Genomic DNA, 288,358 nt, shown 5'->3' on the forward strand with positions numbered 1-288,358 from the left:
ATTTATTTCAATAGATGCTTTTGTACCATATATGTGTTTTATTCCGTTAATCTTTGACCTTATTTATCATATGTAAAGCAAAGGAGATATTGAAGCACGAGAATATAAAACCCTGAGATTAGAGCATTAAATAGTGTGATTAAATCATAAGTGCATCATTAAAATTAAATTTAATTAATTAGTTAATTATCTAATCAAGTGCTTTGAGCACACCGATCTTTGAATATCACATTAATATATATATATATATATATATATATATATATATATATATATATATATATATATATATATATATATATATGTATATATTGGTACACTCTTCATATGAACGTATGTCAAGTTTGGTTCAATCTGTCAATTCATTCTTTATTTACAAGCCATTGTGTAAGTGAAAATGAAAAATTTGCTATAGGACTTTGATGTTGCACGAAAAGTTGCGTCAAACAGTATACATATACAGGGTGTCCCCGAAAATAGTGCGTTCCTTAAAGGTATAGGTAGAAGGCACAATATAGAGCAAAAAAGTCTTATAACATTTTTTTCTAAATTGATCCGTTTGACCAAAAAACGAAGATACATTTTGATCTCAAAAATCTAAAGATTAAAAAAGTAGGTTTGTAGATCAGTTGCGTCTGGTAAAAGTCTTGTAACATTTTTGAAGTGAAAACTTTTTAGGGACGTTGTGTGATTTTTGGATAGGGGAAAAAGCATTGAATTGGCGACCGTCATCGCGACCGTCATCGCGACCGTCATTGCGACCGTCATCGCTTATGCTATATATTATTTGTATGTATATATAAATTGTGCAGAGGTATTTAAATTTAAAATAAATGTAAAACCTTTTTTAGGATGGGGAAAAATTATTTATTTCGCGACCATCATCGCGACCGTCATCGCGAACGTCATTGCGACCGTCATCGCGACCGTCATTGCGACCGTCATCGCTTATGCTATATATTATTTGTATGTATATATAAATTGTGCAGAGGTATTTAAATTTAAAATAAATGTAAAACCTTTTTTAGGATGGGGAAAAATTATTGATTTCGCGACCATCATCGCGACCGTCATCGCTTCGGCGAAATTAATTTTGTACATATATAGATATGTTATGTGTATGTATATATAAATTGTATAGAAGTATTTAAATTTAAAATAGATGTAAAACCTATTTTAGGATGGGGAAAAAGGATTTATTTCGCGACCGTCATCGCGACCGTCATCGCGACCGTCATCTCTTCGGCGAAATAAATTTTGTACGTATCTATATTATGTGTATGTATACATTAATTGTATAAAAGTATTTAAATTTAAAATAAATGTAAAATCTATTTTGGGATGGGGAAAAAAGATTGATTTCACGACCGTCATCGCTTCGACGAAATAAATTTTGTACGTACATATTATATTATTATAATGTACGTATAATAATACTTACTAATATTATTGAAGTGAAAACTTCTTTAGGGACGTTGTTGCACTTTTTAGATGGGGAAAAAGTATTGAATTAGCGACCGTCATTGCTTCGGCGAAATAAATTTTTGAAGTGAAAACTTTTTTAGGGACGTTGTGCACTTTTTAGATGGGGAAAAAGTATTGAATTAGCGACCGTCATCGCGACCGTCATTGCTTCGACGAAATACATTTTTGAAGTGAAAACTTCTGTAGAAACGTTGTGCCCTTTTTAGATGGGGAAAAAGTATTGAATTAGCGATCGTCATTGCTTCGACGAAATAAATTTTTGAAATGAAACCTTTAGGGACGTTGTGCACTTTTTAGATGGGAAAAAACTATCGAATTAGCGACCGTCATTGCTTCGACGAAATAATGTTTTGAAGTGAAAACTTCTTTAGGGACGTTGTGCACTTTTTAGATGGGGAAAAAATATTCAATTAGCGACCGTCATCCCTACCGTCATCCCGACCGTCATTGCTTCGACGAAATAAATTTTTGAAGTGAAAACTTCTTTAGGGACGTTGTGCACTTTTTAGATGGGGAAAAGTATTGAATTAGCGACCGTCATCGCGACCGTCATTGCTTCGACGAAATAATGTTTTGAAGTGAAAACTTCTTTAGGGACGTTTTACCCTTTTTATATGGGGAAAAAGTATTGAATTACCGACCGTCATCGCGACCGTCATTGCTTCAACGAAATACATTTTTGAAGTGAACACTTCTTTAAGTACGTTGTGCACTTTTTAGATGAGAAAAAAGTATTGAATTAGCGACCGTCATCACTTCGGCGAAATAAATTTTTGAAGTGAAAAGTTCTTTAGGGACGTTGTGCACTATTTAGATGGGATAAGAGTATTAAATTAGCGACCGTTATTGGTTTGACGAAATAAATTTTTGAAGTGAAAACTTTTTAGGTACGTTGAGCACTTTTTAGTTGGGGAAAAAGTGTTCAATTAGCGACCGCCATCGCTTCGGCGAAATAAATTTTTGAAGTAAAAACTTCTTTAGGGACGTTCTGCCCCTTTTAGATAGAGAAAAAGTATTGAATTAGCGACCGTCATTGCTTCGACGAAATTTTTTGAAGTGAAAACTTCTTTAGGGACGTTGTGCACTTTTTAGATGGGGAAAAAGTATTGAATTAGCGACCGTCATCGCTTCGGCGAAATAAATTTTTGAAATGAAAACTTCCTTAGGGACGTTGTGCACTTGGATGGGGAAGAAGTATTGAATTAGCGACCGTTATTGCTTCGACGAAATAAATTTTTGAAGTGAAAACTTCTTTAGCGACGTTGTACACTTTTTAGATGGGTAAAAAGTATTAAATTAGCGACTGTCATTGCTTGACGAAATAAATTTTTAAAGTGAAAACTTCTTTAGGGACGTTGTGCACTTTTTGGATGGGAAAAAGTATTGAATTTGCGACCGTCATCACTTTGTCGAACTAAATTTCGTAGGTATTCGTTGGTATTCGGAGTCATGTCGGCAGATAATATGATTTCAAATTTGCTTCTCCTCAGCCTATGTAAAAATCACCGGGGTTACACGCAGAGTGCCGAGTTCAAATTTCGGGCATATCTATGGCTTATAAGCAATTTTGTCAACTGCATAAGGAGCTGTTTTCGTGAATTTAAATGGGATTTACCAGCATTTGACAATGACGGGCTTCGTCGACTGATTTTGTGGAATTATGAAATTATGAAGATTGATTTTATTTAATTATTTATGTGTATAAATAAATCTAATAGAAATATTTATATTATAAATACTAAATATTTATATAAATACATATAAAATATGTATTATTAGGGTTTTGAAGAATGGCGAAAATGTGAAAAGTGGGATACAGAAACCATAAATAGCTCGAGAGGATTTTTGGAGTTTTTTAACTTTGCTTTTTTCAGAAATATTTACATTCTCAGATAATTTATTTAATGTATTGCAATGCAAGATAAACGAGATTGGTTTCTGTGTAAAAAAATTAGCGAATTTAAAGATGTTGTTAACAAAAAGAGAGAGATGACTTTGAAAAATGTTGGAATAATTGATGGCAAGAAGTTTTGAGCCTAAAAGGAAACGCATACGCACTGATAATGTTGGAGATGTCCAATAGTGCTACCGCCGACTATTATAGTCTATAATATTATCAGATTTTAGATCAAATATGCCAACGAATGGAAAATAGGTTTAAGAATTTTGATGACCGAGACTTTCGTTCAGGTGGAAGAATTGAATTACATTATAAATAGGTGTTTTTACAATTTTTTTATAAATTACTTCCCCTGTTTCAAATTTCACCGCACGCCCCTGACTATATAAGTACGTTGAACTTCAAAATGGCGCTAGTAGGTTGCTTAATTGTTATAAACAAAGTAGCTGTGAATTACATTAAAAAAGTAGCTAACTTTGACCTTAATTGATCTAGGCGAAATTTTTTTTGTGATAATTTCGGGGTTGCCATATTACACGAATTATCGTGTAATTACTCGATTTGTGCCTATTTTACACGATTACACGAATCAAGTACGAAATCTTACGATTTTTACCATTAAAAATTTTCAGTAGTATTTTTAATACATTTTTATTAAAATTCACTTAATACTTCCCTGTATTGTTTAAAAATTACTTTGCAAAGAAAGAGAAATCCTCGGATATTTGTAATCTATACTTTCATACCTAATCATAACATACCATAATGATAACATAAACATCATTGGAAGAGTCTCAAGTTAAGTACTCATTTACACTAAAGTAAAATATAGGGGAATCCCCTGAAAATATTGGGAAGGTATAAATATTAGCCAGTCACCAACCGTTCTTGAATGGTTACGCGCATGCGCGATAGCGAATAATTATGCGCAGTAACACAGTTTTCGTTACTGCGCAGACTCGTAACCATTCAAGGCCGGTTTATTAAGCATTTTCCGACTTTACACGATTTTACACGATTTTCAGTAGTCGAGTTTCACGATTTTTGCTTCACTTCATCTGGCAACCCTAAATTTGTGTAAAGATATCAGCTTTACAAATAACAAAGTGAATGTAGTCTACAGTTAAAACAAAGTTATTCAAATTATTTATTTATAAGCCAAAGATGATTCTACTTTAGTAATATGATTTTGCAATGGTAAAAACCTTTCTTTATTTTTTATTAAATATTTTGAAAATATAGGTCTTTTTCTTTCATGTGGTACTAGTAAAATCGCTGCATCATTATTATTTTCTGAGCAATAACATTGCAAAAAAGCTCTGTGGGATAAACAAATTGAATAATACTTTAACTAATTGATTAATCATCTTGAATTTTTTTGTGCATTATATGGACTGTTTGACTAAACTTTCCATGCAATCAAAGTCTTATGTTCATTTTTGCAAAAGTTATATCGAGTTTTTGATTTTCGAAATTTTAGTCTTATTTTGCAATTTCCGAAGCAACAAATAATCCGAGCAAAATTCAAAAACGGACATTTTAAACCTTTGTTCGTCTACCAAATAATTTGAATACGTATAACCCACATAACAATGATGTTCGCATCATGTTCTAAGCATATCCTACCAACATTCGTCGAAGTATATCCTTTTTAGTATATGCGTAGTACAAGCATAGCATGTACCATAAAAAACATTCTAAATTTCATGTTCTTTGCATGTGCCTCAAAGAATATTCTTGCACCGAATATACTGAGCACATTCGGGTACGTAGTATCTCGGAATGTTCGTAAAAGTTTATTCTTAGAATATACCTTAATCGAATATTCTTAGTATATGCGTAAGTATATGCAAAAGTATATACTTAACACATACCTACTTGTATATACTTTTAAAATATCTAAAAAATAATACACTGTATGTACGTATTAGTACGTACCTATAGGAAGAAGAATAATGTGAGCCTATAGATTATCAACTTCGTGTTAAGAATAATTAATAAAATTTATGTATTTTAGTAGGTACTACTGAACTATCTAATTCATTTTTTTAAACCGTTTTAATTGTATGGTAAAAAGTTTAAAACTTAATTCTATTGTGAAGAAAAATGAGAAATTCTCGTTTCGTTTTCAGTTGAAATGAATATACCATTTTGATTTGAGTTTATACCATAAGTAAAATAATTTTCGGGAATCCGGAAACGGCCATTCATTGTCATTCTGACCCTTGCATTGCATTTTATACCTGCAGAAGGGAAGGGGGTAGGTAACAAAAGAGCAAAATATGAAAATAGTTTCCAGTACAGTTATGCATTTATGTCTACTCTGTTAGGTAGGACCAAGTATTTCTAGCTACAAGGACTAAAACATTTTTAAGAACATAAAAAGCAGTTTGAAAATAATAAATTCATATTGGTACTTCAATATTTCCTAAATACCTAGTAAGTAAAAGTATGTATAATGTATATAGATACCTATAAATTTTAGTAATTTACATACATATTATAATATATTTGGCTATTATATAATTATATAAGCAGCATTTTTATTTTGATGTGCACATAATAACTAAATATATTACTTATATTTTATATATAGGCTACTTACCCATATAATATTTATTATACATAGGTACCTATATAACTAACTAAAGTTTATATATTTTATACTTACTTTTTACGTAATATTGTAGAATGTAATAACTACATTCTCATATGCAATTAGAATATGTAAATATAATATATTAGTAGAACCAAAGAATACTAACACACCCTGTGGGTGTGTTAGTAGAACCTATAGGATAGTAGAACCTATAGGGTAGAACCTATAGGATGAGATTGGGTGATGTTGAAAACATACTTCTGAGAAATACAGCACATCCTTGGAATATTCTTCCCATATACTAAAAATATGTGCGATAGTACATTCTAAGTATATACATAGAAGGTATATAGCACTTCCTTGGAATATTCTTCCCATATACTAAAAATATGTGCGATAGTACATTCTAAGTATATAACTAGAAGGTATATAGCACTTCCTTGGAATATTCTTCCCATATACTAAAATATGTGCGCTAGTACATTCTAAGTATATAAATAGAAGGTTTATAGCACCTCCTTAGAATCTTCTAAAAAGTATGTTCTTGGTATATACTGAAAAGAAGTGCGGTAGTACATTCTAAGTATATACATAGAACGTTTAAGTACTGTAATGTAGTATATACTCAGTATATGCTCTGCACATTCGCAATGGTAATTACGCATATTCTAAGTATATACTTTTTCTGAAAAGTATGTTCTATGAATCTACTAAGAACATGAAATTGTTATGTGGGAAGCCCTGCGGAAGTACTTCAGTATGCAAAACCTGAGTACCAACTATGTTCGGATTCTTTTACCTGAGACCTTGAACAATGAAAAACTGAATCTTGGCCGAAGGTGCGATGGTGCCTTGTTACCCCCTCCAACCCCCCTATGTTACGGGCAGATAAAAAGCGATTTTTCTCAAAAAACATTTTTTTTTGTATTTTTGGGTCATTCTAAGTAAAAAATATTATTACAAGTTTTTTTGTAAAATGCATAGTTTTCTAAATAAACGCGGTTAAACTTTAAAAAAATCGAAAAATTGCAATTTTTGAACCCGAATAACTTTTGATTAAAAAATAAAATAGCAATTCTGCTTGCAGCATTTGAAAGTTCAAGTCAAATTATATCGGTTTTGATTATTTGCATTGCTAAAAATTAATTTTTTTATTGTTAAACAAAGCTATAAACAACAGTGTTTGAGAGTTTTGTCGCACGTCCGCACCGCGCCAAGGATGTCCTACCTGGTCGGTTCCGTTCGGTTTTAATCCTTGGCGCGGTGCGGTCATGCGACAAAGCCCTCAAACACTGTTTGTTTATAGCTTTGTTTAACAATAAAATAAAAGAATGTGTGTGTACTTTGTACGCACGTAAGAAGTTATACTTCTATTATGATACAGTGCGTAAATCGTTCAGCTGGACATAGGGAACATACACTGTATATATTTAGTTACATAAATACATAGATTGTATTATATTAAGATAATTGTGGCAACTTCGCTATCTCAATGATAATATTTATAGTCGTTAGCATTAAGGGGCATTAACCTCAAAATTGACAATTAATTTTGGGTGACACAAATAAACGTCAAAACATGACATTGTAGTAGAACTATTTTTGACCTAATGGGAAAACTGTGTCTGTTTAATTTGGAAATTAATTTTTAAATAAAAGATATTTTAAAAATTAAAGTAAAATTATTAATTCATCAGTCATAATCTTTATTTTTGATTTATTTATGGACTGCATTGCATTCAAAATCACTCATTCTATTCGTTCTAACAGCTCTATTGCACCAGAAACTCGTACTCGAACAGAAGTTTCAACTAACACAGGTTAGCGCAGTTGTCACAATGATCTCTATGTATATTCCCTATGTCCAGCAGAACGATTTACGTACTGTATAATCTAACTTCATATTATGATTTCAACGAAATCAATATACCTATCTACTTTAAACAGTTTTTTTTGTATTGTATTTAAATATTAAACTATTTTTAGAAAGAACAAAAAGAATACCAAAAATTAAAAAAACAAGAATGTGTGTGTACTTTGTACGCACGTAAGAAGTTATACTTCTACTACATATTATGTGATTTTTAAGACAATACCAAAAATTTTAAAAAATAAAAGAATAAAACGCACACTAACACATTGAAAAATGCCACGAAGAAAAAATGATTTCTGAACGATAATAATTGTTGGCAAAAATTTTAAATACGCATTTTCTGAAAAAAAAAATTATACAGTATGTCCCTGTAAGTTGTATCCATATGGAAAACTTTTTATTATTAATTTTACGAAAAAAAGTTATTCTTTATAAAAAGCTCTGCATGGTCCAAAACCTAAGATTTAACCAGCAAATATCAAATTTTTTGAATAATATACGAGGTATGTCAAAAAGTTTGTATTTCACTCAAGAGTAAAGTAGCTTTATTTTTCGTAATATTGGAAATTGCTATTATGAAAAGTTGTTTGGAATTAAAAACTATATTCTAATATGCAATTACATCCTTCTAATTGAAAAAAAAATTTTTTGAGAAATTATGGATCTCATTATTTTTTCAGTTATTTAAATTCTGATAACTCTTTTATTATTAATTTTACGAAAAAAAGTGATTCTTAATAAAAAGTTCTGGATGGTCTAAAACTTAAAACACAACCATCTTATATCAAATTTTATCAATTTTATACGAGGTATGTCAAAAAAGATAAATTTAGATCAAAAGTAAAGTACCGTTATAGTTCAGAATATTTCAATTAGAAGGATGTAATTACATACTGAAACATAGTTTTTAATTCTGAATAACTTTTCCTAATAACAATTTTCGATATTGTGAAAAATAAACGTGTTTTACTCTTGAGCGAATTCATATTTTTTGACATACCTCGTATAAAATTGATAAAATTTGACAAAAGGTGGTTGTATTTTAGATTTTGGACGATGCAGAACTTTTTATTAAGAATCACTTTTTTTCGTAAAATTAATAATAAAAGAGTTATCTGAATTAAAATAACTGAAAATAATGTTAGTTACCCATAATTTTTCAAAAAAAAATTTTTCAATTAGAAGGATGTAATTAGATATTAGAATACAGTTTTTAATTCCAAACAACTTTTTATAATAGCAATTTTCAATATTGTGAAAAATAAAGCTACTTTACTCTTGAGTGAAATTCAAACTTTTTGACATAGCTCGTATAATATTCAAAAAAACTGATATTTGATGGTTAAATCTTAGGTTTTGGACCATGCAGAGCTTTTTATAAAGAATAACTTTTTTTCGTAAAATTATTAATAAAAAAGTTTTCCATATGGATACAACTTACAGGGACATACTGTATAACAAATATACTTACAATCATAACATGCATAAAAAAAATAAAAAAATAAAACTTGCGTCGGGAATTGAACCCGTGAATTTCGTGCCGCTTTGACTCGTAATCGAGGCGTAGACTCACTCGTCCAATCCCACATTATTTATTATGTGGAAAAATACGGTAACTGAACGTTTTACTGTTTGACAGTTGTTTTGAAAATTAAATTATGTATGTAGTTTAAATTTTGTGGAAGAAAATATAAAAATATAACAAAACAGTAAGAAAACAATATATTAGATGAAGATTGGTAGAACTTTTGTTGGTAATCAAATTAAGTATGTAAATCAAAGCCTTACATACCTACTAGATAAATAAATCTACGCCAAAAAATCATAATTTAAAAATAAAAATCGAACCTAATTTGGGATTTCTCTCTAAAATCCGCATTCTTGAGAAAATAAATGTATGTATTTCAACCTAATCCAAATGTATAATTACAATATGATTATAATAAAAACTACTTACCAAATTAGAATGAGTTTTTTTTGTCCAAAATAGTCCAAAAGTCCAGAAATATAGGTATATGAAAACTATCTAAAAAGGCAGTATAACTATTAACTAACTTTTGTTTGTTGTTTCTTTTCACACAAATTTTAAAACGCAACAACCATAAATAATCTAACTACAGCTGTGCCACAGCCGCCATATTGAATAATTTTTGACATGTCATTTGAACATCTAATCAGAACAAAGTTATAATGCGCATGCGCCCGGTCGCTAGGTTTTCCCATATAAAATTTTACCCTCTATCGCCGGTAAAGAAGTATAACTTCAAAAAGGATATGACTTTCTCAGGATTCGAACAGGGAACCTCTCGATCCCTAGGCGAATGCTCTACCGCTTTTGTATTCAGTCGATCATTTCTCGGACATAATTACAATCACAATTTGAAAATTCATTGGAAAATGAAAATTTCCAATAAAACTTATAAGGAGGAAGACAAATCCACAGCCATAAAAATTATAATAAATATATTTACTAAAAACACTAATAATATATTCTTTTCACGCACACCTTATTTGCGCTACATAACTTAAAAGATGTAGCGACTAATACCATACTGTCAGTGTGCGCATGCGCCAGGGAATGTAAAAATTCACCCTCGTGCCTAAAGAAGTATAACAAATAATAAAAACCGGTATAATTTGACTTGAACTTTCAAATGCTGTAAGCAGAATTGCTATTTTATTTTTTAATCAAAAGTTATTCGGGTTCAAGAATTGCAATTTTTCGATTTTTTTTAAAGTTTAACGGCGGTTATCTCGAAAACTATGCATTTTACGAAAAAACTTGTAGGAACATTTTTTGCTTAGAATGACCCAAAAAATACAAAACAAGTGTGTTTTGCGAAAAATCGTTTTTTATCTGCCCGTAACATAGGGGGGATGGAGGGGGTAATAAAGCACCATTACACCTTCGGCCAAGATTCAGTTTTTCATTGTTCAATGTCTCAGGTAAATGAATCCGAACATAGTTGCCGGTCCTCAGGTTTTGCATACTCAAGTACTTCCAGGGCCTTGTCTAATAGGTACCTACTCTAAACAAGATATTTAATTGCCCTAATTTTACCTGTAGCGATTTAAACAAAAAAGTTGCCATTTTTGACCCTTATTTGTTAATAAGTAAAATTCCAAAAAGTTTTAACGACGTTCTACACCTTCGGCAAAGAATTAAGGATTTGCATGAAATTTTAGTATGTTATAGTTTACTTTAAAAAACTAAGACTTGATTTTTTAGAAATGGTTTTACCGTGCCGTTTAATTACTATTAAGGATCAAAGTTAAATTTTAACATGGGCTCTTACGGGAATTCTTAAAAAGTTAATAATTTTTGACCCAAGTTTACGATTTTTAATTATTTGTGCTTAAATTAAAGGTTTTTTGTAAGGAATAACATATTAAAAAATGAGGATTGTTTACCGTACCATTTATTTTTAATTTATTTATTACAATTAATTCCGTAATTTATTATAATTTATTTTTATAAAGTATTCAATACTGAAACATATGAGGCGCTCCGTGGACAAACGGCGAATACGCCAAATGGGCATTTTGAGAAAAACGCGATTAAAGTTGAAAAAGTGTTTTTAATTCAATAAGGGCGAATATACACGTCATCAAAATTTTGTAATGCGGTTAGGTAAAAACTATTTTTTTTATAAAAGTTTTGCTTGTTAAGCAAATAAGATCACCCCATCTAAACCAAAATTATAATTCAGGATATTGAAAAAAGTTTTATTCAAAGGATATGATATGAAAAACATTTTTTAATTAAAAATTGTTCTGTTTAAGATAAATCAAAAACTAAAAAAACACCAAACAATAAATTATTAATTCAAGCAAAAATCCATAACATCATCCTGATTTTCTCCAGTTAGCGTTGCCAAATTGGTTTGTGATTCTTGGAGAGAGATCAGCTCATCAAAGAAACTCCTATGATGAAGCGGTATGTATGGAAGAAGTGACTTGATGTCTTTTATTTTTTCCTCTGAAAGTTTTATAGGCTGTTGGTATTTAGGAGACAAAACTGCGGCAGATAAATCAAACAAATGGCGTTGATATTCTCCTACTTTTCCTTTCTGCAAAACAACTTGTTCGGACAAAACATTTTGGTACGTTGGTTGTATGGAAAACCCTTGTTTGAACAACTTGGAGTAAAGAAATACTTTACCATCTTTAAAACTAGCAGTTGATTTTCTTTTTGTAATTAACTTCTGAAGAGCAGTGAAATCAAAAAACATTGATGATGTCATTTTTACTACTTTGAATGGTCTGACCTTCCTTGATGAACGAATTAAGTCAATATAGTGGTCTTCAGAATAAACATCAATATTTCGAAGCCTTAACTCAATGTGACCAAAATCCCTGTCACAAGGTAAATATGAATGTCCAGGAATCATAAAGTAATGTTCTCTGAAATCAAATTTTAATTCATGAATTTTTTTCAAACAAGCTAAAACAATGTTCATATTTTTGTTCTGGCCCCCACAATTGTCACTAAATAGCACAACTTTTTTGACTTGATGATCCATAGAATCAAAGTAATGGGACAAGCAGCTTGCTATTTCACATGAACCACGACCTCCAGTACTTTCATTCCACATGTACATAACACATTTTCCAGATTTAACATCATGGACTGCAAAATTGTAGGTCCAAAGCTTCCTTTTGTAATACTGTACAGATGTCGTCAGTTTGGGGGTAGGGAGAGTTTGCTGCAGATCTATACAAATTGCTGAAACTGAGTCTTCATTATTACTTTTATAACTTTTAAGTATTTTTTGAACTGCTTTGGCTCGTCTTAAATGAAGTTCCTTGGCAACTTGCAATTGGTTACGTTGTAAATCATCACAATTTGAAAGTTCCATATCTGTTTTGTCACAAAAATTACAAGTATCCGACTTAGGAGGGTTGAAACCAATATTGAATTTTTTATTAAATGTGTCACGATAGAACCGTGAGCTGACAGGGTCAATTAAAGGGTGATTTTCTGTCATCCACTCACAGTACAGGTCATACAACTTGTTTATGTTTAAGTCTGTGGAAAGGTACTTTCGGTAAGGGCTTTTTGCTCTGCTGTAATGGCTTGAACATTTGGGTAAACTATTTACATGTAACATTACAGTTTCTTTCATTTCTACACTTACTTTGTTAACTGGATTTTTATTTCCTCTTCTGTCCAATTCTACAGTGCCACTTGTGGATACTTTATTCAAAACAGTTCGAACCCTCTTTTCAGTGACACCATGAATCGCATAGAATGCTTTTCTGCAGACTTTAAATTCATTGCTTTCAAAAAGTACACTGTACTCAATACTACGTAACTTTCGACTAGGTCGATTTTTAATGCGACAACGGTTGACAGAAACAGATTTCACTCTTTTAGATAAGTAAGCGTTTTGTAGGTTATACTCAGATAATTCCCAAAAGTTTTTAAAAATTATACTAATTTTCTCCAAACCTACTTTCTCAAAACATCCACAGGAACAGGGACTTCCCACAGTCCGCTTAGGCACAAGTTTTCTGTTTTTAATGGTGCTGTATTCTTCACCTGAGTTTCTTTTAACTTTATTCACATTCTTTTGCCACGTGTCTTCAGTTTTCGACCTTTTTCTAGTGTAGCCTTTGTTTTGGTCTTCTGTAAACTCGCTTTCTGACATTGTAGCAGTAAAATTTTAACTTTATTAGTAAAGTAACTCAAACTATTCAAACTAATCAAAATAAAAACTACTTGTTTTGACAAGCAAAACGACACTGTAGCTTAAAACGGTAAAAATAAGACGGAAATCACGGAAATTTTATTCAGAAATTTGGCAAGACAGAAGTGGGAGGGCTAGCTGTGTACCGACGTAGCGGTGGCGTATTCGCCGTTGTTCCACGGAACATTTACCATACTTTTTAAGATTCATACAGTTTGCTTCCGTTAAGTCAACCTATTATAGTTCTGAATAGAAAGGACGAATAAACCATGTTATGGTGGTACATTGTTCGAATAATGATCAGGCTATCCATTGCATTAAAAAAAAAACTGTAACTGGCGTATTCGCCCTTTTTCCTCGGAGCGCCTCATATGATTTGAGTATTCTGCTATAAATGCATTGTTACCAACTTTCGCTTGCATATAAGTTTCCCCCACTTTCCTCTGACAGGCATACCCCTCTCAACGAAGGTGTAGAACGTCGTTTAAGTACTGGGAACAGATAATTTTTAAATTTTCTTAAAATTAATCAAAATAACTGTGCCGTTTCATATTTAACTTCAAATATCTCGAAAACTAATGACTTTACCGTTACCAATGAAGAGTATATTATTTACGTAGAAAGTATTGGCGAATATAAAAATGGCACTAAAATAGTAGTTCTTCCAGTGACGTAGAATTTGAAAAGGGTCAACCATTCCCTATCCCCTGTCGTACGCCTCTGGTAGTAGCTAGAAACGTTTGTTTATAATAATTTAGTAGGGTGTATAGTAGTCGCACTTTCTGCTAAGTATGAAAAGGATACGTCGAATAGTTTTAAAATGCTGAGCAAAAATAGTTTTTAAATTTTTAGATAAAACACCCTGTAACTCAGTCAGGAACCACATTTTATTTAAGTGTTTTAGGTTAAATCTTCGTATTTTGTGCTAAGGTTTCTCCAGTTACTATATGGACCATTATTAATGAAACACCCTGTATAATACTTTCGTATTTGACCTGATATTACTAATTACTGACTGTGTAACACGCTACAACTTATAACGTATATTTATAATTGAATGGTTTGTTTGCATTTTCTTTTAATAATTTAAATTAATAAATTTTAATATACCTAATTCAAAAAGTTGTTTTAATTTGAAGAAACCGTGTTCGCGAAGAATTAATTCTTCTGGTTACGCCACTGGCTTAACCGAATGTCATCATCTGATCTCATAAGTTTAAATTTTGACATTTTGAATTTTGACCTTTGACAGTAAATTTATATTTCCTGTTGTTATTTTTTCTGTTTTCTTCATTTAATCTTCTCATTGTCAGTTAAATACAACATAACAATAATTTTTTTATCGCTTAAGTATAAAAATTGAAAAAATCCAAACATGACATTACAGATAAAATTGATTGAATAGAGGTTAACTGATGATACTTGAACCCTAGACTTAAACACTTGAAATCAGGCTGATGTTGATGTTTAAAAAGTTCATTGGTTAGTTTCTTTACATATTTTATTATAACAATATATAAATTGAATCAATTTCATTAAAACTTAATCTATCCAGTTTCAGTTATGAGTTTGCATAAGGCACCCAGGATTTGGAATCCTTGTAAGGACCTTTTATCAAAAGTCAAAGAAAATAATTATGCCATAGTTATCCTAAATACGCCAATTAATTTTAGTTTTAATCCTGCTTTAATTGTAGGGTTATGGGAGCAAGGTAATATAAATGTTTTATTATTTAGTTTATTATTTTACATAAATATTGAAATATAATACAGGTATGTAGACAGTGATGAGCGCGCTAATAACCCGCAGAATCACCCAAACGATGGAAAACATAATACATTGCGAAGTAAAGAGAGATGAAACTAGTGGAGGTGGAAATTATCGGTCAATAAATTATTAACATTACATTACATAGTTTCCCACCTCTTGACGTGTCGAAGGAATATGACAACTGTCACTGTGACAGACGTCTAAAGGTGAGAAACTATGTAATGTAATATTAATTTATACGTTTATACCAATAATATCCACTAGTTTTATCTCTCTTTACTTCGCAATGTATTATGTTTTCCATCTTTTGTGGGATTCTGCCAGTTATTAGTGCACTCATCACTGTGTAAAATTTTTTTTGTAGTTTAGAACAAAAATTTAGTACATTGATGCTCACTTATTTACATATTCTGAGAATAGGTGATCATAACTACCAACTGAAGCAGGAGAAAAAGCAATTGCTGTTTCCAAAAACGAAAACAATCCTAAAAAATATAAGTACCTAATAGGTATATCCTTTTGGTGCCATACCCAACTGGAGAGGGGATAGACCACAGAAAAGACACGATTTACAAAAAATATACCTAACCTTCCTTTCTTTTGACCCTCTGGTAGCCACGTCTCGTAAAGTTACATGACTGGACACATTGCGGTACCTAATGTCGCACATATGAAAAACAGTATTAGATGCTAAAAATATCAAAACTTTGTTAGAATAACAAAAGAAAAGAGTTATTTTTTTTAACATTTTATTGTATGACTTCTGACATAATGTAACAACTCAGGCGCAAAATAAAAAAATGAGTAGTCAGTTTTAAAATATAATCGGAACAAAGAAAATATTTACTACAACAAAAATTTCACAAACATCCCAAAAGTAAAATACCTATATACAACATAATGGTTGACTTGGGTACAGCATCCATGATCTAACTGTTTTGAAAATAATGGTTGAAATCTAATTGGAAACCAATTTAAGGTGGACCACCTCGTGGGTGAACCCCATGCTTTTATCCTTTTGAGGTAACAAAATAGTTGCAAGTGCAATCAGTTTCAAACTGTAGTTTTAAAACAGTTGTGCCGTGGGCACTCTATCTTAGGGTCGATTTCTCATATCGAGTTCAACTCCAGTTTAACCTGAACTTCTAGTGAACGTCAGTTTAAAGTCAAAATGGTCTTTATCAATTCACCTTCAATACATTCAGCTTTTTTAAACCTTTCTTGCACACTGAAATTCGGCCGTTCAAAACAATCAGAACCCAGTTCAAATTTCAGTTCAGATGATTTCACGAATTACGCATGCGTTGTATTATTGCAATTTATCATGAGATGCAGATTAAGCATAACGATAGATGATAACATTATTTTTATGTTTATTAGATTTATTTATAATTATTAAAATGACTGACTTATTCTTCTTCGTCTAGCCATTCACGTCCACATCTGAACATAAGCCTCTTAAGTCTTCCTTTCCATTGTTTTTTGTTGTACGCTACTTGTAGCCAATTTTTCCCGGCAGTTCGTTTCAGATCATCTGTTCATCTCATAGGAGGTCTGCCTCTGGGTCTTTTGTGTTAGTATGGTCTCCAGGTTAGAATTGTTCTATGCCATTTGTTAAGATCGCTCCTAGCTACAGTCCGTCTAATTTACTTACCGTTGCATGTCATTATCTATGCCAGAGATCTAAGTTGACATAGTTGCCAAAGTATAAAAAAATCCTGAATCCATTTTAAATCAAATAGATCACATAATTATTGTAAACGTGGAATATACAACAAAACAAATTAATATTCAATGTAAATAAATAAAAACTTAAGAAATAGAGAACAAGAATTAAGTTATAATCTTTTAAGATTTGCAGTGCAAGCGTTTTTGCACTGCATTGTTAATAATTATTAAAAAACGGCTCCGAACTCTTGGGAGAAGCCGATAGGTTTCTTTGTATATGTCTACAATAACAACTAAAAAAGTTGTCAGATACCTGGATTATTCCAAGTCGTGATAAAATTAGGTGAAATTTATATTTTTATAGTAGAGGATATTTTTATAGTAAAGTAATTAATAAAAACAGTAAATATAATAGAACAGATACTTATAGTAAAGAATATAAACAAATATGAAGTGTCATCACCGCAACTGTCAAATAAATGTTACCAATTTATTCTAAAATGTCACATTCGTTCGATTACAGCTTCAGTGTGTTCCGAACAAAATGTGCTTCATAAAAACGCTTTATAATCCATTTATACAAATTAAATGAAACATATTATTGTGTATTTCTTTAGGTTAACATTAATAGAAATCTTCCATTATTATTTCTACGCGTATATAATAAAATATGTCTAGTGGCTGTAATTCCAGTGCACTCGGTAAAATGATTCTAAAAAAGAACACACCTACTGCCAAATATTTCGTGTTGGTATCATGCGACGTCACAGGCTATGACGTGGATGACATGCAACAGTTAGTAAATTAGAAGAAGTATACATGTCCAGTGTATTCCCATTTCAATTTTAGTGATTTTTGTACCCATCAGCAGGGCGCGAGGATATATATCCACTGATATATATCAAGATATATATCGTGATATTATCGTGATGTTATTTATATTGTATATATCGTGATATATATCACTATTTTATTTCGTACTAATTTTTACATAAGAAGGTTAAAAAGCGGCAAGGTCGCAACTGTGTTGACTTGCCTTCTAACAGGAATTCAAATCAATCAAGATCAACCAGTTCAAATTAAGAACTTTTATTACAAAAGGAGGAATATGGCTCTAGGTTCGCCTCATTTTTTGGCAAACTTTCTGGACCATCGCTTTTTGGGAGAAAGACTTACTGCCGAACAAAATGAACAGGCTTATGAATATTTAAATTCAATCAGCACAGATTTTGTTCCGTTTTATAATGGCCCTAACTTCGAAGTCTAAACCTTTTCCGTGTTTCATGTATGGTCCAAATTTAAAAAAAAAAACGTCTCCATTATTATGATGGAAGTCTGTTCCAATCACTGAATCTGGTTGGCCTAAAAAAACATATTTCTCGAACAAATTAACCAATTACTTACAGCAGTAGCCTCAACGGCAAGCATTGAAAGGTGCTTTTCAAGCTTTGGACTTGCAATTCCAAATTACGAAATAATTTAGGAATCGAAAAGGCTGCTAAATTTGTATTCATGTTTAAATATTTAAACAGTTCTTCATACCAAAAACATGACAATTTGGAATGGATTTGGCCTGAACAAGAAACTGAAAGAAGGGGAAATGAAGAGGCAGAATTAAGTCTTGGGTGCTTTACTGGTTTTGATTCAGACACTGCCGATGTTGAACCATCATCTTAAATAATTTTCTAAATTTTGATTTTGTTTTTTAAATGTTCAGAATTTTAAGTTATTTTGGAAAAATAAAAATACAATACCTATATATGTTTAAGTTAATGTTTTCAATATTTTTAGTTAATTTAGTTGTTATTTGGATACTCGTATCATTTTGTTTTCTGTTTATGTAACATACTACCATACGTACGTTTATATTTTTGTATTTTTTATTTAAAGTAAAAATATATCTTCTATATTGTTACATTCTACATTTAGAGTCTTATTTTGGTCAATTTAGTTTCTCTATTGAAATGTTTTCCAAAATATCATAAATATCATATAAATATCACATTTTGGATATGTATCGGATATATATCATATATATCCGATATTTTGATATTTATATAAATATCATGGATATTTTGTGCCGTGCCCATCAGTGACTTTGGTTTTCTGTCTTATCCATGTGTTTGTTTTTCTGTCCTTAAGTGATATGCCAAGCATTGCTCTTTCCATCGCGTGTTGAGTGACTCTGAGTATGTTCATATTCTTTTTTGTGATTGTCCATGTTTGTGCCCCATATGTTAATATAGGAATAATGCATGCATCAAAAACTTTAGATCTAAAATGTAGTTGAATTTGCTGATTTCTGAGTATATAGTTCAGTTTGCTGAATGCTGCCCATGCTAACTTTCTTCTTTTTATTTCTTCCGTTTGAATTTCCCTATTTAGTATTATTTTTTGTCCTAAGTATATATATATTCTTCAACTTTTTCTATAACTTTGTTGTTTATTATTGTCATCGTTTCTTCGGAGTGCATGACTTTTGTTTTGTTTAAATTCATTTTCAGTCCTATTTTAGAAGATTCTGTGTGTAGTTCTAAAAGCATCGTTTACAGTTCTTGTAGGTCAGTAGCTATCAGGATTATGTCATCCGCAAATCGTAGATTACTGAGGTAGCGGCCATTGATGTTTATTCCCTTATATTTCCAATTTAGATTTTTAAAAACATCCTCCAAAACTAAGGTGAACAGTTTGGGTGATAGAGTGTCTCCCTGTTTGACTCCCCTGTTTAATGGTACAGGGTTCGTGTATTCATTTTAATTTAGGTAGTATGTAGCTGTAGCTTGGATCATAGTTTCTTCTATTAAGATTTGGGCGTCGAAACGTTAATAAAATTATTTTTTTCAATTTAATTGTGGCTTATTTCCCATCTAAATAGTTAATTATTTTCATAATTCTGTTTAATAGGCTGCTTGGTTTCCTTTCGATTCAGAGGTGTTCTTTTAGCCACACTGAAGAGGTCTAGAGAGACCGAAACGGACGTATGGGGATGATGGATAATCTCTGAACCAAAATGAAACATAGGCTGTTTTTAATATCTAAATATAACTAATTTCTACATATACTTACAGCAAAAGTTAGAGTAACAGTGGATGGTGGTACAGAACGATGGCTAACATGGTTAACAATGAATGAATCAGAATTTGGTGACATACCACATCCTGATCTAATCACGGGAGACATGGATTCTATAAAGCAAGATATTTTGGACCACTACAAAGGAATATCAGCAACCACTATAGTTAGAACACCTGATCAAAACGAGACTGATTTTTTTAAATCCTTAATTGAACTCCAAAATCATTGTAGCTCAAACGATATAAAGGTAAGTGAGTCATTTCCGGTCCACACTGCTATATTTTGGTCACTAGTCTCTGCAGACCTTTAATATTTTCCACTATGATGAGCATGCCATCCCCAAACCTAATGTCATTACTGGTAACTTCGTATACCTTTATTATGTCCTTTTTGTAGGCATTTTTCAGTGCATCACAAATGATAGAAAAAAAGGTAAGTCCGTGATAATACACATTTATAACATGTATTCTAACTTGACATTTTAGTTAAATCTGACAGTTGTCAAATTTTATTTGCAATTTGGCATACAAATCAGTTTATTGCATTTATAAAATGGTATTTTCTTTGATTTGTATAGTCTTATAAATGGTACAGATTATATTCGTATATATTATATAATTCGTAAATAATTTTTTTTCGATTATAGCGCCATCTATTGACAACTAGAATAAATGTTATAAATGTCTGTAATCACGGACGTGCCTTTTTTTCTGTTACACAGTGGCGGCCGGTGAGATAGTACCATGGAGCCATGGCACTACCTTATTTTTATAGAGTAACATATTTTTTTATCTTTAAACCGTTTTAATGCCCGTTCATTTTTTGTGCGTATTTCTTTTCTCTTTATAAATTATATAAAATCTGGCAACTGTGCAGTGTAGTACAACCCTCGCCACTCACAGTGGAAGGAATGATCGCATCGTGCACCGTGCCGAAAGCTTAGATGGCTCAGCTGAAAAGAGAAAGATTTTACTGGCATTCTATGTAAGTGACAGAGATAGAGCTATATTGCACTTTTCATACACGTTTAAATGCGACCATTCGTGCCTGGCTCGACAAGGAAGATCTAATATTTTTTACTATGCTCCTCATAGTGAATAGTGGATCGTAGATCCAAATAATTCTCGTACAGGGTAGTACATTATATTTTCGAGTTTTTTTACGCGCTCGCTCGCTCGTTTTTGTATTTATAATTATTACATTTTTAATGATTGAACTTTTAATTATAAACTATTATATTTTTAAGTAATTTAAAATTTTTTAATTTTTAATAAAACCCGAGTTAAATTCAACTTATTGTGATAGTCTAATTCTAATTAAACACAATGAACAAGAAGTGGATAAAGAATCGATATGTTTTGAATCAAATTAAAAATTATATCTATATGGTTTTGTGGAGCTTTCGAGTTAGTTTTGAGAAATCACGACGAAAAGGAAAATTCAGAAAATAGAGGCATCTTTATGGAACTGTTCAATGTTAGCCGAATTAGACAACGACTTAGGTTCATATTCAAAGTTCTAAATCTTTAAAAGCATGTACCTCAAAACAACACAAAATAAACTTCTTCAGTGCATCTTAGATGTTCATAACGAGGAAATAAGGAAATAAATTGAAAATTATCTTTGTGTTGCAGTGATTGCCGATGAAACGACAGACGTCGCGTCGCTGGTGAATTTCAGTTAGTTATAGTTGTCCGATATTTGTATAAAGGGCGATAAGTTGAGAGATTTTGGAGATTTTACTTGTTGGATTTTAAATGTTTAAATTTCTTGACTCCCCAGAAATGGTATTATACCTATATAATGTAAAAGTATCCGTACCTATTTTTTTTTAATTTCTATTTTATACCTTTTTTGACAATATCGTGAACCCGTCACTAAAAATTTAGGCAGCTGCCCGAATTCTGGCACTACCTACTTAAAGTGATACGAGCCGCCACTGCTGTCACATACAATTTAATGCGTTAGAAAGAAATCGAAAAACTGTGACGCACTGAAAGATGCCTATGAGAAAAAGATTACTAGTTTCACCTTCAAAAGCTTTTCTCAGGTTCTCTTCCGAGTATGCATTAAAAATGATTGGTGATAATATGTATCCCTGTCTCACCCCAAACCTAATTTCATTACTGGTGACTTCATTTACCTTTATTACTACTGTTTCACCTTTAAAAGCTTTTTTCAGGATCTCATCCGAGTATGCATTAAAAATAATTGGTGATAATACGTATCCCTGTCTCACCCCAAACCTAATTTCATATTCGTCTGATAGCTATTCATTACCGCATATTTTTTCTTGCTGCTTTTAGTATAAATTTGATATGATCCTTAGATCCTTGTAGTCTATCTTCTTTTATTTTAGGACATTCATTAATAGCTTATGTCAGTACTTTATCAAATTCTTTATTATAGTGAAAAATTATAGTGAATAAAACACACATATACAGCGTGTCTACTTAAGTTGGAAACATATGGGAAACTTTTTTATTATTAATTTTACGAAAAAAAGTTATTCTTTATAAAAAGTTCTGCATGTCCCAAAACCTAAGATTCAATCATCAGATATCAAATTTTCTCAATATTATACGAGGTATGTCAAAAAATATGTATTTCGGTCAAGGGTAAAGTACCTTTATTTCTCTCAATATCGAAAATTCTTATGATAAAAAGTTGTTTGGAATTAAAAACTAAGATCAAATATGCAATTACATGCTTCTAATTGAAAAAAAAAATTTTTTCTCAAATTTATGGATACCCAACATCGTTTTTAATTATTACAAATATGATAACTCGTTTATTATTCATTTTTCGAAAAAATGTTATTCTTCATAAAAAGCTTTGCATGGTCTAAAATTTAAGACACAACCATGATATATCAACTTTTATTAATTTTATACGAGGTGTGTCAAAAAATATGAAATTCGCTCAAGATTATAGTACCTTTATATTTCACAATATTTCAATTAGAAGGATGTAATTGCATATTGAAACATAGTTTTTAATTTTAAACAACTTTTTTAATAACCGTTTTCAATATTGTGAAAAATAAAGGTAGTTTACTCTTGAGTGAAATTCACATTTTTTGACGTACCTCGTATAAAATTAATAAAATGTGATATCTGATGGTTGCATCTTTGGTCTTAGGACATACAGAGCTTTTTATAAAGAATACCTTTTTTTCGTAAAAGTAATAATAAAAGAGTTATCGTATGTGTAATAAATAAAAACGAAGTTAGTATCAATAAATTTGATAAAAATTTGGAAAATATTTTTTTCCAATTAGAAGCATGTAATTGCATATTTGATCTTGGTTTTTATTTCCAAACAACTTTTCATAATAAAAATTTTCGATATTGAGAGAAATAAAGATACTTTACTCATGAACGAAATTCATATTTTTTGACATACCTCGTATAATATTGACAAAATTTCATATCTGATGATTGGATCTTAGGTTTTAGAGTATGCAGAACTTTTTATAAAGAATAACTTTTTTTCGTAAAATGAATAACAAAAAAGTTTCTCATATGTTTCCAACTTAAGTAGACACGCTGTATATCTTGATTGACATCCAGCCAGATTTAAATCAATATATTATACTCTTCATTATTTTTAATGCGTGTAAGTAATATTGTTTCTTTTGTAATATTCTGACCTATTTGTTTTCTGAAGTAAGTTCTGTGTATTCTAAGTCCCCTCTTTCATCATCGAACAGTTTGTCGATGTATTCTACAAAATCGTTGTATTTTCTCATCTATCCCTGTTATATTAATTGCCATCTATATGCCATTTCTTTAGCTTTTTCTGTAGATTAAAGAGGTCTTATCTCTTTTGAACATCCTCAATCCCTTTGCATTATCATCTTACATATCCCATTATCTTACATATTACATTGTCTCCATTATTCCATCATATTCAGTATGTCGTCATTCATCATTTCCTCCTTCCGGGAGTCTTTAGTATTTTTTTACATGGTTTGAGTAGATAATGTTTTAGTTGATCTCAGTGCTGTTCAATAGCATTGGTGTCTATGTTTAGTTTGCTACTGTTCGTGTGCAGTTTGTGTTGGAGAATCTTTTACATTGGTTTCTTTAAGCCTTCCAGGGCCCCCGCTACCATATGTGCAAAGTGTGCAATGCACACGGGCGCCATCCTTTAGGGGCGCCAAAACCCAGAGTCATAAATTGCGAAACAATTTGCTATTTTTGACAAGGTTATAATAATAGGGCAAACATGAAGGGAAAACGCATCAAAAACGCATTCTTGGTGCGAATCCGAGAGCCCTTTTTACACCTTGTGCGCCTCATACTTTGAACTTTGAACTTAACAGTAAATGACGCTTCTAAGGTGTCAGATGGAATACCGAGATGAGGCCCATCATGATCCAAAAACCGTCTTTAAGATTGGTTTTTTCTTAAAAATTATAGATCAAACTTTATCTTAAGCTATCTAAAAAACTGATTTGACTTATTAAATGAGTATGATATCTAATATTTTCGGATTTTTTAGCGACGTATTCAAATTAAGTGACAGTGATTTTTTAAAACGTCGTTCTGTTCAGATCAGGATAATAAGGATATAGACTCCAATGATTTGTTAAAATTTGTGAAATTAAAGCGTTAAAGTTGTTTTTATTACCTGATGATGCTGACCTCATAAGTATTTTACAATATGTATATATTTGAAAACAATTTAATCTCTACCCTTCCAAACGTAAGCATTTCACTAAGAATTCTTTTGAAATTGCATGTATCTGTAGCTTCTGGCGAGCGATCTTTTTCAAAGTTAAAAATCATTAAAAAATATTTAAGATCGACAATGAGTTCAGAAAGATTTCTTGGCTAGCAATATTAACAATTAAATAAGAAATATTTGATTTAGCGATGTAATTAATGAATTTGCAGCAGCAAAGTTGGAAAATTTCGCTACTACAATAGTTATTTTTTATTTTTCTATTGTAACTTAGCTATCATTTTTGATTTTATAACGAAGTTACCTAGATATTTTTTTATCAGAAGTATCTGCATATTTTTTAAAATATCTTAGTATAAGTAGACCGAATTATTTATATGTTGTAGACATTAGGCAATATTTCTGTTATTTGTTCTTAAAAATGATGTCGTTTTGGGTTATTTTCTAGTATTTTATAAACAACTTGTCTCTTGTCTGTACCCCATTAGTTAAGGAAATGTTTTAAAATGGGTGTGAACAAGAATTGATTTTAGTTTATTTTGTTATGATTTTATTCTGTTTGTTTCATTTTGATATTTTACTGTACAAATAAAATATAAAAGAACATGATACAAAATGCCTTAAGGGGCGTTAAAATCCTGTTTTGCACACAGGCGCCAGTAGCCCTTACGGGGGCCCTCCTTCTTGTGTCTATTTTAATCCTGTAATTATGTAATCCTGTCGATAAGTGAGTTGTGACACATCTGCTCTGGGATACGATTTCACAGCTTTATCAGCATTACTGTGTATTACATATCATTATAAACATTTAGGGCCGGTTGTTCGAACGCTAATCAAGAAGTTGATTATAATCAATCATTTATTGTAATCAATTTTCTTGATGGGAATCAAATCGCGATATGAAAAATACATGTAAAACACTAATCAGTTATTGATTGTAGGTAAAACAGTAATTAAAATACAGCCGCAGCAAACAAATTATTAAAAATTGCTTATTATTATTATTATTGGTTTGTAAGTAAAAAACAAGAAATTAACATCAGAAAGAGTTTAATTATGTTTTATTTTAAATTAAAACCAAAATAATAAAATAAATCAGTCAACATAACCTCAAAATGCGACATCTGTCAGAAGTATGCTTAATCAAATATAATTGTAATTAAATATTTGATAATGATCAGTTTTGATTAGCGTTCGAACAACCGGCCCTAAATAAATGTGTAAATTACATATTGTTGTCCTTTTTAGTTGGATACCATTTATGTTCTTTCTGACACATCCGGCCGGTTAGACCAAGTGATGGCAAACATTAACACCCTGTATAAAGTGAGAAACATTATGAGCGATATTGATATATTTTTAATAGCTGCCTCTTCGGTTAGTTGGTTGTTAGATACAGGTTCACACGAAATAACCCTACCTCAGGAATTGATAAAAAGTAAAAGTTGGTGTGCGCTTTTGCCTGTAGGTGCTCCCAGTATCGTCACCACGTCTGGACTTAAATGGAATTTAGGCAAGTATTACTGTATTTTTTGTTAATGGTATTATCTCATCATTATAATCTTTGGCATTAAGCAGTCTATGATTTTTTATTAGTTATGTACTTCTTATATTGTGCCTTAGACCTTGTTACAACCTTGTTACTTATACGATCTCGAATACTTCTTAAATGAACACACACGTTCGGTCATCCGTCTCTTGCAGTTTTCAATCTACTGGAATATGAGAAAAGTCATTAAATTAATACGATATTTCCGTTGGCACCTTCGCAACCTTTGACTCAAAGATTGTTACGCTATGAAAACAAATTTATAATCTCGATCCCCAGTTATTTCTTCTTTTTCACACGTTTTCAGCCTTAACAAAAACAATTTATAGCCTAAATTCAGCATATATGTGGATTAACATAGCTCGGATTAGAAACACAATCTCAGTTCAGTATTATTGCATTTATGCTCTCCAAACCTCTAAAAGTTTTTTGTGGTACCAGACCGCCCTAAAAGGTTTTAGTTGCTTAAAATTTAAATTAGACACGCACAGAAATTAATTATTGATTTCCTCCCCGTTGTAAAAGTCTAAAGAAGCCGATTTCTTAGGCTGCTCAGTTAGTCACTAACCAGTTTCAGAGTTAGTTGGTCACATTTAATATAACTCAATGTATTGTAGTCTCACTGTACATACTAATGTAGTCTCAATTTACAATTCTCTCGCTACTCTCGTTTCGTCCATAGTGTGGACAATCTCACGTTTATTAGGCATATTTCTCATTCTATCTTCTTCTTTTAGCCCATTTCTATCCAACTTTGGACATAGGCCTTCCCCAAATCTTTCCATTTCCGTCTGTCCTTGGCTGCGTTTTTCCAGTTAGTTCCTGCAGCTTTTACAATATCGTCCTTCCATCGCATCTGAGGTCTTCCTCTTCTTTCCGTCCACGGTCTCCAGTTTTGTATTTCAACATTCCATCTTTTATCTTCCTGTCTCGCATTGTGGCCCGCAAATCTCCATTTTAACCGTGTTATATGTTCAGTTACATTTTTTACTTTTGTTTTCTCTCTTATCCATTTGTTTGATTTTCTGTCTTGTAGTTTTATTCCCAACATGGATCTTTCCATTTTTCTCTGAGTTATTTCAATTTTGTTTATGTTGGCCTTTGTTAATGTCCATGTTTCTGAGCCATACTTCAGAACAGGAAGGATGGACTGGTCAAATACACGGGTTTTTAGGTACTGTTGTATCTTTGTGCTTTTTAGTATCCATCTTAACATTCCAAATGCTGCCCACGCCAATCGTATTCTTCTCTGTACTTCAATTGTTTGGTTCTCTTACCAAACTTACCTTAGTACAAATGTGTACATAAAAAAAGTTATAGCCCTTTAAAGTTACAAAATAAAAATCAATTTTTTCCAATATTTCGAAAACTATTAGAGATTTTTTACTGAAAATAGGCATGTCGCCATAAAAAATTTATGGGGTTTTGTTCCCTTAAACCCCTCCCAAACTTTTGTGTACGTTCCAATTAAATTATTATTGTGGTACCAATAGTTAGACACAATATTTTTAAAACTTTTTTTCCTCTTAGTCTTTTACCTAAAAACCAGTTTTTATCTAGATGCGACTTCTTTTTTATTATGTTTACATAAAAATTGTATGGGGGTTTCGTTCCTTTAGACCCCCCAAATGTTTGTGTACGTTCCAATTAAACTTTTATTGCGGTACCATTAGTGTACACAGTGTTTTAAAACTTTTTTAACTCAGTATATTTTCATATTATAAAAATGTAAATTGTAGATTTTTCATATTATTACCAGGTCTCTATAATCGTACAATATACAAATACGTACCATATACAAATAGGTGGTGGATTTGACAAATATTCAAAAAATCTCGATAAAAACTGGCTTTCAGAGAAAGTACTAAGAGACAAAAAAGTTTTAAAAACACTGTGTTTAACTAATAATACTTTAAGAATAATTTAATACGAACATACACAAAAGTTTAGGGGGGTTTAAGGGAACAAAATCCCCATAAAATTTTTATGGGGTGCACAAATTTCACTATAATTTTTTGTTAAGATGTTCCTGCCATAAGAATGTCACACGTCTGTTTTCAGTAGTAATAACCCAAGGACATTGATAATTGTTCGAAAAAATTTTATAACAGATTTCGAAAGCTTGTTGCTTGGAAACAGACCGACGCCGTAGGCGGAGGTCTGTTGCCTGTAAGCAACAAGCTTGAGAAAGTTGTTAAAAAATTTTTGAGCATTTATCAATGTTCGAGGGTTATTCGGATAGAAAATTTTTTGCTGGTTATGAAAAAAAATACAGAACAGAAACAATTTATTTAAATGTGCAATTAACAATTCTTCCACCGTCCGATTTCCATCTAATTCATATTTTCTATCATTGCAAAAGTCCATAAACGCTTTCCATACAAATTTTTTACTGTAAACAGTATTCTTTGGTATATTTGATTCGATAATTTCATTAATATTCTCATCAGTATTACAACCAAATCGTGACATTTTGAAATATTGAATATTTGAAATGTCAAAATCGAAAACGAAATGTAGGTATCCATAGCTACATGATTGAGTGAAAACAGCCCATGGGATCTGTTTTCAGTATAATGTTGGTTTTATTGGTTGTATTCAATCAGATGACCACAAATTAATTGATTTCATTGGATTTCTAATTGAGCAAAAATTTTCAATAAAAAATCTCTAATAGTTTTCGAAAAATTGAAAAAAATTGATTTTCATTTTGTAACTTCAAAGGGCTATAACTTTTTTTATGCGCATATTTGTACTAAGCTAAGTTAGGTTCAATCAACATATTTTTGACTCCAGAACCTGTGGTATAATTTATGACCAATCTTTTCGGGACACCCTGTATATCGCTGGTACCTACATATGATTAAAGTGATTCCTAATACATTTCCAGTGAAAATAATAACTCTTTGATAAGTGTTGGCGATACAATTTGTTTTTATATTCGTGTCCGCGAAGATTATAACTCCCAAAATATTTATAACGAAAATATTTATTTATAATAGATGCCGACGAAAACAATTATTTCCCTTTGTGTTTCTGTTTCTGTCGACGAAAACAATTATTTCTGAGAACTTTTGGTAATTATAATTTTCGTGAACCCACAAACAGAAATGATGTTTTTTGCTGATACTCCTCCAAAAATAAATTTTTTCGCTAACACTTTATTAGGGATTATAGTTTTCACAATCATATAATCGAAAATAATATTTTTCGCGGCGTTCATTAAAAGTTCTACTCTTCCCCGCATTTTTCTGAGTTATACTTTTCGTAGGCAGCGGCGATATATTCGTCAACAACCTCAATATTGACATTATTTATATTTACATTATTTATTCTGTCGTTTGTATTTGTCATGATTTTGGTTTTACTCATGTTCATTTTTAATCCTATCTTCTCCGATGCGTGTGCTAGTTGAGTCAGCGTTGTGGCTAGTTCTTCTTGGTTGGTTGTAATAAGGACAACATCATCGCAATATCTGAGGTGATTGAGATTCTTCCCGTTTATGTTGATACCCATGTCTTCCCATTCCAGTTTTTTAAAGACGTCTTCCAGAGCTAAGGTGAAGAGTTTTGGGGATATTACATCTCCTTGTCTTACGCCTCTACGTATTTCTGTGGGATTAGTTTTGTTTGTTTTATTTTCCCATTCGACTGTCATAGTTGCTGTTTTATAGATGTTATGTAAGAGTTGCCTGTACCAGGAGTCTATTCTGCTGTTATTTAGAGCTTTTTCTATCGCCCATTCTATCATGATTACATAAAAGTTTGACACTCAAAGCTGGGTCTACGTTTACTCACGGTTCGCAAAGTCATAGCAAAGTTGTGTATTAAAATTCGTAATCGTTATTATTGTACAGTGTTTGTAAAAAGTGTTTGTGTTATAAAATAAAACATTTATCTATATTTCTTATTCGTTTCAACACCGATTTACACCTTGTTTCGACTCGACAATGATAATCAGAGTCTTCGATCAACCACTACAGAAGCTGGTTCCCGTCTTATGTGAAGAACAAGAGAGATTCACCAAGTCAATTTACCAACTGGTGAAGTGTTCTAAAGAGGCCTCTTGTATTATTCATGTAATATGCTGGTTCCATTCCCGTCTTCTTTATCGTTTTCATCGTACATCTTGTATTTTACAGAGATATCTTACTTTTTTGTTTCTTTTGGCTCTTTCTTACTGTTGGCCCTCAAGATAGGACCCTAATTAGATGAGGGAACAAAAAGGTACAAAAATAGATTAGCATAAGCAAATAGCAGACAATGGGTACAATGAACAAACAATAAATAAAATTTTAATCCAAAAACTGCATAAGAAAGTCCTGAAATTATTAGTCTTTCCACCACCACAGAAAAAACGCAGTACCTTTTGCTAGATTACACATACAGGCAATATATCAACAAAATTGCCAAACACAGAAAAAAGAAAGGAATATTGTGCAAGCAATCTATACAGGGTGGTGAATCGGAAAACGGGCCATAGGAAACTCAATGTAAAATTTTAAACTGTTGAATTCCTGCTTCCCTAATTATGTTACATCAAAAGTCATGAGAAATTATTTGTAGAGGATTGAAATCTGTATTAAAAACAGAAGTTACAATTGTTCTACGATTTAAACGCATTCTAAAATTTTTAAAAATATAATGTATTTACCGCAGTAGGTGTGTGGGCATGTTAGGCCACACGTTACTATTTAACTGACAGTGAGCACACTATTGACTGAAGAAAATATCTTTATTATTAACACTTTCTCCTTAACTGAGGGTATCTGATCAACTTTATTGTGTTTTAAACAATAAATGATAAAATAAATAAAGAAGTTGACAGTTCAAATTGTTAATATAATAAATTCATTGTCACCGAATGCAATCTTATACACATTACTGCACTGTGTGTGGCGTAACTTTGGCGTATTTCTCTGAAAATTGTATTATATTTTTACAAAATTTTGAATAATTATTGTTCGTAGAACAATATTAACAGTTGTTTTCAATACAGATTTCAATTCTCTACAAATAGTCTCTTATGACTTTTGATGTAAAATAATTAGGGAAGCAGGAATTCAACAGTTTAGAATTTTACATTGAGTTTCCTATGGCCCGTGTTCCAATTCACCACCCGGTATAGTGTAATAGGTAAGATTTGTAGCTTTGGGTTGTTCTTCTTTAAGCTATTAGGCCGGCAGCTGGTTTTTTCTGGTAATTAAATATGTAGTTAAAAATATTTATTTATACTTATGTAGGTAAATACCGTTAAAGCAGGACATAATATCGTATGTGTTAAAATTAATTTTATCAATTTTTTAATTACATTTAACCTCACAGGGAGCCTCCCTCTTACCGCATGCTTGCATTAATAACTGATTAAAATAGCTTTTATAATTAATCTTGTTATTGTTAGAATTATTGATACTAAAAGAACTTTATAAAAACACAGTTAGATCTAAAATTACTTTAGGTATACAGTTCAGAACTTTTAAAATTCAGCACAAAATGCAAGCATGTCCCCGCTCTTTTTTTATTTATTAAAAATATAAAATCTAAAAATATTTTTTTAACCGAGTCTTTTCATTACTACGCTTATGCTTGGAAAATGAATTGCACAACACAACAATTAAAATACTGATACACTTAACTCATTTTCTCCTTCTTCCGTATTTTCTTCGTCACAATCATCGCCCAATTCAATAATAAATTTATTTCCACCATTAATGTGGAAGTGCCCAATCTTCTTATAATATTCTTCCACTTTGATCACTTTGGCGATTCTTTTCTGCCAGTCTACTTTGGTAATATTGGCTACTTCTTTTTTAATTATCTCAATTACCTTTTTGTCAAATTTAGGAAATGTATTTGAACGCCTTATACTTGGTTTTAATTGTCCCCAAATTAACTCAATAGGATTAAAAACACAAAAGTAGGGGGAAGTCTCAATATAGTGTGTCCATGCTTTTCGGCAATACTCTTTAGAGCGTAGATATAATTTTCTAAATTGCTTCGTGTGTAGAACTTCAATAAGTTGTTTTTTTGTGTAAAAATCTTCGAAATACAAATCATTTTCCATTAAAAAATTTTGCAGGTCAGCTTTTTTTGAAGATGTATTTGGTATTTTAGTGAGTTGTCGGGAATGATAGGTAGCGTTGTCAAGCATTATTACGCTGTTTTTCTCCAAGTTTGGGATCAGCGAGTTTTCAAACCAATCTTCAAAAATGTCAGCTTCCATATTCTTGTGGTAGTCAACGTTACAATCTTCCATTTTCTTCCCACATAATTTTAAAGCATTCGCGAGCCTTTATTTGCAGGTATTTTTGGTATGCACATGCTTGAACCATCTGTCCGTCCTTTCTTTACTGTATCGTGGGTATCATACCAAGTTTCTTCTAAATAATAAATTCTCCTATTTTCTTGCCTATACATTAGTAATTTCTTCTAGGTACATATTGCGTCTGTTGACTATTCGTTGGCTTTCCATAATTGCTTGACGTTTATTTATTTTTTTTTTTTTAATTTAAAGCCCATTTTTTTATCCAATTTTGAAGAGTTTTCTCACAGCAGTTCATATTTCGACCGGTTGTTTCCAATTTCTGTCTTATTATTTCTATTGTAGGTATTTCATTGCTTTTGTAGTAGTCGTATATTGTGGTTTTCAATAGTTTTACAAGTGAAGGATTTAAAGGTCTAGAAAATTTGTAGTCACATCGTTTCTTGCGATGATAGGGTTCATTTTTAACTATTTTATATACATTATAAAGTGGAATCTCTGTTAAATCAGAGGTAGCTTGTGCCAATATGTTTCATCGAAGCCGAATTTCGTACGTAGATTTTTGTATACATTTAAACATACTTGCTGTGTTTCAGCATTTAAATGCATTCGAATCTTCTTTACGGGCACTTTTTTTAGTAATTACATTCACACTAGCACTGGCAATTTCTACAATATCAGCGTTATCGTATGCGATATTTACATTATCCCACGGGCTCCACATCACTATTCACATTAATTAAATTACAATAATCAACACTTTACACTCTCCAAACGAAATACTAAACCAATATTCAAAATAATTACAGCAAACAAAACACTCGTATTGTCCTTTTCATGAGCATTTTTCAGTGCGTAACAAATGATAGGAAAAAGGGTAAGTCCGTGATAATACACATTTATGACATTTATTCTAACATGACATTTTAGTTAAATCTGACAGTTGTCACATTTTATTTTCAATTTGGAATAAAAACAATTCTAATGTGTTTCTTGCATTTATAAAATGGTATTTTCTTTGATTTGTATAGTCTTATAAATTATACAGATTATATTTGTAATATTATTATCTAATTTAAAAAAATTATTTTTTTTATTATGGCGCCATCTATCGACAACTAGAATAACTAACTTACTGTCTGTAATCTCAGACGTGCCTTTTTTTCTGTCACATACAATTTAATGCGTTAGAAATAAATCGAAAAACTGTGACGCACTGAAAGATGATCATGAGAAAAAGAATATCACTTAACACACGTACACTCCAGTACTACACTGCTACCGAACTAAAACTAAGGTTTTGCACGAAACTTGTGAATAGATATGGGATGTCTGGGCGTAAAAACACAGATGCGTTCAAAGAGCCGCTTCTTAAACGTTTGACCTAATATCTTTATTTGAAGAATATCATATTTCACCGGCTTAAAGCTATTCCACAAAATGTTTTACTTGGACAACAATAATAATTAATAACACCAAGAGCTAAAAGAAAAAGCACTTATACAATGGTGTATACAAAGTTACATAAAGTGACTGCCCAAAAGCTTACATCAGTCGAAGTGGTAAAACCTTTAACAAAGGTATCATAGAACACTTTCAATAATAAAAAAAACAGATTCTACTTACGCACTTCTCCTAATCATTCTTTTAATGACCAATTTCAAATTCTCCATATTCAAACTAAATGCTTTCTTTATTAAATTTATGGAAATTAGAAAATAAAAAAAAATACAGATATAATTCTGAATGAGCAGCAACTGAAGGGTAGAAAACAAAAGTTTTCAGTGTTTTATTCTGTGATAAAATGAACTTCCATCAAGTAACTGTCGATTCCATCACTTATTCACGAGACAACTCGTATTTGGCACTAAATGGGTTCATGTTCTTTTTATTAGTTTATAAAACAGTTTTTTTTCTCTATATACCGAATATATTATATACTGATATGATATAATCTTTTGTTACAGATGAGGATACTTTAGAATTTGGAGGTATAGTTAGTTCTTCAAATACTTATGATGGTACATGTCCAATAAACATTAAAACTAGTTCTCCTTTAATCTGGTCAATGAGCATTGACTCACTTTTATAAGACAAACATTTTCCAAAGATTAAAAATATTTGTGCATGATAATTTTCTGCATATCTACATACGGTAAGCCCCACGCTAGTAGACACGGGTACCTAATTGCTAGGTTTGGGCTAATCCGGCCCGTTTTCACCTGTGTCTTTCAGGTCTGTCATGTCATGTGCCTCTCATGAAACTATGCAAAATAATTTTTTTCCATACAAAAAATACATTAATTAATAGTATTGTTGCTCCGCTTTAAAATAACTTTATTCAAACACCAACAATATTACAATACTTTGTAACTTTCACAACTTTAACACAAAGACAACTACAAACTTCAAATACAACTACTCTGTTCTATTGTAGCAGATGGATTTCTACTACAATATTTTATAAAAAATATCCATTAATTTTAATCCTATCCCAAGAAAAATATTAATTTTTCTAATATATTTTGCGAGTTTATATATCTTTAAAATTTCCAAGCCGCTCCTGTTCGCATTGTAAAGGTTAGGAAATTTCCTATTTATTTGTGTAGCAATGAAGCGTTCAACTGGACAAGACAAATACTGGATACTGAAGGAGGCAGAAAAATGAATCGGCCTCACACGTTGGGCGACATTTGATAGCGTTTTGAGCCCCACACGTTGGGCGCAATTTGAATGAGTTGTTGAGATAAGTTATTTGTGACATTTTATCTCAACGAGGTATTTAGAATGGATTGTCTAAATCCTCCTTTTGCAGAACCGTTGCCGAATGCCCCGTGAAAGTCGCTAGGTGTTTAGAGTTTAAGCAGATGCCTATCTGCTGAGCCAGAGCTCAGAAAGATTTTTTTAGTTTTTGAAAACCGCTCCCGGTTAGGCAACGAGGTGATGAGGCTGTGTCTGCCCTGCTATATGGTATATATTATATGGTATATATAGTATATATGTCACTTGTGTTACTGCAGTGGATGTCAGCGAGGTCCACACAGGGCACAAGATTATTTCTTTCCCAAGACACAGAAACTCTTATCACCTACAGTTCTTATTAGAGTCTTAACATTTAAGTCTACTCGACTTTAAAGAGTCTGGCGATTGATGGCACGCTAGCCCATTCCCTAATGATGTTTTGTTTTTGTTTAATCCCCATTAGCCATTATTTAAATATTTTGGTATTGTTGTCCTGTCACACCCAAGAAGTCAATGTTGGATTTTTGTAGTTATCGAAAACTGAATTGGTAATCCAGTTTCCTCTCTTCCGAGGAGGCTATTGTAGCAGATGGATTTCTACTACAATATTTTATAAAAAATATCCATTAATTTTAATCCTATCCCAAGAAAAATATTAATTTTTCTAATATATTTTGCGAGTTTATATATCTTTAAAATTTCCAAGCCGCTCCTGTTCGCATTGTAAAGGTTAGGAAATTTCCTATTTATTTGTGTAGCAATAACCAACTACGTAGATTGTTATTGAAAACATCCATTATTCGAGAATGAATCCTCTAAAAGGTTCAGTGTTTTTCCTTTAAGTTTTGAGCGATAAAAATCCCATGTTATTATTGGTCTGCATTTTGAAAGATCCTTGAGTTGTAGTTGACGATTGGTCAATACTTTTGGCGGAACGATCGAGAAGAAATGCATCGTTTGGACGCGAGAGAGACGTGACGATGTAAAGCGAGTTCTAAAAGTACATCACTTCAGTAAACATCTTTTTGTTAGAACTCAACCAACAGACTCGTAGAAAGTCGCACTTTGCCGGCAAAATGGTTTTATTTTTATGGTAAAAGAAGTGAAAGACTGGCAGTTTGCCCAGTAAATGTCAACGAATATAATGACAATAGTTTCACGGCATTTTAATGGATATATTATTGTGAAACAGTTCTATTGTTATGCAGTTAGATTTGCCGGTGGTATAAAAAAGAAGTGCGTGGTTTCCTGGTTCCTGTCCTTTATGTAGCTGTTGCTATTTTTATGATATATGGATTTGTTCATGTTCCAGTAAGAAATGCCCGGATGATATTATTTGGTATCGATTTTATCCAGTTTAGTAATGATTTGAATATCTTCCCTCCCTCCAATCTCGAATGGAAAGTTTTGAAGTTCCAAGTGTTGTGACATGGATTTTTGTTTTAAGGTATGATAATGTTTATTTTAAATAAATTCACAAGTGGATATTAATGGTAAAGGTTTTACATAATTAAATGTTTGTTTTCAACATGGAAAATATTTTATTGTAAAGTAAATGTAAAATGGCAGTGACTTTTGACAGCCATGTCAAATTTTAGTTTTGGTACACTGCTAAAAATAAATAAGGTTAAAAATTGTAAAACCATATATTTGTTTTTATTATTCATTTCTTTTTTGAGAATATGTTTATTCTCGGAGTAAGTTTTAAATAAACATTATAAAATGTACACATCTTTATTTCTGTAACCTCTTTTTTAAAAAAATTATTAACAGATATCTAATACAAGTGAATAAGTTTTAGAACAGAAAAAAATATAATGGCATAGAAGCCAATAATGATAAATAAGTAGCCCACTATAACCCCAACGAGGAATCTACGATGAATGTCCCCCAGTTGCTTTCCAGTAAGTACTCGATATGAGAATTTGAGGATTTTTCGAACGGCGTCCCAATTTGTTTAAATAGTAGGAAAGTCCTCAAGTCTGTGTAAGTATCCTTTGCTTATTTGGTTATGTAGTTAGTCTTCTTTAAACCCTCCTACCCCCCCCAACGAATCTACGACCCGCCACCGCACAAAAAAAATGAGCTGCCGTTCGCATGAAGGTTTGCGTGTCTGTTCCTTCTACTAGCCCCATTTCTACCCCACAGTATCTCTATAGATAGTCTTTCCTTGTCCCCATAGAGCAGACATGTAAAACGCTTCAACTGGCGCCCCACGTTGGGCGCCATTTGAAGCGTTCAACTGGACAAGACAAATACTGGATACTGAAGGAGGCAGAAAAATGAATCGGCCTCACACGTTGGGCGACATTTGATAGCGTTTTGAGCCCCACACGTTGGGCGCAATTTGAATGAGTTGTTGAGATAAGTTATTTGTGACATTTTATCTCAACGAGGTATTTAGAATGGATTGTCTAAATCCTCCTTTTGCAGAACCGTTGCCGAATGCCCCGTGAAAGTCGCTAGGTGTTTAGAGTTTAAGCAGATGCCTATCTGCTGAGCCAGAGCTCAGAAAGATTTTTTTAGTTTTTGAAAACCGCTCCCGGTTAGGCAACGAGGTGATGAGGCTGTGTCTGCCCTGCTATATGGTATATATTATATGGTATATATAGTATATATGTCACTTGTGTTACTGCAGTGGATGTCAGCGAGGTCCACACAGGGCACAAGATTATTTCTTTCCCAAGACACAGAAACTCTTATCACCTACAGTTCTTATTAGAGTCTTAACATTTAAGTCTACTCGACTTTAAAGAGTCTGGCGATTGATGGTACGCTAGCCCATTCCCTAATGATGTTTTGTTTTTGTTTAATCCCCATTAGCCATTATTTAAATATTTTGGTATTGTTGTCCTGTCACACCCAAGAAGTCAATGTTGGATTTTTGTAGTTATCGAAAACTGAATTGGTAATCCAGTTTCCTCTCTTCCGAGGAGGCTATTGTAGCAGATGGATTTCTACTACAATATTTTATAAAAAATATCCATTAATTTTAATCCTATCCCAAGAAAAATATTAATTTTTCTAATATATTTTGCGAGTTTATATATCTTTAAAATTTCCAAGCCGCTCCTGTTCGCATTGTAAAGGTTAGGAAATTTCCTATTTATTTGTGTAGCAATAACCAACTACGTAGATTGTTATTGAAAACATCCATTATTCGAGAATGAATCCTCTAAAAGGTTCAGTGTTTTTCCTTTAAGTTTTGAGCGCTAAAAATCCCATGTTATTATTGGTCTGCATTTTGAAAGATCCTTGAGTTGTAGTTGACGATTGGTCAATACTTTTGGCGGAACGATCGAGAAGAAATGCATCGTTTGGACGCGAGAGAGACGTGACGATGTAAAGCGAGTTCTAAAAGTACATCACTTCAGTAAACATCTTTTTGTTAGAACTCAACCAACAGACTCGTAGAAAGTCGCACTTTGCCGGCAAAATGGTTTTATTTTTATGGTAAAAGAAGTGAAAGACTGGCAGTTTGCCCAGTAAATGTCAACGAATATAATGACAATAGTTTCACGGCATTTTAATGGATATATTATTGTGAAACAGTTCTATTGTTATGCAGTTAGATTTGCCGGTGGTATAAAAAAGAAGTGCGTGGTTTCCTGGTTCCTGTCCTTTATGTAGCTGTTGCTATTTTTATGATATATGGATTTGTTCATGTTCCAGTAAGAAATGCCCGGATGATATTATTTGGTATCGATTTTATCCAGTTTAGTAATGATTTGAATATCTTCCCTCCCTCCAATCTCGAATGGAAAGTTTTGAAGTTCCAAGTGTTGTGACATGGATTTTTGTTTTAAGGTATGATAATGTTTATTTTAAATAAATTCACAAGTGGATATTAATGGTAAAGGTTTTACATAATTAAATGTTTGTTTTCAACATGGAAAATATTTTATTGTAAAGTAAATGTAAAATGGCAGTGACTTTTGACAGCCATGTCAAATTTTAGTTTTGGTACACTGCTAAAAATAAATAAGGTTAAAAATTGTAAAACCATATATTTGTTTTTATTATTCATTTCTTTTTTGAGAATATGTTTATTCTCGGAGTAAGTTTTAAATAAACATTATAAAATGTACACATCTTTATTTCTGTAACCTCTTTATTTAAGAAAATTATTAACAGATATCTAATACAAGTGAATAAGTTTTAGAACAGAAGAAAATATAATGGCATAGAAGCCAAATGATGATAATTTGTAGCCCACTATAACCCCAATGAGGAATCTACGATGAATGTCCCCCAGTTGCTTTCCAGTAAGTACTCGATATGAGAATTTGAGGATTTTTCAAACGGCGTCCCAATTTGTTTAAATAGTAGGAAAGTCCTCAAGTCTGTGTAAGTATCCTTTGCTTATTTGGTTATGTAGTTAGTCATCTTAACACCCCTTCACCCTCCCTAACGAATCTACGACCTAGCTCCCGCACAACAAATGAGCTGCCGTCCCGCAACGAGGCTTTATGTGTCTGCTTCTTCTTCTTTAGCCCCATTCTTACCCCCCAGTATCTCTATAGATAGTCTTTCCTTGTTCCCATATGAGCAGACACTCAAAACGCTTCAGCAATAACCAACTACGTAGATTGTTATTGAAAACATCCATTATTCGAGAATGAATCCTCTAAAAGGTTCAGTGTTTTTCCTTTAAGTTTTGAGCGCTAAAAATCCCATGTTATTATTGGTCTGCATTTTGAAAGATCCTTGAGTTGTAGTTGACGATTGGTCAATACTTTTGGCGGAACGATCGAGAAGAAATGCATCGTTTGGACGCGAGAGAGACGTGACGATGTAAAGCGAGTTCTAAAAGTACATCACTTCAGTAAACATCTTTTTGTTAGAACTCAACCAACAGACTCGTAGAAAGTCGCACTTTGCCGGCAAAATGGTTTTATTTTTATGGTAAAAGAAGTGAAAGACTGGCAGTTTGCCCAGTAAATGTCAACGAATATAATGACAATAGTTTCACGGCATTTTAATGGATATATTATTGTGAAACAGTTCTATTGTTATGCAGTTAGATTTGCCGGTGGTATAAAAAAGAAGTGCGTGGTTTCCTGGTTCCTGTCCTTTATGTAGCTGTTGCTATTTTTATGATATATGGATTTGTTCATGTTCCAGTAAGAAATGCCCGGATGATATTATTTGGTATCGATTTTATCCAGTTTAGTAATGATTTGAATATCTTCCCTCCCTCCAATCTCGAATGGAAAGTTTTGAAGTTCCAAGTGTTGTGACATGGATTTTTGTTTTAAGGTATGATAATGTTTATTTTAAATAAATTCACAAGTGGATATTAATGGTAAAGGTTTTACATAATTAAATGTTTGTTTTCAACATGGAAAATATTTTATTGTAAAGTAAATGTAAAATGGCAGTGACTTTTGACAGCCATGTCAAATTTTAGTTTTGGTACACTGCTAAAAATAAATAAGGTTAAAAATTGTAAAACCATATATTTGTTTTTATTATTCATTTCTTTTTTGAGAATATGTTTATTCTCGGAGTAAGTTTTAAATAAACATTATAAAATGTACACATCTTTATTTCTGTAACCTCTTTTTTAAAAAAATTATTAACAGATATCTAATACAAGTGAATAAGTTTTAGAACAGAAGAAAATATAATGGCATAGAAGCCAATAATGATAAATAAGTAGCCCACTATAACCCCAACGAGGAATCTACGATGAATGTCCCCCAGTTGCTTTCCAGTAAGTACTCGATATGAGAATTTGAGGATTTTTCGAACGGCGTCCCAATTTGTTTAAATAGTAGGAAAGTCCTCAAGTCTGTGTAAGTATCCTTTGCTTATTTGGTTATGTAGTTAGTCTTCTTTAAACCCTCCTACCCCCCCCAACGAATCTACGACCCGCCACCGCACAAAAAAAATGAGCTGCCGTTCGCATGAAGGTTTGCGTGTCTGTTCCTTCTACTAGCCCCATTTCTACCCCACAGTATCTCTATAGATAGTCTTTCCTTGTCCCCATAGAGCAGACATGTAAAACGCTTCAACTGGCGCCCAACGTGGGGCATGTCTTTTTTGCCTCCCTCAGACCCCATTTGCATGTTCCCACTACCATGTCCTTTTAGCCTCCTTTCGGTCTCATTTGTACTACAACTGTTAGGCAGTGCCCGTCCCCTTGGGCAGCCGATCTCAGTTTGTGGTGCAGGTGTTTCCGATAACATGGAAGCTTGACTTTTGTCATATTTTGTGTACGCCCACTGTTACAAGTCTAGCTTGTAGACATGTTCAACTAGTAGTTAGCCTATCTACTAGTCCCCAATGTCTTTAGCCACCCCCCACTTAGTGTTACATTTGTAACATACACCCTGAAGTTTGACCTGAGTAAATATCGCCCCAGTCTTCCCCAGTAGTTTAGCCCAGATTCCTCTTGTCTTGCCCCCAGAAACTGTTTCATGTCTTCTAGTGCCCCCGAAACTGTTTCAGTCTGTTAGTCCCCATGAAAGAGCCCATTTTTGTAGTTTTTGTTGCAGAATGTTAATAATTTTTTCCGAAGAGGTATAAGTACGTACACATAGTATTGTGGTGTTGATTTGGTCGTACTGTTGTTTGTATAAGTATGTACCATTTCATACATCATAGTGTATTTACATTGTAACCCCATATTATGTAAACCGTAGTATACTGGTATTGTATTTTATGTATCGTACAACAGAATAGTATGCTAAATATTGTAGCGTACTTACTATATTGTATTGATATTGTACCCATGATGAAAGCATTGGTTAAATTTTTTGGAAAAAATTTGATGAATTTTATAGACAAACGGATGAGTAAAAAATAAAGTAAAGTAAAAATTTTTTTTAGAAAATTTTGGTATAAGTAACGTTGAGATTTTTTTTTGAAAATTTTGCTAAAAGTTACAATTAGAATGTTTTTAATATTGAATACACTTATAGAGTATAACAATATGTTGTATTTTTTTGCATGTATTCTTATAGATCAACAGTTTTTTTTACAGAATAAACGTTTTTTGTGATTATTGATTTGGTCGTTTGAGTAGATGTGTGATAATAGTTGGTATGGTCCGTGTATGAGCTAATTCGGTATGGTCTGTGTGTGTAAGTCCCGTGATTTTCCAGCGAAGCCTATCTATATTTGGGTATATTATTGCCACAGGTTAGTTGGAGAAGTCATCCTTGAAGAAGTAACCCCATGAAGAAGTGAAGAGGGAAACCGTGGCGAGGCCCCTCCACTTATTAATGAAGAAGTAGACCCCTTGTTTTTTCAAGCAGCCAGGAGAAAAGCTATCACTTTTTGATTTGAAGATAGCGTACTCTGTCGACACTGTTTTGAAAATAACCCTTGATATATGGATTTGTTCATGTTAGAAGTGAAGAAAAAGTAACCCCATGAAGAAGTGAAGAGGGAAACCGTGGCGAGGCCCCTCCACTTGTTCATGAAGAAGTGAAGAGGGAAACCGTGGCGAGGCCCCTCCACTTATTAATAAAATGATGTATGTTTTCTTGTATCTGGCATATCACAAGTGTAATACTCGTGATGAGGAAGTGTTGTTCAGTTGTCTGGGAATACTCCCATTAATAGTCGGAGCAAGAACAGTTTTATTTGTGTAAGCTCATATAAGAACCAAATTTCAATATTTATTTGTGTTTGTAAGCCCATGTATATGGAGTATGACTAAGAACCAAGTTTCAATATTATTTGTGTTTGTAAGCCCATGTATATGGAGTATGACTAAGAACCAAGTTTCAATATTATTTGTGTTTGTAAGCCCATGTATATGAAGAATGTCTAAATGTCTTATGAATCTGTTTGTTCCCTGCTTGTTTGTCTATCCCTGTTTAGTCTGGAAATTTTAGAGTCTGTTATCCCGTATTGTTCTGTTAGCCCCTGTCCATGATAGAGTTTGATTTTTTTGGCGAATAGTTCGTTGACCTCTCTTGTGTTTGTTTATTGAAAGTAGGCTAAGAGCAGAAGCTGTGACAAGGCTGGTGAGCTTAGGATCTGGCCGCGTTGAGTACAGGTGAAGTTTGCTTTCGGTGGATAAATGGAAGTGGTCGTTCGTCGGAACTGTCATTCTTTCCAATGTCCCTTAGGTCTTTCCCTTGTGTTTGCTTTCATCCCTGTTTTGAAAAAGTAGTCTAACCCCAGTTTGGAAGAGTGAAGTCTACTCATGTTTTGGAAAAATAAAGTCTACCCATTGTTTTGGAAAAGTAAGATCTACTCATGTTTTGGAAAAGTAAGATCATATCCCCGGTTTTGAAAAGTGAAGAATATCCCAGTTAGTGATTTGAAAATGAGAAAGTTGTCTGGTGAACTTTCATGAAAAGCTTTTATGTCCTAGATTGGACTTTGGATTGGAAACGTAATGATGTAGTATTTCCTATGTCATGTGTTACGTTATTTTTTTTTGATCTTATTAAATGGTTTGATATCCCGTTTGAATCCAGTATACTAGTTTTTTTTGGTCTTTTATGTTGTCACACGCATTCCCCCCTGTTTGGTCTTGTTTGAATGAGTTGTTGAGATAAGTTATTTGTGACATTTTATCTCAACGAGGTATTTAGAATGGATTGTCTAAATCCTCCTTTTGCAGAACCGTTGCCGAATGCCCCGTGAAAGTCGCTAGGTGTTTAGAGTTTAAGCAGATGCCTATCTGCTGAGCCAGAGCTCAGAAAGATTTTTTTAGTTTTTGAAAACCGCTCCCGGTTAGGCAACGAGGTGATGAGGCTGTGTCTGCCCTGCTATATGGTATATATTATATGGTATATATAGTATATATGTCACTTGTGTTACTGCAGTGGATGTCAGCGAGGTCCACACAGGGCACAAGATTATTTCTTTCCCAAGACACAGAAACTCTTATCACCTACAGTTCTTATTAGAGTCTTAACATTTAAGTCTACTCGACTTTAAAGAGTCTGGCGATTGATGGCACGCTAGCCCATTCCCTAATGATGTTTTGTTTTTGTTTAATCCCCATTAGCCATTATTTAAATATTTTGGTATTGTTGTCCTGTCACACCCAAGAAGTCAATGTTGGATTTTTGTAGTTATCGAAAACTGAATTGGTAATCCAGTTTCCTCTCTTCCGAGGAGGCTATTGTAGCAGATGGATTTCTACTACAATATTTTATAAAAAATATCCATTAATTTTAATCCTATCCCAAGAAAAATATTAATTTTTCTAATATATTTTGCGAGTTTATATATCTTTAAAATTTCCAAGCCGCTCCTGTTCGCATTGTAAAGGTTAGGAAATTTCCTATTTATTTGTGTAGCAATAACCAACTACGTAGATTGTTATTGAAAACATCCATTATTCGAGAATGAATCCTCTAAAAGGTTCAGTGTTTTTCCTTTAAGTTTTGAGCGCTAAAAATCCCATGTTATTATTGGTCTGCATTTTGAAAGATCCTTGAGTTGTAGTTGACGATTGGTCAATACTTTTGGCGGAACGATCGAGAAGAAATGCATCGTTTGGACGCGAGAGAGACGTGACGATGTAAAGCGAGTTCTAAAAGTACATCACTTCAGTAAACATCTTTTTGTTAGAACTCAACCAACAGACTCGTAGAAAGTCGCACTTTGCCGGCAAAATGGTTTTATTTTTATGGTAAAAGAAGTGAAAGACTGGCAGTTTGCCCAGTAAATGTCAACGAATATAATGACAATAGTTTCACGGCATTTTAATGGATATATTATTGTGAAACAGTTCTATTGTTATGCAGTTAGATTTGCCGGTGGTATAAAAAAGAAGTGCGTGGTTTCCTGGTTCCTGTCCTTTATGTAGCTGTTGCTATTTTTATGATATATGGATTTGTTCATGTTCCAGTAAGAAATGCCCGGATGATATTATTTGGTATCGATTTTATCCAGTTTAGTAATGATTTGAATATCTTCCCTCCCTCCAATCTCGAATGGAAAGTTTTGAAGTTCCAAGTGTTGTGACATGGATTTTTGTTTTAAGGTATGATAATGTTTATTTTAAATAAATTCACAAGTGGATATTAATGGTAAAGGTTTTACATAATTAAATGTTTGTTTTCAACATGGAAAATATTTTATTGTAAAGTAAATGTAAAATGGCAGTGACTTTTGACAGCCATGTCAAATTTTAGTTTTGGTACACTGCTAAAAATAAATAAGGTTAAAAATTGTAAAACCATATATTTGTTTTTATTATTCATTTCTTTTTTGAGAATATGTTTATTCTCGGAGTAAGTTTTAAATAAACATTATAAAATGTACACATCTTTATTTCTGTAACCTCTTTTTTAAAAAAATTATTAACAGATATCTAATACAAGTGAATAAGTTTTAGAACAGAAGAAAATATAATGGCATAGAAGCCAATAATGATAAATAAGTAGCCCACTATAACCCCAACGAGGAATCTACGATGAATGTCCCCCAGTTGCTTTCCAGTAAGTACTCGATATGAGAATTTGAGGATTTTTCGAACGGCGTCCCAATTTGTTTAAATAGTAGGAAAGTCCTCAAGTCTGTGTAAGTATCCTTTGCTTATTTGGTTATGTAGTTAGTCTTCTTTAAACCCTCCTACCCCCCCCAACGAATCTACGACCCGCCACCGCACAAAAAAAATGAGCTGCCGTTCGCATGAAGGTTTGCGTGTCTGTTCCTTCTACTAGCCCCATTTCTACCCCACAGTATCTCTATAGATAGTCTTTCCTTGTCCCCATAGAGCAGACATGTAAAACGCTTCACTATATACTGTCTACTTTCTATGTTCATATTCGGTTTCTGTACATTTTCTGACGTTCTAGACGTCACTAGACATAACAGTAAACAGTGCAACAATTGAAGGGTCCAGGACTGTATTACATAGCTCAATGTACCCGTGTGTCTAGTGGCGTGGCGGTTACTGTATGTTTATACAAATTATACCAATAGCGTGAACAAAAACGCCAAATTAAACCCCCAAAATGAGTGCTCCTCTCTAAAACGAGTAATTTGAATTATGATTTTGATTAGTTTTAATATTATAAGTTGTTTTTAAAATTTTTATCGAGTTGGTTATGCATTAGGTTTATAAAAGTTGTTATTAGATAATGCTTATTGAGGCTTTTGTACTTATTTTTAGTACAAAACCAGTAAATGTTTTACAATATAAACTACTTATTTACTAACATACTTAATATACTTTTTATTTATATGATTACCCAGAAGCTTAGCTTTGGAAGATTACTTAACTTTATCTGATATTTTTTATCTATCTCTATTTTTGGCATTACTAACATATTGTAGCTAATCAACTTTAGTCATCTGATCTTTATTCTGTTCGAAATAGTTTCTGTTTTTCATATTTTCATTTGTTACATGCTCAAGTCGCATTGTACCATCGATAGTCTATTTCAGTTGCATTTAATATTTGTTTCTTTTTTACAAACAGCTGGTGCTACTATACCTTGTTTTTAAACTAGGACGAGTAATTCAAATTTACCGCGCCCTGATGCTTGTTTGTAATTGGTTTACTCCACTAAATTATGAAATTTTGACAGTATTGACATTTAAAATTCAAAGGTTAATTAAGTTATATGGGCGATATTTTGTGTTTTCTTTTTCTACGTTATTCCTTTAATTTTTAGGTTTTTAGTTTGCATTTATGTATATAAAAACCAGTTGTTTTTATAACTCTTTAGCGACATTTTAGTATAATATAATATTTATGGATTAGTGTCAAAAGCAGACATGATCAACCAAAAAAGAAGATGAATCTAGTGATTTTTCTAGTGACATTATTGGGCCTTTTGAGTTTACTCCTAGTTTAAAAATAGGGTATAATATTTTTGTCACACATACGTTATTTTTATTTGAGATATTTGCATCCTACCAAATGCTTAACATTTTTTTCTGTCCTTCTTAATTATGTGTTTCCTGTATGTACCTACTCAAAACATCGATCCCTATGATGTATCATTTATATAAAATATTTACATGTTTAACACATTTATGTAAAAATTGTGCTGGTACAATATATTACGATATATTTGTTGCATGATATATCATCCAAGTATAATGAGTTGCCTACTTGATTCTGTTAATGTTTGTTTTTTCTCTGTTACCCTCGGTGTCCAACCCCCTTTCATTTAACTTATCACACGCTTCAGTCGGGTCAATAGCAACGAAGATTCGATATAGTGCCGTTTTGACAATGCTGTCATGTTTGTTTTTTGTTTCTACGTATTCGCTACCCCTCCTCTACCATTTGACATATCATGCAATGGGACCAATAGCAACAAAGATACAATATAGTGCCCTTTTGGAAATGTCGATGTTTGTTTTTTTTTCTAGCATGCCCCTCGGTGTCCAATACATACCCCTTCATTTGACGTCTCGTACGTCACGATCGGACCAATAGCAACGATGATACGATATAGTGACCTTTTGACAATCCTATCATGTCTGTTTTTTGTTTTTACGCATTTTCTACCCCCTCCCCTTCCACTTAACGCATCACACGCTCCAGTCAGGCCGATAGCTACGAAGATACGATATAGTGCCTTTTGGTAATGTCAATATGTTTATTTTTTGTTTCAACATATTCACTACCCTTGTCCTTTCATTTAAGTCCTCAAACGTAGCAATAGGGTCAGTAGTAATGAAGATATGATATAGTGTCCTTAATTTTTCTGCTTTTGTATCCGCCATCCCCTCCACTTTTCAACGAGCCCTCTTACGTCACTATCCAGCGAGCCGTCGCGCCTCCACTACAAAAATCGTCAAAAATGACCAGAACGAACCTTAGCGATTTCTTATGGGATTTTACGTGGCAAATGAGGCCGTCCTCTATTGCTCTTTATGTAATTTTGTACTGTAGCTGCATGCTAAACGAAATTTCTTTGGTATTTTACGCATGGTGGCATTATAATTATACCATTTTTACTGAGTAAAACATTTGTATGATAATATGTGATTATTTACATAAATGATACATCATAGATCCCCTTATCTAGCCAGTCGTCAGATATTTTTTTATTACTTTGGTCATTGTTCAACTTATTATTTTGTTGAAAAAATTTATTAAAATTTAAAAAGATATTTTGTTGTAAATAACTAAAAAATACTGGAAATAGTGCTAAAGTGGCGGTAGTGGGTATATTTTACTGCCTTTTTAGTTATTACTTTTAGTTTTTTATATAGAATTTTTTTAGAGACTAGAAAAGTACTTAGTAATGGTTTTATTTGTTTTTAAGATCTATTGAATATTCTTAAGCGGTATGTATATTTGTATCACACTGCAAAGCTGTTAAAATGATTGCAAAAGTTATATATGCATAGAACTGAAATCAGCTAACTAATAAATATTCAATATATTTATCATTGGTTTATCATCTCTCGGTAATACTATTAAATACTTTTTAAAAGTTCCTAGTGATGATATTAATGTTTTACAATAACCTTTAACTGTAAAAAATGACAATGTTTGTAGCTATCTGATTTCACTTCTTATACATTATCGATGTACTAGTTTACATACACCTTGCAAAATTTACAAACAAAATAAGTCCTTAACGTAGAGATATTTTTGATATGGTTGGTACAGTAAAAATATCGTTGCACGTCATTACTACGTCAGAGATCTAAGTTGGCATTGTTGCCAAATTACAAAAGAATTACTGAATTCCTTTTAAATGAAATATATCACATAATTATTGTAGAAGCTGATTATACAGCAAAACAAATTAATCATCATCATTCTATTTGCCTTATCCCTATGAGGGGCCAGCTTCCCTAATTGCATTTCTAAACACAATTCTATCTTGGGTCATATCAATATTAATCCCCTTTACCAACATGTCCTGCCTAATCGTCTTAACAAAACAAATTAATATTCAATGGAAATAAATAAAGGAATTTGAAACAGCAAACAAGATTATCTTACGTTAAAGTAAATAATAAAAACAATAAATATAATAAAACAAACACTTATAGTAAATAATAAAAACAAATCTGAAGTGTCAGCACCGCAACTGTCAAATAAGTGCTGCCAATTTATGATAGAATGTCACCTTCGTTCAATCACAGTTAAAAGTGTGATCCGGATAAATGTGCTTCATACAAACGCTTTATAATCCATTTATACAAATTAAATGAAACACGTTATGGCATATTTCTTTAAATTTACATTAATAGAAATCTTCAAATATTACTTCTACACGTATATAATACAATGTATCTAGTGGCTGTAATTCCACTCTACTTGGCTAAACGATTCTAAAAAGGAACGTACCTACGACTTAAATATTTTGTATTGTATCGCTTATGATTTCAATATTGAGTTTAGCTCTTCATTTGCCCGTTTTAAGATTCAAACTTTATCTAATCAAATTTTTAAGTATATATAAAAATTTTGCAGTGTTATGTAAACTATCTATTTTCCATTCAATGTTATTTAATTCTTTCGCTGTAGAAAATTAACTAGTAGGTTATATTTATATAGAAAATAATTTCGCCAAACGGCATGTCAGTTACTGTTACTTATCCTTATATTATATAAACTGAAATCATATTTTAACTTTACTCAGAAAACTCGCTATTTCTTTGGATACATTTTATGCTCTCTTTGTAATGATATCACAAAATGTAGTTATACTTAACTGTACCTTCAGAAACAACGCAAGTAACCCATCTACATCTCTCCATGTTTGCTTTTCACGGCGAAAGAATCAGTAGATAACAAATTTTATATTACGTGCACAAATCATTTTTCAATTCTATTGAAAATCTGTGATTAATTGTGATAAGATTTTCTATACATATTTATGTTGTCTATTAATAAAAATATTGTTATCAAGTTGTGTTTTATTTATTTCTTAAAAATGCATAACGACAAACGTGTCTTCACGGTTTAAACGTATCTTCACTGGTTTTCTATATAAACCGTGAAGACACAACAGTTGCCTTACATGAACTATTAGTTGGTTATGTTTTAAAACGAACCAAACGACTGACCAAGAAGAAGTGAATAATTATACACTAAGCATCAAAATTAACGCACCACCTTAAAAATGGGACATTTTTGATGTCTCGTATTTCCTAAATCTGTTGTATACAATATCAATGTAATAGTATTATTGCTAAACAGGCAAGTGTCATTGTACACCGGGTGTAACAATGATAGTGTGTTTTTTCCTCAAAGTTTAGAACACCCTGCGGAATATTCTAGCTTATATAAAATATTTAAATTAAAAATCAAATATAGCCTTAGGTTTTCTTAACATTTTGCTTTTTGATTCATTCGCTTATGTGCGATATTAAATAAGTGCGACAAACTTTAAGGGGTAATTCTGCATGAAAAAATAATGACCGTTTACTTTATAAACATATGTCCTTAAATGCTTAGTTTCCGAGATACGGGATGTTGAATTTTTCTTAATGAGGATTTATGTATTGCTCTAAAACCGGTTGAGATACGCAAATGAAATTTGGTAGGTTTTAAGAGGTAGTTATTGCGCATTTTTTGACATACAACTAAGAATTTTATATTCACCATTGTATCTAAAATGTTTATACCCGTATGCACGCCAATGGTGAATATAAAATTCTTAATTGTATGTCAAAAAATGCGCAATAACTACCTCTTAAAACCTACCAAATTTCATTTGCATATCTCAACCAGTTTTAGAGCAATAAATAAATCGTCAGTTTGTAAGAAAAAATTAAACATCCCGTTTCTCGGAAAATAAGCATTTGCGGACGTAATGTTTATAAAGCAAACGGTCCTTATTTTTTCATTCAGATTTACCCCCTAAAATTTGGTCGCACTTATTTAGAAACACCCTGTATTGATGAATAACATTGCTAGTTGTTAAAGTACCTAACTTTTTTATTATCCAACATAAGCGAATGAATCAAAAAGCAACGTGTTAAGAAAGCCCAAGGCTATAGTTGAGTTTTAATTTCAATATTTTATATACGCTAGAATATTCCACAGGGTGTTCCAAACTTTGAGGAAAAAACACACTATCATTGTTACACATTGGTGGGTATATAGGTAATCAATAATTATTAAGAAAAAAAAGAAAAATCCTTGAATGAGAAAAGTGTGACCCTTGTCCTTATCCCAAAATTTTTATTAAGATTAATTTAGCAAAAATTCACTTTAAAAATAAAATGTTTATTATATCTATTCTTAACAAAAAGGTCGGTCAGACTTAGATAACCTTAGATTAGTAATTAGATAGTTTAGATAAGATATATATTATGTTTATGTACTTATGTACTACTTACTTTGTTTCTGGCCGCATGGTCTAATCCTAAAGCCAATAAAAAAAATTGTTACACCCGGTATACAACGACACTTACCTGTTTAGCAATAATATTATTAGTTGTAGTTGAAAGACTGATAAGTTTGTACACACTTGAATGAATAAGGGAAAATGAAAATGTAGTATGTCAAAGTGTGTAAATAATTTTATTTCCTTAGCTGAGCGCTTTCGACATAAACGTCATCATCGGAGCTAATGGTCAAATACTAAAAAAGTACCGCTACATAGAGGTGTAAACAAGTGCATCTTAGGAATGTAAATTTGATTTTTAAATTTTGAATGCTAACTTAGTCCTCCGTACAACAGCAAACAGCAAAAAAAACAGAAAGAAACGGCCACATACACGTTGCACAAAAACATATAAACTTTTTTCATGGTCCGGGTGTCGATATCACCCGTCCATCCTTGGCCTAGTAACAAGTCAGCTGTTGTAACTAGTCAGTCAGCTGTTGTTACTAGGCCAAGGATGGACGGGTGATATCGACACCCGGACCATGAAAAAAGTTTTTATGTTTTTGTGCAACGTGTATGTGGCCGTTTCTTTCTGTTTTTTTGCTGTTTGCTGTTGTACGGAGGACTAAGTTAGCATTCAAAATTTAAAAATCAAATTTACATTCCTAAGATGCACTTGTTTACACCTCTATGTAGCGGTACTTTTTTAGTATTTGACCATTAGCTCCGATGATGACGTTTATGTCGAAAGCGCTCAGCTAAGGAAATAAAATTATTTACACACTTTGACATACTACATTTTCATTTTCCCTTAATAATATTATTACATCGATATTCTTGAAGAATAAAGCTATAATATACTAAAAAAATAACTCAAATCGGACAACAGGTTTATGAAATACGAGACATAAAAAATGTCCCATTTTTAAGGTGGTGCGTTAATTTTGATGCTTAGTGTATAATAGTAACGTTGTTCCTCTAGTATAGTAGTTCCTCTATAGTACTAGTACTCTATAGTATACTATAGTAGTTCCTCTAGTAAAGAGAAACATATTATTTTCCAACGGTGTTTTTAAGTCATTTGTAGATTGGTCCAAAGCAAATGGATTAATAGTAATTGTTAATAAAACTCAATTTTTATATTTTCATTCCCAAAATGTTCTTAGCAATGTATACTCATTATCATTTAAATTTGACGATATACTTATTTCGTCAGTTACAATAACAAATTTTTTAGGTTTAAATATAGATTGCCGTTTGAGATGGACTGAACAAGTCAATGCAATAAATACAAAATTAAATAAATCCTTTTATGCTATTTCTTGAATAAAAGATACTATGCCGATATCAGCACTGATCAATATCTATTACGGCCTTGTTTACAGTCATATGAGTTACAACATACTACTGTGGGGAAATTCTATTTCCTGATGTAAAATTTTTGTAACTCGGAAAAAAATTATTCGAAAAATATTCGGACTAAAATTTCGGGAAACTTGTAAACCAACGTTTATAAAATACAAAATCATGTCATTCTATAGTCTGTACATTTACCACACTCTTCTGTTTGTCAAAGAAAATTTCAATCAATTTGAAACTAATGCTCATCGACATGATTACCATACAACAAATTCTAATAAGTTCCGAATACCCCAGTATAAAACATCAAGATTAGAAAATGTTTTTAAATTTGTGGGAATGAAATTGTACAATAAACTTCCCGATAAAGTGCAGGCGATTGCTTGTTTTAACAGTTACAAAAATAAAATCAAAAACTGATTATTGACCAAATGCTACTATTCAGTCAAAGAATTCCTTGAAGGTACTCTATAAACCACTATTTTATTTTTTATGTATAAATTGTTTTGTATTTGTCTAAATATGTTATCTTATAATATATTATGTTATCATGTGTTAGGTGTTAGGTACCTATATAAAATTTGTAGCTGAACAATGTTAGCCTGTAACTGTTCTACAATGTAGAATCATCTCTATGACCTGTCCTATACATTTGTAAAAATGTCTTTAAATAATTAATAAATATTTATATTTCTATGTGGACTGGGAGAGAGGGATAAATGATGAGTTTTAAGATATTTCGATTTCTTAATGTTGATGGAGAGACCCCAATTTTCGTATTCTTAGGTTAACTTTCGAATCATATAACACGCCTTCCTCATCTTTTGCCATAATCACTTGATCTTATTCGAAGAAAAGGTTTATTATGTATATCACAAGGAAAAAAATTCCTGTAACTGGCTGTATACCGTAAATCACAAAAATCAAACCCTTGTAAAAGGTATATTTAAAATTCCCAAAAGGGTTATATCACAACAGAACGTTTTTGGAATCAATATTCCATTATCAGTGTTATGTAAGGTGAAAAATAATTGTTTTTATAACAGTTTTTTATATTGTGTCCTATAAATAATAAAAATGAGGTATAAAAAGTTCTTCGTTATAGAAGTGTAATTATCTGCCATTTCGATCTTGTCGGAACGAAAAATCAGAATGAAACCAAACACGTTTGATAGGAGAAGCTTGTCAGTCCGACGTCGCACATACGTCGATTTAATGGATTTACGCGGCCAAAATTATTTTACAGCATATTTCTACTAAAATTGGTAGTACAAATCAAAGAAAAATATTGTTTTTTTAAAAATTTGCTTGTATTTTTCATAGAAAAAAATCAAAATTTAAAATGGATACAAAGTATGCGGGTTTTTACTTATACCTCAATCGGTATCTGACATATCGGACTCAGTATTTGGGACACCCGGTAGGTAACAGCATTTGAATTATTTCAGAGAAAAATGACCCTGGTTTGACCTTTTTCTGTACACGTTTCTTACTGCTTAAAATTGTTAATAGTGGGTCAGAAGTTAAAAGAATGGCGAATGGATTTAGTGTCCGCAGTCATATAAACCCAAATAAACAACAAGTTAACAGAAGTTTAATTTCCTGTATGCAACTCTGTATTTCCCTGTACTAGCTGGGATCTCTGATATCTCTTTTAATATTTTTGAAGCATTCCCTTTTCCCCAAATCTGTAATGTCTGTGCTGCATGAACGATAACTTCATCATCAAGCAATGAACGTATTTCTTCTGTTTTCTTCTTTTTATCCTTTCACTGGAGTCCCCAAATAATTTAGAAAGACGACCTGGTTCCGTTTATTTGTTTTCTACCAGTTTAAGAGGCTACAGTAACGATCAACAGGTAGCAACAAACGCGTTCCAAGATTTCGGCTCATATTTTATCGAGATATTTGGCACACATATTCGTAATATAATAAAGAATGGCGGTACAGAGCCCAATTTCAGAAATATGTTAGTACGTGGAAATTACTCTATAACTAAATAAAATATTGAAAAAAGGAGCTTGTACCGCCATTAAGAAGAAAAAAAAACTTTCTTCAAATAAACTTTTTTATCCCATGCCTAGATTTTGTGTAATCTTGGAACTACTAAATATTTTTATTTCTAACAAGAAATCGAACATATAACTAAATAACTAATTAGGCAACATAGAGAAATTATCACTGTCATTTTGACAAACCTGCGTCAGATTTTCTCTAATCTGTTCTGTCATCTTTATCGATATCTGTTCAGTGCAGTAGTGTGTTAATTTAAGAATTCGATTTTGTTGTTTCATAGGAAAGTAGTGTTTATTGATAGTTAATTTATTATATTTGTTGTTAATTGTGAGTTTTAGTTATATGTAGGTAGGTAAGTGTATTTTACGTAAAAATATTTCGAATTCTAATGCGAGTATATAAAGTTTTAGGAGGATTTTTTATTCTAAAAATATTATCAATAGTTTAACAAAATGGAAAAAGTAAATCAAACGAAAAATAAAGTGAAACCTTCCAAGAAAAAGTCCATTAAAAACCGTGCCAAAATTATGCGAAAATCGAAATTTGTTTCTCTTCACAACAAAAAATGATTATTTATTATTGTTTTATTGTTAGATATTTCATGCAAATACCTTTCTAAATACCTATCTTAACATAAAATTTTCACCCATTTTGGATTTTTATAAATATTTATTTATTAATAATAAAATCGTTTTCTATTCTTCCATTTAGCGCGACTATGATATTGTCAAAATATTAATCTTAGATAATGTCAAAGATTACCACTGTTGCCAAAGTTTATGATACTATCTCTCGAAGTTATATTTTGTTGCTACCTGTTGATCGCTACTGTTTACTCTTAAAGGGTCGATCTAACCAATCTTTAATTGTTTGTAGAAATATCGCATCTTTTCGTGAGTCTTGAACCATTTCTCTATCATCGCCGTTTTAAAATCTCGAAATCGTTGCTTTAAATTGATTAAATTATCAGATATAAGATTTAAATTGATTAAATTATCAGGTCGCAGATATTTATGGATCACTATTTTTATGCCAGAGCAAAGGCACCAGATGTAGCTAAAACAAAAAAAAATCGTAACTTATTACAATTAAAACAAATAAGTAGGTACTTTTACTTTTGTGACGTCATCCTTTCTAGCAAAATTAAAACTCCTGTATTTCAAGCATCCGCAGCTAAATTGTACACCATTAATTAGCCAAATATATACAGTATGCTATAAAATAAATAGTATTGCTCGATCGGAGGCGATAATATAACTAAATGTCTTATAAACATAAAAATTGAACATAAATGTCACTAGAAAATTGCTTGTTTTTGACTAAAAATAATATAAAATATCAGTAAACTTTCTATAAATATTTCCAGAAATATTGATTCTTACCTGAATCATTCCATTCCATCACAATCACTTTGAAACATAAGGTGAATATTACAAAATATCACAATTTTTAAACAGTTGAATACTAAGCTAAGAGAACAAAAATTCACTAACAATTACATGCGCGCACGTGCACACGTGCGTGGTGAATAGTTCTGGGCCTGGATTCTGTGCACTGTAGATATCTACACGTCGCTTTCTATCGATGTCAATTTTCGTAAAAATATTTGAATTTTTAGCTTTAATTGAATTATTTTCTAGTTTTGCTAGGTTATACTCTAATTGATGCTGAAGTGTCACTTAGTAAAAGAAGAAAATATTTGAATTAAAACTAAAAATTCAAATATATTGACATCGCGCCGATCGCTTTTTATCAATGTCAATATATATGAATTTTTAGTTTTAATTCAAATATTTTCTTGTTTTACTAAGTGCCACTTCAGCATCAATTAGAGTATAACCTAGCAAAACTAGAAAATAATTCAATTAAATCTAAAAATTCAAATATTTTTACGAAAATTGACATCGATAGAAAGCGACGTGTAGATATCTACAGTGCACGGAATCCAGGCCCTGGAGTGTGGATGGTAAATTTTTGTTAAGTCAAACCATAAGTGTCTCTGGGATGTGTCTTGAATTTTTAACGTCACTTCTGAAATTTGACTTTTGGCCGGCTAATTATAGAAAATCAACGTATGTGCGTCGGCCGATATCGGATCGGGCTTCCGACTGCAGTGTAGGCACTACGCTTTAATACCTTGAGTTTGTAGGCGTAGGAGTGAGCACCAATGTAGGTGCAGCTTAAGCAAAAATTTTTGTTACCGGAATAATAACAAACAATATCAATACATGTACCTTCAAGCGGATGCAAGAATCTTGAAAATCGGAGTACAAATAATAAAGTTATAAATTGTCAAACTTAATCAAACATTTTTAGTGGCGGAATTTTGTGCCGGTGAGTGTATATGCGAACAAACGTAAGTTTACCTTAGTAGACAAGGCGGAAACGGCGGGTTCGTTGGGAAAAATATTCCCATGAGATATTTTTGCATAATCACATTCGTGAGACATCCCAGAATAAGGTTCAAGAAGTCGCCCACGTGAAAAGTGGGCCAATTTTTTTTTAACAATTTTTTTTAATCAAATTGCAAAAATCAATATTTTTGGCCCGAACTATTTTTTTTTAGGTTTTTTGGATCATTCTTGACAAAAAAGCTCTCTTATAATTTTTCTCTAAAGTTGATCTTTTTCGAGTTATAAGCAATTTAAAATTTGAAAAACGCGAAAATGGCCATTTTTAAAACTTAATAACTCGGTTAAAAATTATTATTATGAAAGTCAGAAAGTGACTAAATCAAAGTTTAAAGTCGCCGTTACATGATTCTGAAGAAATCTGTGTCATTAATTTACTACTAAGCTGTTATTTTTAATTAAACACAATGTGCGGTTGGATCGTATTGACGCCGCTGTAAATGTGAGTGTGAGTAAGATGCACAATTGGACTGCTGGAATGGCTTCTCTCTCGCACTCAGAATTTACAGCGGCCGCACACGTGCATGGCTCTTATTATTACCTAAAAATAACAGCTTAGTAATAAAATAATGACAAAAATTTCTTCAGGATCTTGTAGGGGGGGCTTTAAACTTTGATTTAGTCAGATATTGACTTTCATAATAATAACTTTTAACCGAGTTATTAAGCCTTGAAAATCGCCATTTTTCGTTTTTTTCAATTTTAAATTGCTTATAAGTCGAAAACGATCATTTTTAGAGAAAAATTATAAGAGACCTTTTTTGTCCAAAATGGTCCAAAAAATTAAAGAAAAAATTGTTCGGGCCAAGAATATTGATTCTTGCAATTGATTAAAAAAAAATTGTTAAAAAAAATTGGCCCACTTTTCACGTGGGCGACTTCTTGAACCTTATTCTGGGATATCTCACGAATGTGATTATGCAAAAAAATCTCATGGGAATATTTTTCCCTTCGAACCCGCCGTTTTCGTCTTGTCTATAGTCATTTGGCCAAATTCCGGTATTCCAGCTCTCATTGCAAATTCTAAGCACTACTTCCGTCCCTAATTCTACCATTTTTTCTAAAAGTGATACATCGGGGTAAAAAAAACATCAAGACAATAATTCACAACTTTAGAATAACACTTTATTTGTAAAAAAGTTCTTAATATACAAGTATAATTTATATTTACCATAGGCTAGTGTAAAAACTAAAATAAAAACTGGAAAATTATTCCTTCTTTGCTACCACTTAAACAAAATGCCAAAGGCACTTATTTTAAAACTAATATGATTCGTAGATTTTTAGGTCTAGTCCGTTACTTTGGAAGAACGTATAAATTCATATAAAAAAAATCATATAAAAAATAAATAATACAAAATAAAATTGGACGGAAAACAATTACAAACATAATACTTAAAACGTACACGGATAGTCATTGATACCACAATGGATTCTGTTTAGGAATGTGTATATGAATTTAAAATATGGTATAATAACCTTACTTTCTGTTAGTTTTAAATTAGATATACAGGGTGAGTCACCACTAACGGGACGGAAGATTACAGCGAAATGGTAAGATTTGAAAAAAAAATTAAATTGAATAGTTTGTAAGTTGATAAAAGCTACATCTTAAAATTCTTTTGAAATATACAGGGTGTTCCAATAAATGGCGGATCAAAGTTATATTTTTTCTTATGGAACACCCTGTATTTTATTGCATTTTTTAATTGTCCGCAAAAAATGAGGTACAGTTTCATAAGGCTTCCCTATAAGTATGTACAGAGTGTTATGAGTTGTGTTGACTTTTCTTAAAATGTAAAGTTTTAAAAGAAGGCTTATTCTCAAGTTATTTACGAAATTATAAAAACATTACTTTTACATCTAAATAGTTGGATATTGGTTGAATGTATTCCATGATTAATTATTACACACTGGTCTACAGGGTATTCAAAATTTACATTTCATTGTTGAAGTATTCAATGTGTTATATGATGCTTATTTTAAATGAAACACCATGTATATTAATAAATAATTATACTAAGCAAATTTACCTCTTTCGAATAGTATATGGATGTCCTATACCTAGGTGTCATAGTTTTTGCGTAATTTACAATTATTTAAATTTTTAATCTGTAAATCGATTTTAAAACAAAAGATGTAGGTAATTAATGTCATTGTATGACATTGTCAGTTTATAACAGTACGGTCTGGTAATTATCAAACCTATAAACATCCGTGTATGATATTCAATTTTTTTTTTACTCAAAAATGGCTTCGGCAGAGCCAATTTCATTCAAATTTTATTGTCCCTAAAAATGAATAATCACGCTATCTATGAAAGAGTAGACACGCTACTTTGCATTGGGGAATATTTTTAAATTGCCTCTTAGCTTCTAAAGTTTACGCCTAAAAGTATCCTGATAGAAGACACCCAAAAAAGGACGTTTTTGAGAGATTTCTCGATAGATTCCGTGCTACTGGTAATGTTGCATAGCCACTAAAAGTTAAATAAAAATAAACCATTTATTTTTGATGACGTCAACGAACTTGATGTCCTGCTTTCTGTTATGGAAAATCCAAATACTAGTACGTGAAAAATTTCGAGTCAATTGGAAATCAGTCAAACGAGTGTATGTAGAATACATAAGAAAGACCACTATCATCCATAAAAAACTCAATTTCACCAGCATTAGACAGAACAGGAACGTTTAACTTTTCGTTTATAGACTTTAAAATTTGGAGATCCTGTTTTTTTTTAAGATTGTATTGTGTACAGACGAATCTACCTACTTTTCATAATAATCGTCTAGTTAATAGACATAGCTGTTATTTTATTATGATACACTAAAAAAACATTTTACTGTTGATCGCCAACATCGATGAAGTGTTAATGTTTGGGGCAGTACCTATTCTGAGCGAGTACGTTATCGACCCATATTTTTATCACAAAAATCTGAATGGAGCAACTTTTTTAAATTTCTTAGAAGAAGTTTTTTGGATCCTTCTTAAAACCTTCCACTTAGCGTGGGAACAAACATGTGGCTCCCATTGGACGGAGCTCCGGTCCATATATTTGGCCACCTAGGTCACCAGGATTGACCAAGATGAATTTTTTTAAATAGGGTTATATTTATTAAAAATATTGTAAATGCTACACTTCCTACCCTACTACTTCAGATGATATTTCTATGAAATTAAGAATTTCGAACGCTTTTGCGTCTATAACACCAGCTATGCTAAATAATGTAAACAAATCATTTAACATCGCTTGTTGTATAAACATTTTGAACATGTATTACATAACTGATAATTTTTTACTTATATTATAGTTAGTTGTGGTTCATTTTTTATTATTTATGTATTTGTTTTATTAAGATTCTTTATGTTTCGTTTTGTATTTAGTTATTTTCAATAACGAAAAAATGTATTTTACAAATCAGCAAATAAAAATATATCTACATATTTATTTACAACTACACTCTTAACAACTATGCCAAGATAATGGGTTTAAAAATCGAGAGTGACTATAAATATTTTTAAAATCGATGTACCGTTTAAGAAAATTGTAAATTACGCAAAAACCATGACTCCTAGTTATAGAACATCTATATACCATTCGAAAGAGGAACCTGTGTTTAGTATAATCATTGATTAATATACTTGGTGCTCTAATAAAATAACCATCATATTATGCTACGCTACATTGAATAATCCAATAATGAAACTGTAAATTTTGAACATCCTGTAAATAAATATGTAATAATCAATCATGGAATACATTAATTATAAGATAATTACCAGACCGTATTGTTATAAAATAACAATGTCATACAATGACATTAATTAACTTCATCTTTTGTTTTAAAATCGATTTATAGATTAAGAATTTAAATAATTGTAAATTACGCAAAAACTATGAGACCTAGGTATAGGACATCCATATACCATTCGAAATAGGTAAATTTGTTTAGTATAATTATTTATTAATATACATGGTGTCCTATTAAAAATAAGCAACATATGACACATTGAATACTTCAATAATGAAACTGTAAATTTTGAACACCCTGTAGACATATGTGTAATAATTATTCATGGAATACATTCAACCAATATCCAACTATTTATATGTAAAAGTAATATTTTTATAATTTCTTAAAAACTTGAGAATAAGCCTTATTTTAAAACTTTACATTTTGAGAAAAGTCAACATAACTCAGAACACTCTGTACATAGGTATAGGGAAGTCTTATGAAACTATAACTTATTTTTTGCGGACAATTAAAAAATGTAATAAAATACAGAGTGTTCCATAAGAAAAAATTAAACTTTGATACGCCGCTATTTATTGGCACATTCTGTATATTTCAAAAGAATTTTAAAATGTAGCTTTTATCAACTTACAAACTATTAATTTAAAAAAATTTTCAAATCTGTTACCATTTCGCTGTAATCTTCCGTCCCGTTAGTGGTGACTCACCCTGTATACCCTATACATGGCAACACTGCTTGCCACGTAATGCACCTGATTCGCGCGGATTCATTGTCATTCGTCATTCTACAATGACAATGTAACTCTTTCTCATAAGCAATGTTGCCGATTTTAGCGCTTCCTGCAATGGGTAATATCTAATCCAACAGAAAACAGTCTGTATTTCGTTGCATGAGTAATGGCAAAACAGGCTATTGACAGACTAGAACTAAGAAGTTAACAACACAAAAATAAAATATTTTTAGCAAGCAAATAATGTTTTTTTTTATGTTTCACACAATATAAGAAGCAATTTTTGTAAACAAAAATAATTTACTCATAAAACCTTTCCGGGAGTTAGAACTAAACTAAATTTACAATCAAGATGCAGTAGACACAAACAAATCAAGACACGTTAAATGCTACTAGGAGCACTCCCGAATCATAATTTACAATGTATATACATTGTAAATCCCAAATCATGATTTCCAAAGTTTATACATTGTAAATTATGATTCGGGAGTGCTCCTAGTAGCATTTAACGTGTCTTGGTTTGTTTATTTCTACGCATCTTGAATGTAAATTTAGTATAGATACCAATAATATAACATTTATCCAATCTTTCCTCCAATATCTATTAAGAAAGAAAGATTAACTATTTAGTGGGAAATAAGCCACAATTAAATTGAAAAATAATTTTATTAACGTTTCGAAGCCCAAATCGGGTTTCGTTGTCAAAATACAAAATACTACTAAAATAAACAAAAATGTTGTTGCTAAGTAAAAAAAATTCTTCTAATAATTTATTTAATCTGACTCATTTATATTGGCAATTCAGACGTATATTATACATTTTAAAGTAGAAGACTTTAAAATGATATCGCCAATATTTATGAGTTGCGTTCCTGGGACGACTTTACTAAAAGATAGTTCACTCGATTACATGAAATCAATCCCAACTCAAGAATATCCGTCACAAAAAAATCATAGCATGTGATTTGTCTTTAAAAAGACAAACAAATGCAACGATGGCAGTAAAAATTTAGTGGACAGATTCAAGTATAGTCCTGAAAGAATCAGATAGTAAAAAGAGAAAAATCAAAGAAGCGGCTCTAATTATGCTAAATGAAACCAATTGTGTCGCAAATTCCTCGGTAGAATGCAGTAGGATGTGGTTACCCATACTGAAAGAGGAAGTCAATAGCAAGAAAATACCACGATTAGTAAGTCAATAACATATCGAGTTAGTACAAATTTTATATTTTAGTATTACTTATTGTATATCTATGTATTAATGATATTATTTATAATATAAACATGTTAAAGTCAGAATTTGGTATTAGTTTTTTTGAAAGTAAATTAAATGTAAGACCAAATACTTACGATGTCGGGATAGTATCACGAGGTTTTTTCCTGGTTTTCCCTCGTGATTTACTATGGAATCTCTAACGCGAGAATTTTACTGTCATCGTTGCATTTGTTTGTCTTTTGAAAGACAAATCACATGCTATGATTTTTTTGTGACGGATATTCTTGAGTTGGGATTGATTTCATGTAATCGAATGAACTATCTTTTAGTAAAGTCGTCCCAGGAACGCAACTCATAAATATTGGCGATATCATTTTAAAGTCTTCTACTTTAAAATGTATAATATACGTCTGAATTGCCAATATAAATGAGTCAGATTAAATAAATTATTAGAATTTTTTTTACTTAGCAACAACATTTTTGTTTATTTTAGTACTATTTTGTATTTTGACAACGAAATCCGATTTGGGCTTCGAAACGTTAATAAAATTATTTTTTCAATTTAATTGTGGCTTATTTCCCACGAAACAGTTAATCATAAAAATGCCACAAGGAAATAGCTTCAGAACAACATTAAGAAAGAAAGATAAAAAAACATCACTATGGGCTTGGTTTATGAACCAAGGAATATTAAAGAAATCATTGAGATCAAAAAACGTCCTAATTGTCTCAAAAAAATTGATAACGATATCCAGTTACTTTCCTGTTAAAAGATGGACATCTCTTATCAATCGCAATAATCTTCTTGCCACCTCACAATCAAACACAAAAGTGTTTGAACTGCTTATCAATTTAATATCTTGAAATGTGCATAAATATATATCATAAACTTTTAAAAATCAAGACAAAAACAATCAACTTTTGGCTGATTCCTCTTCATGTTTATAAGAACTAAAATCCATTGTGGCATAAAATATCCTATACAATCTCATTAACTATTATTTGAACTTTATCAAACAATATAACTTAAAATGGATATACAGAGAAAGTCAACCACTAGTAAATTTTCAGCTCTTATAGTACAGCTGTAGGTAGGTCTTGTTATATAGGGTGTTCAAAAAGTAGCGGGATGGTCAAATATCTGGAGAAATATACATCGGATCAAAAAATTGAAAAATACCTTTTCAATATTTTTCAAAAATCTATTAGTCCATGTGGTGAGACCGCTCCCGTCTGAAAAAAATTTCTGATTCGGTTTCTTTGTGGATTCCTATTCAAAAATGTCCCCTTTAAACAAATCTGAAGGGTGCCGGGCGGAATTTTTGGGCAGAAATTGTTTAAACAATTTTTTTTAACAAATACAAAAGATCATGTTTTTTTGCTCTGGAACATATATTTTTAGATTTCTTGGGTCAATCTAAACAAGAAAGGTATCTTGTAATTTTTCTCAGAAATTGATAGTTTTGGAGTTATAGGCGATTTAAAATCTGAAAAATGCGAAAATACGCATTTTCGAAGCTTAAAACTCATATTTAAATTAGTATTTTTGAGGTTGCCAGATACTTAGATTGAAGACTGAACATTCAGCTTCAAGATTCTGAATAGTGATCGCGTCTAACTTTAATTTGTACCGTTGTTTTTTAATTGTTAAATATGCGTGTTTATCCGATTTTTTTGCCGGTGCGGCGCGCTCCATTTCAAAAATCTTCAATTTCCATCCGAAAAATATTTTTCTAGATTCTTTGGGACATTCTAAATAAAATAAGTTATTTGACATTTTTCTCAAAAGTTAATAGTTTTTAAGTTATAAGCGATTTAAAATCCGAAAAATGACAAAAAAACGCATTTTTGGATTTTAAATCGCTTATAACTTTAATGGCCGGTTGTTCGAACGCTAATCAACAATGATTATTATCAAATATTTAATTACTGTCATTAACTGTCAATGTCAACTTTGTTTGGGTTGCTGAAAACATAATTAATTATAATTATGAAATTACTTAATCAATTATGTTAATAATTGTTATGTTAATTGATTAACTAATCTCATAATTTTAATCAATTATGTTTTCAGCAACCCAATAAAAGTTGACATTGACAGTTTTGGTGACAGTAATTAAATTGTTGATTAGCGTTCGAACAACCGGCCCTAAAACTATTAACTTTTGAAAAAAATGTAAAGAAACTTATTTTATTTAGAATGTCCCAAAGAATCTAGAAAAAATATTTTTTGGAGCAAAATAGGAGATTTTTGAAATGGAGCGCGCCGCACCGGCAAAAAAATCGGATAAACACGCATATTTAACAATTAAAAAACAACGGTATAAATTAAAGTTAGACGCGATCACTCTTCAGAATCTGAAAATTTAGACTTCAATTTAAGTATCTGGCAACCTCAAAAATACTAATTTGAATATGAGTTTTTAAGCCTCGAAAATGCGTATTTTCGCATTTTTCAGATTTTAAATCGCCCATAACTCGAAAACTATCAATATTTGAGAAAATTTACAAGATACCTTTCTTGTTCGGAATGACCGACAAAACTTAAAATATATGTTCCGGAGCAAGAAAACGTGATCGTTTGTATTTGTTTAAAAAAATTGTTTAAACAATTTCTGCCCAAAAATTCCGCCCAGCACCCTTCAGATTTGTTTAAAGGGGACATTTTTTAATAGGAATCCACAAAGAAACCGAATCAGAAATTTTTCCAGACGGGGGCGGTCTCACCACATGGACTATATCGAATGACACAAAACACAACACCCCACTCCACACTCTGGAGGTGTGGCGGGGGGTAACTTTAAAATCTTAAATAGGAATCCACATTTTTTATTGCAGATTCAGATTGCTTACACAAAAATAAGCATTTTTTATTCAAGACATTTTTTCGAATTGTGGATAGATGGCGCTATAATCTGAAAAACTATTTATCCTGATACCCTATAATGGGTAAATTATAGAAACGGTCTAATATCTAGAGAAATACACTTCCAAAAATCAAAAAACACGCGATTAATATTTTTCAAAAACCTATTGAATAACACTCAACACGACCCCCACTCCATCCCATGGAGGTGGGGTGGGGGTAACTTTAAAATCTTAAATAGGAACTAATAGGTAACTTATTCGACGCCATAATAGGCATAAGGAAAAAAGACAAGAAGAAGAAGAAGAAGAAATAGGAACCCCCATTTCTTATTGCTGATTTGAATACCTCATAAAAAAGTAAGTAACATTTATTCGAGACATTTTTTAGATTTCTTGATAGATGGCACTAATAAATCGTATTTTTCCAATTACAGCGTCATATATCAATAATTCTAAAAAATGTCTCGAATAAATACTCATTTTTTCATGAGGAATCCAAATCTGCAATAAAAATGGTGGTTCCTAGTTAAGATTTTAAAGTTACCCTCACCCCATCTCCATGGGATGGAGTGGGGGTCGTGTTTCGTGTTATTCGATAGGTTTGTGAAAAATATTAAACACGTATTTTGGGTTTTTCATTTGGAAGTGTATTTCTAGAGATATTAGACTTGTACAGGATTTATATTAGCATCCAAAAAAATAAGAGTAATCCATATCGATTTAATTTTTAAAGTCTTAAACAAATATTATTTACATGTATTGTTTACATTACGTAAATGGGTGACATTGGTTTTGCAATGTAGCCCACTCGTTTTGAAAACACTGAAGTCAGCAATTGTTACTATTAGTGTTTTCACGGTCACATTCAGGTGTAGTCAATCATAACAAAACAATTACGATTTATTTATAGATATGGAGAAAGTAAAGAGATTATTAATTATTCAGAAATCCACGTGGTTAGATCAGAGACGTTGTCCACCAACTAGTTACTGTCGTATTTAGTGTTCTAAATAAATATATTCTGGTAAATAGTGTTTTAACAAATCAACCCCATCATCGGGGGTAACAACCCCCAGGACCAAGATAGACTGTTTCTATAATTTACTTTGTGTATCAGGATAAATAGCTTTTCTGATTATAGCGCCATCTATCCACAATTCGAAAAAATGTCTGCAATAAAAATTATTGGCGATTCTTCCTATTTAATATTTTAAAGTTACCCCCACCTCCAGGGGTTGGAATGGGGGGGGGGCGTGTTTGGAATCATTCGATAGATTTTTGAGAAATATTAAACAGATATTTTTCAGTTTTTCGATCAGATGTTCATTTCGTGAAATATTCGACCGTCCCGCTACTATTATTGCAACGCCCTATATATCAAAAATACATACAAAATCCAGCGACTTTCTCTATATACCTGGAGTAAAATAATATCAAATATGTTTTACATAGATGACCCAAGTTTTAAATATTAGATCAAGTTTATCAAAATCTCGATCTTTGTGATAATTATTATTTCTATGACAAGCTACCTTTTGAAAAGCCTAAACATTACAACAAAAAACTACACACAAACATAAAAAATTGTCACTTTACTTCAAGAGATTCTAAATATTGAGATTCGAATGATGACTACCCAAACCATAAAAATGTTTTTTAATCTATGTAACAGTTTGCTTAAACGTAATCAGTGTCATTCATAAATCATTGCTTTGGTTTGACAAGATTTTCACTAACCAAGTTTCCCAACATAAGTCGTTTCTGGAAAAAATCGTTTAATGTGGAGTTATGTAGGCTGCGCAATGTTTTTTTTCATAGTTTTATATACATTTTACCCACCAGTCAACTGAATAAAAAGCGTAAAATAGATTGATAATGATCTGAAATGTGTAATATTTGTAGACTTTCTTGTTGTAACATAATCTTGTATTTATAAGTATTTTATTATTTAACACGTTGGCTGCCGTGGGACATAAATGTTGTGTTCATGTTGTTGTTGATAACAGCCGCGTGACAGACCGTAGTTGTCTCAAAAGCATAGAAACAAGAGCCTCGTGCACCTAGGGACCCACTTTTTTTAACATTATGGCAGCCAATGTGTTAAACACTGTTCAGCCTACATGCGCACTTACCAACAGAAATTCCAGAAACAACCTCTAATGATATTATTAAAAAATTACCGTGTGTTGCTAGGAACCTTGAGCAGCCAAATATACTCAATTATTATTAGGTCTCACGAAAAGATTATGAATCAAATAATAAAACTGCACATTTTTTTAATACTGTTAAACGTTACTACCAATTGCTTTAAACATTTTGAGCTCTACAAATGATCTGACCATACACAGTACACAAGACAGAACCAACTTAAATTTATACCATATATTTGTAACTCGTTACAAAAGATGTATTCCTAAATCTGTTAAGTTTTGAAACATTAAAACAATACAAATACAACAAAAGTGGAAGCACAACTAATAGAGAAGAAAAATGTAGTTGTAACAGCGATTAACTGATGACATTCATGAGAAACTAGACATTCTAAATATAATAATCGGATACATACTCTTACAGCTCACTGATTGTAACGTACAACATGTGTACATTTGGCGCAGATACGATTTTGCCACCGGCAGGTTTTTATTTACATCTAACCTACATTGGAATCAAACCACCAAGGTAAGAATTGACAACCAGAACACACGAGATATCAAAATATAGAGAGGAGTCCACCAAAGTTGCGCGCTGTCTCCACTACTCTTCGATAGAAGGATGACGGATAACAAAAATTATTTAAAGAACGTACTGTAACGCCTCCATGAATGCTGTTATGAATACGGACTGAAGATGAATTTGAAGAAAACTAAATTCATCCTCATGATAATAGGTGCCCGTACTCATGGGCTTTTCTGGTGCTTTAAACTGTATAGTGTCATCCAAAGGTATACAAAATCTAATGTGCAACATCTTCACGTCTGGACCCCCCTAAGAATTTTTATATGGGCGCTCATGATCAGCAGCAAACATCCAATTGATTATTGACGATACTGTAATTGAGAGTGTGGATACCTACAAATACTTAGGAACATTGATAACATCAAATGTAGACAAACCAAAGAAATTAAGTCATGTATTGAAATAGCATCATTCATTAAACTTAAAAAAATTCTTTGTTGTCAGGATACAAGGTTAGAACTACGCCTAAGGATTCGTCGGTGATACCTGTTCTCTACTCTTCTTTTAGACTTCGAAGCGTGGAAACTAAGACAAGTACAACTGAATAAATTGGTCGCCTCTGAATTTTGGTTTTATAGAATAACCCTACGAATATCATGGATTCAAAGAATGTCAACCGTGGAAGTAACTACAAGGACAGGTAATGCAGCGGAAATAACATTACCTATCCAAAGACGAAAATTTGAGTACTTAGGACATGTGAAAAGCGCAAAAATACTCATTATTATAACTTATTATGTAAGGCAAAATTCAAGGAAAGCGAAATGTAGGACGACGAAGAATATCCTGTCTTAAGAACTTGAGGAAATGGTTTAAATCCAGTAGTGCAGAACCATTTAGAGCGGTAGTCAACAGGCTCCGCATAGACATAATGATTTCCAACCTTCGATAGAACATGGAACATGAAAAAGGATTTTAATATAAAAAAAGGGGAAAAGAAAATTAATATTTCTTCAGAAAACTATTTATAAACGGATTATGGCTATTATGCGAGCTACTAAATGGACGGGATTCTGCAGAAAGGATCCAAGCCACACTTTGTTAAAACCGAGATATTAGCCAAAAACTTTACGATAAAATTTAAAATTCTCTATTAAAAATAATCATGGTTTAACATTAAAATCGTCAATATATGCATTAGATTTGATTTAACACATACTGTTTGATTCAAGAAAACCGGTTGTTTACAAAAAAATACACTTTTGTGGCTTGGTTCCCTTCTGCAAAACAACTTCACGTGAATTAAAAGTTAACAAACATTTATTTTCCATTATTGAGTTACATAATCAGGCGTATAACCTAAAAAAATGTTAATATGAATTTACTGGAATTTAACAATTTGTTCGATTTCAAAATCTGGAAGTCCCGTGAATTCAAGAAAACAGTTGTTTTAAAAAAATCCACTTTCGTGGTTTGGTTCCCTTCTGCAAAACAACTTAAGGGAATTCAAAGTTAACAAACATTTATTTTCCATTATTGAGTTACATAATCAGGCGTATAATCTAAAAAATGTTAATATGAAATTACTGGGATTTAATAATTTGTTCTGGAAGTCCCGTGAATTCAAGAAAACAGTTATTTTAAAAGAAAATCCACTTGGTTCCCTTCTGCAAAATAACTTAAGTGAATTTGCATAAATGAACCAATCCACATGGATCTGTTCTGCAGAACGCTGTTATGCTGCAACGATAATGTTAGTTGCTTCTTTCGCTCATAGAGGGCGGTATATGGCGTATAGAGCTTGATTCTTTTCTGTACAAGTATCTACGGGGTATTTTACAACCTATAAGACCGTTAACAGGAAAAACACATATTTGTGGTTTGGTTCCTTTCTGCAGAATCCCGTCCAAATGTACTTTATGTATGTCTGTGTTATTCTATGTAATTTTATTTTAAAATGTTTTTAATAACTACACTAAGATTTAGGAAACACATCTTCGTAAAATTATAGTACAGTACTTTACCTAATAACCTTATAACTTTAACTTCGTTCTAAAAATCAAAATAGGGAATGTTTTATAGGAAATCGACTGTATGATAAAGTGTTCAGCTATCAGAAATAAGCAAAATGCGCATATCTACTGTGAACGAACTGGCATAAATTGATTTCACTATTAATTTTAAGGTGTAAAGTACAGCACTTGTTCATATTGCAACCATTATCGATAAAATATTACTTAAATCGAATACAAAACTATATTACAGCGGTACTTGTACTATTTAGGCCAATTTTCAATAAAAACATATTAAACGTAATCGATATCGGTTCTATATAAACCATTCTTTCTTCTTTTGAACGTGATGTCCGGTGGCGCCGTGCACAACGGCCGTGTCGGGATCTAAGGCCGTGTCTGCACCGGCGTCTTCTTGGGTCAAATATTCTCCTTTGTGTCGGTGTAAGTATCTACCAATGATTATTAGAAGGATGACGAGGGCTATGAACACGATGGCCAGAACACCTAAAATATAAAATATGATTTAAAATATGGATTGTTACCTTATAAGAAATATAGAGTGATGAGCGCGCTAATAACCGGCAAAATAACGCAAAAGATGAGAAACATATTAAGTTGTGAGATAAAAAGAAATGAAACTAGTAGAGGTGGGAAGTTTAGCGATAAAAACCTATAAATTTACATGTTTTTGAGATTATTGTATGATGTCATGCTATTATGCAGTACGTAAATCGTTCAGCTGGACATAGGGAATATACATGGAGAGAATTGTGGCAACTGCGCTAACCTGTGTTAGTTCAAGCTTCTGTTCGAGTACAAGTTTTTGTTGCAATAGAGCTGTTAGAACGAATAGAATGAGTGACTTTTGAAGCAAGGCTGTCAATAAATAAATCAAAAACAAAGTTTATGATTAATGAGTTAATAATTTGACTTTTAATTTTTAAAATATTTTTTATTTAAAAACTAATTGTAAAACTAAACAGTTTTCTCATTCCCTTAGGCCAAAAATATTCAGCTACTACATTGTCATATTTTGACGTTTATTTGTGTCATTCGAAATGAGTTGTGAATTTTGAGGTTAATGCCCCTTAATGCTAATAATCATATTGTCATTGAGAGAGCTCAGTTGCCACAAGTATCTCAATATAATACAATGTATGTTCCCTATGTCCAGCTGAACGATTTACATACTGTACATATGTATAATGTATAGTAGCATGACACCATTAATTCAATTTCTAAATATATTCTTCCATAATATATTTATTTTTGTTAATATGTATGCGAGTTGGGGTGTTATAAATAGGATCGTATCCAACTTGGTGTCTATGCATTTTGGATGTATCTTAGTTACGCGTGACGTTGCGATCCTCACAGAAATGGTGGTGATATCTGGTGACTGTCTATTACTATACAGTGCGGTGGAATAAGTGTTGCCCCCCCCCCTATTAACTTGTTTATTTTAAGAATATAAACAAAACGCTCGAAAAGGTCGATTTTTAAACTAACCATAGTATATTATAGCATCAACGTTTCGAACTTTACGCGATCCCTCTTCAGGTGACAGGCATAACTTTCGATTTTTTTAAATAGGAAAGTACATCATGTGACACCTCATTTAAAAGCTCTTAAAATACTGATTTCAAAAATGTATAATACTTAATCCTGTTTGAGAGCGTAGGCGCAAAATTTCGGTCGAATTCTTTCTGAATGCAATAATTTTTTTCGAATCCTGAAAAAACTAATAAATATTTTTGAAAAATTTAAACGAATGAAATATTACAGTATTCTCGAGGGTCCAAAGTCCCTGAGAACTCTTATAATGTTTATTTTAATAAGTCACAGTGGTGAAAAAAGAGAAAATTTAGTGTGATTTTTAATTTCAAATATATCATTCAAAAAAACTTTTTGTTTATTCCAAGGGACTGTCAGCCCTCTGTAATAATCTAATCTTTGATTCTGCGTTTAAATTTTTCAAAAATACTTATTAGTTTTCTCAGAATTCGAAAAAAATAAATGCGCTTAAAAAGAGTTCGACCGAAATTTTGCTCCTACGCTCTCAAACAGGAATAAAATATTATACATTTTTGAAATCAGTATTTTAAGAGCTTTTAAATGAGGTGTCACATGATGTACTTTCCCATTTAAAAAAATCAAAGTTATGCCTGTCACCTGAAGAGGGATCGCGTAAAGTTTGGAACGTTGATGCTATAATATACTATGATTAGTTTTAAAATCGACCTGTCTGAGCGTTTTGCTTATATTCTTAAAATAAACAAGTTAATAGGAGGGGGGCAACACTTATTCCACCGCACTGTATAAACAATGGTGTTGTTCTGAAGCTATTTCCTTGTGGCATTTCTATAATTAAGTATTTTCTATGGGAAATAAGCCGCAATTTTACTAAAAAATGAATTTATTAACGTTTCGAAGCCCAAATCGGGTTTCGTTGTCAAAATACAAAATACTATTAAAATAAACAAAAATGTTGTTGCTAAGTAAAAAAAAATTCTAATAATTTATTTAATCTGACTCATTTATATTGGCAATTCAGACGTATATTATACATTTTAAAGTAGAAGACTTTAAAATGATATCGCCAATATTTATGAGTTGCGTTCCTGGGACGACTTTACTAAAAGATAGTTCATTCGATTACATGAAATCAATCCCAACTCAAGAATATCCGTCGCAAAAAAATCATAGCATGTGATCTGTATTTAAAAAGACAACCAAATGCAACGATGACAGTAAAATTCTCGCGTTAGAGATTCTATAGTAAATCACGAGGGAAAACCAGGAAAAAACCTCTTGATACTATCCCGACATCGTAAGTATTTGGTCTTACATTTAATTTACCTTCAAAAAACTAATACCAAATTCTGACTTTAATATGTTTAAATTATAAATAATATTAATAATACATAGATATACAATAAGTAATACTAAAATATAAAATTTGTACTAACTCGATATGTTATTGACTGACTAATAGTGGTATTTTCTTTCTCTATTGACTTCCTCTTTCAGTATGGGTAACCACATCCTACTGCATTCTACCGAGGAATTTGCGACACAATTTGTTTCATTTAGCATAATTAGAGCCGCTTCTTTGATTTTTCTCTTTTTACTATCTGATTCTTTCAGGACTATACTTGAATCTCCCCCACTGAACTCTGTGTTCATTATCCCATGCGTGTTGACATATCAAGACCATTAAACGTTAGAATAAGTGAACATCAGTCTTATATTAAAAATAGAGAATTTGATAGATCTCAAATATGTCAACACGCATGTTGAACATGCAGTTCATAATGAACATAGAGTTCAGTGGAGAGATTCAAGTATAGTCCTGAAAGAATCAGATAGTAAAAAGAGAAAAATCAAAGAAGCGGCTCTAATTATGCTAAATGAAACCAATTGTGTCGCAAATTCCTCGGTAGAATGCAGTAGGATGTGGTTACCCATACTGAAAGAGGAAGTCAATAGAAAGAAAATACCACGATTAGTAAGTCAATAACATATCGAGTTAGTACAAATTTTATATTTTAGTATTACTTATTGTATGTATATCTATGTATTATTAATATTATTTATAATTTAAACATATTAAAGTCCATAATTTTTTCCAGGTTTTCCCTCGTGATTTACTATGGAATCTCTAACGCGAGAATTTTACTGTCATCGTTGCATTTGGTTGTCTTTTTAAAGACAGATCACATGCTATGATTTTTTGCGACGGATATTCTTGAGTTAGGATTGATTTCATGTAATCGAATGAACTATCTTTTAGTAAAGTCGTCCCCGGAACGCAACTCATAAATATTGGCGATATCATTTTACAGTCTTCTACTTTAAAATGTATAATATACGTCTGAATTGCCAATATAAATAAGTCAGATTAAATAAATTATTAGAAGAATTTTTTTTACTTAGCAACAACATTTTTGTTTATTTTAATAGTATTTTGGATTTTGACAACAAAACCCGATTTGAGCTTCGAAACGTTAATAAATTCATTTTTTAGTAAAATTGTGGCTTATTTCCCATAGAATATACTTAATAAACAATGGTAATACATTTATATCTCCTTAACCGCTTAACGTGCTTACCCGAGTCAACTCGGTTTTAAACTACGTTTCTATTTTCGCTTAACAAAGTTAACTCTTGTTTAAAACATTTGTACGATATACAGGGTGTCCCGAAAAGATTGTTCATAAATTATACCACACATTCTGGGGTCCAAAATAGTTCGATTGGACCTAACTTACCTTAGTACAAATGTGCTCATAAAAAAAGTTACAGCCCTTTGAAGTTACAAAATGAAAATCGATTGTTTTCAATATATCGAAAACTATTAGAGATTTTTTTATTGAAAATGGACATGTATCATTCTTATGGCAGGAACATCTTATGGAACGTACACAAAAGTTTGGGGGGGGGGGTTTAAGGGAACAAAACCCCATAAAATTTTTATGGGGTGCACAAATTTCACTTTAATTTTTTTTAAGATGTTGCTGCCATAAAAATACCACATGTCCATTTTCAATAAAAAATCTCTGACAGTTTTCGATATATGAAAAAAAAATCGATTTTCATTTTGTAACTTCAAAGGGCTGTAACTTTTTTTGTGTGCACTATTGTATATAGGTAAGTGAGGTTCAATCAATCTATTTTTGACCCCAGAATCTGTGGTATAATTTATGACCAATCTTTTCGGGACACCCTGTGTAAGGCGCCTACGCGTTTTAACTCCTCTAGCGCTAAGTAACAGTATCCCCATTTGCATGGGCTCCCATACCTATGGGCAAGGGGGGCCGTGTCCCACCCTAGCTTTTCGGGTGCTTTAAACTATATATGGTTATCCAAAATATACGAAATGTAATCTGCAACATCTTCACGTCTGGCCCCCCAAAAAAATTTTATATGGGCGCCCGTGCCCACTTGTTTTCTCGTTTCTAATTTTAAACTTTCTACGATGACTGCCGACTGGGGTGGGATCACGATGAGTAGAATTCTATTTTGCTGCCGTCACGTTCTGCCCTGACTGTGACGTACCTCTGTGTGTAACCCCTTGTTTTAGAGTATATCACACTGTTAGCAATATTTAACATTATTATACTTGAATAATTGCGATTTTCTTCTCTTACTTGTAGTATTTTGTATGTAAAAAGTTACGACCGAGTAACTCGGGTGAGCGAAATGAGGGTATTTGTTATTTTATATTTTTCTAATAAAATATGCGTTTTTTTTACTTTAGTCTTTAAATTAAAGATTATATCTAGTGAAAATAGTCTTGCTCGTAGTTTATTTTACTGTAATAAAATAAATAAGTAATTTTTGACGTATTTTTGCAAATAAATGTGTGCGTTAAGCGGTTAAATGTGATAACTAGTCAGATAAATAAAAATATTTAATATTACTAACACATAATATGACCTAGCGATAACTCTGTGCCAAAAGGTGAAAGAAGTAATGATAAAATGCTTATAATGTAACATAATTTTAATTTCTTCATTTCTTTCTTCAGTTTATCTCATTTTACATTGAAAATTAGTTATCCACGAAAATCGTTTAAGGTAAACAGATATGTTATATAAGCGATCTAAGCGAAGTACTAGGAGAATAACGAAACATATTTTTAGGAAAACAGTTAAAAAAATCTGGTTTTGAAGGCGAGTGACGTAATATGGAAAAACTGAAAAAAAAACGGTAGTCCCGATCATTATATATAAAAAAAAATCGTTATATTAAAACACTACTCATGGAACTATACCGAAAAAATACCAACCTGGTCTGTATACTGCAAGTAGTATTGAATGTTAAGTGTTCAATATAAAAAGGTATAAAATTTTGAATAATTACGTCATATCTTAAGTTTTATATGTCCTTATATTTTTCATAAAGTACAAGGTTTGTTAATTAGAACATCGACGTGCACAGATGTGAATATATAGAAGTGTAATATATATCTGTATGCCGGAGGTAAAGGGCACTATGTCCATTTTTGCCAATAGTGGGATTATACTGCAGTTATAATGAGCTTTTAATTCTCCACACAGAGGTATAGAGCACTATGTCCTACTTTATAAAATAACAAAGATAAGCACTTTATAAAAAGTATCATGTCACATTTTGTTTAGAGGCAGAGGGCACCATGTGGACATGAAACCCTATACCTCTGTGTACATTGCTTTATAAATCCAGTATTAAACAAGCAGGGTAAAGTATTACACTTTACCCTGTAATGTTTGTCATGAAGGAGAAACAAATTAAAGTTTAACATTGTATAATGCATTTTTAGTAAACATCTAGTACCATGACCCAAAAGATCTTGAAGAGGTAAACAGCACTATGTCCACTAATTTGTGTTTTAATTTTTTTTTTATTAAAAATAAATCAAGTTTATTATCACAATATGTGTTTTAAATAATACAATTTTGAAAGTTAATAATCGGAAGAATAAATTAGACAAGGGATTATGACATAATGTGTATTAACATACATCCTGTGAATAAAGTAAACACAAAAATAAACTTAAAACGCTTCTCCTGTAAAATTACAAATTTGTGACATAGTGCCCTTTACCTCCGGCATATAGATATATAGACGTGCGAAAATACCGGGTGTCCACTTATATTTTCCCCCATTTTAACTGCCTATAACTTCTATACGGCTCAAGATAGAAATATGCGGTTTTCACTAAAATGTTTTATTTTAGTAAAAGTGTTGTTTGAATGGACTGAATTTTTTATATCGCTTGAAAGAAAAAATGACGGATTTCTGAAAAAAAAACGTTGTTGACTTTTTTTTTAACGGAACACCCAGTATGTTTTTTTGAAAATTGAAAGAACGGTCATTCACCTAGCCAGCGATATAAAGTTTTTAAAATCGGTTGTCAAATGACTGTGTAATTAATTTTAAAAATGAGAGATGCAATGTGGAAATCACATAACAGAATATTAATTTGCTTAGTTATTTTAACCATATACAGTCGGAAAAATGAAAGAATACCCATGAACGATCACATCAATCACTTATTTTGTATTTGCTATCTTTTTCTATAAAAAACGTTTGTTATTTATAGAAAAAGACAGCAAATACAAAATAAGTGATTGATGTGATCGTTCATGGGTATTTTTTCATTTTTCCGACTGTATGTATTATGTTAATTAGTTATGTGATTTCCACGTAGCATCTCTCATTTTAAAAATTAATTACTCAGTCATTTGACAACCGATTTTAAAAAACTTTATATCGCTGGATAGGTGAATGACCGTTCTTTCAATTTACAAAAAAATATGCTGGGTATTCCATTAAAAAAAAGTCCACAACGTTTTTTTCAAAAATCCGCCATTTTTTTGTAATGGAAAGTGATATAAAAATCCAATCCATTCAAACAAAACTTTTACTAAAATAAAACATTTCAGCGAAAGCCGCATATTTCTATCTTGAGCCGTTTCGAAGTTATAGGCAGTTAAAATGGGGAAACATATAAGTAAACACCTGGTATATAACAGTGGGTCAAATCTGGCTAATAGGGCGGATATTGCAACGATTTGTATCTACACATAGCACTTATTTTCGAGATGCGTGAGAGGATGCGTTTTCTTGACGAAATACCAAGAAATTTTTCATCTTTCATTAGTTAAAACATTCCACCACGTGTATCATCATGATTTAAAAAACATTAATATTTTCATACAGTTTATAATACTATTTAAAGATACTCTCTTCTGGCTATGATCTGCTTATGAAAGATATTATAATGCGACCTTTTTTGTTTAAATTGTAGGATTCTTTTTAGTTTTTTTTTTATAAACGAATGGACTATAGCAAGAGTTGTGACATATGTCTAAGAAACTTAAACAACTATGTATTGCTGATTTAGGATGCGGGGGTAAACGAGGAGGATACAGGAACTTATCGCAATGTTATATAAAAAGTACATACTTTATGATTAACGAGTAGCAATTATGTATTTATCAAATAAACATAAGAACCGTATGCGTTTTATTTCAAGGTTTATGTGAAATTACTATCAAAATATACATTACAAAAAAGCCAACAACAAATATATATAGAGTGGGCCAAAGAAAAGAGTCCACCTCGATATTTGGCAGTATTTCTTAGATTTTAAGGAAGTGACGAAACAGGTCGAGTTTTGATCTAAGGGGGACACATTTTTAAGGTACATACATGTCATTTGTCAACCCTCTACCTGCCACTTCCCCCACCCCTTATTTTTAAATAGGGAATAGGGGTTGTGTGCTATCATTTGAAAGGTTATTAAATTCAGGGTGCCCAAGAAAAAAATTTTTAAATTAAATTAATTGACACAAAAAGAAGAATGTATGTAATTTATTTAATTACATACATTAACATACATTCTACTGCTGTCACAAAACAGAAAAAAATGTTTTTTGATAAATAAACATTGCTTTTTGCTTAATTTCAATTTTCAAGTTGCCACCCATCTGCCTCTTGGTAGGTTGAATATTGAATTTAAGCAATAAACAATGTTTATTTATCAAATAAACATTTTTTTTCTGTTTCCTGTCAGTAGTAGAATGTATTTTGAGTTAAATAAATTGTATACATTCTTCTTTTTGTGTCAATTAATTTAATTCAAAATAATTTTGCTTGGACACCCTGTATAAATAATTATGTCAATGTTCTTCTTCTTCTTCAGCCTGTGTTCGTCCACTGCTGGACATAGGCCTATTCCATTTGCTTCCATCGATTTCTACTCTTGGCAATTCTCATCCACTGTTTGCCCGCGACTTGTTTGATATCATCTGCCCACCTCTTCTGCGGTCTGCCTACTAATCGCCTGTTCTCTCTTGGTCTCCAGTTTGTTAGTCTCTGTGTCCATTTTTCGGGATTATCTCGGGCAACATGTCCGACCCATTGCCACTTGAGCCTTGCTATACGTTCTGCGACATCAGTAATCTTTGTTCTTTCACGAATGTCGATATTTCGAATTTTGTCTCTCAAACTAATCCCTAGCATGGCCCTCTCCATCGCTCTTTGAGTTGTACTGAGCTGCTCTAAGGTTTTCTTTGTAAAGGCCATGGTCTCCAGTCCATATGTAGTTACAGGCAAGATACATTTGTCATAAACTCTTCGTTTTAGACACATTGGTATATCTCTATTCCTCAAAATAAAGCTTAACTTGCCGAAAGCTACCCAAGACAATTGTATGCGTCTTTTTATTTCGGCTATTTGGTTTTCTTTGCCGATTTTAATGGTATGTCCAAGATATATAATATATAGTGGTCTACATTTTCAAGACTGACGTTGTCAATAACAAGATTAGTTTGTACATTACTCATTATTTTTGTTTTCTGAAGATTCATTTTGAGACCTATTTTATTTGACTGCTGGTTTAGTTCCTTCATCATTTGCTCCAGTTCCTTGATATCTGTACTGAATAATACTATGTCGTCCGCAAACCTCAAATGACTCAAATGTACACCATCAATGTTTAGACCTTTTTCCTCCCAGTCCAGCTGTTTGAATACATTTTCCAATGCTAAGGTAAAAAGTTTTGGTGAAATAGTATCACCTTGTCTAATACCTTTACCAAGGCGTATTTTTTCGGTTTTTTGGTCTTCATTGATTTTGATGTGGAATGTGGCCTGTTCATAAATGTTTTTAATGAGTGTAGTGTACCGTGAGTCTATTCGAGCATCCCTGAGGGCTGACAAAAAGGACCAGGTTTCAATACTATCGAAAGCCTTGTGAAAGTCAATAAATGCCATATGTAAGGGTACATTATATTCTGTGGTTTTTTCTACCAGTGTTCTGACGGTTTGTAAGTGATCGTTAGTACCAAACCCTTTTCGAAATCCCGCCTGTTCAACCGGTTGATATAAATTAAGTTTTTGTGTTATGCGGTTGGTTATTATTCTTGTTAGCAATTTGTATAAATGTGACAACAAACTTATAGGCCTGTAGTTTTCAATATTAGTATTGTCTCCTTTCTTGTGTAAAAGTATTATTTCGGCGTTTTCCCACAGATTGGGTATTCTTTTCTCTATCAGACACCTATTCAGCAAGACTTCTACAACCTCTACAACGGTGTTGCCACCCATTTTTAACATTTCAGACGTTATATGATCCTCGCCAGGAGCTTTTTATTCTTCATTTGCTGTAAGGCATGTCTAATTTCCGAAGAAGTTATTTTAGGGAGAGTTTCCGAGCCGACGTTTAGAATTGTTCTATGGTCTGTTCCGGGGTTCTGTATAGTGGATGTATAAAGATTCTTGTAGAACGTTTGTATTTCCTTCAGTATTTGAGTTTTTTCTGTCACCGTATTCCCCTGTTGGTTTTTGATTTTAGTTATCTTCGATTTTCCTTTAGTTAAATTTGATTTCAATACTCTTATGTTGCTATTGCCTTCGATGGTTTGCAATATTTGTTTTGTTTTTTAAGCCCGCAGGTCTGACCTTATGCTCTTTTTAACTTTATTGTTGATAGCCTTATATTCTGGTAATTCTTTAGATGTTCTTCTTCTTTCTATACCATTAAATCCAGTGTTGTTTGTTTAAGTTTCGTTTTTCTCGGATTTTTATTTTTACCACAGATCTTTCTTGTAGTTGATGTTATGTCATTCGTTAATTTTTGTGTTATTTCATTTATATCTTTCGTGTTGAATACTGGTAAAGGCCCTAGTTTCTTTTTTAGTTCACTTTGATATTCCTCTTGATTCATTTCGAGTGCTTCTATGTTTGGTAATTTATCCTGTGTTAATAATTTTCTTCTATCGAATTTCGTATTTACTTCTATTCGCACCCTAACTAATCGATGGTCACTACCAGTGTCGACAGAATTTAGTACAGTAACATATTTAGCAATGTTTTTGAAGTTAGAGAGTATAAAGTCAATTTCATTCTTTACTTGGCCGTCTGGGCTGTGCCACGTCCATTTTCTCTGCATCTTTTTCTTGTAGAATGTGTTTAAGCAGAATAGCTTTTCTTTGCTGAGGAAGTTTGCGAGCATATCACCCCTGTGATTTCTACTTCCCAGTCCAAAATTTCCGATATATTCGTTGTCGTTGTTATTTTCGTTCTTTCCTATTTTAGCGTTGAAATCTCCCGTAATTATTACGTAATATGTTTTCTCTAGGTTTCTGGCTCTTGTAATGTCTTCATAAAGTTGTTCTAACTCTTCATCATCTGCAGAAGAAGTTGGCGCATAACAATGGATTATTTGAATGCTGTATCTACAATTTAGTTTTATTACCAGATAGATAACTCTATTAGAAATCGCTTGGAATTTAGTTACCAAGTTTTCAATTCTTTTATGTACCAAAAAATGCCAATGTTATTATTACTGAATAGAGAATTAAATAACCTATTCCCTATTTAAAAATAAGGGTGGGGGAAATGGAAGGGAGGGGGTTGACAAATGACAGACGTATGTACCGTAACAATGTGTCCCCTTAGATCAAAAATCGACCTGTTTCGTCATTTCCTTAAAATCTAATAAATACATACTGCCAAATATCGAAGTGGACTCTTTTCTTTGACCCACTCTGTATAAAAGCCTTGTAGTAAGGAGTAAGAATAGGAAAGAAAAGTTTCTTTAACATATATTTTATTACGTGTCTGACGTAATATATTTGATTACATATCTATTTTTCTTTGAAACATTCTTCACTTTGTGACGTAGGCTATCAGCTATGTCGCCACATTTTAAGGGGTACTCTTGGAGGCCGGGTGCCTTTTGGTCTCTGCCTTTCCCATTGTATATTTTTTATTTTGCAGGTATATTTGGTTATTTGATAACTAGTTATAACTCGATCTCTCGTTTTCCCAGGAATTGAACTCAACGCTGTCATTTCCGATTCTCCAAATATTATTTTTGTTTCTGCTATGTTTGCTCTCGTTTCTACTGCGTATGTCATTATTGGCCTTACACATGATATATTATACTGAGCGTCCATAAAGTAACGCATAAATTCATTATTCCGTAAACCGGCGACTTTCAGAAAAAATCCCGAAACAAGTCGATTTTTATTTTTAAATGATTTTTTTGGCATATAGGTATATCATACTAGTGACGTCATCCATCTGGGCGTGATGACGTAATCGATGATTTTTTTTAAATGAGAATAGGGGTCATGCGATAGCTCATTTGAAAGGGCATTCAATTCTCTATTCACTAATATAAACATTAACATAATTATTTATACAGGGTGTCCAAAAAAATTTTTTTTAATTAAATTAATTTGAGACAAAAAGAAGAATGTTTATAATTTATTTAATTCAAAATACGTTTTACTGTTGTCAGAAAACAGGAAAAAAATGTTTATTTGACAAATAAATATTGCTTTTCGCTTAAATTCAATGTTAAACTGCCACCCACTTGTCTCCTGACAGTTTGAACATTTCGCTTAAGCTAAAATCAATGTTTATTTTTCAAATAAAATATTTTTCTGTTTTCTGACAGCAGTAAAATGACATACATTCATCTTTTTGTGTCAATTAATTTAATTAAAAAAATATTTTTTGGACACCCTGTATAAATAATTATATTAATGTTTATATTACTGAATAGAGAATTAAATACCCTTTAAATGAGCTATCACATGATCCCTCTTCTCATTTAAAAAAATCATCGATTACGTCATCACGCCCAGATTGATGACGTCACTAGTATGATATATATGCCAAAAATCGTATTTTAAAAATCAAAATCGACCTGTTTCGGGATTTTTCCTTAAAGTCACCGGTTTACGAAATATGTAATGAATTTATGCGTTACTTTATGGACGCACTGTATATACATCCTCTCCTACCTAATCATACATTCGTTTTCTTCCAAATGTCATCCTTTAAACATCCTGATATAATCCCTTTTATAGCGTAAAACGCCTTCGGGCTCCCTGTATCCAAGCCTGTCCATCCCGCTAGCCGTTTTTACTTACATATCTTTCTAGCATTCATTGTATTTTTTTAAATTTTATCTTTTTCTAAGTCCTGATTTCAAGGCAATTCTGTATTTCCTATGCATAGTTCCTTTTTCCCTTGTGCGATCACTATCTGATCGTCTGCATATTGTAGCGTATAGAGATTTGTATCCCGGTATAGAATTCGTTATGAGTCAAAGCTTTCTTAAGAACAACCCCTCTGTCTCTAGCAGCTTTTTTCCATGCTTTAACTCCAATAGATTTTACACCATTCTCTTGTTGTGAAAGCTTAGTCTCTGCGTTCTTCTGGCTCGTTGTCCCACCGGCCCTCTTCGGTCAAAAACTTTGACTGTTGCACCTTCCGCTCGCCTGGGGCCTGATTCTAATTCATTTCGATGTCGCAATTTAATTTCGACTCCGCCATGACAGAGGCAATTTATAGCGAGTCTTATTCATTTCGATATTAGTTCCAACTGAGGATATTAACGTTATCATTTTGACACTGTTCAGAATTTGGGTTGGTTCTCCTGTTTATTGGATTTATTGGCTATGCAACCACCGCAACGTTTGTTGATAGTCTGGTCAAATTATCGAAAAAATGTCATTTTGGGAAAAGTAATTTACCAGCTATTTTATTGCTAAAATCGAATCTTAAGATTGCAATATGGGGTATGGCAAGTCCGCAGAAAGTGTGTTATTTTATTTATAAACAAATTAGCACTCCTAAATCTTCTTTTTTTTTTCAATTAGTGCTCTGTAACTCCTAAGATTTTCCTTTAAACCAAAAACACTCAAATAAAAATTCACCGCAATTTAGTTCTGCACATAGTTATTTTTTTTTCCGATTTCCCCCAACCAACATTTTACTCGGAAAATCCGAGTTTTCCCAAAAAATCTGCAATTTTCAATTAAAATTTTAGGAAAGTAATTATTTATCAATAATTAAATAAATTGGTGACATGAAAGATTTTTTTATAGTAGATTATATATCAGGAGGCCGGCGGCAATCTAACCAATAGTTTAGCAATAATTAAAATGTTAATTAAAAAAATTCGGTCGAAATAATACCCAGAAAGATACACCAGAATAACTATGATTTTCGTATAACAAAGCACTATACCTATTCAACGTACTTTACAGAATTGAAATTGGACTATTTGAGCGGTCTCAGGAATGTTATAAAGAAACAATTTTTTGGCTTATAAACAAATGGAACTCCTCAGAAAATATCAAATTAAATTAAATTAGGTTAACGCTGTTGAAAAGGGCACGGCTTCTTCTTCGAAGAAAAAAAAATCGAATTGAGTGGTTCCAGGTATAACCGGTCAAATTTGACCGGATTTGCGACAGAGTTATAAACAACAGGATTTCAATCTTTGAACCATTACCTTTTTATTCCGGTCCTCTTTGTACATACAAATTTTCATATCTTCAACACACTCATAACAAAAAAGATTTATGTCAATAAGTTATTTAATTATTGATAAATAATTACTTCCCTAAAATTTTAGTTGAAAATTAAAGAATTTGTTTGGAAAACCCGAATTTTCCGAGGAAAATTTCCGCCGAAGGAAATCGAAAAAAAAAATATCTATGTGCAGAATTAAATAATTACAGTGAATTTTTATGTGAGTGTTTTTGGTTTAACGTAAAATCTTCCGAGTTACAGAGCAATAATTGAAAAAAGATATCGGAGCTCTAATTTGTTTATAAAGCAAATAGCACACTTTCTGCGGACTTTGCATAGCTATATTACTAATATATGAAATCTTAAGATTTGATTCCAGCATGTCCAACAATTAAATAGCTGGTACATAATTTTCCTTGTTTTATACTAATTTTCCCAGATTATTACCTTACATCTTTTATTATTATATTTCAATTATTATATTTCTATTATTATATTTAATAATATTAATTATTTTTATTAATATTAATTAATTATTATTTAATATTTAATTATTATATTTCTAATTTGATACTATTCCATCTAATTCCTCCAAAACCAGCAAATTTCCATAAAACCCAGCCATATTAATACCTATTGCTTTAGTTTTCCTTGCAAGAAACAAACAACACACACCTCCTAAACTAACCTAACCTCGCTTTCGGTCATTCATTCATGTCCGTGTCACAATAATTGAGACTCGAAATTATAATATCAACCACTTTTTTGGAGTCGCAATTAATTTCGATAAGTCGCTATTTTGTGACATCATTTCGTTAGTTCAACTAAAATCCACAAGGCTCGCACAGTCGCATTTCAACGTCGCCATAATGATTGCGACTTGTTTCGAGTCGAAATATGAATTAGAATCAAGGCCCTGATTACATCTAAGACGTGCTAACTTAATGGATTTTACAACGTCAGGTTCTCAAACACTTCTATACAAGTAAAAGCAGTAACGCTTGCTCCACAAACCTTGCTTTTATTCATCCGTAATATTCCTCTTAACAGTTCTTGGTCATTTCTAAACAACCTACAGTAGGAAGGCTAGATATCGAGGGAAAGCAAGTAGAAACAGTGAATAACTACAAATATCCAGGAACCTGGGTAAATGAAAACATGACCAAGGTAGAGAAATCAGAACACGAATTGAAATTCCAAGGTAGAGAAATCAGAACACGAATTGAAATTGCAAGACAAGCATTTACAAAAATGAAAAAAATGTTTGTTAATCGAGACCTTCCTCTGGAGCTGAGGATAAGAGCCTTGAGATGCTACGTGTTCTCGACTTTGTTGTATGAAATGAAAAGCTGGACACTAAAAGTGGATAATATAAAGAATTTGCAAGCATTTGAGATGTGGCGCTATATAAGGATTTTGAAAATACCATGGATCCAACGAGTTACAAATGCAGTGTTAAGAAGGCTACAAAAGGAATGCGAGGTCATAAAGAACATCAAAACAAGAATGCTGGAATATTTAGGCCACAGTACCAGAGGTGCGAAATATAAGATATTAAGACTCATAATGCAAGGTAAAATTATGGGTAAAAGATCCATGGAAAAACGAAGAATTTCCTGACTGAAATTGTATGCCTTAAGTTTTACCTGAGTGGTATTGTTGCAGCTCAGTAGATCTTTTCAGAGCAGCCGGAAATAAGGTACAGATAGCTGTGATAATAGCCAACCTCCGATAGGACAAGGAACTACAAGAAGAAGAAGAAGTCACGTATATGTTCCTTTTTCGAGTTTCGTAATACTTCCCATAGTTTTAATATCAGAACAGTATCAACTGGTTTTTTCAGATCTACTTTAAACAAAGAAACTAAAAAAATATTGAAGAAAAGAAAATTCTATATGTATATGAAAAGCATGAACATAATGCAGATATGTGGGAAGAAACATAATATGCACAAATACATAGGAGGAATAAGAAAATTTGAATATTTGAAGCTATTGAAATCTTAAGGAAAAATACCCACGAAAAAGTCCAGATACAATACGTATCAGAAGAAAAGTGGGAAGAATACCAGAAAGAACTGCTATCAGAAAACTGCCCAGATTGCATATAGACAGATACAGAACATGTCATTGTAGTACACTTATGGAGCAAAGAATTGGGTAAAAAAACAAACGAACCAGGTAATTACAGCAACCGAAATGTGAGTTAATGGGAAGAAGCTGTAGACTGTAGAGTAACAAATTAAAATAAAATAATTTATTTTCCATTATACAGTGATGAGCGCGCTAATAACCGGCAAAATAATGTAAAAGATGGAAAACATACTGTTGTGAGATAAAAAGAGATGAAACTTGTAGAGGTGAGAAATTTAACGATAGAAACCTATAAATTTACATTATATTGATTCTTTCCCAACTTTAGACGTATCAGAGGAGTTTGGAAATTTTACCACTGCGACAGTGACAGTATCAGTTGACATACTCATCTGCTACGTATAAAGATAGGAAAGAATATAATGTAAATTTTTCTATTCTCATACTATACGCTATGAGCTCGTAGGTAGAGGGGATAATTAAAAATTCGCGAGCGCCAGTAGTGACAAGTCTGTAAAACTTTTACTGGAAATTTGACGTTCTGCATTAAGAGTTACATATAATTTTTACTAAATGTCTCACGAAAGTTGTTTATTAAAGAGTGCCAAAATACTGGTTACAATAGTAACTGTGTATTCGACAGATTTCGTGTCGCTAAGCATAAAGTTACATTATTTGCGAGGGCCGAAAGTTCCTTAGAATAAACAAAAAGTTTCTTTTGAATGAAATATGTATTTGAAATTAAAAATCAGACTAAATTTTCTCTTTTTTCCACCCCTGTAACTAATTAAAGTAAACAGAAATTTTCAGGGACTTTTGACCCTCCATAATAATGTAGTCTTTCATTCTGCGTTTAAATTTTTCAAATATAGTTATTGGTTCTCTCAGGATTCGAAAAAAAGTAATGCATTTAAAAAGAGTTGGCTCGAAATTTTACGTTTACGCTCTTAATTAATTATTTAAGTGCAATAAATGCATAAGTTAATATTTAGGAAATATTATACTACACTGAGCGGCACAAAAAATGGCCAGTCCACAAAATGGGTAATTTTTGATGTCGTAAATTTTCTAAATCTGTTGTCTGATTTAAGTGAATTTTTTAACATTTTATAACCTTATTCTTTAACAATATCGCTGTAATAAAATTATTGCTAGACAGGTAAATGATCATTGTATACCGGGTGTACCAATCAAACTGTGTCTTATTCTCAAAGTTCACCACACCCTGTGTAATATTCTATCATATAATAAAATATTGAAATTAACACCCAACTATAGCCGCAGGTTTTCTTAACATTCTGTTTTTGATTCATTCGCTTATGTTGGATAATAAAAAAGTTAGGTACTTTAACAACTAGCCATGTTCTTCATTAATACAGGGTGTTTCTAAATAAGAGAGACAAACTTTAAGGGGCAAATCTGCATAAAAAAATAATGGCAGTTTGCTTTATAAACACATGTCGGTAAATGCTTCGTTTCCGAGATACTGGATGTTGAATTATTTTCTTACAAACTGACGATTTATTTATTGCTCTAAAACCGGTTGAGATATGTAAATGAAATTTGGTAGGTTTTAAGATACAGTTATTGCACATTTTTTGACATGCAATTAATGATTTTATATTCTCCATTGGCGCGCATACGGGTAATACGACGGGTAATATTACCCGCATGCACGCCAATGGTGAATATAAAATTCTTAGTTGTATGTCAAAAAATGTATAATAACTGTATCTTAAAACCTACCAAATTTCATTTTCATATCTCAACCGGTTTTAGAGCAATAAATAAATCGTCAGTTTGTAAGAAAATAATTCAACATCCAGTATCTCGGAAACGAAGCATTTGCCGACATGTGTTTATAAAGCAAACTGCCATTATTTTTTATGCAGATTTGCCCCTTAAAGTTTGTCGCACTTATTTAGAAACACCCTGTATTAATGAAGAACATGGCTAGTTGTTAAAGTACCTAACTTTTTTATTATCCAACATAAGCGAATGAATCAAAAAACAGAATGTTAAGAAAACCTGCGGCTATAGTTGGGTTTTAATTTCAATATTTTATAAATGCTAGAATATTACACAGAGTGTGGTGAACTTTGAGAATAAGACACAGTTTGATTGGTACACCCGGTATACAATGATCATTTACCTGTGTAGCAATAATTTTATTACAGCGATATTGTTAAAGAATAAGGCTATAAAATGTTAAAAAAATCACTTAAATCGGACAACAGATTTAGAAAATTCACGACATCAAAAATTACCCATTTTGTGGGGTGGCCATTTTTTGTGCCGCTCAGTGTATAATTATATTAAATTATTAAAATTTTTTGCATAATTAATTTTTTCTAATATTAGCTGTCAACATAAACTTCAAAAAGATAAGCAAAATCTCAAAAATAATCATAATGAATAATAAATTCTGTTCTTACTGATATTAATTATCGATTACAATCCAATAGGGCTTTTCATTCACAGTCATTTGTTTCGAGCTTCTGTCATGTGTCACATAATATTAATATATCTACGTCATACGTTATTGGTATATACCAATGATACAAACCAAAGACGTATGACGTAGATATATTAAGATTATGTGACATGACAGAAGCTCGAAACAAATGACAATCGATGAAAAGCCCTATGACTTCTTTACGTTGTAAATATTACACGATAAGAATTAAATAATAAGTTTGAAACAATTATTATTTGTTTATATCCTTTCCTCTTTCAATTTCAGGTCGAAACAGGAACACTAGTCATCCGTTAGATGGCGATACCAGCCATACCAGCGAAACTCATAGAGGATAGGCAACACTGTTTTTCTTTCCAGCGAAATTTCCGGCGAAAGTTATACTAGTAATTCGTTAGGTAGGTGGCGATACCAGCGAAGCTCATAGCGCATAATATATCAATTATGATTCCACTGTCACAGTGTCACATAATATTAATATATTTACGTCATACGTCTTTGGTTTGTATCATTGATATATGCCAATAACGTATCACGTAGATATATTAATATTATGTGACACATGACAGAAGCTCGAAACAAATGACTGTGAATGAAAAGCCCTGTAGAATCGCGATATGGCATTCGCGATGAAGGTGGCACACACGTAGTGACCAATGGCGAGTCAGATACATACGCTTTGACAGTTCTCAATATGTAAACAAACTGACAAACTACTTAATTTATTTGCGTTACAAAATTAATAAATTTGAATATATTTTTTGTTGTGAATGATTATGCAAAAAATCGTGTATACCACTTGCATTTAATTATCATTATGAAGCTCGTACTCTATACGAAACTCGCCGCTAGGCGGCTCGTTTTGTATCCCTCATACTGTCTTCATAATGCCCACCATTAAATTTTCCACCTCTACTAGTTTTATCTCACAACTTATTATGTTTTACATCTTTTGCGTTATTTTGCCGGTTATTAGCGCGCTCATCACTGTATTATAATTCTTCGAGGTAACAAACCTTTCTACTTGGGGCAACTCTTCAATTTTATCTTAAAAAAAATTCAATCAAGCTATTTTAATAAATATTATTCTTGCTCTAATAAAATTTTATTTTTTGATTTTTAATAGTTTTTCCTCTCACAAATTTATACCATCATGCAACTACAATTTTGTTATTTAAATCTAACCTACATTTACACGATTTTTTAAAATTGTGTAATTCTACATTATTTGTATGCCTGCTACACTTATTCACAAGCTCAAGAACAGCACTTTTTCTTCTATCAGTGGGAAGTAATATTGGTTGCTCCTTTTTGTACTTCTTTTCCTGGAACTTTCCATAAATTTCTTTTAATATGCAAGAACATAGCAAATCCATTTAATTCACATGTAAGAACGCATATATTATAAAGAACATGCAGTAAATTTTTAACCAGACGATAACCAGCAAGGATTACTGAGCAGCTCTGTTCGGTAACCTTTTAGCGAAGATAAGTAACCATCACACGGAAGAAAGCAGTATTTATTAATTACTTCATAATTAATTCTCATTTATATTATCCCACCTAATTTTCTGTTTTAATTTTGAGTTTAATATACTATATATCCGGCAAAGGGCATGATAAAATGTGTATTGGACGTATATGAGCTAATATAACTAAGGTATTTGGGAAAAGAAACAGGAATCAGCTCGGAGTCATAACCGGCTTTCTTAATGGGACTGCGCCAATCATGACATACGATGGGAATATTTCATGGAGACTAAGTTGCAGACTCTGTAGTAGAGAACCTGAAACAGTCAGCCATACCCTACATGCTTGCGAAAGCATTAGATGGCAGGTGGCAACCCTTTTTGGAGACTACCAAGTGACTCTAAAACGTATGGTACAAGCTAGTACAAGGCTTCAGAATTTTGGAATGGTTATCATAAATAATTAAAAGATGTACAATAAGCCAACTGGCTGCAGTATGATCGATTTCTACCAGATGGTTACCGAAAAAAGTCAATTTTTACCAATTTTTTTTTTACAACCCTGCACTTAAAAAGCAGAGTTAAAGGGATCTATAAGCATAAACCCTAATTTTTTAATGAAACGATACTAAAATACATCTAAATACTACTACTACTACTACTACTACAAAATTGTTATACAGTAACCGCCACCCTACTACACATATATGTAGTAACATTGAGCTATTACAGTCCTGGACCCTTCACTTGTTGCAATGTTTATTTTTATGTCTAGTCTAGCGACGTTTAGAACGTTAGAAGATGTATAATATTAGCATAGAAGGTTGACAATTAATAGATCAGCTGTATTTGACAGTCATTTTGTTAAAGTTATAAAAGTTTTAAAGTATTGTAATATTCTTGGTGTTTGAATAAAGTTATTTTAAAGAAGAGTAACAATATACCCTATTCTACGAACTTACGCCTGTTCTGGATTACTTCGACAACGAATATTTTACTGTGAAAAATAAGAAGAAGAAAGTAAATTGCAAATTACATTGTTGTTTATTGGAATAATTATTAGCGCCATTTACTTCCGTACTTGCTATGTTGCACAGTAAAATATTCGTTATCGAAGTAATCCAAAACAGGCGTATGTTCATGGAATGGCCTATACTATTAATTAGGTAAAAACAAAATAAGTTATCAATCGAAGTTTTGTTTACAACCTCCCGAGATTTAAAAAAATTATAAATCATACAGGATGCCGAGGAAATTAAGATGAGAGAATTTTAAATAATTCACAACCCATCTGCTCAGCGTGGTAAAAGTTCCAACAAGAAAGATTCCTTAGTACTCAACAAAAGAGTAAATGAATTAAAATGTATAAACATTTTCAATTTCTTTGCAACACGAAAATGCAGCAGCTGCATAATACTCTGGTTAAATCGGAGAGTGCAGCAAGAGTCTATACCGGTTTCGGAGGTTTTTTACTCCTCATCAGTAGTCCCATATCCTCTTTACCAAACTCTATACCAAAGAAAGTATTCCACCTGTTGTCAATCTGGTGGTATGGGAACGATATTTATTGTCGTTTTCTGTGCTACTTCGATTGATAACTTATTTTGTTTTTCGGTAGATGGCTCTAGTGCATCCGTGACATTTCGTTTTTGCAATTCGGAAGGGCCCAAAGTATGATGCCTGAAGAAATCGGAGAGAAGAGGATATGGGACTACTGATGAGGAGGAAAAAACCTCCAAAACCGGTATACTCTTCCTGCACTCTCCGATTTAACCAGAGTATTATGCAGCTGCTGCATTTTCGTGTTGCAAAGAAATTGAAAATGTTTACACATATTAATTATGTATTTTTTGTATGGAAAAACAATTATTTTGAATTGTTTCTTGACAGTAACATGACAGATATGAAAGTCACACCTGCGAACGGACCGGATTAGCCCATAAGCATTGCAATTAGGTACCTACCATGTATCTAGTAGCGTGGCGCTTACTGTATATGTAATAACTACTGAAGTGTTTTTATTAGTGACAAACATATCATAACAAGAAATAGACACTCACTTCCTAATACAGCTGAGTTAACTTGGTTGTAGGCTCTCCTTAATTTTTCTTCATCTAAAATGGGTGGTGGTCTAGTTTGAATGATATCGGGTGGATGAGTTATGGGTTCGACACCACAATAGTCTTCCGTCAAATTAGCTAAAATAAAGAAATGGAGTTTCATTAATATTTTTTTTTTAATTATTCGCGGTGTGCAAGTACTTGGATGGGATACGAGAAACGATCGTGCGCGAATAGCAGAGAAATCTTGCAACTTTCTTAAATAATTCATATTGTCAAATTGACGTATATTTCATACCTACTGTCATTGAAGAAGAAAAATTATGTGTTGCTCACAATATTGATATGATATGCAATTATTATATAATTATATATTAAATTAATTGTATTTTGCTTGCAGTACTGCATTTTAATAATTAATTTTATTTACTACACAATTGTTTACCTTTTAATAAAATAAACTAAATCTTACTTTTTCTTCTTATAATTTTCTTTGGGCTACGGCCTTGACAATTATCCAGGACCAATATGATTGGCCAATATAATTAAAAGTGCGAAAAAAGTTGCCAAGCTATGAAACCAGATGTCGCTTTTCCGAACTTGCACGGTCCCAATAGGAATTATATACGGAACTATTACTGTCATCATTATAGCATTCTTAACTCCTCTAGACCGGTGCCAAGCCTTAGGTCTCAGCAAGTAAGAAATAGGAAAGGAAAAGGGATATAGTACTAACACCCCTTTAACAATCCAGAATTTATCTGGTTCTTATGATAGCACCCTGTAACGACGGCTGCTTTTCGACAATACAGTCCACTCAATACCGAAGGGTGGAAGACCGACACAGGGAAGACTGATCTCATAATTCGAGGTAGACAATTGGGCTGTGGAAGGAAGGTATAAAGAAATACTTATAACAATTATAATAAATTAGAAATTGCAAAATAATAAGGGAGTTCATAGAAAAGATGGCAACAGAATACAGAGTGATTGATTAGTAAGCTCAATAGATCCGCTATAGTAATAGATAGCAATAATATAATAATATCGTATGGCATTTTTGCCGGGGAGATCCTTTCGGATAGTTCCAGCGCCAATTACATCTTTAACCCTGTTTTAAGTAACTAGTGTCGATGTACACTAGCCCAGGGGGACCGACGGCTTAACGTACTCTCCGAGGCACGGTGAGACGGCTCGTGTCATTATTGGAAATGAAAATGGTTTGTCTTTGACAGGGATCGAACCCACGTACACTGGCGTATGAGGCCAGCGATTATGCCGTTACTCCACGGCCGCTCCGTATAGATAGCAATAAAAGTCAATAACCAAAATTGTAGCCAACTTTGAGCTTCACATTACAAAATTAGTTAGAAGATTACAGGTTGTTCGATAACACAGTGGCAGACCAAACTTACGTTTTTTTTTAAATGGAACACCCTATATTTTATTTTATATTCGAAATCCTGTTAACTTCTCCTTCACAAAAATATAAAGTTTTGTTATGTTATACAGGGTATTTACAAAGTTATAATCAATTTTTTATGAAAATCGTAACAAGTTCAACTTCCTGTATAAATAAAAATAAGAACAACAGAAATGGTTTATTGATGCCATATTTTTTTATTTCTTGTGAAAATTTTCAAGAATTATCGACATTGCTAATTTTCTTTATATCAAATACAGGGTGAGTCAAAACGCAAGTACATTATTTTCTCAGTAATGTTAAATGGAACACCCTGTATTTTATATCATTATTGAAAAGTAACATTACCATACTTTTTATATAACATTCCCTATGTCCAAATTTATTAGTTTTCGAGATATTTTCATTTTTCAGAGCAAATTATTTTGTGCCTAAATTTATCTAAATTTTAAGTAGGTCATGACTGAATTGACAATTGACGATTCATCATCATCATCACACAGCCAAATTTGTCCACTGTCGGACATAGGCCTCCTCAAGATGTCTCCACCCTTCTCTGTCCTGGGCAGCTGCAATCCAGTTTGTCGCTATTCTCTTAATATCGTCGGTCCATCTGGTAGGTGGTCTTCCACGACTTCGTTTGTCCGCCCTTGGCTGCCACTCTAAAATCTTCCTTGTCCATCTGATGACGATTACTGATTATCAATCCGGTAATCAATGGAACAATGTAGCAAATAAAGAAATAAAAATAATTTATTAGTAATACATTTTACAAAAAAAAACACAACCACAACATTCAACATTTTTGAAACAATTAAAAACTACTCTTTTTATGTAAATATAACAAATAAAGAAAGAAAATTAGTAATAAATTTTATAAAAAAAACAGACAAACGCAAAATACAACATTTTGTGAAGACAATTAAATATTTTTGTATGTAAATGTAACAAATAAAGAACGAAAAATAATTTATCAGTAATACATTTTGCAAAAAAAAAAACATGTTTGAAAAAATTAGAAGCTACTTTTAATAAAATATTTTTAAATTTAATTACATAAGGTGTTCAAAATTACCTCCTAAGGGAGCGATCAAGTATTACGTAACGCGATGTTTGAAGATTTTGACCCCTCCATCCCCCTACTTAACGCATTATAATGGGCGTTTAACTATTGCATAACGCAATTTTTGACCCCCCCCCCCCCCCCCAACCTGCGTTACGTAATACTTGAACGGCCACTAACACATTTATGCACGCCCAAAAACGATCATTGAATGAGCTACTTGCTCTACGAAGCATTTGTAAATTAACACATCGAAATACACTTTGTATTCTATTTTTCATCTCATCCCTTGTTGTTGGAGGTATTTTATAAACTTCATTATTAACGTATCCCCAAAAAAAAGCAGTCCAGTTTATTAAATTCTGGTGATTTGGGTGGCCACGCTACTGGTCCATTGAGAAATGAAAATATCTCGAAAACTAATAAATTTAGACATAGGGAATGTTATCTAAAAATTAAAGTAGGGTAATGGTACTTTTCAATAGTGATATAAAATACAGGGTGTTCCAATTAAAATTACTGAGAAAATAATGTACCTACTTGCGTTTTGACTCACCCTGTATTTGATATAAATAAAATTAGCAATATCAATCATTCTTGAAAATGTTGACAATACGAAAAAAATATGGCATTAATAAACCATTGCTGTTTTGCTTATTTTTATTTATAAAGGGAGTTGAACTTGTTATGATTTTCATATAAAATTGGTTATAACTTTGTAAATACCCTGTCTAACATAACAAATCTTTATATTTTTGTGATGGAGAAGTTAACAGGATGTCGAATATAAAATAAACTATAGGGTGTTCCTTAAAAAAAAAACATAAATTTGGTCTGCCACTGTGTTATCGAACACCCTGTAACATTCTAACTAATTTTGCAATGTGAAGCTCAACGGTGGCCAACATTTTTGTTATTAACTTTTATTGCTATCTATTACTATAGCGGATCTATTGACCTTTACCCCACTAATCAATCACCCTGTATATAGGAAAAAGAACGAAAAACACAAGGAGTTCGAAAAGGACTGTGAACAAAGCATTAAACGAAAAACCAAAGAAAGGTTGGACATATTAAGAAGACAGAAGAAGAGAATAGAGAAGCCGATTATAGCAATAGAACACAAAAGAAAAAACCTTTAGAAAAAAGAATAAAACTACAGAGTAACTACGGAACAGGACAGTCTAGGTCTAGAAGTCTAGATAGTTTTATAGGTAACTAAAAACATTAAATGGCAATAAGGTAAACAATGCAGGATTTATAAAAGTGAATCTAATATTTTCAATGGGTATTAGTCACAATTTCATTTTAAAATACGTTTATTTTGACGTTTCGATTTCTTCTTCGGAAATCATTTTGAGAACGATGTCCGAAGTAGAAATCAGAATGTCACAACCTAAAAATGCAGCAAGAAAATAGTTTTAGAACCGAATGAAGAAAATATTTCAAAGAAATGTTAAAACCGATACTCCAACAAAGACATAAGTACAACGAAATCAACAGTACTACTTTGCTGTACCTACAATATTGTTGTCGATGCTGGATGAGTAAATACTACAAAACCATAAAGCACGGGACCAAAATGACATCTAAAAGAACTCCAGATATACCGACGTTGGAATACTATAACGAGACAATCATTGACACACCGTATCTTTGATCACAATATATTCAATATTTTCCAAATACTTTCTAAAAATATATACAAACACTTACATACATACAAATAGTCCAAGTAATGAAGCTTAATATAGGACAAAACCTCGCAATTTTTACAGAATGGATCGATTTGCTTGAAAATTTGAGAATAACTAGTGGATAGTCCAAGGAAAAAAATCTATATGATGCCGAAAGGCGCTTTTACCATGGGGCTGGTTGCCACCCCATCTCGGGGGTGGAAATTTGATATTATATTTTGACCGTAAAAGTTGATAAAAATATTCATTCTAAGCAAAAAATGTTCTATACATTTTTTTGATAAAATTAATAGTTTTCGATTTATTCGCTATCGAAAGTGTCAGTTTTATATCGAAAAAATCAATGTTTTTCGATAAAAGCTCACTTGCGATTCACTCAATTTTTGCCGTAGAAAAAAATTTTTTAAACCATCTTCTTGCAAATTAAATAAGCTACAATTTCATACTCAAACATTTTTTCGTATCTCTGATGCTAATTTTTCTATTCTGAAGAAAGTGGCACTTTTTACCAAACTACAAAAATTCGATATTCTATTTTAACTCCAGTTTTTTAAAAACTAATCATTCTAAGCCAGTCAAACTTCTAGGATCCATTAATAATACATAAACAAAGAAGAATAAATAAGGCCAATGACTAAGCACACCGCTAACTGACATTATTATGCTTCCAATTGGATTTCTCCTTTTTCTTTTTCAAAAAATACATTGATTTTTTACCCGTAACTTTTTTATTTTTTATCTTAAAAAGTTTGGTAAAAAAGAATTTTGTAGGTTTTTGCAAGGTCTTTATGCCTATTCATAATACATCTTTTTAAAATCCTCAGTCACAAAAATAGGTGACTTTGAAAGGGTTGGTAAATGTTGTTTTTACATGTTATTACAAGTTTTAATTGTCAATAGCTCACTTAATTTTTACTGTAGATAAAATTTTTGCAAACCAAGTTCTTGGAAATTTAATAAGCTACAATTTTATATTAAACATTTTTTTGTACCTCTGATTCTAATCTTTCTATTCTGAAGAAACGGCCTTTTTTTCCAAACTACAAAAATTCGTTATTCTCTTTTGACTCCATTTATTTAAAAACTAATCATTGTAAGCCAGTCAAACTTCTAGAGCATATTACTAATACATAAATAAAGAACACCAAATAAGGTCAAAGACGAATTTTAATTAGGTTGGTGATTAGGGAGTTCCTTCCGATCACTTTTTCAATGAAAAAAATAGGGCCTGACATTCTTTTCATTATAAGTCACTTAATTTTTGAGCTAGAGACCTTTGTTTTATTTCCGCAGATAGATATTTTTAAATACTTTAAATTAGTTTTAACAAGTTATCCTCGAAAAATGCATAGTTTTCCCGTATTTTGACTTTGAAACTACAATATTTAGCATTTGACGAAGAAGAGCTAATCAAGCCTATTCTGTAACTCATTTCAATGATAGAAGTCAGTAAAATCGAATAGAAGTGGCTAAGTCGAATAGAAATAGTCCAAATCCGCATTCCATAACTACTTCGGAATCTCTACAATCGTAATAGTGAATAGAAATCACTTCGACAGCATTTACCCTGTCGAGATGAGATTTCGATTATCGGAATTGTGGTTGACGCAAGCGCATTTTGTTTTGTTTTGACGTTTATATTTTATATATAAAATAATTGATTACTACTTATTTATAGTATTATTTATTATTATTATTTATAGTATTTCTACCTTTTTTTAGCTGCTTCATTTTTAGTCTGTGGTTTTATTTGTTTAGATAATTATATATTTAATTTAGACATGTTGTAGGAGTTGTAGGACCTAACCTTATTTATTTGCTATGTGACATCTGAATGTTTGCCGCTCGCAGTGTTGCCATACTGTTTTCGCTTTTATTTCTTGTACAATTTCAATCAATGGTATAATGTACGAGAATAGCATACAATAGACTTCTTAGCGTTGATTGATAAATATATAATATATATTTGTATATTATACCAGTATACCTACTTGTATACTTATCAGTCAACGCTCATAGTCTGAACAAATTATAGAAAAGATGCCATTTTTGGGAAAAGTTGTTTAGCAGTTATTTCAGCTGGAGTCGTATCTTAAAGATTGCATATTATTAGTAATATAATTTTAAATAATTTATTAATAATTATGAATTAATAACATCCACTTAAATATCTTTGATTTAAAACGCCCGGTTTCATAATCAACTTAAAGTGAACATTAACTAAAGTTCACTTAAAGTTGACATTACCCGTATGAATTGCATTGATAAAGGTACCAACTTAAAATTTAAAGTTCACTTTAACTGATTATAAAACCAAGCGTTAAAAGCATTTATACTTCTTATATTCACTTTCACTTATCTTTTTTATCTTTTTTTTATATCAATTTTAATTAACTCTAATTTAAAACCATTTATCCTCTTTTGAGCTTTTTGCATCCAGTATTTACACTAATATTTTATTAACTTTTCAAAACTTGAGGATAGTATGAAGCCAGTATGAAAACATTGAGGAGATGGCAACGGTGTCATATTTCGAGTAACAACCAGGTCACAGAACACTGGTTAATGCGCGGTTGCGGCCTCCTCAGAACCGCGTGAAATAGAAGTCAGAGATTTCGATTACGATATGAGTTACAGAATACCAATCCAAACACAAAAATGACGCGATAGATATCAAACATTCCGATTTTGGGTAATTACGATTCGACTTGGTCATTTCTATTCGATTTGTTAAAAGTTACAGAATAGGGCTGAATATATAATAAAGTATAGCTAGATTACTATTGGTCTTAAAGAAAATTAAGAAAAACGGTTTTGTTTATCTTTCAAAAGGCACATTTTTGTTAAGTGAAGTTGTTTTGATAAAACGAAAACTTTTGGAGTTATTTGCAGAACAATAATTAAAAACATTGATTTTTTCGATATAAAACTAACACTTTCGATAGCGAATAAATCGAAAACTATTAATTTTATCAAAACAATGTATGGAATGTTTTTTGCTTAGAATGAATGTTTTTACCAACTCTTGCAGTCAAAATATAATAAAAAATTTCCACCCCCGAAATGGGGTGGCAACCACCCCCATGGTAAAAGCGCCTTTCGGCATTATATAGATTTTGATCCTTTAACTATCTACTACTTATTCTCAAATTTTCAAGCAAATCAATCCATTCTGTAAAAATTGCGAGGTGAAAAGCTTCGGTTCCTGGACTAAAATACACACAAACACTTTCTAAAAATACATTTATACTTACTTCCTAATGATCTGACGTTTCCAGGTCCTTGTTGTTGGAATAGCAATTTCAATGGATATATATCATCAAATTCTACTCTAGAAACACAACCGATGAAACCTTCTGTCATAGATTCGTTCTTTCCGATATACATGTATTGAATGTTGTTGAACTGGGCGTCAGCAGATGCCTATAAAAACAAATTAAACTAATCAATTTCAATAGTAGCCGTTTTAACAAAAGTAGTGAACTTTTGTTTTTGTGTCTTCAGCATTATTTTGGTTTAAATATAATGGGCTGTTCGATAAGTTTTACGGTTCGATAACAAAAACATAATTTTATGGTTTGAAATACACTTTATACACGATTTTTCGAAGGGTTTTCATCTCCACTGTTTCGAGCAATATTTTTGTCTCTCTGTGTCGGGTCGTGTTTCTGCCGCGTATGTTATTATTTGTCTGATGATTGTTTTGTAAATTCTGCCTTTCATTTCTTTTCCGATATTTTTATTTCTCCGTATTGTGTCATTCAGGCAACCTGCGGCTCTGTTTGCTCTATTCACTTGGTCTTCCACTTCTGTTTCGAGCCTTCCGTAGCTAGTTAGTGTGATGCCTAGATATTTAAACTCCTTGTACTTTTCTACTAATCACTTGTTCTATTATCTGACCTTCCAGCTCCAATTTACATCTTATTGGATCTGCTGTTATAACCATGCATTTTGTTTTTTTTTTTGAGGAAATTAACATGTTAAAATTTTCTGGCGATATGTTAAATTGGTGCAGCATACGTTGTAAATCGTCTTCACTTTGAGAGATTAGTATTGCATCGTCCGCATAGCACATTATTTTAAGTTGTTTTTCTCCCATTTGGTATCCTTTTTTGGTTCTTACTTTTTATATTATTTCGTCCATGATCACGTTGAACAATATAGGACTCAAAGAATCCCCCTGTCTTATCCCATTGCCGGCTTCAATTGGGTCAGTTAGTTCATCTTCCACTTTTACTTTTATTGTGTCGTTCTGTTAGATGTTTTCGATCGTTTTAATTATTCCCAGAGACACCTTTCTCGAGTATAACAAATGGATAACGCTCTTTAATGTAACCCTGTCAAATGCTTTCTTAAGGTTCACGAAACATAAATATACTGATTTGTTGTATTCCAACGATTTCTCTTGAACTTGCCTTATTATAAATATAGCGTCAGTGCATGACCTTCCCGACCTAAAACCTTGTTCTTCTGCTAATGTTATAATTTCATTCAATTTGTTTGTTATCACTTTGGTTGTTAATTTTAATGTTGTGTTTAATAAGTTAATTCCTCTGTAATTATCCGGGTCCGATTTGTCTCCTTTTTTGAAAAGAGGTATTAGGATGCTTGATCTCCATTCTTGTGGTATTCTGTTTTGTTCTATTATTTTTTGTATTAGTTTTAAAAGTTTAGTTAGATCTTGTCCTCCGTACTTTAGGAGTTCGTTCGATATTCTGTCCTCTCCTGGAGATTTTCTATTTTTTAATATTCTTAATGCTTTCTTTACCTCTCCCTCCTCGATGTTTATTTCTTCGTTTGTCGTAACTTCAGGTGTTGGTGGTTCATTATCGTCGCCTTTAGCAAATAGAGATCGGAAGTAGTCTGCCCATGTTTACTTCTGAATGTGTTTCGCTTTTATTAATTCGTTCATCTCCTTTCTTTACCCTCTGATCATTCTCCATACTTCTTTTTGTGTTCCGTAGAAGTCGTGTTTCATTTTTTTTATTTATGACCCAAATTTCTGCGGCATATGTCATGATACTTCGTATTATTGTTTGATATACCCTTTTTTGTTTTTTTCTTTGATGTTTTTATTCTAGATTACACTATGGAGTTGTTTGATACAAGATATTGTTTGTGCCAATCTATTTTTATCTCTTCTTCTGTTGTTCCATTTTTCGACATTATAAAACCCCAAAACCATTATAAAATGCAATAAAAAACTTAAAGATAAGAAGGTAACAGCAAAAAATTAACCTTAATATTGAAATGAAACTCCTTCGCCTCATAGCCATCGACCTGCATCACCAAAGTTGATCCTCCGTTCTTCCTGGAAACTAACAGATCGTGATATTGGCCCAGAGCAAAGTGCTTTTCTGGATAAATGACTTCTTGCCGTTCGAATCCAAAGTCGAAAACGATACGTAAATGACCAGAATTTGATACCATGATGGTCATGTATTCGCCGGTCATATTTGATATTAATCCCAAAAGGAAACCTAAAAATAAAATGTATATGTTACTGTGAAAGTCTGAAATCCAGTGAATGTTGAGATACACCAGTGAATGTCTGGTCTGGCTACTGCTTTCAGAAATCAGAAAAAAATGTTTATTTTACAAATAAACATTGCTTCTCGCATAAATTAAATATTTAAATTGCCAAGAGGCAGGTGTGTGGCAGCTTGAACATTGCATTTAAGCGAGAAGCAATGCTTATTTCTCAAATAATCATTTTTTTTTCTCTTTTATGGCAGCAGTAAAATGTATTTGACTTAAATAAATTACATATATTTATGTTGTTCTGAAGCTATTTTCTTGTGGCATTTTTATAATCAAGTATATTCAAATGGGAAATAAGCCACAATTTTACCTAAAAATGATTTTATTTTAACGTTTCGACGCCCAAGTCGGGTGTCGTTGTCAAAATACAAAATAATATTAAATAAACAAAAATGTTGTTGCTTAGTAAAAAATTCTTCTAATAATTTATTTAATCTGACTCATTTATATCGGCAATTCAGACACGTATTATACATTTTAAAGTAGACGACTTTAAAAATGATATTGCCAATATTGATGAGTTGCGTTCCTGGGACGACTTTACTAAAAGATAGTTCATTCGATTACATGAAATCAATCCCAACTCAAGAATAGCCGCCACAAAAAATCATAGCATGCGATATGTCTTTAAAAAGACAACCAAATGCAACGGTGGTACTGAAATTCTCGCGTTAGAGATTCCATAGTAAATCACGAGGGAAAACCAGGAAAAACCTCGTGATACTATCCCGACATCGCAAGTATTTGGGTTTACATTTAGTTTACTCTCAAAACTAATACCAAATTCTGACTTGATATTTTAAATTTTAAATAATACTAAAATACTAAATATGTACTAACTCGATATGTTACTGATTTATTAATTGTGGTATTTTCTTTCTATTGACTTCCTCCTTTAGTATGGGTAACCACATCCTACTGCATTCTACCGAGGAATTTGCGACACAATTGGTTTCATTTAGCATAATTAGAGCCGCTTCTTTGATTTTTCTCTTTTTACTATCTGCTTCTTTTAGGACTATACTTGAATCTCTCATTCATTATCCCATGCGTGTTGACATCTCAAATATGTCAAATATGACATATCAAATATCTCAATATCGCATGGGATAATGAACATAGAGTTCAGTGGAGAGATTCAAGTATAGTCCTAAAAGAAGCAGATAGTAAAAAGAGAAAAATCAAAGAAGCGGCTCTAATTATGCTAAATGAAACCAATTGTGTCGCAAATTCCTCGGTAGAATGCAGTAGGATGTGGTTACCCATACTAAAGGAGGAAGTCAATAGAAAGAAAATACCACAATTAATAAATCAGTAACATATCGAGTACATATTTAGTATTTTAGTATTATTTAAAATTTAAAATATCAAGTCAGAATTTGGTATTAGTTTTGAGAGTAAACTAAATGTAAACCCAAATACTTGCGATGTCGGGATAGTATCACGAGGTTTTTCCTGGTTTTCCCTCGTGATTTACTATGGAATCTCTAACGCGAGAATTGCAGTACCACCGTTGCATTTGGTTGTCTTTTTAAAGACATATCACATGCTATGATTTTTTGTGGCGGCTATTCTTGAGTTGGGATTGATTTCATGTAATCGAATGAACTATCTTTTAGTAAAGTCGTCCCAGGAACGCAACTCATCAATATTGGCAATATCATTTTTAAAGTCGTCTACTTTAAAATGTATAATACGTGTCTGAATTGCCGATACAAATGAGTCAGATTAAATAAATTATTAGAAGAATTTTTTACTAAGCAACAACATTTTTGTTTATTTAATATTATTTTGTATTTTGACAACGACACCCGACTTGGGCGTCGAAACGTTAAAATAAAATCATTTTTAGGTAAAATTGTGGCTTATTTCCCATTTGAATATACTTGATTACATATATTTATACAGACATAACAGTAGTTAGACCAATTATGACTTAGACCTGACACCACAAGGACAAAAAGACTGATGGAAACGTGTGAAATGAAAATAGTCCGAGATATCACAGTCCGAGAAAGTCCGACAAACAACGTAGCACAGCCCTCAGGCAGAGCAGTAATATAGAGAACATAAATAACTGAACACTGAAAAGTAAAAAAGAATGGTATAGCCATATAAGCAGCATGGGAGAAGGAAGACTGGTAAAGATAGCACGAGATAGATCACCAAAAGGCTGAAGAAGTATAGGAAGGCCAAGGAAGAGATGGAGTGACAACCTGGATATCTGATGAGGAGGCATCTAAAGATGGAAGAGGCGCGAAGCTATTAAGGAAGCAGCAAGAAGAAGAGGGCATATATTCTTTTTTTTTTGTCTAAATTAAATTTCAAAATTTTTTTTGGACACCCTGTATAAATTATTATGTTAATGTTTATTCCAGAGAATTGAATAACCTTTAAAATGAGCTAGCACACGACCCCTATTCTCATTTAAAAATATCATCGACTACGTCATCATGCTTAGACGGATGACGTCACTAGTATGATACATATGCCAAAATATCATAATTTATAAATAAACATCGACGGGTCAATCCATGCCAAGTGGTCCAATATAAATTAAGTTGGTTGCTTGACCATTTTGAATATTTTTTATTTTTCTACCTTTTAAACTTCAGTCTATAGAGACTACAGAATTCCATTTATTTTATTTTAAAAAAATTTAGTTTGCCGATGACGGCCATTTTTGTTAAAGCGTATCGATCATTTTCACGGAAAACATGGCTTCGCTCTTTAGACAATATTTTCACTGAGGTTTGTCCTAGAACAATAAATCAAAAACCAAACTTTTTAGAAAAGTATGTTCTAAAAAAACGGCCTAAAGCATTATTGAATTTCAAACTACCCTTAAGGCCTTAAATAAACCTCAAAGTTTGAAAAGGTAAACTGATAAAATTCCATTTTCAGCATTTTTTAACACCATAAGGCAAGCCGATAATGGTTTGTAATGTTTGTCTGGAAAAGACATACGTACATACTTTAAATAAAAAAAGTTTAAGCTTTGAGACTTACATAAACTTTTTCAAAAAAAATCTCAAAAATGTAAATTTTTGAAAAATCTCAAAGTTTGACCCCTTATATCTCTGATGGGCACGGATGAAAAAAATTGAAATTTGGCTGAGTGTTAGCCTCCAGCAAGTAGAATAAACAGTAAAAATTTGGAGTTGCAGACTTACGTCATATAGGAGTTACAGGCCTGAAAAAATTGGTCAAAAATCAAAATGGTAAAAATTTGAGGGAAGGATATGCGGAAGGAAGGATTTGTGGGAAGGATAATTAAAATTCAAATAAACTGATTTCACAATGAATACAAATTTATACAGGGTGGGCCAAGGAAAAGAGTTCACTTTGATATTTGGCAGTTATTAGATTTTAAGGGAATGATGACGTAATCGATGATTTTTTAAAATGGGAATAAGTGTCGTATGTTATTCTTTTTCTCATGATCATCTTTCAGTGCGTCACAGTTTTTCGATTTCTTTCTAACGCATTAAATTGTATGTGATAGAAAAAAAGGCACGTCCGTGATTACAGACATTTACAACATTTATTCTAGTTATTCTAGTTGTCGATAGATGGCGCCATAATAAAAAAAATAATTTTTTTTAATTAGATAATATTACAAATATAATCTGTATAATTTATAAGACTATACAAATCAAAGAAAATACCATTTTATAAATTCAAGAAACACATTTGATTTGTTTTTATTCCAAATTGAAAATAAAATGTGACAACTGTCAGATTTAACTAAAATGTCATGTTAGAATAAATGTCATAAATGTGTATTATCACGGACTTACCCTTTTTCCTATCATTTGTTACGCACTGAAAAATGCTCATGAAAAGGACAATAACTCATTTGAAAGAGTGTTCAATTCTCTGTTCAATAATATAAACGATATTGATTATTTATACAGGGTGGACAAAAAATAATTTTTGAATTAAATTAATTGACACAAGAAGATGAAAGTATGACTCAAAATACATTTTATTGCTGTCATAATATAGAAAAATAAATATTTTGGCAAAATGAAACTACAAGAATATTTTGGCAAATAAACAATGCTTTTCGCTTAAATTAAAAATGTCCAAACTGTCAAGAGCTAGAAGAGAGGCTATTTGTGATTTAATTTAAGCAAAAAGAAATGTTTATTTGTGAAATAAACATGTATAAACATAAACTGAATAGAGAATTGAACACGCTCTCAAATGAGATACCACACGACCCCTATTCGCATTTAAAAAATCATCGATTACGTCATCGTCTCTGATGGATGACGTCACGTAGCATGAAATATATGCCAAAAAATATAAAAATGGACCTACTTCGGCATTTCCTTAAAATCTAATAGGTAACTATGGCCAAATATCGAGAAGGACTCTTTTGGCTCACCCTGTATAAATTTGTATTCGTTGTGAAATCTGGTGAAAATATATTAATTTTTATTTCATTAGATAGTTTATTTGAATTTTAATTACCCTGCTCGAACCGCTCAAATTAATGATTCTTTACCATTTTTTCAGGCCTGTAACTCCTATATGACGTAAGTCTGCAACTCCAAATTTTTACTCCTTATTTTACTTGCTAGGGGCTAACATTCAGCCAAATTTCAAATTTTTTCATCGTGCCCATAAGAGATATAAGGGGTCAAACTTTGAGATTTTTCAAAAAATTTCATTTTTGAGATTTTTTTTTGAAAAATTTTACTCAAGTCTCAAAGCTCAAACTTTTTTTATTTAAAGTATGTACGTATGTCTTTTTTAGAAAAAAAATTACAAACCATTATCGGCTTGCCTTATGTTGTTAAAAAAATGCTGAAAATGGAATTTTATCAGTTTACCTTTTCAAATTTTGAGGTTTATTTAAGGCCCTAAGGGTAGTTTGAAATTAAATAATGCTATAGGTCGTTTTTTAGAACATACTTTTCTAAAAAGTTTGGTTTTGATTTATTGTTCTAGGACAAACCTCAGTGAAAATATTGGCTAAAGTGCGAAGCCATGTTTTCCGTGAAAATCATCGATACGCTTTAACAAAAATGGCCGTCATTGTCAAAATAATTTTTTTAAAAATAAAATGAATGCAATTTTGTACTCTCGATACACTGAAGTTTAAGAGGTAGAAAAATAAAAAATTTTAAAAATAGTCCAGCAACCACCTTTGGACCACTTGGCTTGGATTGACCCCGACTTGTTTCGCGATTTTTCCTTAGTCACCAGTTTACGAAATAATGAATTTATTTCATTTGACTTTGTCACACTGTATGTATAATAGATCAAAAATGATGTTAATATAACAATAAGCATTTACCTTTAGGATTGGTAGTAGTGAATCCAACTCGTATATGTTCTGCAATAGTACTCCTAAATGAACCTTCGAAGTCGTACCGAATGAGAGAACTTTGTCTCAAATTAACACCGATCTCATCAGCGCAAATCGGTCCTTTGAATGCGGTCCAACGACAATCGCACATATAGGAATCGTATCTCTCATGGCACGTACCGTTGTTCAAACATGGGCCGCTCTGGCATTTTCCCACGCAGCCCTCTTGTATACCGTAAAGACCCATTCTTGCGTATTGACGAAGATCGATGTGAAGACCGTTAATTAGTAAAGCTCGGATGCAACCTGAAAAATATTAACATAATACAATGTGATAACAAACTTTATTGAAAGATAGCGATGGCTTAGTGTAAAAACCTCGTATCTCATTTTACATGACCGACTTTAAGCTGAATTTCTGCATATTCTAACCCAAAATATATATAAAAAATGTATGTGTAATCATCTAAACATACTCACAATCAAAAATCTGTAAAGATAGTTTTTTTTTAAATCTCTCCTGTAAAATTTTCTGTGAAATGAGATACGAGGTTTTCACACTAAGCTAGCGATAGATCATTCGATTACATGAAATCAACTTTAACTCAAGAATGTCCGTCCCAAAAAAAAATCGTAGCATGTGATATGTCTTTAAAAAGACAACCAGATGCAATGGTGACAGTAAAATTCTCGCGTTAGTGATTCCATAGTAAATCACGGGGAAAACCAGGAAAAAACCTCATGATACTATCCCGACATTAAGTATTTGCTCTTACATTCACTTTACTCACAAAACTAACACCAAATTCTGATTTTATATGTCTGGACCTCGGAGGTAAACTACACTATGTCGACATGGTGTTGTTTTGAACCAAGTTCCTTTAATCCTCTTATTTTATTAGTTGTACTATACAAACTGGTTATACAGTGCGTCCATAAAGTAATATATAAGTTCATTATTAGCTAAATAAACTACATTATTAAAAAGTCCCGAAACAGGTCGATTTTTGTTTTTAAATTATGATTTTTTGGCATATATATCATATTAGTGACGTCATCCGTCTGGGCGTGATGACGTAATCGATGATTTTTTTTTAAATAAAAATAGGGGTCATGTAATAGCTCATTTGCAAGGGTATTTAATTCTCTATTCAGTAATATAAATATTAACATAATTAATTATACAGGGCGTTCAAAAATATTTTTTTAAATTAAATTAATTTACACAAAAAGTAGAATGTATGTAATTTGTTTAATTCTAAATACATTTTACTACTGTCATAAAACAGAAAAAAAAATATTTTGAAAAATAAACATTGATTTTCGCTCAAACTGCCAAGAAACAGGCGGGTGGCAGCTTTAACATTGAATTTAAGCTAAAAAAAATATTTATTTGTCGAAGTTTTTTCCTGTAATTTTACAACAGTAAAACGTATTTTGAATTAAATAAATTGCATGCATTCTTCTTTTTGTCTCAATTGATTTAATTTAAAAAAATTTTTGGACACCCTGTATAAATAATGATGTTAATGTTGAATGGGTTACATATGTGAGCTCATTTTAAATGAAGTAAAGAAACACAGACTTACTCACAATAATTTAATTTACTTCGACAACCGGTTTCGATCTCTACAATACATATACAGATCATCTTCAGGTCGGCGTTACAAGTGATTAAATGATGCCGTTACAAGGGATGATTTGTAAGTTCATCAGTAACATGTTTAAACGTCCAGATTATGCTAGTAGGCATAGATGTCCGCCTACCCAGTCCTTCACCTAGCTATCCTACTAGCATAATCTGGACGTTTAAACATGTTATTGATGAACTTACAAATCATCCCTTGTAACGGCATCATTGAATCACTTGTAACGCCGACCTGAAGATGATCTGTACATTGTAGATATCGAAACCGGTCGTCGAAGTAAATTAAATGATTGTGAGTAAGTCTGTGTTTCTTTACTTCATTTAATGATGTTAATGTTTATATTACTGAATAGAGAATTAAATGGTGTTTCAAATGAGCTATCACATGATCCCTATTCTCATTTAAAAATCATCGATTACGTAATCACGCCCAAACTGATGACCTCACTAATATGATATACAGTAGACTCCCTCTATAACGAGAACTGAAATGGCGGACTAATTACCTAGTTAAAAGCGGATCTCGTTATATCAGGTTCTTCACGAAATGAGATTCGTCACCACTGAAATGTTTTGATGCCTTTTAGATAGTTTATTAGGTGTCGATGGCCGACCTTAACAATGAGACTTCGCCATCATAAATTGTAAATTTCTTACAATATTCAATATCGGTCGGAAGAAGTTTATTACAGGCGGTATTAAAGGCACACAGATGTTGGGCATGTCTGTATAGAGGCAGTTGGGGTATTGATTTATAGTTATTACTGCGCTGAAGAACAGGTAAAGAAACATATTTGATTTCATTTTTCCTCTTTATAACCAAATATGTCTCGTTATAGAGGTGTTATAATAGTTCAATAGGAATTTCATGGGACATCTAGTGTACTTCGTTATAAGCGAAACCTCGTAATATCTTCGTTATAGAGAGAGTCTACTGTATATGTCAAAAAATTGTAATTTAAAAATAAAAATCGACCTGTTTCGGGAATTTCTAAGTTTGTTTATTTAGCTAATGCATTTGTGCGTTACTTTATGGACGCATTGTATATTATCATTGAAATATTGTCGTATTGTCGTTCAACCTATTATGGGACATATAAGATTTTTATTAATATCCTAAGTGCTCTAAACTTTCCTGCAAACACACGTTAAACACAATTGCTCGAAATGACATAGTGTAGTTTACCTCCGAGGTCCAGATGTACGTTATTTTAAATTGTAAATAATATTAATAATACATAGATATATAAATAATACTAAAATAAATTACGTATCATCCTCGATATGTTATTGACTTACTAATTGTATATCATATTTTCTTTCAAATATCAAGTATCAAGAGATTTGTTCCTGGTTTTCCTCGTGACTTACTATGGAATCATTAACGCGAGAATTTTACTGTCACCATTGCTTGTGGTTGTCTTTTTGAAGACAAATCATATGCTATGATTTTTTGTGACGGATATTCTTGAGTTAAAGTTGATTTCATGTAATCGAATGAACTATCTTTCAATAAAGTCGTCCCAAGAACGCAACTCATAAATATTGGCAATAATAATTTTAAAGTCTTCTACTTTAAAATGTATAATGTATGTCTGAATTGCCGATATGAATGAGTGAGATTAAATTAAATTATTACAAAAATTTTTTAATTAAGCAACATTTTTGTTTAATTTACTCATATTTTGTATTTTGATAACGACGTCCGAGGTGCAAGTCGAAACGTTAATAAAATCATTTTTCAAGTCAAATTGTGGCTTATTTCCCAAGTAAATTATAGAATATACTTTAACACTACTTACCAGTAAAACCATCTCTATAGTCTGTCGACGCTCCAATAAAGAGCTCAGATGTCAGATGCAATGCTCTTACTGGCCCTGGTGGTTCTCTTACTTCAGCTTTGAGGGCACCGTCGATTACAATCATAGCTTCTTTTCTGTTACGTTCCACCGATACAGAATGCCATTCATCGTCGTTTAATCTGTAAGAAACCTCTCGAATCACAGCAATAGGACCTGAACCTGCTTGGTATTGGAACTGAAGTTGATTTCCGTTAACTATACTTAACTTAATATAATCCGAAGGTCCTGTAATTTAAAATTAAAACATTTAAGCTCACTCTTCAGTTATTTGTTGTAGCGTTTATATTCCTTGATTATAAGAAAAAGAACTTGGCACTTAAGAAATGCGACAGAAGTGAATACTTCTTATAGATTCGATTATATTCGATTCAATTCCATTCGATCCAATTTGATTTATTTTACGAGGAATCAGAGTTGTGACTGCATAATCTTCACTGATGATGCATAAGGATGCTGAAATAGTTACTATATGGAGATGGTGGTCCAACTCTGAATCGAATATAAACAAAACCTGCCTTGAACCCTTTTTTATCTTTTTATTGATTTATTTTATTTAATATTATTTAATTGTATCTCATTTTATTGATACATTTATTTAATTCTATTTAGTTTTATTTAATTTTCTATAATTTTATCTAATTATATTATTTCATTTTATAAAATTTTATTGAATTTTAGTGAATTTTATTGAATTTTATTTAACTTTACTTGATTTTATATAATTTTATTTTATTCAATTTTACTTAATTTTATTTATTTTTGTTTAATTTTATATAATTTTATTTAATTATATTATTCAATGTTATATAATTTTAATTAATTTTATTTAATTTAACTTATTATTATTTAATTTTGTTTAATTTTATTTAGTTTTAATTAAATTTAATCCTATAGGGTTGTAACCACCCCGAATCCAGTTAATAATAGAAAATTCTGAATCTATATGTAGTTTTATATATATCTAATTATATATGTATGTATACCTTAAAAAATGTAAATATTTCCGAAAAACTGAACAAATCAAACCTATAGAGGTGTAACCACTTCAAACTCATTCTATAATTTAAAATTCGGCATTTATACTTGAAATCACACTGAAACCAATCAAACAATAGAAATTTCGGGTACTAAGAAAGTTAAAATAAGTGTATAGATAATAATGTATATTACGGTATACCGCAAGGTTCCCACTCGCGTCACGATTTTTGAATGATGCCAAACACAATTTTAGTCCCGTCAAAATTCCATACCGAGCGATAAGAAGCAAAAAGCAACTGGCAAAATAAATTACCTGTGGAATGGAATAGTACGGCACTGGCTGAAGCAGTTCGGAATTCGAAATATATATCACCGCTATGGCCCATGTCGAATGTAGGTAAGTTGATGGTGGAATCTGCCACCCGGAATGTAACGACGTTGTTAAACAAATCATCTCCTTCACAAATCAGTGGTCCCAACGTATAACGTCCTTCTTTTTCATCGAGGGCACTGCCTGTGTCACCAAAACGAAGTTGCTTAACCGGAAGGGTCTCCTTGTCAGTTAAGTCACCTAAAAATAAACACAAAATCGTTATTTAATTGCACCATATTGAAGTGGACTTGTAGATAAAGATAACCATTCTAAAGTATATTTTCATTTGAAGTTTTATCTAAATTGTGCCTGTTTTATTTATAAATATGCAGTCCATTAAAGACGACAAAGAGACTGTTCCACATCCCCTATAGTCCAAGTAATGAATGATCGATTTGCTTGAAAATTTGAGATTAAGTAGTGGATAGTCCATGGATCAAAATCTATATCATGCCGAAAGGCGCTTTTACCATGGGGGTGGTTGCCACCCCATTTTTTATTATATTTTAATCGCAAAAGGTGGTAAAAACGATCATTCTAAGTAAAAAACGTTCTATAGATTTTTTTGATAAAATTGATAGTTTTCGATTTATTCGCTATCGGAAGTATTAGTTTTATATCGAAAAAATCAATGTTTTTAAGTTTTCTGCTAATAACTCAAAAAGTTTTCGTTTTATCAAAACAACTTTACCTAACAAAAATGTACCTTTTGAAAAAATAACCAATAGTAATCCAGCTATACTTTATTATACCTCTTCTTCGTCAAATACTAAATATTGTAGTTTCAAAGTCAAAAGACGGGAAACTATGCATTTTTCGTGAACAACTTGTTCAAACTAGTTTAAAGTACTTAAAAATATCTATCTTCAGAAATAAAAAAAGTCTCTAGCTTAAAAATTAAGTGACTTATAATGAAAAGAATATCAGTCCCTTTTTTTTCAGCGAAAAAGTGATCGCAAGCAACCCCCTAATCATCACCCTAATTAAAATTAGTCATTGACCTTATTTGGTCTTATTTATGTATTCTTAATAGTATAGTATAGTTGATCCAAAAGATGGTATAACCCAGACATACAAAGTGAAAGTTATCCTTTAACACCAAATTGTTATATATGGTCCACACAATGTCCAGAAAAAAGTCATACCATTTTGAGCGTCGGGTTTGGGGGGGGGGAGAGGGGGGAGAAATCGGTAAATTCGTAGTTTTTTTCGTTTTTCGTCAATATTTCTAAAACTATGCGGTTTAGCATGAACAACCTTCTATACAAAATTGTTCTACATTAAATTTGAAATAAAAAAGGCCCTATGCATAATCTTTCTAAAATGCATGGTTCCAAAGTTACGGAGGTAGTATAGTATAACTGGTCCAAAAAAAGGCGTAACCCAAACATCCAAAGTATCACCAAATTGTTCTGTATGGTCCACATATTGTTCAGTAAAAAGTTACACCATTTTGAACGTCCGGTTTGGGGGGCACATGGGAGAGAAGTCGGTAAATTAGTAGTTTTTTTACGTTTTTCGTCAATATTTCTAAAACTGGCTTTAGCGTTAACAATGTTATATACAAAAATGTTCTACATGAAATTTAAAACAAAAAAATCTTGTATACATAATTGTTATAACATCAACGGTTCCAGAGTTACGGAGGGTGAAAATTAGAGGTTTTCGATACTTTTTATATTTTTTGGGCAATGTATGGTATAACTATACCAAAAACCCAGACACCCAAAGTGAAAGTTATCCTCCAACACCAAATTGTTCTATATGGTCCACATAATGTTCAGAAAAAAGTCATACCATTCTGAGCGTCGGGTTTGGGCGGGAGAAATCGGTAAATATAAAAAGTATCGAAAACCTCCACTTTTCACCCTCCGTAACTCTGGAACAGTTGATTTTATAACAATTATGTATAGAACCTTTTTTGTTTTAAAATTTATGTAGAACATTTTTCTATAGAACATTCTTTACGCTAAAGCGTAGTTTTGGAAATATTGACGAAAAACGTAAAAAACTACTAATTTACCGATTTCTCCCCCATCTCCCCTCCAAACCGGATGCTCAAAATGGTGTAACTTTTTACTAAACAATATGTGGACCATATAGAACAATTTGGTGTTGATGGAAAACTTTTACGTTGGATGTCTGGGTTAGGCCTTTTTTGGACCAATTATACTATACTACGTCCGTAACTTTGGAACCGTTCATTTTAGAAGGGTTGTGCATAGGGCCTTTTTTATTTCAAATTTAATGTAGAACAATTTTGTATAGAAGGTTGTTTATGCTAAACCGCATAGTTTTAGAAATATTGATGAAAAACGTAAAAAAACTACGAATTTACAGATTTCTCCCCCCTAAACCCGACGCTCAAAATGGTGTGACTTTTTTCTGAACATTATATGGACCATATAGAACAATTTGGTGTTGGAGGATAACTTTCACTTTGGATGTTTGGGTTTGGGTTTGGGTCTTACTATACCATACTAAAATAGGTTCTAAAAGTTTGACTGGCTTAAAATGATTAGTTCTAGCATGGGTTGCCTACCAAAATCGTGTCATAGCTATCCAAAAGGGGGGGCCGTTGGGGTTGAAATCAATATTTCAAGCACATTTTTTTAAAGTATGATATGACTATTTTATTTTCAAATTAAATAAACATATTCGGTATAATTCATAGATTATTCAAGAAAAAATTCAAGGAAAAATAAGCCAACGGTGGCAAAATTTTGAAGACAAGATACCTCAAAATATAATGAATTTTGCAGTGGACATCAGAACTCATCATTGGATCATGGTAAACAAAAAATTCAAACAGATTTTATTAGCTTATGAGTTTTTCGAGGTAACGCTGTCGAGTTTTTTTAGTTTTATCGACTTTTGAATTTTTGATATATTTCTTTCAAAATCTTTCAAAATTCATACTCAATCTCATTAACACCTTGACGAATTTCACCCCTCGCTTTCTCTGTCAAAAACACAAGTCATCTTGTCAACAATCTCCAACAAATCCGACTTCGTCCTAACATTACCATGCTATCTTTTGATGTTAGCAATATTTTTACTTCAGTCCCAAAACAAGAAACTATTAATCTGGTATACTCTCTTCTAAGAGCAAGTTCCATCACCACTTCTACTACTGATTCAATTATTCAATTATTACAATTTTGTCTAGCTCAAGACTTCTTTGTATTCAACAATAAATATTATAGACAACCTGATGGTTTAGCCATGGGTAGTTGCCTATCTCCTCGTTTAGCTGACATTTTTATGGATCATTTGGAATCTGTACATATAATGAAAAATCCTGAAATTCTCCATTGGTATCGTTATGTCGATGATTGTTTATTGATCATCTCAGGTAACTCAGATACAGCTGATTTATTACTTTCTAAAATTGACCAAATCCACCCCAATATTAATTTCACCATGGCATTAGAATCATCCCAATCAATTAATTTTCTTCACCTCACTATTACCAGATTAAGACCACCTCGATTTTAGTATCTTTAGGAAACCGACACAGACTGACCATGTCATTTTTTACATACACCGCCTTGAAACCATTCCCATTTAATAACGGTTACGATCCACATATCATAGACAAGCTCATTCATAGAAGACAGCTTAAAGTCTTACGACATGCTGCGTTCCCTAGGGATTCGGCAACCAAACCTACTTATGCTTCCATACCCTTTCACCAAGATAGGCTATCTGGGTGTATTTCGAATATTATCAAAAAAAGGTCAGTAGACAACATCCAAATCTCTTTTAAAGTATTTAACAATTTAGGACAATCTCTATCTAATTCCAAAGATAGTATCCATTACATGAATCGTAGTGGTGTCTATAGACTACAATGTTCTGACTGTGACGCTACTTACATAGGAAGAACTTGTAGGTCACTTGCTTCTCGCTCTCTCGAACACACCAAAAGAGAGAACACCTCTACCTTCTCTCAACATCTAAAACATAAAAATCATACTTTGAATATTTCAGATGATGTCGCTCTACTTCATAACATCCCACAGAAAGACTTCCTAAAACTAGACTTGTACGAAGACCTAGAAATAATCAAAGAAAGACAAAAAAGTCCGAATTGTGTCAACCGACATGTCTCGTTCAATCGGGACTTCCAACCACTCCATCGACAACTTTTTTCTTAACACATTTACAATACTACTTTCACCCTCCCTTACACTGCTTTGTTCATATTCACAGTATAATTCATCTGGTACTAGCCACAATATTTCTTTTTCATCTTCAGCCATCGAATCACTTTTATCTATCCATAACATATATATATATATATATATATATATATATATATATATATATATATATATATATATATATATATATATATATACAATATATCAAGTGAGTGAGAAGAAGTCTCACTGTAATTGAGGTTATCAGTCAAGGAGAAATAAAAAATGAAAAAACTATTTCAATCTTTTAATAGAAGACGTTTCGTGCAGTCTTCCTGCACTTCATCAGTTCTACTGATTGTGAAGTTACATATAAGATGTACACAACAATGTCATCACAATGGGTTGTGTTGTTAAAAACTTAATAGCTAAAAAATACATAAAATTTCTTAAGCTAAAAATACATAAACGCAAAAAATGTCACAAAGGTCCTTAGTGGTTAAAATCCTAAGGTTATTGAACAGTTACATAAAATTTTGTTTTGAAACATGAGGCCAGGAGAAGAAATATTCTGTTAGAGTCAAAAGAATTATTTTAAATCCATTTCTTATTCTAACCAAAAAAAGCGCACAAAAAACCTAAGCAAAAAACCAACTGTTCGGTGTCTGTTATTAAATGGATTTAAAAAAAGGGGGATGTGAAAATCTTAACAAAATTAATGTAAATTATTGTAAACCTAGATTTTCATCCAAAAACCTCCCTGTGACACACAAAAGATAAACAAATAAAGATATACGATCGCCGTGACAACGGCAGCAATGTATAGTGTCACAAAAAAGCTTTCAAACGAAAACCCGGTTTACAGGTTGACGATGCACCCTGAATTATATCAATTTCTCTTTAATCGAAAAAATGCCATAGATTTATTGGTTGTTAATAATAAATTTGAAATCCAGGAACCTAGAAATAGGTGTGGATTAGTTAAAAATTAATTACAAAAGACTGATTTACTTGCCTCATGATTGTTGGAAAAAAGTCACTAAAGCTGGAGTGTTAAGCCATGTTATCAGACAGGAGCTGGGTGGAAATGAGATTTAAAACTTTTATGTTGCTACCAAGCATTGGTGGTTTGTAGGTTGGAAACTTTTTGGATGAAGGTAAAAACAATTGAAATTAGGCCATGTGTTGATCGGATTTGTGTGGAAAATAAATTTGAAATTTAACAACTGAATGAATTTAAGGATTGTTTATAAGCAAGGAGTGATATATGATGCTAAGATTGTCAATATCAGTACGTTTGTTCATAGAGTTTTGTTCTCTTAGAATGTGGGCCATTTCTTGGAAAGATCTTTTATAGAAATTAGGTTCTGTGACTAAGGTTTTGATGTTATCAAAATCAATCTGATGATTAAGTGTGATGGAATGTGTGCTGAGGGCACAAGAATGCTTGTTGCATCTGATATCGCTTCTGTGTGAAACTACCCTTCCTTTAAGGGTTCTTTTTGTTTGTCCAACATATTTCAAATGACAGTCTTTGCATGGAATGTTATAAACTACGTTAGATTTCTCCCAAATATCTACTGGTGTTTTAGTACAAGAAAAAAGATTTCTGACTGTTTTACAATTCTTGATGCCTATTTTGGCGGATAACGGTTTGAACAATTTCATAAGTTTATCAGTTAAATGTGGGAAATAAGGTAAGGAACAGTATCTCTGAGGGGTCCCAGATGTGGAAACCTCTTCTCTTTGAATTCCATTATTTATTTGTGAGGAATCGTGAATTCCTCCCAAATTGGAATGGTTCTGGTCAAGTAGTACTCGAGAAGTTGAAAATAAATATCTATTAATAAGAGAAGTTGGATAAGAATTCTCACTTAAAATGGTCTTAAGTAATTGACTGGATTCACTTCTGTAAAGAGGATGCGACAACCTATGTGTCCTTATAGCTAATCCCTGTACGAGGTTGTGTTTGAATCTTTTAGGATGAAAGGAAAAATAATTTAGGAAGCGATTGCTAGCAACGCTCTTTCTGAACCATTTGGTTCTTAGGATGTTGTCAACCCCTCGTACAACCAACATGTCAAGGAAAGAGATGGTGTTATTTTCCTCCATCTCACATGTAAATTGTAAGTGGGGATTGTATTCATTAAAAGTGGAAAGAATGTTCATAATTTGATCAGTGGGTACAGCCAGGATCAAGTCGTCCACATATCTCTTAACAAAAGGAATGTTACAATTTAAATGCCTGAGTCTGTCTGCGATCAAGTCATCCAAGACAAAACCAACCAATAGAGGAGAAATAGAAGATCCCATTGGGGTACCAAAAATTTGTAGGTAGAACTTGTCATTGTAGACAAAGTAGTTTGTATCAAAAACCAATTTAAGAAGCTCCACAAAAGTTTCCCATCCAAAAGGACAATGGATTTGGATCTGATGCCAATGATTATGCAAGGAAGAAAGAACTACAGGTAAAGGTAGGTTGGTGAAAAGGGACACGACGTCAAAACTTACTACTTGAAACCCTATAGGTAGTTGGAAGTTATTGATAAATTCACTGAATTTAAATGAGTCTGAGATGTTAAATTCATTATTATGATCATATGCTGTTGAAAGTATGTTGGACAGAAATTTTGCAATATTACAATTGGGAGAATTAATTGATGACACTATGGGGCGCATGCATAGTTGGGGTTTGTGGATTTTTGGCAAACAGTAAAATCTAGGAGCGATACCATTATAATTGTTGAGGGCTTTGGCTACAACTTCTGTAATAATATTAGATCTTTTCAAATCAGAAATATGTTTGTTGATTTTAGAGGTAAAAGTGGTGGTAGGGTTTCTTGGTAATGATCGATAATATTGATCATCATTTAGGAGTGATTGGCTTAACTCCATATACTGATCTCTGTACATAAGTACTGTGGTATTACCCTTGTCACTTAAAAGAACTAATAATTCAGGATGATCTTTTGAAAAAGTTTTAGCTTCAAAGTAAGCCCGATCTATTTCTGACTGTGATTTTTTTGGTGCATTAGTATAGTTTTGTATGATATTATTAGCTGATGATCTTAATTGAGTGAGATCTGTGGGATTAGAATCTGACAAAATATTTTCGACATCTGATAACAGGTTGCAAATTGAGTAATCCTTGAGGGTTGGAGATAATCCAAATTTTGGACCAAGAGCTAACAATTTCGAAACACTGGGCGGAAGATCAATATCAGTAAGGTTTTTTAACCATTTCTGTTGATATTTAATTTTAGAAAAAGGAGTGATACCTAGATTAGAAAGCTTATTTTGAAGTTCCTTAAGTGACTTGTTAACAAGTCTTTTAACAAGACTTTTTCGTAGACATGTACTGATAGCAAACACTGTTTTTTTACAAAAAAAAGTGGGACCTCACTTTGTATGGTCCACATCAATTTTTAGTTCAGAGATTTTCCGCATAGAGGCGCTGACTTTGGCGTATATTTTCTAACCATGTATATTCTATGCCCTGTTGAATAACTTACGATACACATAGTGAGGACCATACAACTGGCAACATCTGTTCAACCAATCTTTAAAACAGTGGATCGTCAATCGTCGCATAAATTCAAACAGTACAAAAATGTTTAATACTTTAATCCTTTTTGAGAGCGTAGGCGCAAAATTTCGGTCGAGTTCTTTTTAAACGCATTTATTTTTTTCGAATCCTGAGATAACTAATAGGTATTTTTAAAATATTTAAACGCAAAATAGAAGACTACATTATTCCCGAGGGCAGAAAGTCCCTTATAATGAACAAAAAGTTTCTTTTGTAATATATATTTAAAATTAAAAATCAGACTATTTTTTTTCACCCCTGTGACTTATTAAAATAAATATTATAGAAGTTCTCAAGGACTTTCGACCATGGATAATACAGTAATATTTCTTTCTGCGTTTAAATTTTTTAAAAATACTTAAGGTTTTCTCAGTATTCGAAAAAAATGAACGCATTTAAAAATAATTCGAGCGAAATTTTTGCGCATATGCTCTCAGAAAGGCTTAAAATACTATAAATTTTTGTAATCAGTATTTCAATAGTTATTTATGATATAAGTGTTAAAAGTACACGTTTAAGGCACGCATGTGAAAGTTTGCAGAATGAGCGACAGCGAGTTCTGCAATTCACATGAGTGCCTTAAAAATGCACTTTTTAACACGCATATCATGCAATATTTTTTCTACAAACGTAATTACAGGACAATATCTACAAAAACTTTTACTTGAACTTGACTGACATTCCATTTTTATATTTTTTTGACATTACATCAAAATTGCCTATACGATCAATACGAATTGCAGTGCCATAAAAATTTTAAAGCACTAGTGCCTTAAAGCAGCGCCGGATAAAGGGGCGGGCGAGCCGGGCGACCGCCCGGGGCGCCAGAATTTGGGGGCGCCAAATTTTGAGAGACGCTGATATATAAATATAATATTTACCCCCCTCCGTGGCTCAGTGGTAAGAGCGCCTGCCTTTGGATCGAAAAAATCCGAAAGGTTGTGGGTTCGAATCTCACCAGGGTCGGAAATTTTTCATTTATTATAAATTAATAAATGAATATAGTTTCTGTCCTCGTGGGATCGGTTCTCACCGGAGGGACCGCAGACGTTCGGATACAATTAGCGTCTCTTTGCAAAGACAATGACGTCGACATTGCAAAGTAACAAGCCACTTACTCAACACCCACACTACTTACACATGACACTAGGTACCTAACTGTTCAAAATTACCGTACCTACCATGCCAATGGCCATTAGTTGTCGAGGCATTAGCTAAACAAAAAAAAATATAATATTTTTTACATTCACTATTTTTTTGGACTTTATAGATTATCTTTGGGCTAAGATTACTCCTAAGACAATTAATATTAAATAATTGTAACAATAAGAAAATTATTTCTAGCTCACAAAAATTCTCTAATAAAAATAATGCAACCTAAAAACTGTTATGGCTTTTAAAGGTCATTTTTGTCAGGTAATACCTATCACTTTTATGGTATTACAATGTTATACATACATACTTAAAATACACGAAGATCAGATTTACGAAGTATCAACAAATTTATGAATAGTCAGTGATATTATTATACTGCTACTTGTCATTATAGCCTCAATGGTTAGATAGTTTTGTCTTCCTGTTCTGTAAACTTTGCTTTATCAACATTGTCGTGTGTCCGTGGGTGTGTAATTTGAAATAAAAAAAAACAAACCAGGTATATCTATATGAATTAGAATTGACAAGTTCTTTTTCATAATATGAATATATAGAAATTTATTTCGAATACTTTGTACGCGTTAAGATGTTTCACTTTTTGCATAAAAACGGCACGAACGACGTATGAAAAAAAGGAATAATAGATTTTTGTATATGTCATAAATTGAACGAGTAATTCCAAAATGATTTGTTATTTGAAATATCTCAGTGGCGTACTATGTTTTTCTTTAAAAAAATTCACACCATTTCAACAGTAGATATAAAATTATTAATTTTATGTCAAAAAATGCGCAATAATTACCTCTTAAAACACATCAAATTTCATTTGCATATCTGAACCGGATTTAGAACAATAAAGAAATCGTCAGTTTGTAAGAAAAATGTCAACACCCCATATCTCGGAAACGAAGTATTTGCTGACATACGCTTATAGAGCAAACTGTCATTATTTTTTCATATAGAATTACCCTTTAAAGTTTGTTGCATTTATTTAGAAACATCCTGTTTTTTCTTGACCACCCTGGATTTCCATAGTTTTTCCTGTATTATTTCACTTGACCCTTATTTTCAGTTCTTTCTGTTTTTCCAGTCCTGCAGGTTTCTTTTCTAATATTGCTTCGTCCATTTTATCTCTAAAAGATTTTCGGGGTCTGTCTCTCTTCCTTCTTCCTATCGGGCTCCAATCTGTTATTCTGTTTATCAACGATTTTGGTCTGCTCTTCTGCCATGTCCGTACCAGGTTAATCTCTTTTGTTCTATGTTGTCTATTATCCCTTGAATTCATTACCATTATTTTCTTAATCTCTATGTTATTTATTCTATCCCTTCTACAGCTTCTACTTAGGTATTCGATCTCTGTTGCTCTTATTTTGCATTTGGTTTTCGTATTTTTTATTAAATTTTCACACCCATTATTCAGAATACTTTTTGTCATGGTGTTATATTATATTCTTCTTTTTGTTTTTATACTGATGTTCTTATCCCACAGTACCGGGTTTAATTTTAGTATGCAGCATATTGTTTGTCCTAGTAACTCGATACCTAAAACCATAGCTTGGTTCTATAGGTATCGAGTCATAGAGATAATAAAAAGCTCATGAGATAATAAAAAAAAAATAATGAATGATTTTATTTGAATTTGCATAGATGATTGTAAGGCCAAGGATATCACAACGGCTCTAAAAGGAAGAGAAAAAATAAAGATGTACAAGCTCGCGTTTGCAAAGAATATCCGCATGTTATTTTATGCTAAGTGGATGCCACTCCCTCAATTTAGTTATTGGGGATGCAGCTATATCTTGCGCACAATCAACATGTTTTTTGGTCTTGTAGAAGATTTATACACACTAAATGATATAAATGAGTCAGATTAAATAAATTATTAGACGAATTTTTTACTAAGCAACAACATTTTTGTTTAATTTAGTAGTATTTTGACAACGACACCCGATTTGGGCGTCGAAACGATAATAAAATTATTTTTTTCAATTTAATTGTGGCTTATTTTCCATCTAAAAGTTATTTATACACATTTTTTACTGGTTGTTGATAATGTGCATTTATCTTTTACCTCGCTTCTTCGTCGCTTGAACTTAAAATGTGCTCGCTATGCTATGCCCTATGTTGGATAAGTTGTAAGTAATAACTATCCTACTATTTTTTAAATAAATATATTTTTACATAGTTCTTTATGGTAAAATTTTGATTTTTTCCTATTTTTTTATATTTGCAGTAAATTTGTATATTCTTATATGAAGGGGCGCCAAATTTTATTTTGCCAGGGGCGCTCAGAACCCTAAAACCGGCCCTGCCTTAAAGTAGCATTTTTAACGCACGTATGGAGTTCTAAAAATTGCATTTTTAACACGGTTGTAGAAAAAAGCCTTTAAATGAGGTGTCACATGATGTACTTACTTTCCTATTTAAAAAAATCAAAGTTGTGCCTGTCACCTGAAGAAGAGGGATCGCGTAAAGTTCGAAACATTTACGCTATAATATACTATGATTATTTTAAAAATCGACCTATCCGAGCGTTTTTCTTATGTGCTAAAAATAAATAAGTTAATAAGGGGGGTAAAACTTATTCCAGCGAACTGTATTTGTAACAACCAAGGTAGGGATGGCGGTTGTTGAACAAAAAACCGGTTTTCGGTTATACCGGTTTTTTACTTACGGTTTAACCTGGCGGTTATAACTGGTCAAAAAAAGCGGTTGTTCCAAAAACCATTTTTCGGTTTTTTTAATCAGAAGCAAATACTCGATAGGCTATAATGTTAATATAATGTTATGTGTTACATAATATTGTGTTTTCAATTTTATCAATCAAAGGCAAAATAAAAATTAAATTAATTTTTTTTAATAACGCGGGCACATAAATTTGATACACCCTGTATATTGATCTGTAAATATTTATTAGAATTTAGTTTGGATGTAAGTGGATTTCTTTTTTTAATGAGCTTTCCGATGAACCATTAAAGACTTTTGTGAATAATTAAAGTGAAAATAACGATGTATTTTGATTTAAAATGGAAAAAGATTGTTTAGGGTAGAGGTAATTATCAATTTCTAGAATAGTGGTTTTAGGAGAAAGTTTGGAATTTTAGTATCTTTGTTTCAACACGAGTAAATGTTGTATAGTTCTCAGAAGGTAATTAGGATGGTCGGAATGGTTTTGAGGGTGACTGTTTTGTTTGTCGAATGGAAAAGTCGATGTTTCAGATTCTTGGCAACGTGGAAGGGGAAAAGTAGTTTGAATGATTAAGAGAGTTTGAAGGGGAAGTCATTATGTTTTTGGCATCGCTGAGGACCGGTTCGACGTTTTAGTGGATAGATAGTTAGCAGATACCAGTGGCTGTTTGATAGTGGAGAATAGTGTTGAAAAGTGGAACGAGAGACAGATCAAATTGAGACGAAATACCTCTTTGATTCTGTATTATTGTGAGAAGGAGAGCAGAGAATTTTTGGAGTTTTGTTTGAATCGAGTACGTGTCAAAAGAGGCCCGGCTTGTTGGAGAATTGGTGCTGGTATGCTGATAGTTTTGAAGCTGGAGAACGGAGAGGGCTTTGATGAGTAGCCTTTAACATAGTCAACGAGGGAGAGCTGTTTTGGGTCACGAGAAGACATCAGAGTGAGTGAAGCAAAAGGTCAGTCAACTTATGTGAAAGATATTTTTATGTTCGGAAACTAAAATTTTGAGTAAAAGGCATATGAATTAAAATTCCAATATTTCTAAAAGTAAATAGGAAGTATAGCTAATCTTGCGAATACATAAATTTGTTTTGTTTAGTTTGTTTTACCAAAGTCATCGGGAACAAACCGATAAATTGTTTTTTTTTAACTATAATAAATTTAAGTGGTAAAGATTTCATTCAGACATCTGTGTCCACAGGTTTTAGATTTGATAGAGTTTAGAGTATTGATTTTGACAAATAAAAGACAATTCTGTATGTTTATTTTAATATTTTGCTTTATTTCTTTTCCCTATTTTATCCCGATTAGGATCAACTAAGAGATACTGAACCCACGAGAGAAGATAAGTATAACGTGAGATAATTTAGATTTTTTTTATAGTATAAAAAGGCACCCTGAGATTTTTTATTCATTTTTATGTATGATTTGCGACAATTAAATAATTAATCAGATAAATAATAATTAATATATAATTAATAAAAAGCAGATCATAACAATACATTTATATTGCAATTCAGTTTGCTCAATTTTCCTCCCGAAAAATTCCCCAACCAATTCAACCTATAAAAATTTTCCCATGTGCTTTCAAATTACCCTAAAAATGGGCGAAAGTACCCCAATCTGGCATCTCTGATTCGTCGCTCGTTGTAGACGGCGTCGGTGTATATTGCGTTGTCAATTGGGATATTCCCAAAACTCCCAAAAGTGATGATCCTACCGATCTACCGACATGCCCCTAGGATCTATCGAGTTTAAAAAAATATCCAAATGACATATTTTACTTAAGAGGAAACAGTAGCGATCAACAGGTAGCGAAAACGCGTTCCAAGATTGCGGCTGTAATTTTGAATATTTTTTCGAGATATGTGGCACACGTATTCGTAATATAATAAAGAATGGCGGTACAGAGCCCAATTTAAAAAATATATTAATATGTGGAAATTACTCTGTAATTAAATACAATATTAAAAAAACGAGCCTGTACCGCCACTAAGAAGAACAAAAAAATACATTTTCTTCAAATAAACTTTTTTATCCGATGCCTAGATTTTGTGTCATTTTGGAACTACTAAAATTTTTTATTTCATTAGTAGTTCCAAAATGACACAAAATCTAGGCATCTGATAAAAAAGTTTATTTGAAGAAAGTGTATTTTTTTGTTCTTCTTAATGGCGGTACAGACTCTTTTTTTAATATTGTATTTATTTACAGAGTAATTTCCACATATTAATATATTTTTCAAATTGGGCTCTGTACCGCCATTCTTTATTATATTACAAATACGTGTGCCAAATATCTCGAAAAAATATTCAAAATTACAGCCTCAATCTTGGAACGCGTTTTGGCTACCTGTTGATCGCTACTGTATCACCTTAAAAATAAATTCGATAAACCAATTCATCATTTATTGCCATCAAAAAATTTCAGTAGGTAGTATTTTTTAACACATTTGTATAATACCTTTCATTTCCTAAGAATTATGTATTATTTAAAAATTACATAATGGAGATTCCTAATCGTATTTCGGTATTCACATTTCAGACAAGAGTCTCAAATTACTCAAGTATGTATAAACAATTTTTAGATGATTTTGGGAATATCGATTTCAAGCAGATCACTTACCTTTTTATGTAAATATTCATGTGTTTCATAAAAGCTGATGTGACACTTTCGTCCAGTTCTTTATTAGTAAATAAAAGTTGAATTATGGTTGTTTGGGTTAATAATTACTTCGCATATTATTTATAATACATATATAGTAGGGGAGCAAAGTATGCTAAATGTGCAGTCACTCGAGCGCTTTGGGGACCTATTGGGTTGTGATTATTAGGTTCTAAAACCAAAAAAGTTAAGTAAAATTTTCCATTTTAGTGGGGACTTTCCATATTTTAATTTAATTTTCCATTTCCAACACCCGTTTTCTCCGATTATAGCGCCACCTATCCGTAATTAGAAAAAACGTTTCGAATAAAAGTTGCTTATTTTTACGCAAAGAATCCAAATCTGAAATAAAAAAAAAGTTTAAGATTTTAAAGTAACCCCCCCCCCCACCTCCGTGGGGTCGTGTTTGGTACCATTCGATAGATTTCAGAAAAAATATTCAGAAATTGTAGTGTATTACCTATAAGAAGTTACCGTTAAGCCGGGTCCAGACTATGTAACAAAACATTTTAAATAACAAAGTTTTGTAACTTGTTACAAAATTTTAAATAAACAAGTTTTAAAACACAGTGTTGTATAACATTTTTCTGGTTATATAGCATGTTTTATGTTATCCAACAGATGTCGGTAAACATCAAAGAAAGTTATAAAACCGCACCGCGACTGATCTACACCTAAAAACATGTTATTGAAACATTTCTCTGGCATAGTACCTACGCGAGCAGCAACCGTTGGAGTCATATCGCCTTGTTCATTCTGGAGTGATTGTGCTAGATTTTTCTTTGCTCTGTTCACGTAGGGTTATTTACGCGATGAAATTGTCGAAAGAACTGACTACTCATTTAATTGAGCTATTTCGTATGTAACGAGTATTATGGGATTGCTATGGGATGAGCTACATTTATTGATTTAAAAAACAAATAAAAAACACGATGAATAGACTGAAATAGAAGTGAAAATAGATACAGAAACTGTAGTTAAAACTAATGCAATGCACGTACGCCTATAACTCAAGCCAACAAAAGAAAAGCAGTACGCGGAACCTTAACAGCAAATCGGTGCAAATCAACTCTAAATTTGACATAAATACTATTCTCTACAGAGCAGAGTGTTCAGACATAAAACCTGTAACATTCACTTCATTCGCTACACAGATGCAGACTGCTTCATCAGCTACTCAAACAGGCACTCAATCATACAATATATCTGAGCCTTTCTATTCCGTCCACTACACCTACATCCGCTACTTCTCCAGCTACACCAATTCAAACAGACAGTGACACTCAATCATGAACAGGTGAAGACGATAATACTGAGGAATTAAATTCTACAGAAATGTTATACTTCCTCTCTGAAACAATGAGTAAAAAGTTTAAAAAATATGAGGCGTTCTTTGCAAAAACCCCATATGTCACTTTTTACAACATCGGAGATATTTAAAAAAAAGTTATTTAATTGAACCCTATTAAGTTTACGGAAATTCTCAAATTAGTGATTTATTATTTTGATGATTACACACAGTTTACAATATAAATAACATTATTTTTTCCTTTTGTTTATTTATGAAGGACATTTATTCATTTGACATATGGGGTTTTTGCAGGAATTTTTCATTAATTTATAGGAAAAACGATATTTATAGTAATAAACCAAAATAAAAAATGAACGAAAAATGGTGTAAAATGGTGTTTACTTATAATATCACGCAACACAACTATTCGAAGGATATTTAACCTATAAAAACCTACTGACAGCCCACGGTTCTGACAGCCAAGCGATAAAGTTTCCCGCAAAAACACCAATAACAACTATGGTTTTGAAGGGAATTGCGCTTGACATATGGGGTTTAGGCGGAATCGCCTATATTTTTGTCGCTTATATTTTGAACTACTGTAATTTTAATGCAAGTTTCTTACGCAAGGAACGTAGGTAATTAGTCCTTCAATCCATAGAAGCCATAAGTCCATTTCCGAAAAAAAAGGACAACTGGGGTTTTTGCAAAGAACGCCTCATATACTTTGCTAATAATATAACTGTTAATCTTTCTCTTACTGGAATTGCATCTCGAAATGTCTTTCCTGCCTATTTTATGGCCGATTTCATTTATAAGAAATTCAAAATCAGAACTTTCTATTCTTAAGAAGTTTTTAAAACTGCCATCACATTTAATGTCTCCTGTCGATGGGTCTATGTTATCTCTTTCCAGATCAGCTAAAAGAGCTGTACCACTACCTATATTTTGCTCGAGCTGCTAATGAAGGACACATCCAAAATATTAATTTAACACGCCGGTGTCGCCTCCACAATATTACACAAGCTGCTGTTGCTATGAAGAGATCCTCCATACTTATATGACGCAATTTTATATACTACCTAACCCACCAGCTATCCATCTAAAATGCTGCAAACTTTATGCTCATGTTGTTGTTTTGTTTTTTGTTATATAGTCTGGATACTCATGCTATTAACAAGTTACATAACAAAGTTGTACAACAAATTTGTTGTACAACTTTGTTATTAGCATGTTTTGTTACATAGTCTAGACCCGGCTTTAAAAGTTCCCCGTTTCAGGAAAAAATATTGTCTAAGAGCGATAGCCTAGTGACCTAGTGGGTAGACCTCGGATCTCGGATTCGTAAAGCAGAGGTTTCGATTTCAAATCCGGGGTGTGGATCTCCGATTTTTTTATTTATTGTTACTGCATTCATGTCTGTAGACAATGTTGCAATCTATTATGAGCACAATAAAAAAATATAGTAATAAAATAATAAATAAATATTTCAAAAAAAAAACAAGAAAAAAAATACAATCACTGGAAGCGAAACTAAACAATACGGAAGAAATATAACTACTGGATTCGGAACTGGATATGGAACTGGATAATATTAGAAAACTGATATTATAATATGTAAGCACTACGAGCCTAGTAGGCCCATGGCTTGATGTACTATTCTTTTCCACTCCCTTTTGTCAGTCGCTTCTGTTTCCCAGTTCCTTAAGTTAATTCTTCTCATATCTTCTCTAACTCCATTACTCCATCGTGACCTCGGTCTTCCTCTTCGTCTTTTCCCTGCCAATGCACTAGATAGTACCATTCTGGGAATTCTAGATGGAATCATCCTCTGCACATGGCCCAACCATCTAAGTCTTTGCGCCTTAATTACTGCTAGTATGTTAGGATCTTGATAGAGCTCAGTTAGTTCCTTATTTGTTCTTCTTACCCATTGTCCATTTAAGTTTTTCCCACCGAAGATTTTGCGCAGCATTTTCCTCTCCCAAACTAATAACAACTCTTGATGTTTTTTGTTGTGACCCATGTTTCAGAAGCATACGTTACTATCGGCCTTATTACGGTCTTGTAAGTTCTTAGTTTTGCTCTTCGTGATATATGTTTACTTCTTAACAACCCGTTAAAAGCAAATATAGCGCGGTTGTCCGACATAATTCTCTTTTGTATTTTTTCTTCACAGTTAGGATCTCTTGTGAAGACAGTTCCTAAGTACTCAAATCTCTCAACTTCTTCGAATTTATACTGTGTTCCCTTCGCTGTTGTCATTGTTATGTATTGCCCCCGAACGAATTGCATATTTGTCCATTCCATATACTTTGTTTTTGCTTCATTTATATACAATCCTTTGGTTGCTGCCCTCTCCTCGAGTTTCATGAGTGTTTCTATAAGTTCTATTTTGCTCCTAGCCAAGATTACCAAATCGTCTGCGAATGCCAAGCACTGATGTTTTTTGTGGTAGATCAGACCTGTTCTATTAATGTTTGATTCCTGTATAACCTTTTCTAGTAATATGCTAAACATTATAGGCGATAATGGATCACCCTGTCGCAGTCCTTGTTTGACCTCAAAGCTTTCTGTTATAGTATTGTTTATCTTGACTTTATCATACTGATATATCATACTGATATTGTTTAAAAACGCTAATAATATTGATATAAAATGTTAATCAATTTTATTTATTGTTATAAGTATCAAAGGTAAATATGATTAGGCGAATGAAGCCTTAGGTTTCGCAGTCAATATCCCAACCACGCACACATGTTGCAATCTATTTCAATACGGTTTATAGTACAAAATATACATTTAATATCAAAATAGTGGGATATATTTTTTTAGTTGAGGACACTTGGTCACATTGCATTGTTTCAGGATAAGGTGAAATATCTTCAATAAATGGAAAAAAGCATGTATGTCATATATTATAATACTTTCTATACTCTTAATATGTAGTCTCGTATAAATTTGTAGTGACATGATTTTAAGTATAAGAACAAGAAGCTTGCAACAATTTTCAGAGAAAATAGAAAACTAAAACTATTTTAAAATGATTATTCGAAATAAAACATATGCAAATATTCACTGTATTTGCCATCTAGTGGAATAACTGTAAAATTAAGTCAGTAAAAAAGGTACATTAAGTTTAATTAAATTAAGTAAATCATCTTGTATACTAAAATTAAGGTTCTAAAATTTTCATTTCAAAATGAAAATCGACAGGGGCAACAGTACCTATACTAAAATACACTCTGTATAGATAATTATGTCAATGTTAATAATACTGGATAGAGAATTGAATATCCTTTCAAATGAGCTAGCACACGCCCCTCTTCCCTATTTAAAAATAAGGGGTGGGGGAAATGGAAGGGAGGGGGTTGACAAATGACAGATATGTATGTACTGTAAAAACTGTGTTCCCCTTAGATCAAAAGTCGGGCTTTTATATTTATATGTTAAGTTCAATATAAATTTCACATAACTGAACTATCACTGTGTCCTCCATTTTGATTATTATTGTTCTCAACTAACGCTATTTTCAAAATTCTTGCTTTCCTATCCATCTTTAACGTAAATTATTAAAAAATATAAAACTATTTCTTTATTAACGCTAGTCTCCGATAAGGCTACCGTGATTTAATGCTGAGGTACTAAAATGTTATAAAATTAACAAACAGTACGAGCAAGAACAAAGAGTCCACATCTTCTTATAACTACAAGTGACTGAAACATCGAAACAATAATAATTCTTACTGTGTTATACAGAAAAAGGCAGTAGAAACGATTAATCTCATATTTATCGACAACACTGTATGGTCCTCACTTGATGAGCTGTAAGGAAATATACACGTAAAGTTGTCCTCACTTTGTGCGCATAACGAAAAAGTATATACAGTCTCACTTTAATAGCTGCGTATAATGGCCTCACTTGGGTGGCAATATACTTGAACAATACGGGGCACATATACGTAATTTTTTTTGTGTATACTCGTCATTTTTTAATTGCTATTTACTTGTCAAGGTCACTATGAAGAGTTGAAACGATTATGTCTACGTTTTCTACCGGTCCTCACTAAGTGCGCGTAATGTCAGGACCTCACTTTGATATCTGTGCATAAATATATAAATATATATATATATATATATATATATATATATATATATATATATATATATATATATATATATAAATTATTGACATCATCATCCACAAACATCCTCATTAAATAAATTTTTCATCTACCATACAACCTATTATCATATTTCTACATAGGACTATTCTCTCCCTACCTTCTCAATCTGTCATTACCAACTTAACACTCATCTATAACAATATCAATATTAATTTTCTTTCTGGGTCCCGTTCCTGTTCTTCTCTCATTAATTTCCCTCACAGACAGTCCATACCCCCTGTTCCTACTATCATCATCTCAAGACGGTTTTGGTTTATGGACCCTTAGAGATCCGGGCGGCCTGCAGGGGCTTTAAGAAGTGGTCGCCTAAGTTTGAGCTTGTACTCTCTTAACGATACATCCTCCTAGATTATTTAAGACATTTTACACATCAGTTACCCCCATTGTGATTTCCTTTTTAAACTTATATAAATACTAACAACTGTCAATAAATCTGTGTAATGAGGTTTGCCTACCTCCACTGACAGTATACGTAAACACAATATTTAATTACAAAATCTAGTTTACTGAATTTTAAATGACACTTTTCACAATGGAGTGTGTTACATCATTTATAGTTTTAACATCTATACACCATAGTCTTTAAATATGACAGGCTAATTTTTCAACTTCCTGTGGAACTGTCATTTCTGTCCTGTCAACGTTCAGAGGTCTACATCCAACTCTTTGTCACTGTCACTTGCTGCCTGTCTTTCACCATGTAATCAAGTCACACTACAGCTCAGATGTTACCTGGGGCATTTTGAGAATATTTAAAACATCCATGCTTTATCTGGCATTTTAAGCCGATGTTTCCTTAACGGACCATGTTTATAGGGCTTTGACCCTCATATTTTTGTAAAACTATATTTTGGTGGTTAGGATGTATAAACTTTACGTGAGTATAACCGACAGCTTTTTTAACCGTAGTCAAAATTTCAATCTGTGCATTATTTTATATGGTTATATTCATTTTAGGTAAGCACTGATGATGACTGGTAAACCAGTCGAAAACTAGTTATGTATTTGTGATGTAGCCCTTTTTAGGGATTTTAAATATACCTTTTATACAGGATTTGCTGTTTTTTGATATAACTCAGAAGTCAAAACAGCGAATTTTTTTTTGCAAAAAAGGTGAAAATCAACATATTTAAAAATAAGCATAAAACGAAAAGATCTTGATAGCGTTACCTCGAGGAATGTCTAAAGAAAATATGTATGTACAAAATTCCAGGTGGGTCGGTCAAGTAGTTTTTGAGTTACAATGTGCAGAAAGAAGACTGGCAAAACAGAAAAAAACTAGAGAGAAGGGTTAAGTGAAGGAATACAGTGAAAAAGTACAGTGATACAGTACAAAACTGTGGAAATCGTTAATATATCTAAAATGTTACTACTAACCTGCGTCCACTTGCCAAATATCGGCATTTTGAACACCATCACAGTTACACCATTTCGTGGAATCCGTACAACTGCTTAATATTCCACACTCGCATTTTCTTGAACCTGCTAAGGCCCCACCCCAATAGTCCATCTTTTGATTGTGTCTCGATACCCACCAAGAGAAAGGAATGAACTCATTTTCCTGTGATGGTGAATTCATTAAACGTGCACCCTACGAAAAGACAAATGTAATTTCATGAGACTACGTTATTAAGAGGCAACAGTAGCGATCAGCAGGTAGCAACAAACGCTTTCCAAGACTGCGGCTGTAATTTTGAATATTTTCTCGAGACATTTGACACACATATTCGTAATATAATAAAGAATGGCGGTACAGAGCCCAATTTGAGAAATATATGAGTATGTGGAAATTACTCTGTAATTAAATACAATATTAAAAAAAACGAGCGTCTAACGCCATTAAGAAGAACAAAAATACACTTTCTTCAAATAAACTTTTTTACCCCATGTCTAGATTCTGTGTCATTTTGGACCTACTAAATTTTTTTTATTTCTAACAAGAAATCGAACATATTATAACTAATAACTAATTAGGCAACATAGAGAAATTGTCACTGTCATGTTGACAAACCTGCGTCAGATTTTCTCTTATCTTCTGTTATCTTTATCGATATCTGTTCAGTGCAGTAGTGTATTATTTTAAGAATTCGTTATTGTTGTTTTATAGGAAATTGGTGTTTATTTATAGTTAATTTATTATATTTTTGTGTAATAGAACTAAGTTGTTGACCTACTTGAAAAAATAGATTATTGTGCAAGTTCGGCAAAGCGACCTCTATTTCTACGCTCTGTACTTTTATTCGCACTTTTAATTATATTGGCCAATTATATTAGTCCTGGTTGCTGGATAATTGTCAAGGCCATAGTCCAAAAAAATAATAAGAAGAAAAAATAAGATGCAGGTTATGTTATGCAAACGTAAATAATTGTATGTAGTAAATAAAATTAGTTATTAAAATGCAGTACTGCAAGCAAAATAATAATTGCATATCATATCAATATTGTGGAGCAATATATAATTTTTCTGCTTCAATGACAGAAGGTATGAAATATACGTCAATTTGACAATTTCAATTAACAATATGAATTATTTAAGATAGTTGCAATTTTTCTCCGCGACTCGCGCACGGTCGTTTCTCGTTTCCCTTCCAAGTACTTGCACACCGCGAATAGGTATGTAGGTAGGTAAGTATATTTTACGTAAAAATATTTCGTATTCTAATGCGAGTATATACAATTTTAGGATTTTTTATTCTAAAAATATCATCAATAGTTTAAAAGGTAAATTTTAAATTTAACCAGCGAGTAGTCGCGCCGTTAGATAGAATCTCACATTGTATCCTTTTTCGCGATAACTTGATGAAAAATTTTGCAATTTTGAAAAATGTCGTAAGTGCCTCGAGGAAGGGTGTAGTAATGCGTAGGTATTTTTTTTCTTCTTCTTTTTGTGGAATTTATGGCTTTGGGGAGAGCCAATTAGCTTTAATAATTGTTAGAAATAATATTTTTAACATAGCAAATAAACAAAAATACTATAAAATAAAAATTTGTTGTAAATTCGTATTGTGAGATGAAATCTAACACGCAACTGTTCACGTTACAGAAGTGAGCGCGACTACTCCCGGGCTGAATAAAAAAACCAAAATACACGCTTTTAATAAATTTTTCACCTATTTTGGTTTATTTTTATAAATATTTATTTACTAATAACAAAATTGTTTTCTATTACTTCCATTTAGCGCGCCTATGAGTATAATTGTCAAAATATTGATCTTAGATAATGTCAAAGATTACCACTGTTGCCAAAGTTTCGCAGAACTTTACGAAAAAAGGTATGATACTATCTCCAGAAGTTATATTGATGACTGTTGCCTCTTAAATATTGTTTTTGACATTGATAACATCGGCTAAACTATTACTTACCTTGCATGCGTATTGTATGTGTTGCCTACACGTACTGCTTCTGTTGATCAACGCAGCTATCTGGTCGTCGTCAGCTTCGTAATGAATATCTTGTATGAAACTTCCAGGTTCCTGAAAGATATTATTACATTAGTATTTAGCTGAAGAAATTATGACATTTATGTCAGTTTTCACTATCCGACCAAAAGACTATAACATTTTCCATTTCCAAATTTCCTCACAACTAGAGGAGGAAACAGGTAGTGTGGATCTTCGAATAAACGAAGAGAAGACGAAATACATGTTAGTAACCAAAAACCCAAGACCAAGAGTTAGTCAGAACATATAACTATTAATGATCACAACAACTTTGAAGTAGTAAAAGAGTTTAAATATCTGGGAACGGTAATCACAGATGACAACCGCAAAGCAAAACAGATCTCAGCAAGGATAACTGCGTGGAATAGAGCATTATACTCACTATCAACATTATGAAGATGTAAGTTGCTAAAAACACAATCTAAATTAATACATTACATGCCAATTATTCGCCCGGTTGTTACATGGAAGTGAAATATGAGCTCTACATCAGCAGGAAATAAATAAGCTACTAGTATCTGAAAGGCAGGTTCTCATAATGATATTTGGCCCTCAAAGAGATGAATTGGCAGGACAGTGGAGAAGGCGCCGTAATGCTGAATTGGTGACTGTGTATGGTGCTGAAAACATCGCCAGACATATAAAAGCTAACCGGATAAGATGGGCAGGTCATATGATAAGATCAGGAAGACAGAGTGTTAAAGACAGTGTTTTTTGAGACCAGACGACGGTAGAAGATCAGTAGGCCGTCCCAAAAAAGGATAGAAGGAGGATGTTGAAGCTGATTTATCTAGGATTGGGGTACATCAATGAAAAATGGAAGCGCAAGATCATATAAGATGAAGGACTGCAGTGGACGCGGCGAAGACTCACCAATTCTTTGAATTTGCCTATTTTTCTTCTTCTTTAATACGTTGTTGGACATGGTCAGGCAATTAATTGTTAAGGTTGTTGTCGGAAGAGCTGAATAGAACTGAAAGCTAACCATTATCTTTTTGTTTCAGGGAGCTTTGTGTAATTCTTGCTCAAAGAGGGCTTACTATTCAATAAGTAAGGATTAGAAAAAAACCCTCACAGACGAGACAAAAATTCTGACAATTTAAGCAAGCGACCCTAATTTGCCTGATGCAGACATGTATTGGCAAATATCAGTATTTGGCTGGAACTGTTTAAAGGAAAGGAAAATAATAATCAACACAATAACGTACGTGACTTAAGACACGAAATAGAAATCAGTTTTCAGGAAGTAGAGATAGCCATAAATTCACTTAAAAATAGAAAGGCACCAGGACCAGACGGAATAACCAACGAGCTTCTAAAACACGGAGGAGAAAGTATATTTCTAGAGATGACAAAACTTACACAAAAACTAATATTGCACTGCAAGATACCAGACGCATGGAGAAACAGCATAATGATACGAATGTTCAAGAAAGGAAACAAAGAAGACCCCAACAATTATGGAGGTATAAATCTACTGAACACCGCACTTAAGTTAACCACAAAAGTCCTAACCAACAAAATCAATAAACTAACAACTTTATAAGATGAACAACAAGGATTCAGATCCGGAAGATCCTGCGTAGACGATGTATTTGTACTAAGACAAATCACAGGAAAGGCCATCGAGTACAATAAACCAGCGTATCTATGTTTTATAGACCTGACAAATGCTTTCGATCTAATCCAAGTCGAAGACGTCTTACACTTACTGTATAGAAGAAACTACCAATCAATATTATGCAAACCATCGAAAACATCTACTTTCATAATCGAATACAGGCAAACATAAATGGAAAACTAACACAGTTTATACCAGTACCTACAGAGCGGAGTCAGACAAGGTGACTATTTAAGCCCACTGCTCTTTAATATAATAATGGACGAAGCATAGAAATAATAGAAGCAGTACGTAAAGGTCATGGTTACAGAATGGGGAACAAAGAAATCCAAATATGTTATGCAGACGACGCCGTATTAATCGCCGAGACAGAAGACGATCTCCAAGGATTAACACACATCTTCAATACAACAGTCAAGAAATACAATATGATAATATCAGCACAAAAACCAAATGTATGACAACATCTAAATACCCACAATAAGGCAGGAAGCCAAGTTTAGATATCTGGGAATATATATAACCAGTTACGGGGATGTTGAAGAGGAAGTACGACAACAAAGTTTAAAAACAAGTCACGCGGCGGGATCTCTTAATGACACCATCTGGAAAAACAAACACCTAAGACAAGACACAAAAGCAAGAATCTATAAAGCAGCAATTAGACCTATATTGACATACACGGCGGAGACAAGACCTACGAGACGACTACTATAGTCGGTTTGCTAAACTCGGACACAACTGGCTAGTGATTTTAGTAAGTAATTTGGCAAAATTGACAAAAAACAAAAAAATTACGTACTAAAATCACTAGCCAATTGTGTCAGTTTAGCGAACCGACTATAGAAACAACAGAGATCAAAATACTTCGACGAATATCAGGGAAAAGTCTGTTGGATAGGGAGAAAAGCGAAAACATAAGAAGATGACGGAAACAGGAGTGGAACGAACACATTAGTAGAATGACAGAGGATAGGATAGTACGAATAGCACGAGATAAGTCACCAAATGGACGAAGAAGTATTGGCAGACCAAGAAAAAGATGGTGCGATAATTTAAACAATTTAGGAGGCTAATATTGAAGAAGAAACAGGCTTTAAAGCCTACATACAAGAAGGAAAAAGAAGAATAAGGCATTCAAAAATGTAAAATACACTGTCTTTTTCTTTGCTAACAGAACTTTACGCACGATCTATCACGCACGATCATGAATTTTATAATTTTGCTGAGGTATATTAATCACCTGGAATCCATCCACGGAAGTAGTTTCTTGGTTACTGTGATGTAATACAGTTCCTACACGGCCATCAGCATAGAACTCGCACGTTACCGGGAAAGGAGCTAGAGGTCCGCTACCGTCGACGTCAATCTTAATTTCCGCACGTTGGCCCACCGCCTGCACATTTTTGTAAGCCACACAAGAAAGCGAATTAATGGAACTGTGGCACACTGCTCCTCCATAACCAGTACCCTAAAAAAACAAATATTAAATATAATAGGGAACTTGCACATAAAATTGTTAATTAATGTTTAAAAATGTTATATTCAAAATATTACGTCTTAACAATGAATAGTGTACATACAACTGATAATAGTTCCGCGCCCAAAATTCCCTTTCAAAAAACTTCACAAAAGCGCGAGCTGAGGTTTGACGTCACCAACCACAGTGTTCTCGTTCGCCCGTTCGGTGAGCTATCGTGCTATTGTGCGCGTCCAATAATTGTCTTGTTTACTCGGTGTTTAGATTATTGTATTTGGTGTATAATCTACTTTATCAAAATGGAAAACAAATCTACGCAATATAAGAACTATATAGTGCCGGAATGCCAAAGCATAACAACTGTCAGAGCATCCAACAAATATTTTTTTTACTCTACCAGTAGAACCAAAAACGTCGATTGAAATGGCTAAAGGCATGCAGGCAGATAACAAGGATATTTCACAAAGTAGCAAAGGTCTTTATGTCTGTTAGGATCATTTCGATGTCAGTATTTATCTAATTAGGTACCTAATACTAATAAGACATTTTCTATTTCAAGAAAAAATATTAGGTAGTTGGCGTTTCATGGAATGTGCCTACTTAAACTTGTTTATTTGTTGGAGTTGGAACAAGACATGAATAACTATATAAATTCAAGATTATGGGTGGTCCCAAAATTATTAAGTCAGGTGTTGTCCCGCACATATTTGATTGTTAATCAGACAGAAAACGAACTTTTTCTGAGCTCATGAGGGAAGCGCAGCCCTTAAAAGAGTTAAACGTGTGATCCTAGTTTCACAAACTTAGTTCAACCAGGACCTGAATTAAACCAACCAGCTTTACCTCAAAAACTGAATAATGGATAATGTCATATATAATCACATCAAAATCACATGGTACAGTCGGGTTGTCGCCATTGAAAATACATAATAAGGATGCATGAACTTCACCTTTAAAAGACTTGCAAACATTATTTGAAGATACACAAAGTAAATTAGGACGTTCTGTATTTGAAGATAATAGTGAATATAATGGTAGTGATGACTATTGGTAAAATGAAAGTGATTCTTCTTGTGATGAAGATGCGAAAGAAGAGGTAGCATATATATATATATATATATATATATATATATATATATATATATATATATATATATATATTGATACATGTATCCATGTGACTTCCAAAGTAGATTCTCGTAATACGTTGTTACTTCATATATACCGTTATGACTTCCGATTTCGGAAGTCACAACGTTTTGCCTATATTTTTACGAATTTGGCTACTAGATGGTATCAGAAGGCTTATATTAAAAATTTCGCTGGAAGTCATATCGTATCTAACATACTCATAAAATCTGATTTTAGTTCGACGGTATATCACCAGCGCTAGTGTCGCTCCCGTGCTACTATACAGGCCATGTACACAACGCGTAGCGTCTTCCGTATACCACACCGCTCGGTGTGACTTCCGTTTTTTGGCAACCCTGTGTAACGGTTTCCAGACATTTATCTGTTGTAGATTCGCGGTCCTAATCGTACTTAGTGTTTTGTGTGCCTTTTGTTTTTAAACATGAATAATAGCAGATCTGCTTTACTTTTAAAGTTAGCCTTAAATGAAGGTACAATAAGTGATTATATATCTCTATAATTATATATTTTCTGTACTTATTTTAATCTATAATATTTACTTACCTATTTACTTATATAAATTCATTTTTCTCGTGTTTTTGTTTACTTCCTTTTTTACAATGAACTTCTAATTTAATCTACACTCACCGGCACGAAAAACGGGCACCCCAAAAAAATGGGTAATTTTTGATGTCTCGTATCTCCCAAACCTGTTGTCCGATTTAAGTAATTTTTTTTAATATGTTATAGCATAGCCTTATTCTTTAACAAAATAGCTATGATAATATTGTTGATAGACAGGTAAATTTTCATTGTATACCGGGTGTACCAATCAAACTGGGTTTTTTTTTTCTCAATTTTCACAACACCCTGTGGAATATTCTAGCCTTTATAAAATATTTAAATCAAAGCCTAACTATAGCTCCAGGTTTTATTAACATTCTGTTTTTTTATTCATTCGCTTACGTTGGATAATAAAAAGTTAAGGACTTTAACAACTAGCCATGTTCTTTATCGATACAGGTGTTTCTAAATATAAGTGCGACAAACTTTAAGGGGTAATTTCTGCATGAAAAAATAATGATCGTTTGGCAAAAGAATTTTATATTTGCAAGCATTTGCGGACATAGCTTTATCAAGTAAACGATCATTATTTTTTCATGCAGAATTACCCCTTAAAGTTTGTCGCACTTATTTAGAAACACCATGTATTGATAAAGAACATGTTTAGTTGTTAAAGTCCCTAACTTTTTTATTATCCAACATAAGCGAATGAATAACAAACAGAACGTTAAGAAAACCTGGGGCTATAGTTGGGTTTTAATTTCAATATTGTATAAAGGCTAGAATATTCCACAGGGTGTTGTGAAAATTGAAAAAAAAACCAGTTTGATTGGTACGCCCAGTATACAATGATAATTTACCTGTCTAGAAACAATGTTATTACAGCGATATAGTTAAAGAATAAGGCTATAGCACAGGGGTGGGCAAAAGCCGGCCCGCGGGCCGGGTCCGGCCCTTTCGCTTACTTTGTCCGTCCCGTTGAAAAACCCCGCAAGTACCTAATCTTTTTAATCCCTTTTATGTGATTTTGTTGAAATCAACAGTAATAGTTTGCATAGTGTTCACATAAATTATTAAATATATAAATAATAGAGAGTATTATAATTACGAACAGCCTTAGCTAACTATATTTTTAAAAACTGTTTAATTGTAACTATTTACTTTAAATTTCTTTTAAAATATAGGGAAATTCCCGGAGATTCATAATTGTTTATTCGGTATTAATAATCGTATTTAACTCTCAAGGTCTCAAGACAAGCACTCGGTGTTTGGGTATCTATTTCAACCATATCACTGACAGTTTATGATCTAAATACCTCAGCACTTTGGTCCCAATAATATGATTCTTTATTTATTAAATCTGAATTAAGTATGGTTGTTTGGAATACCTACTTCAGCATAAAATTCATTGTTACCGATTTTTGCCGAAGTTTTACAACTACTTCGAAAGACGTGTATAAGTTTATTTTGATTTAGCACTGGTCGTATTTCCTATTACTCCTCATATTTCTTTTGATACAGTGTGTGTTATTTTGCAAATATATAATAAATTGAAAAAGTGGAGGACATTTTGTAAGTAAAATTTGAAAATATTGTTTTTATTTTATTGTATTAAAATATTTATTTGTAAGCATTTGCAAAATGATACAATCTAAAAAAAGAAAAGTTGATTTGGAATGCAGAAATTTTAATGAAGCATGGACAGAAAAATACCTTTTTACGAACATTGGTACGAAAGCAATTTGTTTAGTTTGCCATTAAACCATTGCTGTTTTCAAGGAATATAATTTAAAGAGGCATTTTACATCAAAACATCCAAAATATGCATCGTTTTCTTTAGAAGAACTTAAAAATGCTGCAGACAACTTAGCAAAAAACTTAAATAAACAACAAAATATTTTTAGCAAACAAAGTAACATCGAGAAATCTACCACACAAGCAAGTTATGTTATTGCACACAAAATTGCTAAGTTATGTAAACCTTTTTCTGAAGCAGAATTTGTTAAACAGTGCATGGTAGAAGTGTCAGAGATATGTTGTCCTGAAAAAAAACATATTTTTGAAAATTTAAGCCTGTCAAGGAGAACAATAGTACGACGGATCGAAAATATTTCAGGAAATTTACTCGACCAGCTAAAAACAATAATTGCTGATTTTACATATTGTTCTCTGGCGTTGGATGAGTCCTGCGATATTACTGACACAAGTCAATTATTAATATTTATTCGGGGCATTAACAAAAAATGTGAAATTCGCGAGGAACTTCTTAGTGTGCATCCAATGAAAGATACAACTACCGGTGAAGACTTCTTTAACGCTGTTGAAGAGTGTTTAGTTAAAGTAAATTTACCTTGGAACAAAATAGTAAGCATCACTACGGATGACTGTCCTAGTTTAACAGGGAAAAATGTGGGCTTACTAAAACGAATCAGCGACAAAGTAAAACAGTTGCAGCCAGAACAAGACATATTATTTTTACACTGCATTATTCATCAAGAAGTGTTATGTAGAAAAGTTTTAAAATTGAATCACGTCGTTACTGTTGTGACAAAAGTTGTAAATTTTATCCGGGAACGTGCCTTAAATCATCGACAGTTTGTTGAATTTTTGAAAGAAATTGAAAGTGACTTTTACGAAATTCCTTACTACACTGAGGTGAGATGGCTTAGCATCGGTAAAGTTTTGGACAGATTTCAATATTTGCTTGATGAAATAGTATCCTTCTTGTCGATAAAAGAAAAACTACATGATTTTCCTGAATTGCAAAATGAGGCATGGCTAAACGATTTGTCGTTTTCTGTAGATATTGTAAAATATTTAAATGAACTTAATGTAAATTTACAAGGGAAAAACCAGTACGCTTTCAATATGCACTCAAATGTCAAAGCATTTATGATAAAACTAAACTTATTTGCTGAGAACTTTAATAAAAAAATATTAAACCACTTCCCATCATTACAAACACGACGAGAATTATTGAAAAATTCTGATTTTCTTAAATATAGTTCAGTAACACAAGACCTGCATACTGAATTCCAAAGAAGATTTCAAGATTTCAAAGCTATTGAAAAACCTTTGTCATTAATTAGTCAACCTTTCAATTTCGATGTGCAAGAAGCTCCTGTTGAAATTCAGCTAGAATTAATTGACTTACAGGCAAATAATTTATTAAAAGAAAATGTTCAATCAAACGAATTGAGTGCTTTCTACGGTGCTTTGAATACAGAACATTTTAAACATTTTTTAAACTATGTTCAAAAATACCTAGTTTTATTTGGTTCGACATATATTTGTGAAAGAACTTTTTCGTTGATGGTTTCCACGAAAAATAAATATCGATCACAAATTACTGACGAAAATCTACACTCGGTATTAAGGATTGCTACAAGTGATTTGGATCCCAATTTTGAAGAAATAATATCACATGAACATTCGCGATTTCACGTTTCGCATTAACTATTATAGAAGTTATACTTATAATGAGTATTCTATTAATTTTAACGTTTAATGTTTGTCTTTTTTTTATAATTTTATTTAATATTAGGTATATTTACAAAATATGTATCAATATAAATTAATTTGTATCGTTAAAATATAAATATATAAGAAAATAAAATCTTTCAATAACTGATTTATTTAATTACCATTAATTTATTATTATTCTTCTAACGCCGACTCCACTAATGATGGTTGGCTAAAACACCATTGCAAATTCGTCTCTATTTTCTGCTTTTCTTAAAAGCGTCTGTGTGTTTAACCCGGTCCAGTCTCAAATGTTTTCAGTCAGAATATTTGTCGTCTACCAGGACCCCTTTTTCCTTCGAACAACTCGTACATATCATTTCTGAGCATGTGCCGTAAATATGCTGTCTGTCTCCTTTTAATGGAGGTCAAAAGTTCTCTGTCTCTTTCCATTTCGTGCAACATCATTTTGTTCGTATATGATCGGTCCATGGTATTTTCTAAATTCTCCCAAAAAGCCACATCTCAAAAGCTTCCGGCTTTCTCATTAAGTCAGCATTAACAATCCAAGCTTCGGCACCATAAAAAAGAATAGAGTGGATATACAACATTTTATCAACTAATATCAGATTTGCAGATTGAGTCTTTGGTGACTCAGAAATGTCCTCATCTTCAAAAAGTCTACCCTCAATTGCTCTATTCTTGATCGAATTTATGATTTCGAATTTAAATCTTCCGTAATCCAGACTCCTAAGTAAGTATTTCATTTTGTCCACTTGCTCAATATCTTCATTTTTTATCTGGTTCTTTTTCTGGATCTTCTTATGATTTAATATAATGACCATTTTTTTTTCAATTACGTGACATATTTTACTGGGCACAAGTTTTTCGCATGTATTCCCAAGTAGGACAATTTATTATTACCATTTTCTAATTATTAACAGTCAAATTTCTTTGTCCAAATGCTTTAAAATAATACTTATAGTATTTATTTCTTGGGCAGGGAATAAACTACACCAAAAAAATTCGCGTGGGCACAGCGTACATATCCGGTATAGTCCTCCGGCCCGAGAGACATTTTGAAACTTTCATTTTGGCCCGCGCTTAAAAGTAATTGCCCACCCCTGATCTAAGCGGTTTTTTAAAATTTATGGGTTTTGCAATATTTTACCGTCAGCGAACGGACTAATAGTAGAGGATCCGATATAAGGCCGATCTGCATCGATCTATTTAATGGATAACGTGTGCGTGAAGTAACAATGTATTTTAAACGGGATTTACTTTTTCGCACTGTTTTTGACACACTTTCATATAATCAAATATCCTTAACTTTCGCGTTGTCATGGTGATGACATAATGAGCAATAAATTACAAAAAAAAATTTGACAGTTTTGTGGTTTGAAAGAAATTAGAATGTTTAAATAAGTTCTAAAAATTGTAGAATAGGAATGAATTCCAGTGATGAAGAGTTACAGTTTTTTTATTTGTTTATCGTAGATAAAATATTGTATGAATCTGTGCGTGAAGTACTTTTTGCGAACTTAAGCGATGTATAGCACTCGCTCCGTTGTCGCTTGTGCTCTAAACATCACGTGCATTCGTAAAAAGCATACTTCACGAACTGTTTCATAAATAACTATTTTCATATATTAAAAAAAATGTTTCGACCCGGGTAGATATTATTCCAGATTTTCAGATTTCAGCACAGTGTTAGACGGTTGGGGCATATATGGAGAGCAGGTAGCGTAACAACTATAAACTCAATTTTACAATGGAAACCCGGAGTTAGAAGGAAACGCGGAGGAACTAGAATAAATGGTTACAGGAAGTAAAGGAAAATTTATATAGGGCAGGAATTAGAGACTAGCAGAAAAAGACAGAGGATAGAAAGAACTGGAGAAGCACAGTCAATAGTATTGAGTAGCAGACTGGGACTAATCTGCTCTAAAAAGATGGATCTAGATAGCTTTTTAGCAGCTCAACCCCACCTGGTGTATTTAGCCATTTAATTTTCTTATTACACATTATTATTGGTACATCAAAAATTAAAAGGACGGTGCCTGTAATAAAATCTAAAATTCAAAATTTAATCAAGAAAAATAATAAATATTAAAATTTCCTATAAGTTCAAATTTATTTATTAAAATTTTTGATATAATTTTCATAAATAAATTACTTACTAATAACACTTTTTTAATTAATTCCAAAAAATCCATTTTGCAGCAATAATAAAATATTAGTATTTGTAAAATAAATATCAATCATATCATAAATAATACAGGTTTACAAAAAAAAACTAAATTTCGGACTATTTGACGAAACCATGTTACAAGGGGGTTTTTGGGGTAACTGATCACGAATCCGGGGTCCGCTCACCTCTTTCACGCCAGGTAAAGGTCATTTCAAGGTCAAATCAAGATAAATCGACAGTCGCTCTGAGAAAGTATATTAGGGCGTTTTTGGTGTCGCTGATGACGAATCATTAGTCCGCTGACCTCTATCACGTCTAGTTCAAGGTCAAATCAACATAAATCGACACAATCGCTCTGAAAATATAGGGGTTTTGGAGTCACTGATCATGAAAACTGCGGTCCGTTGAGCTCTACCACGTAAGGTAATGGTCATTTCAAGGCCAAATCAGGACAAGTCCACAAAACTGATTTGACCTTGAAATGACCTTTACCTGTCGCGGTTGAGCTCAACGGACCCCAGTTTTGTGATCAGCGACCCCAAAAACCCCCTAATATACTTTTTCAGAGCGATCGTGTCCATTTATCTTGATTTGACCTCGAAATGACCTTGAGCTAGACGTGATAGAGGTCAGCGGACACAAATTCGTCATCAGCGACCACAAAAACCCCCTAATATACTTTTTCAGAGCGACTGTCGGTTTATCTTGATTTGACCTTGAGATTACCATTACCTGACGTGATAGAGGTCAGCGGACCCCGGATTCGTGACCAGCGACCCCAAAAACCCCCTAGTCATATGGTTTCGTCAAATATTCCGAAATGTATTTTTTTTGTAAACCTGTTTAATCAAAAGAATATCAATCTTTTAATTTAAATAGACAACTTTAAAACATAGAACTGCATTCACAACTGTATTCACAGTAAAAGTTTCAAAAGATAACACATTACGCTTAAAGTAAGAGGTAAATCAGCAGACGAGTCGTTGTGACTTCCAAAATATGACAACACCGCTGGAAGTGACAACGCACCTTGAACTACCCTATATATGGAAGCCATAACGTATGCTGTACGCTTCGGTATATACGTATATATATACAAAATTTATTTTGGTAAATCCTTTCCCCTCAATTGGTAGACCCATTTTATAAGCCCCCCTTTTACCAAATACACAATTTTTAAAAAATAATTCCTAGTAGAAAAGGTGGAAGTCGGACAGCCTCTTCTGTATACCGGAAGTCACAACTTAACGTGCATCAATATATATATATATATATATATATATATATATATATATATATATATATATATATATATATATATATAATGAATAATTTTGGGGAATGCAGTCAATGTGTTTTGGGCTGATTAAAAGTGAAACACTTTGAACTTTTGTCGAGCTTTCGGACAATTTATTTCCTTTATCAAGACAATCTAAAAATACAACTGTTTAAATTTAGATGAAAACTAGAAAAATAAAAACTTACTGCTCGTGGTTTACAAAATAACTAACATACTTATAAAAAACATAAAAATTCTTTCTAAAAAATATAAATTGTAAACGTATCTATAATATATATAAATATATATATCTTTATATCTATATATAAATATCATTGTCTTGATAAAGGAAATAAATTGTCCGAAAGCTCGACAAAAGTTCAAAGTGTTTCACTTTTAATCAACCCAAAACACATTGACTGCATTCCCCAAAATTATTCATTTTGTATTATTAACAGTCACTACATATTAATAATTATATATATATATATATATATATATATATATATATATATATATATATATATATATATATATATATAAAGGGTTGTCTACAGCTAATGCCGTTTCCCTTTCGTCAGCCAGGACTTCCATTTTTTTTCGATCTTCCCAGTCTCCGTCTTCCAATCCTTTCTTAGACATGGCTTCGTCGACTTCATTTTTCCAAGATCTTCTAGGTCGTCCTCTTCTTCTCGTTCCTCTTGGGCTCCATTCTGCAACCTTGTTTATCCAAGTGTTTTCTGCTCTGCGTACGTGGCCGTACCATTTCAGTCTTCTCTCGTCTATATATTGCAGGGCATCTTTTTCCACTTGCATTCTTCTCCTTATCTCCTCATTTGTTATTCTGTCTCTTCTGGTGAGACCACAGCATCTTCTCCAGTATTCCATTTCGGTTGCCAGAATGCTTTTTTGGGTTTTTTGTTTATGACCCAAATTTCTGCGGCATATGTCATGATGCTTCTTACTATTGTCTGGTATATCATTCTTTTTGTTTTTCCCTTGATGTTTTTATTCCAGATTACATTATGGAGTTGTCTGATGCAAGATCTTGTTTGTCCCAATCTACTTTTTATTTCTGCTTCTGTTGTTCCGCTTTTCGACATTATAAAGCCCAAATATTTAAAATTCTTCGTTCCTTTTATTTCAACTTGTTCTTCTACTTCTAAGTTTTTTACGTCTTCTTCCGATATTACTAAGTATTCCGTTTTCTTCATATTTATTTCCAGGCCCACCTTTTTGTATTCCTCTTTTAGTTTTCTTACCATGTAACTTATATCCTCTTCATCTTGAGCTATCACCACCTGATCGTCTGCAAAACACAATGTGTAGAGATAATCGTCCCTTATCGGTATTCCGATATCGGTATTCCGATGTCAGGCCATGGAGTTGGGGTGTTTACATTGTAAAATGGCATGCACCCTACCCTCCGTGCTATGGCATGCTGGACGAGCCATACAGCCTGTAGTCCAACACCCCGAAGTATGAGCGGGAACAAAAAGTGTATTAATACTCAAACGCTTATGAAACGCACCTGGCGGATCATAAGGGCCTTCACATTTTACTCTTTTTCAACTAGTCTTGAGTGAAATGTCTTTAATCTTTCCTATCGGCCTCTCTTGGCTACCTCTTCTTCTTCCGACCCCGAATGGCTATTAGGTTTCCGAGGGCAGACGGGTCACTATATTTCTTTCTACAACCTACCTGCTCTTCACCGAATGATTGCCGGTATAAGCAATCCCCCACTTACTGACCAACGGCTTCGGGCGGATGAGTTGGTAAGTGGCAGGGCACTCTTTTGTCCTGAGACTGAGAAATCGGTCTCGAAGGCGGATGAACCCTACAGAATGGTCAACGGTATAAGAATGCAGAAGGCAATGGGAAACCACTGCATTAAAGACTCATGGAGTATCCCTAGAAATCGTCATGGCTTACAGAAATGACAATCAACGACCTACTAATCATGGTTCTCGGATGCCAAGATTCGGCAGGGGAAGAAACAACAGCAACGACAGGGCTTCCCAGGCCGTTAGTCAGCGAAATCCCTGTTCCCTAAATATATACAAATACACCTACAAAATCGCTACATGGAATGTAAGAAGTATGTATGAACCTGGAAAACTGAGGAATATACAGCAAGAGATGATGCGACTAGATATCGATATATTAGGAATAAGCGATACAAGATGGGTCAGTTCTGGCGAACTCAATACAGACAATGGGCGAATCTATTACTCTGGAAGCAGCGACACCCAACACAGATATGGAGTTGCTATGATCCTCAGTGAAAAAGTAACGAGATCAGTAACAGGCTTCGTTCCGGTGTCCGAAAGAATTATAATGTTGCAATTATTGACAGCTCATGGAAAAATGAACCTAATTCAGATTTATGCGCCAACTGCTGACAAAAATGAAGAAGAAATAGAGAACTTTTATAGCGAACTTCAAAAAACATTACAGCTCACAGCATCTAGAGACATAACAGTGATCATGGGTGATTTCAATGCAAAAATTGGCGAAGGAAAATGCTACCCTAATGTAGGGCCATATGGACTTGGCGAACGAAATGACAGAGGGGATCGCCTAATAGAATTTTGCCAGGAACATAATGTTGTAGTCGCAAATACATTCTTTAAATTACCTAAGCGACGCCTTTATACATGGAAATCGCCAGCTGACAAAGACAACAAAATCGTCAGAAATCAAATTGACTACATCCTAATAAAGCACAGATATCGAAACTCAATTCAGGCAGTAAAGGCATATCCAGGAGCGGACGTATCTTCTGATCACAGTCTTCTTATTGCTAGGTTTCAACTTCAACTAAAAAAGACGCAAAAAAGCCGCAACAACAATAAACTTAACATACAGAAACTTAAGTCAGAAGAAACAAAAGAAAATTTGAAACATGAAATCAACACAAATCTAGATAGAAACCCAAGAAATAATTGCAACGTAGAACAACAGTGGCAATTCTTCAAAACCTCTATATTAGATCCAAGTAAGAAAGTACTTACAACAACCAAATGTAAGAAAGAAGAATGGATGACGGAGGAAATTCTAGAGTTGATGAATGAAAGAAGAAAAAACAAAACAATTAATAAGACTCGCTATAAACAGCTTCAAAACCAAATAAGAAGAAAAATTAGGGAGGCTAAAGAAACCTACTTCTCTGAAAAATGTAAAGAAATAGAAGAACTTCAAAACATATATGACAACTTCAACCTACATAAAAAAGTCAAAGAACTAGCCGGAATAGGAAATAGAAGAACCTCAAATATATTGCTCGACAAAAACGGAAATACTATAATAGAGACAGAACGAAAACTACGACGATGGAAAGAGTACATCGAGGAACTATTTCATGACCAGAGAGAAGCTAGTACATCCGTAGATAGCCAAACCGGAGATGTAGGCCCAGAGATATCCAAATCAGAGGTTAGTCAGGCAATAAACTCTATGAAAACCAATAAATCTGCTGGTCCAGATGAATTACCTAGCGAGCTGATAAAGTTGGTCAACGAGAAAAACCTGGACATAATAGTAGAACTGTTCAACGCTATCTATACTACGGGAATCATCCCTAGAGAAATGTTGACATCAGCATTTGTGTGTTTGCCAAAAAAAGTGAATGCCAAAGAATGCAGTGACTACCGAACCATAAGCTTAATGTCACATACCTTGAAAATTCTGCTGAAAATTATCCACGCCAGAGTACACTCTAAACTGGAGCTGGATATTACTGACACTCAATATGGGTTCCGCAATGGAATGGGCACCAGAGAGGCATTATTCTCCTTCAACGTGCTGACACAGAGATGTTTGGATGTTAACCGTTCTCTTTACGTCTGTTTTATAGACTACAATAAAGCGTTTGATAAAATAAAACATGACCGACTCATGGAAATTCTAAAAACTAAAAACCTAGATGAAAGAGATTTAAGACTAATAACACATCTCTATTACAATCAGCGAGCAATAGTAAGAATTGAAACAGAAACATCTGAAGAAATGGAAATAAAAAGAGGAGTCAGGCAAGGCTGCATACTATCACCTCTATTATTTAACGCTTATTCTGAAGAGGTAATGCGAGAAACTTTGGAAGATGAAACAGTCGGCATAAGAGTAAATGGAGTCTTAGTTAACAACATCAGATATGCAGATGATACAGTAATAATAGCCGATAATTTACAAGACCTGCAAATACTCATGAGTAAAATAGTAAGGTGTAGTAGGGAGTACGGACTCTCTCTCAATATCAAAAAGACAAAGTTTATGAAAATTAGTAAAAACAACCATAATACTAACGAAATCTTGATAGTAGAGGGCCAGCAGATCGAAAGAGTAAAAAAGTACACTTACCTAGGGACACTTATAACCGAAAATAATGACTACACTGCAGAAATCAAAGTCAGAATCGAGAAAGCACGTTCTAATTTTATGAAAATGAAAAAGGTCCTATGTAGTAAAGATTTAACATTAGCTCTTAAAGTACGCCTAACAAAATGCTACGTATATAGTGTACTATACTATGGACTGGAATCATGGACGTTAAATGTAGAGACGCCAAGAGACGTTAAGGTCTATAAACGCCATGTGTACATCTTTGTTCTTAGCTCTTTTTTTCTCTATTGTCTGTTGTATTGTATGGATATGATCTAGACATGATTTCCCTGTTGTGAAACCTGCATGTTCTTCTCCGATTTTACCTTCTATATTTTTCTCTATTTTGTTCCTGAGGATCCTGCCATACAGTCTTCCCATTGTAGCGATGACGCTTATCCCCCTGTAATTTTCGCAATCTTTTCTGTTACCTTTTTTGTATATCGATGTTATGTAGGCTTCCTGCCATTGTTTAGGGATGTCCTCTCCATTTATTGCTCTTTCCATGATTCGGCATATCATTCTTCTTAATTTCTGTGTTCCGTATTTGATTAGTTCCGCCACAATTCCTCCTGGTCCTCCAGCTTTATTGTTCTTCATGGAATTTATTGCTTGTTTCATCTCTTTGTCTGTTATGACTATTTTTTCTTCCTCTGTGGTCATTATTTTTTGTTCGTCTCCATCGATGCTGAATTCTGGTCTTTGCTCTATCAGTAGATTTTTATAGTGGTTCTCCCACTCGTCGTCTGGTATGTATTGTATAAAAGTTTTCTCTTTCCTGTTAGCTCGTAATGATTTCACAATTTTCCAGGCTTCTGAACTTCTTGTTCCTCCCATATTCTGTTCTATACTTCTACATGACCTTTCCCATTGTTCATTTTTTTCTTTCGTTGTAATAGCCCTAACTTCTCTGTTCTTATCTCTATATTTACGGAGGTCTTGTGGATCTTTTGTGCTTAGGTATTTATGGTATAGTTCTTTTTTTCTTTTATTTTCTCTAAGGTGTCTTCGTGGAATTCCCATTTGTAATTTTTATCTCTTGTATTTTCTATTTCTCCTAGCGCTTCCAGACCTGCTTGTATTATGCTTTCTCTTATGTGTTCGTATGTAATGTTGATATTCTCCTCAAAACGAAATTCCACTATCTTCTGATCTAATCTTCTTTGGTACAAGTTTCTTATGGAGTCGTCCTGAAGTAAGTGTATTTTCAGTCTTTTTTCTGTTGGTCCCGGTGAAAAACCCCCGTGAGTAATAGTATCTATTTACGCGTTTTAAGCATTTTAGAAGGTACCAATTTCTAAAGATTTATAAATTTCACTTTGAAACTAAATAAACTGATTGTAAAACTATACAAAAATACAAATAATATCTGGTAATTTCTAATTAAATACGATTAAAATGTTATATACAATTCCCGTAATACTCTAATTCATTCGTATTTGAATCGTCGGTGTGTTAACACGTTTTGTTTTTTGTTCTGTTTAGCTGTCGACATACACGAGTGTGTTATTGTTATTTTGTTATTGTTATTGGAGTGAACGAAACTGTAAGTTTTGCACCAGCTTTGTTTAATTTATTTTATGTTTTGTTTATCAACGACCCAGTTAAATATTGCAAATTGACCTTGACCATAACTATGGCAAACTACCAATGTGAGAATTGTTTACATGAATTCCCCGAAAATGACAAATATAATAAGCTTCGTTGTTTTGGGGAATGTCAGCGAAATTTCTGTATGCACTGTTCTGGATACAACAAGACCATCACCAAAACTCTCCTGGACCCAAAAAATTCAAATCTAAGATTTTTCTGCAAACTATGTGATTCGCCTAGCCTCAGATATTTAAATGAAAAAATAACAAATCTATCAAAAAATCAGATACCTCATGAGAACTTTAATGCCTTAATTCAACTAACTAAAAAATTGACTGATAATTTGCCCGTTTTTATAGAGACATACGATTTATTAACAAAAAAAGATGGCAAATTGGATTACCTTACAAAAAAAATTGACGAGATCCAGAAATTAAATAGCCTAATGAATCCTGAACATCTTTTAAAATCGGTACGGCAAATGCAACAAGATATCTTCAATATATCGTCAGTTTTTTTCGGCTGTTCCGATGATACTATTAAGGTTCAAGTTGAAGACTCAAATTCATCCGAGATAAAATTGGGATTACAAAGGCTATCTGAAAACATCAGCGAAATATCTAATCAGATAAGTAATCTTTCCAGCAAACTACCTGCTATACAAACTGAAAAAGAGGTACCTAAAAAAAAGATAGTGTATATCACTTCAAGCACCCAAACTGAAGGCCCTCAACATTTCCAAACCTGTCCAGAAAGAAGGTCAAAAGTTTCAGAAGATAAGTGTCATTTTGTTGTTATCAGTAATTTAACAGCAGCATACACCCCTATACAAATAGTACACTACATTAAAGAGAGGCTAGGTATCAAGGATTATATTAGATGTTACGCTCTCCCTAAAGACGCCAACACAGCAACTGGTTCCTCATTCAAAATAGGCATAAAATCCAAACCATCTATCGACTTATTATTTAATAAGGAAATTTGGCCACCTGGTGTCAACATTAAATGGTCTATAGAATCCCCACACTCTGAACCAAAGACTTCATCTGAAGAAAATATGAATCCGAAGTACATCAGAAGCCAAGTTAGCTTGGAAAACCCAATTACCATTCCACGCAACAACAAAAATGAAGTTGAAGACACCAATATATTTACAGACAAGCAGGCCATCACAATTTGCAAATCTCAAGAGCCTTTCCGTTCCCATATCAATTTTGTTAAGAAAGATACTTTGGAACCATCCATAAATTTGGATCCTTTAACACCACCAAGAGTTAGACTAACTAATAACTCGAACAGTCGATATCTTCTTGCAAGATTAAGGGAACCAGACATCTTAAAGGCAATTAAACTACATCTTGCTTTTCTTCACGATCAGCCTGCTTCTGTATTTTATGACGGATATACCAACACCAGCGTGAAACTCTTTTTGGCTTCCGAAGGATTACCTACTAAGACTGAAGAACTACGAAAAGTTCTTCTAGAATTTAACCATGCCTATGGAATTGGTCCAGCTGAAGTGGAAGCTGATCTTGCCGCTTATAGGTCCTATCTAACTTCGGAACGAATTATACACCTACAAAAGTCAAGGGAATGTCACCGAAGTTATTATTCCACTGGCTCTCCAAAGCGAAATTTTTAAACAACACGACGTGTTCTGAGGGACTAGAAACCTCAAATTATTTTAGTGATGACAACTTTGGCATGGTTCTGATTAATATTCGTTCTATAAGAAATAAAACTGATGAATTATTTTTGTTTCTGGAGGAATTAGGATTTCCTCCGATAGTTGCGGTTACAGAGCACTGGCTTGAAGTTAACGAGCCTTTTTTTGTAGAAAAATATACCACAATTGCCAGGTATGATCGTCCAAGTTCGGCTCATGGAGGCACCCTGATTCTCTCTAGAAATAATGATTTTTCTCTGGTAACAAAATATGACTTTTTGTTAAGTGAATCCTTCTTTGAGTTTTCCTTAGTTTATAATAAAAATCTTAATCTTTACATTATTTGCATTTATAGATCACCTGATTCTACCGTGGAACTATTTTTTCAGAACCTGCTAAATTTGTTAGATGACCTGCCTCATAAAAGCAGAAAAATTCTATGCGGTGATTTTAACATTAATTATGCTGCTGCTAGTGCTACCCAAGTGTCCCTGGCAAACATATTTGAATCGTATGGTCTCTCAATGCACGTTGATTCTCCTACAAGGATAACAAAAACTACATCTACCATAATCGATTATATTGTCTCAGATTTCTCACCCCTTGATGTCTGCTCTACAGTTATTAATGCGGGACTATCTGATCATGAAGCAGTGTATACGAAGTTTAACATCTTCAGCAAACCCTCCTCAAAAACCCGACGTTTAGGTAGGATTTTTTCCGCCCGGAATTTTCGTAAATTCCAAAATTTATGCTTAACTTCTGAGTGGCAATTTCCTTCTATAGACGTGGACTATAATTTCAGTGTTTTTCTAGATAAGCTTCTCCACATCTTCAATAAGGCATTTCCTTTAATTCCTATTAAGCCAAAACATCGGAAACCTTGGGTTACGAAAGGTATTCGCATATCAGCTAAGAATATGCGTTCACTACTATACATCAAGAAATTTACTACCAATGTTGCTGTCACTGAATATATCATGAAGTACAGGACAACATATCTAAAACTTGTCAGGTCAGCTAAAAAAGCCTATTATCAAAATCGTCTGAGAAGCTCTAAAAGTGTTGCAAAAGAGACTTGGTCTATAATAAACGATCTTCGAAATAAAACTCACACAGCTCAATCATTTTCCCTTCCAAATCCTGAAAGTCTAAACGACTACTTCGTTAATGTGAGTAAAAATATAACATCAACAATTTTGCCGCAACAAGATCCTATTTCCTATCTTCCTAATTCAAGACAGGTCTCGAATTCATTCTTTTTACGACCAGTCGATAACTCTGAACTTATCCAAACAATCAATTGTATCAAAAGCAAATCATCCTGTAGTACTGATGGACTATCTATAAAAATTTTCTCTAATCTCACAGAAAATGTGTTGGAAATCCTCCTCTCACTAATTAATGATTCCTTCGAAAAAGGTAAATTTCCAGAGTGCCTAAAGACAGCCATTATTATTCCTCTTCATAAGGGTGGCGAAAAATCTGATGCCTGCAACTATAGACCTATTGCCTTACTACCGGTACTCTCCAAAATTATTGAGAGACTCATTAAAACTCGACTTATGTCCTTTATCGTTGATAACAACATTTTATCACAAAATCAGTTCGGCTTTTTAACAAATAAATGTACCACTGATGCCATGTTTTCTGTACTACATGAAGTTTACCAAGCACTAAACAATAATCTTTATACTGCCACTGTTTTCTGCGACTATGCCAAAGCTTTTGATTGTGTAAATCACGACATCTTGATTACAAAACTAAATTTCTATGGAATTCGAGGTATTTCTTTGAATTGGTTCCAATCCTACTTGAATAATCGGAAACAACTAGTTAGAGCAAATGATACTGACTCTAGTCTCAAAAACATCGTCTGTGGAGTACCACAAGGTTCAGTATTGGGTCCTATACTGTTCCTTATCTTTATAAATGACATTACTAATTTAAAAATCAATGGGAAAATTTTTCTTTTTGCTGATGATACCAGTATCACTTGGAGCAACTCAACTATTGCATCTCTTCATGAAACTATAACTTCGGATCTACTGACGATAAAGACCTGGTCTGACTCTAATTTACTCTCTTTTAACGTAAATAAAACAGTAGCATTATCCTATAAAGGAGCTCTTCAACCTTTGCCACTTCGTAACAGCCAGATCAGTACCGTTGATTCTGTAAAATTTCTTGGTATTTTTTTAGAGAGCAACCTCAAATGGTCCCTTCATATCGATTCGTTAAGTAAGAAACTCGCCTCAGCTTGCTATGCAATACGATCTGTCTCAAGGGAACTCAATTTAGCATCTTCTAAAATAACATATTTTTCGTTGTTCGAGTCTCATCTTCGATATGGTCTTCCTTTTTGGGGTTCTAGTACAGCTGCTCAATTTGATGTCATTTTTAGATTGCAAAAAAGAGCAATAAGATATTTGTTTGGCCTCAGAAGATCTACACATTGCAGAAGTTACTTCAGAGATCACGAAATTTTAACACTTCCATCTTTATATATTCTAGAAACGGTTTGTTTAATTCGTAAACACCTTCATGTCTTTCCATCTAGGCCCAATCATCTTTACTCCACCAGAAATTCAATCTTTGATATTTATTTACCGATTCCATCCACTGAGTTAGTAAAGAAATCTATATTATATTCCGCAAAGAAACTGTACAATCATCTTCCGTTACAACTTAAATCTGCAACATCTTTCCCTAAGTTCCGAAAAATGACAAAAGCCTATCTATCCAAAAGACCATATTATTCATTAGAAGAATTTCTTAATGAATAACTAAGAAAATTGGGTTCCATGCGCAGTAGCATAAACTTGTCAGTTCCTTATGTTGTACCTATTTTATTTTATTTGTTGTATGTTCAATTTGCAATTTATATATGTTTTGCAATAAATTGTTTTTGTCTTGGCTTTTATATCTTATACTGTACATTGTTGACGATTTATCTAATTTTAGTAAATTGTAGTTGTTATTTGTTATTTATATTATGTTTTTCTTTTGACTGTATGTAAGCTTTGTCCATAAAATTGTAAAAATTTTCAGTGGCAATAAAGCATATTTCTATTCTATTCTATTCTATTCTATCGCGTTTAACCGGGCTCGACTCGTAGCCCGGCTGTGGTCCGTGACGTCAGACCATTAGACGGACGTTCAAGCGCCTTCTAAGAAATTTGAATTTTATAGTATTTTCAAAGCCTCGTAATAAGCGTATGGGTTAAAAATGTTTGTTTTTTTCTACATGCAAGCGTTTTAAGATCTTGTTACCCTATGTTTTTTAATATTATTTTAATATATAAAAAATTATGCAAGTTCCCTATTATTTTAGTGATCTTAGTCTCAAAGGTCATTGACACCTGACAGTAATATACTAAATATTATACAACAGATTGCATATTTGAAAATTTTTACATTACAAAATGGGATTGAAGAATATGGATATTTAAATTTTATGGACCATGATAAGGAAAGCTGAGAGTGTTATACATCGATTGATGAAATTATCCTTTAATCCATGTAGTAGTCGTTCATTTTGGTATTTTGTAATTTAGTGTTAAAAAATTTTCTTATTACCGTTTATCGAAAACAAATTACACAATCAGTATTTTCGGATAATTATCTTGATTTGCGTTAAAATTAGTTTATTCTAAGTGAAAAAAAAATGAAAGAAATTTTGTAGGTAACACACTAACCTTACAACGACAGAAAAATTCCATTGAATTTTGTTTACAAACACCTCCATGTTGACAAGGATTTGGATTGCATCTATCTGTCATACGACAGGAGTCGAACACTACTTCTTCGCCACAACAATATTCTTCCTGAGTCCAATCTGTAGGCAATTTACTGTTACCTGCAAAATTTAGAATTAAAGAAGTAAAAAAGGTGTATTCATTTTAAAATATATAATAAAGTGTACTATCAAATTTATGAATCGAAATAAAATTTAAATACAGATTCGGAAAAAGCTGAGGGTTGGTATTACAAAATTAGCAACGACATCCCCGATATTCTTGGAAACCGTCTCCGATCCAGGTTACCCCTCTACAATCTGCTCAAGCGCTGCAGCAATCCAACTTTGACTTAAATACCCGATGGAGAGAAGATTGGGAAAGTAGGACAGATCCGCATTACCATAGTCTACCGGACATCATAGGGAAACCTGGCGAATTTGAACGTCCCCGTAAGATTTGGGCAGCCCTTAATCGAATTCGAACAAACTGTGGAAGATGCGCCGACTCCCTCCACAGATGGGGTAAACTCCCCTCGCCTTCTTGTGACTGCGGCGCTGCAAGACAGACGATCAGTCACATTGTTCAGGACTGCCCACGCAGAGCATACACAGGCGACCCTATAGACTTTGTAATGGCAACCGAAGGGTCAATCGAATATATAAAAAAATTGGACATCTGTTTGTGATGCATTGTATAATGCATAAATCTAAATATATTCTGTGATATACTTAAGCCATACGCTAAATAAAAAATAAAACAAAATTAGCAAAATATCGAACAAAGAACATAACGTTTTCATTTAATAGACAAAGATCACAATCACCTTTCCCCCTAGTATTCTCTCCATATTGTAACGATAGCGTCGCCACAATAGAGTAGAGAGTTCTACCGAAGTGTTGATCGGGTAACAACTCCACTGACCCGTATCGATTTAGTAGCAGCTCTCAAACCGGGTCTTAAAGCGTTGATTTAACGCCAAACCGTCATGCCACGGCGACAAGTATTGATTAGTCACTTTTCCGTTCTTTACCAGATCCAGTATTGATCGACCCTTCCCACCTCTAACCTAGAACAAGTACTGATTGTTCTTTCTCCTTAGCGTGTGTGTATACTGTGTACAGTAAGGGTATAAACCCTTACGTTATAAAATAAAAATGTATATCTTTTACTAAGTTGCAATGCGAAGCCAAAGCTGCCTTAATTTTTTACGTATTTCAGAGAGCGCAACCAGCACTCTTGTCGACGATTTGGCCACTTTTTAGTGGCTCCTCAGAGAATGCATAGGTTGCTATCTCCGCCCTAAGTTCAAATTTTCGACCCTATTAGTACCTGCATTGCAACTGACGTGATGGTAGTAGGTGACTAGCGGCATCTGCTAAATAAAAGTCAAAGTTTTCATCCTAATAAAAATATTTTTAAAAGATATTTATTTGAAAACTTATTGGACCATTTTCCTGGTAACACCTCCGTGGGTTCTAAAAATTGCAAGCCAGATGGATGCTGAAGCGAAGAAGACAATAGGGAATTCTAAAATTTGCAATTCACGACCCCGTCTGTTCAGCGTGGTAAATTCCAACGGAAAATGGACCTATGTTACTCAAAGGAGTAATACTAATATAAAATAAAAAAAAAGTATACCATTTTTATTCAGTTTCAATGCGAAGCAAAAGCTGTCTTAATTTTTACTTAGTTCAGAGAGCGTAACCAGCACTCTTATCGACGATTTCGCCACTTTTTAGTGGCTTCTCAGATAATGCATAGGTTGCTATCTCCGCCCTAAGTTCAAATTTTCGACTCTATTAGTCCCCACCTTACATTATAATATTATCTTAAAATGTATATATTGATTTAATCATAAGTAGGTCTCTTAAGGAGGTGTTGAATCTTTAATTATAAACAACGTGAAGGTTAGTAGTGTAACTAATTGATGTAATTTGTTAGTGTAACCTTGCAGTAGAAAGCAATTCTCACGTATACCCTAATACAAAATTCGATATGAAAGAAAGATATAAAAGACGAGAATATTTTAAGAAGAGGAATATATTATTATAATTATTATTGTTCGAGATGGGTGTCTGAACGACATCACGCGAAGCAGTACCTCTTTAAATCCTACGATCATGGACGTGTATTTTTATAAATAAAAGTATAGTGTAGAGTCAGTGCTTTTCCTGAGTTCTTGAGTTGGCCCTTCCGTCCCTTAAGGACCAATATCACAACTGACTAACGCATCTTATATTCTGAAACAATTATACACTACTTAAGCTTACCATCCCATGTCGTGGGACGACATGGGAACTCTATATAAAACGACGAAAAAACTAAGCTCGCGCGGAAAAATGAATGTTGAGCATATAAAAGACAAGAACGGGAAAATGTTGAAGAATGAAAAGGAAATAGTTGAGAGATGGATCGAACATTTTAGAGAAGTATATGCCAACAGAATAATAGAACACGAAATGGAAAATGAAGAAATAAAGGAAGAACTAAGCTGCACCGAATCGGAATTCACAAAAAAAGAAGTAAGTAAAGCAATACAACAGCTGAAAAGAGGGAAAGCAGCTGGAATAGATAACATTACCACAGAACTACTGAAAGCAGATAGAGAAACATCGGAAGAAATCCTGTACGTACTAATAAACAGAATATGGCAGGAGGAGAGAATACCTGATGATTGGAAAAAAGGTATAATTGTAAAGATACCCAAGAAGGGAGATCAAACGAATTGCAACAATTGGAGAGCAATAACACTACTTTCTACAGTGAGTAAAGTCATGACAAGGATGATACTAGAAAGAATGAAAGAAACTATAGACCAGTTGTTAAGACCAAACCAAGCGGGCTTCAGGAGTAATAAAGCATGCACAGATCATATTAACACATTAAGAAACATTGTAGAACAAACAATAGAATGGCAGAGCAAAATCTATATAAATTTCATTGACTTTAGACAAGCCTTTGACCGGATTAACAGAGAAAAAATGTGGGAAATACTAAAGAGATATGGAATTCCATTAAAATATATAAGAATTATCAAAATGTTCTATGAAAACTATACGCTGTGAGCTTCGCTGGTGTCGCTCCTGGCGGATTACTAATCAACTTTCACTGGTAATTTTTAAATTTATTATTTAATTGTTATCGCTTAATATTTACAACGCAAAAAAGTAATTAAATTATAATCGATTTTTTTAAGATTTTGCTAATCATTTTGACGTTCTATTGATAAAATATGAATTTCTTACTTCGGATACTTTCACAATTATCGTATAGATGGCGGTAAGATTAATATATTAATTTATAATTAGATATTACGGAACATTAAAAAAACTTAAATTCAGTATTTAAAACGTATTGTATATTTAAGGTAAAAATATATAACACAGCTTTGACAAACTAATACTTTTTATAATTAATGTTTTTAATTTTAATTTTAAATTAATCACTTTGACATTTATGTCAAATTTCCAGTAATCGTTTACAGACTTGTCACTACTGGCGCTCGAGAATTTGTAAATATCCCTTCTACGTACGAGCTCACAGCGTATACCGCACAAATCATGCACAATGGGAAACTCACAGAACCAATCAACATAGGCAGTGGAGTCAGACAGGGGTGTATTCTATCTCCAACCATATTTTTGATCTTAATTGACTGGGTCATGAAGAAGGCAACGAAAAATAAAACAGGAATTAGATGGAATGCTTTCGGTCAGCTTGAAGATCTAGACTTTGCAGATGATATATGTCTGGTGTCCGAAAAAAGACAACATATGCAGAAAAAAACAGAAAAGGTGACAAAAGAAGCAAGAAAAATAGGACTAGAGATTAACACAAGAAAAACCAAACTTATGAAGATAAATACGGAAAGAGAAATGGGTATATTTATTGAAGGAGAAGAAGTAGAAAATGTACAGAAGTTTTGCTATCTGGGAAGCATAATTGACGCTAGCGGTGGAATAGAAGAGGAAATTAATGGAAGGATAACTAAAGCCCAAAATGCGTTCTATATACTGAAGAAAACATGGGAGTCCAATAAATTAACAACCAAAACCAAAATCAGGATATTTAATACAAATGTAAAGAGCATTTTACTATATGCAGCAGAAACTTGGAAAATAGAGAAAAAGATTATACAAAAGGTTCAAACATTTGTAAATAGATGCCTTAGACGAATATTGCAAATATATTGGCCAAATCGGATAAGTAACAAGGAACTTTGGAGAAAAACTAATCAAGAGCCGATAGCCAAAACGATAAACAGACGCAAATGGAAGTTTATTGGACACACATTAAGGAAAAATGAAGATGATATAACCAAACAAGCCCTGGATTACCAACCAACTGGAAAAAGAAAACAAGGCAGACCAATGACATCCTGGAAAAGAAATATTACCAGAGAGCTAGAAGACAATGGGTTAACATGGAAAGAAGTGAAAGCCCTGGCCAGAAACAGAGATGAATGGAGGGGGACTGTAGAGGCCCTATGTTCCAAATGGAATCAAGAGGAGTAAAGTAAAGTAAGTAAGCTTACCATCAATCCTTATAGTCCGCATGCATCCAACAAATCCTGGGAAGATAGTATTGGTATATCCTAAAGCAGCACTAACTCCACCTGCAATGAAATAGATGCCTCCCGTCACAATCTTCAACACACGCGTTGTCACCATTGGCCTATAATCGACACTGAAGATAATCTTGTTGGTTGATATCGTTAGTACAACTGTATGCCATCTTCCGTCATTGAATTGCTCTTCGTAGTTGTCAAAGATCACTTTTGGATTGTTGGGAGACACAAGCTCCACTTTTAGTTTGCCAACTTCTAAGTAGATCTATAAAAGTTGTTTAATGGAAATATTTATCACTATACTTCATCTAATTTACTAACCGTTGCACGTCATCCGCGTCATAGCCTGTGACGTCGCATGATACCAACACGAAATATTTAGGCGGTAGGTGTGTTCTTTTTTAGAATCACGTTGCCGAATACACTGGAATTATAGCCACTGGACATATTTTATTATATACGCGTAGAAATAAAAATAATAATAAATAATAAAGAAACATCTGAAGAAATGGAAATAAAGAGAGGAGTCAGGCAAGGCTGCATACTATCACCTCTATTATTTAACGCTTATTCTGAAGAGGTAATGCGAGAAACTCTGGAAGATGAAACAGTCGGCATAAGAGTAAATGGAGTCTTAGTTAACAACATCAGATATGCAGATGATACAGTAATAATAGCCGATAGTTTACAAGACCTGCAAAGACTCATGAGTAAAATAGTAAAGTGTAGTAGGGAGTACGGACTCTCTCTCAATATCAAAAAGACGAAGTTTATGAAAATTAGTAAAAACAACCATAATACTAACGAAATCTTGATAGTAGAGGGCCAGCAGATCGAAAGAGTAAAAAAGTACACTTACCTAGGAACACTTATAACAGAAAATAATGACTACACTGCAGAAATAAAAGTCAGAATCGAAAAAGCACGTTCTAATTTTATAAAAATGAAAAAGGTCCTATGTAGCAAAGATTTAACATTAGCTCTTAAAGTACGCCTAACAAAATGTTACGTCTACAGTGTTCTATACTATGGAGTGGAATCATGGACGTTAAATGTAGAGACAATGAGACGACTTAACGCCTTTGAAATGTGGACCTATAGAAAAATTATGAGGGTTTCCTGGGTAGGTAGAGTTACAAACAATGAAGTACTGAGAAGAATAGGTAAAGAAAAGGAAGTTGAACTTACAATTAAAGAAAAGAAGCTACAGTATCTCGGACATGTGATGCGGGGCGAGAAGTATGGCATCCTACGACTCATAATGCAGGGAAAGATAGATGGCAGAAGAAGCATCGGAAGAAGACGAATTTCATGGTTGAAGAACCTGAGAGAGTGGTTTGGATGCAGCTCGAAACAACTATTTAGAGCTACTGCCTCAAAAATTAAAATAGCTATGATGATTGCCAACCTCCGTAGCGGAGATGGCACCTGAAGAAGAAGAAGAAATAATATACGAAGATTTCTATTACTGTTAACCTAAAGAAATACACAATAATATGTTTCATTTAATTTGTATAAATGGATTATAAAGCGTTTTTATGAAGCACATTTACTCGAATCACACTGTAACTGTAATCGAACGAAGGTGACATTTTAGAATAAATTGGTAACATTTGTTTGACAGTTGCGGTGATGACACTTCATATTTGTTTATATTCTTTACTATAAGTATCTGTTTTATTATATTTACTGTTTTTATTATTTACTTTACTATAAAAACATCTTCTACTATAAAAATATAAATTTCACCTAATTTTATCACGACTTGGAATAATCGAGGTACCTGACAACTTTTTTAGTTGTTATTGTAGACATATACAAAGAAACCTACCGGCTTCATGCCAAGAGTTCGGAGCCGTTTTTTAATTATTAACAATGCAGTGCAAAAACGCTTGCACTGCAAATCTTAAAAGATTATAACTTAATTTTTATTCTCTATTTCTTAAGTTTTTACTTATTTACATTGAATATTAATTTGTTTTGTTGTATAATCCACGTTTACAATAATTATGTAATCTATTTGATTTAAAATGGATTTAGGATTTTTTTATACTTTGGCAACTATGTCAACTTAGATCTCTGGCGTAGATAATGACGTGCAACGGTTAGTAAATTAGACGGACTGTATGTTGACTTAAAACATTCGAAAAAAAAAAGATGCTAGTACTAAAATATACTTAGTGACATTAGAAGTATTACACCTAAAGTTGAAGCCACAGTTAGAATGCAGTGTTGGTCTTACGACCCGCAGCGATGCCGCTCATGTCGGCCCAGTGGTAGGTGCGCGGTAGTTCGGCGACAGACTGAGAAATCACCGGCCCAGATGCGCCGCCCGGACCGGCAACGTGGTCGGCCGTTCTACCGTAGGAAATACATTGATCTATGCTAGATTCTACCTGCACTGCATACTAACTGTGACTTTTATTATAGAAAGAATAATTTCTTGAACTAATTTTTTGGAAACAGAATACTATATTTGAAGCATGCTATGATAACAATATCAATATTTTATCTTTTATAGTCCAGAAAGCCACTGCGCATCCGCTAGGAAAAATATTCGAATTCGGATTTTTTGCACAATCTTACTCAAAAAGGACTCCTTTTAACAAATTTGCATGTTGCCAGGACCAAAAGGTGGTCAAAAATTTTTTAAACGTTTTTTTTTTTGTTTTTTCCTAAAATTATTTTTTTTTTGCATGGAAAAAAGTTTTTTTTTAGGTTTTTTGGATCATTCCAAAGAGAAAAGGTCTTTATTGACTTTTCTCTAAAAATGATAGTTTTTGACATATAAGCGATTAAAAATTGAAAAATTGCGAAATCGGCCATTTTTAACCCTCAAAAACTATGTGTAAAACTGAAAATTTGAATGTTGCCATGGTAGGTAGATATTCTTTAAACATCGATTGATGAAATCCCGAAGAGTTTTTTGCAATACAATATTCAAAACTCCTTTGTTTTTTAATTGCTAATCAAGCGTGTGCGACACTATTTTCCACCGACAGTATGGTGCAAATGAAAGGAATAAATTCGTTATTTCGTAAACCGGCGGCTTTAAGGAAAAGTCCCGAAACAGGTCGATTTTTATTTTTAAGTTATGATATTGTGGCATATATGGTATACTAGTGACGTCATCCGTCTGGGCGTGATGACGTAATCGATGATTTTTTTAAATGAAAATAGGGGTCCTGTGGTAGCTCATTTGAAAGGTTCTTCAATTCTCTATTCAGTAATGTAAACATTTACATAATTATTTATACAGGGTGTCCTTCTACTTCTTTTTTTGTCAAATAATTTAATTTAATAAAAATTGTTTGGACACCCTGTATAAATAATTATGTAAATGTTTATATTACTGAATAGAGAATTGAAGAACCTTTGAAATGAGCTAGCACACGACCCCTGTCCTCATTTAAAAAAATCATCGATTACGTCATCACGTCCAGATGGATGACGTCACTAGTATACCATATATGCCACAATATCATAACTTAAAAATAAAAATCGACCTGTTTCGGGATTTTTCCTTAAAGTCGCCGGTTTACGAAATAACGAATTTATTCCTTTCATTTGCACCATACTGTCGGTGGAAAATAGTGTCGAGCACGCTTGATTAGCAATTAAAAAACGAAGGAGTTTTGAATATTGTATTGCAAAAAACTCTTCAGGATTTCATCAATCGATGTTTAAAGAATATCTACCTACCTTGGCAACATTCAAATTTTCAGTTTTTCGCATAGTTTTTGAGGGTTAAAAATGGCCGATTTCGCAATTTTTCAATTTTTAATCGCTTATATGTCAAAAACTATCATTTTTAGAGAAAAGTCACTAAAGACCTTTTCTGTTTGGAATGATCCAAAAAACCTAAAAAAACTTTTTTCCATGCAAAAAAAATAATTTTAGGAAAAAAACAAAAAAAACGTTTAAAAAATTTTTGACCACTTTTTGGTCCTGGCAACATGCAAATTTGTTAAAAGGAGTCCTTTTTAAGTAAGATTGTGCAAAAAATCCGAATTAGAATATTTTTCCTAGCGGATGCGCAGTGGCTTTCTGGACTATTATACTTTTTGTAAAAATAAAGTTTTTGACCACTATGTTAGCGACTTTTACAGGGGTAGAATTGTTTCCCATAGACATATGGATTTGTCGTATCGCGCAATTGGCCGCAGCTTCGTGTTAATTGTACGGAAATGAAGATTATGCGTGTGTGGACAAACGAAGGTAGAGGAACACGAAGAAGACCAACTGGTTAACCGAGGCATACCACAGTGCGTCAAGATAGGCGCTTTAGACAACTGGCTCTGTGAGAACGTTTAGCTACTACGCGTCAAATCGCTGACCAACTGTTTGGAATAGTAGACAGACCTGTTACTATGCGTACACTATATCGTTGCATTCGAACCTTTGGGGTGGTTTCATTCCACCCACGACTAGTTCTTCCTTTGACTTTGAACCACTGTCATAAACGCTTGAATTGGTACACAGAACGACAGCATTGACACAGAAGATAAACTGAAAGAGTGGGAAAACTATATTAAAATTCTTTTTCATGACATACGAGAAGAACCAATATTGGACAATAACAACGAAGGGCCAAATCAGATCTTTGCGATTGCAATGGATATGTTGACGATATTAATCATTGGTTGTTTGGATGCAAACATAATGATGTTGCAATTAAGTTTTTGATGCACAATCTGGTTCAAGAAGAAATACCTTTCCCACAAAATAATGCTTCTCTTTTATATTTGTCTCGTAGAAATTCTAAAATTAAACAAATCATCTGGGAGTTTTTAAAAAGGACTAAGAGGAAAATTTAACTTGCACTGAATGAGTCCGGTTGAATGTGTTTAGCAATAATTATTGTTTTTTATGTTTATCCTTATTATGTAATATTGTCTCCCTGTGAAAGTTCATTAAGTAGATTTTGCAGGGAGGTAATAAGAATAGAATTGTATAAAAGTTTATATTGAAAAAATTAAAAATAAAAAAATATACAAAAAAAATGTATAAAAAAAATTAAATCTTATTAAAAAAAATAAATAAATAAAAAAAAAGTATAATAAATTATAAAAAAATAAAAAAGAGAAAAAAAAAAATTAAAAACACAAAGAGGGTGTAAACCTCCGCGGGGTTGATCCGGGTTAAAGCCTTATCGCTGTGTAAAAAAACATATATTTATTAGTATTTAGTATTAGTATTTAGTATTAGCATGTAGTTTTTTTTTTTGTCGATTTAATTATTTGTAAATTAATTTAAGTTGGTTAGGGCCATGAATGAGGAGTATACCTACTGGTCAATTAAATGTTTCCACTTCTACATATGTATGTATGTATGTGCGTGCATAAGTATTATATGTGCGCACATGTACCTAATGTATTATGTAATGCAATGTATTATATTTGGAATATTGTAGCAAACAGTAATTTATTATTTATCGTGGCTGAATGGATCAAGTAATCCAAAGCCAATAAGGAAGAAAAAAAAAACAACGAAGGGCCAGCAATTCTGAAATCCGAAATTATAAATGCAATTAACCAACTCAAAACAAATAAAAGCCCAGGTCCAGATGGAATATACACAGAAACGTTGAAACTAATCAGTGAAGAAAATATGGAAATATTTGTCCTTTTATTCAATCGCATTTATAATACAGGTAAAATACCCCAACACTGGCTAGAGTCAATATTCATCCCACTACCAAAAAAGCCAAACCCACAACACTGCAATGAGTTCCGTCTGATAAGCCTTATGAGTCATGCAGTAAAAGTCCTGTTAAAAGTAGTACATAATCGTATCTATAGAAAGTGCGAAACAATCATCGGAGAAGATCAGTTTGGATTCAGAGCCGGCATGGGAACGAGAGAAGCCCTCTTCAATTTACTAGTTCTCACGCAAAAATGCTACGACCAACAGAAAGATATATTTATATGCTTTATAGACTTCGAAAAAGCATTTGATAGAGTAAGACACGACCTACTATTAGAACGTTTGCAAGAAGTCGGTTTAGAGGGAAAAGACATAAATTTACTGAAGAACTTGTACTGGAACCAAAACGCCAGAGTTAGGATCGAGGGTTCCACATCCGCAGAAGTATAAATTAGGAGGGGAGTTAGACAGGGATGTGTTCTGTCGCCTCTGCTGTTTAATCTTTACTCCGAGTTTCTATTTAAAGAGGCATTGGAGGACTCCAAGAATGGAGTCAAGGTGAATGGCGTAAATATCAACAGCATCAGATACGCCGATGCTACGGTGTTGATTGCGGATTCCGACCTGGGTCTACAACGACTTATCGACAAGACCAACTCGACCTGTGAGCAGTTTGGTATGAAAATAAACATTACCAAAGTGATGTCAATTCGAAAAAACCAAAACGTACTTCAACCTTGCACAATAAATGCAAGCAGCTTAAATCCTGATCTAGAAATAAGATCGAGAATAGAACAGGCCAGAAAATCTTTCGAAAAAAACAAAAAACTGCTTTGTGATTCTCGAATAAACCTCGAAATTCGACTACGTTTATCCAAATGCTACGTCTGGTCGACTCTTCTCTATGCAGTTGAGACATGGACCCTTAAAACATCAACCATAAATAAGTTAGAGTGAAAGTCAGAAAAACATCATACAAGGGCCACATACTGAGAAATAATAAGTACCAATATGCTCAACTTATAGTGAAAGGAAAGATCAAGGGGCAAGAGAGGACTAGGAAGGAAAAGACTATTGTGGCTAAGAAATATCCTACAATGGGCAGGGCTAAATTTTGAACAGCTAATAAGAACAGCTGAAGACAGAGAAGAGTTTGTAATTGTAGTAGCCAACCTCCATTGAGGAGAGGGCACTTTAAGAAGAAGTACGACAGCTGCGCGTTATGTTGATGACATATTTACAAACCACTTTACTGCCTTATATAGACGGCCGTCGACACGTCCTTTTTCAGTAAGACAACGCGCGTCTCCATATTGCTCGTCAAACTACAGCCTTTCTCTAAGAAGCTGGCGTTAATGCTTTACCATGGCCACTTCGTTCACCGAATTTAAATCATATCGAGCATTTGTGGGATATGCTGAGAAGGAGACTGTCCACTTTCCAACACCCTCCACAGATGTTGGCATAGTTAATCCATGAAATTCATGTTGATTGGAACGAGGTGCAACAAGCAGGCATCGATTATCTCATTTTATCAATGCCTAGGAGTGTATTCAACTAGGGGGTCGCCAAACACATTATTATTTTTTATAACATGTTAATAAAAATTCTTGTCAACCTTATCGTTTCATTCTTGTTGTAAATCTACTATGCTGCCAAAACATTAAGTTCAAGAAATTATTCCTTCTGGGTGAACACTTCTACTGTCACTGAGTATATTTTTATTGTCTTATACTCACAGCAACATAACCGCTAGTTGAAAATGCGTGATAAAGCATAAGTCCGTTATCTTCGTAAGTTCTAAAGGCGAAAGAGGAATTCATGTTGGCCATTCCTTCATATCCCTTCAACTTGGCAAAGGAATGCTGAGTCTTAAAAGTAACTGGAACAATTTGTGGTTCCTAAAAATATAAATATAATAAAAATACAAAAAAAAATATTATGTATATTCGTATATTGCAGCAGGGAATGTACAAAATGGAATACATACCGGGCAGTTATAAAGAACGTTGAATTTTTCAAATTTGAAACTCTCTCCGTAACTGTAAGCAGCTTTCACTTCTTTAAAAAGATTCGTTGAATTAAGGTACATATTTTCCATGCATCCCGTAAAGTTCTGCACAACAACCAATCCTTCTTGGACATTAGGAACACCTCCTACATAAAACTACAACAAAAAAGATACAGAAAACCGTCTTTGTTGCCATAAATATACTTACTCCTCTATTTAAATTTAGTCTCTGAAATTCTCCTTTAATTTTTTCAGTCACAACCACTCTATCTACAGAGAATAAAATATCCCTTCTATTTCTCGATATCACAACGTCGTGCCAGATATTGTCGTCCAATAAACTTCCCACAGAAAGGCTTGTAACGATACCAGAACCTTAAAAAAATAGACATTTTTATAGATTTTATTAAAAAATAATTGTCTGTAAATCCCTAAAAATGTTAAGTTGCGAGAGTAGGTGAATAAGTCTTTGACTTTTTGAATGAAACAGGTTTCCATATAAAAAGTTTTTTTAACATAGTCTCCTTTGAGTTCTATACTTCATTTCTTCAAGTTTGGGAACAAGAAATAGGCACTCGGGGCTAAATCTGGAGAACAGAACGGATGAGTCAGCAAGTCGTGGCCTAAATCATGGATTTTTGTCATGGAAACTGCACGTGAGCACCCTTGCATTGTCCTGAACTTTGCTCTTGGCCAAATGAGGTCGCTTTTTTTCAATTCCTCATCGAATCGACCAAATAACTTAGAATAATATTCGCCACTGATTGTTTTCCCCTTTTAAAAGTAATCAATGTATGTAGATTATACCGCGTGTAGCTCAAAAAAACTGTTGCCACGACTTTATTGGATGACAAACCCACCTTTGCCTTGAGAAACACACTGCTTTGATTTCTGTTTGGTCTCCCCTGTGTTGTAGTAGATCCACGTATCGTCCACGGTTATGAAACGGCGCAAAACTGGTCCATATTGCGTCTGAACAACGCCAAAACAGTCCTGCGAAATTGTCATATGGTTGGGTTTGTCGTCGATTGTGACCAAATGCGGCACCCATCTTGCAGAAAGCTTTTTCATACCCAAGTGATCATTCAAAATTGAAACCACTGAGCCATTTGATATGCCTATGGCTTCCACAATCTCTCACTTTCAATCTCCGATCGGGTAAAACGATATCGTGAATTTTTTCAATTGTTTTTCAGATGTAGAGACCTCAACTGGGCGTCCAGAACTTTCGGCATCCTCCATGCTTGTACGGCCACATCGAAATTCAGTAAACCACTTCAGTACCATGGAAATGGATGGTACAGTGTTCCCATAATATTTATCAAGCTTTGTCTTGGTCTGAGAGATGGTTTTTCCTCAAAAAATAATGCTGAATGATCACACGAAATTCACTTTTTCCAGTTTCTTGTCAAAACACGCGGTAGTCTGCTATCTTACTTACTTACTTAGTCCTAAGTCTTTCTACTTTTAGGTGTAATGTTGGTGCAGTTGAGTTTGGCATTGTAGTCTCCATGCTTTCCGATCTTCTGTTAGGTTTCTTGCACTTTCCAATATCAATTCTTTCTTGTCGACTTCTTTTCTGATTTCATCTACCCACGTAACTCTTGGTCTTCCTCTTTTGTCTTTCCCCTGCGCTCTCGTTTTGTTAGTCTCTCGTTCGACATTCTACACACGTAGCCGAACCAACTAACTTGTCCCTTTACTATTTTTTCATTGATTGGTTCTAGTTTTAGTGGTGTCTGATTGGTTCGTTTCGTATTTTGTCTGTCTCTTTCTGTTTGCTATTTTACTCAGGAACCTCATTTCCATAACGTTGACTCTGGATTTTTGTCTCTCCGTCAATGTCCATGTCTCGCAGCTATACATGATTGTTGTTCTAACTATTGATCTAACGACTGCCGTTTTTATTTTCTCAGGTATCTCTTTTTTACCCAAAAATGTTGTTTTCATAGTGCTTCCTGTTCGTCCCATTCTCTCGTTTATTTCCATGCCTTGTTTACTATTCGATTCAATTATTACTCCTAGGTATTGAAAACATTCCACTTGCTCTAGTTGTTTCCCGTCTAATTCTATTGCGTGTGTCTTCCTCGTGTTTGAAATTATCATTGTTTTTGTTTTCTCCGTATTAATTTTCATATTTGTTTGATAGTTCTTCTTCTAGGATTTCAAGATTGTTCTGTAAGTCTTCTCTATTTTCTGCTATCAATGCCATGTCGCCTGCAAATAGTAGCTCCGATAGTTGAGTCTGTTTCAATTGCCAGTACCCCAATGTTAGTTTTCTCATTCTTCTCTTGGCTTTTTTATTGCTTCATCCAGTACCACTGAGAATAGCCGTGGACTCAACACACATCCCTGTTTGACGCCTTGACAATTAATTATCTGGATTCCTCGTTATTGGTTATTACTGTATTTGTATTATTTTTGTACTTATCCTTTATTACTTCTACTATGTGCCTGTCGACTCCCCTTTCTTTTAGTGTCTTCCATACGTCCTTTCTTCGGACTCTGTCAAACGCCTTTTTCAGGTCGATAAAGCATGTATGTATCTCTCTCTTCTTATTGATTACCTTCTCACTTACTTGTCTTATTGGGAATATTAGGTCTTGCGTGCTTCTGTCCTTCCTGAATCGACACTATGTATCTTCCATAGTTGTTTCTATTTGGGTTTATATTCTTGTCTCTATTATTCTTACGAATACCTTCCCAGAGATACTTGATATGGTGATACCTCTGTAATTATTGCAATTTCTCTTCTCTCCCTTTTTGTGTATTGTCTGCTATCAACGGCTGTCAAACACAAATTAAATGACGCCGCTTATTTAAATTTAGACCGGAGACAAGTGAGAGTTGTCTGTTGACAGGAGCAGTGTTGCCATTTCAATTAAGAGGCGGAGAATTCAAAAGTCAGGGACTTTTGACCCGCTCTCGTAATATAATAGTACCTAAATAGATAACAGTTCATTTACAGATGACATTATGAATTTCATTACAATAAATGAGTAAAAAATCAATTACCTAAATCGATATTCAACAACATCCTATTATCCCTAATTTGTAAAGCTATATAGTCTCCTTGAGTACCCCTACTGTATAAGAGAATTCCATTTGGTGAGGTAGTTTTGAATCTGAATTTTATGCTTTCTTTTAGGGCGGATACCTGTTCTCTATATAAATCATATTTCAATAACGAACTGCCATTGAAGAACATGTTGTCAGCCTCTGAAAAGAAAAATAATTCGTAATCGTATAAAATATGTTACATTACTTAAATATACTTAAATATACTAGCCCAAGATAGTGAAGAGACGCGAGGTCTTGGTGCGCAGTTGAAAAAAAAGTGAAGAAAGTTTGCCGGTTACTTTTGTGCAATGTAACTTTGCAAGTTTGTAAAAAACCTGCATGAAAACAGCAGTCCTAGAAGCTCTTGGAGAAGAGGGCCAAAAATACACCCACCAAAATACGAAACTAAACGAAGACACACAAGTGCATAAAACAGAAGAAAGAACTATGAGGGCGAAGAAAGAACTATGAAGAAAAAACACTAAAAACTATGAGGACACGGAACTATACAGGTAAAAAAAAAGAAAGAGCTAAAAAGAAAAGTGGTAATGGGAAGACCATAAAGGAGAAATTAGAAATACATATAAAGGAGAAAAACGGAGAAGACCAGGCAGGTTTCACAGCGGGGAAAGCATGCTTAGACTGGCTTTTGCAGATCTTAAGAAGGCCTATAACTCAACACCTAGAACTAAGCCATGGGAAGCAATGGAAGACATCGAAGTTCTACGAATATTAATAAAAGCAGTAAAAGCACTCTACAAGAATAACAAAGTCGCTATTAAAATGTCCAATATCATATACAGTCCATTTAAGACGACGAAGGGACTACTACAGAGCTGTTCCAGATCCCCGACCTTGTTCAAAATATTTATGAAAAAAAAAACCTGATACCATGGAAAAGAAAGTGCCAAGGGATGGGCACACCAATAAGAAACGAATATCTATAGGTATACCCTAAGTTCTGCTGACGACCAAATAGTGATCGCACAAGACGAAAATGGCCTTAGTTTTATGACGAGAAAACTTGAACAGGAACATACAAAGAATAAGATGGAAATAAGTCTAAAGAAAACTGAATACCTAACAACGGAGAATACAGAAATAAACGAGGGTAAACAAATCAAAACAACAGACAAGTACAAGTATTTAAATTTCATAATATCAAATAAAAGAACAACTTTCCACCATCTTTTGAGAAAAATGCGAACTATTATTACCATAAAAAAATTAAAATGGCTTAAAATTCAAATAAAACTCAATGCATCCATGTAAAAGCTGTCGAATATTGCATGGTCATAGAGTTCTGAGCTATTCTGAAAATTTCAGATCTCTAGCTAGTCGGGAAGTATGTTTAAAATCGATTATAAGATATTTTTGCGGGCAAAGTGACAAAGAGACAGATAAAGAACAGGCGAAGTATATAAAAACGTGGTAAAATAATAAAAAATTAACAGTTTACTTACCATATTCACAGCCAAACAATTCGACCCTGAGAGATATACGATCTCGCCATCGCGTAGGGTTTATTCTAATCCATTGGGCAATGATTGGCACTTCAAATTCATTTTTATGAATAGTGTCACCGTCTACATTGCCAGGAAACATCTAAAAACAAATTCTAGTGTTCGCAATGAATAACATACTAAATGTAATTAAAGAACGCCCATAAAGAATGTTCTAAAGTATGAAAATTTTAATTAAAATCCTTTATAAAAGGTATATCTACATTAAAAAGGCCCTTTTGGGCTATATCACAGAACGTTTTCAAAATTAAAATTTCATCATCAATGCTGCTTACATTTTTATAATATAATGTAACTTTATCACAACTTTTCAAAATATTCAAAGGGTACCTGTAAGCAGCACTGATGATGAAATTTTTATTTCGAAAACTTTTTCTGCTGTAGCCCCAAAGGGCTTTTTTTAATATAAATATAACTTTCATAAAGGATTTTCATTAATTTTTTTTAATTAATGGTATACAGCCGATTACAGGAAATTATTTTTCCTTGTGGATAAACTATTGTTATTACTGTTTAAAAAATCGTTAAAACCCAACATTGGGCGAATGGATTCTTATTGTAATAAATATTTTTAAAGGAGAAAATTTATTTGTAATTTATTTACTAAATTCTTGGGCAATATAAGAAATTCTATTGATTTTTCTTAATAAATTTGTCTTGACAATATCTTTAACAAATAAAATTTGTCCACAAATACAAGATTCTGAGTATCTATTCTGCTTCCTAAATAGTAGACATGACGCCGCCCATTTCTATTCTGAATAAACTGCATCGGAAAGTGTCTACTGTCTGCAACATGCTGCACCACGGTTTATATCGGAAAAATCAAGTCTGCATAAGTTTTTTCTCAGATTCACCCTCTGAAAACAGACTGGCCCAATATGAATTAGTCCCGCTGTGTTTCCGCATCACGAAAATCGATAGAAAGATCGGAAAAAATAATGTTTACATATTCATTTATGTTTCTTGGTATACGGTGTATTATAGTATTCGCGGTGTGCAAGTACTTGGAAGGGAAACGAGAAACGACCGTGCGCAAGTTGCGGAGAAATACTGCAACTATCTTAAATAATTCATATTGTCAATTAAAATTGTCAAATTGACGTATATTTCATACCTTCTGTCATTGAAACAGAAAAATTATATATTGCTCCACAATATTGATATAATATGCAATTATTATATAAAGGTAAATTTAATTAATTGTATTTTGCTTGCAGTACTGCATTTTAATAACTAATTTTATTTACTACATACAATTGTTTACGTTTTCATAACATAACCTGAATCTTATTTTTTCTTATTATTTTTTTGGACTATGGCCTTGACAATTATCCAGTAACCAGGACTAATATAATTGGCCAATATAATTAAAAGTGCGAATAAAAGTACAGAGCGTAGAAATAGGGGTCGCTTTGCCGAACTTGCACAGTCCCAATATATTTTAATTTCTTTTTAATTAGTAGACTCAGCCTACAGTTTTTATCTTATACAGGGTGTCCCGGAAAATAGTGCGTTCCTTAAAGGTATAGGTAGATGGCACCATGTACAACAAAAAACTCTTATAACATTTTTTTCTAAATGAAACCGTTTGACCAAAAAATTAAAATACATATTGGTATGCAAATTAAAATGTGGCAACTATGTGGGGTACGAAAATTTAAAGGTAGACAGTCAAATGTTTAGTAAACAGATAGTTATGTAGTTTGGAAGAATCCTGTTTAGTGTCAGTGCCGAAAATGTTTTCGAATCGTGAGTGTATTACCTATTATGTTATTATGTTGATTATTTATGGCAGATCACTAAATGGAGAGGCATACTATAATTATTTCTTTCAAAATGTTTTGCCTGTATTGCTCGTCGTATGAATACGTGTGTTCGTGAAAGTGGGTTACTTTGAATATTTATTAGGTATAATTATTTTCAAGTAAGTACAACTTAATTATTTTAGTTCACAAGTAAACAAATTACTGATATATTATCAGGCGTATTTAATTTCCACTGTAAACTCCAATGTAATTCAGTTACAGCCCTCGCCATTCAACACATTTAAAGCTTAATAAACACATAATACTAGTTCAGTTAAAGGATGTGTTGTTATGTTAAAAGACGTACAGTTGAGTCCGCGAGTCTTTACCCGTGCGTCATTAATACCTGGCGAGATAAAACACATACTTTTTATCTAGCATCATTCTCTTCCACACATGAAACTCATGATATGACGTGCTGACGTTTGTTATTAAGTAAAAACACATGTTATTTTTATGAACCATCTAGAGTCAGTGCATTGAAAAGAGATAGGTACAAAAAAAGACGATTCGGTATGTTTTCATATTTTAAGCACAATTTGTTTGACGTTTCTGCTTTGTTTAATTTTGTGGCTGTAAGTCAGTTGAATTTTTTGCGGTTTTTGTCGAATTTTTGCGTTTTGAAGTTTCTTTATATTACACAAACAGTTGTTTTCACAACTAATTTTATATTGGGCTTTGAAATTTTAAGGTAAATAATTATATTTTGGCAATTAATATTTAAAACATACAAAGCTAACGGCATTCACACGGTAAAGAAATGACTGTGTTTAGATTTCCGTCAAAGTGAATAAAATAACAAAAATAAAATATAATATTGAATTTTATTATAAATTGTTTATTTATTTATTAATCAATAATAATAAAATAATTTATGTAGCTGTAACTTCAAATATAGCTGTAATTCTGCACAAAAATTTTGAAGCAAAACTTACATTTGACATTCTATATATTTGATAACGTCAAATTTTATAATAAAACCCGTAATCGGAACAGTAGCCACTTTCTGTCAGTTGTTGTTGCGTGAAATAGATTTCCGACTTATTTCGTATGCTTTAAATGATGACGCACGGGTAAAGACTCGCGGACTCAACTGTATAATTCGGTTAAAATTATGGAATAGACATTTCAATACATTTAACAAAAAATAATTTTAGTAAACAAATAGTAAATACATAAGTATGTACTATTAGGTTGGATTATTTTAAATACTGTAGGTACCTAAATCACAAACGACTTCTTATTTATTATTCCGTAGCGCGTACGATGTTGCCAGGCGATCTAAATTTCTGAATATTAAAATACAGGTATGTACGTATATGGAAAACAATGTAATTTTTTTTTTGCAATCGGTTAACTTTAGAAAAAAATGGTATAGGATTTTTTGTTCTAAATTGTGTATTATATCCATACCTTAATGGAACGCACTATTTTTCGGGACACCCTATATTATTTAAAAAGCTGAATGTAATTAAAATTAATGTATTATGTGCATTTGAATCTCACTGTTTGAGTTAATTGTTTCTTCCTGTAGTGTCTATCCGTTAAGCCAGCCACTCACGGTACTGCGGTGTCGTTCGACAAAATCGTCGATGATATCAATTCTGCACAGTACTGCAGCAGGCAGGCCAGTCTCTCTGTGGTCAAATCGGAACGATTTTGTTGGATGCACTGTCACACACGATCAAATCTTTGTCAATTAGTCGAATTATTATGTATGGCCAGTTTTTGCAACTTAATGTCGCTTCTCGCATCCCTGACGCCATCGTTTCCTATCGTTCCAGTCTCCCTCGGAAAGCCTTTCCCACCTTTTTCTTGGCCTCTCAAAATTATTTTTTCCTGATGGTGATTTCCAAATCTTTAAAGGTATCTTCTCTTCGTTTAAAGGTTGTATGTGTTCATAGTTTCAATTCCAACTTCATAAACCCATTTTGGTAGTGGAAATCGAAATTTTAAAGTAAAATTGTGGTTTATTCCAAATAAAAATAGTAAGTTATATTTCTTACTGTTAAGGTTTTTATTCCATAAGAAATTGGATGTAGTACCGCTTTTGTCATATTTTTGTCATGGAATCGTTTCCCTTTTCAGGAACTTATTAAAAATTACGCAACGTAGTTACGTAATATGTTCTTGTGGTTGTATGTTTAATTAATTCGATAGGTAAATCACCTGGTCCTGGAGCTTTGTTGTGTTTCATTTGTTTTGAAGCAATTATTTGTATATCTTGCTATTTAACTTTAATGGTCTCTATTTCGTTAACACCAACGACGGCCGACGTCGCCCTCAGCGCTTAGTTCCACTACTATCGATGCGCACTGGGGATGGAGCACCGCCAAAAATATAAAACGCGTTAAACCAAAGAATATTGATCTGCTGTTCACTTGTTTATATAATATTCAGCGAATAATGTTCCACTTCATCGAAAGTGAAATTAATTCTCGTTTACTTCACTTATCTTCTTCTTCTTTACATGCCATCTCCGCGACGAAGGTTGGCAATCATCATTGCTATTCTAACTTTTGACACTACAGCCCGAAAGAGTTCAGTTGAGCATCCAAACCATTCTCTGAGATTTCTCAGCCAGGACATTTTTTCCTACCTATGCTGCGCCTTCCTTGAATCTTTCCCTGCATAATTAATTTTAGGAGTTCATATCTATCACCACTTGTTATATGACCCAAGTATTGAAAGTTTTCTTATTTTGATGGAATCCAGTATCTCCCTGCTGTTCTGTATTCTTGTTAGTACTTCCTCATTGGTTATTCTGTCTGTCTAGGAGATTCTCAGCATTCTTCGATATGTCCACATTTCAAATGCCAAAATTCCAATCTATTGAAACATTGTTTATTAAGAGTCCATATCTCCACACCATACAAAAGAACAGAAAATACATAATATTTTAGTACTCGCTATTTAGGCTGAGGTCTCTACTACATAATATTTGTTTTATATTAGTGAATGCACTTCTAGCCTTTTCTATTCTAATTCTAATTTCTTTGGTATAATCGTTTGTTTCACTAATGTTTGTCCCTAAATAGTTCTGAACTCGTTCTATCGTCTTATTATTTACGTGTATATTGATGTTTCTAATATTTTTCTTTGATATAATCATGAATTTTGTTTTCTTTATGTTTAGTGACAGACCAAATTCTTCACTCGTTGCAACAACCTTATCTAAAATTCTTTGTAGATCTGTAATAGTTTCTGCTACAGTCGAACCCGCTTAATAGAATACCTGTTATAGGAATATCCCTCTTTAAGGAATAGAAATTTGAGGTCCCGAAACGTTTCTACTAGCCACCAATGGTCGGTTATTAGAATATCCCGGTTATAAGAATACTTTTGCTTGGCACGAAGGCTATTCCAATAAGCGGGTTAGACTGTATTAGTATTGTGTCTTCAGCGTATCTAATTTCACATATGGGTAGGCCATTTATTTTTATGCCTGCTACTTCATCTTCTAATGCTTTTTTGAATATTTCTTCTGAGTATGCATTAAACAGTGATGGCGACAAGACACAGCCCTGTCTAACGCCTCTTTTGATTTTTATTTTATTGGTGTTTAAATTATTTATTCTTATGATAGCTTCTTGTTTATAATACAGATTATTTATTATTCTTATATCCGGTGTGTCGACGTTCTTTGTTCTCAGTAGTTTGATTAATTTTTCACCGTATCGAACGCCTTGTTATAATCTAGGAAGCAGACATAGATGTCCTGGTTTACATCCACATTTACTGCAAATAATGCTCTGGTTCCTTGAGCATTTCTAAATCCGAACTGAGTTTGTCCAATGTCTTGTTCTAACTTTTTATATATTCTACGATGAATAATCTTTACAAATACTTTGAGTATGTGGCACATTAGACTGATGGTACGGTGTTCGCAACATTGGCTGGCATTTCTGTTTTCCGGTATAGTCATGAATGTTGATAGAAGCCATTCTTTAGGTGACAATTACATGTCGGCAATATTACATGTCGGTTACAATGCAGTCGGCTATAATTTGCAATATTTCTGTCGGTATTTCATCCGGTCCTACAGATTTCCCAGTTTTCATTTCTTTAATGGTGTGTTTTACTTCACTTTCTGTTATTTCTGGTCCAGTAACTTCACTTATATACCAATCCAATTTTCCGCATGTTACTTATTACAATGAGCTTTTGTCCACATGTAGTGGATTAATAATTATGTTTAACTGGAAATTTCAAATACAGTGCAACGACGCGCCGGTAGTACGACGACGCCGGCATCTAACACAGTTTCAGCAAAATAATTGGGTTCGATGGAATTGCTGTGTAATGCAATAAACTTTCTACTGAATTTCTCGAGGATAGACTGTAATTTTGTGCAATCTAACAATTATTAGCATTGTACGGGGTTTATTCATCAGGGAACAACCGTTGGTATTTTCTTCTTCAATAAGCCGCCGCGCCGCGCTATTTCAATTTAAACTTAGCATTTTTTGAGGTTAATACTCTTTCACATATTGTTTTCATCCATTTTACAACATTAAAATGCAAAAACCTTCAATTATCCATGGCTGTCTGTCCGTCTCCTCTGTTATTGGAACAGATAAAATGACAAATGAGCTGTCTCATGAAAGCTTATAACTTATAACCCAAAGATGGTATTAAAGGTGAGAAATTTGACCTATGACTTCAGGTTTAAAAGTTGCAACCGGAAGTACAGTTTTAAAGTAGCCGAAATAATACAATCTATGTATTAGTCGACGCCTATGGGGCCGTTCAAGTATTACGTAACGCAGGTGGGGGGGGGGGAGGGGGTCAAAAATCTTCAAAAATTGCGTTACGCAATAGTTAAATGCCCATTAGAGTGCGTTACGTAGGGGGGAGGGGTTCAAAAATCTTAAAAAATCGCGTTACGTAATACTTGAACGCTCCCTATTAGCAGGACAAGAACAAATATATACCTACATCTAGGTTTTATACCACTTTCGGTTAAAAAGTAACCGGAAGTGACATTATAGTCGCAGAACTAGTACATGTGATCAGTGGCGGCTCGTGATTTTTACAATAGGGGAGGCTATACCTAACTGTAAAATATCTAGACAAATTTGCACTAGCAAAAAAATGCGCCAAAAGATGTAATTTAAGGCCCCATCTTTTGACCATTTTTTATTTACATTTCATAATATCATCCTAATTCATAGTTTCATGATATCATTTTAAAAATAGTTAGTCTAATAGTAAAAGTTTAATACCAAAGTTTGTGTCGTTTATTTGTTAACAATTCCATCTATTTGTAAATAGATACCTATGCATATCAAAATAAATACAGATTTGAAGTTTTGCAGTCCATACATAATGAAGCTTCAAATTTTTTAAGATACTCAACTGAATTTTTTTAATTCTAAACGCGGCCTACTGCGAATTCAAAAACACGATAAATTACCGATATTTTGCTTTGAGTTAGAGATATCGGAAAAAGTTATTTGAGCAAGTTGTTCCAAATATTATTATAACCCCACATACCAAATTTCATAACAAAATTCGCACTTTTAGATTTTTCATTATTTTTACCCAGGACCCTAAAATTCGTTGTCCCGAGACGCACCCAACCACCCAACGGAGCTGAGAATCTACTCTGCCTCCCTTGGTATATCTCCGGGCAGCGTGTGATGGCGCCGTAGATGCCACTGTTAGGAGACCGGGCCTCCTTAAACGCCTGCTGCGCTGCACGGAGCATTAGCAAGGGAGAATGCTGGGCTTCTCGGCTCCGTTCGTGCATCTCGGGATAACCCAGGGTCCTGCCTACAATAATATGTAATAAAACTGATATGAGACGCGATCATGCGTTCTAATGCTAATGCGTAATGCTCCGTACGTATGGATAATTAGTGATAATATGGAATTTACACGTTGTATAATAGTGAGAGTAATTGTTGTTTTCGCGATTCATGATAAACAAAACAGTATAGAGTGTGTAAAAAATTTATGGGGAGGCTGAGCCTCCCTTGCCTCCTCTGACGAGCCGCCACTGCATGTGATATATCAATCGACGCATATTGAAAAGTCGAGCTCGAATATTTAGTTCCGGTTTTGATGTCATTTCCGTTTAAAAAATATAACGTTGGGCAAAAATGACCCAAAATTACTGAAATCGTTTCCACGTAAAGTTACACGAAGACTGACGAAGAGTTCAAATACCGACTCCCATCTCTACTTCCGGTCAGGTTGTGTGCAAACCTTGGACTTGCAAAGTCCAATTGCTTGTTTTTAATATTAACAACTTAAAAATTAATTTCGGAATTTTTAGCTTCTAGGTATTCCTTGAGTTTGTTTGAAATCATTAGTTACAATGTTTATTTGAAAGTGAGTAGAAGGCAATATTTTTTTACATACTATACATTTGTACAATCATTAGTGCACTTGTTTCGTGATTAAAATATACAAATTGCATTAAACGATTTTTTAAACAGTATGAATTTTAAAGTGTACATACATATTATTGTAACATCCTTATACATAGTGTGTTAATTGTTGAATTACGCAAAGAAGTTACAAAATATAAAAGTTATATTGCAGCAGTCATGACTCAAATGCCGAGAACAAATAAGTAAACAAATAAGTAGATGACATCTTTGTACTCTAACCACTTGAGTGGGAAATAATTATTAGGATACATTCGTGGGACATCCGTATTTGATTTTGTATTCAGTCCCGATGTCTGATGAGGCCACGGGAGGCCGAAATGACGTCATAGCACTGTGTTGATTGCCAGTTCAAACACGGCAGATTGACGAATTGTGCTTCTAAGCCATATACTGGCTTAGAGATAGCAAGATTTTGCAAGAAGATGAAAACTTTTACACATTTCGTATAGGGCAAAGGACACAAAACGATATTATTAAATTTTTTCGTTCGTGGCCATTAAAGTTGATGGCGCCTTTGTACACTAACCACTTGGGTGGGGAACAATTACGAGACATGCCTTGGCCTTCCGTGTTTGACATTGTGTTCAGTTGAGCATTTTTTGAAAGTTCCCAAAAATAAAATGCGTATGCTATTCTGCTCCGGATTCGTTAAGGAACCACTCCGAGAACAAACCCAATTGGTATAATATGTATATTTCAACAATTAGCACACTAAGGAAAAATAAATGTTAATAATGACAGCACAAAAAGAAAAATTAATAAGCAGAAAACTAAAGACGTGAGCGTTCAAAGCCAGTTTGTTAAAAAAAGATTTAGAATTAACGAATAATATATTACAAACTTACTTTGTACTACCTTTCTTACAGATAATTTGGCGAAAAGCATTACCAAGTAAAAAAATATAAATAATAATGTAGGTATCCTCGGAAACGCCACCAAAGTAGGAATTTAACCTCATGTTTAAGTACATACGCTATATTTTTGAAGATTACGGATTATAGATTCTTCTCATAGTGATGGAGCACTGCTCTCATAAATAAACCTCCTCATTTGCTTGTTCCAATTCCAAGCAACTTTAAAACACCATATAAATATAATAAATCATTGGAGTTAATATTGCTCTAAAGAATTTCCAGATCAAAAGTTACTAGTTTTATGTAACCAAACATGGCTTGGTGAGAGAATCTATAAGTGCATATCCAGGCGTGGTCAAAATCCGATAACCAAGTATCATGAAGATGGTAATCTAATACCCAAATCGATATAAAAATGCTTCAAAAAATAAATACGATCTAGGCATAGTAAAAAAAGTAGTTGATCAGTGGATTTTTAAAGTGAAATACTGGGAGAATCAATGAGGATTTAGTAATTTACATTTTTTAAAGAACCATAAAACACAGATATATTATAGCTGAAAGTATTGAAGGCTTTGAGAAATAATTGACGCTGTAATGAAAGATGGAGACAAATATTTAAGAACTAATAATAAATAGTTAGGGCACATATTACGAGGAGAACGGTACATTTTTCAGTATCTGGTACTCGAAGGAAAGATAGAGGGTTAGAGAGGTCTGGAACGTAAAAAGATGTCATGGCTGCGTAAATATTCGCCACTGACAGATGACAAAGAAAAACAGTATAATTTAATCCCGACTCTCTAACATCTCACCTCACAAGACAATACACGGTGGAGGCCTATGTAGAAATGCATGGTACCTTAAGAAAAAGAAAAATAAATCTAGAGAACAAAAATATAAGTGCGAACACAAGTAATCTAAATCTTCAGAATGGTATATTTGTATAAGTATAGATACAGGCAATGGAATAAAATCGATTAGTAAGATCGATTCTACAGAAAGCAATGATGATATTCTTAAACCATCCAGAAAAGTCGAGTATAGCAAGCCAAGATGATGCAAACAGCAAAAGAAGCAGGAATTAACACCAACATCGGAAAATAATTTGAAACCTTTACTGAAATCAGAGGGAAAATCTAAGAGTTGAAGATGAACACACCGACTATGTGAAAATCATGCGTGGAATAAAGCAAGGGTGTTTTTTTGTCTCCTCTAATCCTCAATATCGATTCTGAAAGAATATTCATCGAAGCTTTGCACGAAACTGAAAAAGCTATTATATTAAACGGGTGCCGTTTAAACAACATCAGATATTCAGATGACACCATGGTCATTGCGGACAACCTAGAAGACCTACAAGTCCTTATGAACAAAATCACGCATTACAATCCACAATACGGACTCGATATAAACGTTATGAAAACTTATGATCATTAGCAAGAAAAAAATAACAGAAGGTCAACCAAACCCCTATCTACCTCGGCACAATAATAAATGAAGAACGGACCAACAACCATTAGATAAAAGCGTGCATCGGAAAAGCTAGATACACCTTCAATTGGACGGAGGCCTTCTTCAAGAGCTACAACCACTCTCTTGGTATAAAAGTAAGACTGCAGCGATGCTACGCACCCTCTGTTCTTTTTTGTGTTGAATCGTGCACTTTCAACGAATATGTGTGCAGAAAATTGGTCCAGTAAGAAGAACATCCTGGTTGAAGAACCTCAGAACCTGGTTCAACACAACAAACGTGCAGGTTTTCGCGCAGCTGCAGATATAACAATAATAAAGAGTACAATATACAGGGTGTTTCATTAATAATTGTCCATATAGTAACTGGAGAAACCTTAGCACAAAATACGAAGATTTAACCTAAAACACTTAAATAAAATGTGGTTCCTTACTGAGTTACAGGGTGTTTTATCTAAAAATTTAAAAAGTATTTTTGCTCAGCATTTTAAATCTATTCGACTTATCCTTTTTATACTTGACAGGAAGTATAGGTACTGTACAAACTACTAAATTATGTTAAACAAACGTTTATGGCTATTACCAGAGGCGTACGACGGGGGAAAGTGAATGGTTGACCCTTTCCAAATTCTACGCCACTGGCGAAATTGCTATTTTAGTTAAATTTTTGGATTCTCCAATACTTTCCATGAAAATAATATACTCTTCATTCGTAACGATAAAGTCATTAGTTTTCGAGATATTTGAAGTTAAAAATGAAACGACACGGTTATTTTGATCAGTGTATTGTGTCGCTTCATTTTTAATTTCAAATATCTCGAAAACTAATCAATTTATCGTTACGAATGAACAGTATATTATTTACATAAAAACTATTGCAAAATCAAAAAATTACACTAAAATAACAATTTCGTCAGTGGCGTAGAATTTGGGAAGGGTCAACCAGCCACTATCCCCTGTCGTACGCCTCTGGTAGTAGCTAGAAACGTTTATTTATCTTAATTTAGTAGGGTGTACAGTACCTACACTTTCTGCCAAGTATGATAAGGATACGCCAAATAGTTTTAAAGTACTGGATACAAATAATTTCTAAATTTTAATCATATGAATCATATTATAAATTAATCAAAATAACTGTGCAGTTTCATATTTAACTTTAAATATTTTGAAAACTAATGACTTTATCGTTACCAATGAAGAGTATATTATTTACGTAGAAAGTATTGTAGAATCTAAAAATGGCACTAAAATAGTAATTCCTCCAGTGGCGTAGAATTTGAGAAGGGTCAACCATTCACCATCCCCTGTCGTACGCCTCTGATAGTAGCTAGAAACGTTTGTTTATCATAATTTAGTAGAGTGTCTAGTAGTCGCACTTTCTGCCAAGTATGAAAACGATACGTCGCATAGTTTTAAAATGCTAAGCAAAAATAGTATTTAAATTTTTAGATAAAACACCCTGTAACTCATTAAGGAGCCACATTTTATTTAAGTGTTTTAGGTTAAATCTTCGTATTTTGCGATAAGGTTTCTCCAGTTACTATATGGACAATTATTAATGAAACACCCTGTATAAATATGTATAGCGAATCTTGGATTACAGAAAATTTAGACCAGACTACGGAAATTAGATCTAAACATGAAATTACACGAAACACTTAGGCACTAAAGTTCAAGAAAGAGGAAATTTATATAATACTGCGCATAAGCTTATCTGAAGCATAAATTATGGTTAGAGCAAAGGCAGTGTACGGATATAATATCTTTCTAATAACTACAAAACATAATATAGTCATATCTACTTCTGTAGGACGCTAAACATTAAGCAAATATTTTTTGCAACTGTGTAATAAACTTTCTCAATTTGACGCTCACGTCTAAAGAAATGAAAAAGTTTTTGTGTTAATATGCACCTCAGTCTCTCCCTCCGAATCATGGAAACTCTTCCAACCTTCACCATCGTCCGAGTACTCGATAATGTATTCAGTAACGAACTCATGAGAGCCTCCACCTCGGCCCTGAGTCGCGATGAATCTGATCTCGTACCTGTAGCCCAGATCGAGGGTTAGTTTTTCGAAATAAGTACTTTCTCTGGGACTCCAAGCCGATCCACCTGTTTGCCGAAAAGTGGCAGAAAACGAATTGTTAGTAATAGAGTTATCGTGAGAAAAACGTTAGTAGGTTAAAAGTCTTTTCTTTTTAGTCAAAAAGTAAACTGAATGGTTTTAATTTTATTTGTGGTTAGAATTTTAAAAAAGATACAGATAAAATATTTGGTCCATAATTTTCCGAGTAACAATACATTCATGATACATTGGACTTAATTAAATAGGTAAAATGCTTTGACAAATTTTCACCGTAGTAGTGATAAATCAAACCAAAGCAGTAATGGTAAATCAAATAAAATCAAGTAGATTTATTTCTCGATGTACTTTTTCATTAGGCCAATACACTTTGTTATGGATAAATTCTCTTATTCCTGACACACCTTTGGCAGACCCAGGGCCGTGCCGTGCTATAATGCGGTGAGGCAGTCGCATCAGGCGGCATCACAAGTGGGGCGGCTTAATCAGTAAAAACCATTCAATAATTAAAAATATATATAGGATCAAGTGTCAACCGAAAGTATAAATATTATATAAGTACATACATACAACGCTTATCTTTTTCTATAAGTTCTTTGTTATTCCAACATTGAGGTATACGATTTATAAATTTATGTTTTTACAGCAATGTTGTGTCTAAGCAAAAAAATGAAGTTACAGACAATCTGGCTATGACCAAATGAAAATTACTGCAAATGAAATTGCAGAATATCTTGATATAAGTTGATATCTTGATATAAGTTGATTACGAAAAGTCTGTGGATGAACAGTGGAAGATAAATTTAAAATAAATTTTTCATTTATATTTTAGATGAACTAAAAAATTTAGAACTCATTTCAATATAGTCCTCACTAACTGCTACTTTAGCCTAGGTACACCAATCTGATTGACGAGTTTGCCAAAATTAAAGTCAGAAGGGTAAAATTGTAATTTTTGTAAATGTTGTTTAATGTTAATATTTTGAAATTAAAAATCACACTAAATTTTTATTTTTCAACCCTGTAACTTATTAAAATAAACATGAAGTTTTCAGGGACTTTTGGCCTCGGTAATAACGTAATCTTTCATTCTGCATTTAAATTTTTCAAAAATACTTATTGGTTTTCTCAGGATTCGAATTTTTCTCATTTAAAAAGCATTGGAGCCGAAATTTTGCGCCTACCCCCTCAAGAGGCGGCATTTTGAATACTTGCATCATATTGAAAAGATGTACCGCACGGCCCTGGGCAGACCCATCGAAAGGCAAAACGAAGCTAAATACCTAGGAGTCATAATGGATCAAGGTCTAATCTTCTCGCCAAATGTTAACGCGACAGTCCAGAAAACAGCAACGGCCAGCGCCGCAATAAGAGAACCCACGAGAAGAAGAAAATTAGCTAAGAAAAGAGAATTAAAACTGATAAACAGCATCCTACTACCAACAATTATATGCATCTCTCGCATGGGTACACATAAGGCATTGCAACAAAAAGAAGATACAAGCAGCCAACAAGAGCCTTAGAGAAGCTGAAAATGTGCTCAGATACGTTGCCGAACGTTTCCTGTTCAAAGACATAAAACAAATAAGGGTACTGGATATGATAAGGGGACTGAAAGAAAAACTAAAAAATACCAGATTTGTTGAAAAAGGTATATTTTAAAATACCCTAAATAAGGGTCACAATAAGACAAAACGTTTTCGGATTAAGAAATCCATCATCAGTGTTCTAAAAGCCCTAAAATTAAGTATAACCTAATTAATTGAGAAAAAGTTAAAAAACTGACAGGTTTTAAAAAACAAGAGGCCATACTTACAAAAAATAGCATGCCTGAGCCACCAAAATGTGTTGGGTAAAAACCCTTTAAATGTAAACGATTATGTTATGTTACATCTTATATATAAAAATCATTTGCTGTGCGTTAGTCTCGCTAAAACTCGAGAATGGCTGGACCGATGTGGCTAATTTTGATGTTGAATTATTTGTGGAAGTTCAGGGAAGGTTTATGCGGTTTTATATTGTCATTTTAGTAGCCACCAAAATTTTTACAGCTATATGTATAAAATGCTCTTTTTACAGTGTTTGTTGCCATACTCCTTCGAAACGACTTGACCGATTTTTATGAGAGTTTGCAAATATACTCGACCGGAGTGGGAGTAGGTTTTTATCTATATTTCTTACCCGTGCGTCTTAAGGGGGGTTGCCCCCCTTATATTTATTTCTATTTTTTCAGACAAACTCTTTTTTTTTAATTTCATATGATGTGGAACGTAAAGATACATACAACCCTAAATTTTCACTTTTCTATCACTAACCGTTATTTTTTAATGGCCATTTAAATATTTTACATCTATATAAACAAAAGAAAGTCGTGACAGTTATTAACACATAACTCGAGAACGACTGAATAGATTTTTATGAAATTTTCCACGTATATTCGACCGGACCGAGAATAGGTTGTTATGTATTTTTCATATCCGTACGTCGTAACGGGGGCTGCCCCCCTAATATATTTTTTTATTTTTTTGGTCAAACTGTTTTTTCTTAATTTTGTGTGACGTGGAAGGCAAAGGTAAATACAACCCTAAATTTTCTCTTTTCTATCTTCGACCATTATTTTTTAATAGCCATTTAAAGTTTTGCATCTTATATATAAAAATCATTTGCTGTGCGTTAGTCTCGCTAAAACTCGAGAATGGCTGGACCGATGTGGCTAATTTTGATGTTGAATTATTTGTGGAAGTTCAGGGAAGGTTTATGCGGTTTTATATTGTCATTTTAGTAGCCACCAAAATTTTTACAGCTATATGTATAAAATGCTCTTTTTACAGTGTTTGTTGCCATACTCCTCCGAAACGACTTGACCGATTTTTATGAAATTTGGAAGCTATGTTCGACCGGACTGGGAGTTGGTTTATGTCTATATTATATACCTCTACATCATAAGGGGGTTGCGTGTGACGTCATAACTCTCACAATAATGACGTCAGAAATACGAAATGAAGTAGGTGTATTCCTTGCTGAATTCCGAACAGAACCTTACTAAAATTTTTTTTCTAGCTCAATCGGTGTCCAAAATACAATATCTTAAGCCTTAGAAATATTCTGAAGACAGAAGAAGAACGAGCAACAAATTTCATCGAAGAAAAGTGCAACTGTTAACTTTTGGACTTAATTTGGGCAAAATATGAATTTCTTAATTTTTCGAAACTTTCAAAAAATATCTCTACCGAACTTTTCTGACGAACGGCAAGCAGAAGGAAAGTTCTGAGCACACGAAAAGAACAAGCAGCAAATTATAAAATTTTAATTAATTTTGTTTCATTTTATTAAATTTTAATTATTTTTATTAGATGCTATTTATTTTTTTAATTTCATTATTTTTTTAAATTTATTTATTATTTTTATTTAAGTTTATTCAGTTTTATTTATTTTTATTAACTTTTATCAAATTTTATGAAATTTTGTTTCATTTTATTTAATTATATTTAATTTTAATTTTATTTTATTTTGATTAATCAACACCTATATAGTTGGACAACCCCTAACCCAATTATAAATACAGGGTTGTTTTGAATGTAAATAAAATAAAGCTGTTATATTCATTAGAAGAAAAACAAATTTAAGATTGCAACTGTTGCACTGCAAACTTTTTCTAACCAAACTTTATTACTTCAGACATTATGTGTAATTAATTAAAAATAATAAAAACTCATTCACATCGAGCATTTTTTTGTTTATTAATTACGAATTCCTTTTGTTTATTTTAAGTTTATTGTTTACAAAAGTTTGTTCTTATCTATTGAGGCAGTACGAAGTCTGCCGGGTCAGCTAGTATTTATATAAAATTTAAATGATGTTCTAGATATGCCTGGATGTTACCCACGGCAACACAGGACTCTTCCCACGTGGTTGGAATTTTTTTTTGAGAAAAACCTCACATATTGGATTTCAATGGCCAACTGACCACTGAATTCAAGAGCAACCCAGAATGACGTTAAGAACTGTCAATGTAACCTAGTTGTATTATTATTTTAGCCACAACGTTTAAAGATTACTTTAATATTTGAGATAGAAAACAGTATCAAATTTACATATGTTGGAGAAGTTATTTGAAAATAGATGAAAAAATTCTTTAAAATAATCCATTAATTAAGTAATCAAATAGGAAAATAAAATGTTTACGTTACCAGAAGTTATGCAGTCAACAATACCAATTTTTTATCTCAAATATTAAAATAATCTTTAAACGTTGTGGCTGAAATAATAATAGAACTAGGTTACATTGACAGTTCTTAACGTCATTGTGGGTTGCTCTTGAATTCAGTTGTCAGTTGGCCATTGAAATACAATATGTGAGGTTTTCTCAAAAAAAAAATCCAACCACGTGGGAAGAGTCCTGTGTTGCCCTGGGTAACATCCAGGAATAACATAATCGTTTACATTTAAAGGGTTTTTACCCAACACATTTTGGTGGCTCAGGCATGCTATTTTTTGTAAGTATGGCCTCTTGTTTTTTAAAACCTCTGTCAATTTTTTAACTTTTTCTCAATTAGTGAAGTTATACTTAATTTTAGGGCTTTTAGAACATTGATGATGGATTTCTTAATCCGAAAACGTTTTGTCTTATTGTGACCCTTTTTTAGGGTATTTTAAAATATACCTTTTACAACAAATCTAGTATTTTTGTGATTTATGGTATACTGCCAGCTACAGGAAGTTTATTTTCCTCGTGGATTTTGAAAGAAAAACTCTAACCAAATTAGCTGAGCTTTAAGACCACCCAAACTGCATCCTGTATGATAGAACTGTGTGATGTGTACCATAGATGAATTCACAGAAGACTCAAACGGCAAATTATGCAAAAATATAATAAAGTCCAGATTATCGTAGCTCTATCGAAAGAAGACAACGCGCAAGCAATACGGTTCAATGATAAGCCACTAGAGATAGCGGGACTAAAACGCCTCACGCTGTTCTTCATAGTTCGGGGTATTCATCATTATGTACCCAGGGCTTCCACATGACAAGCATACTGGTTTAACACGTCTAGGCTCTGCGCAAATCTCACAGGCTGGGATATGATTGCTTGACACACCTTTGTGCTTTTTTTCTTTTCTCTTCGAGTACTTCAGTGGCTCAAGAAGATATGCGTAGTATTTTGCATTTTGTATAAACTATTTGGTCTTTTGTGTTCTTATTTTTACCACATCTGTTTTTTTTTATCTTGAAATGTCAAAAGAAAAGAAGTATGCAAGAAAAAACAGTCCAAAGAAATCGAAGAAGTTCTAGATGCCGTCGTCAAAGACAAGAGGGCTTATTGGCAACCTATGAAGGTTTTTTCTGAGTGACCACTTCTAGCAAAAAAATAATGATGAGGTACAATTTTATGAAATTCAATTGGTATGGTGTATATATTATATCGGTATGAAATTAACACGTTGCTGAATAACTTTTATCGGATTTAGCTTGGCTAAAACAGGTATGTGGACTATTATTTCATTTCAGTCTCATATGTATAAATCATACGACTCAATTTCTTGCCTCTGCTGACGACATTGGCATGTTCAGCAGGAGAGAACAAGCTTTTTGAAAACAATTTCACCGTCATGGCTGAAGGATCTAAGGAAGCTGGACTCCTTATTTAAGAAGAAAACAAAGGAGATGATGATGGGCAGGAATCTAGAACTTAATAAAAGTAATATTTTCTTTTGTCTAACGGCTTATTTAGGCATTTCGAGTTCCTAAAATGTTATTTGTATCCTGTGTTACTTTATGGATGTGAAACCTGGACCATGAAGGTCAATATGATGAACAAATTAGAAACCTTCGAGATGTGGTCATATCGTAGAAAGCTCAGAATATCGTGAGTTCAACAAATTTCAAACAGAGAAGTCTTAAACGGAGTAGGACAAGGCGAAGGTGACTTGATGAAGATGATAAAAAAGAGAAAACTAGCATTTAATAAGAGGTAGCAGATACTGGATACTGCAGTTAATACTCAACGGAAAGATCGACGGAAAAAGTGGAATTGGTAGGAAGAAATATTCATGGCTCCGAAATCTTCGTCAATGGAGTGGTTTATCGGCAGATGAATTGTTACATGCCGCGTCATGGAAGCTACCCACGTGTAAATCAAAGAAGAAGATATTTCGGCTCTTCCAGCTCTAATTACATCCTAAAGCATTGTTTGGAAGTTCACTCAGGATATAATTGAGAAATAGTACTGGCACACGGGCATCTGGCCTGAGAATCAGAAACAAAGCAAATCATAACTCTAGATAAGGAAGGCCCAACAGCTAATTGTAATAACTATAGACTATGTGTGATCTTCTACATCCTGCAACGTGGTTTAGTAAAACTTCATCAGTTGGCAAATAGCAGCTGAGCAGGATTGATTTGTGAAGGGCAGAGGAAAAGAGAACAAATCAAATCGAATTAATGTAAGAAACATCATAGAAAAAGCTAGAGAATATCAGGTCCCAATATTTATATTTTGTCGATTATACTGAGGCCTTTGACAATGTTATATGGGACGAATTGTGGAACAAACTGACGACAATGCTGTAGCTCAACACTTGACTCACTTTATTAGGTGACTAGATCAATATACTTCATAAAACTTCAATGGTTATAGAGAAGCGGTCTCTTAAGCGGAGACATCGTCAGGTTCTTTAACAAAATAAAGAATTCAGTAATATAAGTAATAAAATGCTCTAAACGTGTCCTCGGAATGCAACTCCTTCCAGTCATTGAAATGTATGTACCAATTTTCAATGATTTTTAGTAGTTTTGGTGGGAATATCCCATAACTTTACATCGTGGATTATTCGCGCAAAAAATACTAAATTGCATTAAGATGAAAAAAATAGCTTTAGAACAATATTTTCATGGATTTTCCCTCACGAGCTGCCGAAGGACCTGTGAATTTCATGAGTTTTCAGTGTAGCCAGCCACCTTAACTAATATCAAAGGTAATAGGTTTGTTTTAACTCGATACAAATCCGTTCTTGAACGGTTACGAGTATGCGCAGTAACGAAAAATGTGTTACAGCGCATAATTATTCGTTATTGCGCATGCGCATAAAAATTCAAGAACGGTTTTGTATCGAGTTAGAACAAACCTTTATTAAACCTGTATCTTTTTCAAATTCTAATCGCTGTAATGCAAAAATTTTTGTTTCTTAAATATCAAAACGTTTTCTTACATACTAAGTATTCAAAAATCTACTCAATCACCAATTTAGTTACAACATGCAGGTCAAAAGCCAAGCAATTATTATGTTATACAGATAAAAAATTATCATTATCATGCGAAATTATTATAAACGAACATATCGGTGTTATGACAATTGATTAAATGTAACTAATCGCTAAGTTATTTAAAGTTTTTATCACCATCCATCAACTAATAAAAATATTTGTTGATATTTTTGTAAATAGAATCAAGAAATAAATGTTTGTATAAATACAATATATAAATTGAAAATAGGATACTTAAAATTTTTTTATTTGAGTAATCTAGGATATGCAGCCAAGGTAGATTACTTTATTATCCGGAAACAGTTGTTACACAGAATAATTTAATACTAAAAATTAAGGGTAAATAGTACCAGCTATCTGATAGATTCATTACTATTCAGCTCAGCGGTGTGCTATGGTTGGAGGTGTGGAATTTCATAAACAAGGGATCTATCTGTTTTATGAAATGATCCCTTGTTTATGTAATTTCACACTTCCAACAATGGCATCCCGCTGATCTGAGTATTAATGAGTGTCTTGGTACGGGTATATCTGAAATTCCATTTTATTTCTGCAAACATTTAATTTTCCTGAAATACATGATGATACCTTTCTCTCCCTTTAAAATGTAAATGATAAAAGTACACTCGACCTTAATAGTTAATGGTCGAAACTTTTATGTAAATAATGTTTAATGAATGTTAGTGCTGTTGATGATTATTACCATAATGTCTCCCCCTGGTTCTTTGTAATCGGCATAATCCAACCCGTTGCTACCGTAACTGATACGGTACTCCATGACGTACTCGTTACTGTGGGGCCTACCCTGCGTCCATATCCTCGTCACGTTCATCACTTGGCCCAGATCGAATATCAGGTATTGGTCGAAATCGCTGTCGTGGGCACTCCAAGCATTGCCACCTTTTTTATTATTTTAGAATTTAAATTTTGAAATATTCCTAATATTATTTAATTATTTACTTAACGGACATCGCACACATCTTATGGAAAATATAATGTTACTTAATTGCAATAAAATTTACATGAATAGATTCGTCTCGAAAATATTTCATAGCCTTGCGCCAATTCTGAGTTTTGATTAGTAATGGCGTAAATTGTAATTAAAGTTTATGGAAATCACATTTTTTAAGTCCAGTGGCTATTGAAAACAGCTTAACACAGCGTGAGCTAAGACAATTAGAGGAACTATATACTTTGGTACAACTCCAAATTATAGCTACTTCATCTGCCTTCACAAATATTTATGAATTGGCGATTCCCAAAATATCTTCTCTCTTTTTAACTCACGTACATAACGATTTGATTTTAGATTTATTTATATCAATTTACGCCGTTATTAATCAAAATTCAGAGTTGGCGCAATGTTATGAAATGATTGTAATTTCGAGATGAATCTATTCAAGTAAATTTTATTTCATTTGATTGACATTATATTATTATTTTCCACAAGATGTGCGCGTTGTCTTTTAACCCATTCGCTGATTATTATCGAAGAGGATGGAACTCGGTTAGGAGCCATTTTGTTGAACGGCACCTGACTGAAATAACCATATCACGCGCTGGAGCGTGATCGGCAGCCAATGGGTTAACATATAACACAAGTATCCCTAAGCGTGAAATTAGTTGCCAATTTCTTAGTAAATGTAGTATGGTAATTGTCCAATTCAACTCATATTAAAACTGACTATCATTTGAAGACAGTAGGAATACTGCATTTTAAAAAACGGTGTAGGAAATGCAAATAATTGTAAAAAATATTCTAATATGATCAATAAAAAATATTTGATCACTTCAATATGCTAAAGAAAAACTAAAGATCTATTAAGATTATTGTTTGGCTCTAGATTTGATATACCTTCTGGTGACCACACGTGCGGTGTTTAAAAGAGGTAGTGATGCGCAATATATGACACGACATTGCTTGCGCTATTAGGAATAGTCTGGTTTTAGAGCTATTGAACCACTTTCTCAGGTTTTGAAGCCCAGATATTCTTCTTCTCCCTGGTCCTTTTTTCCAAATACGTTGCCCTGAAGAATGAGTTGCAACAAGATATATTTCTGTTTCTTCATCATCATGATGAAGCCCTGATGAATCTGTGATGTAGCCCTTTTTAGGGATTTTAAATATATAACTTTTGTAAAGGATTTTATTGTTTTTTGTATTATATGGTATACAGCCAACTACAGGAAAACTTTTTCCTTGTGGATTATCTATATATTTTGTATATTCTTACATTTCTTGCTACGTTTCCAAAAATATTTTTATGAACGTATTTGTTACATAAAAAACTGTAGAATGGTATAAAACCATTACCAGGAAACAACAAATCACTAAATTATATATTTGTTATTATCATGAACAATAAAATGGCAGACAATATAAGGAAACTACACAACTAGTTTTCCGAAGGATATAACAGATTTCACCTTGTAGATATATAATCCTAAAAACCTACATATTTTATGAAACATTTAATGACTTATAAGTCATAAACGTAAACTGAATAAGACAATAAACCAGTAGTGAAAGGGTACCCTATAAAATCGAATCAATCAATAAAAAACTAATAAAAAATTAACATTTGATTTGATACCACTAGAGCAAATCTTAATATTATATGAGATTTTATTATTCGCAGTTTCCTATATCACAATTAAATCAGTCTTAACATGCATTGAATTGAGTTTGTACACCTAGCGTTCATTCTTTATTTTCTGATCCCTTTATGTTACTTAAAGTAACTGTACCAAAATCAAGACATGTGTCCTTACTATGAGGAAAAGATATCTTAGCATATGGGTATACCCACTATAATGCCGGCAATGAATATGTTAATATTGTATTTCAAAGTGAAACCACCCAACAATAATCTCTTCAGGAAATGCTGTGAGTGAAGGGATCAAGTAACCTATATTGTTGGAGTTCAGTTACCTTAACACAGCGTTGCCGGATATGTAGATGTTTGTAAACATAAACAGGACACAGGAAAATAAAAATGTAACCTAATGTTTTCCATAGCTTGTACCAATGGTATGATATAAACTATAGGAAGCATTCCATAGCTTGTACCAATGGTATGATATAAACTATAGAAAGCATTAGGTATACTTCTTGTTATAAAGTATAAAGGATCATACATTAACAATCACTGGAAAATTCTATGATGACAAATGACAATGGCTTTGTTGATTGGGTTAATTTCTAATTATAACTAAAAAAACAACAAATATAATTTTTAATTACAACTTCGTATATCGTGGGACTTCAGAAATGGAAATAACTTGGCAACGCTGTCGTGGACGAAAAACAAGAAAAATCTAATCAGATTTCACTTATTTTAACTGTATTATTGATCAAACGATATTGATAAAACATAAAAAATCGCAAAACATTACACAACATCATGCAAACCAATAAATACAGCTACACGGGGAATTTGATTAATGTATTCCTAAACATTTCCACCAAAAAACCTGAATTAATGCTTTTAGGTTGGATGATACTCAAATCTATTAATTTCTATTTTACGTTTGGACGAAAATTCATCTATTTAGTTAAACTAATTATGCAGATCTTTATAAAAAAAGGTTGTTTGACAATTTTTAACGAGGAATATGAAATATTTTGTATAAATATAACTCACGCTGACATATTTATTCTTCTTGTTGAGGTTAACTTGTTATCTTCAATTCAAAATTTAGAGGCTTTTTAACGTTTCTATCAAATATTGAAACTCAAGTAACAGGCTACTCCACAATCCAGATACCTACCATGGCAAAATGCACCAATAAAGCAGATCCCTAACAAGGGCGGATCCAGGACCGATTTTCGGGAGAGGCCATAAACTTTTTTTGATGGGGGATACCCGGGAGTCTGGAGGAATTTTTTTTAAAATCAGGGTTAAAATAGTGAGTTTTAAGGCACTTCTTTTCACATATTTTTGAGTGCCTTAAAAATATTTGTGTTACAAACGTCAAGCACCTTTGTTACTTAATTTGGTAATAGAAGAATGTTTGTCTGTGTATCACCAATGTCCATGAAACTGTTCAACTGCTTTCTTCAAAGGTTTTAATAGTTCCCCTTCTTTTTCTCCTTAGGAATCAGCTAGGAGTGTGGAAATAATGCCCCGTAGCCGCAAACAACTCAGAGAGGTGACATGTAGTCTTGACGTTAAATCGGTACAACATTGTCTAGAAGAAGTATGTATGTAAACTGTACGTCTGTAATATTTTTCTGGACCACATGGATGATTGGCTCTCTTAGTCTGTGTACCCACAAATCTAGATAACTTAACTTTAACGTCCAATTCGTCTGCCAATTCTTTAACTTCGGTAAAGATCTTACTAACATTTTCTTCGCAGTTAGATCTTCTGTCTTTCAAAGTCAACATGGTATTGGAAACAGCCTCAGTCGCCGGGTTAGAATCAAGAGATTTTGTTTATAGAAGTCGGCTTAGGGGCCGTCCATTAATCACGTGAGGCTCGAAAGGGGGGGAGGGGGTTTATAAAAAATCACGAAATGTCTCAATCCACGTGATATACGTGGTCTTAAACCTCAAAATGGATCACCAATGGGGAGGGGGGGTTAAAGAATGCTCAAAAAACCTCACGTGATTAATGGACGGCCCCTTAGTGGTAATATTAATTTTAGTATGTCACTCAGTGAAATCATTGACTCTAGAAACTCAGATGTGCATGCATAAAGATTAAGCAACGTTAATACAAGTGTAGCAGCCTTGGATCTTTCCATGATCATGTTGAGATAGATGTTAGTGCTTCAGTTATATGTAAAATGCCAGATCTGAACTGGATTTCGCTTTCATGGCGCTCAACCCATCTTGTACGCATAACCTTGTTAAATTTTGTCGGAGTTTAACTTCAGTTCTCTTGGTTGACATGTTAAAAAATTACTGACTTCATTGTTCCCACCATGTTTCTGATGAACGATACATTAATAGGAGTTGAAAGGAAATTGTTTAAAATATGATTCAGGCAAGGACATCTAACCAGTGGCGGATCTAGACATTTGCCTTGGGAGAGGAAATTTGTTTAAGACGGGAAATTCCAATGAAACATCAACCAAGACATAAAAAGATAAACCCAAACTACATAAAAGACACAAACAATAACTTATATGTATTAAGTTCCCTTAATTTTACTAACTAGCATATTTATTGAATGGAATTGGTCTGTCTGTGGTTTGAGATGCATGTCAGCTAATATATTTTTATGTGCAACAATTTTTTTTCTATAATTTTGGGCCTTGTCAGGCGGGGATTTTCCCTTTTTCCCTCTCCGTAGATCCGCCACTGCATCTAACTGCATTTATTGCGACCCTTTTTATTTCTGTTATTGCACCGTCCGTTTCAGAACTCATTACTCTACAACTGTCAGTACAGATTTCTACCTATATCTGCAGATCCAAGTGCAGTTCTTTCAACAAGTTTAACGCTTTTTTTCCCAATTCTTCTCCTGTCAGGCCTTGTTCTTTCCCTCTTTCTTGATTTTCACTAATTATTTTTATATTCTCATCATAAGCGTCAATGGACTTGACAAATCTTCACGAATGTTGTTATTGTGTATCTATGTATCTCAAATTTAGGGAAAGCTGTTCCACGTGGGATGTGTCAGTCCTTTCGTCAAATATGACTGAGTAATAATTTGCACTTTGAACCTGATTCGTTGTGAACGTGGCAAACGGAATATGCGTTTGAAACTAGAAACATTTGAACTGCAAATAGTAAATATTTAAATTTATATTTTTTTAAATTCTCGGAGGGCCATGGCCCCCTCTCTGGATCCGCCCTTGATCCCTAATTTATAGGTTAATCTAAAATTGTAATTCATTGTATCTATCTACAGAGAGAGTCTAATTTGGAATAAATTAAATATCTCAAATACTAATTGTTTTTTTGAAAATTGCTCAGACCCGTCGATTAGTATTTCAAATTTTCCTTTTTTACATACAATAATAATGTATACAGGGTGTCCCAATTTACAGATATGACGTCATCGTTGATTTTCTTAAATGGCAACACTGTCATTTTGATAGCTATTTCGATAGGGTGTGTAAAGTTATACATCACTGCAAAATATCAAATTTTTATTCTCTACCATTTACAAGATAATAAAAAATAACAAAGTTATGTCTGTAATTTGGAATAAATTCAATAATTCAAATACTAATTGTTTTTTTGAAAATGCTCAGACCCGTCAATTAGTATTTCAAATTGTCATTTTTTACATAAAATAATAATGTATACAGGGTGTCCCAATTTAGAGATATGACGGCATCGTTGATTTTTTTAAATGGCAACACTATCATTTTATTATTTTATATTATTTTATCAACAACAAATGACAGGGTGTGTAAAGTTTTACATAACTGCAAAATTTCAAAATTTTTATTCCCTACCATTTATAATATAATAAAAAATAACAGTTATGAAAAACAAGTAATCAAATAATAATGAAATTTAATTATTTCAATTAAGCAAATGCTCATAATATTGCCCACTGACAATTTGACAATAATTGAGGGCAACATTATGAGCATTTGCCTAATTGAAATAATTAAATTCAATTATTTGATTACTTGTTTATTATTACTTTGTTATTTTTTATTATCTTGTATATGGTAGGGAATAAAAATTTGAAATTTTGCAGTAATGCTGCATGCATAACTTTACACACCCTATCAAAATAGCTATCAAAATAACAGTGTTGCCATTTAAGAAAATCAACGATGACGTCAAATCTCTAAATTGGGACACCCTGTATACATTATTATTATATGTCAAACATGACAAATTGAAATACAAATCGACGGGTCTAAGCATTTTTCAAAAAAAAACAAATAGTATTTGAATTATTGAATTTATTCCAAATTACAGACATAACTTTGTTATTTTTTATTATCTTGTATATGGTAGGGAATAAAAATTTGAAATTTTGCAGTTATGTATAACTTTACACACCCAATCAAAATGGCTATCAAAATGACAGTGTTGCCATTTAAGAAAATCAACGATGACGTCATATCACTAAATTGGAACACCCTGTATACATTATTATTGTATGTCAAAAAGGACAATTTGAAATACTATTCGACTGGCCTGAGCAATTTTCAAAAAAACAATTAGTATTTGAGATATTGAATTTATTCCAAATTACAGACTGTCTCTGTATATCAGCTTCATGTGCTCATTGCTTCCCATAAACATCTTCTAATTTGATTGATTCCTATCTGTTTCTTGCTATATTTATCTTCGGCCTGCGGGTTTTTTGAAGTTGTCTGTCCATTGCATTTGTGGTCTTCATTCTCTTTTATGCTGGATATCACGTAGTATATTTCGTTCGGATTTTTCTATTAGAACTCATCCAGGTCACAAGAAAATCACGTATTACAGTCAACAATATGGACTAATTAACACATAAAGAAGACAAAGCTCATGATAATTAGCAAGATAAACATAACCCAAACCCAGTAGAAAGAGTGAGGCACTACAATTACTTCGGCACCATACTAAATGAATAAGGGGCCAATAACCATGAGATAAGAGCGCGTATCAGAGAAGCTAGATCCACCTTCAACCGTATGGGGTTCCTCTTCAAGAGCCACAACCACTCTCTTCGTATAACGATAAGAATGTTGCGATACTAAATCTCTGTTCTTTTTTATGTCGTTGAATGGTAGAAATTGAACGAAGATACATGCAGAAGATTGGAAGCATTTGAGGTGTGGCTATAGGAAAATACTTAAGATCCCGTGGACTGATCAAGTCACAAATGAGGGAGCTCTCAGAAGAATGAAGAAAACCCTAGAGGTACTGACCACCATCAAATCTCCAAAGCTATAATATTTCAGACACATTATGCGAAATGAATCCAAATTAAATGATATGCCCTTCTACAAGCCATTCTGCAAGGAAAAATATTTGGAAAGCCAGATCCAGGAAGAACATCCCGGTTAAAGAACCTCAGACGTTATTCGAGTTCTTCTACTGTACTTACCAGGTCAAGACTGATGCCATTCAGGTTTGGAGGACCTAATATATCTCTCTATTTAAACAGCCTCAAAAATCCATATTTTTATAGAGGCCTCCTCTTCCTTCATCCATGTCTCTCTATCATAGACAGTTTGCAACCATTTGGCGCCAGCATATTTTTCAGATCATCTTTTGAGACCACCTCATTTGTGGTCTCCCTCTTTTCCGTTTGTGGTTCCACGGTCTCCAATGTATACATATCTTATTCCATCTCCTGTTTTTTTGCCTTGGTATGTCCAGCGAATTTTCGTATGTCATTTCATGATGTCTAGCTATCACCAATTTACACCAGATTCGACTCTCCATGAGGAAGGTCTCTAGTTACTTGTGTCGATACTGTATCATTCAATAAAGTTGCGTATATCACACGGATCTCCAACGAGCCTGACTCATCTATTCCGAGTCAAATCGCCCTTGTAATCGCTTCGTAGGAGGTGTCGACGAATGTTCCCTCAATATCGAGAAATGTATCTAGCACCACCTCTTGGCTTTCCAGAACATACTCCACATTCTGTCAGAGGTGATGCAAGATGCAGTGCTGTTACCGTAGAGAATTCTGATTTATGCGCATATTTTCGCTGATGTATCGAATTTTCAACCAATACACCATCCCTTATGTACCTATAGAGCAGTTTTTTTCTAATCTTATTTTATGGGTCTGCATGATTTCTCCGGCTATTAATGATCTCCGAGAAAAAAAAACTTTTGACATTTTTAAGTGTTATTTAATTACTTTTTAAATATGTAATTATACAAGTTCATAAAAAATTTTCTCCACCTATTTGTTAAATGGTGGAAATGTCTAGGAATCAAAACTGTAAATCAATGGTCACACACAAACTTTCGTGCATGGTAGGATATACTCAAAAATAGTGCCATACTACTAGGTGGTACAAACAAGAATATTCTAGATAAGTTTAATACGCTTTTAGCACACACAAAAATAAAACAGGTGGTTCATAATTATATGCAATGAATATTTGTGGATTAAAAATGACACTTTTGGAAAAGTGGTTTTCGTATATTGGTTTGAGTTTAATTATTATTAATATTTTTTTTAATACTGAAGCTTATTTAGTGTATAATTGATATAATATAAACATAAAATATATTTTGTGACAGTGCCGACAGTACCTACCAGATATATGTACTGGAGGAATACTGTAAAATAATATACGAATAATTTTATGGTGAATTCTACAGTATATTTTTAATTACAAAAGATTAATTAAGTTTGTTTTTTACTTTTTATAGTAAAAAAACATAATTCAGTAACGGCTCTCATAAATTATAATGTTATTAAGACAGTAAATTTGAACTTAAAGGGCTATCCTAGTGTAAAAGTACGAAATTCATAAACTTTTTTGGGAATTTTTAAAATCAAATGTACTGTACTAATTGTTTTGAAAATTTGCAGGAGCATTTACTATAAAAAGTACATGTAAAACCATTTTCATAAAAAAATATTGAAAATTAAACGATTTATGTGCCATCTAGTGGCACCGTGAAAACAAAAACATAGATCCACTGCTGCAGTGATTGGGACTAATAGAGATCCTGAAACATAAAATTTCAAAGTTATTATTGAAATAAAAGTTATTTTTTATATCATCAACTAGGAGTTTTTTGATCGGATAAAAAATGTCAATTTGGCGGTTTTTGAAACTGACAATGTTTTAGCTAATTAAAAAAAAATTCAACACTTCGTCATTTTTCCAAAGTTTATTATTTTTCAAAAATCCTAGTTGATGGTATAGGAAATAATATAATCACTTGGAAATTTTATGTTTCAGGATCTCTATTAGTCCCAATTACTGCAGCAGTGGAGCTATGTTTTTATTTTCACAGTGCCAGTAGATGGCGCATAAATCGTTTAATTTTCAACATTTTTTTATGAAAATTGTTTTACATATACATCTTTTTTTAGTAGATGCTCACTCAAATTTTCATAATGATTGCTAGGTACAGTACTTTTTATTTTAGAAATTCCTAAAAAAAGTATATGAATTGCCCACTTTTACACTAGGATAGCCCCTTAAATCGATATATAAACATTACAGTACTATGTATAACATAGCACATTACTATGTACGGGGTCCGGCAGAAAGAACGGACGGTTTTTAAAAAATGACAAAATCGGTAATTTTTACTCAAAAACAAATTTATTGACGAATTCAGATTCACCCGTCAGTGATTCACTCGGAAATACTGTGACAACATTAATAGAACAAAAAGTAAACAACGGAGAGAACAACATAAAAACGACACGAAAATGCCGTTTTAGTAATCCTGGAGAGTGTGATTATTGTGACAGAGCAGTAACATTATAGTAAATTTGAAAAAAAAATCATTTTAATTTTATCGCATTGAATAGTGGTTAATGGTTACTAATAATTGTTTTTATGAAACTATTGAATTGAAAGTTCAATTTAAAATCAATAGATTATTGAAAATATGATTATTTTAGATTTTTTGGATCATTCAAAACGAAAAAGGTTTTTGTTAATTTTCTCTTAAATTGATCGTTTTCGTGTTTTAAATAATTTAAACCTCAAAAAAAAACGAAAGAACGATTTTCAAGGCTCAAAAACACAACGAAAAAATATTAAATTTGTAATCCCCAAGTACCTAAATTCAAATTCAAACCTATCAGATCCCGAAAGAATTTTTGAGATATTTTATTCTAAAATATATTTTTTAATTGATGCCATGAGAGCCAGAGTGGAGTAACTGATTTTAACATTACTTTACATAATCAAAGAAAATTATCAGAAGCTAACAATGTCCGATTTTTTTAGTAGTTTTATGTTGACCAAGAATCATTATTGGTCAACATACAATTACTAAAACAATAGGACATTGATAGCTTCTGATCATTTTATTTGATTATGTAAAGTAATCTTAAAATAAGTTAGGCCACTCTGGCTCTCATCGCCTCAATTGTTAATGAGGATAGTTCCTTATGAGAAGAACTAAAAAAACAATGGTTTAATATTAAATAAGCCCAAAATACTTTTCAGGAACTAATAGAATAAGGTTTTACGTGGGAAGCCCGATAAGTACTTAGCCTACAAAATAAAAGGGAAAATTTTGGTAAAGTGGCAATTTATTTTTTAACATAGTCTCCTTTTAGCTTGATACACTTGACCCAGCGATGCTCCAACTTCTTTAACTCGTCTGAAAAATACCTTTTCTCGAGGTCTGCAAAATAGGCTCCGTGGCGGCGATGACCTCCTCATTCGACTTAAATTTCTGCCCAGCGAGTGTCTTTTTAAGTTTGGAAACAAATAGTAGTCGCATGGGGCCAAATCTGGAGAATACGGTGGATGGGGCAACAGTTCGTAGCCCAATTCGACCAATTTGGCCATGACGACGGCAGAGTGTGAGCCGGTGCGTTGTCATGGTGGAAGAGCACTTTTTTCTTTGCCAAATGGGGTTGTTTTTTCTTCAATTCGGCGTCGAATCTGCCCAATAATTCGGCATAATAGGGCCCTGTGATCGTTTTGGCCTTCTCCAAGTAGTCGATGTAGATCACACCTTGTGAATCCCAGAAAATGCTGGCCATCACCTTTCTGGCCGATTGGAATTGGACAGTCTTCGCCTTCTTCGGAGCACGTTCGCCGGGTGCTGTCCACTCTTTCGACTGTTCCTTGGTTTCTGGTGTACACCAACGAATCCATGTTTCGTCGACGGTTATGAAACGACGTAAAAGCTCCTTTGGATCACACTTAAATAGCGTCAAACACTGCTCTGAAGTGGTCTCACGGTTGCGCTTATTGTCTGACTGAAGTGAGCAAACGCGCCACCCATCACGACGACAGCTTTCTCGTGCCCAAAATTTCATGAAGGATATGACCTACGCGGTCTTGTGAGATGCCTACTGTGTCAGCTATCTCGCGCACCTTCAGTCGACGGTCTGCCAATACAAGATCATGGATTTTTGTCACGTTATTCTCCGTGGTATCCATTTTCGGGGCACCTACGCGTGGCTCATCAAAGACCGACGTTTGTCCACGCTGAAACTCATTAAACCAATTTTTGACAGTTGCCATCGAAGGAGAAGAGTCACCGTACACAGCATCTAAGCGCTCTTTGATTTCGCTGCGTGATTTCCCTTCCAAAAACAAGAATCGAATCACCAACCGATATTGCTCTTTTCCATTTTATTAAAATCCGCACAGACGCTGACTTTTACACGCAATCACAACAATATTATAATCTCGATTTGGCTGAAATTTTGACACTAGCCATCTAGGAGAATGCATTAAATGACAGTGCACTTCCTTTGCGATAGTGGCGCCATCGGGCGGAGAGGCTAAGTACTTATCGGACTGCCCTAGTAACTTGAATTTAGGTACTTCCTAATTTCAAACATGATATTTTTTACTTATATTTTTGAGCTTAAAAATCGTCAAATTTCGATTTTTATATATAGTTTTAAATTGTTTATAAATCAAAAACGATCAACTTAAAAAAAATTAAAACCGTCCTTTTTTGTTTTGAATGATCCAAAAAATCTAAAATAATATCTGCTAGGGCCGAAAAAATTTTAGTAGAATTAAAAAAAATCATTTTTTAATTAAGACTGGACTAAATTATATCCTTGTTTTTTTATAATTTTTAACATACTAAATTACATATAGTCGGTTCGCTAAACTCAGACACAACTGGCTAGTGATTTTAGTTGATAATTGTTTTGTTTTTGGCCAATTTTGCCAAAATTGTCAAAATTACTAATTATTTAGTAATTTTTTTTTGGCCAATTTTACCAAATTGGCAAAATTACTTACTAAAATCACTAGACAGTGTGTCTGAGTTTAGCGAACCGACTATATCAAATAATTTTTATCCATTAAACAAATCGGAAAGTCGTTATTATACAGGGTGTAACAAAAATACAGGTCATAAATTTAATCACATATTCTGGGACCAAAAATAGTTCGATTGAACCCAACTTACCTTAGTACAAATGTGCACATAAAAAAAGTTACAGCCCTTTAAAGTTACAAAATAAAAATCGATTTTTTCCAATATATCGAAAACTATTATGAGATCTTTTATTAAAAATAGACATGTGGCATTCTTATGGTAGTAGTATCTTAATAAAAAATTATAGTGAAATTTGGATACCCCATAAAAATTTTATAGGGGTTTTGTTCCTTTAAACCCCCCCAAACTTTTGTGTACGTTCCAATTTAATTATTATTGTACTACCATTAGTTAAACATAATGTTTTAAAAACTTTTTTGCCTCTCAGTACTTTTTCGAAAAGCCAGTTTTTATCGAGATATTTTGAATATTTTTCAAATCCACCACATATTTGTATATGGCAAGTACTATAGAAGGCAAGGAGACTTGGTAATAATTATGAAAATTTATTTATGGTTTACATTTTTAGGTATATTTTGAACCATATTAAAAAAGAAGTAATATCTCGATAAAAAGTGCTTTCTCGAACAAATACAAAGAGGCAAAAAAGTTTTAAAAACACTGTGTTTAACTAATGGTACCGCAGTAAAAGTTTAATTGGAACATACACAAACATTTGGGGGGTTTAAAGGAACAAAACCACCATAAAACTTTTATGTAAACATATTAAAAAAGATGCCACTACTCGATAAAAACTGCCTTATCGAAAAAATACTGAGAGGCAAAAAAGTTTTAGAAATATTTAATCTAACTAATGGTACCACAATAATAATTTAATTGGAACGTATACAAAAGTTTGGGGGGGGGGGGTGTAAGGGAACAAAACCCCCATAAAATTTTTATGGGATGCACAAATTTTACTACAATTCTTTTTTAAGATGTTCCTGCAATAAGAATGCCACATGCCCATTTTCAATAAAAAATCTCTAATAATGTTCGATATATTCGAAAAAATCGATTTTCATTTTGTAACTTCAAAGGGCTGTAACTTTTTTTATGTGCATATTTGTACTAAGGTAAATTAGGTTCATTCGAACTATTTTTGGTCTCAGAATATGTGATTTAATTTATGACCTGTATTTTCGTTACACCCTGTATATCGGATTTTAGACTATTAGTATAGTATTAGCTAAAAACTGAAGGTGTAAATAAAAAAATGCATGTCAAAATCAACAGAACTCTATTTATAAACCAAACCTTACAACCAAATTACTAATATAAAAGTAAAAATTGAAAACTACATCTTTCACTTATCCAATTTTGCAAAATACCCGTCACAGAATGACTGATCAACGTCAGTCAACGGAACACAATTCTTAACCAATTCTTCAAAACTTATTTCTCTAAATAACCCGTCACCACCAACATAATCTACATCACTTAATGCGACAGAAACACAATGGTCTTCATCCAGTAATGATTCTTGAAATTTGTAGTTCATTTTTTCTCCTTTGATGGAGAGTTCTGTGTCTGTAACTATTTTTGAATTTGACAGATTTTTGGTGTTGACTTTGAAAGCAACCTCCTGGAAATTTAGCGTCACACCAAAACCAATGGCTTTACCATAGCTTTCTTTTAGTGCCCAATGCCTAAAACATTATTGCAGATATAATTTCTTATGATATGGTGTTTGGATGATGTGACAAGTAATTTTCAAGAATGTGATACGAGGTTTGTCTTTTTAGTTTTACATATAGCCGCTGAGAGGGCGCCACCAATAACACCTTCCGACACAAAGGTAACTTCAATCTTTTGTTGACATAAATCCAGAGTTTCATTGCGGTCCGGCAAGTTGTCTAGATATAGTGAATTTTTGAAATTAGCAAGTCAGTCGAAAAATGGACCTTAGCCGAGAACATTTTCAAGCAATAATTTTTTACAATTTTTGGAGAGGATTATACCAACTTGCTGAAATGGTTTCTATGTTTGGGAATGAATCATCACACCGGTCAACTATTTCCGGCTGGTATTGCGATTTTCAATGTGGTCGCTCCAGTCTCAGCAACAAATCCAGACCAGGTCCACCCAAAACAGCAGTCACACAGCAAAACATTGATGCGGTTCGTCAGCTAATTAAGGATGACAGCCATGTAACATACCTGGAGATAGAGGCATCTTGGAGTATTTCAAAAACCTCGATCCAAAAGATCCTACATGAAGTTGGTTCCCCTTTGGATCCCTCATTTGCTCACAGAAGAGCAAAGAGCAAAAAGCAGTTCGCGTTAATTGGTGTCGAAAAACATTGAAACAATTCAACAAAGGAAGCTAAAACAACGTTTTTAGTATTGTTAGTGGCGATTAATTTTGGATTTACTCTTATGAACCAGAAAATAAACTCCAATCCGCTGTGGGTGTTTCACGATGGGAAAACAATAACAAAAGTGATCCGTTCTCGAGATGTGTCAAAGCAAATGGTCACAACTTATGTGTCAAAATCTGGTCATGTGGCAACAATTGCTTTAGGAGATCGAAGAACGGTTACTTCTGATTGGTATATACTTAACCATTTGTTCACCAGTTATCGCAAAACTCCGACAAAACAACACACAACGGCGAATCATCCTGCATCAGGACAATGTGCTCACGCTGCCCAAAAGACAATAGTCTTTTTGGAGCTTGAAAACATCGAATTGTTAAACCATCAACTATATAGCCCCAACGACTCTTTCCAAGATCAAGAATTGCCAGTTGGCAGAAGAAGCCATTGATACCTGCTACCTTCACAACAGCAATTTTGCAGGTATCAACTGAAGACTAAAATAACAACTGTTTTACAAATTTAGCCCAGTCGGGATAACATTTGACCTTGCATTACGAGCTGCCCCAAATTTTATTTTTCTACTCTTTAGGAGGAGTCGATAGTAGTGTAAATTTAAAATCTCGACTGAATTCCACCGTTGCGTTAGCCGCCATCTTGATTTTAAACGAGAAACATTTTTGCTCAATATCTCCGCCATTTTCAACTTTTCGACAAAAAGTGTCGAAACTAATTATATATACTGTATAATTAAATCTTTGAACGGAGCTTTGTGGAGTACCGAGATAGGGAAACAAAGAAAAATGCGAATATACAACACCATGATTAAGAGCACATTGGTATATGGATCCGAAACATGGAGAATAAAGGAACACCAAAAACGAAAAATAGAAGCTACTGAGATGGACGCCCTAAGAAGAGCAAGTAGAACATCGAGATTGGACCGGGTTAGAAATGAGGAAGTAAAGCGAAGAATGAATTTACAGGAAACGGTTGTAGAATGCATTGAGAAGAAACAATTAACGTGGTACGGACATGTTCAGAGAATGGGGGAGGAAAGACTGTCAAAGAAAATTATGAAATGGATACCTATAGAAAACAGAAAAAGAGGAAGGCCAAGAACGACATGGATACAGGGAGTAAGACGATCAATGAGTGAACGAGGATTAGAAGATGAAAACTGCAATGATAGAAGATATTGGCAACAAGGCATCGGACAACGTCGGAGGACGTTTTGAACCCGAATTTATATATATAAGTGTAGAAACTGAAATTGTTGAAAAGGCGATTTTCTATAATTTCGTTTAGTATAATTTTTCGTGTGGTCGATATTTTCCTAGTTCTTCTTCTTAACGTGCCCTATCAAGTCCCCTTGACGTTGGCGATTAACATGGCGAAACTGTCTCTGTCTCGAGCTATTCTAAATAGGTGTTCTGCTTTCTTTATTCCTGTCCACTCCCGGATATTATTCAACCAAGAGGCCTGCTTTCTACCAATTCCTCTGCGTCCTTCGATTTTACCCATCATAATAAGTTGAAGAATATTATACCGGTCTCCCCTTACTACGTGTCCAAAATAGGCCATCTTTCTATATTTGATGTTATCAAGCAGCTCACGGGTAGCATTTGCTCTCTTAAGGACTGCCACATTTGTCAGCATAGCCGTCCATGGTATTTTTAGAATACGTCTGTGCAGCCACATTTCAAAGGCCTCCAAACGGTTAATGGTGGATATTTTTAATGTCCATGCTTCGACACCATACAAGAGGACTGACCAAATGTAGCATTTAATCATGCGCTTTCGAAGTTGAAGTTGCAAGGTATCATTACAGAAGAATGACCTCATTTTTAAAAATGTCGTGCGGGCTATCTCGATTCTACATTTTATCTCTTTATCTGGATCTAGTTGTTCAGTAATATGGCAACCAAGATATTTAAAACTGGGTACTCTTTGAATCATATGACCATCAACATATAACCGTGAATCTTGATGGGCCAAACGGCTAAATACCATGTACTTTGTTTTTGAACAGTTTATATTTAGGCCAAACTCTCTTCCCACTCTGTCAATGGCATTTAAAAGGTGTTGTAATCCATTCATATCATCACTTAAAATAACTGTATCGTCTGCATATCTGATTGTATTTATCAGAATTCCATTAACCTTCACACCCCATTCCAAATTATGCAGCGCTTCCTTAAATATTCTATCTGAATACAAATTGAACAACAGTGGGGACAGTATACAACCCTGTCTGACGCCTCTTTGTATTTTGCATATTTCTGTTGATTTTCCATTTATGCAAGCTGTCGCTGTTTGACGCCAGTATAATTTTTCTATGATTCGTACATCTTGACTATCAACTCCTTTATCCTTTAGTATTTTAATTAATTTGTGATGTTGTACTCGATCAAAGGCCTTCGCATAGTCAATAAATACAGCAAAGACGTCTTTCCTTTGATCTCGGCATTTCTGCAATAACACATTTAGTGCAAAGAGTGCGTCCCGGGTTCCCAGTCCATTTCTGAAGCCAAATTGTGTTTCATCCTGGTCTTCTTCAAATTTATCTCTGATTCTACTGTGGATGATACGTAGAAAGATTTTCAAGGTGTGGCTCATAAGGCTTCTCATTCTATAGTCGCTACAGTTTTTCGGACGTTGTTTTTTTGGTAGGGTTATGAATTCGGACTTTAACCAATCTTCAGGGATATCACCAGTCGAATAAACATCATTGAAAAGTTTGACTAGTATTCCAATGTTTTCCTCATTTATGAGCTTTAACATTTCTGTAGGTATGTTGTCGGGACCAACGGCTTTATTGTTTTTTGCCAATTTTATAGCATGTTGTATTTCTGATTTTAGTATTTCTGGTCCTTCACCTTCATCTAAAGTGTCCAGTTCTTCGGATCTATCATCATTATACAGTTCATTTATATAATTATACCAGGTAGTTCGGATTTCGTGTTCGTCTATTATCATTTTCCTAGTTATGAGGGGAAAATAGTGACAGATAAAGCATATTTATTTAATTATTGAATTATCTCGTTTATTATTAGTTTTACAACAAATATGTACCTAAACAAAAATCAAGATAATTAAATTTTGTATAGTTTTAATCTCTTTCATTTTTTTGATTAAATCAATATTTAAGGTAGTATGTATGAGGTAAAAGTGCGAGCGTAAGACCTGATTGATTTTATAGCAATTGTTTTTGTTCAATATCCCTGCTATTTTCAACTTTTCTACAAAAAGTGTAACGACTGAAATTGTTGCAATTACGATTTACTATAATTGTTCGAGAGAACCAGTGGCGGTCTACAAGAGGGGGATGAGAAAATTCCCCCCCACAGGGTCCAAAATTTAAAAAAAGTTGTTGAAATATAACAATATATTAGATGACATGAAACTTAAAATATCGACAGACAAATTCAACCATTAAAACCAGCAATAGTTAATAAAATTAAGTGAATTTAATGCATAATATAAGTTATTATTTATGTCTTTTATGTACTTAGTTTGGTTGGTGTTTCATTGGAAGTATCAAAAATTGTATAAAATATAATTCTCTTTATGTTTGATTACATACAATTATGTCGTAAAGTTAACAATAAATGAGACAATTCAATAATTATGCTTCCCCTCCGCTTCCACTATTTTCCACCGTAACTCGGAAAATATTGATCGCATAAAAAAATTGTGAAAAAGAAATTGTAGGAAATTGCATTTCCAACAATTTTAGTTACTACCGTTTTTATCGAAAAGTTGAAAATGGCGGAGATATTAAGCAACAACGGTTCTCCTTTAAATCAATATGGCGGCTAATGCAATCGCGGAATTCAGTCGAGATTTTAAATTTACAGTACTATTGATCTCCCCTAAAGGATAAAATTATAAAATTTGGGGCAGCTCGGAAGCAAGATTTAATTCAATAGTTATGCTCTCCCCACCACTTATACTATTTTCCACGTAACTCGGAAAATATCAACCGCTTGAAAAAAATTGTTAAAAAGAAATTGTAGGAAATCATACTTGGAACAATTTTAGTTGAAAATGGCGTAGATATTGAACAAAAACAATTGCTATAAAATCAATCAGGTCTTACGCTCGCGCTATTACCGCATATGCACTACTTTCAATATTAATTTTAGCAAAAAAATGAAAGAGATCAAAATTGTGTAGAACTAAATTTTCTCTATTATTGTATAGGTACATTTTTGTCGTAAAACTAATAATAAACGAGGTAATTCAATAATTATGCTCTAACTGTCACTATTTTCCGCCATGACTCGGAAAATATCGACCATACGAAAAATTTGTAATAATAGAAATTATAGAAAATCACATTTTAAACAATTTTAGTGCTTATACGTTTTGTCGGAAAGTTGAAAATGGCGGAGATATTGAGCAAAAACGGTTCTCGTTTAAAACCAAGATGGCGGCTAACGCAACGGCGGAATTCAGTCGAGATTTTAATTTTACACTACTATTGCCCCCCCCCCTAAAGATTAGAAAAATAAAATTTGGGGCAGCTCCTAATGCAAGGTTAGGCCTGTTATTCGTCTAACCCGACTGGGCTAATTGGTTTGACCATATGCAAAAGTGTATCGATCTTGGTAGGACATATTTTGAAAAGCAATAAAGTACTTTAAGTTTACATATTTTTGTCTTTATGGCTATATGCAAATCTAAAAACAGAACCCTCGTACAAAGATGACATAAACTATAGGTCTAATATAGAAAAACTAATATTGTGTATTGCAAAGTAATATGAATTGTGAAAAAATTTCTAAGAGCGAGTAACATTTTAATAAATACTCAATATTCCACCATAGAAATCAATGTACTTATGAGCCATGTACTGTAAATTTTCATAAGAATACTGCACTCTAGAATAAAAGTATAACTAAGCGAAACAAAGTTTGATTTCAGAAACAACCTTGGAAGCAGAGACGCACTATTAAATTTGCAGGTCATGGTTCAAAGATGTGAGGATATAGAACAACCGATATATACGTGTTTTGTCGACTTCGAGAAGGTCTTTGACTAGGTCAGCACAACAAACTGATTGGTGTCTTGTATCAATTGGGAATTGACCAAGACCTCCGTATTATCAAAATTTTGTATTGGCATCAATGTGCAAACATTCGAATTGGTCAGAATAGGACGGAAGCAATGGAAATATGACGTAGAGTGAGGCAAGGTTATGTTTTAATGCCTCTACTTTTTAATATCTACTCCAAATTTATCTTCAACGAAGCCTTAGATGAAAATACAGTCAGTAAAATCAACAGAATTAATGTCAACAATTTCATATACTCAGATAACACAGTACTGATTGCTTCCGATGAAAAAGAGTTGGAACAACTTATAAATTGGGTGACCAAAATGTGTAATGAATATGGGCTAAGTAAAATTTAATATTTCTAAGACAAAACTTATGGCTGTCATCAAAACGAAGTTACAAACAATGAACAATGAAAGAAGTTTTTTTTAGATAAACAAAGCAAATGTTTTAAACAAGAGTGTTTTATTCAAAACCACAACTCACCTACAAAACATAGCTACTTGCTCCTTTTCAGATCCAGCATCTCTAATATTAACCCATTCTTGAGCAGAGCATTGCCTATTCATAATTCTAAAAAACTCGCTTAGGGTTTTTCCACCCGAATATTCAAATTTCATTACATCTACACCCAACAGTAAGTTTTCTTGACTCTCACCAACACACACGGTATAATTCCCATGATGTGATACATTAAAACACAAATTATTGGTATTATTTTCAAGCAGAGGTTTTCCTCTTTCGTCACGCACAAATTTTATCATGTTGTAAGGTTGATTTGACGCTTCGGCCACATATTTTCTCAGCATTAAGTCCCCAATCATTGAGTATTTGAGGTCTTTTTTAAAAACGTACTTATTGAGACGCACTTTTTGATCACTTTGTAAACATGATGAGGCGAGAAGAATGTCAGAGGCAGTGGGGTTCCACTTAGAAAAGTTAAAAGCCCAACGGACACTTTGTTTATTCATTTTGCAAATGACTTTAATAACTTGTTTTTAAAAACTTTCTGTCTTATTGACTAACGTTCTTCACCTGCATAAAGAAAGAAAATATTGTATAAAGGGTTTAATTAAATTTAATGAAATATGTATTTTACGAGGTAATTATAAAAAAACTTAGACAGGGATACAGAATTTATCTGGTATTTTTCACAATTACCTTCTTACTAAAATCAATGTAATGTTTTTTTTATTTTGATTAAAATAGATACTTTTATATTTTCTATTTATTAGAATTCATTTCTCTATAAGATGAATTTTTAAAATATGGAATCTTTTGTGATGTAGATGAACAGTAATTATATTTCTTAACAGCATACCCTAGGACAGCGGTTCTCAATCTGTGGTACATGTACCACTGGTGGTACATATTATTATTTGCGGTGGTACGCAAAACGCAAGAACACAGCCAATACATGTTAAATACCACATAGGTATTTCAATTAGGTGGTACCAAATAAAAAATAAAAAGTATTTTGTGGTCCACGACTCAACAAGTTTGAGAATCACTGCCCTAGGATATACAAATAACACAAGAGACAAGATTTTATAACTAACTGGATCAAGAAAATACATGGAATAATGTACAGAAAAGGAAGGTAAATAAATTGCAGTAAAATTGCATTACTCTGGGTTGTCAGATGACGAATCATGAATGTTATGAAATCTCGCTCAGATATTCACCTCTTCAAGTTGGGGCTGCTTACTTTTTTTTTGCGGGTGTCTAAAGTGGGGACTAGCAATGCTAGTTGCATAGTGGCAGATCACCCAGTGGAGACAGAAGAATTGAAGAAGGGTATTCTTTTGTGAGAAATTGTGAGCAGAAAGGCACCTAAGGTGTTACCGGTATTACCGGTGTTACCAGTATTTTTGGATTGCAGCTTATTATTATCTGAGATATCGAAGGGGAGTTCGTAGCCCGCCAATCGTAAGAGCTTGGCTGGAAGGAATGGAACTTTTTTCTTTGGATGTCTAGCGAGTATGTGCCTTTTAGGCATGACAGATACAGTTAATCATTAGGACTTTTAATAACAAATTAATCCTAAGAGAGTAAGAAAACACCAAGATGGTACAAAATAATAATTGGGTTTTGTTATGCAAAAAGCAACCAACCCACATTTTTGAAGAAAACAAGATAATGTCACATATAGATTTAAAAATGTGTATTCTACATTGTGTATAAAGCAACCAAGCCATTCTAAATATTAAACCATGAAAAATACTACTCCAAATTATTTCTGTTTAATAATAGTTCACTTAAGATTTCGCATAAGAAAACCAACCCACTTGAATTGTTTGTGTGTATCACTGGACTGAACATATTATTACATTGCACTGTCGAAAAGTACCAGCCAAGTGGGTTGATATTATTATGCCGATTACGGTTCCTGGAATGTTGCATCTTTTTGTTTTTACGTGTAGGTACTGACCAATATTAGTTCCTGCTTAAATAATAAAATATTTGTTGTGTTATATCTCTTATATTATGAAGAAATCTTTGAATCTTTAATGCGAAAAATATGTTTAAATCAAGAACTGTTAAAATAATTAAAGCGGCTCGCGAAATTGCAGAAAATGATAAGATTTAGAATTAAGGCTATGTTTATCTTACTTTTTAAATATTATGGTTTGTTGTTTTGACTGATTATCGCATATTTTTTATTTGTATTGATATTATGTTTAATAGTAGAAATTCTACTGTATGGTATTACTGAGTTGACTGAAATTATTCGGTTTTATTTATGGATTTTGTGGGTTGGTTGGATTTTGCAGATTGCACTTTAATAGATATATTTCCAACAGCAAAAAGAAACCAACCCTCAATATGGCTATTTTTTTTTGTAAAAATATATTAGAATAATTTTGATACTACTATGATAAAATTGCTCTAAAATTAAACTATTGATTAGTGAAGTTATCGTTTAAAAAATTACAACGGAAAATTAAATATTTAGAAAAACATAAAAAGGTAATTTTCTCTTAATTTACAAATTGAGGGTTGGTTGCTTTTTGTTTAACATGGCCCAATTATAGTAAGGTAGCCAGTTATTCAGAAAGGACTGTAAAAATAGCAAACAGTAATAAGGAGGCGGTATGAGTATGGTAGACACATATTTTGGTCAGAATGGACAAAAATGTTTAATATTGATTAAAAATAGCATTATTGTTATGGACAGCCGGTTCCTAAAAAAACTGATACGACTCTTAGTAAGAGTTCATCATGTTGAGCAGTGTATTTGATTGATCTGACATTATATTTATTATGACAGACAAATAATAAAATAAACAAACAACAAACAACTGATTCATAAAAAAACTAATAAGTATTTTAGAAAAATTTAAACGCAGGATGAAAGATTACATTATTACCGAGGGCGGAAAGCCCCTTAGAATAAACAAGCAGTTTCTATTGAATGAAATATTTGAAATTAAATATCACACTTTTTTTTATTTTCAGCCCTGTAACTTATTAAAATAAATATTATAGAAGTTTTCAGGGACTTTCAGCCCTCGGTAATGATGTAGTCTTTCATTCTGAGTTTAAATTTATCAAAAATATTTATTAGCTTTCTCAGGATTCGAAAAAAAAATGAATACAATTAAAATACATTGAGAATGTTGACACGCGTCACAATTTTGCATTAACTCAATGTCAAATTCTAAACTGTTGAATTCCAGCTTCCCTAATTATTTGACATCAAAAGACATTAGAAACTATTTGTAGATGATTCAAATCTGTATTGAAAACAACTGTTAAAATTGGTCTACGTAATTAAACATATTCCAAAATTTTGTAAAAATGTAATACATTTCAGTTTTCAGCCCAAACTTAGGCCACACACAATGCAATAATGTTCACATTTTTGAACTGTCAATATTTTTATTTTATCATCTATTGTTAAAAAACCATACAGTTGATAAGATACCCTCAGTTGCGGAGAAAGTATTAATAATTTAAGATTAATAATAAAGTCTAATAACCGTGGAACAGAATAAGCTATCTGACAAATTTTAAGATTTGGCAGTGACATTGACAGTATGTAAATATTAAGTATTTATCCTTCAAAATACACTGCTCAATTTTCTACAAAATACGCGTCAAGAGTCGTATCAGTTTTTTTTGGAACCAGGTGGACAATGCTTCTTATCATTTTCATTCAAATTAGGTATTCGGAAAAATATAAAACAAACCACAAATTTTGAAAATTCAAATAGCAGTTCTTAGAAGTCATGACCATAGTAAACGAAGGCAAAAGGAATATATTTTTGATAACTATGCTTGCAATAATAATAGTAGGGGAGCCCAAGTGGGGATTTTGCGTGTTACTCGAATGAGTCAGAAAATCACATGTGGAGAAACCTGGTACCCTGCAAATGTACCCCTACCATATATGGACTCTTAATGCAGGGGCATGTGTTAAGAGGAAGTCTGTAAAAAAACTCCTAAATTCGTAAGTCCATAAAATTACTCCTTGAAAATCTCGAAAATGTCAGATTAAAAATATGATCAGATAAAAATCTGACGATTTGGGTGACAAAGTTTCACAAAAAAAAGGGTATATCTTTTGAAATAAACATCAGATTGAAAAACTGAAAAATATGTGTTCAATATTTTTCAAAAATCTATAGCATGATACCAAACACGATCTCTCACGAAGGGGAATGAGAGGAATTTTAAAATATATCCCGCGGGGAATCCCGCAATATTTCGCAAAATGAACATCAGATCGAAAAATTCAAAAATATGTGTTCAATATTTTTCAAAAATCTTTTGAGTGATACCAAACAGGATCCTTCACGGAGGTGGGGGGTTACTTTAAAATCTTAAATATGAACCTCCGTTTTCTATTGCAGATTCTGATTCCTTACGTAAAAATAAAAAAAATTTTATTCGACACAGTTTTTCAAATTATGGATAGATGGCCCTATAATCAGAAAAAACGATTTTTGAAATGGAAAATTAAATTAGAAAATTAAAAATCCCCACCAAAATGGAAAACTTGGCTTAACTTTTTTTGGTTTTAGGACCTAATCTTCACAACCCAATATGTCACCATGATGCTTTAGTAACTGAAAATTTAACATTCAAGGCTCCCCTACTATAAGCAAACCATGTAATTTTTAAAGTAGATGTGACTTGCACCATTGTTCAGAGTAATAAGTCAACTGCCACTTTTAATATTGTTGCCATTTTTATAGTATCTTACTCTGATGTAGAGAGAAATTTTCTAATGCAATTCCATTTTGACTTTACACCACCACTTTATTTCAAATTAATAGACCAACAACTTTTTTAGGAGAAACATAGATGAATTAATGAAATAACTTTGATCATTTTAGTCTTGTAGACCAGGGGTCACCAATCGGCGGACCGCAGTCCACATCCGTAGCGTTGGCTAGTTTTGTGCAGACCGCCATTGAATTCAGAATATACCTAGTGTTTGGCAATTTTGAAAATGTTTGGCCATGAAATTGTGTACTACGTTTGGCTCAACTTATGTGTGCGAAGCCGCTTTGTCAAGAATGAACTTTATTAAAAATCAGTACAGATCTCAGCTAACAGATGAATATCTTAACTCTTTAATAAGAATCAGGTGCACTAAACTCACTCAAAACTTCAGACATAATAAAAAATGTCATTTTTCTCACTGATAATTTAATTTTGTAAGGAGTTTTCTCTTGTTATACATACTTATTATAATCATTAATTTTGAACTTAAGTAAACTGCTATATAAAATTGTCACATTCGTTTTTTATATTCATTTCCTCAGTACTATAAGTAGATTTAAGTGGGAGTACTTTTCAGCTATGCATTTAATTGAAATATTTTTCAGATTTAATAAGTTTGCAACAAACAGCTTGCATTGAAACTAATGTAGAAAAGATAACATGTCATGGTCATTACCATTTTGTACTATGATTATTTATTTTAAATTTCTCAGTTTCAATAACTGGGTTTAAAGAAAGGGTCATTAACATTCACAATATAAATTCTTAACTTTTAAAATATTACTGTGTTGCTGTGTTAAAAATAAAATTTTTCTGATTCGTTTTTTTGCGGATTCCTGTTTAAATATGTCCCCTTTAAATAAATCAGAAGGGTGCCGGGCGCAACAATTTTTTTAAACAAATTCAAAATTACCCTACTGCCTTTTTTTTTGATAATTTTAAACAAAAACGATCTCTTGTCATATTTCTGAAAAGTTGATAGTATAATTAACAATTAAAAACAGCGGTCTAATTAATTGAAATACCCCCCGATTACTCATTAAAATATTGAAATTGAATGTTTTAACTTCAATTTAGGCACTTGAAAACCGCAAAAATAATAATAAACATGGGTTTTTTAAGCTGTAAAAATGCTTATTTTCGCAATTTTTCAAATTTTAAATCGCTTAAAACCCGTCATGTGTCAAGTTTTGAGAAAATGACAGATCTTGTTTTGTTTAAGATGACTTAGAAATGCTAAAAACATATTTTCGGGGGTAAAAAGGTGATGATTTGAATTTTGTTAAAAAAATTGTTAAACAATTTCTGCCCAAAAATTTCGCCCAACACCCTTCTGATTTGTTTATAGGAGATATTTTTAACAAGAATCCCCAAAAGAAAACGAATCAGAACAACTGGACACAGATAGTATTAAATCCGGACCCCGGAAGTTTTTGAAACGGACTCTCAGGGAAACTAATTGGTGACCCCTGTTGTAGACAATAAGTAATAATAAGTGTAATATCTGATCATTTATTCACAGTTTAGTGAGTAAAGTAGATCATACTTGCTAAAAATGGTAGAAAATAAATTCAATTTATTAATGATTTGTGGTTTGATAAAGATTTCTGTGGCTTATTTCCCAAATAAAATAGTTAATTGCATAAGATGCCACAAGAAACTAGCTTCAGAACAATATAAAGAAAATAGGTTATTCACTTTCTCATCCATAAACAGCAATAATATACTGTATAAACGTCTCCGTTGCATAAGGTTGGAAAGAATATAATGTTTCTATTTTTTTAATATAGATATATAAAAACTACTTAAACTCAAACATAATTACGCACTTTAGGAGTATTATTTGAACGAAACAGCCTTCCAAACATGCACAACTACTCGAAAACAATTTTATTATTATATTATGTTCAATAAAGTTAAATACTAATGGTCATTCGTTTAGACCTTGGGCCCACACTTAAAACAACAAATTACCTCACTCATGAGACTTTGTTTATTCAGTTATTAACATGTTGAACACCGCAATGTATATAATACTACGGCTCTCTGGGCCGACTTAGCCGTGGTCCATACAGTATAACAGTCACTGCAAAGCAACTGTGATTCACGCGGCCCTGTAAGTAAAATAAGCGTGAATTGTATGTGATTAATGTCGAGTCAGATAACTTTTCTAATACGGAAAATTTTCGGTAGGGGCAGAGAGAAAATGCATGAAATTGTCTGGAGCTTTGGAGCGTCCAACAACTGGGGTACCCTTAAAAATTTGTGGGACAATATGACCAGTAAATTGTAAGTATTTTTATCAAATAATTCTGCAAAAATCAGCTGTGAGGGTATAAGTTTTATGGCTTCATAACTTTGCTGTGTTTAGGAGGGGCGCACCCATCATAGGAGTCATAAAATGTATACCCTCACATACGGATGTAAAATTTCCGGGAAAATTTGAACGCTGGAAAATTTCCGGGAATATTGGAAACTTTCGTAAACTTATGGAAATATTGCATTTTTATTAAAATTACTATAATAAATTACACAAATCAGTAGTTAGCTTTACTTATTGCCGTGGTATTACGACTACAGAAAAAATCTGTTAAAAATTAAATGTCCAAAAATACTTTTAAAATTTATTGAACTTAATTTAAAAAAATACTCTGAATATTTGTTTGTAGTCATAATTAAAACGAAAAAACTTTTTTTATTAAAAAAAAATATTAAAAGAAAAAAGATAACATACAATAAACAAACCAAAATTGATTATATAGAAACTTACTTCAGGTAATCTGTATTCCAACATAGTATTAAAGCAGGAACTTTTTTCTTAACTAATAATAACAAACGAAACTACAAAATTCTTAGGAATTATAATTATAAAATATATAAGTAAGTAGGAGTCAGAGATAAACCCCATCTAGTTTTTACAAGAAGTTTTAATGATATAACTTTATTGTAGTTTTGAATTTTTTCTTTTTAATTATTATTTCACTTTTGAAATATTCCAATGCATTACACCTATAATACTACAATCACAATAAAGATGGACTACACTAGGTTCACTTTCAAGATGCAGTAGAAATAAACAAACCAAGACACGTGTCTTGGTTTGTTTATTTCTACTACATCTTGAAAGAGAACCTAGTATAGAAATAAACAAACCAAGACACATTGAATGTTCGAGGAGCAGTCCCAAATCATGATTTACAATGTACATATTATACATTGTAAATCCCAAATCATGATTTGCAAAGTTTATACACTGTAAATCATGATTCGAGAGCACTCCTCATAACATTCAACGTGTCTTGGCTTGTTTATTTCTAGTGCATCTTTATTGTGATTTTAGTATAGCTTTAGGAATTTTTAGTATAAAAATAATGAAAGTAATGTTCAAAAAAATGTTCCTTTTGTACTTTGCAGTGCTATAGGTTTGCTCGCCGGCTGTGTGAATTAAATGGCACTACTTCCATGTAAATTCAAATTACGTCACTGACTCTTATGTCCAAAAGGCTCTTGGAAATATTCTCAAAAGTTCTCGGAAACATTATGAAAAGTTATCGGAAACATTCTTGAAAGTTCTCGAAAATATTCTCAAGAATTTTTCATTGAAATTTTCAGGGAATATTTGCGGTCAGGAGAATATTTCCATTTTTTACAGAATATTCAGAATTTCCAGAATATTCCCGGAAACTTTCTAATGTTCACGAATATTCGCTTGGAAATATTCTCGACTGACATCACTACCCTCACAGCTGATTTTTGCAGGATTGCTTAATCAAAATACTTACAATTTACTGGTAATATTGTGTCAGACAAATTTTTAAGTTTACTCCAATTGTTGGATGCTCCAAAGTTGATCATTTCATGTTTTTCTCCGCTCCCAGAGTTGACCAACTCCATATGAATAACTGAATAAATGAAGTCTCATGAGGGAGATTTTTTAAGTGTGTACCCAAGACCTAATTTTATATAAGTAACAAATCTTTCTCAACAGTATTAAATCAGCAATAGTGTTAATATATCACTAAATACACAGGCTTAATGTTATATTTTTTCAATCCACAAACATTTCATTGCATATAAATCTAGCTTTAATTAACAAACCATAAATGTAGTGACTCACCATATAGGACTGCATTCTTGGGGCCCCTTTCATTCATAGCCGAAGTAGCACTAACTGCTGCTTTTGTGAATAAAGGTGTGTTGCATTCATAGTATTCATAGTACTCTAAAAAAGGGAATAATTAAACATTATTTATCAAAATTTAAGAATTCTTATAAAATTCTCATTAAACATGAGTCATAAACAAGGTTTGTCATAATTAATGCAAAACAATTAAAACTCGGTAAAAACGTTATAAAATGCCGAAATTTAACGAATTTTTGTCAAAGGAACTATTGTTTTAAATAAATTGTGCTTTACAACTTATCAATCATACGTAATTTAACAACAACTTTCTCGAAAGTTTGTTATTATTGAAAATAGTGGTTAACTAGGCGGGGTTTTAACAATAATTTTTAATAATAAAACTATAATAAGTAAATATGCAAATCTCTTACCTGCTAAAGCTAATTTTGTGGAAGATAATAAAAATAAACAAACATTTATTAGCATCATCTCGAGATCATGTCACGTTTTCAAATAAAGGAATGTTAAAGTAAATGTCCGTCTATCAACTACTCACATCCACATCCACCATGTTTGTGTTTGTTGTCAAAAGACTGTCAAGTTGTCATTTTAAATGGTGTGTTCGTTTCGATGACTTCACTTGACAGATGTGTTCGGAGTACAGTGCAGTAAAGTGCAAGTACAAGTTAATTTGTATTTTTGGCATTTAGACATGCACAGGAACGGCTTGATTATAAGAGTTTTATAATCAAAATAAAGATTTTCATAAAAAAATTAACAAATTTTATCCAGAAATTAAAACGCAAACATTTTACATTGGAAATACTGAACTTTAAGTTAGATGATCACTTATACACATACGTGAAATGTTATTTGCATATCTTTGAGAATCAATTTTGAAAATTATATTTAGAAAAAAATGTTATTCAACAATTTCCTATTTTTGAACAAGAGATAATGCCTACCGAAGCAGAGGTCGTCCACCAACACGTTGAACTCATGATCTAAAACGTTGTCATAGGAATTGGATGCATGAGACACAAGATCGAAATAGATAGAAAATTATGAGGGAGATCTATGTCCAGCAGTGGACAAGCGAAGATGAATGATGATGATGATGATAATAGCTTTTGATAAGGTAACTGCATCGTAAAGTTTCTACCAGACGAAGTGGTGAATTAACTAATATCTTCTTCTTCTTCTTTTTTATAGACATGACTCTGTGTTTTAAATGTGCAATTTCTAATCTTTATTTCAAGTTAAGAATATAATGTTAAGCTTACGGAGATCAGAATTGCCAAACCTCTCGCGTACGGGTGGATACTCGACTGTCGATATCATGCCGATATACGATTCATTCTAGTCAGTACGGCGTGGCATCGCCGCGCTGCTATCGCTCGTAAGAAATACATGGGGCAATCTCCGCTATTCTAAACGTGAAAGGCTCCCTAGTAAGTTGTCGTTCCATCGTTTTCGTGACTCTATTTGTTGTCATTCGGCGTATGTGGTTCGAGCAATCTTTTTGTCCTCTCTGTTGTATCGGATCGTTACCGCGTTTGTCATTATTGGTCTGATGACTATTTTGTCAATAATTCTGCCTTTCATTTCATTTCCGATATTTTTATTTCTCCATATTGTGTCATTCAGGCAACCTGCGGCTTTGTTTGCTCTATTCACTTGATCTTCCACTTCTGTTTCGAGCCTTCCGTAGCTAGATAGTGTGATGCCTAGGTATTTAAACTCCATCTCCATCACTTGTTCTCTGACCTTCCAGTTCCAATTTACATCTTATTGGATTTTATAAGTTAGGTAACTAAGTCACTAAGATGAAAGTAGTAATAACTCTTTGGCTTTTCTTAGTAGGTACAGTTAATTAACATAATCAATGCTACACCCCTATAGTAGAGCCTCGACCATTTCGACGATTTCCTGTAGTAACGGCAGAGCACTGGCGAAGCGTCCATGTAACCACTGTTACCATTGGTAAGAGTTAAAAATCTTGCAAATAAATATTTTATGACGATGAATAATTCTATTTACCAATATTTTTAACAATAGAAATATATTATTATATTATCTGGTAATAGTACCTAACTCAGTAGGTAGCCAACTACTCGCAGACACGAAAATATTGGCGAGTTTATGTGACTCAGTTGCACTTTATGATACTCTGTTACCAGACCCATTTCTGGTTACAATGGTTATATACCCACGCTGGCGCTCGGGTCCGGCTAGTGACTGGAAATTTTGAAGAAGCGACGGCATAACCGCACTGTGTATCAGTAGCGCTGTTACCACATTTAAAATTGGTGACAGTACCTAAAAAAGTGCAGTTAACTGTGGATGAGTGTCGCTTCTTAATCGATCAACTACTTGAAAAGTAATTCTCCTTGTATAATTTTAAAGAAAAAAATGAGATTAAAAATGAAAGACCTATTTTAAACAATTTAAAAAAGGAATCAACAAAAGTAGTTCTAGTCTAAGAGCTAGAGGCGAGAAATCATCGTCATAAGTAATATGGACTTTGGCATGTGAAATGTGTCTATTTTATGTTGATAATTATGACCCCTTTCAGGCTGATACCTCAGTGGATACAGGGAGTAGCAATAAGGGATGAAAGGGGAAAGTTAACGCAGTCATTAAAGGTTTTCACCTCCTATTTTGTTAAACCTCCATCGATTTACATGAAAATTGGTGAGTAGTTAGAGCATACCTCAAGAAATAAAACTGATATGGTGCCAACGTGCGCTTTTACCCTGGGGGTGGATGCCACCCCTTCTCAGAGGTGAAAACTATTTTATTAAAAATAACCCCACTAATTGATAGAGGGACAAATTTTAAGCAAAATTTATTACCTCTAATTATTAAAATAAATCAATACTTTTTATGTTATTAAAGATCAAAGATTTGAATTTTTCGTGAAATAAATACATGATGTAAAGCGGTTTTTCGTACATAATTCAAAAACTGTAAGTTTTATCAAAATAGTTATGATTACCAAAATTGAAGATAATAAAAAATAAAAGAGATTTCTTTTTCGAAAAACCTTTGAGAATTAATAAAAAGTGAGTTATAGGTGATGGAATGTATATTTTTTTTCGGCTAGTACCCAAATCTATGTATTCGATCAAATAACGGGAAAACGGTGCATTTTATAAAATATATTTACTGAACACTTGTCAAAGTACTTAGAAATATGTATCAAATGAGCTCCCGGAAAAGTTGATACCATTAAACATTATGCTACAAACATTTTTCAAAGTTTAGGCTCCAAAAATTTGGAGCCTAATTATTATACAGGGTGTTTCATTGGGAAAGTAACATACGTTAACTGTAGAAAGAGGACACTTGGGCGGTGTCAAAAATACCATACTTAATGGGTCTTACTCCATTAATAACAAAGATACTGGGTGTTTTATCTATTTTGCCATTTTCTTAATTGGTTCATAACTTTTTAACCACACTGTATATTTATTTTATATTTGGCAAGCAAATATCATTTAAGGCGTACAATAAATTAATTTATTTACAATTGTAAAAAATCCAGGTCCGGATTAAAAAATATTGGAAAAATATTCCGACCCCAAAACAACAGCCTGTACATTAAATTTTTTTAAAATGGATTTTCCAGTTGAAAAGAGGATAAAAAACTAAATTCAGTGGTATACTTTGAATTTTCGGCAAAATGATTTTTCTGGTGAAATTTTGAATTTGAATTCTGAAATTAAGTGAAATGCGAGAGCTCTAAGTAGAAAAAAATTGAAATACAGCTTACAACTTGTCAACCACACTGTATATTGATTTTATTTTTAACACGCGAATATTCTTTTAGGTGACCAGTCAATTAATTTATTTACAATTATAAAAAAATCCAGGTCCGGATTAAAAAATATTGTGTAAATGTTCCTACCCAAAAAACACCTTGTATATTAAATTTTTTAAAATGGATTTTGCATTTGAAAAGAGGATGAAAAACAAAATTAGTGGTATACTTTGAATTTTCGGCAAAATGATTTTTCTGATAAAATTTTGAATTTGAATTCTGAAATTATGTGAATTGCGAAGCTCAAAGTAAAATAAATTAAAATATGACTTAATTTTAATTAATACCATTATTTAATATAAATTGATAAAATATTAACATTTGCACACATAACAATAATTTTTGATGACCCCCTCTGTGGCTCAGTGGTAAGAGCGCCTACCTCTGGATCGAAAGGTCCGAATGGTCGTGAGTTCGAATCTCACCAGAGTCAGAAATTTTTCGTTTATTATAAATTAATAAATTAAAATAGTTTCTGTCCTTGTGAGATCGGTACTCACCGGAGGGACCGCAGACGTTCGGATACAATTAGCGTCCCTTTGCAAAGACAATGGCGTTGCCTTTGCAAAGTAACAAGACACTTACTCAACACACACAGTACACATGACACTAGGTATCTAACTACAAAAATTTATCGTACCTACGTATAAAAAAAATAATTTTTGATGGTGGTAATTTTGAATAAGTAGTTTAGTTTTGAATAGTTATTATGCTGCAAATTTTCGCTGTTTTGTTATAATTTTTAGCTATTTTGTTGATTAAAGTGATGTATTCTTTATTGACCCTTTATTATTTATTCATTATTTAAAGATGCATATTTGCCAAAAACTATTTTTCACGCATAATAAAATACACTAAAATATTAATATTTTACCAATTTAGATTAAATAATGGTATTAATTAAAATTAAGTAGCATTTTAATTTTTTCTACTTAGAGCTCTCGCAATTGATATAATTTCAGAATTCAAATTCAAAATTTTACCAGAAAAATCATTTTGCCGAAAATTCAAAGTATACCACTAATTTTGTTTTTCATGCTCTTTTCAAATGCAAAGTCCATTTAAAAAAAATTTAATATACAAGGTGTTTTTTTGGGTCGGAACATTTACACAATATTATTTAATCCGGCCGGACCTGGATTTTTTATAATTGTAAATAAATTAATTGATTGGAGACCTAAAAGAATATTCGGGTGCTAAATATAAAATCAATATACAGTGTGTTTGACAAGTTGTAAGTTGTATTTCAATTTTTTTCTACTTAGAGCTCTCGCAATTCACTTAATTTCAGAATTCAAATTCAAAATTTCACCAGAAAAATCATTTTGCCAAAAATTCAAAGTACACCACTGAATTCAGTTTTTTATCCTCTTTTCAATTGAAAAATCCATTTTAAAAGAATTTAATGTACAGGGTGTTGTTTTGAGGCCGGAAAATTTTTCCAATATTTTTTAATTCGGACCTGGATTTTTTACAATTGTAAATAAATTAATTTATTGTACACCTTAAGTGATATTTGCGTGCCAAATATAAAATACATATACAGTGTGGTTGAAAAGTTATGAACCAATTAAGAAAATGACAAAATAGGTAAAACACCCAGTATGTTTGTTATTAATGGAGTAAGACCCATTAAGTATGGTATTTTTGAGACCGCCTAAGTGACTTCTTTCTACAGTTAACGTATGTTACTTTCCCAATGAAACACCCTGTATTATTTATATAAGTTTTTAAAATTGTTTTAAGACATTTATATAAAATATAGCAAAAATGTATTTGAATATTATGTCAAATGTGCCATTATTGGACACCCTCAGTTTCTGTACATATTCAGTTTATACAGGGGCGGTTCTAGACCAAAAAAAGTGGGGGGCAAGGGAACACAACCGCTGAATAAACAAGAAAAAAGAATGTGTGTGTACTTTGTACGCACGTAAGAAGTTATACTTCTATTATATGATTTAAACGAAATTAATATACTTTTTATTTATATTTTGTTTAAATATTAAACTAATTTATACTTAATACTTCTCAAACATTTTTATTAGAACAGTGCCAAAAATTAAAATAATAAAAGAATAAAACACACACAAACACATTAAACAAGCCACAAATGATGTCTGAACATTAATTGTCGAAAAATTTTTTAACTAAATACGTATTTTCTGAAAATACAATTATATAATAAATATACTTACAATCATAAAATGTATTAAAAAAAAAACAAAAAAGGAAGTTTCTATTGGGACTCGAACCAGCGCTGATAAGCGCGGTTGGTATTGGAATACATTGGCCTTCAACGCTTAGCCACGGACACCACGTGTCATTATTTACGAAGATCGACTAACTAAACGGATTAAACTTGTGATATTTTGATATTTTGAAAATTGATCAAATTATTTTAATTTTGAATTGAAATGATTTAGAATTGAAAAAATAGAACAAAACATAGAGTAAGAAAACAATATATTAGGTGAATATTGATAGAAATTTTGATGGTAATCAAATTATATAAATAAAAGTATTACATACTATGTATTTTGGCAGATCAAATAGGTAGGTTTATACCCATGATACATTAACAATTATTACGTACCTGTTGCTTTTAAAAACTATTTAAAAGTCACTACAATATTATAACCTTTTTTGTTTCTGTCCTCACAATAATAAAACTAATATATTATACAGTTGTTTACCTTTACCTTTACATCCAAACCACAGCTGTCCTACAGCTGCCATATCGGATAATTTTTGACATGTCATTTGAACATCCAATCAGAACAAAGTTATAATGCGCATGCGTCGGGCTGATAGGTTTTAACATATAAAAATTCACCCTCTATCGCCGGTAAAGAAGTATAACTTCAATAACGTGCCTTTTTAACGAAAATTATAGTACAAAAGTACTGTAAAAACTGAAGGGGGGGGGCAGCTGCTCCCCTGCCCTGGCTAGAACCGCCACTAAGTTTATGTCGATAGAAAAAATTCAATTAAATATCGAAATAATATAAAAATAATATTTTAGTAACATACATTTATTAATAATAATATGTTCTTTTTATCATTCGTAACTTCACGCATGTGCTCTTAAATTGACGCTATTGTATAGGTACTTGCTACTGTCATTTCGGAGTCGGCGTTTATATTGAATATATCCATCTCAATCTGAGCTATATCAACATCTTTTACGAGCACGATACATTACAAGTATTTGGTTGAACGCCTATAAAAAAATCCAACAGATCTGGTTATTGAACAAAATGGTTGGGAACTTGCTGAAGATAACACATATAAATTCAAATGGTTTGAAGGGCCTCAAATGCCAGAGATTGTTAGAGATATTATTTTTGAGAATGAAACAGACGATGAGATGGATGATGAGCAAGCTGATGATGACATTCATAATAGCGAAAGTGATGAAAATAATTATGATAGCGATTTTAGTGAATGTGACAGCGAAAGTGAAAAATAAATAGTATTTTCAACGAAAATTTTGATTTCGTTTATAAATTTGCAAAGTCCGTTCGTTCGTTCCTGCGTTGCCACCCCTGCAATATCTGGAGCTTATGTACCGATGTCAATGTAGTTTTGTCTCCTGAATCCAAATCTTTAAACGGCATTTCGATATCTCAAACCATCTTCGAGATAACCGACCTCAAAGACAAGTTGCATCTCGGGACAGCAATTTATGATTTTTTAGCAATTTTAAATAGCGAGATAATTCTACAATGGAGACACTGTACGTAAAAATGTTAATGAAAATTTCGTATTATTTCAAAAATATATTACTTCATATGAACTGTAAAAGAATTGAAATATCAAATAAATAAATATTACTTATTAATTTTAATGTAAGTAATGTTAAATGGCAGGTTACAAATTTTTGGTGCTGTCTACCCAATCATTTATGTATTATGTATATTATATTGTATAATATACAGTGTGTCTACTTAAGTTGGACACATATATTATGAAACACTTTTTTATTTTTAATTTTACGAAATAAAGTTATAATTCATAAAAAGTTCTGCATCGTCTAAAACCTACGATCCAATCATCAGATAGCAAATTTTATCTATATTATAGGAGGTATTTTAAAAAATATGAATTTCGCTCAAGATTAAACCTTTTTTTACCTTTATACCTTTTCTTTTTCCTTTTTTTCACCCTGTTGTAAATTATTGTTACTACGAAAAATTGTTTGGAATTAAAAACTGTGTTCTAATATATGCAATAGTTGTTATTATTATAATTAAATAAATAATTATTATTATAATAATGTAACTATTATCTACATTCTTCTAATAAAAAAAATTTAATTTTTTTCTCAAATTAGAGATACCTACCAATCATCATTTTCATTTATAACTCTTTTATTATTAATTTTACGAACAAAAATTATTCTTCATAAAAAGATCTGCACGGTCTAAAATCCAAGATGCAATCATAAACATAAGATTATATACAATTGTATCGATTTTAGTCGATGTGTAAAAAATATGAATTTCGCTCAAGAAATTCGCTCAGTAAAGTGCCTTTATAGCTCACAATATAGTAGGATATAATTGCACATTAAACATAATTTTTAATTCTAAACAACTTTTCATAATAGCAATTTTCCATATTAGAAATTTAATTACATAAAAAACAAAGTTTTCGTTATAATAATACTCGTATTTTTAACTTGTTATATTTAAATTGTAATAAAACGAACTTGATAATAAATTATAATCCTAACTTCATTCCCGAAATTCGTTTAAAAATTATTCTGTTAACAAATTTCAAAATAAATATATAAATAGCGTATGTTTTAATTTTCACTTTTTCCTAAAAACTCGAAAGGGTTCTCTTGTTTTCATCATCACTTGCTTAGCTTTGATGTTATAAACTTCATCTGGAGCTCACTTGATAGGTATTCTTGAGTACTTTGACAAGTGTTCAGTAAATATATATATTTTATAAAATGCACCGTTTTCCCGTTATTTGATCGAATACATAGATTTGGGTACTAGCCGAAAAAAATATACATTCCATCACCTATAACTCACTTTTTATTAATTCTCAAATGTTTTTCGAATAATAAATCTCTTTTATTTTTTATTATCTTCAATTTTGGTAATCAACTATTTTGATAAAACTTACAGTTTTTGAATTATTCACGAAAAACCGCTTTACATCATGCATTTATTTCACGAAAAATTCAAATCTTTGACCTTCAATAACTCAAAATGTATTGATTTATTTTAATAATTAGAAGTAACAAATTTTGCTTAAAATTTGTCCCTCTATCGATTAGTGGGGTTATTTTTAATAAAATAGTTTTCACCCCCGAGAAAGGGTGGCATCCACCCCCAGGGTAAAAGCGCACGTTGGCACCATATCAGTTTTGTTTCTTGAGTTATGCTCTAACTACTCACCAATTTTCATGCAAATCGATGGAGGTTTAACAAAATAGAAGGTGAAAACATTTAATGACTGCACCAACTTTCCCCTTTCAACCCCTATTGCTACTTCCTGTATCCACTGAGGTGTCAGCCTGAAAGGGGTCATAGTTATCAATATACAATAGACACATTTCACATGCCAAACTCCATATTACTTATGACGATAATTTCTCGCCTCTAGCTCTCCGTCTATTCGATATTTTAAATTTAGTTGGTACAGTTAAAATCCTTGGTTATATTATGGTTGCAAGAAAAATATACTGTATTGTTGGCCATGTCTTCTGGTTTCTACAGAAAAATGGTTGGACCAGGTTCACGATTTAAATAGTGTTAGATTTTTAAAAAGGAGACATGAAATTTCTCCGTTACCTACATGTAAGATGTATACCCAATTTGATTCAGTTTGGCAAAACAAAAATCAAAAGTTCTCCTAACCAAGCTTTTAAAGCAAATATTGCTAAACATAATGAGTTTGTTAAAAAAATAGATAGGTATATCCTTAGCACACTTATAATAGATACTGTATGTTTTGGGCCAAACAAGAACTAGCGTTTCGTGGTCATTTTGAGTGCGACGACTGTGACAATCCAGGCAATTACAGGGAATTGTTAACATTAATTGCCAAAAAAGATCAAAATTTTTGTCAACATCTAGAAACATCTGTTTTTTCGAGAGTTTCAAGTGATATACAAAATGATATTATTGAAGCTACACTCACCGGCACAAAATTCCGCCACCCAAAATTTTTGATTAAGTTTGACAATTTATAACTTTATTATTTGTGCTCCGATTTTCAAGATTCTTACACCAGTTTGTAGGTACATGTATTCATATTGTTTGGTATTATTCCGGTAACAAAAAATTTTGCTTGCATGTCATTGTACAGGGATGAAAGGAAGCGTTGTATTTTCTCCTAATTTTAAAAAATTCTGTGGAAAAATGGAATAGCTGATTTTGTTTCATAGTCCTGTCATATTTTTCCGGAGGCATCACCAACATTTTGTTTTTTGAATTATCCGAATATCTTTTTTCTTGTAAGAGCTGTACCATTTTTTGTAAATAAAAACACTGATTGACTCATACAATTGAGGTTGGATTGATAAGATTAGAATGGCCCGCATGCAGCCCAGATCTCAATCATATTAAGCATTTATGGGATGAATAAAAAAGCTATTTGCCGTCATCCTAGGCCTCCAGAAAATTTGGTACAGTCATGGCCCTGGTAGAGGAATATCGGGCTATTCCCCATGCAAGGAAAACGCATCTTTATTAGATGCTAAAAAGATTGCGAGCAGTCGTTGCTGCAAGAGGTGGACATAACCGCTATTGAATTGTTTTGTTTTGTTGTTAAATTTGTTTTGTTTTGTTAATTTTAGTGCGTTTGATATTTTTAATTAAATAAACCTTCAAAGCAGTGTTTTTAATTACAGCTCTTACAAGAAAAGAGATATTCAGATAATTCAAAAAACAAGACCTTAGTGATACCTCCAGGATAATACAAAAGAAGTATGAAACAAAATCAGCCCTCCAATTTTTCCACAGAATTTTTTAAAGTTAGGAGAAAAAACAACGCTTACATTCACCCCCGTATAATGCCATCTAAGTAAAAATTTTTTGTTACCGGAATAATAGCAATTGACATCAATACATGTACCTACAAACTCGTGTAAGAATCTTTAAAATCGAAGTACAAATAATAAAGTTATAGCTTGTCAAACTTAATCAAAAATTTTGGGTGGCGGAATTTTGTGCCGGTGAGTGTATATATACATTTAGCCATATCTTCATTTTTTTAAATAAGATTTTTTGCATCTGGTTTTGGTAACAATTCAGAAAAAGTCACGCGTCGCCACTGCGGCAGAGTAGTATGAGTATAAACAGCATTTCATGCTATATCAACATAATTACAATTTTTTAGGATTTTTACATAGGATGCAGACATGTGCGCAGCTATTAAGGTTGATCTGAACCCCCCCAAAAATAAACTACACATTCAAAAAATTTGAAAAAAATTGAGAAGGTATATGTGATCACTAGAAGTATTTTGACAAATTTTGAGCAAACTTCATGTTTTCGTTTTCGAAAAAACTCAAAAAAACTCCTTTTTTTCAAGTATAAAGCGGGAAAACTAAACATACAATTTTGTTAATTTTCTTACAGCATAAAGATATAATCCTAGGAAATACTTATGAATTTTTTTTAAATTTTTGAATATACAGTTTTGCCACAGTAGGAAAAAATAATATGTTTCGGCTTATAATAAAGCTATCGGTAAGAAATTGGATAACATTTCAATAACAACATATATAAAACTGTAACATTGGAAAATATTTCCAATAAAATGTTGAATATTTTTTCCTAAACATATGAAAAATCTCGTTAAACAAGAATTATATCTTGAATTGCCGCTAAGAATTTGTGCCGCCATGACATTGCGCCATCTACACCATCGGTAATATTTATGTTCGATAGATAGCAGTGCCTTCTGCTTCAATCGCGTCACACACTAACAGCGTTGCCATATCAATTACTTTGTACAACAAAATGTTTTAATGTTAGTAGGTAATATAAGCCTACTACTATAACGTCTATTTATAACGCATCAACGTGACCTTCTGAAATTAATTTAACTACTTTTGTTGAAATATTTTCAGTCCCCTTGGCCGTATTAGATTTTGATATATTTAGGGCCGGTACTTTCTGTTTCGATTAAACCCGAGTTGGCAATTGGCATTTTAATGTTTTTAAGTACCATAAAGTTGTCTTTTTTCTTTGTATTTCTTCACGTATCTCTGAAGCTTTGTATTTGACTATATTTTAAATTGGAATTGGAGCATAGTCTTCATTTGTCAAATAGTGTTTCTAATAACTACCATCCATGGTATTTCTCTTTTGTCGCACTTTTATGTTTATTAAAGATTTTAATTGAAATTATTACTTTATTTTTAAAATTTTCATTGTTCATTACCTTTTGCATTTGTGGTGAGCTAAATTTAGGAGAAAACAATTGGACGATATGTAAATAGATAAATGAAGTAAGCGTAAATAACCACTTCTAAAATTAATTGAGGAGAGGTTAAAAATATTTTCACCTTCACATTAAAAATAAAAAAAGGATCAATATACAAGGAATAATAGGTAACAATAAATTTTAAAAATCTTACATCTATATTGATTTATTCTCTGTACAAAAACAACAGAAATAAATAAATATTAGCGAAGACAAAAGAAAAAATGTGTTGTCACTTAATAATAGGTATGTTAAATAAACGTATTGATTAGTCTGATGGAAGTAGAACTTAGAACTTATATATGGAGCTAATATATGTTGTCACTTAATAATAGGTATGTTAAATAAACGTATTGATTAGTCTGATGGAAGTAGAACTTAGAACTTATATATGGAGCTAATCTGGATCGGTATAAATTAAATGAGAAAGAAAAAAATCTAATAAACAGTTTCTTTAAGAGCAGGAAGAGAAAGAGTATGGAATATTAGAAAATGAAAACGGCGCGACAGAATAATCATCGATAAAAAAGTAAAAAGAGGAAACGCGATAACGATATCTGGAACAATTGTTTTATCTGATAAGAAACGAAGAAGAGCCAGAAATTGCTATCAAAATAAAAATTATAGTAAATAAAGCAGTGTGGATTGTTTCTGTGTTTAAAAAAGGTTATGGGTTTTTATGAGCTTCTCCGGACGGGTCAGTAGGTGACAATAATATTGTGGAAGTTAAGTGACTGTATTCATCCCGAGAATATTCATCTCTAGAGGCAGCCGAATCCATAAAAACATGTAGCTTGTTAAGTAAATGTCCCTAAAGAAAACAATAACTTCTTCTTTAGCCTGTTTGCATCCACTCCTGGACAAAGGCCTCCCATGAGTTCTTCACTCTTCTCTGTTTTGTGCTATTTGGTACCAGTTTCTCCCCACTTTTGCTTTGGAGTCATCTAGCCATCGTTTTTGTGGTCTTCCTCTGCTACGACTATGCTCGCGTGGTCTCCAATCTAAAATGTTTCTCGTCCACCTTTAGTTGTTTTGTCGTGGCACGTGTCCTATCAGTGGCGGATCCAGGGGGGAGATGGGGGCGATCGGCCCCAACTCTCAACCCAAGTGATTTATTTTTGAAGTTATACTTCTTTAGGCGCGATTTCATTGAGGGTGAAATTTTATTAATCTGCGCGTATGCGCACACAGGCAGTATGGAGTTCGTTACTAAATGTTTTAATTTATGTATTTATCAGTCCAGAAAAGGTGTGGAAAGAATATATTAGTGTTTTTAAATATATTTTTCTACAAACGTGTTAAAAATACAATTTATAGCACTCCATAGGAGCGTTAAAAATGCTACTTTAAAGCACCGGTGCTTTAAAAATTTTAAGGAACTGCAGTTAAAAGTGAATTGTCAAATTGTGAAACGTCAAAATATTTATATTTCATTATTAACATTAATAGATATTAATAATACAACTTGCGCAATTTGAAAAAGGTGGGTGGTTTAAAAGGCTTTTTAAAATTTAATTTAAACTGTATTGCATTTTTAACACGTTTGTACAAAAAAACTATTAAAATTTGTTAGAATATACAAAAATAAAAGTAGATGTTATTCTGATTTACGTATTGACAGTATAGGCAGTTTTGATGTAATGTCAAGAAAAATATAAAAATGGAATGTCAGTCAAGTTCAAGTAAAAGTTTTTGTAGGTATTGTCCTGTAATTGAGAATGAATAAATTATAATTGTTCATATATAAGACGTTTGTAGAAAAAATATTGTATGATATAGGTACGTGTTAAAAAGTACATTTTTAAGGCACTCATGTGAATTGCAGAATGAGCGAAGCGAATCTTTCACACGAAACTTTCACATACGTGCCTTAAAATTGTACTTTTAACATTTATATCATAAATAACTATTATTACAATTTTTGTGTATTTGGACTTGTCTACCTCGGGAATAAGATAATAAGTAATATGTCTGTTTGTCACTATGTCTGAGAAATCTTGTAGCCTGGATAATTAAAAGGGTATAGCTCAGCGGTAGAGCGTTCGACTGGAGATCAAGAGGACCCCGGTTCGAATCCTGGTGTTTTCTAATCTTTTTTTAATTTTTGGTATTGTTTTAATAAAACTGTTTGGAAAGTAGTAAGTAAAAATTAATTTAATCTTTAAATAAAATACAAATAAACTGTCCGAAAGTATATTTATTTCATTGAAATCATATTTAGAAGTATAACTTCTTACGTGCGTACAAAGTACACACACATTTTTTTTTATTATAATATAAAGATTATAAAAACATTCATTTATTTTTTCAAATGGATAATTATACATGTTTTAAAATTACAATATTATATGAATTATGAATTACATATAAATATATTTTATTAGTATGGGACTTGGCCAAAACGGGCCAGTGACGCCAGTGTATTTTGAAATGAGTAATTTATAATCCTTATAAATTAAGAAATAAAAATAATCACAATAAGCATATTTAAAAAAATATATGTAATCCTATATTCTGTGAACGCATACTAAGCATCTCCACGTATAATTATAAAATTGTTTGCAGATAACTGATTGCAGTGTATTTTGGTTATCGATGCAAATAACATCTCTAATACTGATTCGTGCAGATCTTAGTTTGTACAGCTGGTTCCTAAAAAAACTGATACGACTCTTAGTAAGATTTGATTACTTTGAGCAGTGTATGATTGGTCTGACATTATATTATATTTATTATGACAGACAAATAATAAAATAAACAAACAAACAGCCATTTTTTGAGGTTGAAGTTATTTGACAAATTTTAAGATTTGGCAGTGACAGTGACAGTATGTAAATAATAAGTATTTATCCATCAAAATATAATAAATTAAATATAACTAAACTCATAATTATTATATCACACCTCATCAAAACCTTTTTACAAGAACATAGTTAGCGATTTTGATATGGCTTAGAGCCAGACTACATCAAGATCGCCTATAAATCGTGCTGGTAACTGCCTTGCATCGAGACCAAAAACAAAAAGAAGAAGAAGAAAGTACACTGCTCAATTTTCTACAATATACGCTTTAAGAGTCGTATCAGTTTTTTTTGGAACCAGCTGTACATTGTTAGCGTGATTAATAGTATTTTGAGTTTATTCTTCTTTTTTTATATTAATATAGTTTGTGATTTACGAAGAGTTATAAGATGTCAAAGAAACGATAAACGAAAGGAATCAGAAGCTTCTACCGAGAACTTAAAAAGTAAAAAATTGAAATGTCGCAATATAATTGATTATTTTTTTTAAATCAACGTAATTTGGGTAATAATATTAATAGTAATGATGATAATAAATATGTACAAGGTACATCTTATCAGATAGATCATACTATGAGACCTACTGATCTTGGATCAAATTTAAGTTCTGAGAGAATTCAAAACAAGTCATGCGATTTTTCAGTGTGCCCGATACAAATCAACGATAATGCAGTAAATACCAATTCTACTTTCGAGAGGTTTATGGAAAAATGTATGTCTAAAAAGGGTCGTTTTCACGCTACGTCTTATTGTACGTTTTGTGTGTCATGCAAAACGTACGACCAAACATACGTTTTGTCAAGTGTATAGATACATATTAACGTTTTTCAAACAATGTGTTCAATCTTCGCAACAAAACAATTTTGCCAAGGATTTTACCTGCCTCCAAGGTAGTTTGACCTCCATCTCTAATCATCTCTTTTGTTATTCCGTCGTCTCTATATTTTCCATTTTTCATTTGATTTAGCATTTATAACTTCCTCGTTAGTAATAAACGATACCATAATAATAACGTTAGTAATAAACTATACCATTTATACTACAGCCAACGATCAAATGTGTAATTTGGAACAGAAGTGTCAGAAGAAATGGAGATAAGGAGAGGGGCCAGGCAAGGTTACATACTGTCGCCGTTATTGTTTAGTGCTTATTCTGAAGAAATCACACAAGAAGCTTTGGTAAACGAGACAGTCGGCATAAAAGTGAATGGAAATTTAATTAATAACATTAGGCATGCCGACGATACAGTCATAATATCAGACAACTTGGAAGACTTAGAAATAATAATGAACAAAATATTAAGATATATGTAGTGGAGAATACGGACTCTCTCTTAACATCAAAAAACCCAAATTTATGAAAAATAGCAAGAACAACAATACAAATGAAATATTAACTATAGACGGCCAGCAGTCTGAGAGAGTAAAAAAATATACTTACTTGTGAACGATAATCACAGAAAATAACGATTAGACTGCAGAAATAAGAGAGAGAATTGAAAAAGCACGTGCCAACTTCGTGAAAATAAAAAAGATTTTATGCAACAAAGATCTGATACTGGCCCTCAGAATAAGGCTAATTAAATGTTATGTACACAGTGTGCTTTGCTATGGAGCTGAATCATGGACATTAAATCGAAATGCAATAAATCGACGGCTCTCTTAGCAAGACAGAGACGAACTAGTTTTGGTGTGAAATAGTTTTCAGTGTTTTTTTCTGTTAACAGTCATTTTTAATATCTTTATTATAACCTTTTGGGTCTTATTCTGCGGTATCTCATGAAACTGATTACGCAAAAAGATCTCATGGGAATATTTTTCCCAAGAAACGCGAGGTTTTCGCCTTGCTTAAACATATTTTGCTGAATTTAAAATCAAAATCCTATTATTACATCTACAGATGCATATGAAATATGCATCTACATGCATGGTCGTCGTCCACATGTTTACAAAAAACATATTGTTTCCATAAACTATAAGCGCTAAAACAAATTTAGCAATTTCCCTATTCTACTTTGCAAAATTCATATAGTGTCACACTTGATTATACATTTGACACACTGTTCGTCAACGTGTTAAAATTTTTATGTGTATAAACAAAATTTGTGCAATGCAATACATTTTTACTTTGTCGACAGTGAATGGAAGAGGTCGTAAAATTTTATTACCATCTGTGTGAGATAAGATGAATGCCTGACTAACTGGAATATTTAGTTACGGAGAAACATGATATGTAATTAGTCTATGTTGTGAGGCCGCTTCCGTCTGAAAAAGAATCTGATTTGGTTTCTTTGCGGATTCCTATTCAAAAATGTCCCCTTTAAATAAATCAGAAGGGTGCCGGCGAAATTTTTGGGCAGAAATTGTTTAAAAAATGTTTCTAAACAAATTCACAATATTACCATTTTTTGTCCAGGAAAATATTTTTTTCTTGTTTTTTGGGTCATTCTAAGCAAGAAATATATGTCATTTTTCTCAAAAGTTGATAGTTTTCGAGTTAGAGGTGAATTAAAATCTGAAAAATGCGAAAATACACATTTTCGAGGCGTAAAAACTCATATTTAAATTATTATATTTAAGGTTGGCAAGTCCTTAAAGTAAAGTTTAAACATTCATTTTTGAAATTCTGAGTAGTAATCGGGTCTAACTTCAATTTAGACGGTTGTTTTTTAATTGTTAATTATGCGCGTCCATCCGATTTTAATGCCAATGCGGCAGGCTCTATTTCAACCATCTCCTATTTTGCCCTGTAATTTTTTAGGTTTTTTGTCTCCTTCTAAACAAAAAAGATATCTTCTCATTTTTCTGAGAAGTTAACAGTTTTCGAGTTACAAGGGATTTAAAATCTGAAAATTGCGAGAATACACATCGTTTGCTGAGAACATTAGTGACGTAACTTCAAAAACGTAGTTTGTAGCGCCGTAACTGTATCATGTATGGATATTGCACGGAGAATATAATATTATGTTTTAATGTAATACCGCCACATGTTGCGAGTTCTAGGGGTATTTTACAGAAACGTTTGCACAATATTCCGAAGTATGGGAGAGTTGTAGAAGGAAGTAATAGGACAAAGAATTTATGTTTTTATTTAACTATAAACAAATTAAGGAGAAGAGCATGCAAAATATTTTTATGAATACCCTTAATATTGGAAATCGATTTCTTCGAACAAGTTGGGCTGAGTCAAAAGATTATAACATCGTTCAGAAAGATAATAGAGGAAATCATCAAAAACGCACGATAGACGAGAAACTTAAGGAAACCGTCGTAAGAAAACACATAAATAGCTTTGAGCGCGTAGAGTCTCACTATTTAAGAGCTCAAACTCGTAGAGAATTCCTTGATGGATCATTAACCTTAGCTCAGATGTATAGATACTACAAAGAGTAACGAGAAGAAAAGCAGTTGCCATCTGTCAAAACATGTACATATGAAACATTTTCTAACCCAGAATGTAATATCTCGTTTTTAAACCGACGAAAGATCAGCGCGCAACTTATGAGGTGTATAAACAACGCAATCAAGAAGAAAAATACAAAGGCCAAGAACAATACACACGTCACATTCGTAGTAAAGAAAGAAGCCGAGAAGAAAAAGCAAAAGATATTACAAAGCCTACATAAAAAATAATAAACTCATAGTAGCTTGCTTCGATTTGCAAGCAGTATTACCTACGCATTGCAGAGATATTTCTCTCCATTTTTTTATAAGTCCTGCCTCAATTGCTTTAATTTTACGATTTTCGAAGTAGCATCGCAAACGGTTCCTGCTTTTTTGGCACGAAGCCACTGCTATGCGAGGAGCAAATTAAATTGCAACATGCCTCTCTAGCTATTGGAATGAAATGGACGCTGAAGACTTTTTTTGACTTCAAGTACCTTTCAAAAATTTTTGGAGAAAAATTCACCAAAAATTCGGATAACGAGAAAGTAATATGGAATAATATACAAATTCTTAAAGTAGAAACGTGTTTTCCTACAAAAGTTTTTAACAAAACTAACTTTGACTATACAACCTATAAAACTATTGACCTTTCTACTCGACGTTTTTCTGATAATAATAATATTTTAGAGCAATATAACTTAAAACCAGCCTACGAAAAGCCTCCTACTGTAGAAGACAAAAAAAAGAGCATTTACTGGAACTATGCAAAAAAATCTTATTGCAAATGTACACCAATCATTTTATTTCAATTTGTTGAGTTAATTTCTTGTAAGTGATTTTTAATAATATACAATTATAATTATTAGATTTATCTAGTAAACTACCATTTATAACTTTGTCTGTTTTTTCATTGTTAATCTGTATAACCATAACAGTAGCAGTTATGGTTAATGAGTTATTTAAAAAGATAATGCAATACGAATACCGCCATATCTTACAAATATTTATAACGGTTAAATATTACTTGTTTTTGAAAAAAGATATCCATTCGTGTGCTATTGAATTACTAATATTCTAATATTCAATTACTTGTCTTAAAATATCTATTTTGTAGAAGAAGAAACCCGCAGTTGTATCGGTATTGAATGGGATGTGCGATATATTAAGATAAATGATCTTTTAAGCTTCGAAAATGCGTATTATCGCATTTTTCAGATTTTAAATCGCCCCTAACTCGAAAACTATCAACTTTTGAGAAAAATGACAAGATACCTTTCTTTCCAATTTCTGGCCAAAAATTTCGCCCTCAGATTTCCTTCCGCAAAGAAACCGAAACATAATTTTCTTTCAGACGGGAGCGGCCTCATAACATGGACTAAATGTTTCTTGCTATTAACATTGTTATTAGGCGTTGATAAAATTACTGTTTAAACAATTTGGCATCATAGCCAATTGAGCCGATGGGTGTAACGATAAAAAAGTGTTCAGGTTTCTACATATTACTGAGTCATCATGTAGAAATCTACAATTAAGTTGAAAATGTTACCACAATGGCATGCTACAGTAGAGCCATCTCTAGGATCAGAAACAAATTAATTGAGGGTACATATCAACCTTAACACACGATAAAGCGAAGAAAGGGGAATTGATGACTGATATCCTTGACATGATGGAAGAGCGACGGAAGTACAAAAATAAACACGAAACAAAAGTATGGAGAAATACACAAAAAAATAAGGACAAAAATAGAGAAGCTAACGAGGGATGGTTGTCGGAAAAATGCAAAGAAATTTAACAATATGAAAAGAAATGCGATTACCAAAACATGCACAAGAAGATAAAAGAAATGACAAATAAAAGAAAATACAACAGCTCAGCAACGGATAGGTATACTTGATATCAAACAGAATTTTTTTCTCAGAACCAACAAAGATTCTAGAAACATGGAAGCAATATTATGTTGAAAACCTCTTTGCTTCAGAACGCATTAATGATTACTCAATTGAAATCACCGAAATCTGTCCTTTCATTCTTAATAATTCAGAGGTAGAAAAAGCAATACGCTTCTCAAAAATAACAAATCTCCAGGACCTGACAATATTCATGCTGAAATGTAAAACTCTTAATGTTAAATGGATAGTTCATTTCTATTTCAGAATTCCGGAAAATTTGTTGCAATCAACCTTCGTGGCCATACCTAAAAACCCAAACACTAAATTGTGTGACCAACATAGACTAATAAGCCTAATTAATCATATCACCAATGTCTTCACCAAAGTCATACACTTGCACTTATAATAACAGAATCTACAACAAAGTGTGAAGCGAAAATCAATGAGTCACAATTTGGTTTTACGAATGCTTTGGGTACAAGAGAGGCAGTACAAGGATGTAGACATGTGCGTGAAGGCCTTTTTGACAATGTAAAACAAGACTAGCTAATTGAAATTCTGCAAAACATAGGAATTTATGATAAAGACATCCGAACTGTGACAAGTCTCTACTGGAATCAGACAAACAGGGTAAAAGTTGGCAATTCGATCACAGAGACCATTGAGATCAGAAAAGGTGTGCGACAGGAATGTGTTCTCTCCCTTCTCGTATTTAGATAATATTTACTCCGAAGAGATTTTAAAAAACGCACTGGATAAAGCAAACGGAAGCATAAAAATCAATGGAGAATTGACAAATAATATCCGATATGCGGACGATACAGTCGTACTTGCCAGCAGAATAGATGAACTTCAGCATCTTATGGACAGGGTACAAAGAGCGAATGAGGAAAGAGTACTTTACCTCAACATAAATAAAATGAATGCTGGTGAGCAACAGTCAAAAACCTGCCAATCAATTGAAAATAAAAAACCAATTAATTCAACACGTAGCTGTAGGTTCGTATGTACCTATACCTTGGAACAGTCGTCAACTCGAAATGGGATCAAAAAGCCGAAATACGATCTAGAGTTAAAAAGGCCAGAACAATATTTAGCAACATGAGAAATAAGTATATTTACCGATTCCCACAAATCTCTCCTACTAAAAATACGGCGGCTAGAATGCTATGTATTTCCAGTCTTGCTGTACCTACGGCGCAGATGCCTGGACAATACCGGGAATATTATTGAAAAAGCTAGAGGCATTTGAAATGTGGGTGTACCGACGTATCCTCAAAATATCCTGGACGACCCAAACCACCAACGTACAGGTATTGCGCCGAATGGGAAAACAAAACGAAATCTATTTCATATTATTAGACATGATAAATATCGTATACCTACTTATAACAACTACCGTATACAGGGTAAAATAGAGAACAAACGCGGATCCGGAAGAAGAAGACACTCATGGCTTCAAAACTTACGCCAACGGTTTGGACTAACATCGATCGAGTTATTCAGAAAAGTCGCAAACAAAATTCAAATAGCTATGATGATATCCAACGTCCGCATTGGATAAGGCATATGAAGAAGAAAGGATTTTTAATAAATTTTTGTAATTTAATTTGTTTAGAGTCCTGGATTATGAGCATAGCTACTCATGGCTACGCACATCATCCAGGTCCTGAACATCTTTCAATCCGTCCTCAGTGAACCTCAAATAGCAAGTTATCCCACTAGATTAAATACGAAAAACGTGGGTGAAATTTCACCAATATGCGATTAGGAGGTGGCACTTAATGAGGAATGCGAAGAAAATGAAAAACCTGAAGAGATAAACCAGTGGCGGCTCGTGGCCTTGGAGACAGGGTCGGCAAGGTTTTTTGTCTCTTCATATAGGTATACCATCAAACTAAAAGGCTTAAATCATCATAGGAGATTTTGTTGTTTTTTGTTTTTTTTTTATTTGATGTACCGTGATGATTCTCTCTTGTTTTATGGTGTTTCGACCATACGTGTTGATTCTTTTGAGACAAGATAAATCTCGTTTATTTGAGGCAGAAATTGGTGGTAGTGGTGATAAGATAATTGATGAACAGTTTGTTATAATGAATTGCAGTACTTACTACATAGAATTATACATACATATTTTGTAACTTATCCCACTGTCTGAAAATATTTGGATCGGCATAATTTTTAAGTACCTAACTTGTTATAATAAATATCTTGGAAATTCTTTGGAAAAGAGGTCAAAAATTTGCAAATCTTCAAAATTCGAAAAACGAGTATCTATTTGCATATATTAGTAGGTATCCAAAATTTCAAGATATACCTATTCGTTTTTCGAGATATGTATCATGTTGTTGTCTTTTTTGGAATGGTTCGGAAATATCAAGCGAGTCCAAAATGTCACTGCGTATTTATTAATAATAATAATAATAATAATAAACTCTTTGCGTACGAAAATTTCTGGGAGAAACTCCAGCATACCAAGTCACCTAGGGCTCGAAAACACGGAAAGAGTCCCACCAGAGCTCAATCCTTTTGATACCGTAGGTATCTGGGATGAGTCAATTTTCCCCTTAGAGGGAGTGTGAGCCGTATGGCTAAATCTGGAGAAACTCTTTATTACAGAGACAAAATAAAGAAGTACAAGTACCAAATATAACAATATAGGAAAAAAAATCTCTGTAAACGGGACAAGAGAACAATATGGCACAACACGAATGCTGTGCCTGCTGATCAAAGCTCTGGCCCTTTTTTAACAATTAAATAACATTTTCTGCTGGCATATATAAATCAAATATATATCAGTTATATTACAGTTAATTAAATTTAAATAATAGAAATTAAATAAAAAAGAAACAATACAGGTGATAGGACATGAAAAGTAATGTTTATAGGGTATTATGTGTTGACTCAAGAAGATGTAATTTCATTTTTCTTTTGAATGAGTTAATAGGTAGTCTTTTCATTGATTCAGGGATACTAATATATAAGTTGTAAATATTGTAAGAGTATGACTTACGGAATGTTGTTGTTTTGTACGTGGGTGGAGATATCAAACCTTTGGATCTGACATTAATATTGTGAACGTCTGTCCTAAACTTAATTCAGTCATATAGATATGGCGGACATTTTGTTGCTATTATACGATGATAGAGACAAAGAGCATGTAGTTTTCGTCGGTTCGCCATATCAAGCCATTTAGCATCCTTAAGCTTATAGGAGACACTCTTATACTTCCTAATACCGTAAATAAATCTAAGGCATGACTTCTGCACTTTTTGTATTCTATTTATATCAAACTGGTCAAGACAAGGACCATACACGACATCTCCATAATTGAAATGCGATAAGACTAAAGACTCCGTTAGTAATATTTTATGCCTAGAGCTTAAAATATGTCGATGCTGAAATACATAATATTTTTAATGAACTGTATGCTTTTTGAATACAAGCCGACACATGTTTTTTAAATTTAAGATCAGAATCTAGGAATAAATCCAAGCTTTTGGACACATCAGTGCAATTAATTTTATTATCTTGCAACAAAATTTGAATATTTCTCCTAATACTGTCTTTGTTTTTACCGAAAACCATAGCGGATGATTTAATTTTAGTTGATGTTTTTCAGATTCAATTACGAGTTTAGATAAATCACTATTAAGCTTTTCTGAAGCACTTGCCAAATCTGTAGGAGAGAATGTATAATAAATACACTTGAGTATCATCAGCATAACAATGAACACTAACATTATCTAAATTGGATGTTAAATTAGAAATATAAATACTAAAAAGAAGTGGCCCAAGGATAGATCCTTGCGGAACACCTCTAGATATATTTAATATATCAGAAGCTCCACTGTTAGTTTCGAAATATTGCTGCCGATTACTAAAATAACTTTTCAATAATTTAATCGCATCTAACGAAAATCCGACATAGTGTAAAATACCAAACAGTAATTCATGAGAAATAGTATCAAATGCCTTAGAAAAATCAAGAAGAATCAATACAGTATTTATTTATTTATTTATCATTTATTCAGGTCTGTCCCTTTTATAATATCATCCACAATATTTAGCAAAGCAGTGCTACATCTATAGCCACTGCGAAAGCCAGACTGGAAGGAAGGAAGTATTTTATATTTATCTAAGTGACTCTTGATTTGGAGATACATAATTTTTTCTAAAACTTTTGATAGTACCGGTAACAGACTAATAGATATTAATTCACCAAGCTCTTTTACTTCCTTTATTTTAGGAATTGGTAGAACTCTAGCAATTTTCCAAGCATCGGGAAAAACATTATTTGCCAAACAAGTATTAATTATGTCAGTTACATAACGAACAATGAGTGGGCAACACATAAGTATCATATTAATAGTGAGTAAGTCAGAACCTGTAGATTTGGATTTTATTTCTAGTAGTAATTGATAGACGAATATTTCCCCAACAGTCTCAAACTTAAACAAATGTGAAAAATTGTTTCTAACATTATTATAAAAGTATAAAAGATTCAGATCAAGTGGCATATTTGTTAGAGCATTAGACAAGAAATGAGAATTTATTTCATTGGGCCTATTCAAAAATTCTGGTAGAATATTGTTTTTCTTTGTACTGTTAATATTTAACTGATTAAATTTTTTCCACATTATTTTACTTGAATTACCCCCCAAGAAATTTACTTCTAAATAAGACTTCTTCTCATTGCGTAACATAATATTGGCTTGGTTCCTTAAAGTTTTATAATAATTCCAATGAGCTAAATTTTTAGTCCTTTTACAACGTGTAAATGCTTTATTTCTAAGTGTAATAATTAACTGTATATTGTCTGTGAGCCAAGGTGGCCGATTTTTCTGTATTTTAATTAATTTAGAAGGAGCTACAAAATCAAAAAGATCTGTTAAAATACTGTTAAAAAACATTACCTTTTCATTAACATCAGGAATATTTAAAATATGAAAAAATGGTGAGTAAAGTAACAAATTTTGAAAATATTCAAGGTCAATATCTTTTAAATTTCTTCTGTATATCATTTAAATTTCAGATTTATTTACAAATTCCTTAAGAGAACATAAACAATAAAATGATCAGACTGTTCTTCTGGAATAACAAACTAAAGTATCTGCCTCTAATGTTGGAGTATTATCTGTAACCAAAATCAAGTCCAGTAAAGTAGATGTTGTTCTTGTGACGCGAGTAGGTTTATTTATTAATTGTTTCAGATTAAATGAATCAATAGACTCACTAAAAAGAACCGTTTTTCTTTCACTAACATCCAACATGTCAATGTTGAAATCTCCACCCATAACCATATAATCACATTCAGGTATGTAGCTAGAAACAGTGTCTTCAAACGTGTTAAGAAATTCGACCAAATTCTGCTTTGGCGGCCTATAAAAGTTACCAATTAAAAACTTGCTTTTATTAGCTTTAATCGTTATCCATATATGTGTTCTAAGTGATTTGAAATATTTTTAAATAATTCTACAAACGAAATGTTACAATTTATTGTATAAAAAGCTACACCTCCTCCATTTGTATTTCTGTCACATCGAATAAAATTATATCCCCGAATCAACAAATTTTCAGACAATAGGTCAGGAGATAAACGAGTTTCCTGAAGACCTACAATATCAAAACGCCTATTCAATAACATAGATTTAAATTCAACAGAATGCAAAGTTAATGATCGTACATTTGGTTTTATAAAAATAAAAAAGTATTTGTAAATAATAACAAGTAAATAAACTATGTACTAAATAAGAAAAAAGAAAAAAACAAGGCTGTTCACTGCGCACCTGCTGTGTTCGTATACTTCTTTCTTCTAAAAAAAAAAAAAAAATAAAAAATCTCCCGGCTTGGACATTATTCCTTATGAAGTATATAAAAGTCTTCCTCATAATTGGGTGCTTTATATGTCATCTCTGTTTAATAAGATTTTTGAAACCGGAACCATTCCTAAAAGTTGGTGTGAAATCCTTCTTTCGATGCTTCATAAAAGTGGACCTCCTGATGAACCCACAAATTATAGAGGTCTGGCACTATTAAATTGCTCACTTAAAATTTTTACCAACATACTTCAGTCTAGACTTTCATCTTGGTGCGAGGAATACCGTATTCTACCTGAATCTCAAGCAGGTTTCAGACCAGGCCGCGGTTGTATTGACAATGTTTACACCTTGAGCTCTATTATTCAGTTTCACATAAGACATAAAAAACGTAAGCTATTCTCCATCTTTGTTGACTTTAAAAGAGCATTTGACTCGGTAAATCACGCATTACTCTGGCAAAAATTATACCGTTCTGGTGTGACATCTAGGATCCTACAAATCGTTAAAAATTTATACCAAACTGCTTATTTTAAAGTAAATGCTTCAAATGGTCTGTCTAGGTCATTTGATGTTACGGCTGGTGTACTACAGGGTGAAACTTTAAGCCCATTACTTTTTTCCTTATTTATTACGGATATTGAAACATTCTTCTAAGGAAATGGTGCTCGAGGTGTAAGCATTGATTCAAAAAATGAAATTCTGCTACTCCTGTATGCTGATGACCTAGTTATATTAGCTGACTCTGAAGCAGATGTTGGAAGAAAATTAAAATTACTTGAATCCTACACTAAATCCAACGATCTCACTGTTAATACCACAAAAACAAAAATACTCATATTTTCAAAAGGTGGCCATACCACAAAAAACATTAATTTTTTTTACAACAATAATCCAGTGATCTCAACCAATGCATACAACTATTTGGGAGTGACATTTACTAAATCATCACTTTTTCGCGAAATGTCGTATACAACCATCGATAAAGCCAAGCAAGCAGTTGGATCAATTCTCCAAATTTTAACATCTAGTAAAATAGACTCGTGGTCACCAAGAATCAAACTCTTTGAGTCACTGGCATTGAGTGTGATGTCAAACTGCGCTCCCGTTTGGGCACTTAGATACACTGAAGCTCTCGAAAAAGTACAAACTACTTATTTAAAACGAATTCTGTTACTCCCAAAAAACACCCCTGACTATGCAACGCGGTTAGAAACGGGACGTGTAAAATATTCGTATAATCTTTTTAAAATGACTTTGAGTTGGTTACAAAAAATTCTGCTTATGGACGATAAACGTTATCCCAAACTTTGTTACAATCAACAACTACGATTAGTAGGTTTAGCAGATGAAGCATATAATTGGGCAGCACAGGTTAAAGGTATGTTTGATTTCATTGATTGTACAGATATATGGATTAATCTCAGTCTTACTTCGCTTAATAAAAATAAGAAAATGTTACTGCTAAAATTTTATAACAAATTGCATGAAATGGACATAACTTTATCTCAGAGGTCTTCTTTTCTGTCTTTCTACCCTACATTTAAAGTACATAGAACCCCAAACCCTTACCTATTACTTAAACTGCCAATACAGGTCACGCGGACTATAACCCAACTGAGACTGTGTAATAAATTTCGAATTTCATTCACCTATAAGGGATGTTACTATTCTATCGATCCAGATAATATTTGCACAGCCTGTAACACAAGACAACTCGAAACTATTGATCACCTTCTATTTAACTGTCCTATCTATAGCACTATGAAACCAGTGGTTATTTGTTTTCAAAGCATGGATTCACTATTAAAAATGCTCTTGATAATCTCACTCCCAACAACGCTAAAATCATTGCGGGGTACATATGGAACATTTTAAAACTCAGGGCGTTTATCTTGAATGAATAATTTTTCTCATATAAGTTCCATTGTGCAATTCTATATTTACTGTTTATTTATATATATGTTTACATTTTTTTTTGTTTGTAATTTTTGTATCACTATTATTCGTCTCTTTGTAATGTAATTTTGTCATGTGTGTATTACTCATTTATTACCTATTTATTTTGTTATACTATCTCTGCATGTCACTATACGTATTTGTTCAAAAAATTTTATTATTGTATTGTCGAACAAACCTCTTGCTATGGACTTATTGTATTCCAAGAAGCAATAAATATATAATTATTATTATTATTATTATACTTCTTTCTTCACTCCTGCTAAATATCGGCTAAATCATCTGAACCATTAATTAAGCGTTTTTTTCCAGAAAAAAAAAGCATAAATCTTCCCCTTTCTGGACCAAGCATTTTTTTACCCACTTTGTCTTTGACTTCCCTTAGAAGTTCATAACGTTGTTTCGTTAACTCTTCAACAATAGAGATACCTGTTCCTTTTAGTTTCGTTTTATTGGCATAAATATGATTTCTGGACACCAGTGACGAAAATTTTAGAATTACCGGTCTTACTTTTTGTGACATTTCATCTTTTTGACGAAAACCAGTACGGTATGCTGCTTCAATTTGGCAATCGGAAACATTCATTTTTTCGTTAAAGATATTATTTAAATTGTCTTTTAAGTTTTCCTTTGTGCTTTCCGATAAACCAAATACTCTTAATGAATAATTTTTATGGGATTGTTCCAAGAAGTCGATGGAATTTTTTAAATCCTTATTTTCCGCTTGTATATCAGACATTTGGGCCTCCATTGAACTAATTTTCTTATCGATATCATCAAAACGAGTTTTAAATTTCTCTTGGAACATATCCGTAAGTTTTTCAATAATAGTATCTAAAAATCTCTTATCTGACAGAAACTCATTAACAATATCTATAGATAGTTTTTTTAATTCTGATTTTTATCTTTCTGTAAAAATCATTTTTATAGAAGAAATAAGGTACTCACTGTAATTATAGATCAGATTTTTCAAATAACTATACTTTAATGATAATCACTTTAGCTGGAGTGCAAACACGTCTAGTCGCTACCAACAGACATGAACGAATGACCAACAGACATGAACGAATGTCTGTGGAAACTATTGGAAACTACTATCATTACGAAAATCTCTGAGATTTTGCACCAGCTTTCGTATTCTATTTTCTGAATAAATAATGTCAGTTGACTGATTTTGAACAATAATGAATATCTTAAGCAAACTCTGTCTTAAAAATATTTAAAAGAATTTAAATTTAAAAGAAAGTTCTCAAATCAATTGCTTCACGGATCGAGGTATCGCCAATTTCAAAATCAAAATAAAAATCAATAATAAAATCAATAATAAAATCAAAAACCTCCAAAAGCTGTTCACGAAAATCTGCTACAGATACTAAAACTACCAGAGATAATCTGCTTAGATAAAACTAACCGAGATTTAAAATTTCATCGCGTCTGACAAACTGTTCGCTTTTTTTTTCGAAACAAATTTGTTCTAAAGCAGTAATCCGTTTAGGTGAGCTAAACTGGCAAGAAAAGACGATATTCTTTATTTTTTTACACGTATCATTAGAGTTGCATAAGTTTGACTTGAATGTTTGAACTTGACTTGAGTTTGACTTAATTTCAAGTCAAACTCAAGTCAATCCTTCTGATAAATAATTCAAGTCAAGTCAAACTGATCAATTGTACAGGTTTGAAAATTCAAACTGTTTGTCAAACTAGTTTGAAAGAGTTTGAAAAATCATTTATTTAGTAGATATACTATTTGTCGAGATAGACGTTAGTTGCCAATTAAGATAAGAAAATTAATAATTAGGGGAGTGCATATAGATTTTCACTTTGGAAAAAATCAAACAAAATAGAACTTTCTGTAATTTCATTCAGACATGTTTAATAAACAACATATCAAAAAGTTCTACTCGAGAAGTGGATGCTTCATTTTTTTTATTAAACAAATGAACTACGAAGTTTGATGTTTTTTAAAATAAGTCCGAAAATATAAATTTTAGAACAAAACTGACTTGACCATTGAAAAATTCAGAAAATTTTACAAAATAAAACCTTATATAAAGAATTTTCTAAAATTAAATCTGTATCTTCTATAATTTTTTATTTATAACGCTAAAGTCACCCTTCTCACAAACATTGGCGCACTGTAAACTAGCGTACGGCAAAGTGCACGGTTGAGTTATTTTAATGTAATTATTTAACTAATGGATCAAATGAAATTTTACAAATTGAACCTAAAAGAAGAATAATTAAGCTATCTTATGGTTATAATAAAAAGAAATAAAATGTATGGGCATAAGTACGGTGTGGGCGGAAAGTGAGCCTTACATGAATTTTGTTTAAAAAAGATTTAAAAATGTGTAACTAATACTATTTTTGTTATCAAACCCTCAATTTTGCACGACTTACCTTTCAAGAATTGTACTAAATGATGATTTATTTAAAAAAAATCTCAAAAATTTAATTCAAATGATATGCCGTCTTAAAAAATGCAACTATTGACATCTTCGTAGTTTTATAGAATTACCACCACTTTAAGACGGTATTACTCAAGTTTAAACATATCTATTACAGTTTTATAAGTGCTTTTTTACAGCTTAGGATGTAATATTTAAAATGCACGAAATTATTTTACTTTAGAAATAAAATAGACTATTTCTTTTTGAGAAAATTAAGAAAGATAACAAAAATGTAATACAAAAACCGAAAATTACCAGCTAAAAAAATGTTTATATAAAGTGATCAAAACTTTTTTCTGTAAAACTTACCTAAAATACATTTAATAATAAACTTCAACAATAATAAATGTTCAGCAAACAATTATCAGTTTTACGAAAAAAAGTTATTCTTTATAAAATACTCTGCATCGTATATAATCTAAGATGCCATCATCAAATATCAAATTTATTGAATTTTATACGAGGTATGTCAAATAATATGAATTTCACTCAAGAGTAAAGTATCGTTAAATTTCACAATATCGAAAATTTTTATTAAGAAAAGTTGTTTGGAATTAAAAAAATTTGTTTTAGTGTTCAATTACATCCTTGTAATTAAAATATTGTGAATAATAAAGGCACTTAACTCTTAAGAAAAATTCATATTTTTTACATACCTCGTATAAAATTAAAAAAGCTTAATATCTGATGGTTGTATCTTAGATTTTAGACCAGGGAGAGCATTTTATGAAGAATAACTTTTTTTCGTAAAAGTGATAATAAAATAGTTATCATAAATGTAATAAAATGATGATGAGTACCTATCCGTAATTTGAGAAATAATTTAAAAAAAATTTTCGATTAGAATAATGTAATTAGTTTTTAATTTCAAACAACTTTTCATAATAGCATTTTTTGATATTCTGAAATGTAAAGGTACTTTACTTTACTCTTTAACGAAATTCATATTTTTGACATAACTATAAAATTGATAAAATTTGATATCTGATGGTTGAGTTTTAGATTTTTGACTATCCAGAGCCTTTTATAACGAATAAATTTTTTTCGTAAAATTGATAATAAAAAAGTTTTCCATGTGGTTCCTAACTACGCAGACATACTGTATAAGAGCTTCTGTATACGAATTTTCAAATTGCAATGCCATATTCAGATTCAGTGTAATCAAAAACAAAATAGAAACATATTTGATCAAAGTAACATGATGAATTTAACGATATTTTTAAAATTATTAATATACAAAACAATTGTTATTGTTTAAACAATTAATAAACAATTAGCTGCCAAATCCGCGAGTAGAACTTTTTACTTTAACATGTATATAAACTAACAAAAAAAGTTTTAGAAAAATATAAGCTTGTTTGAATTTTTCCGAAACAATGCATGTTTTCGTTCTAATTGTACTCCCCTAAATACAATGAGTGCCATGTAAAAGTAACTTGATCAGGGCCGTCGCTACCATGTGTGCAAAGTGTGCATCGCACATGAGCGGCCGAAAGCATACCACTGATGATAATACTTTTTTTACAACGAAAATAAATTCAAACAATTAAAAATAGTAATGATATTTCTATAAACTGTAATATATTCCAAAAAATCTAAACAAAAATGCCAGAGCATGTTATTTATTATGAACATGAACTGCCCTTTTGCAGCTGTAGTTGTAGTCATAAAGTAGTTCCGGGAATACTTTTTAATTCAAAGGGCTGGCGGCTTTCGGACCTTATTTTTATCTACTTGGTCCATATGCCATGCGATTTTTTCAAATTTTGAACATTTTTAAGAGTACGATACGACAATAGGATACTTTCCGAGAATTTAGGTAAGTGCTTGGTCTTGGTAAGTTGCTCTCATTGAGTAATAAAATAGTCTTGTTTATTACTCGATGATTTAAAAAAATCATTTTGATTGCTCGAGCTATAATACTGTTCCTTTATGCTTATAATGTATGGTTATAGATGGGTTACAGTTCAGTCAAGTTGAGAATTTGCTGATTTCAGAGACGCTTTTGATAAACGATTTTGTTTGTAATATATATTATTATAGTAGTGTGATCGTTTCTTTTGCACACTACTGTATTTCAAATAGGCCTGGATCCCGCGTACCAAAAAAAAGTTGATTAATAGCAAGCTGAAAATTTGTTAATAGTTTAACGGTGTCTAGTCGGGCAAACTTTGATGTATGGGAACACTGGATCAGGAGAAGATTTAATTGTGGAACAGTTTAAAAAGTTGGAACGTCAGATTACGAAAACTTCCCATGTATTTTGTCGGACAGAACATCAAATTGATTTGTTACCCTTTCATTAAACTCTCATGCAAAAATCAGACTCCTATTACTAAACAACATGATTCCTGTCCTTAAACATGTTCTTCGTGTTCCAGTCATTAAAATGCCCAGTTGGTAATACACACCAGTCTGATTTTTGCATAAGAGTTTAATGAACTGGTAGCAAATCATTGGAAGTTATGTCCGACAAAATACATGGAACGTTTTCGTAGTCTGACGTTCCAAATTTTAAACCTGTTCCACAATTAAAACTAATAATAATAACTTTCTTTTGGTACGCGGGATCAAGGTATAAAAGTAACGTCAAGATTAGAGCAATTATTATTCATATACGCGTTACGGTCTCCTGCACATGTCTTTAAATACTAGTACTTATGTTAAAACGATCAAAATGTTGAAAGGGGGCGGCAAATATTAAGTTGCACACGGGCGACCAACATTTTAGCGGCGGTCCTGAACTTGATACAGAAAGCCACCAGATATTTAAATCAAAATAGGGTCGTAAATTTGTTGAAAATGATTCCTGTATGCTTAGAATTGCTTGCCAGCAAGTTTCGTTTTATCCATACTTACCACTTATTTATATTTTTATTTGAGTGTTACTAGATTAAAACTTACTTATTCTGAGCCGAAAAATATTCAGGTTTAGATATTATTTCACAAAGCACACACTACAAAACGAACGTAATAAACAAGATAGGCATAAACTTTTTAATATGAACTATAAACTAATTTGCGGAATAACAGAGTACAGATTCAGACATTCAGACCTATCCAAATAAGTCAAAACAAAAGTCGGTACGCTCTCAATTGGAATTGGAAATAAACACGTTGCGCAATATTATGATATTCAAACTTCAAACTGTTTGAAGAAGTTTGATTTCAAGTCAAACCTAAAGATATCGAAATCAAGTCAAGTCAAACTTTTTTACAAAAAAAGTTTGGTTTTCAAGTCAAGTCAAGTTTGTTGAATAAAATCAAACTAGTTTGACTTGATGCATCTCTACGTATCATGCAAAACTAAATTCATTATATGCGCATAATAGCGAGAAAATAAAGCTTGTGATGCAATATGTAGTTTTAACTTTTGCCTGGAGACCATGCAATTCACCACACATCACAGCAACGCCGTCATAAGATTGCCCCAGTTTGCCCTACCAACTTATTTTTGATATCAAAAAATTTTTAAAAATTCTTTAAAACAGAAATATATTCTGCCTTATTGCTTTTACTCACGTTTCTAAAACCTAAAAACCTCTCATAAATATTACCACGTAACGACGTAACGCGTATCGAACAACAATAATTGATAATTGTGAATGACATGATAATCAGAAGTTTAATCTACTTCCAGCGAAAAGCAAATGGTTTTCTAAATCTCAGATTCAATAACGTTATTCAAAATGTAACTATTTGATTATATGTATTAGTTCATTCTGTATTACGAATACACTTCGAATCAGAAAGTAAATATTTCTGAAGCAATTTTATTATTTTCTCTATAATTACTTTGATTTTTAACAAATGCTTCGATCCATCATGTCCACTACATGATAATTCCTGACAACTTAAAAAATTACAATATCAATTAAACGACGTAAAACGGCGTGATTATTTTTGACAATTTCTGCCGATGCGATCTGGCGATGCACTACCGGCCGGCAGATTTAAATATGCCGTACCTGTCTACGGAGAGAATGTATGTTCGCTTGCTCATCGACTTGTTATTTCGTTGAGTTTTACGTGTAAATCATCAGCTGCGGATGCGTTGGGTACGGCTAGCCGAAAAGTCAGATGAATGGCTCGGATCATTCATTTTTTGAGAAGTCTGTTATGCGCAGGGATCACTTAACGCTCGGATTGATCAAATCCTTTTAAAAACCATGAATAAAATTTAGTCTGTATTATCTGACAGATTTTTTTTTACTTCACAGATACAAATATTAAAAAAATCTATCTATATAAATGTGTGGGTCGGCACTGCCGATCCTGCCGACCCTGCCGACCCTGACCGGCCGCCACTGAGATAAACATAGAAAAAGTAGAAGAAACGTTAACAAAATTAAAACCACAAAAAGCTGCGGTGCTGATAAGATTTTAGTTTCATTTTAATTTAAAAATGTACCCGTTTCGCTTAAATTAAATAATTGACAAAACTGAAGTGAATGTAACGTTAGGACGTTAGGAGCTCGATCTCTTCCGCTTGACGGTCATAGAAGAAATGGATTCTGTAATAATAGACAGATGCAGATGAAAGATACAATATTCTTCTATATGTAAAAAATTCAACTTGCTATATGCTTTATTTTCAGTCCTGAAACATTTTGAAAAAATGATTTTTTGCGAAACCTGGATCAAAATTTATTTTGCAAAATCTATTTAACCCATCATAATAAAATTAACAGAATTATTGTATTATATCATAAAGTTTTTTTGGGTAAAATATGAAGGTCCTAAGTTTAGCATAAATGGTTGAAAACCGTAAAATGCGAATACTTGTTTTTTATAGTTTCTTTCGCAATTATTGCTATTTTGCAATAAGGGTGACAACTTTTAAAATTTTTAACCAATCCTATATTGTAGGAAATTTAATTACGCTACTTTTATGTCAGTACAACTTTTCTCTGATAATCTCTCTAATACTTTTAAAGTTATAATCAAAAACGAAGAGAAAATCGAATTTCTCCTTCCTTTTTTGACATTTTGATTATTTAAACAATATTCCGGACCTTTTTGAGTGGGAGGATAACTCAATTATTATTATATCAGTTCATTCCAAGCAATTTCTGCAAAAAAATATGAGTCACCTCTCAACGTCCATCTCAAAACAGATCCGCCAGATCTGGACTATAATATAAAATTTGGTAAACTCGCACCAAGCCACTTCTCGGTTGTATTGCTATAAAGAGAAAAAATAACAAACACCCTCCTATATACACAGTTAGCGAGTAAGGGTTATTTTTAACAGCGACATTTTTGTGCATTTATTTATGTACGTAAGAATATGTGCTAGGTATAACAGTTCTATATCCTCCGAATACTATACACAAATGTCCGTCTTCATTAAAGATATGTCTAGAGTATACTTAAACTCCCGAAATTGACCATCTGCAATTCAGATTATCCCTTAATACAAAAAGCATCCCTTAGCACGCGTCAATCATATAGAAATTAAGCGAAAATTGGCCAAAACCCACCCTCTCTTGCTTATACATACACTACTAATTTGCACAGATACATTGTAAATTCCCCTTGTACTACGATACAATTGTAAATACTGAATACAAATAGGTTAATGATTTGGCGTAGGGTCCTGAGGGCCTTTTAATCTAAGCAGAAATTGACTGGAAGTAAAAGTAATGAATAAGGAGTGTTAATATAAAAGAAGTGTGTACTGTTTGGGCGTATCTACATGATTGAGTTAATGAGATCATTATACACTCTTTGTTTTTAATGGTTTTGGATTGCTTGATCCATTCTTAAATGTAAGAAAATTATATTTCGCACATAATATATATACTTATGCACACATAGGTATAGGTACATACATAGGTATCAATAAATAAAGAACAAAGAGAAATACAAAAAAGTAATTGGACTTGATAAGTCCTAGGTTTTCACCCAAAGTAATTATTGAAAGTAGAACTAGAAGTCGATATTTGAACTCTTCTTGTAACTTTGTGTCGATTGATATACGATTTTACTAATTTTGAGTCATCTTTAATTACATTCATAACATATTATGAGTGACTTTAAAACAGCACTTACGGTTGCAACTCTAAAAACGAAGTCCGATGTCAAATTTTTCATCTTTAATACAATCCTTGGGTTATAATCTTTCATTCGACACCTCATTTGTCATTCTATCTGCATTAATAACGGTGGAGTTGTATTCGCGGACGGACGGACAGACGGACAGAGGGTCATGAAACCGGAAGTATATATTTGTTCTCGTCTTACGAAGGCGCGTCGAATAATATATCACTTGTACTATTCCGATGATTTTAACACAGTACTTCCGGTCGCATTTCTAAAACCGGAGGTCCTAGGTCAAATTTCTCACCTTTAGTACCATCCTTGGATTATAAGCTTTCATTCGACTCCTCATTTGTCATTCTACCTGATATAGGTCAAATTTCTCACCTTTAGTACCATCCTTGGATTATATGCTTTCAGTTGACACCTCATTTGTCATTCTACCTGATATAGTGACGAAGGAGTTATATTCGCAGTAGGACGAACAGACGGACAGACAGCCTAGGTCAAATTTCTCACCTTTAGTACCATCCATAGATGATAAGTATAAGCTTTCATTTGACACATCATTTGTCATTCTATCTGGTATAATGACGGAGGAGTTGAGTTAACGGACAGGCAGACGGACGGACGAACAGACAGACGTGGATAATTCTCAATGTTTTCACATTTTTTCAAAATTGGTGAAAACAGCATCAAATACTTATTATTATCTGTGGCAATTATTTACCACTCAACTTTTAAAGTTTGTCATTTATATGCGGACAAATTATTATAGGTCTGGATCCCGCGTACCAAAAAAAGTTGATTAATAGCAAGCTGAAAATTTGTTAATAGCTTAATGGTGTCTCGTCGGACAAAACTTTGATGTATGGGAACACTGGAACAGGAGAAGTTTTAATTGTGGGACAGGTTAAAAAATTGGAACGTCAGACTACGAAAACGTCCCATGTCTCTTGTCGAACAGAACTTCCAATTGATTTGTTACTCTTTCATTAAACTCTCACCCAAAAATCAGACCGGTATTTATCACCAACTGGGCATTTTAATAAGTCCGACACGTAGTACGTGTCAAATGACAGGAATTATATTGGTGATAAATATAGCAGTCTGATTTTTGCATGAGAGTTTAATGAAAGGATAACAAATCAATTGGAAGTTCTGTCCGACAAAATACATGGGACGTTTTAGTAGTCTCACGTTCCAAATTTTTAACCTGTTCCACAATTAAAACTTTCCCTGTTCCAGTGTTCCCGTACATCAAGGTTTGTCCGACTAGACACCGTTAAGCTATTACTAACAAATTTTCAGTTTGCTATTAATCAACTTTTTTTTGGTATGCGGGATCCAGCCCTATTAGGTATGTGTGCGAAATCTATGGCTTCATTCGCCCAATCATATTTGCCTTTGATTGTTAGAGCAAAAATGCAGGACAGAAGGTCCGCCCAAGAACTTTATCGTACCGATCTATTATCGTTATCGTACTAGATACTGGCATTCTATAAAAATAACAAAGTTACTCGTTATTTTGATATTTTAGAAACACCTTGTATACTTGAAAATATTTTATGGGTCTACGCATCATTAATTCCTGCATTTGAGAAAATGTTCGGGGACACACTATAGATTATTGCATAAATCAATAGAATATTAGTCATACTTTCATTTCAAATTAGTTCATTTTTCTGAGAAATTAATAGTTTACAATATTTGCATTTTACTGCATGGATTGTAATGAAATTTTGGGAGTAGCCCAAAGCCAAATCTCCTAATTCAAAGTCTATCCTATATTATACTATATACTATGGCGCTTTTATCATGGGGGCGGTTCCCACCACTTCTCGGGGATAGAACATTTTTATTTTCGAATTGCATGGAGCAAAAGAAATAATTTTAAGAAAATTTAAAAATGCGCCCTATAATTTGATCTTATTTTTTTCACCCGTCCAACTTTTTGAAAGTAGAAATAACACTATATTAAGAGGTATTGCAAAAGAAAAACAATGCATTTAAATTCTGGTGAATGAGGGGTTAAATGTATGTACTTATCATTTTTCCTTAAAGTTCATTAGTCATATCTTTTTTGCACCATATTTCGCTTAGTTTGAATGTAACCGACATTTAACGGTGCTCGTTTTAAAGGCCTTTTCAAACACTACAAAAGCATGAGCACTTTGAGCATGCACCAAAAAACAAACTCTTTTTACCTACCATATCTCTTTTTGTATTATAAATAGAAAATTTACGAAGGAACGAATCTCTTTTTTATTTATAATCTAAAAAAATTTTTATATAGTGTTTTTAGTTTGATGCATAGTTTTTAAGGTATTCACAAAGAACCGTCCGAAAACGTGTCATTTTTGAATGAAAATGGCCAATTTTCAACTACGCATAACTCAAAAAGTATTGAGTTCTCAAAAAAAAGTATAGATCAGTTTTTGCTTAAAAATAGGTTCTCTAGCCACTTCCATGCTTATTTTGACCAACAAATTTTCCACCCACTTGAAGGGGTGGGAATTGCCCCAAGATAAAAGCGCCATAGTATATAGGGTAGATTTTGTTTCTTGAGCTATTCCCTACTTACTGTGAAAACATCAAGTACATCGATGTAGTAGGATGGAATTCGGAGCCAAATACCCTCATCGACTGCCCTATAATAATGCTCTGCTATAATCGCGTGAGAGGGGACACACACACACAAGATTCTAGCAAAATTTCAATTTTCTGTAACTTTTCAAGTTTTTGAGTTACAGCAACGACTTTTATGTCATTGGAAAGGTAATTTTACATTATTTTAAAATATGTAAAAATATACAGGGCGTATCTAAAATATTAAGATTTTTTTTTCATTTCCGTTTCAACCGGAAGCTATATTGTAGATAAAATTTATTGTGCTAATAGATAATAACGTACTATATACGTCTACCAAATTTCAAATTTTAGTTTCTATTACAGAGGAAGTTACGGGCACTCGAATATTTTTTTATAAAAAATTCATAACTCCCCTCCTATGAGGAGTTAAGAAATCTGACTGATGTTATTGAATTTACCGATAGGATATCAAAAACATATCAAAAAATAAATAAATTCCTTGGAGCCATTTTTGAGAAAATCTAGTTCAAACTTATGTCAAATTTTGACCCCTTAAATATAGGCAACCCATAACTTTTCTGAAAAACGATAATATTCTTGTTATAGCCCCATCTTTAGGCCATACAAATGTTTTTTCAAATTAAATTTATCTTAAACAAGTTTTTAGATTGGTAGGGAAATGTATCGGGTGGGCGGTCGGCCATGCTGGCCGCCATTTTGGATTTGGAAATGTGAAATTCCGTATTTCTATTTAACTGTCGATGAGCTAACTTTAACTTAAATTTCATTCGTTTCGGTCAAAATTTGCAAAAATGGGCCCCAAATAACCCCCCTATTTTGGCCCCCCTTTGAGAGGTTTTTTTCAAAAGCTTAGTTTCTCGACAAAATTCTCTTAAACTTACTCATACCGAATTTCATCGAAATCGGTCTAGTAGTTTTTGCTGGGCGGTGGCGACATACGTACGTACATACGTACGTACATACGTACGTACGTACATACTTCCGACATGTTTTTTTTATTTGCTTTTTAGACTCAGGTGGACTCAAATCGTCGAAAAAAAGTGAAATCTGAAAAAATTTTTTTGCACGATCCTATAACTTTATCTATTATACTCATACTGCGTATGTAGTACGATAAAGTAAAAATAAAACTTATTAATACTTTAAATCAATATAATTAATGTTTTAAAAGCAATATGAGTACGGTAAAAAACATATATTTTACATTATAAATTGGTAAACTTACAAATTTCATATTAATATTCGTATACAGTTTTCTAATATTATCCAGCTTCGTATCCAGTGGTTATATTTCTCCAGTATTATCCAGTTTCGCATCCAGTGATTATCTTTTTTCTGTCTCTTCTCTTTTCTTGTCTTCTTTTTTAAAACCTTTTTATATACTTCACTTATTTTGTTTTATATACTTCACATTTGTCACTATGTCCGGGAAACCTTGTAATCCATTTTAAACATACTTCCAGACTACCTAGACACCTAAAATTTTCATAATTGCGCAGAACTTCATAATATTGCGATATTCAACAACTTTTATATGGATGAATTGAGTTTTATTTTGAATTTTAAGCCATTTTAAATGTAATTAATGCAATGATATTTAGATCCATTTGTAAAGTACGTAAATCAATAGCGGATATAGCTCGGTGGTAGAGCATTCGACTGCAGAAAGAGAGGTCCCTGGTTCAAGCCTGCGCGTGTTCCCTATTTTTTTTAATTCTTTTCCCTTAAAATTGTGTGTAAAACAGTTTCTTTGATTTACATGAGTTTAAAGTCGATTACAAAATTCTTTTATGACAGACATTGAAACAACAAAATATTTTATAATTTTATATTGTGTCCCATAAATAATAAAAACGTGGTATTATAAAAAGGCTTTTTTATAAAATTGTAATTATTTATTAAATATTTACCTATTATTATTTTTTATTGTATTTATTTTTTATTTAAGTAGGTATGTCTTTTTTAATATTTTTTATTAGAATGATTTTTCTTTTTTACGGTTTTTTATTTATTTGTTATCCTTTCCAATTCATGTAGGAAGTTTGGTATAACTTTTTCCTTATAAACTACTAGACAATAGTGCAAGATCCTTTTATATTCTCAAAATGGAAATTGAAATCGTCACACACAGCACGTGTCACCTTAATAAACCCAATCGTTTGGCTATTGAAAAGCAATCAAACGTCAATGCTCTAATAGCTCTCCAGTGGAGATCCCTGTGGACCACCTCTTATTCTTTTATCCAAGATGCATGGTCTCGCTTTAATGGGCTTGTGTCCGACATGCACTCGAGTCCTTATGGAGCCCCCGCTGACACCGGGCCCCTCTTTCTGGATGCGTCTTCGGTCTTGTTATCGGTGCACGATTCAGGACATTTTTGATTGGGATGGGAAATAGGAAAAGGGAATTTTACGGTAAGTGGTGTGTTATTTTTATTTAAAGGAACTCTTGTATAATATTCTCGGTAGTTAATTGGTTGAAATTTATTGTTTCTCTTTCTTTTTTAATTATGAAATTTTAATTATGAAAGGACACCTCACACATCTTATGGAAAATATAATTGTCACTCAAATGAAATAAGATTTACAGGAATATATTGGTCTCTGAATTTTAATTAATAACGGCGTAAATTGTAATTAAAATTTATCGAAATCACATTTTTTAAGACGAATCATATGAAATAATTTTAATTTCGAGACCAATCTATTCATGTACCTAAATTTTATTTCATTTGAGTGGCATTACAATATTTTCCATAAGATGTGTGCGGTGTCCTTTACTTAAGGGAGTAGGCGCAAAATCTTGGTCCAATGATATTTTTTTTTAGTAAATGGTATTTTTTTGGATCCTGAGAAAACTAAGAAATATTTTTGAAAAATTTAAACGCAGAATGAAATATTAGATACCATTATTAGCGAGTCCAAAGTCCATTAGATAAACAAAAAGCTTTTTTTGAATTAAATATTTGAAATTAAAAAATCACACTAAATTTTCTCTTTTTTTTTCACCTAACTTATTAAAATAAACATTATAGAAGTTTTCAGGGAGTTTCGGCCCTCGGTAATGCAATCTTTCATTCTGCGTTTAACATTTAAAAAAAAATACTTATTAGTTTTCTCCGGATTCGAAAAAATGAATGCATTTAAATAACATTGGACCAAGATCTTGCGCCTACCCCTTGTATATAATCATAAAGGATATACAGAGTGAATTTTATATACTTATAGAACACCTCAATTATCTCAGAAACGGCTTGAACGATTTTTATAGGTTTTAGTGAATAAGCGTCTTGTGATGCAGCCGATATTATAGTGGTATTTACATTGTTGTCAGATCTTCCGTTTTTCTGAAAATCGAATGAATTTTCCTATTTCAAAAAGAACACCCTGTATAGTTTTTGCGTTTTGAAGTCCTTAGGAAATACAGTTTATTTTTCATGTAATGTTCCATATACCTAGGTAAGTGCCATAATTTCGGACATATTGCTATTATATTTAAACAATTTTTTAAAGAGTCAACATCAGCGCGCGGAAAACGCGTTCCAAGATTGCAGCTGTAATTTTGAATGTTTTGTCGAGATATTTGGCACACATATTCGTAATATATTGTTATGATCTGCTTCTTATTAATTTTATATTAATTATTATTTATTTGATTAATTATTTAATTGTCGCAAATCCTACATAAAAAATGAATAAAAAATCTCAGGGTGCCTTTTTATAATATTAAAAAATGTCTAAATTATCTTACGTTATACTTATCTTCTCTCGTGGTTTCAGTATCTCTCAGTTGATCCTAATCGGGATAAAATAGGAAAAAGAAATAAAGCAAAAATATAAAATAAACATACAGAATTGTCTTTTTATTTATCAAAATCAATACTCTAAAAATCTATCAAATCTAAAACCTGTGGACATAGATGTCCGAAAGAAATTTTTACCACTTAAATTTATTCTAATAAAAAACAATTTATCGGTTTGTTCCCGATGACTTTGGTACAACAAAATAAACAAAACCAAATTATGTATTCGCAAGATTAGCTATACTTCCTATTTACTTTTTGAAATATTGAAATTTTAATTCCTACGCTTTTTACTCAAAAATTTTAGTTTCCGAACATAAAAATATCTTTCACATAAGTTGACTGACCTTTTTGCTTCACTCACTCTGATGTCTTCTCGTGACCCAAAACAGCTCTCCCTCGTTGACTATGTTAAAGGCTACTCATCAAAGCCCTCTCCGTTCTCCAGCTTCAAAACTATCAGCATACCAGCACCAATTCTCCAACAAGCCAGGCCTCTTTTGACCAGTACTCGATTCAAACAAAACTCCAAAAATTCTCTGCTCTCCTTCTCACAATAATACAGAATCAAAGAGGTATTTCGTCTCAATTTGATCTGTCCCTTGTTCCACTTTTCAGCACTATTCTCCACTATCAAACAACCACTGGTACTTGCTAGCTATCTATCCACGAAAACGTCGAACTGCTCCTCAGCGATGCCAATAACATAATGACTTCTTTTTCAAACTCACTCAATCATTCAAACCACTTTTCCCCTTCCAAATTGCCAAGAATCAGAAACATTTCTCTTTTCCATTCGATAAACAAACAGTCATTCTTTCAAAATTATTCCGACCATCTTAATTACTTTCGGGGAACTTTACAACATTTACTCGGGGTGAAACAAAGATATTAAAATTCCAAACTTTCTTTTAAACCATTTTTCTAGAAAATGATAATTACCTCTACCTGTGGATTCTATATATCCTGTAATAAACAATCTTTTTCCATTTTAAAACTAAATACATCGTCCTTTTCACTTTAATTATTCACAAAAGTCTTTAATGGTTCATCGGAAAGCTCATTAAAAGAGAAATCCACTTACATCCAAACTAAATTCTAATAAATATTTACAGCTCAATATACAGGGTGTATCAAATTTATGTGCTTGCGTTATTTTAAAAAAATTTCATTTAATTTTTATTTTGCCTTTGATTGATAAAATTGAAAACACAATAATATGTAGTAAAGAATGGCGGTACGGATCCCAATTTGAGAAATATGTTAGTATGTGGAAAATACTCTATAATCAAATAAAATATTACAAAAACTAATTTGTACCGCCATTAAGAAGCACAAAACATACAAATGCCATACACTTGGAAGTATTGACTCCCAAACAGAAACAAGATAACAAGCATTGAGAGTTTCGAGATGTAGTGCTATCAACGAATCTTCTTTGTATTTGTATTTTCCTTTCTTCTTTGTATTTCTGGTTTATGGTTGTCATTGCGGACTGCGGACTTTTACGTTTTAACCAAGATATCTGTATTATGTGACGTCTTCTATGGTGTTATTTTCTAATAATTTTTTCTCCTCTGATCACCAAGTTTTTCGTAAAATTTGTTTTACGTTTGTAATCCCTTTTTGTTTGGTTTAGAATAGCCCTTTTTAAAATACTTTTTTTTACTATTTGTAGTATTTTACCAATCATCCCACATTTTCCACCTCTTCTTTCTTTACTATTAGCTATTTGTCTTTGACAGTATTTACAATTTTGCCAAAATTTCTACTGGGTCGTTGCTGGTTGTGATAGAGTACATGACATATTTAATATTTTATTGACTGGTAAAAATGCAAACTATTTTTATAAACATAATTTTCATACTGTAATAATGCAAATCTATTACATATATGTATATGTAATAATTGAGATATTTTTTATGTTCTAAAATACATTGTAAAAGGTGTTAACGACTGTTTAAGTGAATATCACTTTCACTTTTTCTATGCACCGTCTTGCACATTTTTCGTAGTTCATAGCTAAAGAAAGTGCATTTGGCGATTATGTTCATTGTTGTTCAATGAACTAGTTGTGATTAAATTTCCGTCAACATGGGTAAGTGTTTATATTAAATTATTTAAGTTATATAACTACTAATATGAAAATTAAGAGTTCCCTTGTATTTTGTATTTTTTCATCAAAAACTAAGAGTTAGACAAGGACAAAAAACCTTGCGTCGTTTTAATTGGTCAATAAAAAACGATTTAAAAAATTACTAAAAATGCATACTTTTGAAAAAGTATGGACTAACCACAACATTTTATGGAACCCGTCAATTTACTTTTTCAATTTTTCATATTCTAACACGATTAATTTTCTCTTAAGGAAATGGGCGCAAATATTTAACGGCTATCCCTACTTTTTCTGTCTTTACATGGCAAATTACGTGTAGTAAAATTCTCACTTGTATGGATATGTAAACATTACTTGACAAATGTCATCATTAACTTTAAAGAGATGTCTTTTGAACGTTCTTGGATAACTGCTACTTGTATAATTGCATCATTAATTCAGTTAATTAATATGATTATTTCATTCATAGGAGATTCTGACCAATAGAAAGCTACAGAAATAAAAATTAAACTGATAATTTTTGATAATATCCCGTCGTCAAGTATATTACGTCAGATGCCCTTCGTTGCTACGAAAAAATACATTCGGTGACATTAATGACAATTAATGTTTTAAAAATTATAAAAGTGATGACTTTCAACCGTCAAACATTTATAACAACTGTGTGTTTAATTGTACTAATTTGTACTTACATAAATAAATTACAATAAAATTTTGGTTTTGAACAGTTTTATTCATGAAATAATCGCAACAAATTGTACTCGATCTCTAAAACTATTATCGAATTTTTGCCCTCGTGACACTTTGACATAATTTCACTCCCCTTCGGGTCATTAAATTAAAACTGTCAAAGTGTCACTCGGGAAAAAATCGATAGTTTTAGAGCTCTTGTGCAATTACTACTGATTATTTCATTCATAGGAGATTCTGACCAATAGAAAGCTACAGAAATCTAAATTAAATCGATAATTTTTGATAATTGCCCGTCGTCAAGTATATTACGTCAGATACCCTTCGTTGCTACGAAAAAATACATTCATTGACATTAATGACAATTAATGTTTTAAAAATTATAAAAGTGGTGACTTTCAACCGTGAAATATTTATAACAACTGTGTGTTTAATTGTATTAATTTGTACTTACATAAATAAATTACAATAAAATTTTGGTTTTGAACAGTTTTTTTCCCTCGTGACACTTGGAAACAATTTCACTCGCCTTCGGCTCTTGAAATCAAAGTGACACTCGGGAAAAATTCAATAATTTTAGAGCTCTTGTGCAATTACTACTGATAATTTTTTCACTAACTATGTATTCAGTGATTGTAATAATTTATATACTGTACAACAAAAACTAATACTCAATCGAGAAAAGAGGAAAAGTGATAAAGTGAATTTTTAATAATATATTGTTACCATGGAACGCTTACAATTTTGAACATCTTTAACAACAAAATACTTGGATCACAGAATATATCCTGCTGTATTCTCTGCTTGGATCTTTCATAAATAATAAACAATAAATAACTTTTATTAATTTCCCGTCTTAAAAATCAATTATTTATCAAATACACTATCAATATTATTTAATCAACAACTCAAAATATTCCCGATGCCATGTCAAATATTTAAAACTGTCACTGTCTTGTCATCATATTCCATTTGACTCAGTGCGTTGTATGACAAAGATAGCGAATGTTCGATTTGGAAAATATCACCACGGACATGGTGTTCATTTTTTTCAAATTTTGAAAAAACTAATAAATTTTTTTACAAAATTTAAACGCAGAATGAAAGACTAAATTATTGTCGATGGCCGAAAGTCCCTTGGAATAAATAAAAAGTTTCTTTTGAACGAGATATTTGAAATTAAAAATCAAACTACATTTTCTCTTAGTTTTTCACCCCTGTAACTTATTAAAATAAACATTACAGAAGTTTTCAGGGACTTTTAGCCCTCGATAAGAAAGTAAGAACGTAATCTATCATTCTGCGTTTAAATTTTTCAAAAATACATAATAACTATTCTTGGAGAAGTGTTTAACATCGTGCTTTTGGTACTAAAATAATGGTATCTATAATACATCTATAATAAAATGGTATCTAAAATAGACCAAAATATTTATCTAATATTATTTTCTAATACAACTAATGCTTTGAAGATGGTGTAATTTATATTCCGTTTGAATTTCGCCTAAAAAACGCCATACTTCACCATAAAAAAAAACATAAACATTTCTCAAGCCTTTTGTATTTTGATAACGAATTCCGAAATGGAAGTCATCATCATTCTCTTTGCCTTATCCCTATGCGGGGTCGGCTTCCCTAATTGCATTTCTCCACACAATTCTATCTTGGGCCATATCAATGTTAATCCCCTTTACCAACATGTCCTGCCTTATCGTCTCCCCCCAGCTCTTCTTTGGTCTTCCTCTCCTACTCCTTCCAGGAATCTGCACTTCAGCTATTCTTCGTATTGGGTGGTTAACGTCTCGACGTTGAACATGACCAAACCATCTTAACCTATGCTCTCTCATTTTGGCATCAATTGGTGCCACACCTAGACTTCCCCTAATATACTCATTTCTAATTTTATCCTTCTTTGTCACTCCACTCATCCATCTAAGCATTCTCATTTCCGTCACATGCATTCGCTGTTCCTCTTTCTTTTTCACTGCCCAACATTCAGTTCCGTACATCATAGCTGGTCTTATGGCTGTTTTATAGAATTTTCCCTTCAGCTTCATTGGAATTTTTCTGTCACACAACACACCACTCGCTTCTTTCCACTTCATCCATCCAGCCCTAATTCTACTGCATGCATCTCCATCTATTTCTCCATTACTCTGTAATACCGATCCTAGGTACTTAAAACTATTGCTTTTTACAATCATTTCACCATCCAAAGATACCATTTTATTTGTAGTAGCTCCATCTTTAAATGAACATTCCAAATACTCTGTTTTTGTCCTACTAAGTTTTAAACCTTTTTCCTCCAGAGCTTGTCTCCACTGTTCCAGTTTTTGCTCTAAGTCTCTTTCACTATTTCCTACTAACACGACATCATCAGCATACATTAAGCACCATGGAATGTTACCCTGTATTTTCGCTGTTATCTGGTCCAAAACTAATGAGAATAAATACAGACTAAGCACAGAACCTTGATGCAATCCTACTTTCACATGAAATTTATCAGTCTCTCCCACACCTGTCCTAACACTAGTCGTTACTCCCTCATACATATCCCTCACAATCTTTACATATTCACCAGGGACTCCTTTCTTATTGAGTGCCCACCACAGAATCTCTCGAGGAACTCTATCATATGCTTTCTCAAGATCAATGAATACCATATGAGCGTCTGTTTCTTTACTCCTGTATTTTTCCATCAACTGCCTTATAATGAAAATTGCATCTGTTGTTGATCTACCCTGCATAAAGCCAAATTGATTCTCGGATATTTCGGTTTCTTCACGTATCCGTCTATCAATTACTCTTTCCCATATTTTCATGGTGTGGCTAAGCAGTTTTATAGCCCTGTAGTTTGTACATTGTTGTATATCTCCCTTGTTTTTGTAAACAGGTACCAGTATACTGCTTCTCCATTCGTCTGGCATTTGTCCAACTTCCATAATTCTATTAAATAGACCTGCTAGCCACCTTGTTCCTGTTTCTCCCAATGCTCTCCATACTTCCCCAGGAATATCATCTGGTCCTACCGCTTTTCCTTTCTTTATTTTTTGAAGCGCTTGAGCCAATTCCTTGTTGGTTATTTTGGTGACCATTGCTGCTACTGTCTCCGTTGACTCTACAGGCTGTCTGTCAAATTCTTCATTTAATAAGCTGTCAAAGTACTTTCTCCATCTCTTTTTGACATCCCTTTCGTGAACTAGTATTTTATTATTTTCATCTCGGATACATCTAATCTGATTAAAATCTTTTGCTTTCTTTGCTCTCTGTTTGGCTATTTTATATATCTTCGCCAAATCTTTGGCTTATAAACGCCAAATAAATTTAATTTCAAACTTAAATTTATTTCCCAAACAAAATAGTAAATTGCATAAGATGCCACAAGGAAATAGCTTCAGAACAATACTGGAAAAAAGTTACCTACTAGACGATTAGTTGACAGATTAGTTTTTGATAGAGGAGTTTGCCGCTCTTTTTATGTATTGGGTAGATGATACTCCTATTCCACTATTTTGAAATTTTCTCTTCCGTATTCTGTGTATGATTCTCATATTCTCATATATCCTTTTCATTATCTCTCTTGCTCTCGACTTAAACAATGCTGCGGATATTCCATCAAATCCAGTGGCCTTGATATTTTTCTGCCGTTTAATCGCATGTCTAACCTCCTCGTTGCCTTCGTTAATCTCGCCAACTATAGTTGGTGATTTTGTTGTCTCATTTTCTTCATTTTCTGCATCTTCCATTATTTCATATATTGTTCTACATCATAATTGTGAGAGTTTTCGGTCAGCAGTTTTATAAAGTTCGTTCCTGAATTAAAGTTTCTTTAATTTCTTTAGTGTTGCTGGTTATTTCGTCGTTTTTATTGCTACACAGATTAGTTTTTGGTTAATATCCTTGTTTCATTTGTTGGATGAATTTATATGAATTTCTTGTTTTGTCTCATCCAAAATTTATTTTCATGTTTGGTCTGTTTTTCATATTTTTCAAAGCATATTGCATTTGCACTTTTGTTATACCTGGTCCTGTTTCGGTTTGCTAGATTATCGCTCCGTTGTTCTTCCCGGTTGTCTTCAAAATGGTTTTCAATATAGTTTTTCCACAGTTTAATCTTTCCTTTGACGCTTACGATTGCATTATTATTCTTGTGTACCAGATAAAGGGTTTTTTGATTTTTGTTTTTCCTGTTAATCCCTTCACTTTCCTATATAATTTAAAAGCGTTTTTGTTTCTTCGGCAAAAAATCAACATTTTTTGGATTTGGAAATTTTCTGGGAGTTTTCTGGGAATCGAAATATGTAGTTATGGAGATGATAAAGAGAGCGTCTTAAAGCAAGCAAATAAAGCCAATTACGTGTCAGAATGTCTGAGGGATGTCATCTGGAGAAACAAAGAAATGAGGCTGGAAGGGAAAGTACGCATATACAAATCATGTGTAAGACCGACCATGACGTACGCGATTGAAACAATGAAACAAATTGTTTTGAGGTAGATTCTCTATTTTTTTTTCTGAATTTTTATTCATTTCTGCTACCTATTAATTTTTGTTTTAGCGCAGCGTTATTTAGACTCCTTATGTCTATTTTTTCGGAGATCCACTTCTTTTATTTTTATTTTACTTTTATTATTCTCACGAATTAATGTTTATTAGGTACATTCATTTAGAATTAAAAAAATTGACTAATTTTTTTATTTTGTTTTTATTTTTGTTTAATCTATTCTAAATAATAATATGGTGGTGATTAATTTTATAATTAATTAAACAAATTATTATTTTGTATCACAATGTTATATTTACAGAAAGAAATGCTAAAGCCTTGCACATTCACAAAAAACAGAATGATGAAATATTAGAAGCCATAATAATGAAGTTTCAACCATGGCAATTAAAAATATCAATACTTATGTCACTGTTAAAATTTCCCATTGCCTGGTTTACGTTAAGCATTGTTTTTTTGGCACCACCTACGCAGTTCTGGTGCACGCCTCCTCCCACACACAGAAACCTGTCACAAGAAAAATGGCTGAATATTTCTCAAGAACTACATTTCACTCAGGTAAGAAATACTAGAAAATTCTTTAAATTCAGAGAATACTTGAAATCCCATGGACAAATGCGGAGGTCCTCAGAAGAATGAAGAAAAGCGAAGATGTATTGACCACAGAGGTGTAACCAGAATGATCCTAAGGGGGGGGGGTTACATCTACTTGAAGGTCTTTGGGGGGTATGGAATAATAATGGTGTTAAGCGTATAGATCTCAAAGTATATCCAAAAGGGGGGTTATAACCCCCAAAACCACCCCCTGGTTACGCCTATGATTGACCACCATCAAATCTTGAAAGTTACAATACTTCAGACACATTATGTGAAATGAATCCTCCTGCAAGCCATCCCGCAATAAAAAATAATTGTAAAGCGAGGTTCAGGAAGAAAGAAGAGCATTCTGGTTAAAGAATCTCAGAACCTGGTTCAACACAACATCTGTATAGCTTTTCCGCACTGCTGCATATAAGATCAACATTGGCATGATGATCGCCAATGTTCTTGACGGATAGGCACATTAAGAAAAAGAAATCTTAACAAGCAAAACTTATAGATCTTAAATTTGATAATTATTGGTTTCTTCTTTAGTTTTTTGCTTTCAAACTTGAACATAGATAGGCCTTTCTTTAACTGTTTTCAATTCCTGTTTCGTGTTTGCTGTTCTTAGCTGAGTTTTGCCTGTTATCTTTTTTATGTCATCGTGTCATCTCGTTATGGGTCTTTATTTCTTTTTTTCCATCTCAAGGTTTCTACTCCATCTTTCGTCTTTTATTCTTTTAATGTGTCATACCTAGTACCACTTTAGCTTTGTGATTCCTTCTATTACATCAGTTGCCTTTGTTCACTATCTCTCTCTCTCTCTCTCTCTCTCTCTCTCTCTCTCTCTCTCTCTCTCTCTCTCTCGAGTTGTTCATTTTAATCTGTCTCACAGAGTAACTCCTACCTTTTCCCCCTCCACCGATCTTCGGTGAACTTTTATTTTGTTTAATATTTGTTTGTCCAGATTTGTGCTCCTTATAACTGCAAATACACATTAATTATTATTATTATTATTATTATTATTATTTTTTATTTAGCTAATGCCTCGACAACTAATGGCCATTGGCAGGGTAGCTACGGTGAATTTTTGCAGTTAGGTACCTAGTGTCATGTAGTGATGTTGAAAACGTAACTATTCGTTACAAAGTACTCGTTACTTACGAATACCAAAAGTAACGATTACTATACAGAGAGTCAAATCGTTACTTTGATTACTCTCATTACTTCGTTACTTCGTACCAATCGTATCAGAGCGAGTAACGACTATTGTATCTACTTTTATTACTTTGATTACTTCGTATTAATCGTATCAGAGCGAGTAACGCTTATTGTATCTACTTTGATTACTCTGATTACTTCGTACCAATCGTATCAGAGCAAGTAACGACTATTGTATCTACTTTGATTACTTTAATTACTCTGATTACTTCGTACTTCGTGAAGGTCATTATTGTATCGGAATACCTATACAAAATACCTACTTACTGAGAAATACGATTCTCGATATGATTACCGGTACTCAAACACAAAAGTAATCATAGTAATCAAATCATTTCTATCCCTTAAACAGATCGGTGATGTTCGTTGTTATATCGGAATACCTATACAAAATACCTACCTACTGAGAAATACGATTCTCGATATGATTACCGGTGCTCAAATAAGAAAGTAACAAAAGTAATCATAGTAATCAAAGTAACGAATACTGTAAATGATTACTTTATACAAAAGTAAAGATTTGTAACGAATACTCGAAAGTAACTATAACACTGGTAAACACACAGTTTTCTGCCGGAAATTTTTTTACTGTTTCTAGGTAATTTGGGTCTGCTGAATCCAAAAATGCCACCAGATTTGTTCCATCAGATCGTTTTAAAAAAAAAACGACAACAGATCACATTTCTAGCATATATGGTAATTTAACGCAGCACCATCTACATATGTAGTGCTGCTACCCATGAAATAAACCAAATACGAATAAAAAGTAAGATATTAATTGTACTATAATGTACTTACAAAAATCATCACACATATCTGCCAAAAAAACTTAACTTTAACTCTAACCTAACCGGCAGCGTCGCAACAAAAATGTGTTATTCGGCGTCACCTAAAAACTTCCTTTTATATGATTTTCTTGCAAAGGCTTTAAAAGGACGGTCCCTTTGAAGACTCCAGCAGTAATCCGCCATCATGTGATAGCCCCATCTTCCTGATACCCCTCTTTCATCGTTTTGATATCTTGGTGAAGATTTTCTGGGAAACGGTCTAAGTGGCTGTGGAAGTAATGAATTTTAATACTCATATGACAACCGTGTTTGTTAAAATTGTTGAGCATTTATTCCACTTTAATGCTCAATTGGTATACTTCCATATTTGTTGCCATTATGTAGAAGGACACACTTAAAACTTCGTTTGGAACTGTCGATAAAAAGATGCCAGTGATCTGGTGTATACTCCGATACACCCATTTTTTCTAACAGTCCTTTAAAAAACCGTATCATCTTGCTGAGAAAAAAAGGCAAAAGATCTTTTATCTCTATTACCGTAATATGTAATTTTGGTGTCTGAGTGACGAACATTCTTTTCTTTTAGTCTGGAGCTAAGCAACTCGGAAGAATCCTTGGGAAGGTTCAAATTTCTGATAAGATCACTTAGCTCTTCCTGAGTAAAGCGCTCAGGACGTGTTGAATCCCCTTCAAAAGCACTGTCGTCTTCCTCAAATCTATTAGTCTGCAGTTCGTCAAATAATGTTTCGGCATTATCCTCTGGTAACATAGGTAGGCTGCTAAATATTGAAATGGGTATCTGCTCAAGCTGATGTGGAATTGGTCTTATTGCTGAATCCAGGTTAGGATATGTTCACGTATATCGATTGTGACGATTAATGCCCTTTATATTCACAAGACAGAAATACCAATCGTCAAAATGATTTTCGGTTCCCTCCATACCATTGGAAAACCAAATTTAAACATTTTCGTTGTCCTTTCGTCCACTCAGTGTCGCAAATTTTCAATACAAGTTTTGCACACTACATGTGGAGCTCAGGATTTATCTTGATCTCTTAAATTACCACCAAAATAGGCCTTTTGTTCATTTGCCCATTTGTCTGAGAATTTGTTAAGTTTTTTTATAAACATATTGCAATTATAGTGGTGGAATATACAGAAATGTAAGAATATTTAAGTATTTGATAAGTATGTTATACCTATCTCGAAAACTAGAGCTGATACAAAGAAAAGGTTTTTATTTTTGGAATCAGCACAGATGAATTAACTAAAATCAGTTGATTTTTTTTCGGCAGCAAGACAAAAATTTTTTTTGTTGGGCTGTGTAATCAACATCCCTAGTGTCATGTGTAGTGTGTGTGTTGAGTAAGTGTCTTGTTACTTTGCAAAGTCCACGTCATTGTCTTTGGAAAGAGATGCTAATTGTATCCGAACGTCTGCGGTCCCTCCGGTGAGTACCGATCCCACAAGGAATTATTATTTTCTTATTTGTTAGGATTTGTTTCATTTTCCCGCTTCAATTTAATTCCCTCGTCTACTTTATTGTATATCTTTATTTTCTTTTTTCAATGTTACTTTTTAGCTAAATTACATACATTACATTTTCCAATTTTTATTGCTTATTGAATACACCTAAAAAAACAAGGAAATAATAGTTTTCCATTAAAATTCCAGACCAAAGTTGGGCGACGTTCTCCTTATAATCCATAGAAAATTCGTACACTGATTCCTATAAATAAACAAGTCTTACAATGTACATATATTTTTCTATGCATATCAAGCTTTAATGCCCGGTTAAACCAACAGATCTTAAGCTTAAGACGTGTTTTAAGCTCAGCTTACGAAACAAACGCGTTGCACCATTGAGTCGTAGATCAATTTTTAACTTGCCACAATGGATTGTCACGTGAATTACATATACAGTCGAACCCGCTTATTAAAGTACCGGTTATAGGATAATCCCGGTTTATGGAATATAAATTCGAGGTCCCGAAACTTTTCCATTTGCCCTTTAATAAATTTATCCTTTTATTGGAATATGGTTTAGTAAACTAATACCGCATAATAGAATAATTTTTTCAGGTCAACGAATAAATTTTTACGTAAAATTTCCTAAAAATTTAAAATTTGCCTGGTATAATGGTTTGTCGATAAGAGCTTCGAAAGCCTGATGTTTTGTATATTATTACGGTTTGTCAGGTACCTAATAAACACTTTATTACTATATTATGAGTAAACGCTCCTTTCTCACAGAAAATTCAATCGTTCGCCGACAAGGTCATAAAATAATTTCATTTGTCTACAAATTTCTATAGGTACATATTGTCACCCACTTGGCTGTTTTTAGAAACAGCATTTTTCTATAAGAATATTTATTACCAATAGTTGATCGTTTGTTCGGAAGTCTTTTCTAAAACCCAATTCCAATTTATTTTCTAATCGTTTCGTAATTATTTTTGTAAATATATTATAAATTTTTATTGACATAAAAAGACCTAAATCATATGCATATACATATTGACATAGTATGTACTATTATGACGTATATTCGGTACACTTATTTCAATTTGCCACCAATGATCGGTTATTAGAATATCCCGCTAATAAGAATATTTTTGCTTGGCACGAAGGCTATTCCAATAAGCGGGTTCGACTGTATAAGAATCGAAAATTATGGTGCAATGTAAGTGATACTTAGAGCGGCCCTATCTACAGTGTGATTGATTAGTAGGGTAAAACTCAATAGCTCCGCTATAGTAATAGATAGCAATAAAAGTTAATAACAAAAATTTTAGCCACCTTTGAGCTTCACATTACAAAATTAGTTAGAATGTTACAGGGTGTTCGATAACACAGTGGCAGACCAAACTTATGTTTTTTTAAATGGAACACCTTATATTTTATGTTAAATTCGAAATCCTGTTAACTTCTCCATCCCAAAAATATAAAGGTGTGTTATGTTATACAGGGTATTTACAAAGTTATAACCAATTTTATATGCAAATCGTAACAAGTTCAACTCCCTGTATAAATAAAAATAAGCAAAACAACAATGGTTTATTAATGCCATGTTTTTTAACGTATTGTCAAAATTTTCAAGAATGGTCGATATTGCTAATTTTCTTTATATCAAATACAGGGTGAGTCAAAACGCAAGTACATTATTTTCTCAGTAATTTTAAACGGAACACCCTGTATTTTATATCACTATTGAAAAGTACCATTACCGTACTTTAATTTTTAGATAACATTCCCTATGTCTAAATGTATTAGTTTTCGAGATATTTTCATTTTTCAATGGATCAGTAGCGTGGCCACCCAAATCACCAGAATTTAATAAACTGGACTAATTTTTTTGGGGTTACGTTAATAATGAAGTTTATAAAATACCTCCAACAACAAGGGATGAGATGAAAAATAGAATACAAAGTGTATTTCGATGTGTTAATTTACAAATGCTCCGTAGAGTAAGTAGCTCATTCAATGATCGTTTTTAGGCGTACATAAATGTGTTAGGAGATAATTTTGAACACCTTATGTAATTAAATATTAAAAATATTTTATTAAAAGTAGCTTCTAATTTTTTCAAACATGTTTTTTTGCAAAATGTATTACTGATAAATTATGTTTCGTTCTTTATTTGTTACACTGTTACATTTACATACAAAAGTAGTGTTTAATTGTCTTCACAAAATATTGTATTTTGTGTTTGTGTGTTTTTTTGTAAAATTTATTACTAATTTTCTTTGTTTATTTGTTGCATTTACATAAAAAGATAGTTTTTAATTGTTTCAAAAATGATGCATGTAGTGGTTGTGTTTTTGTTTGTAAAATGTATTACTAATAAATTATTTTTATTTCTTTATTTGCTACAGTGTTACATTGATTTCCGGATTGATAATCGGTAATCTTCAATTGTCAATTCAGTCATGGCTTACTTAAAATTTAGATAAATTTACACAGCTATGTAAAATAATTTGCTCTGAAAAATTAAAATATCTCGAAAACTAATAAATTTGGGCATAGGGAGATAAAAATTAAAGTACGGTGATGGTACTTTTCAATAGTAATATAAAATACAGGGTGTTCCATTTAACATTACTGAGAAAATAATGTACTTGCGTTTTGACTCACCCTGTATTTGATATAAAGAAAATTAGCAATATCAATAATTCTTAAAAATTTTGACAATAAATAAAAAAATATGGCATTAATAAACCATTGCTGTTGTGCTTATTTTTATTTATACAGGGAGTTGAACTTGTTAGGATTTTCATACAAAATTGGTTATAACTTTGTAAATACCCTGTATAACATTACAAACCTTTATATTTTTGTGATGGAGAAGTTAACAGAATTTCGAATATAAAATAAAATATAGGGTGTTCCATTAAAAAAAAACAAAAGTTAGGTCTGCCACTGTGTTATCGAACACCCTGTAACATTCTAACTAATTTTGTAATGTCAAAGGTGGCTAAAATTTTTGTTATTAACTTTTATTGCTATCTATTACTATAGCGGAGCTATTGAGCTTTACCCTACTAATCAATCACTCTGTATAAACTGAGCTGGCTAAGCTGGAGCTTAAGATTTGTTGGTGCAACCAGGCATAAATATTTCTAAGAATTATAATTTAGTACCCTTCGATTTTTTGGTTAAAGTCTACTTAATAAGAAAATTATTTTTCTTCTTCAGCCTGTTTGCTTCCAGTTCTGGACAAAAAGGTCGCCACTCTTCTCTATTTTGTGATACATATTTGGTGCCAGTTTCTCCCCACTTTTGCTTTGATGCCGTCTAGCTATATTTTTGTGTTCTTCCTCTACTACTATCTCGTATATTCGCGTGGTCTCTAATATACAACGTTTTTCGTCCATCTTTATTAAGATGGACGAAATACTATTTTATTATTGTAACAAAATATCCAAAAAAAGTTCTTTGTAGGAAAGTCTCAACAGAGGATCTTGCAAAATGGTCGAGTTAGAGAGTAATGAAACGATTCCTTGTAAATTTGGGTACAGCTACAATAACTCAATGTTCGCTTCAACAATTATATCAGAATGGGACCTAATTTGCGGAAGGGAACGACTGATAGATTTGTCACAAGCGACACTGATGCTGGGTGTTCTGATAGGTAAGTTAGAATTATATGTAGAATAAATAATAAAATACAATAATGGTAGCAAATCTCGAAAGTACAATACTTCGGACCTATTATGCGAAATGAATCCAGATATGCCATCTTAGAAGCCATCCTGCAACGAAAAATATTTGGAAAGCGGGATCCATGAGGAATGTTACAAAACTGACTTTTCCATGATATTTTAGGCACTGATGTTTAATTTTAGTTGACTTAAAGGTCCTCCTTTTTAAAAGCATTCACAAACAAATAAATCAAATTCAGCAAACAAAAAGGGTCTGTTAAATTATAATAAATAGGCCAGGAGCTGAAAACAGTCGGGTGACATAATTATGTCACAAAAAGAAGAATATCCCGATTGAAGAACCTCAGAACCTGGTTCAACACAACATCTGTGCAGCTTTTCCGCGCTGCTGCAAATAAGATAAAGTTTAAAATGATGATCGCCAACATACGTTACGGATAGGCACATCAAGAAGAAGAAGAATAATGGTAGATATTGGAGGATCGGATAATATTAGATTGGAACTATGCTTACTGAGTTAGATTCCGCCTGTAGGAAGTTGGTTTGAAAATAAATTTTGGAAAGACACAATACATGACAAATCTGATACCAAACGAGAATTCAAAAGTGTGCTGCAACGAAAAAACATTAGTCGATAAATGTAAATACTTAGATCATGAAATCCAAATTTACAGGGAAAAGCAAACCACTGAACTGCAAAGAAGAATCACTTTAGCATGGGCTGCATATAGAGAAAAGACATATTCAATAGTGATGAGCAAAACAAGAACAAGACCAAGACCAGGTTAGTCTTGGTCTTGGTCTTGTTCTTGCAAGCTTGTTCTTGGTCTTGGTCTTGCTGCAAGAGTCTTGCTGGTCTTGCTTTTTTGGTAGTAATAATTTGAGCCAAACAATTTCGAATAAAATGTACATTGAAATAAATAAAGATGTGAAGAATGAAACTATATTTTTTGCTTTAAAATTTTAACAGAATGTAGAATGTAGTTTCAAACGGATACCAATTTTAACATTATACATTCACCTAATGACCTAATTGTTTCTCTCTATATAAAGAGATTAGAGTATATTTTTATAATGGTAATGTTTATCAGTAGGAAAAACCAGCATTTACAACCCTTGTTGCAATTGCCGGCCTTCGGTTGTGTCACGTTGTGTTTTGCATGCTATCGATACCTGCCGCCTGCCTTCCGACCACGTCTTGAGTCTGGATTATTGTTTATTGCCCCTGTATTTTAATAAAATGTTAAAGAAAAAGAGCTTCTTAAAGGTGCCACAAATGGTCGGGGACCTTCAATTCACGGATTTTACGAAAAGGGATAAACGGTTTATAGTTGTTAACAGATAATGATCTGCTCCTTTCACTCGAACACTGTAGTATTTATCCTACGAGGGTCAAATTTAAGAACATAAATTAAATTTTTTTAAGAGAACACAAAAATGAAATATTTTTTACTCTATTTAATCATTATTTAATATAATTAACTTTTTTATAAATTAACTAAAAAATACTTTTTAGTAAATATGTACATATTTACCTTACCTATTTATAGACCTAATACTATAACATAATAACTAAACCTAATGTAATTCTGTAATTTGTTATCTTGCAGTTCTTTAATTTTATTTAAACTACATTGCTCTCGTAACACGAGTTATTCGCACTTTTTATTTTCACATATTTTTGGATTGAATGCCCATTATGACATTTAAAAAGTTGGAAATATTCGGATGTGGGTAGTAAAAACTAGAATTTAAAACACACTGAAATGATGCCCATGCGTTTCAAGTGCGGCACATACTATTTGTAGTACTGGCCCTTTCTGGGGAAAACCTAGATTCTTCCAAATAGTTTTCAACTATGAAATAAGTAAAATTCTTTACGCGTTTGTCATCCGGGATTTTCACAAATAATTCAACTTCCAACTTTCGTTGATTGTAAAAAATTAATCCAAAAAATAATTTTAAAAATTTCCCAGTATCAGAATTTTTGTCATTATATTCAAAAACTGAAACTAAACTTTGGATTTTGCGATAGCAAGCTTGACACATTACAATCGACAACCTGTTATTTTTTATTCAGGCCACAATGCTTTCACAGCATTGTGAATCCCTTTTCAAAATCTATTATGAAATTTTTTGTATTAATTTTAAATTTAACGACCTACATTTTTCCTCGATTATGCGAAAAGAATTTAAATAAGTGTCAGTATTTTTATTAGACAAAAAAGCGAAAACTACTGGTACATAAAAACCGTTTTTAATTGCATTTTTTAAATGGATTACCCTATCTATAATTACATTTTTTGTCTTACAAGTAATTTCAATTGTCCTTGAACTGTCGCCGTTTGAAAACTTGCCTTCTGGACACTTTGAAGGTTGAGAAAATGCAAACCGTTTGACTTAATCAAAACGACTTAAAAATATAACCAAAATATTATATATTTTAAAAATTCGATATTGTTTAAGGTTTCTCACAATGTCAGTATATATTATTGAACTAAAAAAAAGGTTAAATAATAAAAACCAATTTTTCTCAAAAAAGTGCAAGAGCCTTGCAGGTTGGTCTTGGTCTTGCGTGGTCTTGCAAGGTTCGGTCTTGGTCTTGGTCTTGTTCTTGCAAGCTTGGTCTTGGTCTTGGTCTTGCAACCAAAAGGCGGTCTTGGTCTTGGTCTTGGTCTTGCTGCAAGACCAATACCAAGACCGCAAGACCAAGACCACTCTTGCTCATCACTAATCTTTAAGAGCAACATTAGAAATTATTTAAAAAAGAAGAAGTTTAACGAGTGTGTGTTTCGTGCTGTGGATAAGCAAAGTGTTACGGCACCGAAACACTTTGCTTATCCACAGCTTAACTTAAGCAGGCCACAACAATCAAACTCAGAGTGGGCCAAAGAATAATAAAACGGTACTTACTTGGACTGACTTTCAGAGACAGGGTTAGAATCGGGGAAATAAGCAGGACAGACGTCAGAGATATCATGGTTCTATGAATCATAGAACCCATAACATGGCTGATAACTGAGAACTGAGAAAAAACAGAGGTAGAACATCTTCATGATGGATGGAGGACGTCAAAATAGTCGCTGGAAATTGGCTGCAGGAGGGTCAAGACCTACAGGACTAGAATAAATTAGAGTTGGCCTATGTTCAACTTTAACATAGAAGAAGGCTGGATGATGATGAATGGTCTATATGGAATATATCTACGGTTCGTTTCTTATTTGTAATAATTATAGATTGATTGATTATAGATTGTATATTTTTGAGGGTGGTCGTTTGTATAGGGTACATATATTTAGTCTAGCGGACCTAGTGTTCAAAGACAGCCTATTATCCGTTATGGAAAGCCTTTTTCTCTGGTCAGGCTCTAAAAAGACCTCTTTTAGGTATTTTTCGCATTGACAAATTGACACAATTGTACTTGAGTCAGAAACAACACTTTCGACTGTATTCTCTGCATTTTCGAAGAATATGCATGTTGCTGTATCCTTTTTGCCCATTTTACTAATTTTTAATCAGGACCACAAAAAATACTCCAACTTCAAGAAATTACAATGCGAATAGATAAATCATTAATAATATTTAAGAACCAGTGGCGGCCGGTTAGGGTCGGCGGGGTCGGCAGTGCCGACCCACACATATATATTATAGATTTTTTTAATATTCAATTTAATCAGAGTTTATGTTTTTTTTGTATCTATGAAATAAAAAAAACTGTCAGATAATACAGACTAAATTTTATTCATAGTTTTTAAAAGAATTCGACCAATCCGAGCGTTAAGTGATTCCTGCGCATAAGAGAGTTTTCAAAAAATGAATGATCCGAGCCATTCATCTGACTGTTCGGCTAGCCGACACCAGCTCATCCGTAGCTTGACGATTTACACGTAAAACTCAACGAGAAATACAAGTATGCATATACTAAGTATCACAGGCGTAGCCAGGTTTTAGTTTCGGAGGGGGTTCAAAAAAGTAAAACGACTAAAACTACATAAAATAACCTTTATATTCATAATAAAAATTTGAAATATGTTAATATCTTAACTTTTCGGGGAGGGTTTGAACCCCCAAAACCCCCCCTGGCTACGCCCGTGCTAAGTATGCATTAAGCGGCAGGTACGGCACGGCACATTTCAATCTGCCGGTTTCATTTGGAAGCATCGGCAGAAATTGTAAAAAATAATCACGCCGTTTTACGTCTGATATTGTAATTTTTTTAAGTTGTCAGAAATTACCATTTATTTATAGATATATAATATCGTATAATCGTTATATCATATAATTATAAATAATTATAACTAATAAAATTGTTTAAGAAATACGATTTGGATTTTCTAATTTACTTTTTGATTCTAAGATATTTAGCGGCATGTCTAAAACAGTACAGAATGAACTAATATAATCAATTAGTTACATTTTTAATAACGTTATTGGATCTGAGATTCAGAAAACCATTTGCTTTTCGCTAGAAGTAGATGGAACTTCTGATTATCATGTCATTTACAATAATTATCAACTGTTGTCCGATACGCGTTACGTGGTAATATTTATGAGAGGTTTTTAGGTTTTACAGACGTGAGTAAAAGCAGTAAGACAGAATATGTTTTTGGTGTTTTAAAGAACAGATTAAAATTTTTTGATATCAAAAATAAATTATGACGGCGATGCCGTGATGTCTGGTGAATTGAACGGTCTCCAGGCAAAAGTTAAAGCTATTGCAACAAAAGCTTTATTTACTCACTGTCA

The 288,358-nt window shown here is 32.6% G+C and overlaps 3 protein-coding genes and 2 long non-coding RNA genes across 12 annotated transcripts in view; 3 read left to right on the forward strand and 2 right to left on the reverse strand.

Annotated features, from left to right (window-relative positions):
- The first annotated feature begins 14,783 nt into the window (after positions 1–14,783).
- Positions 14,784–50,107, forward strand: LOC114324530 (thiamin pyrophosphokinase 1). 5 transcript variants are annotated; one of them, XM_050654012.1, is made up of 7 exons: positions 14,784–15,029; positions 15,103–15,258; positions 20,054–20,307; positions 25,998–26,262; positions 34,527–36,748; positions 40,909–41,099; positions 45,125–45,539. In XM_050654012.1, exons 1-5 carry the CDS (start codon positions 15,005–15,007, stop codon positions 34,649–34,651), a joined length of 825 nt encoding a protein of 274 aa, XP_050509969.1. In that variant the 5' UTR covers positions 14,784–15,004; the 3' UTR covers positions 34,652–36,748; positions 40,909–41,099; positions 45,125–45,539. The 5 variants fall into 5 exon arrangements, with proteins under 5 accessions (XP_050509969.1, XP_050509970.1, XP_050509968.1 ...); XM_050654013.1 differs by lacking the exons at positions 40,909–41,099; positions 45,125–45,539 and adding an exon at positions 45,608–50,107; XM_050654011.1 differs by lacking the exon at positions 40,909–41,099 and having other exon boundaries at positions 34,527–37,287.
- Positions 36,706–40,957, reverse strand: LOC126886876 (uncharacterized). 2 transcript variants are annotated; one of them, XR_007698803.1, is made up of 2 exons: positions 40,861–40,957; positions 36,706–37,050 (listed from the first exon to the last, which is right to left on the reverse strand). It is a non-coding gene; the product is annotated as an uncharacterized LOC126886876 (long non-coding RNA). The 2 variants fall into 2 exon arrangements; XR_007698802.1 differs by lacking the exon at positions 36,706–37,050 and adding an exon at positions 38,840–39,410.
- Positions 50,108–58,430: 8,323 nt separating the features above from the next.
- On the reverse strand, positions 58,431–226,107 carry LOC114324520 (neurexin-4). 3 transcript variants are annotated; one of them, XM_028272379.2, is made up of 20 exons: positions 225,942–226,107; positions 225,505–225,609; positions 188,426–188,625; positions 175,920–176,061; positions 174,412–174,615; positions 171,605–171,771; positions 171,376–171,552; positions 171,125–171,286; positions 163,707–164,004; positions 159,131–159,291; positions 138,930–139,157; positions 135,988–136,098; positions 134,002–134,215; positions 112,848–113,105; positions 111,497–111,781; positions 108,035–108,352; positions 102,424–102,665; positions 100,440–100,608; positions 93,003–93,140; positions 58,431–71,084 (listed from the first exon to the last, which is right to left on the reverse strand). In XM_028272379.2, the coding sequence occupies exons 1-20, from the start codon at positions 225,997–225,999 to the stop codon at positions 70,894–70,896; spliced, it is 3,828 nt and encodes a 1,275-aa protein (XP_028128180.1). In that variant the 5' UTR covers positions 226,000–226,107; the 3' UTR covers positions 58,431–70,893. The 3 variants fall into 3 exon arrangements, with proteins under 3 accessions (XP_028128180.1, XP_028128181.1, XP_050509974.1); XM_028272380.2 differs by lacking the exon at positions 188,426–188,625 and adding an exon at positions 196,563–196,759; XM_050654017.1 differs by lacking the exon at positions 58,431–71,084 and adding an exon at positions 90,557–90,804.
- Positions 76,039–78,587, forward strand: LOC114324521 (uncharacterized). Its single transcript, XR_003651550.2, has 3 exons — positions 76,039–76,159; positions 76,226–76,423; positions 78,376–78,587. It is a non-coding gene; the product is annotated as an uncharacterized LOC114324521 (long non-coding RNA).
- Positions 226,108–283,395: 57,288 nt separating the features above from the next.
- LOC114324532 (organic cation transporter-like protein) overlaps positions 283,396–288,358 on the forward strand; it is a 25,553-nt gene continuing 20,590 nt past the window's right edge. Inside the window, exon 1 of the mRNA XM_028272393.2 lies at positions 283,396–283,581. Coding sequence (XP_028128194.2) covers positions 283,419–283,581 — 163 coding nt within the window. The 5' untranslated portion in view covers positions 283,396–283,418. The remainder of the gene's footprint in view (positions 283,582–288,358) is intronic.

The sequence above is a fragment of the Diabrotica virgifera genome, chromosome 6, assembly GCF_917563875.1.
Source record: "Diabrotica virgifera virgifera chromosome 6, PGI_DIABVI_V3a".
Lineage (NCBI taxonomy): Eukaryota > Metazoa > Arthropoda > Insecta > Coleoptera > Chrysomelidae > Diabrotica > Diabrotica virgifera.

What these genes read in the sequence shown, in the direction of transcription:
- LOC114324530 (XM_050654013.1), top strand. Translation starts at nt 15,005, where the DNA reads ATGTTGATGTTTAAAAAGTTCATTG. An exon ending in GATGTTTAAAAAGTTCATTG is followed by an intron (nt 15,030 to 15,102) that starts GTTAGTTTCTTT and finishes TAATCTATCCAG; the next exon opens with TTTCAGTTATGAGTTTGCAT. An exon ending in TGTAGGGTTATGGGAGCAAG is followed by an intron (nt 15,259 to 20,053) that starts GTAATATAAATG and finishes ATATACTTACAG; the next exon opens with CAAAAGTTAGAGTAACAGTG.
- LOC114324520 (XM_028272379.2), bottom strand. Translation starts at nt 225,999, where the DNA reads ATGATGCTAATAAATGTTTGTTTATTTTTATTATCTTCCACAAAATTA. An exon ending in AATTTTTCTGTCGTTGTAAG is followed by an intron (nt 139,158 to 159,130) that starts GTTAGTGTGTTA and finishes TTGTTTTTTTAG; the next exon opens with GGTACTGGTTATGGAGGAGC. An exon ending in CACTACTACCAATCCTAAAG is followed by an intron (nt 102,666 to 108,034) that starts GTAAATGCTTAT and finishes TTTTATTTTTAG; the next exon opens with GTTTCCTTTTGGGATTAATA.